General features: G+C 42.1%; 5 protein-coding genes and 3 long non-coding RNA genes across 31 annotated transcripts; 4 read left to right on the forward strand and 4 right to left on the reverse strand.

Moving 5' to 3' along the window:
• Positions 1-392: 392 nt before the first annotated feature.
• On the reverse strand, positions 393-44,004 carry LRRIQ3 (leucine rich repeats and IQ motif containing 3). 12 transcript variants are annotated; one of them, XR_014513086.1, is made up of 11 exons: positions 43,986-44,003; positions 34,396-34,696; positions 33,301-33,624; positions 30,641-30,774; positions 23,242-23,395; positions 17,751-17,886; positions 10,786-11,506; positions 4,789-4,991; positions 4,598-4,702; positions 1,578-1,625; positions 393-1,323 (listed from the first exon to the last, which is right to left on the reverse strand). XR_014513086.1 is itself a non-coding variant. In XM_083448414.1 (9 exons), exons 2-8 carry the CDS (start codon positions 34,657-34,659, stop codon positions 4,793-4,795), a joined length of 1,932 nt encoding a protein of 643 aa, XP_083304540.1. In that variant the 5' UTR covers positions 34,660-34,696; positions 43,986-44,003; the 3' UTR covers positions 393-1,323; positions 4,789-4,792. The 12 variants fall into 12 exon arrangements, 8 of the variants coding, with proteins under 8 accessions (XP_083304540.1, XP_083304542.1, XP_083304539.1 ...); XR_014513085.1 differs by lacking the exon at positions 1,578-1,625; XR_014513087.1 differs by lacking the exons at positions 1,578-1,625; positions 43,986-44,003 and adding an exon at positions 40,248-40,387.
• FPGT (fucose-1-phosphate guanylyltransferase) lies at positions 39,419-49,917 on the forward strand (the record flags this gene model as incomplete). Of its 3 annotated transcripts, none has more annotated exons than XM_083448425.1 (4): positions 39,419-39,473; positions 43,909-44,076; positions 45,833-45,925; positions 47,919-49,917. In XM_083448425.1, 4 exons carry the CDS (start codon positions 39,434-39,436, stop codon positions 49,367-49,369), a joined length of 1,752 nt encoding a protein of 583 aa, XP_083304551.1. In that variant the 3' UTR covers positions 49,370-49,917. The 3 variants fall into 3 exon arrangements, with proteins under 3 accessions (XP_083304551.1, XP_083304550.1, XP_083304552.1); XM_083448424.1 differs by lacking the exon at positions 39,419-39,473 and adding an exon at positions 40,539-40,740; XM_083448426.1 differs by lacking the exons at positions 39,419-39,473; positions 43,909-44,076 and adding an exon at positions 40,539-40,740.
• A 16,523-nt stretch (positions 49,918-66,440) lies between these two features.
• LOC310681045 (serine/threonine-protein kinase TNNI3K) lies at positions 66,441-208,298 on the forward strand. 2 transcript variants are annotated; one of them, XM_083448407.1, is made up of 26 exons: positions 66,441-66,583; positions 66,933-67,038; positions 67,562-67,670; positions 72,928-73,013; positions 74,097-74,194; positions 75,491-75,601; positions 93,615-93,713; positions 95,869-96,007; positions 107,044-107,188; positions 107,288-107,392; positions 109,535-109,629; positions 110,435-110,584; positions 111,886-111,972; positions 114,450-114,506; positions 116,421-116,513; positions 116,608-116,665; positions 116,769-116,963; positions 119,101-119,205; positions 159,956-160,008; positions 162,067-162,119; positions 163,470-163,602; positions 168,212-168,321; positions 191,719-191,778; positions 194,634-194,803; positions 204,387-204,466; positions 207,373-208,298. In XM_083448407.1, exons 2-26 carry the CDS (start codon positions 66,999-67,001, stop codon positions 207,447-207,449), a joined length of 2,508 nt encoding a protein of 835 aa, XP_083304533.1. In that variant the 5' UTR covers positions 66,441-66,583; positions 66,933-66,998; the 3' UTR covers positions 207,450-208,298. The 2 variants fall into 2 exon arrangements, with proteins under 2 accessions (XP_083304533.1, XP_083304532.1); XM_083448406.1 differs by lacking the exon at positions 66,441-66,583 and having other exon boundaries at positions 66,906-67,038.
• On the reverse strand, positions 139,111-142,727 carry LOC310680224. Its single transcript, XR_014512703.1, has 3 exons — positions 142,630-142,727; positions 142,252-142,372; positions 139,111-139,356 (listed from the first exon to the last, which is right to left on the reverse strand). It is a non-coding gene; the product is annotated as an uncharacterized lncRNA (long non-coding RNA).
• On the reverse strand, positions 172,276-191,558 carry LRRC53 (leucine rich repeat containing 53; the record flags this gene model as incomplete). The annotated part of the gene is made up of 6 exons (XM_083446628.1): positions 172,276-174,653; positions 177,534-178,120; positions 178,924-178,978; positions 183,609-184,415; positions 190,865-190,929; positions 191,545-191,558. 6 exons carry the CDS (start codon positions 191,556-191,558, stop codon positions 172,276-172,278), a joined length of 3,906 nt encoding a protein of 1,301 aa, XP_083302754.1.
• Positions 208,299-217,029: 8,731 nt separating the features above from the next.
• ERICH3 (glutamate rich 3) lies at positions 217,030-283,505 on the reverse strand (the record flags this gene model as incomplete). 10 transcript variants are annotated; one of them, XM_083448365.1, is made up of 17 exons in its annotated part: positions 217,030-217,526; positions 219,638-220,910; positions 221,133-222,010; positions 222,440-223,958; positions 225,846-225,995; positions 229,396-229,800; positions 242,422-242,661; positions 247,376-247,665; positions 250,700-250,886; positions 259,912-260,092; positions 262,796-262,981; positions 264,873-265,028; positions 266,710-266,832; positions 267,299-267,370; positions 270,647-270,772; positions 275,859-275,952; positions 283,108-283,505. In XM_083448365.1, 16 exons carry the CDS (start codon positions 283,125-283,127, stop codon positions 219,661-219,663), a joined length of 5,877 nt encoding a protein of 1,958 aa, XP_083304491.1. In that variant the 3' UTR covers positions 217,030-217,526; positions 219,638-219,660. The 10 variants fall into 10 exon arrangements, with proteins under 10 accessions (XP_083304491.1, XP_083304487.1, XP_083304490.1 ...); XM_083448361.1 differs by having other exon boundaries at positions 219,638-222,010; XM_083448364.1 differs by lacking the exon at positions 283,108-283,505 and adding an exon at positions 276,855-276,879 and having other exon boundaries at positions 219,638-222,010.
• Positions 268,972-270,375, forward strand: LOC310681066. Its single transcript, XR_014513094.1, has 2 exons — positions 268,972-269,059; positions 270,121-270,375. It is a non-coding gene; the product is annotated as an uncharacterized lncRNA (long non-coding RNA).
• On the forward strand, positions 274,883-282,239 carry LOC310681073. Its single transcript, XR_014513102.1, has 2 exons — positions 274,883-274,967; positions 281,940-282,239. It is a non-coding gene; the product is annotated as an uncharacterized lncRNA (long non-coding RNA).
• Positions 283,506-288,358: the final 4,853 nt, after the last annotated feature.

A 288,358-nucleotide genomic window follows, 5' to 3' on the forward strand; every position in this document is an offset into this window, starting at 1 on the left:
GTCTTTTTCTATGGGACATATAATCTGTTTTTTGAAAAAAGGAAGTGTCCACCCTGTGCTGCATTTCCCATGCAACATCTAGCTTTATTTAAGCCATTAGTAGCTTGACCAGTTACAGAAATCCACATTCTGTTGAGCAAAACACAATGAAGACACCAAATAAACCACATATTGGAACACAGAAAAACCTGTATCCATTAATACCACCAGTTCCAGCACAGGTACAGGACACTATTTGGGAAATGTTAACTTCCACAGTGGCTCTCAGTTTCCCTCAGATTGTTCTGTTATTTCTTAGCAAGGCAAAGATCCAACACAATCAAATTTCTTCTAGTCATTAATACTACTTCTTAGAGACACACACATTAGAAGCCATGGTATGGAGCCAGGGATTATGCAAACCACAATTTTATTGCTCATTATCCAATATTAACAAAGAATGCTTGGAATGCAAGTGGGGATGTACAACAACCTTACCCAAAAAACAAAGTGTTGGGTAGAAGACACGTTAAGGGTTAGCTTATCAATGAAATCTATCACGTTTAGAACATTGTCATATGAAAGATATACTTCTGATGGCCAAGGATGAATGGCTCAAAGAGCAGAGCACAACCTAAAGATCTAATGGGCACTAATAATATATGACAAAAATGTGAATATCTCCTTCTGAGAGGTCTGGCACTATGGTAGCAGTAGGAATAACAGATTTTGTTTGCAAAGTATGTCACAGACCATCTTCACCAAACTAAAGCAGGCCAGATTCACCATATCCATAACCACTACAAAGAAATCAACCAGGCCACGAAGGCATTCAAACAGCAGTCTGTTCCTTCTTCACTATGGGCACTCCTTATGTAGTTCATGACAACATATCTAATACCTTTTCTGTTCCACTATTTCATACATTTTCCTTTTTCCCAATTGTTACTTAAAATTACAGTGAATTGTGGAAATGGAACATTTGTACATTTAGATATAGCTGGTTATTGATTTTAAAAAATGAACAACATGTATCAAATTATTTATAAATATATATCTAAATTTTGTTATTTCTTCATGCTGTCTGGTCTTTGACAGGAATAAAGATTGATTGATTGATTGATTATTTCTTCATGACACAAATAGCAGCTGGTATTTTTTGCAGAATGCTGTATCTGGTCAGTCTCTTGCAGATGGATTTTTAAAAATCTCCAATAATTCACATAAACAGTTCTCTTTGGTGTTATTAGGTATGACTTTGATTTTCTACACATTTCAGACACTTTTTCACCATGGACAGATCCCATATTCACATATCCATTTTTCATGTCCAGGTAAGATTCTCTTGAAACAAAGAGAGAGGGAAATTATTCATGAATACTGTCTTTGTATTATTTTAAAAACATGTTTAATAACAAGCTGTGGAGTAGACTATAAATAAACTGGTAGATTGGAATAGAAAACATTGAAAGACAGGTGTCAAAATGTAACAATTCATTATGGCTCTCTGTAACAGCAAACAATAACTCACAACAGTTGCAACTAAGCATGGCACAAACAATGAAATCTAGCTTCAGAATACGTCAGTTTAGCTTCACCTTAGAGACAGAAAATGAGAAGGGCTGGGAAAATATTCTGTTGCTGCTCTACAGGAAAAAAGCAACAATAATTAGTTCACAGAAGAAGTATGCTGGCTTATGATTGAAAGAGTGGGATTTATGAAGCACAGTCTCCACAAAAACAGTGGGAATTGGTTTGACCACTGTCATTTTATTCAGATACTGGATACATTTGATAGAAGTACCAAAAAAAAAGAGAGAGAGAGAGAGAGAGAGAGAGAGAGAGAGAGAGAACTGGCCAGTCAGTAGGGGCTCCTTTAACAGAGATCTTGCATGATTGCTTTTGATGCCTCTTAATGAAACTGATTCATTTGCCCCCAAATAATTATTTAAACTCAAAATATTGTTGGCCTCAACAGCCTGTTCCCAGAATTATTGTGTGCTCTTCTCTTTTGCTCATACCCTGATAAAGACCTTTATAATATATGGGTCTGTCCCTTTCTTTAGATGCAGAGAAATGGATAAGAAGAAGTGGCAGTCACCAACCTCCAATAAGGTTGAACATGAAAAGTTCTTTATCAGGACTACAAGCCCAGGAATAAGAGAGGGGGAAATAATCTTCTGCGTAGATAAAATACTTGCAGAAATGGCACGGGTGCAAAATGTGTAGGAAATTCTGCAGAGATTGAGATACCCAGGAGACATATGCTTTTTAGAATTGTATTTCGTGACAATAATTAGAATTTGTGTAGCTGAGTGGCAGGGAGGTAAAGGACTAGTGTCTAAAAATCTGAAATGTAAGTAACAGTTTTATTCAATTAATAGCAAAAAAGAAAAGAAAGTGCTAATTATGAGCTGCCAACAAGACTAGTGGGGCAGCCATAGCAAAATAGCAATATGGATGTTATGGGGACAAATCTTTTTTAATACAAGTACAAGGTGTGTTTAAGAATAGAAATTAGGGATGAAGGCAATTTTGGTTCTCTTAAGTTTCTAATTTTTCCAATCCTAAATTCATTTCTCCACATTTCTGCAGCAATTTGCAATGAAATAAACCTCTCACAATAATTATCAGCATATTAGTGTGAATTTCTCATAATAAACACATTTTCATATGCAGTTTTGTGGAATGCAAACATTTTTTGCAAGAAATTTCCCCTAATATAATGCTTTATATATGTAATTTTCAACTTTTAAGGCACACTTTCCCCTACTTATGTGCATTTTTGCAAATGTTGGTTGGGGAACCAATTGCTAAATTTGGATAGGTGCAAATTCCAAAGGATAACAATGTTTCAGTTTGCAATGTTTTAGAAAGTGTGTATTTGATAGATTATTAGGCTCTAGATATGCACTGAATAAAATTTCTCCTCCATCCCTAGTAGAAAATAATGCAAAAAGCTACTAGCAATTGTATGTGAAAAATGTTGGAAAACAAATCAGAAGAAAGGTTAAAGGAAAGCATTCATTTAACAAAGATATTTGATTGTAAATTTTATAAGAGACTAGAACAGTAAAAAGGTCTGCGCTACACAACTTTCTCCAAAGGAGAGCAAGGGACTTATTGTGGGAGAGTGGATTTCTTTTTTTCCTTTTTTAAAGGAAGCAGTTTCCTTGATTTAAAAATACCCATAGCAATCAAAATATGTGTGTTGGGGAGAACCATTAGGAGCATCAGCACAGTCTTTCAAATGCTTGTTGGAATAAATGGGCCAACGATTTCTGAAGAAAAATGGGCATGGATTTGTCTGAGGAAAGAGATTGTTCCAACTCTGCTCTATCTTGTAATCTCCCTGTTAATAGGATAGGTGTCCCACAAGTTGAAGCAGATGGGCTATAAGAGAGCAAGTCCAGCCTGAGTCCATGTTGGTGGTGGGGACCCAGTGTAAATTAGCACAAGAGCTTTCAAATATAGGCAACTCCCCATTTATGCCCATTCAAGCACGTACGACCACGCTGGTGTGCATCCCCACGAACCCAGAAATGGCATGAAAAGGGGCAAAATGGCACAAAGACAGTGTCCAGAAATCTCACGAGCTTTTGCAAGTGTAATCCCACAAGCACTTGCACCGGCCTTTGAGGCCTGTGCAGTGTTGGGAGTCTGAGCAAGGACGACTTGGGAGAGTGAATGTGGTGTTTGCAGGCTTTTTCAATGGTATTCCCAATAAACACGGTTTCACTTAAACCCAAGGTGCCTCAGAATGTAACCCCCGCGTAATGGAGAGCTGCCTGTAAGAAGTTGCCATTTCCTTTGGAAATGTGAAACAACACATATAAAACTAACATTAAAGTCTACGTCTGTTTCTTCTGATGAGAGACAATGATAAGTAACAAGAAAGTGTCACTGTTTTTCTTACATTGTAAATGTGCAATGCAAGAAACTGTTAGTTGTGAATGTGAATGGTGTCACATGTAGTTTGGCCCCAGTTCTCTTAAAAGCTACTGTGTGTCTCCAGTGTCAGATGTAACAACTAAAGTAAAAGAAAACCTCATCCCAACTTCTGTAACTGAGCTGAGAGGAGCAAGTAAAGACTCCACACCTCTTCCAGCAACTGCCCAAGTCTGCTCTCCCTGGGCTCAATACACATGGAGAAATATATATACAAAGAATTAAAGTAGAATCAACTAGAAGCATAATTAATTACACATAGGAAAGCAGCTAATGAAACTAATCAAAGTACACAGCGTGTTAATGAAAGTTAGCAGCTGGGACCAAATTATTGCATTAAGGCATAGCCAGAGAGCAACTGAAAATACATTCTATCGAGAGCTAATGGCTTATGGCATTGTTGTATATACAGTTACGAAGGAATCACTGAGGCAAAGCTCCAGCAGTCCTGTCTGCAATAAGTGTAGTCAACATATTTAATTGCACTCATGCTACTTGGCTACATTAACAACCAGTGAATTCTTCCCCAATTATTTTTATATGGCATTGAATAATTTAATTTTAAAGCTAAATACAGAGGTAACTGTATGTACGCTTGAAATGTTTGCCACTTAAAAGTCAACATTTGCAAACAATTAGCACAACAGGCTACAGCTGTTTTCTTTCTCACGTGGATATACTGAAATACTTCAAATGTTGTAGTCGATCTGCTCATCAAATTGTCTTTTTCTGGCTTGTGTTTCAAAATCATTACCAACAGAAACAGATTCCAAACCTGTAAGACAACGAAGCTTCATCTAGATCATTCAAAGAACCAGTTGCAATTGGCCTTCTTTCCACTTGCCATATTATACACCTTACCATCTTAGCCATCGTACTCTATGACAGGCACTGCAGTGCCAGAACTGCCAATCACGGGCAAGGAGTACAGCGCCATCTGTCTGGGTTGCTTGATGGCTTCAACCTTTGCCTTGGCTTGCCTGTATCTCTCTCTCGCCATTTCATGGGCCACACAGTTCCTAAACTGTTTTTCATCTGTGTTTTGTCTTTGCATCATATCTTGCCTGGAGGAGGGAAAAAGAAGCCTCATCACCACTTCTAAACTGCTCTTGTCTGTCCTTGAGTCAAAAACCCAAATCTTGACTCTGTTCCCCCCCCCCCATCTACACATTCTATAGAATAATATGGCACTTGGCAACATACCTAAGTTCAATGTATATTTGTTTTTTCACTTCTTCACTTAAAGAAACAGGCCACATTGAAACTATCACACCATCTTTATAAGTGTTGGGCAATAAATGTGAGACAAGCAAGCACACAACAGAGCACACAACAGAGCACACCACGGTTTTTCGCTCCCAGTCTCAAAATTCTTTTCTAAACTCTGGTAGTTTAGTGGATGCAATATGGCTTGGGTGCACTGTTACAATTTTCCAACGATATTCCATTCCAACCAGTCTTTTCCTGTGCCTTTCAGTTGCCTTTTAAAGGCAATGGTCCCAAGGCACGATGCAGCCACCATGCTGAAGCAAAGCATATACAGTGGTACCTCGGGTTAAGTACTTAATTCATTCCGGAGGTCCGTTCTTAACCTCAAACTGTTCTTAATCTGAAGCACCACTTTGGCTAATGGGGCTTCCTGCTGCCGCCGCACTGCCAAAGCACGATTTCTGTTCTTATCCTGAAGCAAAGTTCTTAACCCGAGATACTATTTCTGAGTTAGCGGGGTCTGTAACCTGAAGCATATGTAACCCGAGGTACCACTGTATGAATCTAGTCAATACTTGGATGGGAGGCTCCCTATGTAGGCCACTTTGAGTTCCTCGAAGGAAGAAAGGAGGGATAAAAATGCACTACATAAATTTAGGGGGTGGGAACTGGAGAAATGCTACTGTGGATGAGCTATGTCTCTGCCATTCTGTGTCATGTATGGTGCCATAAAATGAGACTTTTTAAATTTAAAAAAATGTGAAACATCCATAGGCATAACAATCTTTTGTAGAAAGATACATAAAAGTGAAATATATTGAATGAGAAACTATATCAATCAAGAGTGAAACTGATGCCTCAATCCACCCTTTGCTTCACTATTAAATTGTAATCAGCTATGCAAAGATATAACAATAGCATTCAGTTAATTAAATTCACCTTTATGGTCCTACGCTTGATTTTTAATTTGATACACGACATCAGCGTTCTATTAACTTTCTTTCCCCAAAGTAACAATAAATGCAGGCGAGGCTAGGTACTAACTTAATGCGTTCTCTACAAAATAACCAGCAAATAAAGAAATCTAACTATTGTGCATGTTTCCTATCACTAAGGAACAAGAAGAGAAGAAAAGTGTGCCAATTCGTATTGCATTTTAGCAAAAGATCACCTACCGACTTCAGCCAGGCAAATGGGGAACCTGCTGAAAACAGCACGGTTGCCCAGGTGTCACAAATGTCACAATTTAAAGACATTAAAATTGTTCAGTTGTAAATAGGCCTAATCTGACATGCAAGTCTTTGTTGTTAGCAAGGATACAGAAGCTGAAGGGTAAACCAAGCAAGAAACTAACAGAAAAGTGCACCCACTTAAAACAAAAACAAAAAATATTCCTACAGAGGCTGTTTCCACATGATCTGTTCATTGAGCATTCATGATTATTTGTTTGCAGAGAGAGAAGACAATGTTGGCCATTTATTAAGCATTCATTCAGCTTGCAGGGAGCTTGGTGGACTTTGCATCAAGCCAACTGTTATCCCACAATTTCTGGTGCTTTCCCCCATGACTTTACATGGCACCAAAGTCCAATATTGGGGGGTGGGGGCGGATGTGTTGACGGATTATTATTATTGTTGTTGTTGTTGTTGCACAAGAACTCCAAAACAACTTTAATTGTGCAACCTGAATTTGCCAGTATGTGACTGAATCCTACTTGAAAACAGTGACAGTCTGGAAGCGCCCTGAGTCAGTTTGTCGGATAGAACTGCAAGTACTCTGACATTAGAAAGTGGCTGTGTCCAAACTGTGGCATTCGTGTGTAAGTGGGTTGCTGTTTCTGTGTGCGTGTTTCAGAACCTTCATCCACGCTTCAGCGTTTTCAATTGTGTGCTTCTGAAATCGACCTCATTGTTTCCTGTCCATAACAGTGGTGGTGCTTCATGGGATACAACTGTGCTGTGAATTGATTCCTTCCATTGATAAGAACTTCTCTACTCACCATAAGATCTGGAAACCAGAGATCTCATGTGAGCTTGTGCACAGGTGCATGCACTGCTTAACGTACTTTATTTTTGGAATACAAGTTTTCCAACATACCAGATTTGCACAAAAGTGTGTGTGTGTGTGTGTGCGCGCACACACACACACACAAGTGTATGTCTGTCTTGAGGGAATGACTGCAGGTATTTGTTTAGCTATGCAAGTACAGCTTAAAAAAAGGAATAAAAACACAAATAGGCCAGATTTGTACAAAAAAAAACAGTCAGAAAAATAAATAAATGTGCATTGCTCCAAGCCAGGCAAGGATTTAGAGTCACACACATGAAAGGCTGCTCCTTCCTTTCATTCCCATTTCCTGCCTCCTCTACCTGCAGAGACAAATCTAATTTTCATTTTACTATAGCTGCTCTATACAGGAGCAGTTCTGCAAAAGAGCTTATTGTAAAATAAAAATACCGCAAATGCACCTTCAGGAACAGCCAATGCAACAGAGCTGCATCTTTCCTTTGGGCTGATGAAAACAAAATGGAAGTAAGGGGTATGGCAATAAGACCGCACCCAGCAATCTGTCAGCACACATGTAAAAGAAGCAGACCCATGAAATGTGCTTCAGTGGCTTCAGAACTGACTAACATACATTTTTATATTGCATTTTCTTCCCTTATCCGATTATCTGTGGATCAGAAATATCCCCATTCAGCATAGGGAAAGTGTAGGCCCCCCTTTGATGAGGAGAATGTTGTGCAGGTGCCATGAAAAATAAAATATAGAGACACTGAACTCTGGTGTGGATTAACTCAGAGGAAGGGTGAGTGGCTCATGCTTCTGTTTCCTTTGGCTCTATTGTTGTAATACATGACATGGTATTCTGACAGCTCTACCAGGGGAATATCTGAGGTTTCCAAATTCCATGTTAAAACAGAAGTAGGGAAACAGAAAACACAAGTCACTCAAATTTCCTCTTTCCAAACTACTTTTGAAAAACACACACTTGCTTTAGGTTTGTATGCCTTTCAAAATAAAGAAAAACAATGTTATATCACAGCTGCTAGTAAATGCAATTAGGTGATGTCAAGAATTCTTGCAAACTACATATGGCTTTTTGATAAAATATATTATTTGCTACATCCAAGCCTTCATGTTCAAGGCTTCCTAAACCTTATCTAAGGGGTACAACCATGACTTGATAAGATAGTATTCCTAGCTAGATATTCATTTTGTACAAAAGGGGGGGGGGATCTAGGCCAAGAATATTATCAGTAGTACTATAAATTTCAGCAGAAACTTGGCATGTTGAAAAAAGTAAAGCAAGATTTAACTAAAATAAATAATTTCAAAATAAATTAATTTGGTATAGACCTGAACACATAGTGCATGTTGTAAAGATACCCACACTGCCTTGAACTGCTTTTGAAATGAATACTTTCGCCCTGTCAAAATCAATATTGAGGAACATTTCTTAGGATGATTTTTTTTTTACTAGAATGCTCATCCTATATCCATGACATAGAGAATGCCAAATAAGGACCCATCAGATTCCCATGAGAATGCCACTTTATGAAGCATATCAGTTGAGAACTCTGGGTTTCAACACTGTGACACTGTTTTCTAATAATAATTTAATTTGTCACCAAAAGATACAGCGATAGTCATTTAAGACAGCTTTAAAAATAATTACAGAACAATCCAACCTCTCTTACAGGAGGCTGTGGGGAGGGCTGGAATGGGTGGAGTCCCTCTGCCTTGTTTTCTTAGCTAAGCCTCTGAGTGCATGGTCATCAACAAGATGCCTGCTCATGTTGATAACCAATGGAAGATGCTGATAACCAATGGAAAGCCCTGAAGCGGGGCATTCTGAAGGAGTGGCTGGGCTGGCCCAGGTTCCATTGGATCCTAAGGAAGTTCCACTTCAACCATGGTTGGCGCAGAAATCTGCCTGCCTCTCCCACCTTCTGGCCTAGGAGCTGCATGTGTCAGGGATGCAGGGGAAGGTTTGAATTGCGACCTTAGACAAATCCACGCAGGATAAGGGTACCGATGGCTGGATATCACCTTTCAGGATCAGAAACAGCATGCTTCTGAATATGATTTGCTGGGGAACAACAGCAGGAGAAGGCTACTGCACTCATGTCCTGATTGCCAGCTTCCCATAGGCATCTTGCTGGACTAAATAGGTCTTTGGTCTCACCTAGAAGGTCTCTTCTTGAGCACTTGTCAGAATAAGAATGAAGAGCTTTCCATTATCTTTTATGGAGAAACTTAAAGTGAGGTGATAACGTTAAGGTGGGAGAAAATATTCTCCTCAGTCATGGAGGGCAGTATCATGTGACTTGAAAGCTAGGCTTTTCTTCCACCTCAACACCTTTGCTTTCCTACATAAAACTAAATAGCTTCCATTGATTTCTGTGAGAGAAAGTAAAGGTATTACAGCTAAGGGCTCAGTTTGGGAAGGGTAAATCCTATCAGCTTATCCAGATGCTGTTGAGTGCAGTATCATGGGAGGGGGCAAGATCTGTTTTTATCTCAACTTCTAGAGATAAACTTCTCCATCTCTCTAGGGGAAAAGAACAGTTTGGGGTATGCGTGCTGTGAAGGTGTTTATATATGTATGTATTGCACACATACTTCCTAAATGTGACAGTTTCCAGAAGGTCTAGCTCATAAAAACTTATCCTATAACAACATGTCTTAACATTTAAGGTGCCACATTTAAGGTGTTTTTCCTAAATTTGAATTAATAAAAACCGAGGTGGAAAATATTCTGTTTATGCTTATTTATCAGGCAGGTGCCCCAGGACATCTCCAAGTTTAAGGATCTCAGATAGGAGGTGATAGGAAATAGCTTTGCCTGAGATCCTGGAGAGTCACTGTCAGTGTGCACAGGCAATAGTGGCCTAAATGAGCACTTTCCTGGTATCAGTGAGCTTCCTAAGTTCTCTCTTTACACCCACACACATATCAGGAAACGTCTGAAGTCTGGTCATTAGTAGAAGTAAAAAAAGAGCTGGAATACACTGGGTTAAGCTTTTTAACTTGGAGAAGACTGGGTTGGTTGGGTGGGTGGGGGAATTGCTTTGGACCTATAAGAAAACAAAGAGCAGAATTAGAATGGATGTAGTGGATCAGGGGTGCCAGCGTACATGGCCCTGGCACCTAATTTGTGGGTGCCTGGCCCATTCATGAGGAATTTTGTGGGTGCTCGCCAGGGAGTTGGCACCTACGTAGTGGATGATTTACATAGAAGTTTGCCCTTCCACTCACATCAGTGAGAGGGGTCCTGGATCATGTCTCATTCATCATCAGATGAAGCTGTGGGAGTCCCTTATCCCTGGAGATTAATATGACCTCAATTGCATTTATTTGTTTTAAAAATAAAGACCAAGTGAAAATTCACTGGCTAGCTTGTGAATCACTACCCCCTTGGTTTTAAAAGTTTGACTATTGTCTGTGCTTCTCTCTTGTTAATATATATATTATATATATTAGCCACTTTAGGCATCTTGGACAATGACACAGAAAATCAGGATATAAATATTTATTTATTGGGGGTTCCAGTTTTCCACAAGAACTATCCTTGAAGACTATCTATAAATTTGTGAGAACTTCAAAGCTTTATGTGCAGTGAATAATTAAGAAAAGCAAACTTACCTCTCCTCACGGAAATTTTCGAACATCTCTCTTCGCTGCTTCTGTTCTTCTATAATTCCTCTAACTACAACTTTTCGTTCTTTCACAAATTCTTCATTATTCCTCCATCCATCCATTCTTAATAAGCCAGTTGTCAAAGAAAGATGTTGAGTGCTGAAGCGCTGAACAAATGTATTTTCAAATGTCTTTTTCTTCTTGATGTTTACAAAATTGGTATAGTTTTGCCTCAGTTTATTAATTGACTTTGATCTTTTGTTCTTCTGCTCTCCCAGAATATCTTTAGTCATGAGCTTTCCCTCTTCGTTTTCCATCTGAACTTTCTCAATTTTATTTTCCTGTAAACGATGGATGTAGTCTGTAACTTCACATTTAATAATCTGCATCCGCATGACATGCCGCTCCTTTTTAAGCCCAACATCCAACTTTTGACTTTCCAAGTATGCTTTATCAATAGCACACAAGGGGCGAAGTCTGACAGCTCCAAATGCTTTAGCAAAGGTCCTCTTATCTATGCTCGCTGGCTCATGAATAGGCTTAGTTGGAGTTATAGGCTGCATGAAGTAACGCAAGTCATGTACAGCGTCAAAATTTTCTTTGTCTCTCTCTCGACACGACTGCAGCTCATCATGCAATGAATAAAAATGCATTCTACGTATGGAAAGCCTGAATTTCATTGCCATCTCATCAGATTTCACTTCAGGTTCCTTCCAGCCCAAGTGCTCTGAACATAAAACAGTTCAACAATTACATTAGTATTTCCCCAAATATTTTCAATGTATTAAAGTTTTCATTAACAAAATTACAATATAGCATTTTAAAATAAAGAAGCAAATCCTATCCAAAGAACCAAATAATGGAAAGTCTACAAAATTCTTCCAACTGCTTCAGGGACATACTTATGAGGCTTGCAAAGATGGAACCCTGGATAAATGGCTATCCTTGCACTAGTTCCAGGTTTCTCAAACTTGGGTCTTCAGCTGGTTTTGGACTACGACTCCCATCATCCTTAGCAGCAGGACCATTGGTCAGAGATGATGGGAATTGTACTCTCAAAACAGCTGGCGAACCAAGTTTGGAAAACCCTGCACTAGTTCTTTGCTTGCCCAAGCCAGCTGTGCCCTTCAAGGCCTACCATATATCCCCACTAACCCTTGACAACAGCTTATCCTAGAATACGATGGTACTTTTTTCATCTTCTCCAACCTTGCCATAGAGTGAAATGTTTCTTCCACTCATCTTAGCCAGTAGCTGCCCCACATCCCTCAATTGTTCATTTGCTAGGTTCAAATATGCATGAGAATGTTGCATGCTCAAGAGAGGAAGGAAACAGTAACAGAAGAAGATATATTCTCCCCTCCCCCTATTAAATAAGACTTTCATTCAACATTAGGTACAATATACAGAGGTGACAGATTTACAGCCTAATAAAGACACAGGGGGGTGAAAATGAAAAAGGAAGGGGCTGTTTCGGAATGACAACAGCAAGAATGGATAAGGGAGGGATGACGGGGAGCAGATTGTGCTGAAAACACCCCTGCAAAGTTGCTAGTCTGGGAAACTGTTCCACTTGATGGTAAGCCAAATCTGATATTACATTGGTATACCACTGCCAAAGACCAAGCACGCAAATAAGGAAAATGAGCACGCTAAATTTCATTTCGCTTTTCTCAACTGTAACTTATTATTTCTGCTCATTCTGTTCTTTTTATATCTGCGGCAAGGGTACCTCCAGCCTGTGTGCTTTATTAGGCCCAGCAAGGTTCTTAAATTGGCTCACAAGGCGGTTTCCCCCGAGCCACATTCACCTGCCCCTCAAAATGTTGACATCAGGTGTGGGAAAGACAAAGACTTAGCCGAAAAGGAACAACTGAGAGCCTTAAAGTGTGCTCCCAGTTGTTACTTGGCAAGCAGGGTTTGTAATCAGCGGCCTTAAAATCTGGTGCAAGAGCTCCCAAATGGAGCCAATCCCTGCTGAAAGCAATCCTTGCAGGGTCTACCAATCAGCTGATTGGGCAGCTCTTGCAAACCCTGCTTCCTTTGCCTGTGGAGTTTGAAATCAAACCACATTTGGGGGGGGGGGACAAAAAAACACTTCCGGTCTCACCCACCTGCTTTTTAAAATAGAAAACAAGGTATTTGTTTTAACAAAACAAGGTCTGTTCTGGTAAAACTGTGAACAGCATGCCAGGAAGAGACAGAAAGACCGCTTTTATCCAAGATGTGTGGTACAGTATAACCCACTGGCATACATCTCTACACTTCTTCCTGCCAGATTTGTTATAATAACCCTTTAAGGATTGTGCAATCTATTACATGACCTCCTTGCTGGGGGGGAAACTGAGGATGGCTTCTTGAAATTATTTAAACAGACTGAAAAGCTAACACATACCTATTGGCCTCCCAGCATACTTATAGTGCTGGCAGAATTAATGATATTGATTGATTTGTGAACCGCTTTAGAAGAGCTCCAATTTAAGAATGTGCATAAGGCCAAGCCTCTTTGAGTTTAGGGAACTGGGTGGATAATTCTTTGGATCTTGGCCCTTATCAAAAGTAAGCAATTTATTATTTGGTTGGTCACATCTGGTTTCCTGTCGATTCACCTACCTATGACTTTGCACCCAATCATTCATAATCAAATTTAAAATGACTGGGGGAAACTGACATGCAAATGCTAACCAGCTTAAATATAATACATTAATAAACAAGTTTGTGAAGGGAGTTACAAATCTATTGTTTCCCCAGAAGTATCTTGTAATTAATGAAGGTACTTTTCTATAAGCATATGCTATACTGAAATGGATAACCCATTAGGAAACAATCTAAATCAAGCATAGTGCAATATCAAGGAAGCCCATAGCATTATGCCATTTAACTGAAGAAGTTTTAGATCCCATTTTCCCATGTTCCCAAGATAAAAGGCTTCTGCAGGTTAGGCTAGCCTAATGATGGGTAGGAAGGTATAAGAAAGTGCAGGTCAGTGAATAATGTCATCTCTGTTGGTGAATAACAATGCTGAAGCACATGACATTAAGTCTATTGCGCATAGCACACTAGATATGAATCTTTTTACTGGTGACCTCTGAGATGGTTCTAGCTTCTGTGACACACAACTAGAAGGCAGTGTCTTCACCGATTTCCAGGCTAGTGGATACCAGCCGACATGACAAATTTGAAATGCCAATGGCAAAGCATGCATTTTCTGGTGCGCAAAAAGCTGCTGCCGCTTCTTCCCAGCTCAGGAAGCTGCAAAGTCATTGTGAGGAGCAGGCAAGAACAACATCAGAGATAGAGAGGAAGCGGTTGGAATTTGGTGGTTCTGACCCAATCAAGCTTTCCCCACATCAGATCCCCTTTTCTGCTGAGCACCAAGTTGCTTGTGAATATATATATGCATTTGTGCGCGTGTGCAAAATTGTACACACAATATTTTTAACAAATCAGTTCCCATGCTATACTACCGTACTGGCCAGAATATAAGCCACACTTTCCCCCCAAATTCCAATTGTAGAAAGTCAAAGTGTGGCTAATATTCATGACCTTACACCGCCGGCAGAGCGGTGTGGCTCCCCCCACTCCACCAGGAAGCAGCCCAGGAGTGCGTGGCAACGGCGCATGTCTCACCCGCCGATTCCAATCCTCCCCCAAGCAGCCAAATTTTAAAGGTGTGGCTTATTTGCAGGTGCGGCTTATATTCAGGCCAATACGGTATATTTCCGCAGCATGATTTTATAAGTATTAATACATAAACATTTTATACAATTTCATGTATGTATCTGCCTATGTGTCTGTTAGTTTAAAAAAGTGGGACTGTATGTGCATGTAATATGCATATAATATTGTAAATGCAATACATATAAATATGTACATGCTATGTCTTAGAACTGTGAGGTTTTTAGCAGAATAATTTTAGCCAAATAATAATGATTTCTCATTGAAATCAAGGAATAAAATGGGAATTAGAATAAATCATTGTCAATAGGTCAGGGTTTTAAAAAATTAAATCCCAAGGTGAGAACAGCAACTACAGGCAAGAAAATTCACAAAACCTGGAAGCATCTATTATTGCTTCTATTATTGCGCATATCACTCCAGATATCAATTCTCTCACTAGTGACCTGTGAGATGGGTCTGACTTGTGTAGAACACCAGAAGAAGAACCATGTTCACTTATTTCCAAGTCACAACTATCTGGCATTGCTGGCTCCAAGTCATTTTCTGCCACTCACACAATATCTTGCTGGTAATGTTTTTAATTTACACAACCTTCATCTTGTCTCTGTATCGAACAGTACCAATGTTTCCCCAATTCCCTATTTTCACCTGAACTCATCTGCTATTGGCCTTTGTTAACGACCTGCTTCCATTTTATGTTTCTGTGCCATTTCTGTGCCACTCTCTGCAACTGGAACGATCTATACCTCTGTCAAACTACACTCAGAATGGCTTCAAATCCTTCTTCAAAACATTCTTCCTGAACCGTACCTTTCCAGAAGCAACACAACTTTCCTTTTTTCATACCACCTCCTGTCAGCTACACTAGCCTGACTTTAGACTGCAAGCTCACTGATGTTCCATACCATGTTCTCTTAGGTTTAAATAAATTTAAGTCGAAACAGCTCACCAAGGTAACCGAATCAAACTGGAATATTTCTCACAAGAAAAGGATATGAGATGTTAAATTTAAACAGGCCATTATCTAAAACTTGCCAGTAGAAATGCAGTGTGGCAGATAACGAAAACACTGTTAAAGATAAGCCACTCCATTGGGGATCATCAAAGTTATTGAGGGAAGTAGAAAGAATTCTTATGCGAGTAGGAAAGGTGTCATAAACCAATCTATAAGAAAATAAAAAGCCCCCCTGAAATGTCACCAAAAATAACACAATTAGAAATACCAATGCCCTTGCTAGACAGTGTTGGCAACAGTTATGTTTTTAGCTACTTTATTGAGTGATTGTTGGAGGATTGTCACAATACAGTGTTTTGACATGCCACAATGAACCACACAATATATGCTTTCAGAAGGTGACTTGAGAAGGTGTCGTTAAAAATAATGAAAATCAGTGTCAATGAATCTGAAAATGTAACTATAACTTCTCCCCATGACCCAGAAATCCTTCAACCACCACAGTCAGACACTGCTAAGCAGAGTACTTAAGCACATTTGTATGCATAGAATTTCCTCTTCATTAACACAACATAAAAGATTAATAATGAAACCCACATTGCACATCAGTAAAAATCTTTATGCACGGAAATGTTAATAAAAATAAATGAAAACAGCTATGTAGGAATGGTTCTATATAATACTAATGGCATTTTGTCTACTCAAATTTGCTGAATCCATTAAATCTGAGATGGCCAGCACACGGTGGTCTGAAGGCCTCAAGAGGACCCAGTATCCTGGCAAAAATGTTCTGAAATCTTGAGAATGACAACTTTCCATAGCTGGTTTTTAAAACAAAAACATAAACAAACATATTTCACTTTATCAAAACCCATGTTTTTCAATTTTCATATGTTGAGACAGCTTTAGCCTACAGATCAGGGTAGATGGACTTGCATTTTACTCATGGCAAGGACCCCAAAGCTATTTTATTCTTGGTCCGTCCCTGTTTTCAGTAAAAGCTAACTAACAGCTCCAGTGGCCTCAACAATGCCACTTTCATGCCTACAAAATCTGAGTTTCCAGTAATCCACTCACTTTACATGTGGCTGTTTTTTAAAACAAGACTAAGAAAGCATTGCCAAACAAGCAGAGATCTTGGTCTCTGTTCACTGTGCAAACACTCATGACAGCGAGCATAGGACTAAAGCTCTGTTCTTTGCTATGTATAATATATGTATAATAAAACTGCAATGTGTCAGTGACCACTTATTCTTTGCAATGGAGGATGATGGGGAAAGAAGTTGTGTGGTAGAGATCACACAACTTTTCTTCCATCAGAGAAGAAACTGTGACCCATTCTGAATCAAAGTAAGGCACATTTCCGTTTAGTTGGGTGCTATTTGTAACACTGCAATGCTTCTATGTCCACAGTATGCTTGCAAGGGAGGAGGATGGGGAGAAAAGCCATTTGAGGACCAGCATTACACTACCTGCCACAACACTGTCGATGGATGCTTTCAAAGAAACAAACAAATGCAGAAAAATGGCCACCAATGAGTGTACTTATAGCTGTGATCAAGAGGGTAATGATAAGAGCTTGGAATTGCTCTGAGATTACATAGCACATTCACACCAGATATGAATGGTCCTAGACAACAGTCTTATCATGATAGCTATGTGTGGAATACCATGTGCTCCCTAGTCAGTGCTGCAGATAATCACACGTTTCTGTGTACAGACTAGATGCCCAACACCTTGCAAACATTTCGTCAGAGGCCTGTAGTCTATAGAGTTCTGCAAAATATATTCCAAATGAGGAACTCTAGGACATCCGTGGTTAATAATCGGACACCACGTGAATGACACTGACGATGACGGATGAATAAACGTTTTCAGTCTCATACGTCAATGTCAAAGCCAACTTTCAAGAAATTAGCAGAGGTCCTTGTCATTTTATTAAGGAAATGCACCCATGTGTTAACAATCCCTCCCTGAATACTGCAGAGAGGGTTGACACAAACATTCAGATTCTGCAGATTTTTGTAAATCGAATGGCACATTTCTAGTCATTGCATTGCAAACTTGCCCACAGACTTCCTTCCTGACTACAAATTGGGGAAAAAACATACTGTGTAAATATCTGTCCATAACACTGAAAGATGAAACACTAATAGAATAAACAGATCAGAGCTAAAATCAAGTAAGTACATTTTGAGATGAAAGTAGATAAATACTAAATATAATAGTCAGAAATCAAAGTGTAAGGATATCCATAGGTCTGTATGCAGTACAGAAATGTCATAACCATCTCCTAAAATATCCTCCCTTCACATGCTATAAAAAAGTTACTAACCCTTCTTTGGTGAGCTTTTGGATTTCTTTTCTTTCATTTTTTTCTTTTCTTCCAGTCTGAGTAAGGTCGAGATAATGGGATATTTTAATCTTCTCAAATATAAATGAAGCTCCTTAAGATCTTTCACTTCTTTAATCTGTTAAAATCAACATTTCATCTGTCAGAGATATTGCTATAGCAATATTCCAAAAATCTTCCCATCAGCAACACTCATTTGGCTATATATTCTTTACTAACTTTATTGCTATCCATTTAATGATGCGGTAAAAAAAATGCTAATTCTTCTTTTCTACCCTTCCTTCAGAAATTATTTGTCTCTCTAGGCAACATCACTGTTTGCATGGATGAATGCATACTTGTTCCAACCTCACATCTCTATGCTCCTTGAATAAATTCCAGCTTTTAAACTAAACAACCCTTTCACTCATCATCTGTTACACCAAGATGCATTTCTCTGCAGCTTGTAGCTGGCAAGGGCACCTTAGCTTTATCTGTGCAAACAAACAAAGAAAATTCTCAGTTTGAGCAGAATCATATGCTATTCTTGGGGCATTTTAAAATGACTACAGCGGTGACTAAACTGAAGTCCTCTGCTTATGAGCACATAGGTGCAAGTGAACTCTAGTTAAACCCAGATCCGTGTTCAGAAAGTGGGGGGGGGGGTGAGTGTTCAGACCCCTAGGCTCTCACTTGTGGGGTGCCTCAGGGTTCTATCCTCTCCCCCATGCTTTTCAACATCTACATGAAGCTGCTGGGAGAGACCATCAGGGGGTTTGGACTGGGTGTTCATCAGTATGCAGATGACACCCAGCTCTACCTCTTTCAAATCAGAACCAGTGAAGGCAGTGAAGGTCCTGTGTGAGTGTCTGGAGGTGGTTGGAGGATGGATGGTGGCTAACAGACTGGGGTTGAATCCTGATGAGACATATGTACTGTTTTGGGGGGACAAGAGGCGGGCAGGTGTGGAGGACTCCCTGGTTCTGAATGGGGTAACTGTGCCCCTGAAGGACCAGGTGCGCAGCCTGGGAGTCATTTTGGACTCACAGCTGTCCATGGAGGTGCAGGTTAATTCAGTGTCCAGGGCAGCTGTCTATCAGCTTCATCTGGTACACAGGCTGAGACCCTACCTGCCCGCAGACTGTTGCGCCAGAGTGGTGCATGCTCTAGTTATCTCTTGCTTGTGGTGCATGCTCTAGTTATCTATCTACTGCAATGTGATCTACATGGGGCTACCTTTGAAAGTGACCCGGCAACTACAACTAATCCAGAATGCGGCAGCTAGACTGTTGACTGGGAGCGGTGCCGAGACCTCAGTCTTGAAAGGCCAACATTCGCTCCCGGTACGTTTCCAAGAACATTTCAAAGTGTTGGTGCAGACCTTTAAAGCCCTAAACGGCCTTGGTCCAGTATACCTGAAGGAGTGTCTCCACTCCCATCGTTCTGTCCGGACACTGAGGTCCAGCACTGAGGCCTTCTGCCGGTTCCCTCACTGTGAGAAGTGAAGTTACAGGGAACCAGGCAGAGGGCCTTCTCGGTAGTGGCACCGCCCTGTGGAACACCCTCCCACCAGATGTCAAAGGAAAAAAACAACTATCAGACTTTTAGGAGACATCTGTTTAGGGAAGCTTTTAATATCTGAAGGACTATTGTATTTAATATTTTGCTGGAAGCCGCCCAGAGTGGCTGGGGAAACCCAGCCAGATGGGCGAGGCATAAATAATAAATTGTTGTTGTTGTTATTGTTGTTGTTGCTGCAGTTTGTGAGTAGGAAATAGTTTCAGTTCCCTTGATTGTTAGATTAATGATCAATGGATTTCATTATCATTAAATTAATCTCTTATTTGAGCTAATGCAGACTCTTGCAGCTATTATGTACTGCATGGATATTTACTGGAATTCAGCTTGCATTCACCTACTATGAAATCTGTAAAAGGGCTGTTAAATGTCAGTATTTCTACATCACTTGTATGACCAAATACAATGTGCCGGTCCTAGACCATTGAGAGGATTTGCTTAGACCTATGAAAGTTAAATTCATAAGAAATGTTTTGTCTCAATCCAGTGAGACAAATCCATGAGCACAAGCAAGGTGGTTTTTAAAATCTACAAATACTCCACAGAATGGAAACTTCATGAAACATTAGAAAGGCAGACCCAGAATTTAACAAGGCATAGCTGCAAAAACAAAACAACTGTACCCTGGTGCCCACCATGTGTTGCAGACTACAAGTCCCGTCAGCCCTAGCCAGTATAGCCAATAGTCAAGGATGATGTGAGGTGTAGTCCAGTGCATCTGTGGTCAAGCTAACCTGGTCCAATAATGTTGGCATTTGTCTTACCAGCTGAAGCCTGTAAAAGCAACTTCTAGCCCCCAAGGCTAGCGACAAATCTGGATAAAGGACCACCCTAAAGGTCTGAACTAGCTCCTTCGGATGAAGTGAAAACCCATTCAGAACAGGCGACTGATCAATTTCTCTGACACAAGAATCACTCACCCAAAGATCCCAAGGATTCAAATCAGCTTATTTCTCCTCATCCAGCCCACCTCTGCATCCAGACCCAGTCCAGGCCTGCACAGTCTCTCCTAATCCAGATGTTATACAGAAATAGAGATGAGTGTGGTGACACCTCGCCCCAAAATTCCCTGATGAATGACTTTAAGTAGGCGTTAAACATTGGAAGATAGAATACCACCCTGCAGCACCCCATGACACAACTGTGCAAATTTGATTGTGAGATTTCTACTAGGGCAAGCTTTTAATAAGAGGAAACTGTCTTCCTCAGTAGCTTAGTGCTTAAGGAAAGACGGGGGGGGGGGGGAGCGTGGAGAGCGAATTCCTAACAGAGTTATGGAGAGGCATACATCTGAATTGTATGCTCACGCAATGATGCCTGCATATTGGAGCCACAGGCCACTATCACACAAAGTGGAAGCAGATGTTGCCCACCCTATCAGAAACCATTTCATGTCAATTTAAAATATATCATTGCAATTCCTAGCGATGGAACAAGCCATTTTCTTTTGTTACATCCACTCTAACACAGATTGCTGCCACATTGCTTTAATAATATTTGCTCTTATTTTTTGGATGTAATTTAGACATATCAATGTTGAAATTTGTTCTGCTAGTTTCTCCAAACAGACTGCTAGTATTTGTTTTGAAAAAGCAAATAAAAGGAAAGAATTAAGACTTAAGAAAATAATCTAAAACGCTTGTATATGCTTTTTTTTTTTTAATCGACTTTGTATGATTGCATCTGGTAGGTCAAAACTCTCATTTTGTCTGTTTAAAAAATAATAATAATTTAAATACAGTATATTTTTTCACTGAGTCCTAATGACTACTAAGCAAACTGCAGTCCACAGACCAGCAAATTCTGCAGAAAACCCTTTGCAGAGTATTTAGATTCATTATGCAACATATTTAATCATATCTGAAAAATATGAAATGATCAAGTATATAAGATTAGCTATAAATGTATATTTCCTTAGACCAAAGAATCTTGATGAAAAATGTGAGCAGTATCAGATATGCTTACCTGCAAGACCAACATTATACTACAAGCTCCACTCACACAACTTGCTTCCTTCAAACATACTAACATTATCTTTGGCTTTGGGTTTGATACACAGAGAGGGACTTGGGCTTTAATTGCTCACTACAAGTACTGACAAGAAAATATGGATTTTAATTGAAACTCTTTATTTTCAGATTGGTGAGCTGGCTTTAATGGTGACCTCAACAAGGTGATTCCAACTTCAAGGGATGCAAGACAGGGATATCTGCTAGCCTCCTTCACTTTTCCCCCTTCAATTTTCATATAAATAACATTGCCCCCAGATCTTCAAGGGCCTCAGCACTTTTCTCCTACAATTCTTAGCCGCAAGCTTTATGAGACATTTTCTCAGAGACCTTGAATTATTTTGTGAAAAGGAATTCCTTAGCTTGAGCTATGCTGAAACTAAGATGGTTTGTCTGCTAAAAGTTCGCACCTACATAAGTGGAAATACACTGTATAAATATAGAACAGATTAAGAATTGTAAGTGTCTGAGAATTCAGTTCAATGAGAACTATACCTGGTCAGGGCATTTGGATTCCACAAGGCTCTCAACCCTACAAGTAATCATAGCCATATTCACCTTTACTCGCTTCTGAGGTGGTAACTTGGTACCTCCTGCACTTAAGAGTTTGGGGGGAAAGGTAATCCCACAAGCGGTATATGGTGCAGAAGTGTAGGACTGAGAAGATGCTGTCAAACTGGTTACCCTTCAAAACTGCTTTCTGAGGTCATTCTTGGGATCCCATTGTCATGGTGAAATTTGTACAGTCATACCTCATGTTACATCCGCTTCATGTTACGTTCTTTCAGGTTACGTCCCGCGGCAACCCGGAAGTACCAGAAAGGGTTACTTCCGGGTTTCGCCGCTCGCACATGCGCAGACATGCAAAATGATGTCACACACATGCACAGAAGCGGCGAATCACAACCCATGTGTGCGCAGATGCGCCGCTGCAGGTTGCATTCTTTTCATGTTGAGAACGGGATTCCGGAACAGATCCCATTCACAACGAGAGGTACCACTGTACTTAATTTGAATCTTCCAGGGTTCCCACTGCCTTGCTTCTGTACTGGTAAAAATAACATCATATACCAGATACAATGTTGCCCAAAAAGTGTCATTCGGAGCACATGTCTAATAGATCTGTACAAGGTATACAGAATTTACAAGTGTAAATTCCTTATAATCAAATATAGACAAATTTCCCAGGGTTCTACTGATTTTCCTTGGATCCACAGAATGATTCTTGCTGCTAAATGTAAAATTCAGATTCTCTCCTGTAGTTTTTGACAGAGCTGTCTGCAACTTATGACCCTGATGGAGAAGGAAAAGGGTGTCTGTCAGGCCAACCCACACCAGGCCAAGCTGGGCACCATCTGCCCAACCTAGACCTGGTTCCAAATTAGTTCAGGGGGAGGGATAATGCTTAATTAATTGTTTAAAACCCCAATTAAACATACAGCAGGCAGCGAGCACGAGGGAAGGAGGCATTGCCTCTCCTTCTCCCTACTCAGAACTAAGGGGGTGCAAGTCTGTGGGTTGCTGCTTTGCAAGTGGCTTTCCTTCAGCAGCAAGATTGATGCCTCTGCAATAATCCTGCAGGATGGTGCTTCAGGCAAGGGGCATCAGGCAAGCGGGAAAGTGGGGCATCATTGGGCTCCTACCGTCTCCTGGGACGATGCAGTTTTTGGCCAGGTATGTCTCAGCCTTTCAATGGGGTTTTCCAACATGATGCCTGCCTCTCCTTTCTGCTTGATGCCTAACAGTTCTGGATCACTCTGGGCCACCCAACCCGACCTGCAGCGATCCATAACTATCTCAATCCAACTCAGGCGACACCTAAATCCTGCCGAATATGCCCAGTTTGCCTCGGGAAAATCTGATGCACAACCCTAGCTTCCAAATTAATATATAAATAGCACACTTACTGTGATTCCAGGTGCATGCGTTTTGACCTCCGCACGCTGTTCCATCTTAGTCAAAGCTGTCTGCTTCGCATCCCTATCAGATCCTAAAGGTGGTAGCTTTACTCCACCTCTCATGTAACGTTTATATCGCAGAACATCTTGCATAGAAACGAGGCTGTAAGAAACAAAGGTTTAGCAAATTTATTTTAAGGATGTGAAAATTCAAAGCAAGGTAGTGATGATAAACACAGCTCTTATTGTGCCTTAATTATTTTTAAGTATTTTCCAAAGCATTATTCATGTTGTTGACAAATAAACTGTGTACGTTGCATCAAAATGTGACTGACAAAACACTGAGATCAAATTCCTTAATTTTAATTTCATGATCTCATTCATCCTCTCAGTATTGGAAGTATGCCCCCATGATCATTAATGGGGATTTCTCCCAGGTAGGTGTGGATAGGATTGCAATCTCTGTCACTATATGTATATTACTGAATTTGCTGAAACTTGTCACAGATAAATGTGAACAAAATCTCTGATAAAGCCCTGTAGAGACGCTGAAAAAAAGAATAGGAAAAGTGTGGTTAGCTGTCTAAAATTAAAGAAAAGCTGAAAGGATCACTGTATTCAAGCTTAGCTTAAATTTAATGTGGGTTTTCTCCATCAGGAAACAGTCTATGAGAGTACACATGACTCACAAGAGCACAAAATACTGCTGTACCATGTTATGATATCTGAATGCTACTTGCTTGGGAAAGGAAAGGAGGTGGAGCCTGTCATCTTCTTCAAACATGCATTTAGTGGTATGAAGAAGGAGGAGACCACAATTATGATTATGCCTGAAGATCTATGGATTGGACTATGCAGTTTTAAAGAAGGAATGGGATGTATATTTTCAAACATATCTCAGCAAAGCACATTTTACTATGATCAGAGAGAATAAGAGTGCAGTCTTATGCATGTTTACTCTAAAGTCAGTCTCACTAAATTCAATGGGTCTTATTCTCAAGAAAGTGTGCACTGAATTGCAGACTGAATTTAAAAAATGCTGCTGTTCTTTCCTAAGCATATTATATGTGACAATGAAAACATCAGTTCTAACTGGGATTGGAGTACCCTGGGAAAATACCGTATTTTTCGCCCCATAGGACGCACCGCCCCATAGGACGCACCTAGGGTTTTTTTTTGGGGGGGGGGAATAAAGAAAAAAAAATGCTATCCGCAAGCTTCGCGCCGGGCTCCGGAGGGTTGCGCAGAGCTTCCTGAAGCCTGGGGAGCAAGAGGGGTCGGTGCGCACTGACCCCTCTCGCTCTCCAGGCTTCAGCAAAAGCCTGTATTTGCCCCATAGGACGCACACACATTTCCCCTTCATTTTTGGAGGGGAAAAAGTCCGTTCTATAGGGCAAAAAATACAGTAATTCGCTGTGATTAACGCTAGACATGTCAATCAAAATGAAAGGTCCCTACATATCTCTACACATATCGCCTCTCAAGCTCAAAACTGGACATTTTGCCAGTCAGATTAGTTTCACTTTTTCAGAGAGATAAAAGATAGCCATGAATTTTCCAGACAGAGAAGACTACAGAGTGACTCAGAAACTTATGAAGTCTTGGTGCCTGTGGGGTAGCTCAATCGGTGGAGCATGAGACTCTTAAACTCAAGTAGGGTTGCCTGGTGGGGGTAGGAGAAAAGTTCTTGAGCTTTTTTCAGTTCTGCTCAAAGCTGCTGAGCTTTCCCCCCGGACATTTCAGTGATTTCTGCCCGGACACTATTTCCGACGGCCGAATCTCCTCTATGTCTGGGAAATTCGGAACACATGGCGACCCTAACTCAAGTTCATGGGTTCAAGCCCCGTGTTGGGCAAAAGATTCCTGAATTGCATGGGGTTGGACTAGAAGACCCTTATGGTCCCTTCCAACTCCATGATTTTAAAACAAAAATGGGGTAAATCTTAGGCAAAACAATTTGAAAGTGATCTTCAAAGTTCATGGAGCTGGTCATGGTAATTACTTAACAACTAGAAAGAGTTAAGCATACAATTTTTATAATGTAACATACAGTCCCTTTTAAAAAAGATTGACAAAACATTATCCACAGAGGGCTTCATATTAACATAATAATGAAATTATTTTGAAGACATTGGAGAGGCACTGACATTTTTAGTATTATATACTAGAGGCTATTAATAAGCTGTAAAATGCATAAGCATGAAGGAGAAATATGTAAGGTGTATGCTCTGAACATCTATTAGCAGAATGCAACTATGCTATGATGTGTTTAGGCATTAAGAAGACTTAATCTCTTCCTGAAAAATTATTAAGTCTTTGTAGCCCCTTCTTAGCATTTTCTTTCTAGAATGCTAAGAAGCTTGTGCATAAAATTCTGAAAAAGCAAGTACACATGCAAGTTCTTTTGCAAATGACTTTTTAAAGTCCTGCATCCAATCCAAACTCTACATTTTTATGTTAGCCAGTTAAATCAATGTTCAAACCTTTGAGATTCACTTCTCCTCCAGCCTTCAATATGGGAACAATAATATATGGACAACAATTTACAGGGCTGCTGAAAAGTGTGTGAAGTGTTTTGAACACTCTAAATACTATGTATTGTTATTTATTATAGCTCTCAGCTTCATTCTTAGCTAGTTGATATAGAATTGAGTAACTTGAGATGATGCCTGAACTTATTCTGATGGATATCACAGTGTACTGAGAGTCAATTTTCAAATGTCCTTTCCCATCACTTATTTATTTAACCTTAGCCCAAGGGCTAGGGAGTAGTATCAGCAACTTTTACTTAGAGAAGACCCCTGACAGGGTCATAATAATCTAACAGCTATAGATCTTCTAAGGAGTCCTCTGCAGCCAAGTGCCAATGGACTCAAATGCAACTATTGCTATTCCTGAAAAGCTAGTTTTCACAAATTAGTAGAGTTTATATAAGTATTACACTATGATATGTACCAAAAATATCCAGCTTATAAGAAATTGTTACTTGGATCTTAAAACACTTGTTTTGGTGTATATGCCTGCAAAGCCATCGAAATCTTCCTAATATCCCACTGTTGAAAGACATTCAAGTTTGTATTTTTCTTAAACTTTTCAACAGCACACAGGTTTTCTGTGGATGCATACCATGGTGCCAATATGTAAAGGTATGCATTTTATGTTTCATATTCGATGCACTCTCTCTTCAAAATACATTTGGCTCAGAGAAGATGCATTTTGTAGACTTTTCATTAGTTGAAAAAAAAAGGAAAATTGTCACTTCCCCAAAGAAAACTTGACCTGTCTGCCAAAATGATGCAGAGTCTGTCACTCTTCATCAGAGTAACAGCTTGACAAGATTATCTTTAAAGTAGCTTTCACTTTTCATGCCAAATGGTTGTGTGTATCAAAACAAAGATGGCTGTCAATATTCAGTGTTGCTTTAAGCAACAAGATATGTAGATAGATAGCACAAATACATGGACCTCAGGTGTGCTCTGAGTCTCCAAAGAAGAAAAACAAACAAAACTTTAGAACTACAGAGATGCTACAGTGCTAAGCAGTGCTGTCCCACAATAGGACATATTTCACTTTGTCCCCATCACAGCATTTCTTTGCTCTACTGTTTTCTCTTCCAACCAATCAGTCCCCTTCCATAACTACCACTGCTTCTTCCCTTCCTCCTACAGGCCAGTTTAAAGGCCCTAAGGGATTATCATAGTCCTACCATTACTTTCCCCTCCTCCTCTGGGGAGGAGTTCCAGCATGCGTCAGTCCTTGCATGTGACTGAAAGTGGGAGGAAAGGAGATTCAAGAGACTGTTCCTACAGAATAGCCTTACAGTGGACTTCATCATTCACTTCCTCAGCCAGCCAAGAAACGGCTCCTGAACTGCTCAAATGAGCTACCTGCAGCTCCTGAGCTAGTTGGGCTTTTCAGTCCGTACAAATGACCAGTCAACCCAACGTGGTATGAGAATCATTGATCTAAACTGACAACCTTTCAATTGCTACTCAGCACAAGATGCTGGAATTGATGGAGAGTGTTTTGACAGATGTGGTTTGCTTGCTTGCTGAATGCTTCACAGAACACCATCTGTGTACAAATAATACAAAGGCACAAGTCAGTGCTTTTCATCTTAGAAATTATGATGCTAAGCATGAATTTAACATCATCTGGTGTGGGGTGTAGTGCACCCACGACATGAATGCAGAATACCCTGGAGAATATACTTTCTTTCAGATATCACACTGAAAAGACCAAAGAAAACTTTTAACATCTGAAATATCTCCGTTAGTCATTCACATCACTTAGGCACGTGCATTTACAGCAACAAAGTCCGTGAACTTTTACTATGCATATTGTTCCCCATCATGTATACTAATGCACTTCTGCTGCAGCCACTTTAGGTAGCATAATACTTTTAAAAGTTTCACTTCCTGCAGAAGTTTGGGGGGGGGGTGTTTGCACATACAATGGAGAACACCAAGCATATTAAGAACCTAAGTCTTGTCATGGCAAGCACACGTACAAAGGTGTCCTCAGCTCCAGTTATGCTAGTATTTTGCTGCTCTCTTCCCTGGACATGTGTGTGCAATTTGGCAACTATGCTCACAGAAGCTTAATATTGGATTTAATAAGGTAGCATCAATTCTTAAATTCCTTGATTGAAACATTATGTGAAAAGATTGCAAGTGCACAGTAGTGTGTGTATCATAAAGAGATTAAGGACAGTCATATTTGAGGGGAGAAATCCCTCAGCCACCTTAAACAGTTAAGTTGGTTACAGTCCACACCATTTCAGATTTTAAAGGATATTCTTTGTCTCCCTAGAAATCAAGAGAATTTGCCACCCTGTGAAAAGTGTTCATTTCAAAGAAAATGTAGCCCTGATTGGTCCAACACTAGAACTCTGCTAGTTCACAGCGTCGGCACAACATCTACAACAGCAACAGGGAAAACCAAACAGCAATTGTTTTCCAGCTGTTATTAAGGAGCAAAATTTGAGAATAAGAACAAATGCAACCTGTAACAAAAACTTGCAGTGTAGAGTGTTAACTTTTCCTATCCGTCACTATACACTAGCAGTACAGTGGTACCTTGGTTTAAGAACAGTCCTGTTTAAGAACAATTTGGTTTACAAACTCCGCAAAACCGGAAGTAGTGTCCCAGTTTGAGAACTTTACTGAACGGAATCTGAATGGTGGAAGGGCACCGGCAGCGGGAGGCCTCATTAGGGAAAGTGCGCCTCGGTTTAAGAACAACTTCGGTTTAAGAACGGACTTCTGGAACGGATTAAGTTCATAAGCCGAGGTACCACTGTATAAGCTTTTACAGTATGCATTGCTGCAGCTTACACATGTTCAAAATGTGAAATTTTAAAGTGAAATCTATTGCTGTTATTCCACTAGCTGTTGACCCAGTGGAGGCATCAGTTGATGTAAGAGAAGGAGACGCAAATTCTGCCCATTCTTCCTTCTACCTGTGACCCTAAAATCTTTTACAAAGTATTGGGGGACCCTGCAGAACAGCCTTTGTTGGGGGAGGGGAGCTGCAAAGCACTCCATAGTGCAATATTACAACATCTAATAGGTTCCTTAAAATTCTGTGTGTAGACTACATGAAAGGAAAAAAGTTAATGGCAGTGACACTTATTTCTGGAATATTATATAGTGCAGCTATTCAGCTCTGACAAATTTGTCTAAATGATCAATTGTTTCTGTGCATATGTTAATCTACGCTTTAGCTGTAGAATGCCACTGTTGATTAATTCTATATTTATTTGCCTTTGATGCCTTGCTATGTGTTTATAATCTGTTTTGCAATGTCCTATATATGTTTCCACACACCAAATATCACTTTCATGCACACATCTGAATGACAGCGTATTTTTTTAATAATTAGAGGTTATAAAACTGGGAACCACTACAAGCTTGTGATAATTAGATGAAATAAACCCTCCATGATGGGAGAAACATTTTTTTAAAAGCTTTTCATATTCCAAAATTGTCATACAATCCAAGTGTTTGCAATAATGTACGATATTCTTACAACGTTCAGTGACATCATTTAAGCTATTATGGAAGACTGTGAAGGCAATGGTGTGTTAAGTTATCAAATACTGTGCAAATATTTAAGGTTCAATAACATATATTTTTTCATTCAAGGGGAATAAAGAGTCAGGAGTTTCTGCTGCTTTTGCAACACCACAAAGATAAAAAACAGAAGGCACAAAATGTTTTAGATTACCTATAGCTTGCTTCTATCCACACAGTTCCAAATAATATAGTGGCCAAATAGAAACTAATGAACAGAAACTTATGTTTCTAGAATATCTACTTCTCACAGACCCATATAAGAACAGCGTAAATAGTTGGGCCTGATGAACATTTACTGTTCCCAACCCTAATCCTGCGGAAAGTCATCTAATTAGATTTTAATTTGATCCTGACTTGTTTTTAGGAGGTAATTTAATTATTGTTTGATTTTATACCAATGTTACATATTTGATGTTAGCCACTCCCTGAGCCCAGTAATTGAAAAATTACTAAAAATTATGTTGTGAATTTCCATAGATTCCAGCTCCAGAGTCGGTACTACTACCACAACAAGGAGCCAGAATTTATAAGAACTTACAAGATATAATTGGAACTTAGGCCTATGTAGAAAACAGAATACCTGCTATGCTCAAGGCTCAGCATCACATAGGAAGCTCTGTATAAATATAAATGCATTTTTTATCCCTACATACACTTACAGCCAAGAACTCTGTACAATATGTCTTTCCCGTCTGCAAAACAAAGATCAGTTTATACAATGAAAGGTCCAGTGTTCAGACCAGAAGCCAAATATCTTAGTACAAAAAGGGGTTAGAATGCTGTCATATACACCAAACGTTTTCCCAGCTCAATGTCACAAACTATAACGGTGCACCAGCAAGAAGACATTACTTCCGTGTTGTAGCAAGAAGCTGCTGCAAATGTTTAGAATCAGAGTGGCAGTGGGGTTTTTTAATGGCATAACCTCCAGATATACTGGATGCAATAGTCCAAAAACTATTAAAATTAGTGTATGCTTTGCCTTGGGTCTTTTAATGAGAAGTGGATTGCACACTCTTGCTCCCCAAATTACTGAAATAATGCATGACTGAAAAACCACTTGACAGATCAAGGAAGCAGTAACTCTGCCCCTTTAAGTTATGAGCCATCTGCTGAACAGTTTCCCTACGTACAACATTTTTAAAATTAAACTGTCCCAACATATAACTACGCCCAAACATCCATTTCGAGAAAGCTTGTAATGTCTGCTATGTTGCATTGCAGACATATTTATTTGTGTACAGTAAGATGGCTGAAAAGTCAGCTTAAATTAGCTACTCTGCCCTGCATGAAAACAGCTCCTGATTAAAACTAAGCAAAAATATCCTTACCACAATACTTTTCTAATTAAATATCCTCTTATCCATTTCTGAATAATCAGGACTGGCGAATGAAAAGATAGGATGTAATTGATTTTGGAAATTATCTTTTTTACCATTTCCATTTCTTCCTGAAATGTAGTTTCCTACAAACAACAAATAATGAGGATTTTCTGTAAACATACATTAAAACGTATCCCCCACCCAAACAAAATAAACAAATCATGCACTTTTATAATTTTATGTTATGGATCAGGCATACTGGCCAACACTTGCCCCCTTAGTTTTCACCAGTAAATATTACCGTATTTTTCGCCCTATAGGACGCACTTTTTCCCCTACAAAAATGAAGGGGAAATCTGGGTGCGTCCTATGGGGCGAATGCAGGCTTTTGCTGAAGCGTGGAGAGCGAGAGGGGTCAGTGCGCACCGACCCCTCTCGCTCTCCAGGCTTCAGGAAGACATCCGCAGCCTAGGCAGCCCTGCGGGAGGTCCCGCAGGGATGTCTAGGCTGCGGATAGCAGCCTGCTTCCCGGAGCGTCGGGCGCCCTGAAAGCAGAGCGCCCGGCGCTTCAGAAACACGTCCGCACCCTAGGCAGCCCTGCGGGAGGTCCCGCAGGGATGTCTAGGCTGCGGATAGCAGCCTCCTTCCCGGAGCATCGGGCGCCCTGAAAGCAGAGCGCCCGGCGCTTCGGGAACACGTCCGCACCCTAGGCAGCCCTGCGGGAGGTCCCCACAGGGCTCTCCACGCTGCGGATAGCAGCCTGCCGCCCGGCGGGTGGGGCGCCCTGAAGCAGAGCGCCCCTCGCGCCGGGCAGACACCCGCAGCGTGGGGAGCCCTCCAGGAGTTCCCCGCAGCGCTCCCCACGCTGCGGATAGCAGCCTGCTGCCTGGCGCGAGGGGCGCTCTGCTTCAGGGCGCTCCTCACGCCAGGCAGACACCCGCAGCGTGGGGAGCCCTCCAGGAGTTCCCTGCAGCGCTCCCCACGCTGCGGATAGCAGCCTGCTGCCTGGCGCGAGGGGCGCTCTGCTTCAGGGCGCCCCTCACGCCAGGCAGACATTGGCCAGCCCCACAAGCTTGGGGGACAGCAGGGAGGCGCAGCGCCGCCACCCCGCTGTTCCTCGACCTGGTTCGGTTTCCCGGACCTGCTTTTGGGGGGGAAATAAAGGAAAAAAATTTTTCCTTTATTTCCCCCCAAAAAAACTAGGTGCGTCCTATGGGACGGAGCGTCCTATGGGACGAAAAATACGGTATATCTCATACCTGATAAGGAACTGTCTTTATTTGAAGCTTGGTAATTGAGCTCACAAAAGATCGTAAATCCCTCTATGATTGGATCGGACAGAAACAACATTCATCCTTTCTGGAGAGTTCTTCACATCTCCACTCTACATTTAGTAGTTAGCCAGTGAGGACAAGCATCACATTGCTGCCCCCACCAGCAGGATAGCAGACCGGGGGCAGGTATAATCATGTGACAGGTGCTGGTAGCGCTAAAGCTTCTAAATGTTACAGTAGAATCATAGAATTGTGGAGTTGGAGTCATCTAGTCCAGGCATCCCCAAACTCGGCCCTCCAGATGTTTTTGGGGACTACAATTCCCATCATCCCTGACCATTGGTCCTGTTAGCTAGGGATGATGGGAGTTGTAGTTCCAAACCATCTGGAGGGCCAAGTCTGGGGATGCCTGATCTAGTCCAATCCCCAGTAGGGATGCTGTTCTGGGCCCCAGTTTAATACTCTCCATTTCTATCGGTTCTCTCTCTCAGGTTTCTTACTGTGCAATGTGAACCGGGTCTGATTTACGAGAACCAAAGGACTCAGAAAGGGATCCTAGAAGCAGATCTTACCATTGAAAGCACATCAGTCCAAGCATATTTCTTTTGTAAACTAAGTGGTTTCAGCCAGCATTGCATTGAACAATTTGCCTGGTATCCACAGGTGACTAGGAATTCCATACAGGTGAGTGAGCATCATTCCTCCTCCACCAGTTGGATTTGTTTCCATTCTGGCTACAGAGGAAGGGAATACAATTCTCTTGTCTCTGTCCCTTCCCCGCCAGCCTGTTTTGCAGAAGGCATTTCATTTTTGCTAGTCTGAAACGAAGCTAACTTCATGTATTTCCATGCCAGCTGTTAAAGAGGGGGCTCTTTTGAAGCCAGCACCGAGGCACATGCTACTAGCATCTTAGCAGGCTAGTAAAAAGAAAAATGCAGCCTAGTCACATTTTGTAGGCATATTTTCAATGTTGGCTTCAATGAAGGAAGGCAATGTTTTTACATTTGGAACATTTCACTGAGCCAAGGAAAGAATCAAAATTGTGTAACTAAACAAAGACATGAATTCTAGTCCTAGCACCTGTGAAACCATTGTTTCTCCCATCTCTAAATGTTTCTGTTAATTCAAAACAGATAAAAATTCAGATGCTTTAAATTTATGAAAACATTCATTATTTTTAGGATTATCTGATGAACAATAATTGTAACTACAAGCCATGATGATTTGCCACAATAATGAATACTTGCACACAAGGTTCCTGGCAGGCAAAGAACTTGGAATGCTCCATTGTGCTTGCTGGATTTCAGCTAATGGCTACAGATTATGATGACATACTTGAAGCTTACTATTCCTATTAATGCATGCCTTAAAACAAACAACAACTAGATAACTTACCTTTCCAGAAGTAGGGCAAAAATCAATATAAAAGCTAGGTGTAAAGGGTTTATATTTTTCAGGAAGCCTCCAGTCTTCTATTATTTCCTCATCAGAAATAACATAGTAGTCCAGTGCTTTGAGTGAAAAGATGCTGTTAACAACAATATGCCTATATGCGATTTTCAGGCACAGTGGCGTGTTGAACAAGGTGAGAGCGATCAGATTAGGGCAGAAAGATAACGAATGCACATCTTCCAGTGCTGAAATGCTATTATTATGAAGATACAGAAGTTGAAGTCCTGCCATGTTTACCCAAAACATTGCACCCGGAAGCTCTTCTATCTGAAACAGCATTGAAACACAATTTTGAAAGAAAGGAGAAAAAGGTAAATTACATTGTGGAAAATGTAGTGTAAGTAACCTGTCAAACCGAAATTGCTTCCTCAGCCAAGGAAGAGAATAAGCCCAGTCAATGATCATCTGCATATTTTTATTTATATATCAAAGACAACACTCCCGGTCCCGAGATGCATGTGTGCTATGATGTGTGACTGGGATTCCCCCATTCACTTCAATAGGAGGGAGCAACGCAGTATCCTTTGGAGCAAGTGAACATGAGAATCTCAACTGAGTGCTTCAAAAGTAAAAGGTAAAATTCCAGCCTTGGGGGGGGGGGGGGATGTTGTGGAAAATAAGCAAACACTCAAAGTGGAAACTGGAATAGTTTTCCCACCTGACTCCCACCATCATGAAAATGATGACATCATTTTGGGCCTTAATATCAATATTTCAGAATACAACTTATAGTTCTTCAGACAGCTAATTTCATACATTAGGTATCGTGAGAAATACAATTTTGGCAATGTTGAAAAGGCCACATTTCTATTGCAATAATGACCGGAAGAAACAGAGGACGATGGGTCTAGCTCTCTCTCCAGCCCCACCTCTCACAGACAAACAAACACTCTCTATTGTTAGAATCAAAAATAGTAAACGGTGGAAGCTCTTGCAGCATAAATTAAGCCTGCATCAAGAACCTACAGGAACAAATACAAAAACTGGCTAGTTTCCCCAAACCATACTTTGTATGTTAATTTTTAAAAATTTGCTCACCTGGTTGTTATGAAGATCCAGTTTAATTAAACTAGTGCAAGACTCAAGTGCATCAATATTCACAATGAAATTTCCAGACAAATCACATATTTTAAGTGAAACGCAGTACTGCATCTCTTTTAGATTGCATAAATACTGAGTGCGTATCCTGACCATAACGAGATTTCGCAACTTCTTTGCATCTTTTTGATCGGCAGTTTGCCCATATTGGAGTAGCAAATTTTCAGAAGCAGAGACAAGGTATTTTGCAAATTCCTCCTCCATGGTTGTTGATCTCTTTTACAGTTTATCCATGAGATATCTAAGGGGGGGAGAGATTACACAGTAGGTTACATTTATTCAACTTTCAAAAGAAAAACTTCAAGTACCCTAAGGAAATATCCAGCTGGTTGTGACAACACCCCCCGCTCCATTAAAGGACTAGCAGCAACAGGGAAGGCAGGAGGGAAGAAAGAAATCTAACAGACTATTTGAAAACATGTAAGCAAGTGCAAAATTCTGTTGTTTTTTCCATGTTATCACAATAACAGAAAACACTAAGGAACTGTGTCAATAAAAATGGATAATGTAATGAAAACAAAAACAGTGTACCTATAAGCTGGAAAGCATACAGGCAAACACAATGAATTGTACTCTAGGTCAAAGTGTTTTCTAGAAACAGTGCAAGACCTTTATATTCAGAAAAAAGCAATTAGGGACTAGTCATCAACAAGATCTTTTGTTTGTTCACTGAAAGTGTCATTTAAACATTTATTGTTATGATGTTTAACTGAATCTCCAAGTATAGGATGTGTGTGTGTGTGAGTGTAGAGAGATGTACACACACATAAACATATATGGAGAAAGAAAGGGTACAGTGGAATTGGAGGCTACATACGGGTGTGCACTACTAATGTGATTTGCTTATGATGTGGCTTATCAGTGAAAACTGCTTGATCAACATGACATGTCCCCTTGTCTCCAGAGCTGCTCCCCATCACCTGACTGTAAAAGTACGCCCTTCCTCCAACTCGGCTGCTACTCAGGGATATCAGCCATTTCCTGCAGCATAACTTTGGCCAATGCTAGAAAACCTGCAATATCTACACCGAACTAGTAACTTCTTAAAGCTCAAGAGGGCTATTCCGTTTCCTTCAGAGAAAACTCCCAATGTGCATTAAAAGGTAAATGAGTATGTAACAGAGCCACAAGTTCAGTAGAAAGGAGCCTGAATTTTCTACTGGGATTAGAGTTGATCAAATCCCTGATCTGGGTAAAACTGGGGAAAATAAGCCACGCTATAGATTGAAATTTAGCTGCTTTTAGTATGTATGTTGAAAATAGTAATAAAAAAATACTTTTAAAAAGCTATCTTGTACAATGAGCACCATGACTGAACTGGCTAAGGAATGAAAAACAGATACCTTTACCCTATAATCCAACCTATATTTGTGCCGGCAAAATTCCACTGAGGTCACTGGAGATCTGCCAGAAAACTAATTTATGATTTCTTCAGCCTTAACTGAGCAAGAGATAAATTAAATGAGGCTATATTTTAAATTAATTTTTGGAGACGCACCTCATATAAGTCTGCTTTGTCATGGTTTAAAGAGATGTCAAATTAATATTTACTGGATTAGTGAAGAAATTTCAGAAATATATTACTTTTATTTTTAAAGTAAGGAGACCATCAGCACCTTTAATTTCTGCCCTTATTTTAAGGGATGGATATAGTAGTCTTTTTGTTAGGACCAAAACCAGGGTTTCATGTACTTTTTGTGTGATTTCATACAGAGGCTTCTGTCTTATTTTTAAGACTTCTTTTATTGCAGGATTTGTGCCTGGTGAGACCATATCAGAGGGCACGACTGCTTCATTTCCTTTCATTTGCACTTTGTACTTTTATAATCCACCGAAGACTAGATTTGATCCAACTCTTAAAATTAAAAAGAAAGAATAGAGCAAAAGTATCTGATAGGAGCCACAACATTATAAAACGAGCAATGATATAGAAAGAGATCTCCACACACATTTATACATCAAGAAGATCTCGGCGAATATCAAGATTGCCAACGCATCCCTGCAAGGACATTTTACTTGCATCAAATAAAATGAACACATATGCTCGCATAGCACTTAGTACTGAAAATGTTTGTGGAGACATGAAAATATATAAGTCAGTTTAGCAGAACAAACAAGCCAGGTAGAACGTGGCTCGTGGCTCATTTTTCCTTTGGCCGTTTGTAAAAAAAGGAAGAAAGAATATAACGGAGCCGATTTGCTAGAATGGAGTCAAACCAACTGACCAATGGCAAATTTGTAAAGCAAGAAATGGTTTTAAAAGCATTTCCAAGAGCCAACCTAAAAAGATCCTGCTGGATCAGGCCTGTGGTCCATTTAGTATAGCATCGTGTCCTCTCAGTGGCGACCTAAATGCCTATGAGAAGCCTGTCCCCTCTTGTGGTTTCCAGCAAGGGTGTTCAGAAGCACACTGCTTTCAACACGGAAGGCAGAACATAGCCATCATGGCTAGTAGCTGCTGAAAGCCTTACCCTCCATGAATTTGTTTAGTCCTCTTTTAAAGCCACCTGTCACTATTCCTAGATGGACAGAGGAAGCAGTTGCCTCCAGGCAACTCAACATTGCTGCTGTTTACAGTGAGTGGCCTTCTTCACCATTGTGAACCCTGAAAAGACCTGGTCCCTGTTTTCTGCCTGACCCATTTCCACTCAGCCTGGGACGGCATAGCTTCTGAAGACATAGGCTGCTCCTGCTGCTGAAGGGGCCTAGAATGCATTTCAAAGTTCAGGGAAATCTTAATATGGATGTTTTTGTTAACTTGCAAATGTGGATGTGAAATACTGTGTTTATGGAATGTAGTTTATATATTTATGACTGTGTTTGTTTTGATTTGTTGACTGTTTTTGTGAGCTGCTTTGAAATTATTTGGAAAAGGAGCATGCAAATAAATGTGATGATTTATCAGTAGCAATAGAGATGACTCCTGCGGACCTTTAAATTCTAGATTTAAACCACTTCTTCCTTTACCGACTAGCCACTGAACCATTAGTTTTTCCAGCGCATTAGGGCTTCCTTCATCACCAAGAGCCATTTTCTGTGTGGCCTGTATGAGAAGTTCCATACCTCCCAGAGGGGGCTATTTCTCCTGCGTTCAGCATCATGTTTCCTCTTTGTTACCCCATCGCTAAGACAAGTATAATCTCGTTTGCCATTGTGTTGCATAATGATTGCTTAAAGCAAGAAGAGTATAAGTCTTTAAATAAGCAAACTACCGTATGTATTTCAGAGGTGCAAGAAAATAATAATAAAACCGTCACCCTTAGCTGCTACCCCTCACCTATGGAATCACTATTTCACTGTCACTGAACAGAACTTCACACACACACATGGTGGTAAGTTGCAATTCCTGGCTTTTGGGGAGGGAGGGGTGTTGTTGCTGTTAAAATTAGATTATTATTACTAGTAATAATATTCATTATTAGTCATTATTAGTTAGAATTAGTCATTATTACTAGTAATAATATTCATTATTAGTTAGAATTATTTTCTACCCTTCACCAGGGCTTGTTACAATAATTTTTAAAATACAATATTAAAATCAATTAAAACAAATTACAGAATAGGGTAGGTCCTAAAACATGTATCTCGAGTGTCAAAGCCCAGGGTAAAGAGGTGAATGTGCTGAAAACTGCATAAGAAAATTGCAAGAAGCAATTGCAAGAGTCTACAAATATCAGCTTGGCTTCCTAGCCAAGCCTCTGTCCCTCTTGGTACTAACTTCATCCCCACCTTTGATAAGCAGAGGGCTTGGGGGAGAGACATGAGCAAGAATGTGCATACGAAACTGTGGAAATGCTCACTGCTTTTCCCATTCAGGAAGCTTTTCATGGCATGTTTTTCTTCTTCCCTGTTTCTATTCCTGTAATGGCTGGGGGGGGGGGGGGGAGGGATCCCACATCTACCTTCTGTGATCTCAAAAGCACTAAGGGTTTGAGGAAGAAGCGCCAGGAGAATGCCACCTCTTTCTTTTCTTACTCAAGCTAGTGGATGAGTGAGAGCCTTTCTGAGTGTCCTGTGGGTCTCTCTTGCCAGAGGGCAATAGGCAGTTACCCACGGAAGGGAGGTAAGAGGCTGTGACATTGCATTAATATTATGATCATGTGCACAGTCGCACAGACTGTACAGTTCTTAGCATAAAGAACAATCTTCTGGAAATTTGGATAAAGAAAAGCATTGATCTGGATCATGTACAACATCAAGCCAGGCTTGGGCATAGCAAGCCTCATGATTACATGATCCCCTATTCTTCTCCCTCTCAGTTTTATTTATTTAGCACACAAATCCACACCTCACACTTTTTTCATTCAATTCCCAGGCCAGCTTACAAAATTTGAAAACACAACATTACAAACTAAAAACATACCCTAAACATAAAGTACACCAGCCAACAGATCAAATCAAATTAAGAGGCCTGATAAAGTAAAATAAAGAAGTATTTGCCTGGCACCAAAATGACATCAAAATATGTGCCGGGAGAATCTCCCCACTGAAAGCATTCCAGAATCTCTTTTCTCCATCTGGCCAATTAGCTACTTCAACTTCCATGCAAACCATAGTTCGTTGTTAAATTAGAACTAGCAGACTATGGGTTGCACTCGGCTACAGACCAGAACGGTAATGAATCTGAAATGTGATTTCCACACCTAGCCTGTAACGGCAGACTATGACACCAACTTGCATCAAACCACCGCACTGTATTACACCTGTAGCAAGCCCGTATGGGGTTCCAGATGTGCTGTCCTGCCCTGTTCCTCAGACCAAGCCTCTTGCATGGCTTCTTCTTCCGACCTGCCTGCTTCTCCCTTCAGCACCCAACTGTCACCTTCTCCCAGCATTCCAGGCCACCCTCTCTTCCCTTGAGATCACTGGGAAGGGCTGTTATCTCAGTGGCAGGGCATGTTCTTTGCCTGCAAAAGATATCCCCAATTCCTTCGTGGATTTGTTCTTCTTACCTGTCGCATGCATTAATATTAGGACTATGTGCATGCCAATCCCTGTTCCAGAGGGAGAAAAAGCAGGTGGGCAAGGGTGGGACCGACCCTCTATACTGCACAGCCCGGAAAGAGAGAGAGGTTGTGTTCTGTAGGTCAGGGATGGACAGATTGTGGTATTTATTTGAGGGGTATTTGGGGTTTATTTAAACTAGAACCACAAGGTCCAACCAAAGCTGGTAGTAAAATAATGACCAATTGGGTGAGAGCACCAATAATAATAATAATAATAATAATAATGTAGAGTGGTACTTGATCTAGAGAGTAGACTTCTGTTGATGCAGCCTAGAATAGCATTACTGTAGCTTCTTTTGCTGCAGCATCACATTGTTGACCCATATTGTGGTCTACTAAGACTCCTAGATCCTGTTAACATATACTGCTGGTGAACCAAGTGTCCCCCATCTTATATTGGTGCAGCTGGTTATTCCTGCCTAAGTGTAATACTTAATAATAAATAAGTATTATTTATACCCCACCCATCTGGCTGGGTTTTCCCAGGTTGACTCTGGTTGGCTTCCAGCACATATCAAAGCATTTAATTAATTAATGTTTGGATTTCTAATTCATTTCAATGTGTCTACTCTGAGTAGGACTAGCATCCGAGGCAACCGTGTGTGTGTGTCTTTCCCAAAGGTGTCTTTCCAAGATATAAAGCGAGGCAGGACACAGTTAAGCGGGGAGATGTGGAAAGGTGGGAGGGGGCACACAGAGAGAGAGAGAGAGGAGGAGGAGGAGGAAAGAGTCGCCTTGTTAGTTTGTTCACAACTTCAGAAACACAGCCCATTACTCAAGAAATACCTGGGTGTCGGTGTGTAAGAGATACAGAGTGCGTGGCAGCAAAGAGAGAAGGGGCTCTGCGCAGCTCCTAAGTGCTGGTGGGACGGCTCGGCTGGCTTTTCCCTCTCGCCCGCCTCTGCCCTCTTGCAGGCAGAATGAAAGGCGCACCCACCGATCCCACTTCCTGCCTCTCCCCTTTCGTTGTTTGCTCGCCTGGCTCCTTCCCGTCCTCTCCCCTGCCTGCCTGCCTCCTCCAGCTGGGAGCGCGGGGCAAGGGCACCGCGCGCATCCCGCTGGGCAGCCTTCGCGGGGATGTGCGCGCCTCCTGGTCGCCGGAGCAACGGGCTGCTTTGGCGAGGCCAGCCCAGTCGAGCAGGAGGCGGGTCTGCTGCCCAAGCCCGGAAGCAGCGAGACGGAGAGGAAGGCGCTGCCGCGATGCAGGCTGCAGGAGAGGCGGAAGTTTTGCTGCGAGCAGCCACTCGGGAGAGGCTGGAGAAGTTCGCGCAGCTGAGAGGTGGAAGGGCTGGGTTGGGGGACTTACTGCGCCCCAGGGGGCACTCAGGGCGCAGACCTTGGGGCCAGCTCCTCCCCTGGCGAGCAGCCTTCCCGCGAGTTACTGCGAAGGCCTCCCCTCCCGCAGTATCCCCAGCGTGCAAAGGAAGGACTGGCCCAGCCGGGAGGGCCAGGGCTGGGCCGCTCTCTGGTCTGCATGTGTAACGGTGCTGCAGGGCAGTTCCAAATGCGATGGAGCATGCTCAGCTGCAACCCCCTGCCTTTTCATTGCCCACCTTAGCAGAAAATGCGCTCCGCACCCAGGTCCCCATTCTGAGGCAAGAGGGTCCGGGACAACAGAGGGGGAGTGTGTTGTTGTTGTTTTTCCCACCCAGGCCAGACTGAAACTTGCGCAGGAATATAATGTCCCACAGCTCTTGCTTCAAAGCTGACACACCCTTAGAACCTACTCAGTCTCTCCCATTGCAGACCCTTCCAGCCTGGCAAAAAGAGACCCATTGATACCGAAAGTTAGGTGATCCCGTTACAGGGAGAAACTATAAAAGTGAGAACGTGGATGGTTTTGATATCTGCCATCTCACTTTAAAGGCAGCCAGCTTGCTACCCATCTCTTCCACCTGACGCTCATCTGATTGAGACTGCAGTTGTTTCATTCTCTGAAACAAGGCTTCAGTTCTTTAAATAAATTTTTTTAAAAAACCTTGCACACAAAATCCTCTTACCAAAATATGTATTTTGAAGACTGTACATGCAGTTCAAATGTTTTTAGCGGCACAATGGAATGCATGTTTATACAGAAGTTCTAGCTCGTTCCATGAGCTTAAAAAGGTAAAGGTAAAGGGACGCCTAACCATTAGGTCCAGTCGTGGCCGACTCTGGGGTTGTGCGTTCATCTCATTCTATAGGCCGAGGGAGCTGGCATTTGCCCGCAGACAGCTTCCGGGTCATGTGGCCAGCATGACTAAGCCGCTTCTGGCGAACCAGAACAGCGCACGGAAACACTGTTTACCTTCCCGCCAGAGCAGTACCTATTTATCTACTTGCACTTTGACGTGCTTTCAAACTGCTAGGTTGGCAGGAGCAGGGACTGAACAACGGGAGCTCACCCTATTGCGGGGATTTGAACCGCCGACCTTCTGATCGGCAAGCCCTAGGCTCTGTGGTTTAACCCACAGCGCTTACTCCTGGGTAAATGTGCATAGGATTGCTGCCTAGTTGTGTCACTCTAGTTGTGTGCCATGCTACAGAGGAATGTGGAATGGCAGAGGTAATGCCTTATTCCTTTCCCAGTGAGACAGAGCACAGACGATTAGTGAGAGGTACAGTGACTTGATAATTGAGGTCTCCAGGATTTTCTTTCTATTTAGCAGTGTGAGCAGGGATGACATTGGAGTATGTTCTCATCCATGTCTTAATGGGGACATATTTTGACAACAATTCTACAAACTGCTTTATCTGAGCCACACACCATGGCTCGCTCTATCTATTTTGATGCCTCATAAGTGAAAATGGTTTTTCTGAGTGTATTTTCCTATAACATTGTGTTGAGGAAGTGCATCAATCTGCAGAGACTATGCAGGAATGTGATGCTTTAATATTGGTAAAGCAAGCACGTCAACGTATGGTCAGTGGTTGGAGAGAGACTAGGGAACCCATGAAAATTGTTTTGAGCTTCCGAAAGAGTGTGCTATAGGTGCAATAATTGAACTAGCTTAGAAAGCTCAGATAGGGATTACTAAATAGCAGTAATCTGAAGGCAAGCACCAGATTTGATGGGGTGCTGTTTTCGGCAGGTTGGTCATCAAAGGAATAGAAATAGTTCCTTGCCAGAGAGAAGCAGTCCTGTATCTTAGCTGCCTCATGTGCTTATTCTTTAATAATTTAATCTTCTGGCATTTACAGCACAAGGGAGGAGTCAACACTCAAACCACAAATTCTCCTTGCTTGTCCCCCGATAAATACCAAGTTGTTTTTAAAACAAACAAACAAACAAACAAAAAATAGTCAGCTAAGAGAGGACAAACTAGCTCTCTCCCTCAGGCAAGGAGCTATACCTAGTCCTTTGAGTCACCAGGGCTCTTTCTTATTCTTGGGAAGACCAGGGAAGACAAAGGATGAAATGTGTCAGAATTTTAAGTGACTCTAGGTTTCCTTTCCTTTGGGAATAGTTGTGGAAGGGGGCCCTTTAGGTTGTTAAGCAAACATAAAATTGAGCCTGGTGTTTAGGTTTCCTTCTTTTCTCTTATATCAATAGATGTTGTTAGGTAGGCAAATGCCCCCATTCCCCTTCTTCAAATTTCTCTTCACAAATCCCTGATATGTTATTGTTTTCCAAAACTAATTTAGTAAATGGTTGATTTTAATCACTCACTCAGAATGAACTTCAGCAATGGTAGTTATCAGATCTGTGCAGACATTTAAAAATAAAAATAAAATATTTTTCCTCCCTGCCACACCCAATTTAATGCCCAAAGTAATAACTACTCCAACTAAACCACATACTGTACTTTCACAGAACATTGTAACAAAAGAGCCACTCTTGTCCTGGGCATTGTAATATCACCTGATTTTGTAGGCAGAGTCACTGACTTGCAGTACCAAAAAGCATAGATCATGGAATTGCAGAGTTGGAAGGGACCCTGAGGATCATCTAGTCCAGCCCCCCCCCCCCCCGCAATGCAGGAATATGTAGCCATCCCATATGGGGACTGAACCTGCAGTCTCAGCACCACACTCTAACCAACTGAGCTATCCAGATTACAGATGAAGCCATGTTGGTTCGTAAACCTTCAAAATCCACAGTCAGATAATGCCCCCCACTCCCACTTGTTCTGAGGCTATTCCAATTCCTCTGAGGCAATTTCTGTGGGTCCTGTTAGGAGAAGAGGCGGGAAAGCCCGTTGCACAAGAAGAAACCCTTAGGTAACTGCTTCCCAGTAGCTTTATTAGGACCTGGAGTGAGTCTCATGAGCCAGGTAAAGAAGCCTGGGGGGAGCACATTTGTGCGCACACCCCGGCAGGTGTGAGATTCTCCATCCCTGGTTTAGCTAGAAAGGTAAGGAATGGGAGCCAAGCCTCAGAGTCTATTAGGGAGAGGATCGTTTTAAAGGGCTTCAGCGCTATTGGCAATTGTTATTTCCTGTAATAAAATGTTCTTATCTTCAAACAGGTAAAACGGTCCAGTCTGGAACATTTTGGGATATTGTTGTAATAACAGCAGTTGACAAGAAACAAGAAATAGCTTACCAGCAACAATTATCCCAAAAGCTGAAAAGAAAGGAACTCCCTCATGGTGTTCAATACCATGTTTTTGTGGATCCTCCTGGACCAAAAATTGGTGGGTTCTGATCGCATTTCCTGGGAATGTGACAATATGACAGATAAGTTCTTTGTAGCAAAGTTAAAAGCATAACCCTAGCTAAAATAAGCACTATCATTTTCTTCCATTAAAACTCATAGGACATAACCTTGCTTAAGTTTAATAACAATAATTTCATCTTGTACCTCGCCCTAAGAGCCCAGCATGGCTCAACAATATATTTTGCTTAACTTTGGCAGGCTCATGCCTCAAGTTTGGAAGGCTAACTTTCCAGTCATCTGGTGAGCAGAAACCGAGCCAGTTTGTGGTTTAAACATTCAGCATAATTTGATTAATTTTCAGACAGATAAAAAGGTTCTCCTTCGGGTGCATATTATGACAGCTGTATCTCTTTCACTGAAAGATTTCCAGAATGCCATTAGAAACTGAATTATATTAATTAAACCTCCAAAAATATGTTCAAATACTATTATTAAGCTTCTTTTGATTCAAGTGTGCAACTCCCATCTGTATTAATGAGACGGATGTTCTTTTGGACGACATGACAGTTGAATAGATTCATTAAGGTCTATCCTAGTTTAGGTATTATCATCTGTGCGTTCTCATCATGTATTATGGTGTCTAAGACGCCAAGGATATTTCTACAGGTAGAAACTGGACAAAGGGTTGCAGTACTTAGCTAGCAACCCAGCTAGCAATCAGTGTTGCATTTAATTCCACCTTATGAAATAAGAACCCACATCTATCTTACTCTGGGCCAGAGGTAGTATGGTTCTCAATACCTGTTTCTAGGAACTGCAGGAAGAGACAGTGCTCTTGTGGTCAAGTTCTGCTTGCAGGCTTCTCATAGGCAGTTCTTTGGCCACTGCGAGAACAAGGTGCTGGACTAAATATTCTATTGACAGCAGGCTTTTCTCCTGTATTAGCAAAAGTGTCCTATATATACTTTATACTGTTCAGCCAAGCCTGATTTTAGAGTTAATAGAGAGAGGTCACAGTCCACTGAGTCACTTTGCAGGCAACCATGGTTTCACCATGGCTAACTCTAGAAGGGTAAAGAGCCCAGGCTTGAAGGGTAAAGAGTCCAGATTTCAGTCATAATATAAAAGCCGTGTCTGTTTGAGAAGTATGTTAATGATCATTTTAGTTTTGGATAAATATTACTGCATCAGGTGTACCTTCAGACTGATTCTGAAACCGATCTGTGAAGTTAAATATTCTATCCAGTCAGTCATCAACTTTTTTTCCCCTATTCATTGGGCTTGACAACTTTGAGGTAAATTTTCAATATAAAATTCTCATTACCCAAATCACTATGAAGTAAAAAAAAAAAAAATCAACATAAGTGTGTTGCATTTATGTCAGTGAGGTAGAAATAAAAATAGACTAATTGTGTATTAGCGAAAGCAGTCTTGAAGCAGAAACCTGTTGTTTGCTTCTTTATATGTAAATATATTCATTTTATACATTTATTGTATCCCACTCTTTCTTCAAATTGCTCAGGACAGTTCATGGGAACTCTTATTTTGTCTTTACTGTAACTCTGTGAGGTAAGTTAGACAGAGAGATGGTGAACTGGTCCAACATCACCCAGTGAGCTTTAAGGGGATTTGAACTGACATAAATTTCAAAAGAAAGATATTTCTCTCCATCCTATTATGTGAGCCCAGTTAAGTGATCTCATACTAGAAGTGAGCGAACTGAATACTCAAGGCATATTGATTGCCTCTTCTTGTTATTTCTAAATTGAAGTATGTGTTGAAATGTTTTGTAGGAAACGGTGGATCAACGCTTCATGTCCTTCAGTGCTTAGAAGAACGTTATGGTGATAAATGGGATTCTTTTACCGTCATATTAATTCATTCTGGTAATCTGTTCCTTTAAATTACACTTCTCTTGCATTATGTAGGGTGTTTTTCTTCCTTGAAGAAAAGATAGCAGTGAAGATGAATAGGGGTTTTCCCCACTACAAAATTAAACTCAAATTGGATTGGCTTATTTAGGTCAAATCATCTGAATCATCATCTGCTGCAAATACCTTACGGAGGAGAAGAGAAGGAATATATAACAGCCAGTGCCAGCATCCAATAAAATCTCACTCCCCTATCACTCCCCTAAAGTTGGAAAGGGCAGGGTGTAACTTCCTTATGGTACATAGCACTGGATTCAGAAATCCAGTGCAATCTTGTGTGTGGTGAGTTTTCAGTGCACCAGAAAGTAATAACCACATTAGTAGACTGTCCATTAACATGTTATGGGTTGTATGCTTAATAGTATACACTTGGTTATGGGATTATCTTCTATCGGGGCATACAGAGAAACATGCACGTTGACAATTATTTTCTCAATATACTGTTAGTTTGGATGTCATACTATAACTTGTTTTCAACCATGGGTTGATTGTGAATGTGCCTCCTGCCCTCCATGCAGCTTTGCCACCTTAATGGATGTAGCACACAGCACAAACACGCCGCTATATGGCTTGTGTTGTGTGAACCCAGATGGTGGTTTTCATTTTAGTTTATAGCCAACAAATCAGAATTAAGTCAATGTTTGTGGAAGTCCTTATTTTAAAAGTGGCAAGCTTTAAAGTTCTCCAGAACTCTTCATCAGGCAGAATGTTCTGCAAAAAGTGGTTTGGGGGCAGTGTACGAAAATTAGGCTGAATGTTGTAGCCATTAGGTCAGCTTGTAGACCCTGTCCCAAGATGGATGCAGGCTAAAGAAGGCCCTCCTGATTGCTATAGATACCAGGTTACACATATAAGAGTCTGCTATAAAGAAGCAATGGCTACTCCCCATTTTTGAGAAAAGAAAAGTCTACAGTCATACCTTATGTTACATTTGCTTCAGGTTGCATGCTTTCAGGTTGCATCCCGAGGTGACCTGGAAGTACCAGAAAGGGTTACTTCCGGGTTTCGCCACTCGCGCATGCGCAAACGCGCAAAATGACGTCACGCACATGTTCAGAAGCAGCGAATCGTGGCACGCACAGACGCTGGTTGCGTTCTTTTCAGGTTGTGAACGGGTCTCCAGAACGGATCCCGTTCGCAGCCAGAGGTACCACTGTAGTTCAGGCTTCTTCAACCTCGGTCCTTCAGATGTTTTGAGACTACAATTCCCATCATCCCTGACCACTGATCCTGCTAGCTAGGGATCATGGGAGTTGTAGGTCATAAACACCTGGAGGGCCGAGGTTAAGCCTGGTCTAGTTCATACATCACATCCAGGATTGGGGAGCCAGTTGCTTTCATACAGTATAAGGTGAATGTGTCAGTCATAATTTAAATAGCAATTTCAGCTTTCATTTGCCTGTTTAATAAAACATGTTTTGTAAATGTTGTAACCTGGTCTGAGCCCTTGGGGGAATATAAAATTATATATCTAAATAAATAAATTCCCCCTGCATTCGGCTTTCTGCTTCAGATTTAATTCTGTAATGGTTGTTCTTAACAAGCGATGTTGTTTTTGTTGTGGAGGTGGGTATGATTAACAAAATCAGTCCTCCTGGCAAACTGGGAATATCCCCTCACTCACACAGTTTAGTATATTCTGCAAGAAGAGGCTGTTGGTCCCACTTAACTGACATTCTTAACTGAACATAACAGAACACCCACTGAAGGGAGGGGCTGATTCCAGAGCAAAACATACAAGCCCTGCCCACCAGATACCCAGCACTCTACTATTCAAATTAGGCCCCAATGTTTTTCTTAAAAGTTTTCATAGGACTACATCATCAATCACACAAAAACGTTAGGTAGAATGTTATATAACTTAGGAAACCCTTTAAATTCTGTGTATCTGCATGAACACCTCTGTGCATATTGTAAAAGTTACTCTTTTATTTATTTACTTTTTAAGGTGGCTACAGTCAACGTTTACCAAATGCGAGTGCTCTGGGGAAAATCTTCACAGCTTTGCCTTTTGGGGACCCGGTTTATCAAATGCTGGATTTAAAATTGGCTATGTACATTGATTTCCCCCTCCACATGAATCCAGGCATCCTGATTACTTGTGCCGACGATATTGAACTTTATAGTACTGGAGCAACAGAATTCATAAGGTTTGATCAGCCCGGGTTTACTGCATTAGCCCATCCTTCCAGTTTGACCATTGGTATGACTCATGGTGTGTTTGTGTTGGAGCCAGCATCACTTTTGACAGAAAAGGGACAGCTCGAATACAGATCTTGCCACCGTTTCCTGCATAAGCCTAGCATTGCAAGGATGCGCCAGTCTGGAGCAGTGTGTGAAAGAGGTCATTGTTCAGCATCTTCTCCTGGAGGACAGGGAAACTCCAATGTCATTTCTGAGTGCGTGTACACAGATAGTTTATTTTACATTGATCACACCACTGCAAAACTACTTGTGGCCTTTTATAAACAGATGGGCATGTTGTGCTGTGAAATAGATGCCTATGGCGACTTTCTCCAGGCATTAGGGCCCGGAGCAACACCAAATTATGCAAAAAACATAGAAAACGTCACAAAAGAAGAGTCGGGCCTAGTGGAAATAAGGGAGAAAATATTTGAACTTCTAAAAGGATTGCCACTCAATGTTGTACTCTTAAATAACTCCAAATTCTATCACATTGGGACGACTTGCGAATATTTGTTTCATTTCACGTCTGATAGGAAGTTGAAATCAGAAATGGGGTTGATGCCAAATGTTTTTAGCATCTGTCCAGACAGCGTGGAGGACACTGGGAAATCGGCATGTATCATTCACAGTATACTCGGTCCAAGGTGTTCTGTTGCACCTGGCTCAGTAGTTGAATATTCTTGGCTGGGACCAGAGGTTTCAGTGGGAACAAACAGCATCATCAGCGGCTGTTATATTGACACAAAAGCAGACATACCTCCAAACACTTTCATAGCTACACTAAGCGTGAGGATTGATGGAGAAGTAATGTATGTGAGCATGGCGTTTGGTACAGAAGACAACTTGAAAAAGAAAGTGACAGATTTGGCAGATACTCACTTAATCAATTTTTTTGGAATCAGCCTTGGACAGTGCTTAGAGCTCTGGGGCCTGAGAATTTCGGACGAGCTCTTTTCTGGTGATGAGACCTGTCGAGGGTTATGGACAGCTCGGCTTTTCCCTATTTGCTCCACTTTAAGCGATTCACTGAAAGCGTCTTTAGGGATTCTAAACTCTGCGCAGAACATGTTGCCTTTTAAATTGAATGGTTTTAAGCTCTTGTCTGTTGAGGAAATGCTTCGCCATAAAGATGTAGAAGACATGTTGAGGTTCAGGCATCAGCTCTATGAAGAAATCAGTCTGCAGAAACTGAAAAGGGAATCTGATTTGTGAAAAGTGTATGGAAGTGTTAACATTTCCCCCCGTTCTTTAATTTGAAGAGGATTGATTGCTTTCAAGCTTGCGGAAACCCAGGAGCAAGCAGCACACACACTTTTCCTCCCGTCTGTCTTTCATTGAAGTAGAAATAATGAAACTGCATTAACAGTGTTATTGTAGCATAACATTAATAATGCAAAAAAAAATGCAGATAAACTATTCTTTTGATGAAAAAATTAATGAAATATTTCACATCTCTAAAAACACAAAGAGGCAAATAGCTGTCCATTATTATTATTATTATGTTTTTGGTTTTTATTAATTCAAGTGGAGAACAGAACTTATTAATTAGAAGTTTTAAGTGGTTTTCAATCAAACTTTTTCAAAGAAGGATATTACCTCTTGCAACACTTTACCTTTTCTCGGGCTGGGTTGTTTTAAGTGGAGAAAACAATTGTGCATTTGATCATGTCTGTATAATCTTCATCCCTTTTGCTTGCATTCATTTTTGATTCAGATTTGCCATGGCCAATGACTAGCGCAATAAAGTTATTTGGATTGGATTGGAGAATCTTCATTGATCAAACACTGAGAGATCAGAATGACAGCTGGTGTGCAAGTTCACAGTACCATTCCACATTTTGTGTGTGAACTCTTAACACTACCATCCCTATTTTTCAAATATATGTGGCTGTGGCTTCATTATTATCTTTTAGGCACAAGCTGTGCATTACAGTCCTAAGCAAGTTTACTTAGAAGTAAGCACCACTGAGTTCTGTAGGATTTACACATTTCCAGTGTTCAGGATTACAGACTGATCCACTAAAGTATTTGGCTTTAATTACGGTTGGCTTTTAATATATTACCGTATTTTTCGTCCCATAGGACGCTCCGTCCCATAGGACGCACCTAGTTTTTTGGGGGGGAAATAAAGGAAATTTTTTTCCCCTTATTTCCCCCCCCAAAAGCAGGTCGGGGAAACCGAACCAGGTCGAGGAACAGCGGGATGGCGGCGCTGCGCCTCCCTGCTGTCCCCCGAGCTTGTGGGGGTGGCCGATGTCTGCCTGGCGTGAGGGGCGCTTTGCTTCAGGGTGCTTTGCACGCCGGGCGGCAGGCTGCTATCCGCAGCGTGGGGAGCCCTGCGGGGAACTCCTGGAGGGCTCCCCATGCTGCAGATGTCTGTCCGGTGCGCAGGGCGCTCTGCTTCAGGGTGCCCCGCGCGCGGGCGGCAGGCTGCTATCCGCAGCATGGGGAGCCCTGCGGGGAACTCCCGCAGGGCTGCCTAGGCTGCGGATGTGTTCCCGAAGCGCCGGGCACTCTGCTTTCAGGGCGCCCGACGCTCCGGGAAACAGGCTGCTATCCACAGCCTAGACATCCCTGTGGGACCTCCCGCAGGGCTGCCTAGGCTGCGGATGTCTTCCTGAAGCCTGGAGAGCGAGAGGGGTCAGTGCGCACCGACCCCTCTCGCTCTCCAAGCTTCAGCGAAAACCTGCATTCGCCCCATAGGACGCACCCAGATTTCCCCTTCATTTTTGGAGGGGAAATAGTGTGTCCGATAGGGCGAAAAATACGCTATGTTTATATGCTGCCTTTTTATTTCTGTCTTTTATGTTCTTGGTTAGTTTTTGTTGTTGTTACGATTTTAATACATCTTTGTAAACTGCCTTGAACATCTATCTGATGTGAAAGAAGGATATGAATAAAATAAAAAATGAAATTGCTCCATAACCAAAGGAAAGTTTTGTGGGATTTGGTGTGGTTTTGTCTGTGCAGCTTTCTTTTATTGAACTTTCCTTCAAATGAATTCTGAAAGAAGTGCAGTCAGAAAGGCTAAGCAGCGACTTGTTACATTGTGACCTTAGCCAACTAGTAGATTATTTACATACTCAAAATACTACAAGTGAGTATTCTCGGGTCGCAGTCAAATATCTTTACATAGAAGTAAGTCCTGGATTTTATATCCAGGTGAGTGAGTTTAGGATGGGATGCTTTGTGTACAGATTTTGGGAACCACTGGCTTAGTTAATTGTCTGCAACCATTTTTAAGGAAACTGTTGCCAGTACTTCTGCCTTTTCACTCTCATTCAGCTGCCTGAATGTGGTCCCCTGTGAATAATCAGGGATGCTGCCAATCAGCTGTTGAGGGAAAGGCTAAATCCAGCCTCCTTCTGGAAAAGCCAGTTGGCACTATTTGCCAGTTTTCTGGCTGGAGTTTTGCGTAGCCAGTCCATACAACTGGATTAGGCTTAGAATCACACATGCAGCACCTGTCTGCATATGCAGTTCCTCATCAGGTACATATGCTTCCTAGCTGGATGGGGGTCATTTGCTTGCAAGACTTTCCTTTTGGCTACTTTTTCAGGTTAAAAGAGAAGCAATTTAGTTATAGATGCGCACATATGCTTTACCTTGGTAGATCTAACAATGAGACTCATAAACCAAATCCCTTTTCCATTATTATAAAATTTCTGTTTCTTGTAATCATCCAAAGCTTTTTTCATTCCAGCCGTCTTTCATGCAAATACTCATTCAACAGCTTTAACTACAAGATTGACACATGCTTTATAGAACCAGAATATTAAATACAGCATTTGGATTCAAGGAATTCAAACTATTTCATCCTTTTTGTATTACTGTATCAGGAAAATAAGTGTTTACTATGCATAACAAGTAAATGTCTGATAGAAATAGTAGACGTACGAAACGCATGCAATTCAAGTAAAAATTTTAATGTAACCTTTTCATATACAGTTTTTGCAAGTACTATACCCCGATCTCCGCCCTGCACCTTTCAGTTTTGGAATTAATTGCATCAGAAAGCAATTTTTGCATCCTTCCAGGTATTGTGTGGGGCAGGGGCAGTGGCAGAGGGAAAGAGATCATTTCTTTCTGCTGGACCTTCAAAGCTTTTCACCTGCATGACTCCGTTTGGTTTGTGAAAAGCTGCAAATATGTGAATGTTGGAATAGGAATGGGCTGGCTCAGGTACTGGAAAACTGTAGGTCATATGAACTTGTGTCCAGAATAATCTGGGGCCATTTTAGTGTAATTTGCAATATTTCATGCCCACTCTAGATTAACTCCATCCTGTCAGGAGCATCCCTTTCCTGCTGGCTAACTGATTGGTACCAACACAAAAAAACTTCATCCACCTCAAGTGCACTATGAAGCAAAATAGCAGTGTGAGTGGTATACAGTGGTACCTCGGGTTAAGAACTTAATTCGTTCTGGAGATCTGTTCTTAACCTGAAAGTGTTCTTAACCTGAAGCACCACTTTAGCTAATGGGGCCTCCTGCTGCCGCTGGGCCAACGCTGCACAATTTCTGTTCTCATCCTGAAGCAAAGTTCTTAACCCGAGGTAATATTTCTGGGTTAGCGGAGTCTGTAACCTGAAGCGTATGTAACCTGAAGCGTATGTAACCCGAGGTACCACTGTAATGGAGAAAGGCAATATGTCATCACCACATGGTGTAGTTCTGGCAGTTCAGAGTATGGGCATAGGCATTTACAGGCAATCTACAGTGCTGGGGTTACATTGAAAAAAAAGTTGCTAGTCATCAGCTGGAAATCCCCAGTACTCCATCAGAGAGTATCACGTCCCATGTCTCTGCTGCAAGATTTGTGGTCTCCCATCTGCCAGGAATGCCTGAACAATGAAGACCATTTCTATCCCACATAGCAAAACAAAAAGGAAAAATCCACCCTCCAATTTTCCTATGTATTATCAGCAAAGACAGGCTCACCTCCAACCAAAAAACCCCCCTATGGATCATATGGAACTCCCTTCTAACCTGCACGTTCATTCTTGTGATGAAAATCCTTTTTTGTGCTTGCTCACATGTGCGTGAAAGGAGAGAGCCAGCTTTTCCTTTCTGCTATCAAATCTTCTAGACGACAAGTCCTGGAGGCCTGTTTTGCTGTCTGTTTAGCCCCACTCTGTGCATAGTAAAGTCTTGACGCCGAGAAACAGGGCGAGGAAGCAAAGCAATCTGTTCTTTTCGACCACCTGTATAAATGCTCTCGGCATAGATGTGCAGAGCAAAAAAATGAGCAATAAAAATACATTTTGCATATCCTAGAAGCATTGGAAAGTTGAGATGGAGAAGATGAGATAACTAATCAAACAAGCAGGTCCAAAGGAGCCTATCAGCAGTTGCAGGCTAAGGCCTTTCCCAACATTTTCTTTGGGCCTGAAAATTCCTGCTACACTGTGGGAACCTTAGTGACTTCACAGAGGTTAAGAAAGACGCGCCCTTTCTTAATGCTTGTTAAAAGCACGGTGTGTTTTGTATTCAGCCCTTATTTGGGTCATTTTGAACAGTATTTGGAAAAGCTGAATGTAAATAGTGTAATATGTATAATAAAATATATTGGCAAACATGCAGAGAGATACTTGCCAGCTTCATTTTGTAAACCTTTTGGCAACTCCTGCAGAAAACCCCCATAATAACTGCAAATTTCCTTTTCCCTGAGAAAACAAAGGATGGTTATTTACTATATATTTACTATATATATATAGTTTCTGAGAGCAGAGCATATTTCCCTACAATAGAGAATCATTTTTTTGTTTTAGGAACATATGAAGCTGTCTTATACTGAGGCAGCTGTCTTATCTAGGGCCAGTATTGAGTACACTGGACCCTTTGGATTGAAACAGCTATTGGCCAGTTGCCAATACCTGCTTTTGGAAAAGGTGGTGAAAAGGGCTGTGGTGGGACAGCTGCGGGTATTCTTGGAGGACACAGGTTATTTAGATCCATTCCAGTCTGGGTTCAGGCCTGGTCATGGAACTGAGTTGGCCTTAGTTGCCCTTTGCCATCAACTGTGGCATCTTCCTGGGCTGGCTCCAGGAAATGGGAATTAGTGGCACTGCCATAATTCCAGCCCTACCTTTAGGAGCAAGTCTAGACAGTAGCATTGGGAGAGAGCTTTTGGGGACCCTGGCAGCTACATTTAGCCATTGGGAGCGGTCATTAGGAGTTTTGGGACAAGGTGCCATCAGTATGCTGAGAATACTAAGCTCTGTTTCTCCATAATCAGGAGAGGCTATGCAATCCCTGGGCCATTTTCTGGACACAGTGGTGAAATGGATAAGGAAAACAAACTGAGCTTGAATCCTGGCAAGACGGGGACACTTTGGGTAAGTGCTTCCTGTGTCCAAGAAATTGTTCCATTGCCTATCCTAGATGTGCTTGCACTCATCATGGAGGAGCAGATTCACAATTTGGGGGTGCTTCCATACCCAGCTCTGGAGGCTCAGGTTGCCTCAGTGTCTGGAAGTGTGTGTTTTTTACCAACAGCGGCTGGCTCAACAGCCATGTCCATTCTTAGATTAGGAAAGCCTTGCCATAGTAGTTCATACATTGATCAATTCAAGACTGGATTGCAGCAATGTGCCCCCCTGTCCCCCGTGCTTGATCCAGAAGCTGCAGTGAGCACTTCTTGTTCAGAGATGGTATATAAATATAATGAGTAAATCAATAATGCAGGCCCAAGTTTGCACTCCTGTTGTCACATTTAAAATACAGTGGTACCTCCGGTTACAGACACTTCAGGTTACAGACTCCGCTAACCCAGAAATAGTACCTCGGGTTAAGAACTTTGCTCCAGGATGAGAACAGAAATCGTGCAGCGGCGGCACAGTGGCAGCAGGAGACCCCATTAGCTAAAGTGATACCTCAGGTTAAGAACAGTTTCAGGTTAAGAACGGACCTCTAGAACGAATTAAGTTCTTAACCTGAGGTACCACTGTAACCGTCTCTGTAAGGCGGCCACAGGCAAATTGAAAATAGAACTTATAAATTGGCAAAGTGTTTCATAAGGTAAATATTGTGAAATATTACCCATTTAACGTCAACTTGCTACAATCCTTCTGGGATGATAACAGACAATAAACCAGCATGTTCGCTAATTTCAACAATACCTTGAAGTTAGTGATAAGGCATACTCAGAGTAGATTCATTGAAATAGATGGAGTTGCCCATAATTTCAGAGGGGCGACTCAGAATATGATTTTGTTGGATCATCATCAAATAGTTTAAATCTTACTGTTAACCACCCAGATGACTTTTGTTATTGGGTAGCATATATGGGAATCAAAACAAAATAAATTCCTCAGTGTGATTGTGCGTTCTATGACAGGTTGACAAAATATTGGCTGACATTTTCCAGGCGTTTTTCTGCCTTCAGTCGTCTAATTCTTTTAACTGGCCAAGAAAGCAGAATTCTTATTTGGGCCTGTAAAATTCTGGGCAATTGGTAACGTAGTTCAAACCAAGCTCCGTATGTGTAGTAAGCAATGCTGCCTCACTTCCTTTCTGCTTCTTGTACTGTGGGACTAATGCAGCTGCTCTATCTTACAGCTTTATCACAATTTACTTAAAATCTCAAAGCAGATCTGTTGGTTTCTTTGTTTGAGCTTCGTTCCTTCTCTTTGTCAGGTTTAGTTACTGCTCTTTGATGCTGGTGTCTTCTCAGCTCCATTCTAACCTCTTCTTCAAGATTACATCCTTATGTTTCTGAGCATTGCAGCAGCAAGTACCAATTCAGTAAATCGCCTACAGTTTTTTCTCTTAACACACAACTTGAAATCTTCCAATAGCTTCTGGCAACTCTCCCTGCCCCTTTCTGACCTCACACAACTTCCAGAAGCTTCTCTGTTAAGTTGATTGATATGCCTGCTCTTCCCCCTTCTCCTTATCTCTAAGCAGGCTGCCACACTTATAATCCACGTCACTTTTTCCATCATGTATTTTTTTTATACCTCTGTTGATTGTGACGGATTTCATTCCTCCCCTTTGCCTGTTTCCTCTGTAAACTCAGCGAATTAACAATTCAGATGGCAAGCCATAATTTTACTTTAAATACAATTCTTAATTAAATACTGGGGTGGGGTTTTTTGGTTTGTGTGTGTGTGTGTGTGTGTGTGTGTGTGTGTGTCTGTGTGTGTGTTTGCTACTTCTGGGTTAAAACCCTTTCCCTGGAATTATTTCCCCCATTTCGAGGGGAAACATTAGTTACTTGTAATGTGTTAATGTAAAGTTTTTTTGTGTGTCATAGTAGAAAATGAATGTTGCAAACAAAAACTTTTCCAGGAAGACTGTAAAGAAATGATTATTTTTTTGCTCATCTGTCAAAGTTTATTACTTACTAATTAATTGTATCACAGCTTTAGAGCCTGGCTCTTACCATTGCTTTTTAATTCACACCATTAAAATGCAGCGATGTATTGATTTATTTTTAATTCCTGTCTGTCTTTAGCTCTGTTGACCATATGACTGGTAATGATGGACTTCATGCACTTAGAAACTCACCACTCACTCACTCACAACACTCATAGAGGGAGCCAGTCCTCACTAGCATCCATCTAAATAGTAACACAAATGTGGCCATGGAAATGTGACATACAGCACAATATTTTCAGAAATAAGTCCCTTTGCGTTTCTTGGATAAGTAGGTAACTTGTAATTTCAGAGCCACAGAATCCCACATCATATTTTTATTTTTAATAATATATTGCTATAATATTCGGGGGGGGGGGGGGAATAAGGTCTTGATCTTTAACTTGGGAATCAGACAATGGTGGCCTGTCTCCACATGTCCCTGTTCGTACACAGAGAGAGGCCCTTTCCCCTGTTTTTCCTTGAGCGAGACATGATAGGGAAACAGGGAAACAGCCACCTTAGCTTTGGAATGGGCTTCCCAGTGAGGCGTGCCTGGCACCCATTTTAACCTGATTTTGGCCAGATTTCCTTCAAGCCTTTAAATCTAATTTAGCCTGGCTTATCTTTGTTGGTGTTTTCTTTTGCTACTTTTTATCATATTTTAATATATGCGAATTTAATTGAAGGGCAGGGGGAAGTCTCTATCCCCTCCTCGTGTGTGTGTGTGTGTGTGTGTGTGTGTGTAATGCAGAACATCATGGTTTTACAGAGATGGTTGTATCTGTCCCCACAATGAAGCTCGAGAAGTGGCGGTTTGGGTGAAATTGAACTAACCTACCTGTCTATCCTGCCCGTCAAGGGTAACAGGGCATGAAGTATTTGTGCAACTGTAGAAAACAGGCGGGCTGCCGGGGAATTTACATGGTGATTCATTGTAGTGTGAGCTGCCTTTTTGCATCCCTCGTGTTGCGAAGAGTCACAGTGGGGTAGGTTTTATGAATGGGTTCAGAAATGTTCACCCACATTTATGCATGTGCGCACACATACACACAAAAGGTAAATGAATCAGAAGGAAAGAGGTTTGTTAAGTGCATTTTTCAACACAGATGATCTTGCTGTAGGAAAACCAGTCTCACATCTGAGAGGTTGGCAACAGCTCAGCAGCACTGATGGGTTAAATTCACATGGAATCTGAGCCTTTGATCTATGGTTCAAGGAAACATGAACTGGCAACTTAGCTGAATTTTAAGTACTAATACTATGAACATTACGTTTGCAATCCTATACAAGTCTTCTCAGACGTAAGTCATATTTAGCTTAATGGCATTTGGATAAGCATGTACTATAGGATTTCTGCCTTAATCACAAAGATGACTTTAAGACCAGTAAGAGTTGCAATTCTTATCTACTAATGTAATAAATGTGGCAAGCCGCACTTAAAGTTGATGTGGTGAACAAACATTGGTTCCCTGATTAAATCTGTGGCCACCTCTTTGACATGCCTCGGAAAATAAATGTCTGAGGTCAGTATTTCTAAATTCCCTCCTGACATTCCTTGGTGCCAACTGCAACATGATGTAATGTCTCGCAAACATTATTTAATACCAAAGTTGACCTTCTCCTTCACCATGTATCATCACCAGTCTTGTACTTTGGGTCTTCCTTCCTTTCCCTACTCACCCTCCTGTCCTGAAAGATGTTTCTGTTCTGTAAAAATTCAAAGGAGGGGTGGTGGCTAGAAGAGTAGGGAAAGATGAGAAAAGCCCCAGGGACATAAGAAATAAGAAAAGTAGGATATTATTTTATAGAGGACTAAAAATGGTTTCAAAATCAAGCACATAGCACAACACACAGACTTAGAAAAAACTTGTAGCCATCGCTGTTGGTGGATAACCTCATTGTACCCACAAAGTTGGTTATTGGTGAAAACTCACATTAAAGAATAATATTGCATTTTGCTGTCACTCTTCTAGCTAGTAATACTTTCCAGGGGCATGTGGTGTGTATAGCGAGCTTTGGTTACTAACTCTTCATGTTTGGATAAGCGAATTTCCATATAACAAGCATTTAGATAGCAGGACCTGCATGTATTATCAAAAATCAAGTGACATAATCAAAATAGAGACAATATTAGGAAAGTAGATGCCTTGCCACAGTGGCACCTTGTTGTGCTGACAATGTATATGACACGATGATTTGATTCTTTTGGAATGCTCATGGCTTGTTAGGCAGATACTGCATTTATGTACAGTTCATACAAGACTACATGGGCTCCATTCATACTGAAGTGTTATTATGCAGCCATGTACAGCTTCAAATAAAGCCAAGACGAGTGTTTTATTCATGTCAGCTTCCTTTATTTAATTAGCTCTGTTCTGTCGTGAAATAACAGTGCTCATAATGAACATCATCCTAGTGATTTCCCTGAATGGCTTTGAGAACATGCTCCAATAAACACAGATTTAGACATGCTAGAGTTTAATACAATGACCCTGGAGAGGGGAGGATTTTATTTCAGTAACCTCTTAGGCAGGAAATTGGAATATGAAAAACCGGCCACTTATGCAGACAACATCAGGAATTGTAGATGAGAAAAACAGGTTAAAGCTGGATAGACAAGTGCTAGCAGGACAGAGAAAACTGAGGGGGCTGGTTGTCGGAAAGCTCTGGAAATAATTTGGATATCAAAGGAAAATCTGTTGACTTGGAGAGGGAATATATGTGTCACAGAAAAGCTTGCTAGTTCCCTTCTCTCCTTGTTTCTCAGCCTCCAACTAACAAACACAGCACTAGTTTTTCTGCCAGCTTAGTGGATGGCATGTGGAAGATTAATCCCTGTGCAAATGCCATTCTCATGGAGCAGTAACAAAAATAGCAGGAAGGCCATTTTGTACACTTATTTTAATCAGTCAGCACTGTGGAGATGTTGTAGGCACCTGTTTAGTTATATGAGGTATTGATTCTGTGTATTTTAGTTCCATCATAATGTGTTTCATTTTAAAGGTCTTTGATGCACCAGATTATAATTGGGACAGTATCAAAATGAAGCTGTAATCACATTTTATCCATGCAAATGATGGATAGAGTATCTGAGTAGAAAGGATTTACATTAGGATAAAGGTAATGTTACAAGACCCCATTCTCTGTTGACGTTGTGTGAAGCATTGTTTTAACCAAAGTGAAAGTACAAAGGAAGAAATTCAGCATCTGGCTTGTTTATAAAATTTGGTCTTCCAGCTATATATTTTCAAAAACAAATGAAGCTTTTAAAACATTGATCAAACAACTATATATGGGTTTATCGTCCTTAAACTCCTTTTTGAAGATATTTTCAAGAACAAATATTGCTAATAAATATTTATTAAAAAATGGCCTAGTTTTTAATTGAAATGTGCATTAACTGTTTCCTGAAAAGATCTCGAACAGTGGGGGAGCATGCTGCTTCGGGCCTGCCTGTGAGAATACCCAAGACAATTGTGATGACCTCATTTCCATTCTCCTTATCTTCTAATAATAATTGCCTTGATGACCAAAGTAGGCCAAAGACCTCTCTAGTTTAGCACTCATTATCCTACAATATCTAGGCAGATGTCACTAGAAAGAGGATGGCAGAGGAGGAAGAGTCTGCTGCTGACACCCCTTTCTTTAAAATTGCCTGCAGGATCAAAAAGAAGAAGAAGAAGAAGAGTTTGGATTTGATATCCCGCTTTATCACTACCTGAAGGAGTCTCAAAGCGGCTAACAATCTCCTTTCCCTTCCTCCCCCACAACAAACACTCTGTGAGGTGAGTGGGGCTGAGAGACTTCAAAGAAGTGTGACTAGCCCAAGGTCACCCAGCAGCTGCATGTGGAGGAGTGGAGACGCGAACCCGGTTCCCCAGATTACAAATCTACCGCTCTTAAGCACTACACCAAACTGTACTCTTTCTGAGTGTGGAGATTTATATTTTGGCTATTGGGGCTTATTCCTTTTTCTGAAAGTCGTCTGGTTAAGTTAGTGATCCTCCTAAGAACTTATGGCAATTAGCTTCAACTGATTGGCACTGAGAGAAAACCCCTTTGAAGTGGTCACCTGCTGCCACCATGATGTCAAGTTATTAGCAAGTGGGCAACACTGTGGGAGAGATGCAGCCCTTTGACCAGTTTCCCATTGCTCCTTTAGACTTTAATAAGTAGACCCAGAACATGGGGTTTAAGCTAAGAGGTAGCCAGTGCAATTCTTTTTACTGCCAGTGTGATGTACGCCTCTCAGCATTCTAACTGCTGTGTTCTGCGCCACCTGCAGCTTCTGAATGACCTACCAAACCATTTCAGTAACCCAAGATGCAAACGCAACAGTAGCTTCAGTTATCGTTGTTATCCATTTGTGATCTCCCTGGGGCGCAAGCCTGGGCAGTATGTAGGGAGGTCATGGGCTGCCCAGACAATCAGACTCCTCTCTTGGCCTCACCGATCCAAAGGAAAGCATAGCAACGCGTTTGGCACCAGCTTGGCTGCAGGAGTTGCTGGAAGGAGGTGTACAAGAGGCCATCCAACTGTTTTAGGGACCCCCCTCTGGATTGTGTAGGGTTTACTCCTTGGCCTTTTCTTCTCCCGAAGATATCCCACAAGGCAGCAGAGGTTTAGGATCAGGGTTTTCCTTCTGCTAGATGGGTACCTTCCCAGGTTGACGAGACTCACGTGACCCTTGCTTACCTCTACAGTTTGGTCTCATCCACTCAATCCTCCAGAGCCTGTCTTCGCATGCAGGGGAAGTCCCTAACTCACAGCCGGTTTGATACCCATTGGCTACCAACACTTGGTTTAGCTGGTCGGTCAAAACCGTTCCTGGGTTGTGGCCTCTGTCACATGCTGACAGCTTCTAAGAGCCACAGGTGAGAGCTGAGTGCAGGGTGGGGGCCAAAGGTGGACCAACCACCCCAGAAGGAGCACAGTACCCCTCACCAGAGGTACTATTCCTAACACCCCATGCACCCCAACAAGACGTAAATCCAGCTGGAAGCAAAAGGGGTGCCACTCCTCTGCCTAAAGCACATCATGTGACTTTCTCTGCTTCATGCCTTCAAAAAAATGTAAAGTTATACTCTGTCATATACAGTGGTACCTCGGGTTACCTATGCTTCAGGTTACATACGCTTCAGTTTACAGACTCTGCTAACCCATAAATATTACCTCGGGTTAAGAACTTTGCTTCAGGATGAGAACAGAAATCATGCAGCTGTGGCACAGTGGTAGCAGGAGGCCCCATTAGCTAAAGTGGTGCTTCAGGTTAAGAACACTTTCAGGTTAAGAACAGACCTCCAGAACGAATTAAGTTCTTAACCCGAGGTACCACTGTATATAATATATTGTTTGTTGTTTAGTTGTTTAGTCGTGTCCGACTCTTCGTGACCCCGTGGGCCAGAGCACGCCAGGCACTTCTGTCTTCCACTGTCTCCCGCAGTTTGGTCAGACTCATGTTTGTAGCTTCGAGAACACTGTCCAACCATCTCGTCCTCTGTCGCCCCCTTCTCCTTGTGCCCTCAATCTTTCCCAACATCAGGGTCTTTTCCAGGGAGTCTTCTCTTCTCATGAGGTGGCCAAAGTATTGGAGCCTCAGCTTCACGATTTGCCCTTCCAGTGAGCACTCAGGGCTAATTTCCTTAAGAATGGATGCGTTTGATCTTCTTGCCAGTCCATGGGACTCTCAAGAGTCTCCTCCAGCACCATAATTCAAAAGCATCAGTTCTTCGGCGATCAGCCTTCTTTATGGTCCAGCTCTCACTTCCATACATCACTACTGGGAAAACCATGGCTTTAACTATACGGACCTTTGTTGGCAAGAGGTTGGTAATATATACACAATCCTTATTGTACCTGGCTTTCCCAGGATAGTAGCAAGCATATTGGACAAGAGCCAGTGATATACCGCTGGCGGGAATTCTTGCAGTGGGGCAATTCTGCAAACTCTTGTACAAGAGCTACTGAAAGACTCTATGCAATACAGACAAACTCACATCTTGCAATGTTTCGCAGGACCTTCGGACATGACCTTGTGCATGTGTAAAGTCTGGAATTGCCCTTCTCTTTATGGCTTCCTCCAGCACCTCTGAACCCAACCCACTGTCAGCAGTATCAGACTGGAAATGAGAGCAGATACTCCAAGCATATATTAATACACAGCAAATAACTAAAAGCTCAAACGTTGTTCTGGGCTGCTCAGCAAATTGACTACCAGTGAGGTTAGACAGCTCTGTTGTGGACCTAGCTAGAGAGAACAAGGTCAAGAGCAATGTTGAGCTAAGCCGAAAAATGCTTGTCTTGAGGTGATGCAAATGCATGGTGTAGAAAGCTTTGGATCAAAGGCTGGCAGCCTCTGGATAACAGAATACAGACTGTGCATGTTAGACTTGTCAATAAATGAGCCAAGGTGAAAAGAACCTCCCGACTCCTGTGATCTTCTCTGGAGTCTGAGATGTGGAATGGAACAGTTGCCAGGGGCAACAGTCCTGGCCTTGGCAACAGTTGCATCAGTACAAATGCACTTTAATATGTTTATTAAGCTAATACAATCAGTGAAAATAGACAGGCATTATGGTGCTAAATTCATAACTCTTCAAGTTGCCTAGCAACAAGGTGTTGGGTATACGTTCCATATCCTCTCTCTTGCTCTCCCTTTCAAATGTTTCAAAAAGCAACTAAAAGGATTCCCCCCCTTTTTAAAAAAAATGTTACCCTTGGTTTATGAGCAATAAAGTACTAAAATACTGGTGCACTTGTTTTGTGAATCACATGCTGTTAAAGAAGCAAGGGCCTGTTTACCTTTAGAAGTGGTATAATATTGAAAGCACATATTTATCTTGGTTGGAAACTTTGAGGTGAAAGCTTTCCTTGCAAGCTACTCTCAAGGTCAATACCTTCTAACCTTGACCGTTGTCGTTTTAAATATTTAATTATGTATGCCAGCATAAAATAGTAAAGAGACAAACAAAAGATTCATGAATGAAAATATGTGAATGAATAAAATATTGTGAAAAGAAAACGGTTGAGAATGTCAGTCTCCGAACCTGCAAGAGAATGCTGGTAGAATTCCGAACCCAACAAACAAATGGGGGAAAATGCTTGCTTTTAATTCATTGCCCCACCCGCTTCATGAGAAAGCCAAGTTACTTTCCTCCTCTTATTAAAGTGGAACATGTAACATGCAGAATCTTCACTGCATATCTGCTAGCAAAACCAAATTAACAAGACATTGGCCTGATTCCAAACCATGCCTATGCAGGGCCACAGAGAATACACTCTGCATGTACAGGGTATATGGATTCACAGAATGTTTCTCCTGCTAGATTTGCGGTAGGCAGAAGGTATTTTGAGATCTCCTGGAAGACCTCCAGTAGCTGAGGTACATTTGTCGTTTGACATTTGTCAGAAATTTCTGAACACATTGGCAATGGGAACGCTGCTACTTCCAATAGGCTACTTGTGGGGTAAACTAGGAGAGGATTTAAAATATAAAAAAGAAAAAGAAAAGACTGAATTTTCATTTCTGGTACTGAAAACAAATTCTTGTATAGAGATGAGCAAATGTTCAGAGGCAACTTACGTCTAACTTATGTCTATTCCCCTAAGACGCAGTTGTGTACCTCATTCCACTTGGTGGACTTCAGAATCCAAGTAAAAAAAGCAAAAAGTAAACACCACAGTCCTGACAACTTCCTACCCGTATACTAGATGGCATCGAGAAACATCAAGAACTGGCAGGATGACAGGGAGGAGGAAGAGGATCCTGACAAGGGGTGTAGCTGGGGCTGGGACACAAGCAGGAGATGGGGAAGAAAGTACTCACAGGGTGACAGATGATGGTGAGGGGATGGGGAACCAGGAACCAGAGCAGCAGGACCCATCACCAGAGCCAGAGGAGCCCCTGGCTCTGAGGCTTAGTAAGCAGCAGGATGGGTGCTGTAGGAGGCTGAGGCAGGCAAGGGCCCGCAGCCCAGCTTCCTAACTGGCCAGGTGGGTCTCACTAGCTCTGGGAGAAGTGTGATTCATCAGCTGGAGTAGGCTTGGAATAGGTGAAGGTTGCATGCCTCATCCAGCCCAGATGCTGCAATCAGCATGCAAAGTACAAAAGGGAAGCAGAGCTGAGGTGCTGTGTCTCTTCAGCTGCCCGTGGTGGTGGACCTTAGTTGTGATGCTCCTGGACCTCTATGGGGCTGTGCTTCAGGTTTGATTCTGGATTGTATTCTGACTGCTGGACTTCAGCCTTGGCCTACTTGGACTATGTTTCCTGTCCTTTGGACCTTGGAATTTGGACTTTAGACTTTGGATTTTGCTTGCATGGATTGGCTCTTGGGCTTTGAACTTTGGACCTGACATGCTGACTTGCTGCCAGGTAAGCCAGGGGTTCAAGACACTTCTTCATCTTTACTGACCTCTGGCAAGGTACAGATGCAGGTGTTGAGTACATTCCAAATCCATTCTCTGTTTGCTTGTGTTGTTGCCACAAGTTTTGATCAATGCATCTCATGAACCGAGGGTCAAACTACACAAGAAGTGGAGGATCTCTGATAATATCTGCCAGAGTTTTCTTTAAAATAAAAAATCAACCACAATGGCCAAGTTTCAGTGTTATGCCGAGCAATGGTCTAGCATGGTGTCGAATGGAAGCGTTTCCTGGATTTTGCTTCCATTTCCCCACAAACTTGGCTTTGTAATTTCATTCAAAATGACAAAGTGTGTTTCATATCAATGATAGTTTGTTTGAAATAAGCCAACTTGAAAATAGAAGACAAAGAAGCATGTAAGCCTGAGGCTTGTTTAAGTCATGCTAAACTATAGTTTAGTGTGGACATGGCTTGCCTATGTGTATGCTTGTTATATGGACTGTGGTCTCTGTACAGTACTAAAGGAGAAGGATTAGCCACACATGCCAATTTCCAGATCCAATTTGCTTATGTCTCTGAAGCTGTCATGTGACCCACTGGAGAAAATACCCAATATGTCAAATAGCTACTTTGCTTAAAGGAATAAAAGTGGGTGCCAATCTGTGTAACTTCCATTGCAATAAGTGATTTGATCATTTGTGAACAGGATTCTGACTATGTCAGCTGGATGTCTACTGAGACAATTTTACTAGATACAAAGTAATTTGTACCTACAAAGTAATTACTATGGTTTACTAGCTTCCATTTAAAAACAATGCAGGAATCTTTGAGAACAACCAGAGCTCAAAGTGGGAGAGGATGCCATTCTATTGTTTTTTTTCAGGTGGCCACAACTAAGTCCTAATATCCCACTTGCTTTTTTAAAGTCATTTGAAACCATCCTACTTCAGGCACTTCAGGGTAGAGCATCACATGGGAGCTCAAGATCCTTTTGGCTAACGTGTTTTTAATAGAAGAGAAAGGGGGAAAGAAGAAAGGCTGGTCAAAGGGTGCTTTACATTAGTATGGTGCGCAAAGGGCAGTTCTTTGAAGGGAAGATGAAAGCTAGCAACTAGGTTATTCATTATGAAATAATCAACTGGGAATAATAGGCTTTGCCTGCTGATCAGTGGACTACCTAAATTACTCCAGGCATGCAAAGCTATAGAATCTATGGCATGGGTGTAATGATGGTGGTTACATTGGGCTGTTAATCTGGGGGCTGGGGAGGGAATCTACCTGTGCCTTAAAATTGTATGCTTTTTGCCACATTTCCATTTAAACCTATATTTTTAACTCAAAGCTCCCACTTACTACTTATCCTTTTGGGTGGATGTAGCTCTGATCCAAGTCTCTTGTGTGTGGATGTGGTGTGGTTGTAGCTCTCTTTAAAAAAAAAGAAAAAGAAAAATGAAATGTCAAGAAATCAAATCACACCTCTCCACATCTTGCCTAGTTTGGATCTATCACTGCTTGTGGTTCCTGCAACACACCACCACAACATGCAATAATTCTGCCAGACACATGCAGACATCCTCATCAGCAGGCAAAATAAAGTGGAAAGGAAAGGGCTCTCTTGGGAAGTTTGATACCCACTGGACTGGATGACCACTCCAATGGTTTGCAGCTCAGTGATTCTGTGAAGAAAGCCATACTCTCTGAGGTTACTGTCAATATAAGGTTGTTTACATGGGGTGCTGTGGGTTTGAACCCCTGAAGCAATGTGTTCTTATACTTGCATTTCCGAGCAGGAAGCCAGTTGCTAATGCATTTCTAAATATGCATTTAATAGAGGGGTAAAGCAAATATTTCTATAAAAATATTTGCAATCCCCGCCCCCCAGGGAGTGTATTTCAACAGTATGATTAGTTACCTTTTTTGTTCTACACTTGAGAGAGTGCACACTGTTTTGCTCTGTGCCATTGTTGCATGACATTCCATTTGGCACACAGTTTATTTTTAGGCACAAGACTATCAAAGTGTTCTTTTTTTTTCCTTTGTGGGTCTGTCAGTGCTCTTGAACAAGGAGTAATATTACCACAAGAACTTTGCTGAAACAAAGAAGTCATCTTGAACAAATGGGGAACTATAAATCTAGACCAACTCAAACTTGCACTGGTAATTAATCTTGCTTCTTTTTAAAGGAAATATATTGTAAATGATTCATGAAGAAATCTTCTCTAATTTACTGTGAAGTTCAAGTGAAAGGTGTTTTGTTGTCAGTAATCTAGCTGAAAAATATTATGACTGAAATCAGACTTGCTTTTAGATTGAAATCAAGGCTACAGAAAAATAAGCAAACTTCTTCAAATATTGTTGTGTTTTGTGTACATATATATTTGTGGGTTTCCTGAAAACAACCTATTCCTTCATTACACTCTCTCAAGACAAGATATCAAATAATATTAAGAACTACCGGTAAATACCAACAATTAACCTTGTCTACTTTTGTGCTTTTATATTAAAATGTTTTTCTTAATGTTCTAAACAATGTGTAAAAAGAAAATCCGTCCACCCAGCTCAGGTTATTATGTAATAGCACAGAATGATCTGGAGAAGGAAATAAAGTTGAAATTCTATTTTAAATGTATTTAAAGCCAAGATTCCTTCTAAACCTTGTTGTTGTTGCTTTTCCTTTTAGATGAATGGAAGAAAAAAGTGAGTGAATCGTATGCTATAATCATTGAAAGATTAGAAGATGATCTCTTAATCAAAGAAAAGGAGTTTGCAGAACTAAAGCATGTCTTCAGGTAAATTATCTACCAGCATTGTTTATCCATTTATTTAAGAACAACAACAAAGCAAATCTGTCTAGTGCTATGTTTGGTGATACATACTTGGCATCCTGATAACTGTTGTGTGTTTGAGACTGCCATATTAGTTTCACAAATCTGTATGGCCTGATTTGCATATTATGCAAATTATTGATGGTTTATGCACATATTCAAGTTTGTGTGGAAAATATACGTGTGTGTGTGTGTGTGTGTGTGTGAAATTGCATCTTCATGACAGTAAATAGAGCACAAGGGTCCAGTATGCAGTTGAACACTGGGTTTGGACTAGGGAGGGGCTTGCTGAAGCAATTTAGCTAGGTTGACCTTTTGCTATGCCCCGAGGTGTGGTTTTCTTTGGGTGCGTGGGGAGAATCCATGTCAGTCAATGACAGTAAGTGACTAGATGAGACAGGGAGTGGTGATAATTAATTTCTGTATCAGCGTTTTTATGCACTATTCAACAAGTCTGGAGCTTAAGACACACTCTTGTCTGTGGTTTAAAAGAGTGGGAAGGGGGAGGGGTGACTGTACTTGCAGAGGGACCAGGTGTCATGGTGCATCTGCAGCAGCACAACCAGATGCCTTCATTTGCCCCAGCTGCAAAAAAACAAGCCTCTCCCTTATCGGTGTCTATAGCCACAGCAGGTGCTGCAACCTTCTAACAGCTTGACTTCACCCCCCCCCCCAAAGGTACATCCTTTATTGTCTCCCGGATGCCAACAAGCACTTAGAGTCTTCAATGGAAAGGGTGCAGAACATTACAACCAGTGCTGGGGGGACGCAGGGTGAATCTAAGTTTGGCGTCATTGAGGGGCAGTATTTCAATAAGAGTAGGAAAATGAGAACCCCTAAACATTTTTTTTAAAGGAATAAAGCACTGATCACAACCCTGGAGTTTCTCTTGCTGCTCCCTTCCTAGTTTCAGGAGCTTTGGTCCAGAGCAGAAGCCAGCTATGTTCCCCGGTCTCTCAGTACAGCTTCTCCCAAAAAAGAAGACAAAGCTAAACAGTTTGGAGCAGTCACATTTCATAAAATCAGAACTGTATAGTTGCAAGGAACCCCCAAAGTCATCTAGTCCAACCCTCTGCAATGCAGGAATCTCAGCTAAAGCATCCATGAGAGATGGTCATCTAACCTCTGCTTAAAAGCCTCCAAGGAAAGAGAGTCCACCACCTCTCATGGGAGTCCATTCCACTGTCTAACAGCTCTTACTGTCAGAAAGTTCCTCCTGATGTTTCGTCGAAATCTTTCTTGTAACCTGTAACCACTGTACCCTCCAGAGCAGGAGAAAACAAGCTTGCTCCATCTTCCACATGACAACCCTTGAAATATTTGAAGATGGCTATCATATCTCCTCTCAGTCTCCTCTTTTCCAGGCTAAACATTTCCAGCTCCTTCAACCGTTCCTCATAAGGCTTGACTTCCAGACCCTTTATCATTTGTTGCTCTCTTCTGCACACGTTCCAGCTTGTCAATAGCCTTCCTAAATTGTGGTACCCAAAACTGAACATAGTGTGGTCTGACCAAGGCAGAATGGAGTGGTATTATTACTTCCCTTGATATGGATGCTATACTTTTGTTTGCTCTCTTCTCCACTGCATCCATGCTCAACGTAAAAGGTGGCAACTATACTTTCAGACCTTTTAAAAGTATTCCAGCATGCACAAAAAAGTTTTCTCCTTTGCCAAGATTAAAAATAAGATGTGCTGTAGCCCAAAAACTGATAGGTAGGTAATAAGAGCAGACAGAAGTAGTAGTAGTATTTTTAAGCTGAAAATTTTAAGACATTCCAGGATAAAAATATCACAAAATATGCAAACTTGCCCACAAGCTGTAGGTTGACATCAACCATATTCGCGCAACTGATTTTCTATGTTGGTTACATGAATGTAATTATGCAGATTGGCTGTTCCACCCAGCTTTCCTCCCTGCTTCATCTGGCCATTGATGCTGAACAATTGCCCTCACCCACTCTGACAGCAATAGCGGAAAAAAATTCCCGAGCCTCAGTGGGATGAAAATCACTCACTGCAAATCTTGTTACTATCTTTTCTTAATTACAGTGCAGCTTTTCAGATTACACTGCAGAATACTCAGAGGAATAGTAAGAGGCTCATTGAAGACAAAAGGAGACAGGTTTTTAGAAACATACCTGACCTATTGCCAAAGAGGTAATGTTCAAAAAACTATGTGCAAGTAAAAAAAGAAGGGGAAAAAAAGATTATTCTAAATTCTTTTTTTTAAAAAAAATTCTCCTTCATTCTAAAGTATTTCCGGCACACTGCAAGCAGCAGCAATTTTCTAAGTCGACTTTGCAATGCATTTTCAAGCCTGCTGATAAAAGCTTGCTAATTATTGCTCCTTTCCCATAACATTATAGCCCTACAACTTGAGAGAAAGAGGTCTGGGGAAAGCTTCTGGTCAAATTACCTGTAATATAATAATGTGCATTGTGTATTTATTTTTAGTTGTTGAGGAAGTTGGCAAAGCTCAGTTTACATATCTACTGCCAGTTTTTCTAACTATTTTTATTAATGAATTTTCTTTTGCTTCTCTGACATACAGTGGTAGAAAGCAGGTCAGCAAGCATAGTTAATGAATCATAAAACTGCAGATTCTGTAACTTTTATTTTTTAGTATACCCTGCATTTTCCCAAAAAGATGTTTGCATCAGGTGCAAATGCCACATATCATTTTTTTAATGAGGCAGTATGGCTATTTATCCTGTTTAAGAAATACATTGGCAACAATGGCTTCATTTTAATTATTCACTTCATCCACATATGTCCTTATGAAATCATCAGGTTGTACTAAAATCTACCATGGCATACCAAAAAGTGTAGGAGAAAATGAAAAATATACATTGTGTTTTGCAGTAAGTGGTATTCAGTGTCTGGAGAGTTTGACATGCTCACGTTTGCAATGCAATTAGTACAGAAAGTGTAAAAAAAAAAGTGGGAGAAAATTGCATTTCTCTCTAAGGATTGCTGTGGCTTAAAATGAAACTCTTTTTAATTGCATGTATGAAAAACGGAAATGCTGTACTTCAGGTTAATGGCAACTCATAATGGAAAGCCTGAAAATGATTCTAAATGTGGATTAACAAAATTCAAATCCTACCATTTCAGAAACAAAGCTCAGAAATAATGGTTTGAAATTCCATTCATTTTTTAAAAGCATTTTTATGTTTGTATTGCTCTGCAATAACTCAGGAGACCAGGCTACTTGAAAGACCGCCTGCCCCTCTATAGACCACCTATGTGATTTCTCTCTCTCAAGGAGAGCATTCAAAGATATGTTTCCCCTCACCAGTAGTTTGTGCACAGTGTGGCACTGTGTACTAGTGGTACAATCCAGGAGAATCATAATGTGTGCGTATATGTGTGCAGTATTGTAGGTGTTGAATCGTTTCTGTTGAACTATACTTGGCAGGGGTAGGTAATCCCAGGCCATACTGTGTGTGTGTGTGTGTGTGTGTGTGTGAGTGTGTGTGTGTGTGTGTGAGAGAGAGAGAGAGAGAGAGAGAGAGAGAGAGAGAGAGAATGTGGCCCTCTTGGCTTTTCCATCTGGTCATTTGGACTCAAGCCATTTAAATGGCCAGGGAGTGGACCCAAGGGAAGCCTTCCTGTACTGTCAGCTCCACCCAACCCGTGTCCAAGCCTGCATCCCAATTTGCAAATCCCAGGTGCAGGCTATGATACAGTTCCTGATAGGCAGCCCAGGTTTACGCCCACGTCTCCTATTCAAAGAGGAGGCCGGATCTGAGAGTCCCACTTTGGGGCCTTAGAAGGGCCTCCACCATCCTGAAACGCCACCACACCAGAAGGGTGAGCGGACTTCCTGTCCATGATGGAGGGCAAGAACTTGGACATGGTGCATGTGGTTATGGGAGCAGGGAGCCAGTGTGGTGTAGTGGTTAAGAGTGGTAGTCTTGTAATCTGGTGAACTGGGTTTGATTCCCCACTCCTCCACATGCAGCTGCTGGGTTACCTTGAGCCAGTCATACTTCTTTGAAGTCTCTCAGCCCCACTCACCTCACAGAGTGTTTGTTGTGGGGGAGGAAGGGAAAGGAGAATGTTAGCCGCTTTGAGACTCCTTCGGGTAGTGATAAAGCAGGATATCAAATCCAAACTCTTCTCTTCTTCTTCTTCTTCTTCTTCTTCTTCTTCTTCTTCTTCTTCTTCTCCTCTGCCCACTCACTCTCGAACATTTCCTATGTTTAGTGAAGGAGCTTGTATACATGTTTGCTTGGACATGAGTAGGACCCTCCACACAATCTGGGATGATCGCATGAAGCATTCCACTCGCATTCAAATGAACATGAGTAAATGCCCAAGGCATGTGTTTTCTGCTCAACACAAGGAAGGTCAGGGACTATATACCGATGGGATAGTTCAGTCAATTGACCATGACACCCAGGGTCACGGCTTCAACCCTCATGTTGGGCAAAAAGATTCCTGCATTGCAGGCAGTTGGACTGCACGGCCCTTGTGGTCCCTTTCAACTCTACAGTTCTACGACTGAGTCTATGAACAGTGGGATGCACCAGGACTTTGCAGGTGGAGGTTACAAGGGTGATCTTGCAACCCCACCCACCCGTGATGGCTTAGTCTTTGAATATTCAGATCTTTACAAGAAAGTGATGGGGGCAGGGATGGAAGAAGCTTTATCTGAAAGACCCATGAGTGGAAGTGCATGGGAAAGGAGCCAGAGAATGCACCATTTGAATGATCTATTGTTCAGAAAGGTGGTGAGGCGAAGGGATAGTTGGGAGAGATGGAACAGGGATGGCTTATTATACTTCATGGGGTGAAAGGAGAGGATCCCTCGAAAAACAGTAACAAACCAAATTATTTCACCTGGGCTGTTTTGACAGGAAGACCCTCATATAGATTATGAACCATTCAAGCACAGGCACCCCCTTCGCTTGCAAACAGTGTGCAATGAAACCCTATACATGTCTAGGGTTGTACTGAGCTCAATGAGGCCTACTGCCAGGTCAGTGGGCATAGGATTGCAGCCTAACCTGATATATAAAACTTGGTCTTGCCCTTTGCAACCGGATCTCTGATTTTGAAAGTGGTACAGATTAGGTTAGAATCCTGCCCCTTTATAATATCATAATTATCAAGTTTCTTCTTTTCCTTTAGAAATTTCTCCAATAAAAAGGGGGGGGGGAGAGAGATGCTAAAAGATGAAAACTCTGATAAACTCTAAAATCTTTCCCCCCCAGCTCCGAAGAAGCCTTCAGCAAAGTTAATTTAAATTACCGTACAGAAAATGGGCTGTCTCTTCTGCATTTGTGTTGTATTTGTGATGGTAAGTGTTTCAGCTAAGATGCTTTAGAACCCTCTTATTGGCGCATTTAATGATTTTACTTTTTAATAAACCACAGGAACGTTATTACTTTTTAATCTGTTTGCCGCCTTGGTACTTTTCTTGTTGAATCTCATGTAGGCATCAGGTGGAATGTTATAAACAATAACAACAAAGTGGTTTAAATTTTGATTGGATTTAATCTCAGGCTTAGGATATTGCATAATTGTCAGTATTTCACCCTAAAGTAGGGAGGGCACTTTTTTAATGTAAGGAAGAAATTCTTTTTATTTTTGTAAATTCCTCATTATTCAGTTCATCAGGAATTGATCATGCTTATAACTAAATGTGCTGGAAGTGAAAAATCAGTTGTTTGGAGCATTCTGCTGCTCAGATAATATAAAAAAATGGGTCCTTAGAAATTGTAATCAGCAAATAATGAGATGGTAGATATTATAAAATAAACATGCATGATGAGTATCATCCTGAAAAAGCCATTTGTTTATGGCACATTGCATTTTTTGTATGGTGTATGGTATGGCGCTGTGGGTAAAACCTCAGCGCCTAGGACTTGCCGATCATCAGGTCAGCAGTTCGAATCCCCGCAGTGGGGTGCGCTCCCATTGCTTGGTCCCAGCGCCTGCCAACCTAGCAGTTCGAAAGCACCCCCGGGTGCAAGTAGATAAATAGGGACAGCTTACTAGTGGGAAGGTAAACGGCGTTTCTGTGTGCTGCGCTGGCTCGCCAGATGCAGCTTGTCACGCTGGCCACGTGACCCGGAAGTGTCTGCGGACAGCGCTGGCTCCCGGCCTCTTAAGTGAGATGAGTGCACAACCCTAGAGTCTGTCAAGACTGGCCCGTACGGGCAGGGGTACCTTTACCTTTATGGTATGATAAATAGGAGTGTCCAACTGACTTCCGAGTGGGACTTCTGAGAAAAGATGCATAGAGTTGTGATGTAACTATCCCACAGCAGGCATTAATACCTGTTGAAGTGTTTTGTTTTGTTTCATTTTGTTTTTGCAAACCAATTCACCATCTATTTTTATTTTATAATTGCCTCCATTTCCAATATTTATTATGCAGGTAACAAATCACATATTAGGACTCTTATGCTGAAAGGCCTGCGCCCATCCAGGTTGACAAGAAATGGGTTTACTGCTCTGCATTTAGCAGCTTACAAGGTAAATTGAATTCTAAGTAAGTAATTGCATTAGCGGTCTTGCTCTTTTTCTCCCTTTCAGCTGCCCCCTCTCCAGCAGTTGGGCTTTGGCAGCAAGGCAGGTGCCAAGAGCACTAGAAATAAAGTTGTCTCAGTTCCTTGAGTGCTTGGCTTACTGCCATAGCAGCGCTGGGGAGTGGGCAGAAGGGGGTCTTCCTTCTCTTCCTCCCTCCTGATGTTTTTGAAACTGCAGTGGCTGAGTGGGATGGGGTTGAAGGGAAGGGAGGAGGAATTGATTTCTTCTATGTATTGGATTAAAATCTGAACTGAGAAAGAACTTTGGGATAGAGGGTAACACTTACTTCATATTGGAAGCCAGCATTATCAGCTGCCAGAAATTGTAACCCGAGTTTGGAACTTAAAAAAATGTTGTCACCTCTCTTCATAACTGACACAATTAAAACGCATGCATTTTGCATCTGAGTATCTCTATTTGAATCCAAAATGTATTGTAAAAAGTGGCCTTGAATGAGACTTGTCCTGTGGTTTAATTTTTCTTCATTGGAAATTGTCTGATATGTCTGATAACTGAGAGATATACAACATGAGTATCTGTTGGCAATCACTTTCAATAAGGCAGCTATTTTATTCATTTATTTGTATTTTGACCCCATGATATGAAAACTCATGGCAAGTTATATACCACAGATTAAGCAATAGGTTTCATTTACAGAACCCAGCATTCTTAAGGGAGATATTTGATACTGATTAGTTCTTTCTTGCCGTATTTCATTGAGACTCTTTTGCTCCTACACTCAGAAGGATTTTGTTCATAAAGTACAGCTGGGGGAAAAATGTGAACAGAACTGTATTCTGCAAAGCACTATCTGCCACCGAGCTGCAACCCCTTTTAATTAAAGGTAAAGGTAAAGGGACCCATGACCATTAGGTCTAGTCGTGGCCGACTCTGGGGTTGCGGCGCTCATCTCGCTTTACTGGCCGAGGGAGCTGGCGTACAGCTTCCGGGTCATATGGCCAGCATGACTAAGCCGCTTCTGGTGAACCAGAGCAGCGCACGGAAACGCTGTTTACCTTCCCGCTGGAGCGGTACCTATTTATCTACTTGCACTTTGACTTGCTTTCGAACTGCTAGGTTGGCAGAAGCAGGGACGAGCAATGGGAGCTCACCCCGTCGCAGGGATGCGAACCACCGATCGGCAACTCTTAGGCTCTGTGGTTTAACCCACAGCGCCACCCGTGTCCCTAACCCCTTTTAATTATGTTTCTCTAAATAATAACTTTACTTTCTACATTTCAGGACAATGCAGAACTTTTAACTGCCTTGTTGCACAGTGGAGCTGACATCCAGCAAGTTGGCTATGGAGCACTTACAGCTCTCCATATTGCTACAATTGCCGGTCACCATGAGGTATGTTTTCTCATTTACATGTGTAACTGCAAAAGGGGTTGCGAACTGAGTGCCTAAAGAGCCATTAAACGTAGGTTTGAAAGAAACATTCTGTTGTAGCCAGTAGAGTAGATTGTGGTGTTTTCTTGGTTGCCGTGTGTATGTGTGGTGACCACAACAGTTTCTCCAGGTCCCCAAAGTTTGGCAAGCCCTGTACTACAATAGTTAGGTAGTAGGTCAAAGGTAAAACAGGCATGAAAGTTATTTCTGGAGAGGCTGAAAGAAGAAGAACACCTGCCAGTAACTAAAGTTTATCTTTCAATTAGAGGTATTATGCGGCACTTCCAAAATGTTGTAGAGGTGTGTTTAAAAAGCAAAAAGCAAATCTGAACATTTGGAAATGACAGCTTAAAATCAGTACTACATTCTGATTTCATGCACTGTATAAAAATGTCTTAGAAGTGTTGGGACAAATACTATTATGTGCCTGCTTTTCAGGGCTTTGTATAAAGGTCTGCAGTAAGATGAATACAGTTACTGTATAAAAGGTACTGTATATTGAAACACATTCTGTGCAGGTTTTTACCATAAGAATCCAAATATTTAATAACATTACAATGTCCTTCAGAATCATGTACTGAAAATTAGGGTTCCAAAAATTCGCACCTGATCCAGCTGTCTGAAAACTTATTCAACCATTATTTTCCTCACTGCTCATAAAAAAGAAGTTAAATGTTATTAATTCCATAGTTTTCCAAACTCCTGTTAACCAATCATTCATCCTTTGTATTCTGAAACACCTCCTTCAACAGTCAGCTAACACTATTATTTCTGAAGCAACTGAAAGGATTTCAACATTTGCGATGGCAAATAATTTCAGATTGCAGTATACATTATGTTTGCACTGCAGGAAATCGTGATCGGGCTTTATGTGGATTTCCTTTACATCGTTTGACAGTGCATTTCCTTTTGACAATGAGCTCCTTCCCATGCCTCAATGTCTGAAAAAAGTCCTTTAAAAACAAACAAAATGTAACAGGCTTATCAGAGTCGCTGATTAGCCTCCTATGTGAATTCCTCCATTCTCCACTTTCCTTAAACTTTGATAAGAGGAGTACTATTGTGCACTTACATAACTGAGGAATTCCAGTATCCTGGATGAAGCAGATTATGTGGTAGAAACCCATCTTGACCTACCATAATGATCACCTTCCTTGGCATGGCCTGCAAGGTCCTGGCAGCATCCAGAGCCTGGCTGCCGTAGCCATTGAGTCCAATGTTGGAACAGGCATGGTCAGGCTCACTGCGGTCAGTGCCAGCCTTCTCCCTCTCCATCACTCCTTAGAAGAAGAAGAAGAATCTTTCAACAGCAGCAGAGTGCTGAAAAGAGAAGAGCTTTCCCCAGGTCACTATCCACATTATCTCCAGTGACTCTGGGCCCCTTGATGTACATGTCAAGGTCAAGGCCCAAAGGCATTGCTATAAGGAAGAGAATGGAGAGCTGCCTCAGCCAGTGCTCCTATTTACAGTGCTGTGCTGAGCTAGTATGGACATTAGGAGCTGCTCTGCTTCAGCTTCAGCTACCCTGTCTCCCACTGCCTGCAGCTCCAGACTGTCAATCCCCTGGTATGCTTCAAGGGAGGACCAACCTTACCCAGGGCTCCCATCAAACCAGTAGCCAGCCCTGCACACTGTGAGTTGTTCCTACTGCTGTCCTAGATTCCAAGACAGAAAACAAGGGGGAAGGATTCAATAAGGAGAGCTATGGGCCAAAACTGTGGGGGTGGGCAGATCAAATTGGGGTTTTGTCTGGATTGTGGATGTGTCTGGATCTAATCCTAGGAAGGATTCAATAAGGAGAACTATGGGCCAAAACTGTGGGGGTGGGCAGATCAAATTGGGGTTTTGTCTGGATTATGGATGTGTCTGGATCTAATCCTACTTTGGGGTTGGGGAACCAGAGCTCCTCTCAATTAGGCAATGAAATTTGTATACTGCCCTATACTCGCAGTTCTCAGGGCGGTTAGCACATTGTGCCTGCAGGTCAGCAGTTAAAATGCAAATAAGTACAAATATTATCTTATACTCAGGAATTGGGAAAGGACAGCCTGGGTGAGCAAGAAAGTGGCTAGACCTGTGTAAGAATCGGCTGAGTCCTGGAATTACTATGTGAATTCAAGGCACACTTCACCCTGCAGCCTTAGATATACGCATTACATTCTTCTGCAAACCTGAGCAGTGAAATTTAAGTCTTTAATCATAGACTCTGCTGTGGTAACGAAATGCCTAATTTGTTCCTAGGCCAGGCACAGTGCAGGTGCAGCAGAAAAGAGGCACGCTAAATAGAAATTGCACTGCCAGTGCCTGCAGGGCCCTGAATATCTTGAGTGAAATGTCCTCACAGCCCCACATTGTAGCACAGATGGTAACAAAACAATTGGGTTCATTTCAGAACACCCATCTCTTCACTCCTTTTCAACTAGATCTAAAAACCTGGTCATAGCGAGAGAGGATAATGGTTTCTAGCAAAAGAACATTTTGCCTCAGCTGCACACACCATATTCCTGGTGTACAGCTGTCTCTTCAAGCGCTGCTGTGAAATTGCCACACTCCCTTTCTTGTGGTTCCAAGAACCTCTGCCCTTCATGTGAGGATACTGAATCTAGATGGATTCTTCTGGAAGGGGAAATCGGAAGCAGCTGTAAAACTGCATGGCTGCATCATTATAAGATGGAGGCAGCAAATAACTATGCTGTAGGCAAAAGAAAAGAAAAGCCTCACAACACTGAATGCCTACTAGAATGTTCCGAAAGACCTTTGTGACCTGAGAGCTCCTTTAGGAATCCCAACCTTCTCTTAAGGTTTCCTAAGTGGATTTCCTGTAAAGCCCTCAGGCTCAACATCTTTTAACTAAAATTTGCTTTTAGTCATGAACCTTTTATCCCCACACATACCACTTAGACCTCGTTTCAGTCACTTCACACCCCAGCTCATTTCTTGTTGCCTTGGAAATGCTTTGTTTCAATCTATTTCATTAAAAAAAAATCCAAAAGTGTTTAATGCCATGAACAGAATTACTTTTATAATGAAGGGTTCACAGTTGTGCGTTTCTGATTATATTTACATCTACTTGTGTTCATAAATCTTTTGGCTAAATTGTTCAGAAAGAACTCAAAATTACTTGCATATACAAAAGTAATAAAACTTAAATAAATGGAACATGAAACCTGTTGAATGTGAATAAACCAAGTTTTTAAGATGATTAGCAGAATAAAAATGGCACATTGGAAATTTTAGTCAGTCGGCTAGGAAAGAAAAATCGACCAGGATTCTGGAGCTGGTGCAGATCTTGGGTCTAAAGTGGGTCTGCTGGTCCGCAGCAGTGCTAGGTATGTGAATATCCTCAAAGACCTACTGGCAGGAGGAAGGAAGTTTGGATTGCATCTTTAATATGTTAACCAGGCTGTTGGGGAGAGAAGAGGGAAATGAGAAAGTGGAGGAAAATAGTGGCTTCAGGACTCTGAAGAGAAGCAGTCCACTCTGAGACATGATATTGTAGGTTCATAGATGAAGTTGTTCATAGATGAAGTTGAATTAAAAACTGCAGTGTAAATACTTGAGCAAAAGTTTAACTTGACTGTGGGCAGGCAAAAAAAATATTATGCTGTATGTAATTTCACCTTTGGGTTATGGATCAGAAAATGCTAGAATTGAATGTGTCTGACCTTTGCACAGCTAATGAGTCAAATACGAATAAACCCTTCCAAAATGAAGGGAACTAGCAATCATTATTTTTAAGTCCATTGCTAAAGGCAAAAATAATGAAGACCTGAAATAGTAAAACTAAAAATTGTGAAGTGATGTCAATTTGAGAAAACAGAATAAAAGGTACGAGAGTTAGACATACACACCCAAAACTCAAATAAGTGGATGGTGTTTTTCTGTGGTCTTCCAGTAAGCAACTCCTAATCAAGGGACAAATAAATTTGTGGCACCTGAAGATCATTGCTCAGGTCTATGATTGGGAGAATATTTTAACAGGCTAGATAGCTTTCAAAGGTTCATTTTTTCATGGAAATTTATTGTCACATGAAGTTTTTCTTAGGGTGTTGGTTTTCATTTTTGAATGTTGCATTCCAAACCTCAGGAGGTACAATGGCCTTTGTTTTGCTTATTAAAAATATACATAATTTCCCATTTTAAATATTTTATTTCATATGTTCTGACTCTTAATATGTTTTAACAAATATAAATGGCAATGCAACCAACTACCTGTTACAATATAGAAGCAATGCTGCCGTGAGCTGCTTGTTTGAAAACAGCATCACATGATGTTGGGAGTGTCCGTGGGAAACAGAGGGCACCGGAATTAGCTCAGAGTGTAATATGAGCTGTACAGGAAGTGTTTTTGTTCAGTCGTCTGCTGGAGTTTGAAGAGAGCAGACATGTTTTTTGTAACACTGCAAAGACAGAAATAAAGCCATGTAAATACGTTTCTGTCTATCTCTTTCCCCTGCCGGGGGGGCAGGAAAGAGGGGTGTGTTCTTCTCACGCTGAGAAGGATTGCCTATCGTGACCTCTGCCTGGATCCTGCCGGGAAAGCAGACCGGGAGGTCAACAGGAGACCAAGCCAGGTGCCTGGGAGAGTTGCCAGTTTCTCCTGATAAAGGCTTGGAATCCAACACTACCCTGGTATATTTCTTAATGTGTACAATGCCATCGTTACACATGGTACCTTAGAGAGTTTTATGGACAATATATGTAGAGTAGATATTTTCTCAGCAGCACAATATGGTCTATTTGTGTTACTTAGTTTGCAAGGTCACATGGCCTCTCCAATTATAAACCCTAGACTTGCTTCAAAATTTTTAACAGTAACCCATCAACCTCTCTAGCCAGCCAACCAACAATATCAGGTATTTTATAAGCAGGACAATATTTGCTTTGGGTTTTGTTTTTAAATACAGTGTAAGAAAGAAAATCTGTGCATATATCTGAAGAACTGCCTTTGCCAGTCTCACACAAGCAAGTACCTTGTCCCTGGCTTTTAAGGTTCTGCTGTTACATATATATATCCTCTTGCTGTATCACAATCTACAATAAATGTGATCTCTGGGAATTGGGGAATGAAGAACTTTATAGTCGGCTGTAAATCATTTTTATTGATGATGTGCAATATGCTATCTGTGTAGTATCTAGATGGAACTGGGTGAGTGTTAGCTATGTCAGGACCTGGATCTAAATTGCTGTCCAAGGCCACTCCAGATTGATCTGTTCCCTGATAATGATTAGAGCTGTGTCTAAGGAAGGAGCTGGACCTTTAAAGGGAAAAGTTATCATCACGGCTTTTATCTTCTTGTTAGGCCTATTGTTGCTATATTCGCAAATTCACCAGTCAAATTCACCACTGTTCAACTTAGTCTTGTTTGAGTTAGTGTGACATTAGAGATGGCGTAGCCCATGTATTGTGTATTAATAAGGTTTGTTGCATATTGTCGTCCCCTCCCCCTATTTTGAAAAAATACAGAGTCATGATATTGGGGGTGGGGATATTCTGGACAGAGAAATTATAACATCCAAAGCCCTGTCATTGAGGATAAGGCTATATAAGTGACTACTAGCCACAATAATTATGTTCTACCTCCACGGTTAGGGATGCGGGTGGCGCTGTGGGTTAAACCACAGAGCCTAGGACTTGCCGATCAGAAGGTCTGCAATTCGAATCCCCGCGACGGGGTGAGCTCCCGTTGCTCGGTCCCTGCTCCTGCCAACCTAGCAGTTCGAAAGCATGTCAAAGTACAAGTAGATAAATTCCCGCTCTGGCGGGAAGGTAAACGGCGTTTCCATGCGCTGCTCTGGTTCACCAGAAGTGGCTTAGTCATGCTTGCCACATGACCCAGAAGCTGTACACCGGCTCCCTCGGCCAATAAAGCAAGATGAGCGCCACAACCCCAGAGTCGGCCACAACTGGACCTAATGGTCAGGGGTCCCTTTACCTTACCTCCACTGTTGGATGTAATTTGCCTTGGAATACCAATGGTTAGAAACTACAAGTGGGGAGAATACACAGGTTCTTCTTGCAGGGCTCATAGACATGTGGTTGGCCACTATGAGAACAGGATGCTGGACTAGAAGGGCCATTTGCTTTACCCATCGGGCCCTTCTTATGTCAGCAAGGTATGGCCTGACAGATGGCTTTTTCTTTTTCTTTATTTCATTCTCCCCCTTCCTTTCCCCCTATTTTTGCTGCTCATGGTGGAAGTTGGCCAGCTCCAGAGCCCTCATAGTTATAGGTTAGTGGTACATAGTTTGAGGGCACATTGGGGTAAATAAGAGGATTAGAATCCCACAGACCCACTGTCTCCCCAAACATGCCCCAGAATGCACCATTTTAGCTTCCATTACTGGCAGAACAGCAAATAGCTGCAGAGCTTTCCGTGGCCTCCCAGCAGGACCTCAGTCTAGTCCCTCAGTTGCATTCCTGACTAGTGCAGGATTTATCCGTGTCGTATTTTATTACAAGGAAGAAACAAATTCATGCCAGCATCACCAACAAACAAGGTTATACCATTACACGAATGTTCCTTATTGTTTTAGGTATTGTTCCATTGTTAACTTTTAAACCCTGATTGATGTTTACTTAGTGAAATTATCTTTCTGGAGGTAAAATGCCTTTGGAATCACAGTAGTCCCTTGAACTTCTGTTGGTAAAGTATTGTTGGGGTATCCCATTCATTTAAAATATTTGTTTTACCGTGACCCTCACACAATCCCAAATCCTGGCCTATTGTATTTTCATTTAACTCCAGTTAATTTCATAGGATTGCTTCATCCTCTTCATCGTCGTGTATTCAGTGATGTGGTACCAGGGGATAAAATCATTCACTGTGTAAGAACCTTATGCTATCATAAATTCAGCAACAGCTGCAGCAGTGACATGTTGGCAGGCTTGGATGAAATAATGAGATGAAACCCATCCAGTTGCATAATTAATATGCTTAGTATTTATTCTTATATTTTATACTAAAACCCTGGCCCTACCAAACAGAATAACAACCTAGAACTAATTATTCTTTCCACATGCACTTCTTATTACAATGAGAAATCATGTCTGCATATCATTAAATATGTGTGTGTTGGTTGGAGTTTACATAATTCTTATCTGAAATTTATGCAATGACTCAGGATTAGGGTGAAGACAGACACAACATTTTAAGTGTGAGGGAGGTTCTTTGTGCATATATTTGTTATCCTGCAAATAAGTGCTTCAAAATTCACAGCATTTGTTTTCAGGGCTACTAATGTATGTTCAAGGCTCATCCACCACTCCTATGTTATGGCTGTCTTTGGCCTTGGAACCTAGGAGGGGTGTGTCCTCATGATCACCACTATTAAGAGGTCTACGTAATATGATATTTTTGATGTCCCAGGTTTACCTTGGTTCTGTTTTCAGCAGAACAAACGTAGTTCAGCAGGGTCTTTTCAGCAGACCCTGAAAAGTCATTGCAAGACAGTACTTGACTATACCGCAAGGGATAAATCTTCATTGGGTTAGATGAATTATGTTGGGTTAGATCAGCATTTTCTCCCCTTACATACCATAGGAATGTTTTTTGTTTTGTGTTTTTTTTTTGTGTGTGTGTGTTGTATGATAACAGAAAACCTAATAGAGACATTATATAAAAAAGAAGAGACCATTAATAAATGACATCCCACATAAAACAACCCTTTTGGGGGGGGGGAACCCAGAATTACTATTTGGATAATGTGGCACAGTGGATTAACTTTGCATTGTCCCTTTTAAGGACAGTCCAGGATCTAGACTGCCTCTCCCCATTTCCCTTTGCAGTATAAGAATTACTGTTGAAGATTTGTGTTTGGAAGCACTGCATAATAAACCCATTATGTTACCAAAACTGTATGAAGCCTGAATCAGTAAGTCAGCAATGTTCAACACATGCCCAGTGCCAGTACTCAGGCAGGTTGGGCATTGGTTGAGGCACTCAGAAGGACCTCTCACTTGCTCAGCCTAGGTGAACTGCCACTTACCATCTCCCTGCGGGGCACCTAGGCAGCTGTTTTAGTGGTGGGCAGGTAGTGGTATCACTTTTGAATGGGTGTGGAGCTTGGCTCCCATACATGGCAGTCATCTGCCATCTCATTATACCCAAAATTCAGTGGCCTTAGAATAAATCTTTGGTGCCACCCCACCGTTCAACAGCTTGTATTTTCTCACTGTAAAATGTGCAGAATTTGAGAATGCAGACAAGAGTATATATGTGGAAATGGAGGAAGTAGTGCTGTAAAAACCAAATAAGGAAGCAAAACTGGAACATTTCCCAAGATTTAGTTTCCACTAGGAAAATGCTTGGTGGAATACAATGTGAAAATCTTTAGCCTTTTTAGGATCTCGTAAGCTGTACAAAGTAGAGGTGATTTGTAGTTAAAACTTTTACAATGTTCTGTAAAAATGCTGCCACATAATAATGCATCCTTTTTTTTTTTGCAGTGTTAAAATCATTACTGTTATAGGCATTTAGAGAGTACAGCAGTGAATATCATGAAGCGTATACAAATACATGAACGATACATGCAGCATATAAAAGATATTGTGACCTCCAGGGAAAAGTGCCTGGCTTTACTGACTTATTCAATCACTGTCATGACTGTATCACCTCTAGCTGGCTAAAAAACACCAAGGTCATCCAACTCACTTCAAGCAAAAGATCCTCTAGTTCTGTTGAGATTTCCCAGTAGTCATGATCCAGGCTGGTTAGATCTGGGTCAAAAGGCCTACAATGTGAAATCACCTCTACAGCTGCTGGATAGCTCAGCTGTTTTGAGCATGGTGCTGATAATGCCAAGGTTGCAGGTTTGATCCAGCTGCATATTCCTGCATTACAGCAGGTTGCACTAGCTTATCCTCAGGGTCCCTTCCAACTCTGATTCTGTGTACATCCAGCTTCAGCCTAAGGGCCAAGCAAGGCATTCTTCTAATATTTTTGGAACTGAAAGCCCACTGATGCTTTGCGCTCCCTACCATCAAATCCTGAAGCTGCCTTTGGACAAATGTCACCGTAGAAGAGTTAAGAATCTCTCCATCTCTCAGCGACTGCTTATAGAGTATAGCTTCTTCCAAATTTCTGCCAATGACACGCCACGATTGTAAATCAATAAGTGTGATGTGTTTATTCACTGACTTGTGGCTATGATGAGTACTTTGCCATTTGAGAAAGCTCACATTCATTTCTACATAAAACAAGACCAGTAATTGTTTTCCCCTCAACCTTAAGCATTTAACTACTCTTCAGAATATTCCAGCATAACAATTGCCTCTTAGTACAGACTGGATTTTGTTTGACAGTATGGGGATGCCTGCCCAAATATATCTAATTTCAAAAACAGAGTTAAGTGCAGCCTTTCATTGTCAACATCGTGGCAAATAATGAGTTGCCAACTGGAATTCAAGTAGGACAATAAGCATTATGGAACCTATGTGAAGAATCTACATCTGTCAGGCAGAAATATGAATTGCCTGAGCCAACTTTTTCCACCCCTTCCCCCTTCCAATTTGAGCCTTGGATGCATACAAAGCAATTTGACAAAGCGTTTGAAAAGATGCACCAAGGCAACTAAAAAGGAAGGCAATATAAAAGAATTATGAAGCTTCAGGGAGTGTATTGCTAACATTTGTGTATTTTAAAGCTTTTATATTTACATATTTGTGTATGCAGCTATGCAGAGGCGGAGCTAGCTGCTCTGGCACTCAGAGTGGCACACATGCTGTGCACCCGGGGCTAGCTGCCCACAGGGGCGCCACCCACAGCGAGCAGTGAGCGTCCCGGGGACACACACACACACACACATATTTATGGATCTTTATATTTATGGATCTTTAAGAATAAGCATGCTCTGCTGTGTTCTATACCACTGAGTAGAAATGCATCCACAAAAACATCCATGTATTTAACTACACTGGGCACTTGACAATAATGAAGGCATGGCAGCAGAACCGGCTGAATTTTGAAGGCCTCAAGTATATAAGTATTTCATATTCTTGTTTCTCCATGCCAGTGGATGTAATTGCAATTCTGAGGAAACTTACATGCAGGAAAAAACACCACTGAATTTGTGAACTGTCCATAAAACTGCAAGCTTTACTTCCAGGCTTCTCTCTTTTGACATTTACTGCCAATCCTATGTTTTGCAGTGAGATCCCTTCAGAATCTTTACAACTCATCACCATGAGTTCACCTTTGCTAAAGCATAATTAGTGAAGAAGTGTGGGTTCTGCTAATAAATTTTGATTTCTGGATAACTAGACAGATTAATTTGCAACTCCCAGGTTCTGAATAGATCTTTCGATGTACAAGTTTGAATTCTTTAATTTTTAATTGCAGATAGATTGCTTGAAGGGGGAAAAATTGACCCAATTATACATGATGTTTCATTAAAACTATAGCAAGATGAGCTCTAATTTACCTTTTCTGCTTTCAGGGCTTTTAATAAAAGCAATTAACTTGCATTATGTTCATTACATCCTACAGAGAGAAGACGTTATAGACTACAGACCTTATTTTGAAATTCTGGCCCTCTGGCCTTCCTACTGCCCTGCTTCAGTTTTGTTTTCCAAATCCCATTTAAGCTGTCCTCCCAAAGAACAGAATCTGAAGCCTACAACTTAGTCAAGTTCAAAGACTCCTTACTCATATATTTTTTAAAAAATCACCACCATTTATGATCAGTACCTCGCTGTTGTGTGGTGGCAAAGAGGCTGATCTGTGAATCTAGGAGTCCCTGGTTAGGATCCTGCCCGTGCCCTGCACTCAATAGCTGGCAAGTTGCTCTCTCTCAACCTCAGTCTCCACATCTGCAATATTAGAAAACACAAAAAGCATGGCCAGATTATTATGCTACAACTGGAGCAATTGCACCACTATCCATGCCTACAAGGGGCCCAAATCCTGAGCTTTCTTTCCTGAAAGAAATGTTTTAAAGAAAAATGTGTCATCAGATTTCTACGATATTTCTGTGAGATAAGCCAGTCTCGCTGCCCCTACCTTTCCCATACCCTCCAAGTGTCTCGATTTTCCAGAGACCGTCCCAAAATCACAGAAGCCATCCTGGTTTTTTATTTGATCCCTCAGTATCCCAGTTTTCCATTTTCCTGCCCTCCATTTCTTTGCTCTGTGTATGTGTGTGTAAAAAATGGAGTCCTGCTTATACTGAAAATGTGTGCACCAAATGAAAAAAAAATAGTGAGGCTGGTATATAGTTTTGAAGGAAAATGTAACCACTCCGCTTTAAATTCTGTAATCGCAAGGCTTCACTAGCAAGCCATTTTAAGTAAACATGTGGATTGTTTATTCCTTTATTGTAAATGGAGTCTTACACTGGAAGCCTTTACATGTCTACTCAGAAGTAAGTCTGTATTCCATGGAGCTTACTCCCAGGTAACATGGTAAAGAATGTTCAGTCTTACACTGCAATCCTAACAATTTTTTTCTCTCAGAACTAAGTCATACTGAGTTCAATAGGATTTATTCTCTGGTATGTTCCTGGTCATTCTCAGTTTCCATTATTATTATTATTATTATTATTATTATTATTATTATTATTTTATATCCCACCTTTTCCCCCAACAGAGACTCAATGCAGCTTACATTAGAGCTAAATTTTTATTTCATTCCATTTATCTGTTGAAGGTGTTGTACATGATCCCTTCCCTCACACATTTTTTTCTTTACAAAAGCCCTGTGAAAGAGGTGAGGCTGAGCGGATGTAATTGGCTCAAGGTGACCAATGTTGATGTGCATATGACATATATGGGCCCAGGAGATCAAACACGGGAGAAGCTTCCTATGCAGAATAGAATGTCCCTATTTTCATATAAGAACTGTTGGGAGGGTATGCTTTCATTGTTTTTAGCCAATGAGTGAAGTCAGCATGGACAAATGACTCCATGTCATGGATAAATGAGTTGTTTGGATGCCAAGCTATAGGAATCCCTGGGTTCATAAATAGCTAATGTTTCTCTCTCACCTTTAGTGTACTTTTGTTTCCTACTTCTGCCTAATTTTCTAGCCTATGGACTCTCTTTCTAGCCTATTGTGTCTGACATCAGGTACTCCATATAAGTTTTTTTGTTTTTGTTTTTTTGTAAATGCTATTGCTCTGTGTAAGGGTGGATGTTAGAGAAGCCATGGCAAATGTAAAATGTGCCACGGGGCATATCTCTTGCTGTGCAGAAGCTGCAGTCCAGTAACTTATTTCCAATTTGAAAAAGGACAAAGAGCCTGAAAAAGATTATGGGATATAATTCCCAGTGAGCATATGTAACTCTTTTCATCATTGCACTAAATGTGCTCCATTTGTGCAAGGATTATTTTAATTCCAGTTTGTAAAATACATGTTGTTATTCCTTTTGGTGATAGACAAATTACTACAAAGCCCATTTCTGATGGAAGGACTCATTTTGTCTGTCTCATTTGATTTAGTTGATAAGTTTGATTCAAAAACTTACACATTCAAAATGTGAGCTTTGCCATTACTTCCCCCTCCCCCTTATAAATTTGAAACTGCTGGTCTTTCGAGAATTATTCTGACTACGTTAAACAGCTTATTTTGCAGAAGATCACATTAATATATATGGGACTGCTAACATTTTCCCTCCCATGAGAAGGATCTAAATGGTTTTGGTAATGCCTGCCTTAATTGAAATAAAGAGATATTAAATAAGAAGTTCCTATGCTAGTTTGTTAGAAATGTGGTTGAGTTCTCCAGCAGTGCAGTCTTTGTGGTTGTTTGTGATGGGAGCACTTTACATGGAATGTGTATTACTTGTACATGTAGTTCGAAATGTGAGCCATGCCTGCTGCTTTTGAGAAGTGTGATGAGCCCTTGCACAATCTGCTAAGTGTGGTCCTGAACTTCCACCCTCATATCTGACCCTGACCACCACTGGATACCTCCATGTCAGGTATACAGATCTCTAGGTATTCTAGCTGCAGAACCAGGTGTGTTCATTTCTTCTCCATCAAAACAGAACTTCTGCCCTGTTGCTTGCTAAGCTTCAGCACTATACATTGTTATGTACTACTGCAGTAGCCGTCTCAAAAGGGGTCAGATGACTGAAGGGCCCAGTAGGATTTCTAGTATTATAAAGCTTTTGGCTGTTCGTTTCTCAGCCTGATCAAATCATTCTCCTGACTACTTCCCAGCGTAATGACCTAGCTGGTTGGTATCCATATTGTTAACCCTGGCAATTGCTTTAGAAAGCATCAACCAGGCAAAAAACAACAACAATGAATCAATGTAATTTCTGAATAGGCAAACCAGCTTTGCACTATCCATTCCCCCTTGCACTCCAAGTCTAGGAGGTGGTCTTGGCACAGTTCTTTAAATCACTTTAGCAATCAGTGCTATGAAGTTGATGCTCTTCAATCTCTCTGGCATTCTGATTCAGTTGCACTAGTCTTGGGCATAAATATTTCATCTTCCCTGCAATTTGACGTTAGATGTGCTTACATTAGAGAATGTGGTTTGTTGGTTCATCTGTTAATGCACAGACCCAAGCCTGGATTTCACCAGAAGAAAAGTGCAAATTTGCAGAATGTAAGTGGGAATAGGAAACAGGCGACAGGCACAACTCTACCAGCTGTCTTCTTAAAAATACATGTTCACAAGACATCTGTGCCTGAATATTATTTTTCAGCCCATAGATGGCAATACATGGGAAGCTGGCACTGCAGTTTTTATCTTTAGGTTTAGTATAATGGGCTTGTAGAGGCAGCGGCATAGCTAGCCGCTCGGGTGCCTGGTGCGGGGGCGTGTCCTGCAGCCAGGGGGCTGGGTGATCTGTGTCCATGGGGGCAGGGCGAGCTGCCATGGGGGTGGGGTGAATAGGGCAGCTGAGGGAGAGGCAGTAGGCAGACGCAAGTCCCACACTGCCATTTCAGGCAGTGCAGAAACTGCAGGTGCCTAAGCCACCACGTCACTCCCAAAAAGTTTCATGAGACCATTTTTAAAATAAAAAACCCCTCATTTTGTCACACCCCCCAGTGATGACACCTGGGGCACACTGCACACACACACACCGCACCCCTTCCTCCACTACTGTGTAGAGGCTATTGAATGGTTTAGTGCATGGGTAGGCAAACTAAGGCCAGGGGGCCAGATCTGGTCCAATCGCCTTCTAAATCCACCCCCTGGACGGTCTGGTAATCAGTGTGTTTTTACATGAGTAGAATGTGTCCTTTTACTTAAAATGCATCTCTGGGTTATTTGTGGGGCATAGGAATTTGTTCATTCCTTCCCCCAAAATATAGTCCAGCCCCCCACAAAGTCTGAGGGACAGTGAGAATGAGAATGATGTGAAATGTTTATAATAATGTTGAAATCAAGGTATCTGAAAGATATGCAGTTCAACTATGTGCTGATATTTGCTAAAAAAAATAATCTTGTGGTTGGCGCAAAGACAAATTCCATAACAAAATTGCTTCAGATGCCAATGATAATGGACCGGAGGAGCATTCTTCAATATATTTTTCAGTATTTAGCACACCCTCCAACATTACTCTGATGAAAATAGAGTCCCATTCCACCACCATCACCATTTTATTATTTATACCCATCGATATGACTGGGTTGCCCCAGCCAATCTGGGTGGCTTCCAATTTATATAAAAACATAAAGCATTAAACATTAAGAAACTTCCCTGTACAGGGCTGCCTTCATATGTCTTCTAAAAGTTGTATAGTTACTTATCTCCTTTGCTCAGGGGTCACATAACTCCATAGCCTCCAACATTTCTGATGAAAAGGACATCCTAAGGAAAAGCAGGACATTCTGGGATCAAATCAGAAACAGGAAGGGTTCTGTAAATCTGGGACTGTATAGTGGTACCTCAAGTTACAAACGCCTCAGGTTACAAACGCTTCAGGTTACAAACTCTGCTAACCTGGAAGAGTTACATCGAGTTGAGAACTTTGCCCCAGGATGGGAACGGAAATCGTGTGCTGGCGGCGCAGCGGTAGCAAGAGGCCCCATTAGCGAAAGCACGCCTCTAGTTAAGAACAGTTTTGGGTTAAGAACAGACCTCCAGAACAAATTAAGTTTGTAACTAGAGGTACCACTGTACCTGGAAAATAGGGACACTTCAAGGGTCTGGATCTTTCGATAGTGAAATTATCCTTAGCAGAATTGTATTTATTTAAAACACTTCCCTTGAGATCTGCTAATCACATATACACAGACCATTTCTTAATTGCATGTCTATGCCTTCCTCTACCCAAGAAGACAGATTACATGTAACATTTCATCAGACTTTGTTCTGTGGAAAATAATTCCATTCACTATATCTCTTATTTGTGAGGTAGCCAGTTTCACAACAGTTTAATCGTCCCTTTGTCTTATTTGATGGCTATCTCGATATGAAATTCTTCTAGAGCTTCAAAGAGTTAACAAATCTTGCCAGTTTTTGAGCAAATCATATCTAGAGGACATGACTGATTGTATCAGTATCTAGTAAATTGGAAAGAATTAGGCCAGTGCTCAGACTTCATTGTGTTTGGGGTTGAATGACTTAATTAAAAAAAAAAAGTTCAGAAAAGCATCTAAGAGATTCCTGAGATGTGTTAACCCAGCAATATAGAGTGGCTTTTGCTCATATGTATGGCTTAATTGTCGAAGCTGTCTTTCTCATTTTAATTTCACCTGCTAGAAAGTCAATAATAATTGATTAAATTTTGTTAGACGAATTCTTATCTGTTACCCTTGCCCGTGAGAGAAAATCCTTAGTTTATCTTAGGCGGCATTTGTTGACACACACTGTAACCCTTAAATAAGCCTTAACTGATGATCTCTTGTGGAAGTGGACATAATTTGCTTCAAAGGCTTTTGATCTCGCCCTCCACAAAGAAGTATTAACAAAACCACCAATAAGGAAGGAGCAAAGGCCATATTTATAATACGAGAAATTTGTTAGGTGAAAGGAAACTGGATTGTTTTGAAAGCCTGGTTTCCGGGGACCCAATTAACATGGTAACTGCATTCTGGGCTCTTTTTGAGAACGGCTGTTTGTGTATGTTAAACTGGATAGCAGGGAAACTGGCTTGCAGCACCTGTCTGGTAAAATAGAAACAAGTAATTGGAATGGAAACATGAGGGAACCAGGTATTATGGTGGGGATGCCATAGCCGAAGGTTAGCATTTTAAAGTCTCATTGGTTTCAGCGGGATGAATAAAAGTGCCTGTAAAATGCTTAACTTTGGCTGCATCAGGGTGGTCCAACCACTTTGACACAGAACCCAGGAGCCACACACTGAATTAAATGTCCATATCATAAATTAAAACTTTTGCAATGTAGTTAATATTATACACACACACACACACACACACACACACACAATATATTTATTTATCAAACAGATCAGAGCCATTCTTTCTTTTATATATAAAAAAAAAGTGAGCAAAAAGATCCAAAAACAAGGAAGCTGCCGAGTGTGAGGGGAATTGCTGGGTGCAGGCAGGACTCTGGGCAGGAAAGAAAGGGAATTATGAATGGCTCTTGTTGGGGTGGGAGAGAGGGAAGAGACAGGAAAAGGGTGTGCAAACAAACAGCCTGCTGCAGCTGTTGGACAGATTAGAAAAGTCTCACTGCTTTTTTTACCCCCCTCCCCTTTTCTCTCCTCCTTTGGCGCTTCCAGCACTGCAATTGCCACCAATAGATGCAACACACACACACACACACACACACACACACACACACCTGTGCATGCACACTCACTCTCCCTAGGCTGTTAGGAATCCTCTCCTAATGCTGACTTGGCTGGAGAAACCGCCTATTGCTTCTCTTATTTTTTTCCTCCCCCATCCATCTTTCTCTCTCCTCATCCCACTCTGAGGAGGATTCTCAGCCACAGTTGGGATGGGCAGCCTTCAGTGGTTGCAAGCAAACCAGGGCAAGGTGTTAGTTTCATGGTGTTAGTTCCCTGCAGCTTTGGTACTCAGCAAGGGCCGCCCAGAAAAAGGCTTTGAGGGCTGCATACAGCCCACAATCTGCGCCTTGGACCACCCTGAGCTAGGTCATGCCATCTATCACTATTCTTTAGAGTTATTTAAATTTATTTTAAGATTGGAAGAGCAGTCTAAGGTAGGAGTTGATAACCTCTGAAGATGATGAATTAGAGAAATATAGTTTTTTGAAAAAAAATCTTTGCTAATCGGGGGTAAAGCACCTTGAGATGATCAAATATAATGAATTACAATAGTGCCATTGGATCAGCCACCTGCTTTGGCTGTAGAATTTCATAAGTTTCTGCAGCCCAAGCTTTCAATGTTCTATATACAATCCACTGAACACTCCCAGTTGATTTGACAATTGTATAGGAGTACTGCTTTTGGCATTAGCACTTGGTGGATATAAAAAGCTCTTCGGCTTTCAAAGAAAGTAGTACATTCATTTTTTTAATAAATATTTCAGAGCAGTCTCATTGACACTTCAATTTTGATCATTGTTTAGCAAGCAAATGATGCATAGTTTAGAGCTGTTTTGATTGAACAATCGACCTTCTCACTGAATATGAGTGTTATGTTGGAAAGAAACGTCCTTGTATGATTTATTTAAATGGAAGGCTCCTCATCTTCCAAAACATAGAGAAGCTTTTGTGTTTGGAAGGAATTGTGTTTTGCAAATTAGCTGTGTGCACTTTTAATTAAAATATATATTATGTACTTTTTATAAGAATGTGTTTGCTCCTGTTTGTGCTTGAACTTTGGAGTGGGGGGGGGTGGAGGTCTGTACCTATCCTTTGTCAATCAATTCAGAGATCCTGCTTTCACAATTTAGTTCTTTAGTCAGGAAATATACTTCCAGATGCATTTCTGGGGCAGCGCAGTTGACATGCAACATTCACTCAAAGTCCCATTGCAATGTCTTTGAAATGTAGCTGTAACATGGGAGAGCAAGTTTGTACAAAGTGACTTTGTTGCCACACTTCTAATAGGGATATTTCATTTCCCCCCTCCCTTCTAGGCTGTTGATATTCTTCTGCAACATGGGGCATACGTCAATGTGCAAGATGCAGTTTTTTTCTCCCCTTTACATATTGCAGCACACTATGGTCATGAACAGGTATGGAAAAGCTGGCAATGTGTGGTCTCAGATGGAGAACTTTATGTGCAATGTATAAGATGCCCTGCTACATGGTGAGGAGAGACAGAAGCAATCTCAGGCGTTGTCCACACATGCATAAAAGCTATAGAAATAGTGACGTGGTTCACACATTCACACACTCTGATGGCCTATGTGAATGAAGCAATGCAAAGGAATGATCAAATACAGAGCCTTTTCATCGCCCAATGTCAGCTTTTTAAAAAAGCTCTTTTCAATGGAGACTGTTCACTGATTCAGCTGCAAGTCATCAGGTTTTGAGTGATCAAACAATGGGAGAGAGAGAGAGAGGACAAGTGATATATATGAATGTGTGAACCAGTGGCGTAGCGTGGGTTGTCAGCACCCGGGGCAAGGCAAGTAATTTGCACCCCCTAACCTGTGGATTTGCGCCCCCTAACCCTAACCCCCAGATGTTGCACCCAGTGCGGCCAGCCCCCCCTGCACCCCCCACGCTACACCACTGGTGTGAACAGGCTGCATATCAGTTGCCAGTAGTCTCAAGCCAGGTTGGATTATCCATGAGTATACAGAATTTGAAGACACACTATTCAACTCACAACTGAATACTTGAAAGCTGCCACGGGAAACATTGTGTTTGGGATGCTATAAAATGAAACAAGCAGACTGTCCATAGAATTTAATCTGTAATGGCTGCTTCATCCATCATCATTTCATGTTATGTTCATCAAATGGTGAACATGTATGAACTCACCCTCACTTTGCTATTCTCGCATCTTCCAGAGAGAGAAACCCCCCCAGCTCATTATCAGCATACCAGTGATCTGAACAACATATGGTAAAGTGATAAAACTCATTTTCCACACAGCTGCAACACTGGTTTGCATCAAATACATATCACTCGTGCAAAGGAGAGTCATATGAGTCCATTTATGTTTTGAAAAAGACATGCTAAACCATTGCAGAATGTTACCAGGTTTAAAAATACCTTGGTTGACATCAAACTAAGTTGTACTCAGAGAAAACCCGTTGTAATTGATCAACCTAAGTCAATCATATCTATTGATTTCAGTGAGTCTTCTGAGTAGAATTAATACTGGAGGCAACACATTATATCAGTGTTGGTTACCTATGCATGTACTGAAGACTTCCCCAGAGTTGCTTTTTTGCAGTGTTACTAGGGGATCCTGGGACCCAACTCTTGGATGTTGGCCTAAGTGCTCCAGACAAGCAAGGGTTCATGACCCCCAAATCATTTGAGGCAAAGCAATGAATTTTGAGGTGCTCCCCTGAAGTTCCATTCTGTTCCTTTTGTGGTTCTTAAAATACTGTTGCCTCAGTGGACTTTTTAGATTATCTCATCCAAAGACAGCACGTGGCCCTTGGCTTAATTTCATGGGATGGCTGTTTGACTGCCTGTGCTCCCCTATATACCAAAATAAGGGTTAGGTGGAGACAGATTCCTGTTGAGGTGTGAGTTTTGGTCTAAGCCGGAAGATGCTGACCCCAGGTGGGATATATTTTCCATTTCATTACACTACTTAGATGAAGGTGGAGAATGGTTTCCAAAAATGATTTGGAGAGTGTGTCCAATGAAACAGATAGGTGAAAATATTGTAATAATGCATTCAGTAATGGTATGTACAAGTGTGTGTGTGTGTGTGTGTGTGTTCATCCTTTTATCCCTCCGTGTGAAAGGCTGAAAAGCTAGTTTATTTTGGTATGTTGCTTTTCAACAAATAGTCACAGTTTTGTAAAAATTATGCTAAAATGCATATGGTGCTTTTGTGATAAGGGTTTCAGCTTTTTTGGGGGGGCGGCCTATAGCCTGGACGTATCTATTTCATGGGCATTTTACTTTATTTTGTTACTCGGGTCAGTTAAATTAATAGGCTTGTAGCTGTTTCCATCCTCTTACCATCTGCAGCATTTTTGAAACAGAATTGAAACTGATGCTGCAAAGCAAGTATTCGATCAACATACAATTTAATTATAAATACAGGCCTTATTCTCATGATGGTGGATAGATATAACATGTTCTGGATGTTACACAAATCACAATTTTCAAAAGTTAAGGTATACAGCCTATATATATTGTCCTGTGATTTCATGAAAAACACTAACATTGCTTACAATTTTAATTCCATGTTGATAGGTAACCCGACTCCTGCTGAAATTTGGTGCTGATGTGAACGTCAGTGGAGAAGTTGGAGACAGGCCCCTTCATTTGGCTTCAGCAAAAGGATTTCTCAACATTGCAAAACTTCTGTTAGAGGAGAGCACCAAGGCTGATGGTAGGTTGTCAGAAACATAACATTGAGGTTCTGTTTTAGAGTCCTGCAACCAGCAGGAGCCAGTGAGTGGGGGTATCATGGCACACCTGGTCTTTTGGCAAAGCATCATTGCTGCTTACTGGACAGGAAAGGAAGAGAGCTGGGGAGTCAGCACTTCACAGGTGCATTGGTAGAACCAATCTGGTCCTTCTGCTGGTTCACCCCTGTAGACTTCTCTGCTACCTCACCCATCTCTCTGTTGGTCAGTGGCACGACCCTTTCCTCTCCCACTTTACCTGCAGCCCATAATTTAAATTGTTATTTCAAACCAGTTTGTGAACTTCAGGGTTTCTGACCTCTCAAACCTCTTGGTTTATATTCGTATTCTCTCTTCCTTTCTCCCCCATTTCCTGAAGGGTATCAACAGTCAGTAGAATGTCCAATGACATATTTTCCATACCAAATGGTCTTGATCTTATTAACAATTCAGTCTCATCGTATCTCCCATCTCCACCTTTAGACATTCATAGCATTAGCTCTTCTCAAAACACATTCCGTTCCCATGGAGGAAGTATGACGTGTCAAAATTACTTTTGATTTGAAGGCAACACTTTCACCGAGAAAACAGATAATTAAAAATAAAGAAAAGGAAAATTCTTAGCACTCTGAACTCTCTTGATCATTTAAAACTTCCTTGGCTCAAACAACTAGAGCATGCTTATTGTTCTGCCTTCAGCCTTTTAACGATCGACTCTTCTTAAAGCCAGAAAGTAGCTCGCACACCAGATGTGAATTTCTACCAGCAGACAGAGAAACCTCTCAGTCACAAATTATAACTGTCTCGGAGAATTAAGAGACAGAGGTTTTTGCAGACTTCATGCCCGCCAAAGCTCTTACTTGGCTTTTTGGCAAGATTTAATTCCTCCACTTATAATTCAGTTACCCCCCCCCCACCTGAGTTCCCAGGAGCTGAAAACTTCTCAGTCTCCTGGTGCTTTTTCAGAGCACCGGAGGTTAATCCCCTGTTCACTCTTATTGCCGGAGTGAATTCAGTAAGCAAGATTTATGCTCAGCTACCATCAATCACCACACAATTATCTCCATCAGCAACCTGCCAACAAAAAAAAATGTTCAGTCCGCCATGTTCCTCCCTTGGAAGTCCCACTTTTGATGAAAGATTTGAAGCAAGAAACACAGATGCCACTCAACAGGTGGTCTGGGAGGTAATTCCAGGCAACACAAAATAACTAGTAGAATGATTTAAGGGAACAGAATACTTTGGGGCAGATTCCTATGTCTACGGTTCTCCTATCAGATAGGGTGTTGTGCCATTAACAGCCATATGCCTGGTCAACATTCATCTGATGCAACGGTCCCTAGAAAGGGGGTGTAGTGATGGTAAACATTGACTTATTGATTACCTGCCTGTCACTGAAGCAGTTTGAAGGCATAGGGATTGTGCTGGGGGGGGGGAGGCAACTCTGCTGTCAACCACCTTGCCCACTAAGGATTTTGGCCACTCCTGAGATGACCACCTGCAGCTCCATCCCTCCTCTTGCTTAGTAAATTCTGGACCAATACAAAATGCATTGGTCCATATGACACTTACTTTTTTGGGAGGGGGCGGACATTTTATCTGTTTTTTCATACATAGCCTAGAAGCATTGGCCTCATTCCTCACATTGGTTGTTTCCACAGGTAATCACCCTCCTAGTGTCAGAGTGCAATGGAAATTGGTCTACACAAACACACAACACACTCTACTCAACAGTGCCTGCCAGTGTAAATTTAACATATTCTCTGTGAGTCATGATAGTGTTACATACCTCCTACTCCCTCATAAAAAAAAAGTGTAGAAGCAGCATGACTCAGATTTGTAAGTAATTCTCTCTCTTTTTCCCCACCGAGAGCCCTTGATATTTACAGCTTGATGTGTGTGCACCGAACCAATCTAATTATAATACTGGGGGCTGGGGAAAAGAAGTGGTATGTGCACCTACCATACAAAGCAGAAAAGGACTTGTTATCAGCAAGTTAATTTATTCTTAAAGAAGAGGAAATCAGGACACCGCTACAGATGATTTATTTTAAAATCTGTATCTTCTTGGGAAAGGGAGAGAGCAGCAGAGAACCTGGAAGCCGAAAATGTCTTAGCCTCAAAGTGGCACATTTTGAAACTTCAAATCTCCATGGCAACTGAGGGTAGAGTTGCAAGCATTAAAGAAGGAAAAAATAATTCATTATTTACAATTAGCTCAAGCTGTTTTGAAAGCGTCCTCTGAAACGCAACCACATGTTGCCTCTCTGTACCTTTGACCTATCCGGTATAGCATGTTTTGACTGGTCAGCCATTTAGAGCCAGACATCAGGTCACAGAAGCCGAGGGAGAGGACTGGTGGCTGTTGAGGCAGAACAAAAAGGTCAAAATGCTGTCAAATGTGGCTAAACATTTGCACAATGAAAGGTAGTGTCAAGGTTTTCCCTTCTTTCTTCCACTTGAAATGGAGTCAAGAAGGAGACTGTCACAAGCTTCTTTGTCACTGCAAGGTCTTGCGAGTTCTGAAGAGGGGGGAAAACCTGCTTCTCTCAACAGTGGCTCAAAGGTTTATTTCTGCCATAGGTGGTTTCTGTCCCCCAATGTGGAGGGTGCTCTTTGGGGGAACATTGCTCTGTGATAAGGGCAGGTCTTCAACCTCTACTCTATGGCTGTGTATACATACCATACATTCAAAACACATGACTTTCTGGGAAATGTATTTTACTCCCCACAGAGTGACAATACCCACAAACAAAAGTTCTTGTGTGCTAGAAATGTAGGCCTAGTCAACTGTCTCTGCACACTGGATCATTTATAGCATCCATTCCTTTGCATGTCAACGTCACTGCAAAGCATCTGGGTGTGTGAAGTCACTATTCAACTGCATTTTCCAAACCCATCTGCAGCAGTTAGACCAAGTACAGTTGTGTTTATTAGTAAACCACAGACATACAGACGTCAGGTGGTTCTTCACTTGCAGAGGCTCCGTGGTAAGATTTGGATGCTCAGATATGGATATTAAATTGCCAGAATAATTCTCCAGATGGGGAATGACTGAACCCCGCTCCCTGGGGCTAAAAAAGTCTCTTTTCAAAAATAATACCGCGTATGGGCAGAGATCAGTTTATTTCCAGCATGTGTCATTTGCACAATATGTTCACTTATAAATCCATTCAATCTCATTAATTTATGGGTGGAGGGTTATAAAAGAAATCAGAACAAAAATCCAGAAGTCTTAATTATTTTGAAAATATGGGCAGCAAATGTCTCATATCTGACGTGGTGGTGCAAATTTAGTTTTCCTGTGATGGTCAGAAGGAACAGTCACCTTATTCATTTCCATCTATGACACATTTGACTGCTCTTACTTGCCCAAACCAGCTGTCTCTTGTAACCCCACATGTTGTAAGTGGAGTGCACTATAATGTCACTGTTTAGCTCAATATTGGATTTTGTAAAATCCATTATACAACAGCAGGCTGTCTTATTCATACACAATAGGAACTCTCTCAAGTTAAGGTCAGATGCTGCCAGCACTGTTTCATGTTTAAAATCTTTACTGTGTGGGGAGTCCAATAGTAAATTGGAATATTTCTTGAAAGATTCTTATCCTCTTTATTCTTTCTTTCTTTCTGTGTTTCCTTGAGCATGTCACAGACTTCAATTCGGACATTGCTTGCCCGAAGTAGTTCCATGCTCAGGGTCATATTAGGTCTCATATCAGTGTCGGAGACAAAGAGCAAGTGAGTCAAACAGTTTTTACCTGCTACATTCTCCCTCTCACCCTGGGGCTATCCACAAGAACTGGTGTGAGTTACAGAGTTGGAGAAGAGGATCTTTGGAAATGCTTCCAATGTTATTATAAGCCGTCTCACATTCTACTGGGAAAATGTGTGTTTCAGAATGAGCCTTGAGCTCATTTGAGGCCCTCCTCCCAACCCACCTTCTCTGTAAACCCTGTATGGCATATATCAGGTATGTCCCCCACTCCTGCAATCCACTATCCACCCATTTTTAGGGCTGGCAGATTGTGCATACGGATCACTTGTGATATGCAGGTAATGGGTAGGGGAATATCAATGTATGGCCCCAAGGTTTGTTCCTGTACATCATTAGGTGTAGTGTGCATCTGTTTCAAATACAGTGACAGTATGGTGGTTAGGCATTGGATAAGCCTTTGTATGGAGGAGAGGTTGTAGTCTTCACCTGCCCCTCCTCAGAAAGGGTATCCTGTGAAAGGGATCCAAGGTGTGAATTCTGTCTGAAGCCTGGACATTGGCTAGGACCATGTCACAGCCCCTATGGAGACCCCCTCAGGGTGCCCCTATTTGATGTAAGTCATAGGGCACCCCCTATTGGTGGTTTACCCAAGAAGATGCCTGCTTCTTGGGAGAAAAGCTATGATAAATCTAGAAGCATTTCAAAAAGCAGAGACATTACCTTGTCGACAAAGATCTGTATAGTTGAAGCTATGGTTTTCCCAGTAGTGATATATGGAAGTGAGAGCTGGACCACAAAGAAGGCTGATCACTGGAGAATTGATGCTTTTGAATTATGGTGCTGGAGGAGACTCTTGAGAGTCCCATGGACTGCAAGAAGATCAAACCTATCCATCCTGAAGGAAATCAGCCCTGAGTGCTCACTGGAAGGACAGATCCTGAAGCTGAGGCTCCAATACTTTGGCCACCTCATGAGAAGAGAAGACTCTCTGGAAAAAACTCTGATGTTGGGTAAGATTGAAGGCACAAGGAGAAGGGGACGACAGAGGACAAGATGGTTGGACAGTGTTATAGAAGTGACCAATATTAATTTGACCAAACTGCTGGAGGCAGTGGAAGACAGGAGTGCCTGGCATGCTCTGGTCCATGGGGTCACGAAGAGTCGGACATGACTAATTGACTAAACAACAACAACAATGAGCAACATCCATTACCACTTCCTATTGCCTCCCAGTATTAGATCGTATTATACCCATCAGAGCTATTCTCACCAAGTCTTTTTTAACCTGATTGCCATCCAGGCTATATGCATTCATTTATTATGCCATTCACATCCAGCCCATCATTTGCTTTTCCTCACCCATACAAACGGCTCTCAGCTAAGATTTTCCTTATGCAAACAGGTAGGCACAGCAGCAAGAAATATTATGCACCCTGTCCCATGTCCCTTGCCTGATTTCCTCCTGATGACTTTTACACTAGGAATATTATGCAGAATATGCTGCTAAAATGGAAATCCGTTATGAATTGCATATTTTTTTTGCTCACCTGCTTCATCTTTCATATAAGCAAATATGTCAAAGACCGGAGGTTTTCAAAAGTGCACCTGGGACATTGGCTGCCAACTGAAATAATGCGTGAATCCAGCAAAGAACTGTGGGCAGCACTCCAAATCCTTTGATGCACACTTATTGCCAGTTTATTGGCATAGATGGATTTTTTTTCATTTTTTAAAAAATACTTGGAAGTAACACTTCTTTGAGGCCTTGTTATTTGAACCAAACCTTTGGTAGGATTAGCTGTTTTTAAGAAGCATTTTAACTATATTCATTCCCTCGCCCCTCACTCTTTCTGTTCCTTTTGCCTTCTACACTTTTTACTCCTGGTAACTAAGGCAACTGGTTTTACGGGTATCAAGATGCAAGAGCTATGCCAATGCACTGCTTTAAAATTCTCTCTAAAACATTTTTGAAGTATCTCCTTCTATAAATGATGGAGTACATGCAGGATATATGCTGTGATGAGCTCACACTGATGCTAATAAGTAATGCATCCATATTATTACTGGTTAGACCGTTCCATCACATGGCAATATGCCTTTCATGAAGAATAGTACACAAGAGAGAAAGATAGACAGTTCTGGGATTGTATTCTACTGAGAGCTAGACACCTTTTTGCCTTCAATCAAAAAGGGATTCATGGGCAGTTTTCATTGGACTGAAGTAAAGAGTTGTGACTACATTGGTACCTCGGGTTACATATGCTTCAGGTTACAGACTCTGCTAACCCAGAAATAGTGCTTCAGGTTAAGAACTTTGCTTCAGGATGAGAACAGAAATTGTGCTCCAGTGGCGCAGCAGCTGCAGGAGGCCCCATTAGCTAAAGTGGTGTTTCAGGTTAAGAACAGTTTCAGGTTAAGTACGGACCTCTGGAACGAATTAAGTACTTAACCCAAGATACCACTGTATTTTAAATTCCCAGTTTCATAATGTTTTGAATGTGACATTTGAATTTGTACTTTGACCACAAAATTAGACTTATCACTTGTTTTGATTTGGGGGAGTTGCCTTGTGAGCTGTCAACTGTTGAACACTAGGGTAAAGTGGGGGAGCCTCGGGACCAAGGGGCTGAATGTGGTCCTATGAGCCCCTCTAGCCAGCCCTTGGGACTCTGCTCAGGCCACATCCCTCACAATCTCTGCTCCACACCCTCCTTGAGTTCTTTTGCCTGGCTGGAAGGTGTCATTTGAACTGGGATAATGTCTCTGGCTTGCCTGGATGCAAGTGTGTGTGTGTGTGTGTGTGTAGAACTCTCTAACTTTTGTGAGGTTGAAATTTCGCCTATTGTAGAAAGGTAAGTATCACGCGGGTGGCACTGTGGGTTAAACCACAGAGCCTAGGACTTGCTGATCAGAAGGTTGGCTGTTTGAATCCCCGCAATGGGGTGAGCTCCCGTTGTTCAGTCCCTGCTCCTGCCAACCTAGCAGTTTGAAAGCACGTCAAAGTGCAAGTAGATAAATAGGTACCGCTCCGGCGGGAGGGTAAACGGCGATTCTGTGCGCTGCGCTGGTTCTCCAGAAGCAGCTTAGGCATGCTGGCCACATGACCCGGAAGCTGTACGCCGGCTCCCTCGGCCAATAACGCGAGATGAGCGCTGCAAACCCAGAGTCGATCACGACTGGACCTAATGGTCAGGGGTCTCTTTACCTTTAAGTATCACGTCTATTGATCTTCCCACCTTTTTTCTCTGCCCCCTCCCCGCCCACTATTGGAATGTGGACTGCATACGTTTGTCCATGAGAGAATGTAGCCCCTGGGCTGAATACAGTGACCTCATTGTGGGAGTTTACTATAGATCCCCAAGCCAAACGGAGGACATAGATGATGCCTTCCTGGAACAGATGGCCAAGCATGCAAAAGGAAGGGAGATAGTAGTAATGGGGGACTTCAATTACCCAGATATTTGTTGGATGTCAAACTCAGCCAAGAGCATAAGGTCAAACAGATTCCTCACTGGCCTTGCAGACAACTTCATTGTCCAGAAAGTGGGAGAAGCAACAAGAGGAACAGCCATTTTAGATCTGGTCCTAACCAATGTTGATGAACTGGTTAATGGGGTAGAAGTGGAAGGATCATTAGGCGCAAGTGATCATGCTCTTCTGAAGTTTACTATACAGCGGAAAGAAGCAGCCAAGCATACTGGGACTCAATTTCTTGACTTTAAGAAAGCCGACTTCATAAAACTTAGGGAAGTGCTAGGTGAGATCCCATGGACAGTAATACTAAAAGGAAAGGGAGTTCATGATGGCTGGGAGTTTGTTAAGAGGGAGATAGTAAAAGCACAACTTCAGGCAATACCAATGAGACTGAAACATGGAAGGTGCCTAAAGAAGCCAGGGTGGCTATCTAAAGAACTTTTAACTGAGTTAAGATTAAAAAAGGATGTGTACAAAAAATGGAAAAGGGGGGAAACCACCAAAGAGGAATTCAAACAAATAGCCAGCACGTGTAGACACAAAGTCAGAAAAGCTAAAGCACAGAATGAACTCAGGCTTGCTAGAGAGGTTAAAAGCAACAAAAAATGCTTTTATGGGTATGTTCGTAGCAAAAGGAAGAACAAAGAAACAGTGGGGTTACTCAGAGGAGAAGATGGTGAAATGCAAACAGGGGACACAGAAAGGGCTGAACTCCTCAATGCCTTCTTTGCCTCAGTCTTCTCTGATAAAGAAAACAATGCCCGACCTGAAGAATTTGGAGCAAATGATTCAGCAGAGAAAACACAGCCCAGAATAACTAAGGAGATAGTACAAGAATACTTGGCTAGTTTAGATGTATTCAAGTCTCCAGGGCCAGATGAACTGCATCCAAGAGTATTAAAAGAACTGGCAGATGTGATCTCAGAACCACTGGCAATCATCTTTGAGAATTCCTGGAGAACAGGCGAAGTCCCGGCAGACTGGAGGAGGGCAAATGTTGTCCCTATTTTCAAAAAGGGGAAAAGAGAGGACCCAAATAATTACCGCCCAGTCAGTCTGACATCAATACCAGGGAAGATTCTGGAGCAGATCATTAAGCAAACAATCTGTGAGCACCTAGAAAGGAATGCTGTGATCACCAATAGTCAGCATGGATTTCTGAAAAATAAGTCATGTCAGACTAACCTGATCTCGTTTTTTGACAGAATTACAAGCCTGGTAGATGAAGGGAACGCAGTGGATGTAGTCTACCTTGATTTCAGCAAGGCATTTGACAAGGTGCCCCATGATATTCTTGTAAAGAAGCTGGTAAAATGCGGTCTTGACTATGCTACCACTCAGTGGATTTGTAACTGGCTGACTGACCGGACCCAAAGGGTGCTCATCAATGGTTCCTCTTCATCCTGGAGAAGAGTGAGTAGTGGGGTGCCACAGGGTTCTGTCTTGGGCCCGGTCTTATTCAACATCTTTATCAACGACTTGGATGATGGACTCAAGGGCATCCTGATCAAATGTGCAGATGACACCAAACTGGGAGGGGTGGCTAACACCCCAGAGGACAGGATCACACTTCAAAACGACCTTGACAGATTAGAGAACTGGGCCAAAACAAACAAGATGAATTTTAACAGGGAGAAATGTAAAGTATTGCACTTGGGCAAAAAAAATGAGAGGCACAAATACAAGATGGGTGACACCTGGCTTGAGAGCAGTACATGTGAAAAGGATCTAGGAGTCTTGGTTGACCACAAACTTGACATGAGCCAACAGTGTGACGCGGCAGCTAAAAAAGCAAATGCAATTCTGGGCTGCATCAATAGGAGTATAGCATCTAGATCAAGGGAAGTTATAGTGCCACTGTATTCTGCTCTGGTCAGACCTCACCTGGAGTACTGTGTCCAGTTCTGGGCACCACAGTTCAAGAAGGACACTGACAAACTAGAACGTGTCCAGAGGAGGGCAACCAAAATGGTCAAAGGCCTGGAAACGATGCCTTATGAGGAACGGCTAAGGGAGCTGGGCATGTTTAGCCTGAAGAAGAGGAGGTTAAGGGGTGATATGATAGCCATGTTCAAATATATAAAAGGATGTCACATAGAGGAGGGAGAAAGGTTGTTTTCTGCTGCTCCAGAGAAGCGGACACGGAGCAATGGATCCAAACTACAAGAAAGAAGATTCCACCTAAACATTAGGAAGAACTTCCTGACAGTAAGAGCTGTTCGACAGTGGAATTTGCTGCCAAGGAGTGTGGTGGAGTCTCCTTCTTTGGAGGTCTTTAAGCAGAGGCTTGACAACCATATGTCAGGAGTGCTCTGATGGTGTTTCCTGCTTGGCAGGGGGTTGGACTCGATGACCCTTGTGGTCTCTTCCAACTCTATGATTCTATGATTCTATGACAGTAGCCAGTGAGGTTAATTTGTGCAGCAATTACAGCTTCTGACTGAGATCTCGAGTACCAAGAGCAGAAGGCCTTGCATAACTCTGCTCACACAAGATGCCTGTGTCTGATTTTGTCAATTCACCCCTCATCCAACAGTCACCTGGGTCCCACACAGGGGGTCACTCTCCAAAAAGGCTTTCAGGAGTTGTGGGATAGAAGGCAATGGAGGAGAATGTTTCCCAAGGAAGATTCCCCACCAACATCTACAGAGATGGTGAATCTCTTTCACTTCTTGTTTTCATACGCTTCCTTCTGTACTCATGTTCATCCCTCCCCCACACCACGCCCCATGATTCAAATAAGTATTTGAAATTGCTCCTGGTACTTTTGTTTTACTGTTGATCTGCAGTAACAGCATTAATGTATTTCAAAGTAGGTCTGGATTTTCCATGCCACAGAACATTGCTCCTTAATATCAAATAGCTTTGCTTTCTCATTCATTTTGTAATAACCCAGGTGCTTGTTTCCTTTTAATTCCTGCCTTTTGGATCATCATTTTTGCTCCGCACTGTTAATATGCAGGCAGCAAGGTTTCTTTGAAAAGGTCGTTAATTCAACAATGCTTTCTTATTTTCCTTGACTGAAAAACCTCACCATGATATTCAATAAATATTGCTGCAGCAATAACTGATTACAATCTAAGCAATTACAAGAAAATGGCATCAAGGAGCAGCTTCAGAGTACAAATCCTTTATCAGTCAGTCAAAATATTTGAGGGTCAAGGTGCTGCAGTGTTTGCCTTGGCCAAACTAGATGTTGTGGCAGGTTTCTTGATTATTATTTTAAAGAACAAATGTAGCCATCGATAACTGCCTCAATTTGGATAAGGAGCAAAGCATTGAGTAACTGCCTGTTCCAGTTTCCCAACTTCATTTCCCCCTGCCACAACTGTGATATGTCCATGTGTACAACATGGAGGCCTCTGAGTCAACCAATAATGTTTTCATTTTACTGAGGAAATAGAGTGTGTGTGTAACTCTTTCCTCTGCTCCAGTTTCATGATCCAAATGCCTCCAAAGAGGATTGTGTTGCTTAAACTTCTCAGAGTATGCTCTTTTTTGGGTTTGAAGGAAATATCTCTCCACATTAGATTCACAAGCTGATCCTAATCTTGATTTGAGTATGATTACGTTGTGGGCATTTTGCCTTCCTCTGCAGAGTTCACTTTTGGTTCACTTTTCCGGGCCGGCTTAGAACTCTTTGCTATGGAGGCACCTTCTGCTGCTGAAATTATGTGGTGTGGATTGAGCAGGTTCATTCTCACGGGTGGTCCAATTGGTAGTTCATGAGCTATCTGCCACACCTGTGCTCTGTGAGGAAAGCTTTCTTTGAAGATGACCTGCTAATTTCTTTCTCTCTCTCTCTCTCCTTCTGATTCAATGGCAGTGAATGCTCAAGACAATGAAGACCACGCTCCCCTACACTTCTGCTCTCGATTTGGGCACCATGATATCGTCAAGTTCTTGCTCCAAAGTAATTTTGAAGTCCAGCCCCATGTGGTTAATATTTATGGAGACACACCTTTGCATCTGTGAGTAATGAGCACTGCAGGGCTGTTCTACTCGGCCTCCGTTGTGGTTCATCTTCTCATACTATTTAAAAACACTAAGCTGACACTTTTTCTCCTTAGTGCTTGCTACAATGGAAAGTTCGAAGTTGTAAAGGAATTAATTCAACTCTCAGGGACAGAAAGTCTCACCAAGGAGAATATATTCAGTGAAACCGCCTTTCACAGGTAGGCCATTTTATATGCCTGTGCCCGCTTTGCCCCCTCACTTGAACAGGTTACAGCACAGGAAGTCTGCCTCAGAAAGTGTTGGGCCCTCTGCTGGATCACCCAATGACCCAACTAGTCAACAAGCCGCCTCTCACAGTGGCTAACCCAGGCATCCCCGAACTTGCCCCCCCCCAGCTGTTTTGTGACTACAATTCCCATGTGTTAGCTAGGGGTGATGGGAGTTGTAGTCACAAAACATCTGGAGGGCCAAGTTTGGGGATGCCTGGGCTAACCAGATGCCTGTAGGAAGAAGAAATACTTGAGTCCCCAAAGCTGCTCTATAACTTTCTTTTCAGAGGTAAAAAAAAGCAGTATAGAGAGGCAAATTTTGATCTGGAAAAGGAGCCATTCCCTTTCCAGTCTTTTCGCACAGATACAGTCTACTTACGGTAGGCTGCTTTGAGTTACAGAAAACCACAGAGGAAAGAATCTCCACATGACATACAGTGGGAGCCTCAAAGTCATTTCCTCAGCTGTAAAGGGTGTGAGGATGTGAACAATGCAACCTGTAAAGCATTTTGAATACTAACTGTGCTGTGGAAATAGTAATTAATATGGTAACATGTATTTTGATCTTTCAAACATCTGGGAAGTATTTCTTATTGAAGTGTGCTGGCAATAAAATCTGTAATTGAGTTTTCTGGCTTCCTCCTTAAAATGATCAAGCTTCCACAAGAATTCTTTGCATTTTCACACACACACAAAATGTTACCACCATCTGCTACGTAGGCATAATACAAGAAGGATATCAGCGCGTCATGAAATCAAATATTTATTATAATTGTCTGTTTCTCGCGTAGGAGCTTAAAGTTGGAAACTTACAAAAGTCCCTGCAAAATAGTAAGGTGGCAAGACGTAGTATATATGGAATTCCTCTATGTCTCCGTTTAAGAAATATTGATATTCAGCCCTTCCATAGTATTTGCAGAGCTCATGTTCAAAAACACAATAATAGAATCCAACATGGATTAATCAAACAATGAACACCCAAAATAAATAGCAAGAAAAGTGCAGCGTATAAGACTTTTCTGCAAAACAAAGAGCTTCAGAGACAAACCCCCCCAATTTGGCAGATCAAATGCTCTGTGGACAGGTAATAAAACAGAATGAAAAAGGGTGATCAAACAGTCCTCCCAAGGGAGTTTTTTCACTCAGGTCATGGCCAACGCAGAAGGCTTTCTCCTATGTCTCAGCCAGTTTCTTGTCCTCCTAATCTAAGACAGCTAGTAATGTTGCCATAAGTCCAGGATTTCCCTGGGCTTTTCTGTCCTGATTTTCACTGTTTGAAATAATGACAACCCCTAGAACAAAACTGTAACATAAACAGTTTAAAAAAACGTGTGTACACTCAAGGCTCAGGTGAACAGCTCCAAGATCGTTTGTATATTACTACAGTGGTACCTCGGGTTACAGACGCTTCAGGTTACAGACTTCGCTAACCCAGAAATAGTACCTCAGGTTAAGAACTTTGCTTCAAGATGAGAACAGAAATTGCACAGCGGCAGCAGGAGGCCCCATTAGCTAAAGTGGTGCTTCAGGTTAAGAACAGTTTCAGGTTAAGAACGGACCTCCAGAACGAATTAAGTACTTAACCTGAGGTACCACTGGATCTGTTTCCAAGTGGGCACATGCATAAATCTTTGCTGTGTTATGCTGACTTCCAGATAGGTCTTGGAGGAGTGTTTGCCTCCAAAGTTTTGATCTTCTGTGCTGGAGGAGGTTGAGTGGGGTGAATGGAGACCCAGAACTGTAGAGCTCTCTGTTCTGCCCATCAAAAGCACATTGGTGACCTAAGGAAAGCCCCCAAATGGGTTGCTCAATGATAGGCATTAAGCTGGCCCATGATCTACTAGATTGCTCCAGGCTAGTGTAGCTGTGAGGAAGCATTTGACTGCACCCCACCCTGAGAACCCCACCCTGAGAACCCCATGACTTGGAATCATGGGACAAACAAAAGAGTAGATGGGGCCTGAGACACACAAAGTTTTCTGTGGTGCTTTTATACGGTTTACAATGTTTATAATTTATTGACTATCTATATTCAGTTTTATTAGCTGGGATTTTTTGATTTAAACAGGGTGTTTTCCCCCCCTATTGTAGTGCATGTACCTATGGCAAGAACATAGAACTAGTCAAGTTTCTCCTTGATCAAAATGTGTTGAGTCTCAACCACCAAGGAAGAGATGGACATACAGGTAAGACTGTGAAGGTCTGTGTGTGAGAGGTAGAGTTGGCATTTGGAGAAGTCATGCACAATGGAGCTTCTTTGCTCAGCTCTGCAAGCCGTTGTAGAAACCAAGCAAAACAATTTTGATTGTCACTTGTTGCCATTGGGCCACTAGATGGCTAATCCAATCCACTTCCATTGTGGGAACTTATGGGTGATTTCTCATGTTAGTTCCAGACCCAAAAAGGACATCGGTTAGCTTCTCTAGCACCTTTCCCCCATGGTTCTGATGGAACTGCTAAAGCAGAAGATGCTCATTTCCCCCTAAATAGAACTGTACCATCCAGGGTGCATCTGGAATTTATGCAACTCCTGTTGGTACCAGATGCCAAGAGCCTATCATATCAGGACCAGAGAAAGCATGCTTTGTAAGCAGCCCTGTTTGAGGGAGTTTTTGAAGACAAAAAGACCGGCAAAAATTAGTTACTACAAAAACCATAAGGATGGGTTACCCCTCAGATAGTTACAGTAATTAATTTCATAGCAATTTCTTTTTCCATAGCTCAGTGCTAGAGCAACTGCTTGGCATTCACAAGGTCCCAGGTTTCATCCCTGGCATTCTCAGGTAGCACTGAGAATAGAATCCTGCCTGGAATTTTGGAGAGCTTCTGCCAGTCAGTGTAGACAATATTGAGCTAGTCTGACTCAGTATAAGCCGGCTTCCTATATTCCTAATCCATAGATGAGTTTTGTTGGTCTTCTACAAGTGCTTTTACAGTGTTGTGGAAATTTGGATGACAGACAATCTCTCTTTCCCACCTTTAATTTTCTAGGGTTGCATTCTGCTTGCTATCATGGCCATATCCGTCTCGTCCAATTTTTACTAGACAATGGAGCTGACATGAATCTGGTTGCCTGCGATCCCAGCAGGTCCAGTGGTGAGAAAGATGAGCAGACCTGCTTGATGTGGGCCTATGAGAAAGGTACAGCAATTGTGGGGCAAGGGGGGCACTTTTACCTCACAAACATAGCATTGCAGTTTGGAAAGCACACAAGAGCGTAAGTCAGCTCAGTCCAGGCACATGGACATAGCCTGTCTTTATGTGTCAGCATCTTTACCTGAGAGAATGAGGCATTCCAAATATAGGATTTATGCTTTCAGAAATACTAACCAAAGCCTTAATTCCAGGCAAATTAAATTCAAACCATCCTCTGTTCCAATAAAATAAGAAATCCATCATTGTATATCCTAGTTCAGAAAAGGCATCTTCTGCCTTCAAGTATAGACAAGGATTTAGGGTTAAATTCCCCCCAAGCCCTTATCACCGAACAAGGTATCGCAGACATCATTAGAATGCAGTTATCCATGAAGTCCATTAGGAAGTCAGGGACTACTATTGATTTTATGTGGAAGCAAACTCTGGTTCTACTGTGATGGGCAGCAAGTGGCATAAACCTCCTTTAAAGATAGATAGCTCTCCTTGATTTCCTGCAGAAATTCTTCAAAGAAACTGCATATCTCTGTGGTTTCTGCTTTGCTGTACTGTGCGTTACACATTTCACAGATCTGCCCTGGCAACAGCTCAGATTCATGTTCTGCTTCTCTTTGTCCTCCAAACTCAACTAGAAAACTGTCGATTCTCAGAAGCTCTTTCCTTTGTGCTCATCTGTTGCTGAGCCAGGGTATGTTTCTACATTAAAATGTGCATGAACCCGCATAAACCTCGGTCCATTCTGGAGTCATAAACAACCCTACTTCAGAGAGCAATTTCTATAGTACATCTATAGAAATATGATACATATAAATATAAAATATTTTATATTTTATATAAATATAAAATCCATATAATAATATGATGCCATTTGCTAGAAGAGAGGCTTTTATGTGTGGATGTAGATTCAGCATCCTTTAACCTACCCTGAGACTTTAGGGTGAAGTGGGGGAATAAAATAGTAATTATAATTTTAACTATTATCATGATTCATTTATTAGACATCGTGTTTTCATGTTTGAATTGTTAGCTGGCATTGTCAGGTTTTTTTTTCAAGAGGATAGCATTTCAAGATTGCTGTGATTCATATTTTATTCTTTTATTTGTTTACATTAAAGTAAATTGAATACCGACAAAAGCTGAGGATAGATTTTATTGTGTTGGTGGGTGGGTGTTTTTTAGAGTTTAAATTGCTATAACTAAGTTATTATTGTCATGGTGCACACACTCATCCAGTTATGTTCATTGGTTTTTGTTTTTGTCTGCTTATTATTTCAAATGGTGTCTTCTAGGACATGATGCTATTGTCACACTGCTGAAACACTACAAAAGACCTCAGGATGAATCCCCTTGTAACGAATACTCCCAACCTGGGGGAGGTATAGTATTCACAATTTTTTTCCATTTTGCGTTGCTAAGAATGCAATCTAATCGATTTCTTTTCAATGAAGTAGATAGGCAAGAGACTAGTTTGCATGAAGAACCCCATAAGAGTACAAAGAATTAACAGCCTGGAGCTGGACCAGAGATAGCAGAGGCAGTTGCCCACTGTAGAACCTGATCAGCCTCTTAGGGACCAAACTGGGAAGCACTGAGAGAGATGGGTGAAGTCGATCCTTAGGCAGGTTAGGCCAGTAGAGAGGAGAGGAGAGAGGAGAGAGGAGAAGGCTAGAAGAAACCCCCAGGTTAGAAGACAAGAGAGAGAGAGAGAAGGAGGGGATGCAAACTTTACAGAAGTCTATGGGCTGGAGGTTGAAGGAATTAGATATGGTCTACTTCCTGCCATGCCCAGGAATAATGGTTCTTTCTGACACCGAAAGAGCAGAAATTAGAAGGAAAGAGATTTCCAGAAACAAGCATCACCCCCTATACCTAAGATGCCCCCAATGCTAGACTATTAATTACAGAGGCACTCCCCTCTTTGTACATTTGCAAAATATTTGGTTAAACCAGCAGGTATCTGCATGTGCTTCTGTTTGGGTCAAGGATGTAGAAAGTCAGTTTGATGCTGAGCTCCTCCATCCACTCACAATTTCATAATGGCAATGGCTTGTAGGTTATAGTTTAGGCAGAATAGCACATTTGATTGCATTGACCCATGGCTTTATTTTTTGATATGCTTTCCATTTTTATATCTTTTTAGAATTCCTCTTTATCTTAAAAAAAGCTGTCATTCCATGTTGCATGCAATAAAGCGAGAAAGAAAGATCCCTTCCTACATGTTTGATTTGTTGTTCAAGCATTCTCTTTGTGTTGTTTGCTTTCCTTTGATGTCACTTTGATTACTTGTGCATTATGACTCCCGCCCTAAAACTTTTATTTGAAGTTGTATTGAAATCAATATTTATACCTCAAATAAAAATAAATGCATATATTCATCCGGAAACTTCACTTCTTCCCACCCCTGGGTCAAATGCCTTTAGTTCATAATTCCAAGAATTAATAATTATTTTCTGACCAGCTATTCAGCTTGTACTCAGGAAACACCCTAGTATAATAAAAAAGAAACCCCAGTGTTTTACTGAAGGCAGAAAATGGATTTTGCAAAGTTAACATATAATAGTCACAGAATTGGATGACAGCCTAGTTCTGGAGAAATCAGTGGACATTTTATTTTTATTTTTACTGATTTCCAAGATAGCCAAGTAATTTGAGGAGAGTGGATAGACCTCCCTTCCGCCTGTGCTTCCAATCACATGTGATTTCCCCCTCAGGCTTTATCTCTGGTTATTCTGATTTAAAAAATAGCCACCACAAACATTCTTAAAATTCCCCTTTCCCTTGTTTAATATTGTGTATATCTAAAGGCAGAGCTATGAATCTTGCTCCCCTGCATCTCCCAAATCTCTTTGAATACTACATCCCTTCTCTCCTAGAATGGAAATGGTACATCCATATCCAAGATTTTTCATTCCATTGATGGCTGAATCACCGCATGTTTGTTTGTTTGTTTGTTATTTTAATTCATAATCTGCCGTTCATTACAGTGTCCCAGGGCAGGGTACATGCAATCCCACAATACAGTTCTAAAATATTATTGAGAACTTCTGTTAAAAGCAGAGCTGAAACAATAACCAGCACTACCACAAAACAGGAGGGGATGCAACAAAATCTTTTTGTCTCTCAGGTCCATGCTATTGCACCATGGACCACAGTTCCAAGATTTTCAAAGTACAGAATGAAATATACAGTAAGCCCTTACTTTTTTAACTTCTCCACCCCCATTGTTCTACCCGGACACTGAGGTCCAGCACCGGGGGCCTTCTGGAGGTTCCCTCACTGTGAGAAGCAAAGTTACAGGGAACCAGGCAGAGGGCCTTCTCAGTAGTGGCACCCACCCTGTGGAACACCCTCCCACCAGATGTCAAAGAGAAGAACAATTACCAGACTTTTAGAAAACATCTGAAGGCAGCCCTGTTTAGAGAAGCTTTTAATATTTGATGCATTACTGTATTTTAATATTTTGTTGGAAGCCGCCCAGAGTGGCTGGGGAAGCCCAGCCAGATGGGCAGGGTATGTATGTATGAATGAATGAATGAGTAAATAAATAAATAAATAAATAATTCCAGTGTATACATTTAAAACAGCTTAGAAAATATTCATGCAGTCTAAAGCTTAGGTATTAATGAGTCTGTGACATTTCCTTAGCCTTGATGGAACAACATGGAATTTCCATGCCCATGTTAATAAAGCTAGATCAAAACTATATCACCTACAACACCAGCCCTGCTTTTCAAAAGACAGGTTTATAATAACCTAGAATGAGACTTCTTAGGTGCTTCACACACAGAGAGAGTATATTAAGTGATACATTATTTTTGAAAATCTGTAAGCCTACATTTTCTTTTTATTTCAGATGGATCCTATGTGTCAGTTCCGTCTCCTCTAGGGAAGATTAAAAGCATGACGAAAGGTATTTTTAATGTCAAATTGAATCTTTTATAGCAAAGGTGTTTTCCTAGATTTGTCTATTCTGGGCATCCATGAGAACAGTTCCGCTGGTGGCACAACTGCTGGGCATGCCTATCTTACCTGTGTCTGTGTCTCCACTCAGTTTGCCTCCCATACTTTTGATAGCTGGCCTGACATGGAAAAAAAAAATGATAGGCAATGCTGTTTCTATCACTTCATCTCCATACCTGGAAAAGTTACACCTGCCAGATTTCTGCCTGCCAGGAAACTGTTACATCACAGGTGTAAAAGCTGGCAACTCCAAACAATACACACATGGCAATGTTCAGAATTGGCTGCACTTTCCCTCCTTCATTTAGGCCAGTGGTGGCCAAAGTTGGCCCTCCAGCTGTTTTTGGACTACAACTCCCATCATCCCTAGCTAACAGGACCAGTGGCCAGGGATGATGGGAATTGCAGTCCCCAAACAGCTGGCGGGCCAAGTTTGGCCACCACTGATTTAGGCAGTGGCGCACCTTGGCTTCTCAGTGGTGCCCTGTGTGATGCCAAAATCTGATGCCCCTCCCCGCCTCTCACATTCCATTAGATGTCGTAGTTGTGGTGCCCACTGCAGGGGCCCCAGAAGTTCCACACCCAGTTGTGATCCCTAGATCCTTCTTTGGTTTAGGTCCTGACCTAGTCTCAACAATAGACAGGGAAGTACAAACAAGGCACATCAGCATTTGGAACAGGGCAAGTGGGCATGTACATTGGTCAAAGCCAGTAGCAATTCTTACCATCATGTTAAAAGACCTTGCTTGGCATCTTTTGTCCAAAAGGGGGGTATATTAAACTTTGACTTTACTAGGGTTGTTTGTTTAGAAATTTCAGTATGTTTGAGTTGGGAACTGTCACTTAAGACAGCTGCTGGATAATTGTCGAGGCGGTACAGTCTTATGGAAGCCTACTCAGATGTAAGTCCCACTGTGTTTAATGGGCTTGCTTCAAAGATAAGTGTGCATAGGATTGCAGCCTTAGTTTAATTTGGTAAGTGTCATAATTGTGGAACTGGCTCTTTTTACACCAGTCAGAAATATATTTCTGTAATTAAAATTATTGTAGTATTTCATATGTCCTACACAAATTGAATTGTGATGTTCTAAGAAATGGCATCTAAGGTACTACAAGGATAGCTTGTTTTGTTTTTTCTTACTAAACATTAAAAGTGATGATAAGAATATAAATGTGAGCGCGATCAGATTTCACTACCTGCATTTGAAATAAAATCTTTTACAAAAAAATTAATCATATGTTTGAGGCATAACTCAGTTGCTTCTTGATGGTTCTTTTGACACACTGCCTTTAGAATTTCCTTCCCGCATTATCAGCTTTGGGTGCATCAAAAAGTTTATATCCTACTCATGTAATCAAAAGGCATATTCAAATGTTCCGTTGAGAAATGTTTTGATAAACCTGTTACAGTGAAGCACGTGGATCAACAAGTTAGCCTGAAAATTCAGTTGTGTATCAAATCCAATTCGCAGAGTCATTGAACAGTATATTGGAATGGCAGTAAAAACACAGCCTCACTAGCTACTGTTAGAGAGACAGGAGAAGGAACTAATTCCTTGTATAAAGGATTTTCTGCAACCATTACATGATCCAGATAGAATATGCATATGGAACAGTGTTCTTTAGTGATAAGCTTCTAAAGCCAAAAAAAAGCTCTAAGGCAGTCAGAATGTTGCAAATCTGTATTTATTATTGGGGGCTTATTGTAGGATATTGAAACAAAAAGGAACCGAAATACCAGTCAAGCCATTCATAGTGGGAAACTATGCTATCAATGTGTTGCTTATTTTTATTTTTTGTTAAATTCAGTACTTAAAATATATATTCACTGCATTTTTACAAATGGACTGTTTTCCTTTGGCAGAAAAAGCAGATGTTCTTCTTCTCCGCGCTGGTTTGCCATCCCATTTTCACCTCCAGCTCTCAGAAATCGAGTTCCATGAAATTATTGGTTCAGGTAAAAGGAAGTAGAAAATAAGGTTCCATTTTAGAGAATGAATTCCGCCCCCCTCCCATGTTGCTGTGTTTTTATTTAATCTCATTCCTTGTAGGATCGTTTGGAAAAGTATATAAGGGAAGATGCAGAAATAAAATAGTGGCAATCAAACGGTAAGCTTTAGTGGAGTTTAGTTGGTTACTTTACTTAGTTAAGAATGTTTTTTAAATGGCATTCTTTTAATCTATATATATATTTTCTGATGCTGCTAACCAGATACCGAGCCAACACCTACTGCTCCAAATCAGACGTTGACATGTTTTGCCGAGAAGTTTCCATCCTGTGCCGACTCAATCACCCCTGTGTCATCCAGTTTGTTGGTGCTTGCCTGGATGATCCAAGCCAGTTTGCAATCGTTACACAATACATATCTGGAGGATCCCTCTTCTCCCTGCTGCACGAACAAAAAAGGTAAAACTGGCTTACATCGGTCAGTTTCCGTTTCTTTCAGTTCCTCATCTTTCACAACTTCTAGTCAGTTCTCCAGATTTCAACAGCAATGTACCATTTCTTCTTTTTTTTAATTCTGCAGCAAAATTCACCAGCATTTTAGTATGTGTGGTTTTTTTTAATCAAAAAAAAAGTTGTATGCAATTTTGACTAACAGTGCACATTTTTTGCAAGCAATTTTCCATAACTTCATGCATTTTTTGGCATGTTTTCACAAATATATGCATTTTTATTCACCTTTTCCCACAGCGCATGCATTTTTGTACTCATGGTTTGTGATTTAGGCAGTTTTTCCATGAAACGTGGGCAAGCTAATTAGGGCTCTTGAGTTTGTAGTGGAAGATGAAGAAGAGTTTTCAGAAAGGGGGCACATGTAAATAATCAGCTCCTCTCATGGTTTGATTGTTTCTCCGTTCCCACAATTTGAATAATGGTTGAGCAAAATCTGGGTTTTTTGATCCTTGCCAGAAAGAGCAACAGGACTAATATTATTTGGGATTCCTCAGTTGTAGCAGTTGTAGTGCTACAATAAACTAGATGATGATTAATCTGCCCTTCTCTCTAAGGCCCCAGAGTGAATTAGAACACAAAGTTAAAAACAATTTTAGGCTTACAATCACAGAAATGCAGTGGGCCCTAACAATATATAGGCAGTGACCATTTTGTGCGCGTCCAACTGACGTGCAACTGCCATAGCTGTCAACGTTTTCCCTTTTTAAAGGGAAATTCCCTTATTCCGAATAGGATTCTTCACAAGAAAAGGGAAAAGTTGACAGCTATGGCAAATGCTGGCACATACGGTGCTTTTGGCCCTGGAAGGGGGCATGGGCGGAATGAGCTTTCGCATGACCACTGACACACACAGTGACCCAGAATGCAACCTTCCATGTAAACAGGGAGTTGCCTGTACAACTCAGCTGTCAAATGCCAGGTTCAAGGGGCGCCTTAAGAGAATGTTCAGTGAGAGAACCTAAGCTGATGCATTTTGCCCTCTCAAAACCAAACAAAAACAACAACAACAACCTTTTCATGTAGAATATGGCATGCACGAGTCTATTGATTATGCAGACCCCTTTGATTTTTTTCCTCTTCCTTTATACTTATGGTTTGGATTATAAGGGTGAATTTACAGGAGGCTGGTGCACAGGAAGAGGATTTGGCAATTTAGGGGGAAATTCAACATAGCACTAAGAAGCACTAACATAGCACTAAGAAGAGCACAAGCATTTCTGCTCTCTCCTTCCGCTGTGTGCTGATCTGGGAGTTCTTCTGACACCCTCTCCCCCCATGCCAGTTTGGGGTGTGTGTGGAGGAAGAGATGGGATGAAAGCCCCATTGTACTACTGGAAGGCTTCTGCTGGCAGAGCTCATTAAATCTTGCCTCTGGTGCATAGGGAATGGGCATGCTTCACAGTATTGCCCCTCTCAGTTTTATTAGCAGCAAATCTGCCAATTTATGCTTCCACAAAGATTAGTAAGGCATATGTTCCTCCAATGCCTGTTTTCCCTGGCTTTAGTGTCTCGGCAAGATCTTTAGCCAAAGTGGCTGCTTGGTTTTCCTCAGTCATATGGTTGTGTGCTTAGTTTCTTTTTGCTGCTGTACTGGGTTTTCGATAGGTTGGTCTTAATTGTAGTTGTCTCCTTGGTGGTTTTTAAATTTTGTTTTTCAGTGTTATATTGTGCAAACTGCTCTGGAATTTATTTTTATTGTTTATGAACTACAGTACAGTACATACCTTAAATAAACAAACAGAGACATAATCCTATCAATGAGGGCATAGGGAGTTACCCCAGTGCATACTGTATATAAGGGTGTAGGCCAAGGTCAGCTCCACTCCCTCTTTCTCTAAGTGAAAGATCTTCTCTTCAGAAGTAGAGGAAGTGGGAAACAGCAGGCCAATTAATGACTAATCAAGTTTTAATTCAGCAATTTCCAAATTACATCTTGAGATAAGTTCTTAATTTAAACTACTTTGAGAGAACTTGATTTCAACAATCAGGATTATGTAAATAATCAGGAAGTTTGGAAAATTCTTCTCACCTCTCTCTATTTTGACTAATGCTACGATATTATTATTTTTTTACCCTTGCCTCGCAGGAATCTTGACTTGCAGTCAAAATTAATCATCGCAGTAGATGTTGCCAAAGGTATGGAGTACCTTCACAATCTCACCCAACCAATTATACATCGTGACTTGAACAGGTACAGTTCTTACTTTCTTTTGCCTCTCGATATATTGCTCTTCATATTGTTCCAAAATAAATGCAGGAAGGCACCTGCTCTACAATTGCGAATGGCTGAAATGAGATCGCTGAACTGAAGATTGAAGTATTTTCAGAACTGAACCCATATTGCCTCTTCAGAGCATCTGTCTAGTCCATTTTCAAACAACTGGGTAGTGGATTAATCAGATTTGAAGCTGAAATGAAACTGCACATTCTGTAAATGTCCAGAAAAATAACAGTCACAATTTGCCATCCACAATGCAAAGCTTCACCTTAAGGGAAAATGAGGACCATGACACTGGCTTCAAGCAATGAGCATATTTCACTTCTGAGGATGCCTTCTTGAAGCAATAGTTCCAAAATGAGAGACTCTGCATCTGGCTGTTAGGAGTGTCAATTCTCACAGCCAGGACCTCTGAATAAGAAAGTTCATGGGGAAGTCCTGAGGCAGGAGAAGCACCTTCCTTCAGTGAAATTACCAGTGGGGCAGAAAGTAATTTAATAGTACATTACCCAATCTCTCAATGCATGTGACTGAAAAAGAAGAGAGAGAAAAGATGTACATGGGAATAGAAGCAGGCCAGAACAAGCTCAGCCTTGAATGGCAGTGTCAATGCTAACCTGTTAGAAGGTGAGAAGCAGAGAGGCTGGAAGTTTGGTTTCAAACCATGCAGGCAAAAATGGGTCAGCTGATGTCATTGTGATTGACAGGCAGGTTACCATGTGCCATCTGTGATTGACAGGAGGGCAGCCTGTCAAAATTGGCACATGGGGTGATGGGGAAGATAAGAACTTGACATGCCAGCCAGACCCGTTCTCTACCCTCACTGTAGAGCAAAGGAAAGTCCCAACTTTCTATAAATCATATATAGTGGTACCTCAGGTTACATATGCTTCAGGTTACATACGCGTCAGGTTACAGACTCCGCTAACCCAGAAATAGTACCTTGGGTTAAGAACTTTGCTTCAGGATGAGAACAGAAATCATGCTCCGGCGGCGTGGCAGCAACAGGAGGCCCCATTAGCTAAAGTGGTGCTTCAGGTTAAGAACAGTTTCAGCTTAAGAACGGACCTCCGGAATGAATTAAGTACTTAACCTGAGGTACCACTGTAATCATCTATAATCATCAGCTGTCCTTTAAAGCTTCCTAAAGCCTGCCCAAACTCCTTATTGTTTTGGGGAGAGGTGTGGAGGGGGAGGCAGTCTGTTTGCTGCTAAGCACCTTTACAGATTCCTGTAAGTGTCCACCATCCTAAGCTCTTGGAAGAGTCTGAGCTGGCTCTGACCATTGTAATGGGGAGATATGGTAGCCCACTGACTGTAAGTACATTACCTAGTCTTCACAGATCTTAAAGCCACTTGCGGGTGTTTATTTTTTATTTTTTCCATGAGTTTCATTGTAATAATTAATACCTAATTTGAAAGACATCAACTGTCTGTCATGCTTGAGATAATTTTGGAAGTAATTAATTCATCCTGATTTATTAACTCAGTGGGAGTGCAGGTGATCATCATTAGAACAGCCCTCAACCTGCTTGGGTTATTTGATTTCATTATAGACATTTACTGAAATAAAACCAAAAGGTATTGTTTTCAAGGAAACTTTGGTTTTGTTTCTTGTATTCCGAGGATATGATTTCTACAGGCTTCCTTAAAAACAAATCCAAACTTCTTTTTTGCTTTAAGAAATACCACTGCTCTGAAATACTGTTCTTGCAGTAATTTCTTTAGAATCAGCTGAACAAATGGAATAAAAAGGGTAGCACGCTTTGCACAGTTAGTACGCATAAGAAAATATGCTTTTCTTGAAATGTAAGCCATTGAACATAGCAAGAATTACTCGTAGCGAGAACACATAGCGAGAATACATGCATGTGCTGCACAAGTGCTAATGATGCTGATGATAATGATATCAGTAATCCTTTGCTGACAAAATTATAGTCAGGGTGGTATAGTGGTTAAAGTGCCAGACTAGGACCTGGGAGACCTGGGCAGTACAAATCCACACTTGACCATGAATTTCACAGGGTGACCTTGGGCCAGGCACTGCCTCTCAGCCTAATCTCACAGGATTATTGTGAGAATTAAATGAAGGAAGGGAGAGAAGAACCATGTACTTCACCTGGGGCTCCTTAGAGGAAAAGGTGAGGCAACAAACAAACAAACAAACGTTTTAAGGGACAGTGATTTTACAATTCAGCCGAATATTGTTTTTAGGCAGGTTCAGAATTTCTAGTTCCCAAACATGGTTCCTGCATTGGTTCCTACATTTGCAAGGGTTCTCCGATCTAAGCGTATGAATGTCAAGATTTGCACACATAGATGCATAACATAAGCACATGGTGCTTACAGGGATGCTAACGTAAGCCTTCTGAAAACGTGAGCTTCAGCTTCAAACTTGACTAATGGCTGGTACAGCTGGAGCAGGATCAGTGTCAGGAGACCCAAATCTGCTTTCCCAACTACTGCCTTTTGTACTAATTACAGTTCATTAATCAAATGAGGTGGAAAGCCTGTCATTAAGCTTTTGAATAACCATTTCTGAACAATTCAGGACTAGGATTCCTGCACCTGACCAGCAGTGGAAGTAGGAATTGCGTTAAGTGTGTGTTGCTTGTGTAAAATCCTGGGAGATGCTGTCCACATAAGACTGAACATAGCCGCATTTATATTTGATTGCTATATTTGTACATTTTGTTAAGTGTAAAAACTGGAAGCCTTCAACTCTTGTGCAGAAAAACGGCAAACTGCAAAATGCACCACTAGCCTGATGTTCCCAACTCCATTTCTCTTGTCTAGAAGGAAATTGTGAGTAAACATGTTGCAAATCAAACTTCTACGGGTCCTGCTAATCAGTTCTCACCTCACACACTAATTTTAAAAGGTGGCATTGGAAAGAAGGAACATGTGTTACAAAAACAAGAATATCTGATGCCTATCTTTCTACATACTTCTCTCCCCAAGAAGCACCCTCTCTGGTTTCCCAGAAGTCTTGGAGGCCTGATGGTGTTCAACATTTCTGGCAATGCAATCCACCTGTAAGGTGCTGGATCTGACTTCCAGCAAGTTCTGGCTGGAAAAAAGCCCTGCCTAAAACTGTTTAAAATGTTTTTTCTCCAACTAGATGCAAAATACATTCTAATTTCTCACTGCACTCATTTCCTGTCTTTAGGTATTTATATCCTGATTAGCGGGCTAATTCATACTTTACCTTTTGAGTCCAGATGCAAAAAAGTAGATTCATTATGAACTGGTGCCAACAGTTTTGAATGGCACATGAACATTTAAAATGACAGGCATCATGCAGTAAACATGGCACCAGAAACACAGTCCTTTTGCAGCCCCCCCCCCCCATTTTGTGTTTAAACCTACTTCTTTAAGCATCCAAGTTACATTCACAACCCACCAGTGGCGTAGCGTGGGTTGTCAGCACCTGGGGCAAGGCAAGTAATTTGACCCCCTAACCTGTGGATTTGCGCCCCCTAACCCGTGGATTTGCGCCCCCTAACCCTAACCCCCAGATGTTGCGCCCGGTGCGGCCGGCCCCCCCTGCACCCCCCACGCTACGCCACTGCAACCCACAGCACCATCCATGTATTCTTATATTTAGTACCCATGCTCAAAAATCAGTGGGTGCATGTCTTTCTTTCAGTCTTTGGGGTGTGGGAATCAGGGATCTTTTACATCATTTACTATCAGCCAAAAAATTTTCACTTCTGCATATTTTGCCTATAGAAGCAGTTTGCCTGACCTATGTCTCCTTTCTCCAGCACCTGTTCTTCACTCTCCAATTGTGTAGCCTCTCTGACTTTCACCTCCTGGCTTTTAAAGGCTCCCCCAGACCATTCTTCTAAGTCAGTTTATAGCCTCTCCCTTTCCAAGTGCCCACTCATCAGTATTCAGCCCCCCCCCTCAGTGTCCAGCCAGTCCCTGACAGTGCTCTATATACTTACACCCAAGGTAAGAACCAATTCCAATTTGTCATTCTGCTGTTAAAACATGAAAGCTAATGAATACTGCTCATCACTACAGTGGTACCTCGGGTTACATACGCTTCAGGTTACAGACTCCGCTAACCCAGAAATAGTACCTCTGGTTAAGAACTTTGCTTCAGCATGAGAATAGAAATCGTGCTCCCGCAGCACAGCGGCAGCGGGAGGCCCCATTAGCTAAAGTGGTGTTTCAGGTTAAGAACAGTTTCAGGTTAAGAACGGACCTCCGGAACGAATTAAGTTCTTAACCCGAGGTACCACTGTATCAACTACCGAGAAAACTGTATGCTAGTCAAAAGAATTTGGGATAATTAAAACACCTTAACTAAAAGACAGACATTGCAGCATATCACTCTTATTTTAACTCATAAACACTGAGAGTGTCAGGACCTAGCCTTCTAAGCGACTAAGCCTCATTTATAGGTCTAACAATCAGTGAAGGTTTGTAAGGGCTGGCTTGGTGATATAGATAAAAGAGTCAATGGAAGCTCTGTGATAATGGGGATGGATGTCCGCAACTTGTCTTTGTTATATATATATATATATATATATATATATATATATATATATATATATATAATCCCCTCATGAAACCTTAAAATAGCAGTTGCCTTTCATTAAATCTATAGCATAGTAAGGTTAGAAGAATCTTTCCCTGACCCCATTTCTTTGGAGAAGAAAAACACATTTAATAGGCATTGCCTGTCTGTTGCCCTGAAAGGCAGAGTATATGGCAGGCCTGAAGAACTACTGGATTTTCTAAAGGACAAGATTGATTACATGCGTCTCCTAATTCTTTTTTCTTTTTCTATTTCCCCCCCTTCTTTCTACTGTTTTCATAGAAATAATGGAAAAGGGTATTCTTGGCCACAGTCTTGAGATGGAGATGGCCTTAAGAGCAGGCAATTTAGTACTGAATCTGATGAACTCTTTATTAACCTTGTCTGGATTCTGCTGATTTTTCCCCCCTCTTGTATTTCCTGAATGTGAGGCTTAAAGGGCTACATTTCTCCCACACTTACCCACCCAAGCTTTAAGTGTCATTGAAACAACAATGGTCCAGGAGAGTTTTCTTATTTGTTCTGCTTCTATTGGCTATGGTAGATTCTTTTGTCCCTTGATATCTGTGTACGTAAATATAGACAGATAGATGGACAGATCGATAGACAGACAGACAGATATAGACAAATCATGCAGTGCAGGTGAAATATCTTGGATTGACAGGAATATCTTTAAAGAGCAAACTCTTCTGTTTCTTTGGGGAAATTGACAAGGCAGGTTTCCAAACGTTCTCTCGTCAAAGTAGGTTCAGGAAGGCTGACCATGTTTAGGAGTTGAGAAGGAAGTTCTGTTTCTGGGCCTGATGGAGCCTTGGCCTCTGCAAAATCCAGCAAAGTATTGCTTGGGGCATCCAATTATAATACCTTTGCTCACTGTGTATCTGACCAGAAAGAGTGCTTTGAGATACACCATGCCATATGATTCTAGAACCAAAGAAGGAAACAATCATTGAGTTTACCCTGCTGTTATTCCCAAAGGAGAAATCTATATCAAGCAAAGGCTATGTAAGACATGCTTTTAAAAAACCCTCTCACAATGAATAAGCTGTCTTCCTCTCCTCTACCCCTTTATTTCTGGAGCAGGAACCTGCCAGAAAGTTACCACATGGGGACACCAGCTAAAAGCTCTAATGATCTGAAGATATGGCTTCACAGACCTTACGTTGCTGACCCTGGATTATTTTTAGTTTTTAATATTCTGGAGGACCTATGGGTACCTCTATTTGATTAACATTTCCACTTGACAACTGAGTGCAGGTATCTCAAAATAATTCTGCTTGTCATACTCAAACCATTTAAACATTTTGATGAAAAATAGATGGGAGAGCTGAAATCAGATTCACTGGGAATGGAAAGAATCATGGCAACATCTCATGTGCCCATTAAACTTTTACGATTTAATTTATCATTCTCTGGGTTTGCTTTTATGTGAAGTTGAAAATCTTGAAGGCACTGATTTGTGGAAGTCCTGGTTCGGAGAGTTTAAATTTTATCTGTCTGCAAAAATAAAATATATAAAGAAATGGTGTTCCCCACTTGACTGTTCTTTCTTGTAGCCTCAGTTGTAATATGTGTAATGTTATGCTGTTTTGTAGAGACCATCAATATTCCTTTCACTTTCCCTTTATCATGTATCCTGTTGCCAACTCGTTCATTTCTTTCTTTTCAAATACTTTTTTCTCCCCTCTAAATCTACTTGGCTCAGACAACATTCTTGATAAATTCCATATGAGAATTGATGTGTCTACATTCATACTCTTTTATGTTATAATTTGCTGCGCCTTTCACACTCCATATGCTTGGAACACACTATATAGTAAGGTGATGAATAAACCTCTTCAAGTACCTTGATCTCCACAGTGTCATGATGTGGCTGAAAAGTGTAGCATCACTTTCACAGTCTCTCGCTGCAATTCTGCTTTGCTTCCCAGAATCCTCTTAGCTTTAAGAAAATATTTCTGAAATATTTGGCTTTTAAAAATGTTTTAAACATATTTGGAACACAGAATATCAACAAGTGAAGCTTTTCCCTTAATTATATTTCCCTACCAGAAAAAAACTTAAACTGTTTAATTTGTGCCAGCCCCACAAGGTGTCATTTGCTTTGCTGCAAGCTGCTCCTGTTGAGAGAGCAAATTACTTCAGCAAGGAAGATGCAGGAAATACCTTGCTTTCCTTCTTTCTGATTGTTTATAAGCCATGAATAAGTGACTAATCATTCATAGCAACAGCAGCACTTCTGTATCTGCCCAATAAGCCTTAGAATATTGTGTCTGTGTTTTGTTTTCTAACTTTCTTCATAGATGTCTGATTGACTTACTTTTTAAAGAAAAAGAGAGAGAGAGAACTACAGTAAGAGTCTGGGCTTCCTGTTGTGGGGTGGAAAGAGGGAATGAATATGAAGACGAGCTAGAAATCATTCAAAGTTTTATCTCTGTATGAAGTTCATTCATGCAGCAATCATGGAATCTGATTTCAGGTGTAGTTCACAGATTTTTGCACTACTTAATGAACTTTGTTCAATTGAACTAGTTCATCCTAAGCCCTGGAGCACTATATATATTTTTTAACCTGGATCTGTTATCACCACTGCAGGAACTGATTTCAAAAGTACTTTCCAGGATTACTTATCATGGGTGAATTTATTTCTAAACATTTGTGCACTTCATTTAAATGAAAGTTGTTAAAACAGTAGCAAAAGATTGGATTTATACCGCTTTTTTATATAGGTCATTTTAAAACCAGAGAAGCAAGTCTACCTATTAACTGCAAGAATACTTCCGAATACATCTCTGGGTATATTATTCTAGGTCTGTAAAGCCAGGTCTATATCTTATGAGCCAATACAGGGTTATCATTGAAAAAAAACAGCCCTGTGGCTCCTTCTTTAGTAATACAAAACACGTGATAGGATGTCCTCAGACTGTTTTCCTGCTGCTCATAAACAGAACCTAGTGCAAGGGACAGGGAAACCTGCAGCCTAACATCATATCACTCATTTTGCATTTCCAAATTTTATTGGATGATAGAGAAATAAGTGACTCAGGGCTACTGATTTTGATAATGGCCACATGGCAGCTACAATATACTGTTCTGGCTGCCTGCTTTCTCTTTCTGAGTTCCTTCATTGAGCCAGTTGGTAGATGAACCATAACAAAGCTTAGAGAAAGGAAATGGAAGTACATAGCATTGTCTGGCTGTAAGAAATTCCCCAGTCCCCCACAGGAACTACAAAGCCAAAACCCAGAGCAAGGAAAAGAATAACATGTTTTTGCAAAGTTGTGGTATTGCAGAGTCTAGACCTTCACTTTTATTCCCTGAAATCTGCAGTCATTAAAAAAAAAAAAAAAAAGATTCTTGCAGTGACAATAACAGATTTAGAGAAACAATTATACTTATTCTAACTTGCTTAAACCACAGGAGTGTGATTGCATGACTACCTACCTTGAAACAACAGTTGGCGAACCAAGCTTTATAGAGTGCTGGGAGGAGATTTGTGATGAAATCTGAGAAATACTTCAGTGAGGGATGGTGCTCCTTATGCATCGAGTAATATACAATAAAGGGGTGACACATGAGGATTGGTGGGGGAAACAGGAGCACAAAATCCCCAGTCAACAAAGCTGACAGGTTCCTTACAACAGTAAGCAGTGGGGCTTACTGCAGCAGTGATGCTGTCATTGAGGTCAAGAAGTTCATTCCAAATCCCACTTCCAGTCACTCATTCCTTTCTCCAGAAGTACTCAGTGTTTATGCTGAAATTTGTCCAACCTCTTCTTTCCCTTCAAAGTCTTTATTTTTGAAGAAAGTTGTATATTGCTCCACTCAACCACGGTTCCATTTGTGTTATCCGAACGTTAAGGAAAGCATTATTCACAGTGTGGGCATTTCTCAAATCCCCCCCCCCTTATTTTCTCTGTCTTATAGTAGTTTAAAATGGGCCTGCCTCTAACTCTTAATAGATGACAAATAATGGTTCACAAGAACACTCGCAGTGCAATTGCATTTCACAGACGCTCACATTGACACACTACCCTGGGCAAGTTAAAATACGTTGCTGTTTGACTTTCATTCCATCCCTCCAAACTCAGCTTTAAATCACTGCCAATAAGAAAGATCTTTCAGGGCAAACTGGACCTTGGGATTATATTTTCATAGGCAGTAAATAGCATTTAGACTCCTATCTTTCATAAATAGCCAATGAAACAAGGTGCCCAAGATTCAGCTAAAAATGCATTTATTTCCCAGACATGGGTGACGCTGTGGGTTAAACCGCAGAACCTAGGACTTGCCGATCAGAAGGTTGGCGGTTTGAATCCCCATGACGGGGTGAGCTCCCGTTGCTTGGTCCCTGCTCCTGCCAACCCAGCAGTTCGAAAGCACGTCAAAGTGCAAGTAGATAAATAGGTACCGCTCTGGCAGGAAGGTAAACGATGTTTCCGTGCGCTGCCCTAGTTTGCCAAGTTAGCGGCTTAGTCATGCTGGCCATGTGACCAGGAAGCTGTATGCCAGCTCCCTCAGCTAATAAAGCAAGATGAGTGTCACAACCCCAGAGTCGGCCACAACCGGATCTAATGGTCAGGGGTCCCTTTACCTTTACCTTAAGTGCTAATACAGACCCTCCAACTGTCTCTATTTTCCAGGGACAGTCACAGATTTACAGAAGCAATCCCAGTTTCTGATTTGAACCCAGAATGTCCCATTTTTCCTTAGAACATCTCTATTTTCATTGGAGAAATGTTGGGGGGTGGTAATGAATTATCTGACCCCTGAGCCATCTGAAGGCAATCCTGTATAGGAAAGGGATTTTTTTTAAAATGTTTTATTATGTTTTTATACATTTTGGAAGCTGCCCAGAGTGGCTGGGTCAATCCATTAAGATGTGTGGGGTATAAATGGTAAAATTATCATTATGGAATGGGACGTCTGTATTTTCATTGGAGGGTATGTGTCAGGGAAAAGGCGGATGGATTACAGAGAGCCCCCAGAGATTGTGGGAAGCAGCACTTCCTCAGTGGAGGAAGGAAGCCACGCCTCTAGTGGGGAGAAGATGCAGGGCTCGGAGGATGCAAGGCAGTGCCAAGACACCTTGCAATGGTGGGGAGGAGGGAGGTCCCCCTTTACCCAAGCCCTCTTTGCGCAGTAGGCTTTCGCGCAGAGAGGGGAGGCGCAGACTGGGGGGTCAAGAAACTACTCTGCTGGGGAAGATTTAAGGACCACCCACTCTCAGATTCTGCCAGCGAATGAGCAAGACATGGAATAGAGGCGCTCTGCATTGTAAAGGTTTTTTTTAGCACCAATAAGAAAGCTTTAGAACAGACGAGTGAGGCATCTTGCCTGATTGCTCTCAAGCAACCACCCGATACCCTTAACAGTATGCTAATGAAGCACATGCAAATAAATTAATTAGGAAGGGAGGCTGAATAAGAGGGACCCAGTGCTATACCAGAGTGGCAACCATGTTGGTCAGTAAGCCTAATCTGCATGTTAATTGAATGATGTAATGGTTGTGCTGAACCTGTGCCTGGTATTGGCGACAGTATGAGGGTCAATAAGCTGAAACTCAGTTCAGATAAGTGGAAGTTAATAAGTGCTGTCTGGAGAGGTGGAGCTTAACCAGGTCTGAATGTGGTGCTTTTGGATCCAGCTTTCTCCCTGGAGGCCTAGATGGCATGGGAGGCTTGAAGAGCCTTCTTCCAGCTGTGGCTGATACATCAACTGCAGCCCTTTCTGGATAGAGAGCACCTGATCACAGTTATTCATGCACTGGTAACCTTTCGACTTGACTACTGCAATGTGTTACATGTGTGGCTTCCCTTGAAGATTGTTTTGAAGCTCCAGCTAGTGTATAGTGGTACCTCTGGATACAAACCGCCCCCTTTGTGAATGGTACGCACATGGCAAACCCAGAAGTAAAGGAAAGGTTTCCGCTGCCCGCGCCTGCGCAGAACATTGCACCTCTGGGTACGAATGTTTCGGGGTAAAAACGGACCCCAAGAACGAATTCAGTTCATATCCAGAGGTACCACTGTACAAACAACTGGCTGCAAGACTTTTGACTGCTTATGTCCCTGAGGTAGAACACCTGTTACTTACTCTGCCAGGTGAAGTCTTTCCATGGGGCAATATTCAATGAAATATTTGCATTAGCGTAAGGATTTGCTCCAGTGGAATGAGATTCCACCCGCACCCCGCATGTGTTCCCTCCACTGTCCCCAAATCTCTGCTGGAGGGTTGGAACCCAGAAATGATTTAGGGGCACACGGAGGGAGAAGAGGGGGATAATATTCTATTTGGCACAGAGAAATTCCGGTGCTGAAACAACTTAGCATCAAGCTGAATGTAACTCATTAGCCATTAACAACATGTTGGCCTTATTGCTGCCAGTTTTCTTCACTGAACTCTTAAATTGTTATTGTTTTTACTCTTCAGCACATGTGCAGCAATGTGATGGGTTGCTTGGGAGAATGAGGTCTGTGCATGCCTCTATCACTCAAGGGCTTCCAAACTGTACCTTGTAAGCTAATTGTATTCCAAGCTTTATATTGTAATATTCTATATTGATTTTCCACTTGAGCAATAGAAAGTCCCTGGAGAGCTTTTTAAGTTTAGTTTCCTTTAGATGGGATAGTAAGCACCCCTGACTGTAGAAAGTTCTCCCCCAGAGACTCATCTGATACCTGTTTCGTCAACCCCAGATAACTCCCTTTTTTATTTTCCCAGGTCCAAATTTGTTTTGATGCTGCTTTGAGATGTGTTATCATTGAACTGTTATACTGATAGATACATATTTTGAACACAGGAGAAGCAAGTACAAATATAGACAGATGCTGCCAGTTCCTTGCGGCTGATGTAGCAAAATAATTCATAAATTTACAGAACTTTGCTGAATTATCATATGTGTGTAGCTGTGTTTAAACTGTGTGTGAGAAATTCATGCACTGAATTTTAAAATAATTGTGTGGGGTGAGGGGTGGGGAACGATAGCAACACAGACAAGCTCGTTCAAACGAAAGTTGCATTTTGTATATGACTTGGATAAGATGCCCTCTCCTCAAGTAAGCAGAAATAGTTGGTGTTTTGAATTTGAAAGCATCTGTGAGGTGCATGCTGATCACACATAGGAGTGTTCTTGTGTCCAAGTTCTGACCGCTGCATCGAAAAGATGCTGCTGTGGAACACTGAAAATATGATTGTTGTCAACAGCTTGGTGCTAAAAACTGCTGCGCCCTGATGTTGACTTCCCTGAAAGCTACAAGCAAATTCACCACTTCCTAAGCTGACATTCTTAATGGGAAAGGAAAGGCGGGCTCTTGAGATGTCTAACATATCCCGTGAGACTGCAAATCTTGCTTGTGGCTGGTGCAGTTCAGCCTTTCCTTGCAATTATAATCCTCTTTGACTTATTAAGCACCAGCAGAGAGCTCATAGCTCATCCTCTGTCAGATGCACATGGGAAGTCTAGGATGGTAATTCAGCAGAAAGCTCAAAAGGGTTTCCAAGGTAGTTACAGAGGCTGGGATCCAAACAGCAGAAAGTGCTTCTACTTGCAGAAGGGAAGAGCTTGCCGATTTTGATTTTTAACTGCAACTCTCTGAGGCACGTGGAATTCCCATTTTGCAAGGGGGTCCCCTTGTTCAGAAGTGAATGGAGTTAGGAAGCACAAGAGCTTTCAGAGAGAACAGGAAACGCCTTGGTGCATGCACAGAACATGATGTGTAACCCTTTGGATCCTGCATAGGGGCCAGCAACATGAGAAAGATGATTTCCCTAATCTGGGTGCAGATAAGTGGTGGTCTGTAATGTTTATGGTTCTGCTGTCCAGTGCCAGAAATTCACTATGTGGATTCACTATGTGGATTTGTCCATCTTGTAAAGTTTGGTTTTGTTACAAACAGGAATAGCTGAATCCATCCATTTCAGTTACTTGGTCCCCCCCCCCCCGCACTGTTCATTTCTTCACATTTCTACATCAATTTGTGTTGGGGGGGGATTTAAATTTATCCATGAATATTCGGCAGCATTTCAGTGTGACTTTCTCCTATTATAAACATTTTTTGCAACGAATTTTTCCCTAATGCATTTTTGTATCTTATTTTTAGCAATATATGCATTTTTGTGCATACTTATTCTAGTACAGTGGTGCCTCGCAAGACGAAAAGAATCCGTTCCGCGAGTCTCTTCGTCTAGCGGTTTTTTCGTCTTGCGAAGCAACCCCATTAGCGGATTAGCGGATTAGCGCTATTAGCGATTTAGCGGCTATTAAAGGTTTAAGGGATTAGCGGATTAGCTGCTAAAAGGCTATTAGCAGCTGAGTGCCTTAGAAAAAGGGGGTGGGGAGTGAAAAAAAATCGCAGGAACTCGCAAGACATTTTCGTCTTGCGAAGCAAGCCCATAGGAATTTCGTTCTGCGAAGCACCTCCAAAATGGAAAACGCTTTCGTCTAGCGGGTTTTCCGTCTTGCGAGGCATTCGTCTTGCGGGGCACCACTGTATATACATTCCTTTACACAATACTTGGCTGATAAACTACATCTAAAATTAGGAGAACATATATAACTTTCCATTACAATATTTCAGATTTCATTAAATATAACCTTACACTCAGTCCTTGACTTCCCTTCCCCCCCTTCCATGGTTCCATTTATTTATCCATTAAGACTGCATATTCTACTTTCCCCATATATTCATATTTATCCTTCCCCCCTAGATCTTCAATGCTTTAAACTGCTGAATTTACATGAACCCTGCGAACGTTTTAGCCTGTTTAACATACCGTAGATATTCTGCAAATATATTCCACTATGAATCCAGACCTTCCAAGTGCCCCTATTTTCCAGGGATGTCCCTGATTTAGAGAAGCCATCCTGGTTTCTGATTTGATCCCAGAATGTCCCACTTTTTCTTAGGATGTCCCTATTTTCAGTGGACAAACGTTAGAGGCTGTGGAGTTATCTGACCACAAGCCGTCAAGGCAATCCTGTATAGGGAAGTTTTTTAAATGTTTAATTATGTTTTCACATATGTTGGAAGCCACCCAGAGTGGCTAGGGCAACCCAGCAAGATGTGTGGGGTATTCATAGTAAGATTATCATGATGGAATGGGATGCCCCTATTTTCATCAGATAAATGTTGGAGGGTATGTGAATGTTGTTGGTCAGAAAGTGAGGATTTAGTAGGTTTACCTTTAAATGTGAGCTGAATCAAATTTATCCCCTAACCCTCATTACAAATCAGGTGCTATCTACTCTTTAGGTAAAGGTAAAGGGACCCCGACCATTAGGTCCAGTCGTGGCCAACTCTGGGGTTGTGGCGCTCATCTCTCTTTATTGGCCGAGATGTACAGCTTCCGGGTTATGTGGCCAGCATGACTAAGCCGCTTCTGGCAAACCAGAGCAGCGCATGGAAACGCCGTTTACCTTCCCACTGGAGTGGTACCTATTTATCTACTTGCACTTTGACGTGCTTGCACTTTGACGTTTGCAGGAGCAGGGACCGAGCAACGGGAGCTCACCCCGTCGCGGGGATTCGAACTGCCGACCTTCTAATCAGCAAGTCCTAGGCTTTGTGGTTTAATTTGATCAGCAATTCCTAGGCTCTGTGGTTTAACCCACAGCACCACCCGTGTCCCTATATCTACTCTTTAAGAACATATTAAAATAACAGGAGAAGGCATCCAAATAAACTTATTCTAAACTGCTTCCCTATCCAAGGCAATAATTAGCTATAAAGTTGTTTCCGGGCCTAGGCTTCTGGAGTTCTGGTGCACTGCAACCGAGTGGTGGAGCTTCATGCAACCAGGTGGCGGAGACCAGGCAGGGGTGGGGGTGATACGCGTCCCAGGGGTGGGGCAAGTCCTAGGCTTTGTGGTTTAATTTGATCAGCAATTCCTAGGCTCTGTGGTTTAACCCACAGCACCACCCGTGTCCCTATATCTACTCTTTAAGAACATATTAAAATAACAGGAGAAGGCATCCAAATAAACTTATTCTAAACTGCTTCCCTATCCAAGGCAATAATTAGCTATAAAGTTGTTTCCGGGCCTAGGCTTCTGGAGTTCTGGTGCACTGCAACCCAGTGGTGGAGCTTCATGCAACCAGGTGGCGGAGACCAGGCGGGGGTGGGGGGTGATACGCGTCCCAGGGGTGGGGCTCACCGCCCGAAGTGGCACGGCATTTGTCCTGGGGACGGGGCACCCAGCATGGGTGGGGGGCAGCCACGATAGCACCCCACTTGGATCACGCTGCTGGGGCGGTGTGCTCCCCCCACACTCCTCTTCCTCCGCCAGTGCTGCAACCCTTTCCATACAGGTTTTTTTCCTTGTGATTTCAGCTCATCCTACTTTTTCCAATTCCCCTCTAACTCACTAGCCAATTCTATTTACCCACTTTACTTTACTCCTTTAGGTAATGATAAAACGGGATATCAAATCCAAACTCCTCCTCTTCTTCTAATCATTCTCTACTTCTCGGCAATTGAGATGGGCAGCAGAGCTCAGTTTAAGTTTCTCTTTTCCATAATTTCTTTAGTACACACACACACACACACACACACACACACACACAAACCCTCTTAGTCTTTAGGTCTCATTTCCTCCTAAGGTGTCACATTCCAGGGCTAAATTTCAAGCCTTCTTTGAAGTACAAAAAACAAACAAACACAAAACCCAACTATTTCACAAGAAGAAACATACCATAAATTGAATGGGACAATTTTGTGTCTTCATGCCCGGCAAGCAAAACACAGCTTTCCATTCATATATTGCAGCTCACCAGGGGCTTAGTAAATCTCAAATTTCTCCTTCCTGTTTGGGTCTTTAAAAAACGAGGATGTCAAGCACCTTGCAGGCAAACAATACAGGGCTGGTTCGTGGTATTCATTTTGATGGATCTCAAGCTATGAAGGCCTATTGCAGTGCCGAACAAGAAATGGCAGACAACTCAGAAGCTGGTGGCTGGTTTCAGTGGGTCTTCTTTAATTTCATGGTGCAGGTTTTGAAATGTTATCTTCCAGTTAAATTTTCAACCCTCCTATGGAGTACAGCCTCTTAACAAAAAAAGTTTAGTATGGCTGCCCCTGTACTGTGGAATAGCGTTTCTGTCAAGATATGACAGGCCCCCACTATCTGCACTTTCTAGAAACAATTGAAGACACTCTTGTTGTGACAGGCTTTCCCAGCTGGATAAATGTGTCTCTTCTACTATGAATGTCTCCTTTCTTGGGGTTTTAGACTTCTTTTAAATGTCTCTTCTGCTATTGTGTTTTTTACTGTCGTTAATAATCTTATGTGTAATAATCTTCTCTTGAGGAAACCAGGAATGGAGAAAGGTTGCATGTAGGTAGTTGAATGACCTTGCAAAATCCAGAAGTGGACATAATACTGGAAATAAGAAAATAATAATAATGGGGGGGATAGAGAGAGAAGTAAGAATATGTACATGCCCCTCAGTAGATAGAAACTGGGGAGGGAGGTGGGATCTTCGTGGTAACCTTGATGAATGAAGAAAAAGGGGTGTCAATGAAGTGCAACTATATTTCAGAATTCCTTTTCACATGCTTTGAAATTCCTGCCACCTTTCTCTCCCTGTTAAAACTCAGGCATTCTATCAAGGGGGGTGGGGGGATGTGTCATTTAATGTATTTTTAATCTTTGTGGGAAGCCACCCAGAGTGGCTGAGGAAACCCAGCCAGATGGGCGGGGTACAAACAATAAATTATTATTATTATTATTATTATTATTATTACTATTATTATTATTGCATGTGGCTGTGCTGTCCACATGGCGACCAAATTAACAATAATATAGGAAGTTCTATATTTTTTCTATACACACTCATCACTTTAAGTGGCTAAAATAGCCATACTAAGGCTTGCTTTAGGCAGATGGCAGAAATAATTGGCTACCCTATGCATACAGACATTTCACTCACCTGCTTGAATACCGCCATCGGAAAAGCAGTGCTTAGAAACGTTCAAGGGATCAAAGACAGCTACACAGAAATGGTTTTAAACAGTTTTGAAAGCTGGATTCTTTAAACACAAAAGACTATTCTGCCCACACTTTGTGTAGCTATGTGGGAAAGTCAATATTACATGGAAAGTAATTCAAACATTGATGAAGTCAATAGGCACTTTGCTCACATAAGGCATTTGTATAGTGTAACAAGCTATTAAATCCAAGCTATTTGAGGAATGTAACTATTTGTCATCTTGCCCATCAGCCACGACGATCTGCTGCATTATTAAGTGTAAGGTATATTCTAAAGGCAGCCAAGCTGTAAATACAATGGGGGGGTGTTTGTTTTTCTTTATTTAAAGGGAGCCGCTCATTAACCCTTCACAAATGAACAGTTGCTTGTCCTCTGTGGAATCAAACAAGGAGAGATGCCATTCATGCTGTGAATATTTCCATTAAAAAATGGCATCTCGTCCAGATTAAGCCCCCAGTGTTAGAACTGGGGCAAAATGAGGCACATGACTGTCCAGGGCCCTTGGGTGCATGCCTTGCTGTGCTCGACTTCCTCTTGCTTTATTGTTAATGTTTCAAGGGAGCATGTGCAGTAGCAGCGCTCCTCCCACTCTGCACCCCCTTCTCCCTGTCTTGTTCTCCAGGAGGGATGCGGGGTCCTTCTACAGAGCTGGCACTCCGGGACATAGCTGTCAACTTTTCCCTTTTCTTGTGAGGAATCCTATTCGGAATACGGGAATTTCCCTTTAAAAAAGGGAAACGTTGACAGCTATGCTCAGGGATAGCTTTTCCAGGACAGCTAGACAATCTCTTTTGACATTATTTAAACACTTACAGAGATGGGGAAACAGTTCTTTTCCCCCGCCCCAGGATTTCTGAAAGGAATAATGAAAAAGCTATGTTTTTTCCAATCCATGGTTAGAATGTTTGCTTTATCCGGAAATTAGTTAAAGCTTTTCTTTCTTTCTTTTCTTCTTTTTTCAGAAATAAAATTCTTATGTTTTTTCCACAATTAACAACAAAAAACAAATCCCCCGTGTCTTCATTCACAAAAACATTTCAAAACCTTATCTTTGAGGTTCTTTAGACCTCATGACTTCCCTCCATTTCCTCTTCTGGTTCCTAGTATTAATAACATTCTTCTGCATTTCTGTACACATACTTCATCAATTCTTCTCCAAATTTTATTCAAATTTTGCTGGTTGCAAGTGTGTAGTCTGAGCCTGCTAATGTATCAATGTATCTCTTTCTTGAATTCTTAGCTTGATCATTTTTGGCAGTGCCACATCTTTTAAGACCTCCTCATTAAATTCTGGGATCTTTTCCTCTTCCATGATTACACAGTAGCAATATTGTCTTGAAGTAAGACATTTGCCATGATTTTCTATTGCTCCTTAAGAATAGAATCCCTCGGGTAAACACTAGGACAGTTTCCTGGTAAATTAAGAAGGCGATTCTAACCCTGCTTACCTGGGAGTGATCCTCTCTGAATTCAACAGGACTAGCTTCTGAGTAGACAAGGTTAGGCTTGTGCTGCAATTCCTTTTAAGCTAAAAACATGCTTTCATTTTACATCCTTTGCAACAATGAAAGTTTGGTCTTTTGTGGATTTTATAGCAGTCCCATTCAAGGGATAAGATGGATACTGATGAAAGTGTATTCTAAAGGAGGCCTCTCCGCCTGGTGAGAAGGAAGCTCTCTGATGTCCAAGTGGTAGATCACAGACAAGTACATATCTAAATCCCCCTCCCATTCCCCCCCCCCATATAAACCTCCTTGCTATATTTATCGGGTGTCTGTAATAAGAGTAGATAAAGTTTCAAGATAAGACCTTTCTCTTTCCTATCCAAAAGGAGCACACAATCATTTGTAACGGGCTTTGCTGCCAACTAGAGATCTGCTATCAGTTGTGATGAAGTGAAACAAGAAGCTAGTTATGGCAAAGAGGGGAATGGCTGTAACGTAGCCTTTCTGCACATGCACGTTCAAAGGAGATAAAGAAGATGTGAGATAGGATGCATCTTATGAATAAAAATGGAACAAGCATATGATAACCTTCCTGCCCATGATGCAAGTATGTTTGGCAAATGTAATGCTAAGAAAGAGGGAGAAAGAATGGATAAGTTACAGTGGATGCCTGAAAACTGGCAGGTGTTGGCATTCATATGTGAATAATTTTGCCAATATCGAAAACATCAGAGATAAATCAATATATTCTGACAGTCATTAAATTTGGATACGATGGCCAGTATTCATTTACATAGCTGGAGAAGTGTGGAAATATCTAATTTGGGGCACTCACAATGTTAATCTGGAATGGTTCTAATTTATTAAGGAGGAATTTGAGGTAGCACTAAACAGATTCCTCCATCAGCACAAGCATTTCTGCTTCCTAATGGAACAATCTGACTTGTCTTGCCCCTGTGCACTCTTCTGTGGGTTCTTGTGACCCCTGCAAGCCAACTTGAAGGGGGTAGGTGAGAGAAGAGAAAAAATCTAAGAGGAAATAATAGAATCATAGTTGGAAGGTACAGTGAGGATCATCTAGTCCAACCCCCTGCAATGCAGGAATATTGAGCTATCCCTTATGGGGATCAAACCTGCAACCTTGGCATTATCAGCACCACACTCTAACAAACTGAGCTACCCCCGTACCACTAGTGGAAATCTGTGCCCAGGCATCCACTGAAGAGAATCCTCAATTGAATCCAGGCCCAGATTATTACTATGGATGAGTACGATAATAATAATTATTATTGACTTAGATATCACTTCTTGCCAAAATAGACTTCTAAGCCATTTCCCACATATAAAAGCAAGTTTCGTGAGCATTGATATATAAACATCCATAAGTAAAATACACAATAAAACAACCTCACTAAGAACAACCCAGGAGGCTGAGGGAGGCAGATCAAATGAATGCTATGTGAACAGGTGAACCTTCAAAAGCCAATGGGATGCCATGCAGATGGGGCTTCTCATAATTCAGCTGGGAGAGACTTGCACAACACCAGTGCTATCAGTGAAAAAGTGTGCCTCTGCATTACCACAAGCCATGGCAAAACTAACCAGGTTTATTGCCCCTCATCTGGTTCACCACTGAGTCCAGGCACTGGTCTTGGTCCTTCATAGCTTCTGCTCGTTGAGACGCAATGGAGAAACAGAGCTGGGCAACAACAGCCTATTGAAGGCACCTTGCCCCCAAATTCCTAAGGACCCATGGACTCCCCCCCCCCCCCTTGTGGGTCCTTATGTTAATTTTTTTTCTTCCTGCATCTTCTCTATTAATCCAATTCTATTAAAATCCCATTACAAACACAGTCTAATGTTAAACTACAAGTGTCATTCCAGTCCTACTAATGATTTTAATTGTTTGAAATGATTTTTAAGGTAAATTATATGATTTCCCCATTCCTTATTGAGATTTTGATCTTACTGGTTTCTGATTTTTCCAGTCATTTTTGCCATCTCAGCATGATCCATCAGTTTTTTCTGCCATTCTTCTCTGGTAGGTACTATGTCTTCTTTCTATCTCTGGGCTACTAACATCTGGGCAGCAGTGGTCGCATATATAAATAGTCTCTTCTGGTCCATTGGTATTTCGGCAACTAGAATTCATAGAAGGAAAGCTTCGGGTTTTTAAAGAAAAGGTTATTTTAAACTTTTTTTTCAGTTCATTATATATCATCTCCCAGAATTCTTTCACAACTTTACAAGTCCACCACATATGATAAAAGGTGTCTTCTTTTCCTTACAGTTCCAGCATGTATTTGACCTTGTTTTTCACATTTTTGCTAATTTACTAGGTGTTAAGTACCACCGACACATCATTATCATGCAGTTTTCTTTCTAAGTATAACATGCTGTAAATGTTGAATCTCAGTTCCATAGCCTCTCCCACGCTTCAAGTTGCATATTATATCCAAAGTCCCTCGCCCAGTATATCATAACTGATTTGACTTGTTCATGCTATTCTAATATTAATTTATACATTTTAGAAAGCAATTTAGTCTTATTTTCTAACAGATGTGTCTAGATTCAGCCTAGATCTTTTTTGTGATAAGGCTCATAAGAAGAGCTGGTTGGATCCGATCTGTGGCTCATCAAGTTTGGCATCCTATTCTTATAGTGGCCACCAGTGCCGGATTTACGTATAAGCTAAACAAGCTGTAGCTTAGGGCCCCACTCTCTTGAGGGCCCCAATAAAATTTAAAGGGGAAAAAACCCTGAATGTACATTTTCAAAATATAACATAAAAAAAATAAAAAAATAAAACCTACATACAGCAACAGTGTTTTGTGTTGTGTAGGTGCCTATGATATAAGTAATGGGCCCCATCTGCTAGCCTGCTCCCTAAAATATCACTGGTTTGCTCATTTCTGTATACAGTGGTATCTTGGTTCTCAAACTTAATCCATTCCAGAAGTCTGTTCCAAAACCAAAGTGTTCCAAAACAAGGTGCGCTTTCCCATAGAAAGTAATGCAAAACGGATTAATCCGTTCCAGACTTTTAAAAACAACCCCTAAAACAGCAATTGAACATGAATTTTACTATCTAACGAGACCATTGATCCATAAAATGAAAGCCATAATCATATAAAAAATCATTTTAAGTTAGAGCTTAATAATTATTTCACTGTTAATATACTTCTTCTTAATTGTATTTCACTATTAATACAGTGGTACCTCGAGTTACAAATGCATCAGATTACAAACGCTTCAGGTTACAAACTCCGCTAACCTGGAAGAGTTATCTCAAGTTGAGAACTTTGCCCCAGGATGAGAACGGAAATCGTGTGCTGGCGGCACAGCAGCAGCAAGAGGCCCCATTAGCGAAAGCACGCCTCTAGTTAAGAACAATTTCTGGTTAAGAACGGACCTCTGGAACGAATTCAGTTCGTAACTAGAGGTACCACTGTATACTTCTTCTTAATTGTATTTCAGTTCAACAATGACTTTGATAAAATACATATTTTGTTATGTGCAAATGGCTTTAGGCACCTATTAAGTCCATAAATTACCATGTAGCATATATTCAACACAAAAAAACAGTGACAAAGGACAGCTGGACGTATAAAGGCCCCTATTACCTTCAGGAGCTTAGGGCCTCATCAAGCCTAAATCTGGCCCTGGTGGCCACACAGATGCCCATGAGAAACCCCCTCATAGGACCTGAGCATAAGAGCACTCTCCCCTCCTGTGTTTTTCAGCAACTAAAATTCGGAAGCATTCCAGGAAACGCCCTGGAAAGTATGGGATAACACTTGCTTTGAGGCAATATCATCCAACCTCCCTGCAAACAAATCAGAACAAATGCCCAAGAGCAGGTCAACTGCAAACACCCACAACCTTCAGCATAGCTGTCAATTTACAGATTTGAAAATAAGGGACCAGCAGCCTTGAAAATAAGGGACCTGCAGCCTCACCTGTCCCAGGCACTCCAGTCTTTCTGTCCTCCTGCAGTCTGGTCAAACTCATGCTCGTAGCTTCGAGAACACTGTCCAACCAACTTTGTAACCAGAGGTTCAGCTGAATAGAATCTGAATCACATGCACCACAAGGCCTATGCAGCCTCAACTTAAGATGGCTCCACGGCCTGGCTTTGCACTGCAATGTTTGCAGCAGCACGTGCAACAAAATGGCGTCCAGCATTCAAAAACCCCCTCAGCTTGCATTAACTAGCCACACACAAGGCATGCAAGCTCCACCCCCCAGTCGTTCTTAGACTTCTTATTGAGTGAGCAACACAGCCAAGCAACACAATTGGAGCCTCCCTCCTCCCTGGCCGGCAGGGAGGGAGGGAAAGGAGCTGCTTCCTTTGAAATTTAAGGGACATCATTTAAGGGACATTTAAGGGACATCTATCAATAAGGGACAGCAGCGGGACATGGCGCTGGAATAAGGGACTGTCCCTTCAAATAAGGGACACTTGACAGTTATGCTTCAGTAAGCTGAGAACCCGAAGCTTCATTGTATAATAAGTGTGGGATGTTGCTGCAGAATAGATTCCTCTTAGCCCTTGGGTCCTCCTCTACAAAAACTCCTAAATTTCGGGGCCATTTATCCTTACTCCTGGAGAGAATTAACCTCCCCCCCTCCCACTTTAAGGTTTGTGATATGCTGAGTAGCAGAGTAATTTAAGTAGCTATATAAAAATGAAATGACTACTCTATGTCAGCTTCTAACCTTTATTCCCGACAAGGTGTCAGCTCATTTGACAGAAAATTGAATCTACTGCTGTGTCTTCTGTTATTAATCTGCAAGATCTAGGAACCGCAGAATGAGTTCAAGACAGAGTAAGAACACCCTTGTGCTGTGGCCATTTTCTCTTCTCTATTTTCTGCCCTGCAGTGAAAAAGCATTATATTAAAGACAACCAACAGCACAAGTGTTAGGTTTCCCAGTACATTTAAAAGACAAGAGCACGGTTACTGATGTATGGGGCAAAGCCAGATCTTCTAAAGAGATTAATTTTTTCCCCCAGGTTCTCTAACCCCACTTACAGTATTGCTGTGCTCTTGAAATCTGCGGTGTCTTGTAAGTGATCACAGATTGTGTCTTTCTTTTGAGGGATGTAGCCAAGAGTGTCAAATAGACCGATTTCATTCAGGGCTCACTGGTATCCTGTAGGGATTAAGAGACTGTCAAACAGAAAGAGTCTTCGCTGTTTTTTTCTCTCCCCCTTTTGAAAATTAAATAATAGGGTTTTATTTTATTTTTATTTTAAAAGAAACTGCAACGGCATTCCCGAGCACCTATTGTTAGAGGTAAGCTTTCGCTTCATGAATGTGCTGACGCGCGAGAAGCGTGCGTCAGAAAATAACAAAGCTGCGGTGCTCGTGATAAAATAAAATGGTTAAAAGCATAGTATCATTATCTACCTTGGCAGTTCTCAGACCTGCTACTGTTTGCTCTGCTTCTTTACCCAGCACTTCTTAGTATTGGTAAAGTAAATATAATTTGAATTATCTCTCCAGGATGAACATGTTCAATTAAGCTCATAAAATGTAACTGAAGGATATAGCTAATCTATAGCCTTAAAAGCACAACAGAGTGCAGATGAAAAAGAAAGACAGAGATAATGTTTCAGGAGTCCAAAATGTGTCTCGCATCCCCCTCTAGTGGTCGGTCCACATCAGCAACGAGCCATCGTGCAGGGATTTCCTTTTCCTCTTTTCTCTTTTCGTTTTCCCAACTTGTTTTGCAAAGTTAATGGCCTTTATCTGGACAGGCAGCAGAAACCTCCTTGAGAAATTTCACTTGCCTTCTAGAAAACACTTTGACCTTGCCTCAGAATTCATTTCAGTGCAGGAAGGTGTGGCATTTCCCTGAAAATTCCATTTTAAATAAGTCTGGAGGCAGAAGCTGAGCACAACAGCCTTCTTCCCACCTACAGTTTCAGAGACATGTTGTTGTTGAGTCATTTAGTCGTGTCCGACTCTTCGTGACCCCATGGACCAGAGCACGCCAGGCACTTCTATCTTCCACTGCCTCCCGCAGTTTGGTCAAACTCATGCTTGTAGCTTCGAGAACACTTTCCAACCATCTCATCCTCTGTCGTCCCCTTCTCCTTGTGCCCTCCATCTTTCCCAACATCAGGGTCTTTTCTAGGGAGTCTTCTCTTCTCATGAGGTGGCCAAAGTACTGGAGTCTCAGCTTCAGGATCTGTCCTTCTAGTGAGCACTCAGGGCTGATTTCCTTAAGAATGGAGAGGTTTGATCTTCTTGCAGTCCATGGGACTCTCAAGAGTCTCCTCCAGCACCAGAATTCAAAAGCATTGATTCTTTGGCGATCAGCCTTCTTTATGGTCCAGCTCTCACTTCCATACATCACTACTGGGAACTCACTCCAAAAGTACAAGTAGTGCTTGAAGTCTCTGTCTGTCTGTCTGTCTGTCTGTCTGTCTGTCTGTCTGTCTGTCTTGCCACAACACACACACGCACACAAGCCTGGCCCAGCGTTGCCTGGGCCAACATGATGCCCTTCACATTTCTCCAGATGTTTGACTCCAGATGTGTTGGGCTCCAACTCCCATCAGCCCCAGCCAGCGTAGCCAGCAGTGAGGGATGATGGGAATAGCAGTCCAATGATACTTGGAGGCCACCCAATTGCCTACCCTCCTATAGGAGCTTGATGATGCAGTCAAAATTCACGGGTTGTTATCTTTGGGCTGTTGTCCTGGGGAAAACAATCCCTGTCAACAATTCCAAGGTAGTTTCATCCATACAGCCTTCTGCCCATCGTTTACTCGGCCTTAGAAAGAAGTCGCTAGAGCCCAACCATATTATGTTTCTCATTTTGTAGCCAATTTCCAAATGAGTCAATGGATGAATTAACACGGGTACATGTCAGGGAGTAAAGCTCTCGTCGCCGCTTTGCTACCAAGGTGTTTCCGTGCTCATGCGAGTGTCGTCAAAGTCAACGGGGGTCGCCTGAGCACGGCAGCATCCCTCAAATAAATCCAAATGAGGGTACAATACGAGGCCAAGCTGACCCTGAAACGTGCCCCTGAACATGAGTGATGTGAGGGCTGTTTTTAAGACACTGCTTTGAAGCTGTCTTTAAAAGAATCGCTAGATGAAGCAGATGGGCAAGACACCTGTCCTACCAGTCTATGATCTTTCACTGAATAGACTGCAGCTCTGCACCGTCAAGACAATATGATGAAAGGTGCCTTATAATTATAACCAGTTTTAGTTACTGGTGCGATTATGCTCCTTTCCAAGCTGCGCATGCTAATTCTTCTGGAGCTCTTACAGCCGAGCGCACCTTTTCCAAATAGGTGTTTATGTATGTGAAAGTCCGTAAGTGCTCTAAAAGGGCTTTTAGTCTTTCTGATCAAAGTCTGTTGCAGGAATTTTTATTTCATGGATCGTTGAGTCAATAGACAGTAACAGATCGGTTATGGAGCTGTTATGGTTTATTAGCTCAGCGCATGTGCTGGGCCTGTGTGATTGGAATGCATTCAAAGACATGGAAGGGGGAGGGAGAGAGATTACTCACTTAATGCAGGTGGGGGAGATTCCTCTCCATGGAGCATCAGTGGGGGGGTCATATCTCTCCCCCCCCCCTCCATTTTAGAGCCTGCAAGAGAGAAAGGAGAATATTCTGAGCAGGGGCTGTCCTTCCAAGTTTCATGTTATACCCAGTACTGGAAGTCCCTTAGGGTGCTGCTGTTAGCCTGCTTCTGATAGATAATTCAAATGATCTTTAGGTGTGTGGTCAAATGTATGTTATTTATCCAGGCTAAGGCACTTGGAGGAGAAGTCGTTGTCTGATTGATCCATTCAGGCTGCCTTCAGATAGGCATTGGTGGGAGCCCAGGTGGGTGGGGAAGCAAGGTTGAGTTCAATAGCCTTGATCCAGCAGATTTGGCAAATGTAATGGAGCAAGCTCCTCACTATGTGTGTGTGGTTGAGGCTATTCATAACTTTTCCCAGTTCCTAACATCATTTATCTTTTATGTAAAACTGACTAGGCCAGAACACAAGCACTTTCCGGTTTAGTAATGTCACTCTAAAGGAAGAAGTATTCATTTCCTCCACTCCCTTAGCATGCACCTGTGCTTTCACACACTGGGAGGAGTGAGCCTTAAGGCACAGGTCAAATAGTGTTGCTGCTTGCTGTGGTGATCGCATGATAATCACAGCAAAATGTGTGCATATGCATCATATCGGTGCATTTGTTTTCAACGTACACCATGAAGCAGTTAAAAATTTACAAACAGCAATTCAAACTAGACACACACGGGGAATACAGTTCTCAAATATATTCATCAATGTTCCTGCCCATGATGTATTAATCATGTATTAATCCTACAATAAGGAAATTGAGGTAGCACCAGCAATTTCCTTTCCCAAAGCTCTGCCAAGGAGAAAGAAAGCATCCCATTATAGCCAGTGAGTTCTGGTTCTCAGCACCATTAACACAAAACCACCATACTGACCATTTTAGAACTGCTTCGCTTCTCTTCTGCCCTAGCTTTCACATTTACTTGCTTTTGCTCATTGTACATTCTTCTTGTTGTTCTTGTTGGAAACCTGCACCGCAAAATTTGGAGAGGCAAATGTTGAAAGGTTTTGGCCTGTATGTTGTCTCAGGAAGAGAACATTAGGTAGGTTTGCATCAAAATGCAAATCAAATCAAATCCTACCCCACCCCCAGCGTGTATTCCCAGCCACTTCCATAATTTCTGGAGTACACGTGACTGCTGCATTGCTTTTCTTTACTTGTACCTTAGAGATTATTAGCATTCGGAGTTGTGTCTGGTAGCACAGGGCTGTAGGAAGCTGTCCTATTGAGTCAAACTATTGGAACATCTAACTTAATATTGTCTACACAAGCTGGCAGAAGCTCTCCAGAGTTTTAGACCAGGACATTCCCTGTCGTACCTGGAGCTTTCTGAATGCAAAGCAGATGTTCCCCAACTGAGCTATGATCCTTCCTAAACCAGCCACTTTACAATGACTTCTCTTTTTGAGATATTATTTTTCAGCAGTCTTCGCTTCACTCGTGTGTATGTGGGCTAAGTCTTCCAACCTCAAGCACTGCTGCCTCGTAGGAACAGAAGCATCTGGGCTTATAAGAAAAAGATTGGCCTTGATGGAAAATAAACTCTTAAGATCAAGTTTGACTGTTCTCTGCCTTATACTGACACCTCCCACACTCTGTGAAGACGACACTCCTGGTTTGGAGGTATCAGTGAGGGCATGACTGCTGTGAACAAAGTGCAGACAGACCTCACAGGAATCCATACTATTGGGAAAATGTGGTAGTTGATGGCCCCAAGAGGGTTAGCCAAGGGCTCAAAAGTTCTCCTACCCCTGGATTAGTGTGTATGAACACTTAAAACAATACATTTGTGCAAGGATTCTCCAAGAGAGCTGCCAGAGCTGGTCTTCTGAAGTCAGAATAAAGTTTTATGTAAATTTGTGTCTGTAAGTACAAACAAACACTAATTCTGGGCTATAGCTCCATGGAATAACGCTCTGCCTTTGGTACGCTAATGAACGGTGCTGTTTTTCTAGAAAAAAGAGGCGCCGGAACTCACCAGGAATGCCTCCCTTCTTTTCTTATAATGGCAATGGTGCCCACCTGAGAGGTGCCGGAACTGAGTTCTGGCTTTATAAAAAGAGCCTTCCCTGTCACCTATCAGAAGTTTGGGCATCACCAGGCAAAGCAATCAGATACATTTACAGCTCCTTTCACTATTGGGGAAATTTCTTTTGCTCTTGTTTTCTTGTTAACGCTTGCAAAATAATTTATTTCCTGCAATGCAGTCAAGCTCAATTGACACTCACCCACGTTGAACTAGAAGTTAAACAAAGCAAAACAAAAGGTTAGACTGCAACAGCCCAAAAAGAAAGAAAAAAGAAAAGAGGGAAGTAAAGCTGAATATCTTATTTAGCGTCTAGATATTTCATGTGCTATAAACCACAGAAATGTAGGGGCATAAGCAATAAAGGGAATATTAGCCAAACTCTTGAAAAACAAATATCTCTGATCCACTCAAATAAAGTTATATGCTATTTATTAAAAGCTGCTGTTTGCTAGAAACGTAAACTCTGGTGAACATGCCCCTCTAGACTCATTTGCAAAAGCTTGCGAGCTCAGCCGACTGCTGTGTATCTATTAGGTCTGAGCTCAGAAACAAGCAGAAACGCTGCCAAGATTTACCCTGACCTACTCCTGACCTTCCGAATTCAAATTGCTCCCTGAACTAATACCCTTGCTACCAAAACAAGATGAGGGTATACTTGACATGCGGCTCCAGTATTGTAATCACATTCCCAAGCAGGCATCTTCCGGAGTTGAGATAAAGAACAGAGTGTGAACATGCGGCCATTGAACTCTTGCCAAGTTCATATCCTGGTCTAAAGGATACAACTGCCATGTTTTCGATTCATTTAATGGCATTTTAAAAATCAATCCTGCCTTTGTGTTCACCTTCCATGAATGTTTGAGGCTGCAAGATTTTCAAACATTCTTTGCTGCATATAAATTGCATCACCTTTACATATGCATGGAAGGATCAGCCAATTTCTGGTCTGCCAGTTTCACACACGTTAATTCGTAAGTCTATTCCGCTTTCACATTTAACTGGACTTAAAAAAAAAAAAATCTGAATGGAAATTTGTATTTAAAAACACATATTTTAACACAAAATGCATATTTACAAATGTATTTTTATAGCAGCATACATATTTCTACATGTGTTTTCCCCTAATATATGCATTTGAGCAAATGTTTCATTGCATTTTTGAGCCGAAAAGCGTATTACAAAATTTGGAAAAATGCAAAATCTGAAGGTTAAGTTGCATTCCAATCCACACATTGGTCTGGGAGTTATGGAGCAGAGCAGGTCCATTTTCATCAAAACCTGAATTCCTTTCAGCATCCCTTGTAGATTAGAAAAAGTAAATCTGGTAATAACACCATGAGTAGCACTTAGTAACATATAGTTTTCCACTAAGATTCACTCCTCCCAGAGAACTATTTTCCTTTTTAGAGCATAACTGGAGCATAAAGGACCCATTTAAATAGAACTGGGAATAATCCAATCTGGTATGTGAAGCAATTTATCCGTCTCCTGGCATCCCTTGCCCAGTGCGACTCAAGTGTGATAAAAAGTTTGCATGGTTTCACTCACAAGGAGAAGGACATTCTTTTTGTTAAGTTGTGGGTGAACATATCAGACGACACAGCGATTCTTCAAACAGCTCTTGTTTATTCACAGGCCAGAACAGAACTGAACTGAAGGGTTCAGCCAGCCTGCTTATATAGAGCTCCACTAGAACACAACAGTAACCATTTTCTGTAACTATCCGATCACTGAACGTCACTTTCAATCCCTTATTTGCATATGTGGACCTGAGTGAAAACTATCTACAGTATCCCCCTGCTGGCCCAGGGTGAGAACTTCAGTACATAACACTTTTCAAAGACTGAAGCACAGACATCTGCTTTAAATATGACAACATAGATTTTAAAATAAAGATTTAAAAGAGCCTAGACACTATATGTGAAGAATCAGAATGAGCAAAATTTTCAAACTCCCAAACCATTATCTGGAGAGCAAGGTATACCTTTTCAATTGGTCTCTGTGATTGGAAGTAGCACTCACCAGGAGAAAATATCTGATATTTGGTTTCGGAGAGAAAAGTGCAGACAAAAAAAGGACTGAGCTCTTACCTGTCCATTCTGTGCTTTTGAATCTTCCTTCATTCTGTGGGGGTTTGGTGCAACCAAAGTTGGATTGCGCCACATTATTACTGGTTTCAGAATTCATGAAAGCATATTACCTAGCATATGGTGAGAATAGATGAATGTGTGAACTGACTCTATTGAAAATTATGAGGTTCAGCTGTTGTTGTATTTGATTCAGTCTCTCAGTTGTATTTGATTTGTGATGAGTCAGTCATGCAAGCAAGAAATATACCATTTGATGTTGTAGTCACTGAGTGATGAAAATGCATGTGTGAATCATCTCTATTATTATGGTAGGAGATGTATAGAATGGTGCTGGGTTCGAGGCATTATGGATGGTGCAAACTGGCATTCAGAGTGACTGCCACTGCTAATAGTGAGTCCCACTTCCAAGAAACTAATTGAGATTTTTTTCACCCCATTGGAGAAATTGAGTGAAATCAGCCCCAAATTTCTCTGTCCACAATTTCAATAGCCACACAACTGTGTTTTCTTCCACTTTCTGAGCATGATCTTCCCAGAGTTTAAATTGCCACATTATTATTATTATTATTATTATTATTATTATTATTATTATTATTATTATTTTATTTACCACAAATCAAAATAGAGCCAGTGATGAACAATGAACTCCAAAGATTCTCAACAAAATTCAGGAATACTAGCTATGATCTGAAAACAAAGCCCTTACTTTTTTGGCTCTAAGTAACTTCAGTTCTGGTAACTTAACATGCATTGCAGGAGGTAGGTGGTGTGTTTGTGTGTGTGTTGCTCACTTCGTCTTCTATGGTAATGAGATAGGAAAAAAACAGGTAAAATATAATTGTGGGCTTTCTGTTTTCTCATTATAAAATAATATCAACTTACACTCCAGAATGTGCATTTTGGTATAGTTCACTTGGTTATTTTGGGCTGTCATTTGCTTCTGAATGTGATAATACTCATGAGATTTTCTATTGTGAAGTTCAAAGTCAAACTCATTAAAATCCATATTTAGTTTATTTAAATCAGCATATTCATAACCAGCTATATTTGCATAAAAAGGTAAAAGGACCCCTGACCATTAGGTCCAGTCGAGGCTGACTCTGGGGTTGCGGCGCTCATCTCACTTTATTGGCCGAGGGAGCCGACGCACAGCTTCTGGGTCATGTGGCCAGCATGACTAAGCCGTTTCTGGCGAACCAGAGCAGTGCACGGAAACGCCGTATACCTTCCTGCCAGAGTGGTACCTATTTATCTACTTGCACTTTGATGTGCTTTCGAACGGCTAGGTTGGCAGGAGCAGGGACCGAGTAATGGGAGCTCACCCCGTAGCAGGGATACAAACCGCCGACCTTCTGATCGGCAAGTCCTAGGCTCTGTGGTTTAACCCACAGCACCACCTGTGTCTGCATAGCTTCATATATTTTGGGAACTGTGATGCTCACCATCTTGATGTTTATAGAAAACTCTGAGATACAACTAAAGAAAAAAGTTTCATATTGGAACCATGTTTGTTTAAGTATAGTATTCTGGGAGGAAAAAATACCAAGTGTCACTTTTACATTTATAGATAAATTCCCCACCACCACCACATCTGTAAACCTTTATAGCACAGATAGGAACTCCCATCAGCTTCTGCCAGCACAGAAAATGGTCAAGGTTGATGGGCGCTGTAGTCCAATAGCATCTTGCAGGGCTCCAGTTTCCTCATCTTGGCTTTATAACTCATCTAGATGTTTCAAAGACATCCCAGAAGCCTTTGCTGACCACAGCTAAGAGTTTAAACTGCTGCACTATGTATCTGAGTTTACTTAGCTATGAATGGGCTATCTTACTTTTGGTTTATTAATGAATCTTCTGTGCAGTGAAGAATGAAAAATGTCTGAGGCATATTAGCAGCAGCATAGGTTGATCCCATCATTCAGCACACTTGTCTCCAAAGAAGTGAGTTAAAGGGTCTGCTGCTGCTCTGTGTCATCATAGCAGGTAGGGTATTAATGGTGCCCAAGACTACACTGACCAAATGCTGTTCTAGGGACCACCCAATTTCTCTCTCTGTGTTAAGAGAGGACACATCCAAGTTGAGGATAGGGCAACATATTATTTCATGTTCCAAACTTCACCAAGTGGTGAATTCCACTGTGTGGTGCTGTCTAGTTTTGGTGAATTTTACTGTGTGGTGCTTTCCCGTTTTGGCTTCCTTTGAAGGAGAGAACACTTAAGACATTCCTTTTTTAATTCTCTAGAGTTAAGCAGATGTTGTTGGGCTACATCACTCACCATCCCAGGCCATTGGTGTCTGATGGGAGTTAAGAGTCTAACATTTGGATGGCCACAGGTTAGCCACCCTGCTCTCCAAAAAGTATGTTTAGGATTGTATTCTAACATTACAATATTTCCAGTGATGATAAAAAACTGTAATTATTGTTTCTTCATTTAAGTAAATCCAAGATAGCATTAATGTATGGAACACAGGGAAGAGAAATGCCATCAAAATGAATATATTCCCTAAATTGATTTTACAAAGCAGGCACATTCATATTTCTAATGACTTGCACTGGAGTGCCAACTATTTTTAAACAAATTTATTTGAATGGAGAAGAAATCTACATAAGGAAATTATATATGATTAGAAAAAAATGAGGCTTAAGCACATTGAATGTTAGCTGGTATTACTATCCTAACTGATTAGTGTGGGTCATGCAGTGGCTGAAAGATGTAAATTGTTTTTGCCTGTCTTCATGTCAGCACCATAGGGACACTATTTTGCATGTCTGGGGTAAATATAGGAAAACTTCAGCACCTGCCAATTGCTCAATTGCCACCATCATTTAAAAAAAAAAATCTGGAGGAACATTTGGTAATTTTAAGCTTTGGCAGAAGTGTGGACAAATACCAAAAACATGTTTGAAAACACTGTGATATGCTCCTATCTAGTCATGAAAGAAATAAAAACACCCCTTTTTCTTTACTGACAAATGTCTTTTTTCCTATTAACTCAAACCTGGCTATATGATATATATCATACTAAAATGGGCTTATTTTAGAAGAAGATTCTTTTTAAATTTATTCTGTCCTTAGGAATATTTCTTAACCACCAACTCATTTTTTTAAAAATGCTATGGCAATGTACAATATAAGCATTAAGCATCATAAAATTATGAAGTCATAACATATAAAACAGACAACCAGGACTGAATCAAATTAATTCTCTAAAAATGTTTGGTGAAACAGAACTGTTTTCAGCAGAGCTAATGCAAATTAGTTCTGGGTCTACTTAGAATTAATTTTCATGAAAAGAAATTGCAAATGGACATACGGGATACGGATAAAGGAGGAATGTATACAGATAAAGGGTCATCTTTATCCAGATGCCTTTAAAGACCCTACAATATGGGGAGCATGCAGCTATGTTATGAAACAAAAGTCCATGTGTGCAACAGGACTTCTGGTTTCTCTTTCTTCCTTTGATGACTGCCTCCCCACAACTGTTCCAGACCTTCTGGAGCAGATTTGGGGGGCATGCAAGAAGAAGAAGCCCCATTGCAAGAGCAGATGCCCACTCACCCTAAATTGCACCACGCCCTTTTTGTTTGTTTGTTTATACATTATAAACATGCTTATACCAAATATACGTATGAATATATGTAATACATTTCTCAGTGTCTTTACAATTTTAAAATGAATCTTGATGAAGTCCTAAAGTTCTAGGGTGAGATGCTAAATAGGTCCAGGTCCAGGGAAGAAACAGGAAGAATATGGAGAGAGTGGTGTGAACAGTGGTTAAGGGGCTGTTGTTCTATTGAGCAAAGGTGCATAACACCCTCCTTTTAGTTGCACCGCTTTTCAGTCAGATAAAAATGGAACCCTGAGGCATAGCCTCAGATTCTTCAATCGCATGAAAATGTACAAAAGAAGCCAGCACAAAGGTGTGTGGGTAGCAACACAGCTCCAGGAGTTTATTTTCCTGCAGTTCTTTATGCATATTTGAAGTGGTTACACATTTTCATTCCATATGCATGTGAGAGACAAATATGCCCTCGCCATTGTGCTTTTTATTTCCCCCTGACCCTTTCATTCATATATATATATATATATATATATATATATATATATATATGAGTCACTTTTTGCACATCCTCAGATGCAAGCAGGTTTAAACTATTGGAAGCTCATCAGGAGAAATGGGAAACTGTGGTTCTGGATAAATAACAGCTTCTCAACTGCTGTTCAGGAGGAGCAGTCTTCCATTTGATGCTGAAGCTTACCCTCTCCCTTGCTTCTTCCCAACAACAAAAAACGTCCCTGTGTCTGAATGCCCTGATATCTATACATTTAACCTCCCTAGACCTTTCGCCTCTGCTTTGCTTACTCTCATTTCCCCCTCTCTGCCCAAACTCACTGTGCCTCTTCAGTAACTTCACATATGAGTGATTGTTACTGCATTCAGAATGCTGACCTTGGAAGTTTAAGTGGTGTAAGAGAACACACAAAAAGATGAGCTGGATAAATAACAGACTGGAAATATACAGTTAAGGGATTTTTTTTTGGGGGGGGGGTGTTTTTCTTCAATTTTGAAGGCAATGCTTGTGTCCTTAAAACTGAGGAACTGACTGGTACTAACCAGATACCGTGACAAGTAAAAATCGGCTTGGAGTTGATACTCATTACAGGTTCAATCCTGAGCTGTTGTGGTGCAGTGTTAGTCATCAAATAAAATCCTGAGGTCTCTCAGGGCATCCATTATGCTACATCAAATTTATGTCGTTTGTTCAGAACCTCACACATACCTGGAAGCGAATCGCAAGAATAGCAAACAGTGAGGTGACTGCAATCAAAACAAAAAAGGCAGTTTATTTCAAAATGAATGGTATTCGTTTACTGACCCTTAAGGGCCAAGCTAGTCACTTAGAGCAGAACATGGGCCACTGCTGAACAGATCTAAGTGGTAGCAGTGTGTGTCAAGAGCAGGATTTGTGGGCAGGGGGCATACTGAATATCTCAGGAATAGGGATATTGTAAGATAAGAAGAGGGACGCGGGTGGCGCTGTGGGTTAAAGCCTCAGTGCCTAGGGCTTGCCAATTGAAAGGTCGGCGGTTCGAATCCCCGCGGCGGGGTGCGCTCCCGTTCTTCGGTCCCAGCGCCTGCCAACCTAGCAGTTCGAAAGCACTCTCGGGTGCAAGTAGATAAATAGGGACCGCTTACTAGCGGGAAGGTAAACGGCGTTTCCGTGTGCGGCTCTGGCTCGCCCGAGCAGCGATGTCACGCTGGCCACGTGACCCGGAAGTGTCTTCGGACAGCGCTGGCCCCCGGCCTCTTTGAGTGAGATGGGCGCACAACCCTAGAGTCTGTCAAGACTGGCCCGTACGGGCAGGGGTACCTTTACCTTTACCTTAAGATAAGAAGAGGCTGTCATGCTTAGACTGTTTCAGAACTTGGTGGAAAAGTAGCTCTGGCACTGAGTAATGGCTACATATAGCGACTAGCAATAAAGGTGGATTTGAAGATGATTGCTTTTAAGGCATCACATTTCATCCAGGTATCCCTTCACCTTTATAAGCCAAAACACAAACTGAAATGTGCATTTTGGTTCTTCTCTAATTACAACGCCGCCTCTGTAATATTTCAGTAAAGAGCCCTTGTGGTCTGCTTGACCTAAACTGGATTAACAGCCATTCCTTCTCCTCAGGGGACACAGGAAACTGTAGTTCTATGAAGGAAATGTGCTGTATATCTTTAACAGGATTCTTGGCAGTCTCACCAAACTATGATTCCCAGGGTTCTTGGAAGGAAGCTATAAAAGTTGAAATGGTACAAAACAGGTGCCCTTGTGTATTGCTGATATATTCTTCTCCAGTTCCCTCACCTCTCTGTGCCAGGAAGAGACAAATCCATTATGAAAAGGCACATACATTTTTAGACATTCAATCGGTATGGAGACTTGTGAGCCTCTTGGGAGGAATACTATTATCAGTGGCAGAGTTAAATTTATTCCCTAGTATTATTAACCCCCCTACATACACACATATCTCTTGTTACATTCCCTAGTGTTGTGCAAACTGAACGTAAAGAGGATAGCGTTTTGTTCACATTACCCTCAATAAATGGGTTTAACCACAATACAAATCTCATAATTCACCTCTTCGGTCCCAGTGGTTACAGGACAAATCCACTAGATTTAGCAGTAAGCCTTAAATACACCTCGACTGACAGATGTAGGAAAAGTTATGGTTCTGCAATCCTTTACCTTTATTGGAGTTTTCTGTTGCTATGGTTTCAAAGATTTAATTGAAATCATTTTTTTATTTTTTTTATTTTTTTTTACTTCCTCTGTAATACTAATGAGTTTTATAAATGGTTCCTCTCAGACTATTTATGACTGGTCTGCAGTCCTGAATTGAGATTCTGACAGGAAAAAAGCAAATAGAAGAAAGGACAGAAAATCATGTATGTTGATGTACATACTTAAAAACAAACAAACAGGGGTAGTGGTATTCCCCCTACTCTAGTTACAACATGGATGGCTTGATATTCTCCAGTACACACACCTTATAACACAGATTCAGGTAGGTAGCCATGTTGGCCTGACACAGTCGAAATAAATTAAAAAATTGTCCAGTAGCACCTTAAAGGGACCCCTGACCATTAGGTCCAGTCACGACCGACTTTGGGGTTGCGGCGCTCATCTCGCTTTATTGGCAGAGGGAGCCAGCATACAGCTTCCAGGTCATGTGGCCAGCATGACTAAGCCGCTTCTGACGAACCAGAGCAGCGCACAGAAATGCCATTTACCTTCCCGCCGGAACAGTACCTATTTATCTACTTGCACTGGTGTGCTTTTGAACTGCTAGGTTGGCAGGAGCAGGGACCGAGCAACGGGAGCTCACCCCGTTGCAGGGATTCAAACTGCCAACCTTCTGATTGGCAAGTCCAAGGCTCTGTGGTTTAACCCACAGCACCACTAGCGTCCCTTAGAGACCAACTAATTTTATTCTGGGTATATGCTACTACCCTTCTGAGAAAAAACCCACTCCACCCTCCCACTATATATAAGGGTCTGGTGACTTCTGTTTCAGTGTATCTGAAGAAGTGTGCATGCACACGAAAGCTAAGAACAAACTTAGTAGATCTCTAAGGTGCTACTGGACAATCTTAGAATACAGTCTACAATTCTGATCAAATTCCCATTTTGGAAGGATCATAGTTCTGCTTTGCATGCAGAAGGTCCCAAGTTCAATTCCCAGCATCTCCATGTTGGGCTGCGAGAGAGACTGCTGCCTATAACCCCAGAGAGTAGCTGCCAGTCAGTGTAAACAATACTAAGCTAGATGGGCCAATGGTCTGACTTAGTATAAGGGAGCTCCTTATGTTCCTACTTAGCCATAAATTTCACTGAGTGACCTTGGGCAATCATCCACAAATCCTCACTCTTAACCTCTTAACCAACTTGGAAAGTTGTTGTGAAGATAGGATAGAGTAGAATAGGAAAGAGATTCACAGTCTTGAGGAAATATTAATAATAAAAGTAGTAGTAATAGTCATAGTAGTAGTAATTTATTACTTGTACCTCTCCCATCTGACTGGGTTGCCCTGACAAGAAATAATGCAGTAAACAAACAAACAAACAAACAAACAAACATAAGAAATTGGGACTTTGTAGAGAAAGGATGGGATGTTAGAGATCTATTTTTGTAAAAATTAACAGTGAAAATATAGTAGAAAAAGTGAGATGGTCCTCTCTCTTTCTCTCTCTTGTAAGCATCGTGAATAAAATTAATTATTTTTCACGAAATATATTTATAACTTACATAATTTTTGACACAAAACATGGTGAGACAGCTACTAGCTGGTTTAGTTGCTACTACCCCTTGAGAGTGTCACCAAAAAGTCTTTTCCATAGTGCAGCTCCATAATGCTATGAAAGCAGAAACTTAGGAATATCGGTACTTTTGCTTGGATGAACGGGTTCCCCATGATGGAGTGGTATTCAAAGCAGCAAAGGAGCGTTTAAATATTACTTCTTTCATGTGGAACAACGTCGGATATCTAAAGTGGTACTCATATAAGAGTGGTGCATTTATAATAGCAGTGTTTCTAGTTAGGAAAGAACATGGTGCCAAGCTATTGAAATGCCTTCTGCACTTTCCCTGGTTTTCAGTTACTTTTGAGTGATTACACGTTGGGGAGATGTGTTTGTAAACTAATGGCTTTAATAATGTGATGAGATTGAAAATGAAGCCTAATTACCACAGCACAGCTGACCCTTGGAATGCTTCCAGATGTGCCAAGGGCTAGGCCTCTCCAATCATGCAGGTTAATAAATTTCAGCAGTGCATCAAGAAGTGATCCCACTTCACCGGACACCTAATTTTCTCAGTATGGCAGGCAGGTACTGTGTGCCTTTTGGGGACAGCCCTTTTACAAAGATGAAGTACACAGCAAGATATTGTAGCTAAGAGTGGCTGTAGGCATGGTCAATAGCAAAACTTTACAATTTTTTAGAAATATCTCCATTTGAGAAGGCGTTCTTAGAGAAAAATGTTCAATGGAGAACACATGGATAACATGGCCAGTACAGGCAAGCACCCTGCCCAGCTCCCTGTCTCAACTGCTCTCGGAAATCTTCCTTCTCAAATACAGAAACCTGACTCTCAGCTCAGCTTAAGAGTCTGTGCTATATCGAGCTGGCCATCCAATTAACAGAAAAGGAAGTAAACAGAATGTGTGATCAAGGACGAGGTGAGATCTAAGGTCAGAAAGTATTGAGGAACCACATTTTCTCGTGTGTGTGCATGCAGCTGTAGAGAGAGAGAAGAGGAAAAAATAAGTCAAAAAGTTTAGAGTATTGAGTAAGACAAGGATGGTCAACCTCTGACCCTCCAGATGTTGGGCTGTAGCCTAGAAGCATCTCAAGGGAGGTGGACAAGTTCTCCATCCCTGAAGTAAGAGATACACCTTCAACAACAGTAACAAGCTGGATAAATATCAGAAACATCAAACAGATTCCAGGTGGCCAAGGTAGCATCTCAGATTTTCAGTAGTGGGCAAGGTTCACAGGGTTGTATCCAATTATATCTCTTTAGGCATGGTTGAGAGAAGGTTCTTTAATTCAGTGGATATTTTCTTTAGAAGGGAGGCAATTTTCACAGATTCCCCCCATGTGGCCCTTCTCCCAAATCCCAAATTTATGGGAACCCTCTAGAACAGCATGGGAGGTTCACGCTGGACTCCAGGCGAAAGGGGGGATTTGTGAAAATCACCTCTCCTCCCTTCAGCCTATGGAAGCCTCCCCTAGATTAAAGAGCCCCCTGTTAGTGGAAGGAAACAGCCCATGGCAAAGTGTCAAAAGGTCTGCTTTTTTATATATTCGAGATTAAATTGCAGCACAAAACTTTTAAGAGAATTTGATGCAGCAGCTTTGTTTTTGACTTCAACATATAAAGAAAAATAATCATGTGAGCTGAAATAAGATGTCCCCTTATGTTCACTAAACAGCGCCTTGTATTGTTTTCATGCTCTTATGTGTGGTTTTAAGTATTTCAGAAACCACTTCATACTTTATACAGCAGTTGGGTTATATCAGTTATGGACCGCTGTATTGTGTAAGAAGGAAAAGCGAAGGAGAAGTGGAAGCATTTATTGATAGGGGCAAAAAGGCTATGAACAGCTTAGTTGCATGTAATATGCCCAAATGCATCTCTCATATAAAATCAAAATCCTGTTAACGCTTGTTTTGGGGTCTGTTTGCTCTTGTTTTAAAAAAATGTCTACGCCAATGATTTGCACTATTGTTCACCTAAAATAACTGTTCAATAAACTAACAGAAAAGTATCATCATGAATAAATGCAGAGTGAGTGGAAGGACTGGAAAATCTAGTTGCATTAACACTAAGCTAGTCTGGTTGTGTTAACATTAGGGTTGGATTTTCAGAACCTATCTGACCTGTGAATCACCTGTGCTTAGACCTGGGTGAGGCAAATGGGAAAGTGAAAAATATCTTCTGGCCTCCTTGCCCTTTCCTCCGACATCCGGATGTCATGGTAGCCCACAAGGCCTGACATTCCCCAGGCGATATCGTGACTTTTGTCATGGGCTTTTTCTCCTCTCATGGTGGTTTCAACATTGACAGAAGCCCAACGGAAGGTGCATAATGTTTGTTAGGTCCTGTTGCCACCATCTACCAAGCCATTCTGAATTTGTGACTCTTTCCTTGAATAGGTTGGTGGAGATTTCCACCATTACATGCCAAATATGCTCCCAAGGCCCTGCTCGATGGGGGTCTAATGAGGAGATGATTGTGAAGATTACCTCATCATAAAGAGATAAGATTCATGTAAATCCTTTACGAGGCTACAAGCTTTCTTATGCAAAGTAGAAAGGGAAATGAACAAAATCAAAGGACAATGATTGTCTGTCAAATTAAATAGGGAGGAAAAAATGGAAATTAGCCTTTTGAGATCGGTCCAAAATATCCTCCTTATGAGCATCTTACAGTTGCTGGCAGTAGCCTGCTCACAGCTGGATTCCATGGGCTTTTTCCTGGGCTCATTTATGCCATTGTAAATTAGGAGTAGTCCACTTTATCTGAGTGGAGCTGAACTGAGAGGATAATCAGGCCTTCTGATTTTATTGAAAGGTTATCACTGGGTTCAGTCCAAAATGTCATCATCTTCATTCCTTCTAGGTAATGCTGTCACATAATTAATAAACCTGTTACAGATGATCTTCCACTAATTAGGAGATGTACTTGTTCTACTACTAATTAGAGAATGACTCTGACATTTGGACTTACTAAACTGTCAGGATTTTTTTCACCCTCCATTTTTTTTATATTGGACAATTTTTGAATCATGTTAATAACTGTAGGATGTAGCTAAAAACTAAACCTAAGACTCTGTTTCGGTATAATATAAGAGAGAGCAGAAAACAGTCTAAAATTCCTGATCATGTTGCACACATCCATTTTGAAGACAATACCATTCAGGTACCCAATCTAACAACATATTCTTCTCCACAGTCACAATATCCTCCTGTACGAAGATGGTCATGCTGTTGTTGCTGATTTTGGAGGTAAGAGATTGGAAACTAAAAGAAAATCCCAGTATGTTTTGTAACCTCTCTAGCAAGGATGAGCAGACTTTGGACTGCAAGATCTGCTCTATCTATTGGAAATTATGACATCTACCAGTAGACCTCTTGCCCATCCTTGCTCTAGGGCAGAATTGGTAGCCATTATGTGAAAGATGGTTGGATATCATAAGCCACAGACTGATGAGGAAGCCACAATGATGTTTAATGTATTGTATCTCTTGCATTATTAGAGTTCAGCTGTTTTTATGTGGTAGGCTAACAAGTGAAGCCTTTGATGTAGTTTGCTTTCTTTTCTTTGTTAAGTTTAAATTATTTACTTACACTCAGTTTAATAAACAGAAGGGGGAAAAACAAAACAGATAAATCTGTAAAAAGGGTTGGGGAATCAGATATCCAGATCTAAAAACAAAGAACAAATTTCCATACCAGAATCAAGTAGAACAAATGGAAGTCATAAATTTCCAAGTAATATAAATGGGTTTATGTTATCGTGAACCTTGTTGCCACAATAAATTACAAAGACACTCTATTTTTCCACCAAAAAATGTTATCTGGCTGGCTTCCTTTTCCACTTCTCCCCATATTTGTGAACTTAACCATACAGACAATATCCCAAACCTTAATTAACTATTAAAAGTTAGTTTCTTCATTATCTTCCAGTTATAACAGTTGATCATTTTGGCACCCATCAATGAACTGTCAAAAACTTTCTCAGCACCCAGAAATAATATTTCACAAGGTTGTTTTGTTTACTTGATAATATGATTGATATGTAACACTTCACGAATGTTTGAAGATAATTTGCATTCTTTAATAAATCTGGTCTGATCATCTCCAGTGTATTTATTTGTTGTATTTAATCTATTTGCAAGGATGGTGCTCCACAATTTAAAATCCTGATTCAATAATGCTATAGGACAATATGGCTGGAATTAGCTGGCTGTTTTTATGTATAACCACCATTCTTGCCAATTCCCATGTTCTGAGGAGTATATAACTTGAAATAATTTCATTCAGTATCTCCCATAAGAGATGTTCAAGTTTATTCAGGAATATCTATAATCCTCAACTGTAAAGGCACCTGGATCTGGGGCATTATTATTTTGTAACTCACTGATTTCCCCAGTTCAGGGATAGTTAAAGAGGCTTTTCAATATCGGGTCAAGTTTGGCATGGTACAAAGGCCTAAATAACATATTTCTCAGGACGGTGAGATATATAAAGTTTCTGAAAAGAAAGAGAGAGATTCCTTTAAAATGTCATTAGATCTTGTTACACTTTCATTCCTGTTGTTCTTGAGTCACAATACCAGGTTATTATATGGCTTCTGCAGTTGCCCTGCTCATCTTATTCCCAATCCTGCTATCTGCTACCTTCCCACATATGTTTTAGATGTACTATATATGGGGTCAAAGCCAGAAAAAACTAGCTTGTAGGCAAATAGAGTAAGGACTCATGCTATATAAGATCTTGATATACTGTGATTATAAGCTGGGTAATTACTGTTGGTCACATATCCTGTGGGGAACAAATGGAATTTGGGGGTGGGGGTGGGGCAAAAGCTAATGATTACTGATCTCCTATTCCGATCATAATTTTAAACAGGCAATGCAAATCTATGTTTTGTAATCCAATGATCTTCCTTATCTGCACTGATGCAGAAAAATCCATTGGTTTAAAAATAAAACCAGCCTCTTAAAAGCCTATATATAGGCTGGCTTGAGTTTTTGAGAGATGCTAGTATGACATCACGCTTCTGGCTTCTGGCAGGGCATCCATGTTTTTGGTGGTGGATGTAAATCTGATTTTGAATAACTGAAGTATTCAAATACAAATATTAATTATTTAATGCAAGCCTTTTAATGAATGCTGTCCTTGACAAACAATGCCATGATGTCATTGTATTTCCACTTGAACTTTATACAACTTACAAATATATATGCATTTTTGTTCTTTTTTAAATACTTTGGTTATCCTGTACTCAGTGATACTTATTTAACTGCTCTCCCTCCCTTTTGTTTTGCTTTTACATCCCAGAATCCAGATTTCTGCAGTCTCTGGATGAAGATAATATGACAAAACAACCTGGGGTTTGCCTATTCTTTCTCTCTCGTTACAAATAAGTACTATCAAATGTATATGAAAATCTAGCCAAGGAGCAAGAAATAAGATTAGGATTTTCTTCTTCCAACATACATGCTATTGTATAATGACAGTGTATGCCATTTGTTTGCCATGTCAATTGAGATCAATGATGATTAGTGGGTACAAAATGTTCTCTCTGCTTTGCACTCAGAAATGAATTTCTAGTCTGCAACAGTAATTGGCATTAGAATTTGCTACTTATATTAGTAGTTCTTATATTAGTAGTTCAGAATCATCTTCAGACTGTTGATGGGTAAGTTCCCCCGGCCCCTAGCACTGTAATTGTTTTTCTGAGCTTTCATGAAGAACTCTAAGAGGGAGGGGTTGTTGTTTTGTACTGAGAATTCTTTGAAAAGGTTTGGGGTGTTGGCTTACCAGAGAATGGAGCCTCCATTCTGAACATAGCCTCCGACATAGTATCACCTCAGGACATTTCAGGAAATGTAAATGGAAGCTCCTGACCAATGCAGAGCATCACTGTTGCCCACCACTTGTTGTGCCGCCACTGAAACTTTACTTCCTTCTCTCAGACTAGGAGCTGCCAAGAGCAGACCTGCCAAGTGTCCTTATTTTCCAGGGACAGTCCTGGATTTACAGAAGCCATCTCGATTTCTGATTTGATCCCGGAATATCCTATTTTTCTTAGGACATCTCTATTTTCATTGGAGAAATGTTGGAGCTATGCAACCCCCAAGCAAAGGACATAGCTATACAGCAGGCTTCCTCAACCTCAGCCCTCCAGATGTTCTGAGACTATAATTCCCATCCTCCCTGACCACTGGTCCTGCTAGCTAGGGATCATGGGAGTTGTAGGCCAAAAACATCGGGAGGGCCAAGGTTGAGGAAGCCTGCTATACAGCCTTTAGAAGACATCTGAAGGCAGCCTTGTATAGGAAGGCTTTTTTTAGTGTTTTATTATGTTTTTATATGTTGGGAGCTGTCCAGAGTGGCTGGGGCAACCCTGTCAGATGGGTAGGGTATTATTATTATTATTATTATTATTATTATTATTAAATAGGACACCCCTGTTTTTATTGGAGAAATATTGTAGGGTATGGAAGAGCATCCTGGTTTTATGTATGAAGTGAAGCCCACAGTGCAGTTTGAAACTCAATAAAAGACTTGGGAATCTGTTCCGCAGGAACAATCTGATCACCATTCTCCCTTCCTATTAAGAGAATTGTTTTGTGAACATATTGCCAGAAAGCAAAGAGAAATGAAGCTGGAGAATCGGTGCCCCCGTGAAGAAACAAAACATACCATTAATGCATTATTGATGTTGTCTTGATGTACAGAACCTGCGCTGGATGGCCCCTGAAGTATTCACACAGTGTACTCGCTACACTATAAAGGCCGATGTTTTCAGCTATGCCTTGTGTCTCTGGGAACTGTTAACAGGGGAAATTCCATTTGCTCACCTCAAACCAGGTAAGATGCACAGCAAGGTAGCATCAAGATTGCTTCTTTCTGGTGCACAACAAAGAAGCTGCTTTGTATAACACTAACTCAGCTTTTAGTCAAATGTGTATTTGTTTTAATTTTGCATCGTGGGCTTTCAGTTTCCACATAGAACTGTAAAGCCAGTGTTTTGCAGTCAGCCACAGTACGCTGAAATCAATGTTTTGTCAAGGAAAAAGAATTATGCAGGCAACTTAAGAGTCTGTACTAGCTTTTACCCTAAGGTGCTTTCTCCAAACTAAGCTTATCAGATGCCTGAGGTGTTTCAAGCTTACTAGAATGTTAATATATATTTTTATGCATGCATCGATGAAAATGTACTGCAAAACAAGGAGATCAACGCTTTGCCATCAAAGCAACATAGCCATTGTGAGCAAAGGTGCCCTGATCCCCCAGTGTGACATCATAGCCAGATCGTCTTGACCCAGTGTGACATCACAGCCATTCACTCTACACTGGGAAACCTTTAGAGCCAAAACTGTGCATTGAATGAGCTACCAAATGCAGCAGAAAACTGCTCCAGTTTCTAATGAATGCCGGTTCAGAATGTACTTGAACTTCATTTTTTAAATGGCCCTTAAATCTACATATAAATGGGGCTGTTTGCTGGGGGTTGAGAGTTCTTTTGCTGTTTCGGTTATAGCTGGATGCTGTCAGGTTCAGGTGTTTGACTTGGCCAACTGCACTTCATCACAGAGACTAGATGCTCCACACACCCACTGAACCTGGGGGAAAAACATGGGGAAAGTGGTCTTATATGAAAATGCTGCAAGTAGGCTCCCTGGAGCTGACTTGCAGAGGGACATAGCAGAAAAGGCATGGGAAGGAGAGTTCCAGAGGAATCCAAAAGTGTCTCCTTCCCTCTGCCCAGCAGCCTCCTCCTATTGAAAGTTTTATCAGGTTCGTGCTTGTTGTTATTTACAGTCAAGTACTTTAACAGGGCCAGGCACTTTCTAAACACCGAGAAGCTTGCAGTCTGGAGAATTCCCCTGAACTTTCCTGTTCTAAGCATGACTCCATTGATTCTCACTAATTAGCTTCACTTGTCTTGTGCAACAGCCATTCATTCCATTTTCCCATTTGAGACAGCCAGGGTGCTTAGCTTTTCAAAGTCATTATTCCTCTGATGCATTTAAAGTTATATATTTATTGACCCTATTTGCTCGTTCTTGGTTGGTGGAAAGCCGGAGAAAATTCTCCTCTTCCCAAATACTCCGGAGATCTTATTAAAACAAGATTCACATCTCTTCTGCCACTTATGGAATTATGATCATTTTACTAGTTCAATGCTTTTTGCTTTCTCTCCCTACACCTTTTAAAAAAACCACACACTATTTTCTTTTATTGGTGTCTTTACTGGGTAATGTATCATTAATACATTTTTGTTTGCAGGAATTTCTGCATCCTTAAGCTTTTTCTTTTTCTTATTCTAGTTTCTATCATTTCTTTTACTGATTTGTTGAAGATAAAATGTTGTCACAATCTGATTTCAGAATTTGATTTCCCACGTTTTTATAAGCATTTGCCCTTCATGAAATAAATGTCAAGCTTTTAGATTACCGTACTTTTCTGTGTATAAGACTTTTTTTCCCTTTAAAAATCATGCTAAAAAGTGGGGGTCTTCTTATACAGGGGTAGTGCATAGGGTGGATGTTTGATTGGTTGCTGCCATGGCTGTCAGCAGCTATTGTGCGTGTTATTGTTTGGTGCGTCAATGGCTGCTGCTCCAGTAGTTGGGCGGGTGATTGGCAGCTTCTGGCAGCGATGGGACAGATGAGAGGCGGATTTTGTGACTTGTGCGGGTGACCAATTTTTGGCAATCCCCCTTCCCAGCTGAACAACTCTGGGCAATCCTCCAAAAAGAAGCTCAACAACTCTGTTCCATCTCCCCCCATTTTCTTAAATTTGAGTCCCACAAAATAGGTGGGGACGTCTTATAGACAAAAAAGTACGGTAGTCTTCATGGTTTTTTTATTTTGTTTCTACAGTTTACAATAACATTTGCCACCCCACCCCTAAAAATTCAAGTATCTGCTCTAGAGTGATACATTTGCCAGAACATTTTTCTTGTAGTTCCATAGCTCGGCTTTCCACAAGCTAAGCACAGACATTTTCTCTGAAAGTGTTCTGACCTAGCCTTCCCATCTGGGGCAAAATGTGCTGATCCTAAAAATCCAGTGGAGAAGGCTTTATATTTGACTTTTCTCTCTTCCCACCTCTACATGCTTCTCAAAATATTTTTATCCTATGATTTCTTCCTTTCATACTCAGGTTGAACTTTATCTCTGCCTTCCTGCCAGTTTCTTCCATCCCTCCCCGCTAATCTTTTTACATTCGTTTCTTCCTCCTTGTCCTCTTCTTTTCTATTCCCAGTTTGTGTAATCATTGCAATGTAATAACATTTTATCTCACTTTCTAATTTACTTGAATACCTCTTCAGGCCTTTTAGAGGAGGGAGACATTCCTTCCCTCTTCCCCAGCTGAACATCTGTCTCCCGGCCTCATTTAGTCAACTTCGAAAGAGTTGCGGGTGCTGGCATTAGCAGGGCTAGTGGGCATGGCGAGCAAGCAAGGAGGCACTGGACAGACTGTAACACTAAGGCCCACCTGAAAGTGCCTCAAGGCCCTTCAGTGGGGCCCATGTAATTGTTTGTGAATCACAGGAATAGGCATTCAGCTTAAGAGACAATCCCAGGCACCTTTGCATGATACCAGGATGTTCTAAGGCTCCCTTTATGTGAAGCTCTGCAAGATCTGAGTGTACCCTGCCCCAGACTCAAGCTAGGTTCTGTGTCCAGGTGAGAACCAAGAGTGGCCCCCTCAGAGGGTAGGTCATTACCTGGTCTGGACCCTGTCTCATATCCTTCCCTGTGAATTTCTCTTGTTTGCCAGCTGTCAAATCCAGAACAGATACATACCCCTCACCCTTCCCAAGTTGACCAGGATATCCCATAATTTCAGAAGCTATCCTGGCTTCTGACTGGATCATTGGATGTCCCAATTTTTGGTCCAGTGTTCTGGCATGAATCAACTGATTTGTGCCAGAGCACTGGACCAAAAGACACTCGTATTTTGGTCTCATGCTCTTGCAAGAGTCAGCTGGATCCTACAAGAACTTGGGATCGAAAAATGAGCATCCCAGTTCTGATCAGTAGAATGTTGGAGGGTATATAGATGCAGGATTCCAATTATTAAACATTTCATGACTCTTCTGAAAGCTTCCAGAAGCAAAGGGAAACTGTACTTTCACTTCTTACAGATATAAATGCATAAGATTTGCAGAAAGCTAAGATTAACCACAAAGCACCTTTTGACCCCAGATGTTAACATAACAATCTTTTAAAAAGAAATGCAGCTTGGCTGGAGTGCTGAACTGTGATGAATTTTTCAACTTTTAAAAATAATACAGGGAGCCAGATGGGAAGGTGGAAAACAAGCACATTAGAAAGAAAAGAAGAGTGAATAGGCCATGTAGCTGAGAAACTGTTTAGGTTTTATAATGCAGGCATAATTGAAATAAAAAGGTAACAACCCATTACTTAAGCACTAAGTGCCAACCAATTAGACTACAGCAATAGTGTTTATCAATCAGAGGCAGCCCACGTTGGGTAGTTAAAGATCTGCCGTGAAGATGAATTACACATAATGACTAGTCTAAATCTGAGAGATTAAACCATTTGGGAACATCGGAGTAGCTTCCTTTTAAAATGGGCATTACTATGTGGCTGTAAAAAGGTCATTTGGTTCTTGGAGAGACCACAGGGGCATAGACTATGGCCATGCAAGTGTCCAGAACCCTCTTTAGATTTCTTACATTATCTGTAATAGTTGCATGGCAAAACCCACTTGAGTAGTTGTATGATGAATAGAAATACTGAAACTAACAGAAAAGTTTAGATTCCAGTTAAACCAGGCACCTCAAACGTGGATGCATGATTTGCAGCTCAGGACTTGTGCATAAGTTAATGTTTAGGTCCTTTGCTACTGTACCAGACGGTAAGTATATATTTATCGCTGGATAGCTGCAGCCTTACCTATTAAGACCAATAGATATAATTCACTATGATTAATTGGTCATCTACCAGGGACTAACTGCAGCCTCCCCATCTCATAACATGGTAACAGATGGCAAGAATACCAAGTTAAACGTAGCGTACATACAAAATTTAAATGTGTACCAGCCTGAGTTTGATGCTATCATTCCGAAATCTCATGCCGATTGGAGAAATTACTGCAGCATAGTTTCATCAATGAGTGAATAACTGAGAGAAGCGGAGGAAAGGGGAGTCTCTACAAACATCACTCATTTGAAGGAATATTCACTAAATCAGATAATATATACCTGGATTAAACTCCTCATCCATTTGTTCCTCTTGTTAAGAGATGTTGACTTCCTACCAGGTTCATAAGTGATCCTACAGAGTGCAAATAAAAGGCCACTGCAGGAGAAACTCCCATAAAAATTGGTTGAAAACAGTGCTACTGACTGAGGACTGACTTTAATTGTTGGCTTCTTTTCCTTCACCTGCATTTTTGGAGGGACAATAATTCCTCCTCCTTGTCATTTTCTTATTTACAGCGGCTGCAGCAGCAGACATGGCCTACCATCACATCAGGCCTCCAATAGGCTACTCAATTCCCAAGCCCATCTCATCATTGTTAATGAGGGGCTGGAATGCATGTCCTGAGGTAAGTGGCCCCATTTCTTAATTTTCCAAGCAATATATGCCACTGTTCCTTGATGAAGAATAGAAAGCAGAATTGCGTGCTCATTTAAACATCGAACACCTGAGGCCTAGATCCATCGCTTTGATTTTCAGTTTCTTTCATGAAAGGATATAGAAACTGTAGTGTTAATCTGTTTTATGCTGATATTTCCTTGCAGGCGTACATACAAAAAGAAAACACGGGGGTGGGATCACAGATGGTTTTGTTAATGTTGTGCCCGAATGAAGATTTGACTGTTGGACCTACTAAATATGATTCCTAGTCGCTGGCTTTGTCCAGAGAGAGTAGTGCTTTTATGGATGACCAGCAAATTATTGACATGCTAGTTACCCAAAGCTGGACACCCGCCATGCTGTGATGATCACTACTCATGACAATTGTCACAACTGGGTTTGGGCACTGGGGCAATCTTAGTCTTTGATGGAAGGGAAGTTGTTGTCTCTGTCTCTCCTCACAATGCTGAGGTATCCTATTAAAGGAATCTGGTGTTTCCTATGCCCTTATGCCCAGTCAGGGGCCAGGGCAAATGGAACACCCTCAGATGGCAATTCCTGCAGGGGTCACCCTATTTGATGTAAGTCTTAGGAAGCCCTGCTCTGGGATTGGCCTGTGGCATCACTTCCGGCAGGTGGGCCAGAAGTAATTAATTGCCCCATGTACAAGCCAAACCTCTTTCATCTATATTCAATAAAGTTGTGGCCTGTTTCGATCCAAAATCAGTCTACATTGTCCTTCGATTGTCTTGGGGGTTGGGGACAGAGGAGCCCAGTGCCTTGGCCTGCAGTGCTTCCTGTCTATAATCTGATACTATAGTACAGAGCTGTCATTTGCACTGGCTTGTAGACTTCAGTTTCAACCAGCAGGGCTGGTTTGGTTTAGGCATTCTTCAATAGGATGGCACCAAGCTAGTGCTACGGTTGTCACTTTTTTTTCTGGCCCTCCTCCTGTGTCTTTTAACAGCTGTTCCATACCCAGAATTTTAGCAGGTGAAGCTTTTTCTGCAACTGATCTCCATGCCAGGAAAACTCATCTGCTAAATTTCTGTCCATCAGGCTATGAAGTCAAAGGAGGAAGTCCAGCAAAGAAAAAGAAAAAGGTTAGTAACCTAGATATGGAGTGACCTGCCATACAACACACTGATTTAGCCAGAAGTGATAAAGTAGCCCAGATTAGCCTAGCTGTCAGTCGGATTCTCTTCTTTCTGTACAGTCTGTGAAATACCACTGCCATTTCCCTTCTGGCTTTTCTTTGACTTCATCTCTGTGCAGCCTACACCTCCTTCCCTTGGAAAACAGAAATGCTAAACCCAGATGATAATATATCAGCTTCTGCAAGAGATCAGTCGTAGATGGTTGATATGGTAATAAGATATTTATTTTCCAAAACCTTAATAATAATCAAGAGCCTTTCAGATCTCTTTAAAGCCTTTTGTTACTGCTGGATATCTGGGTACTCTTTAGCTGATTATTTTCATATTTATTTTATTTCTTGGTGGGGCAACTAGAAGAGATAGCTCCACCTATTGTTTAAAAACCATTAAAACTATCTCTGCATAAAAGAGCAAATCTGGCATGCCACGTCAAGAGACATACGTTGTTTTTCTACTTTCTCTGGTTTTTCACTTTCGATTATTTTTAAAACTCCATATTTTAATTAACAGATATTAGAAATTAAAGCAACCTTCATGATGGCAGGGTGCCATGGTTAGAACAGTTGTGCCGTCTTGGCAACAGGCAATCTAGATGACAAGGGAGATAATAAGGGAGGAGACTATCTTCCTTCCCAGACTGGCCCAGCCTAGCTGACAAATAGGTAGGTAAAAGGGAGGGGACCGGAGCTTGCCGAAAGAAAATAAAAAAACACAAGCAAACTTTTAAAATAAATATTTAAAATAAGTAGATTAGATGCATGTTCCATACCCTTTCCTTAATCCCAGCAGGCTTGCAGAAGAGAGAGAAAAACTACTCATAGCTCAGTAAGGCTCACTCCCCACGTTCAGATCAAGTGCCAAAGAACCAGTTTCCCCCATAGTTAGAGTGGTGTGATGGTTGTAGTGTTGGGTTAGAATCTGGGAGACTGTGGTTCACATCCCTGCTTAGCCACAAAGCCTACTGGGTGGGTGACCTTGGGCCTGTCACCAGCTCTCAGCCTAACTTATGTCACAGAGATTAATGTGGAGAGGGGGAGAACCATGTATGCCGCCTTGAGCTCCTTGAAGGAAAATTGGGATACAAATGTAATACAGATATAAAGAGTTCATGCTGGTAAACAAGCCAGTCAGTTGTTCCCAATATTTCTCCCCCATCACCGCCACCATTTTGTGACTGGATATGGCATGTTGCTGGTGCACAAGCCATAAGCACCAAAAATGCTTCTTCTGTGGTGGAAACTAGCCAGTCCCAGTTCAAAGTGTGAGACAGGCCTCCTTTCCTGCTCCTGTTCTGGCCACAGAAGGAGCAGACTAAGGAGCCAGCTGTTTGCTCAGCTTCCACATCATCATATACTCTCTCTCTCTCTCTCTCTCACACACACACACACACACACACACACACACACATACACAGAGCCAGGAACAGAAGCTCATCTTTGAAGATGCTGTAAGCAATTCCCCAGAAGGGTTCTTACAGGATATTGTTGCTTTCTGCCTTCTTAAAAGGCTCAGTGGTGCTTCACTTGACCACACTGGGTCCTGCAACTGTGTCTTTTTTATTTTAAAAAAATCAGCTCTAAAAAATACGGAAGGATAATATAAAAAAACACTGGTCTGCAGTGGCACAGTAATGTTATCTGGATGTTATCTAGGTTCTTCATAAAAAGTGAGTGAACAGAAGGCAGCCATTCCAGAGAACCTAGGGGCATGTGTGGAAGCAACCTTAGTAATATACTATCAAAATATTTCACTATTTCTTATAGTCACACATATTATAAAGACCAACAATCCTGCTTGGTTGGTAGAGGAGAATTTTAATGGAGAAATATCCCTAAGCTGAGGATGCACAGATGTCTTATTGCAGATTCATATTCATCTAGGCAGTGGGGTGAAGAATTAACATATTGAGCAACAGTCTCTCCAAATTTGGGTTTGCCCCTCAAGTTTTGATCTATAACAGCATTTAGCAGGGGAATAGGCTTTTGAAAACCCTTTGTCCGTTTCTACATATAGCAAAACGATACCTCTATCAAATTCTACCCTCCTAAAAGGTATATATAGTGACTCTATATCTAATCCATTTTATTAAAAATGCATACATAAAAAGTAACACTGTCATTGTGCAGCCCCCATTGGAGGATCTGTCGTGCTGCATCACAATCTTGATTTGCATGAAGTCAGAGCTCGCACCCTCCATTGGATAATTTGTACTGTCTTATCGCAAGCCTGGATTTGCTGGAAGTCAGGGCAGGAGAGGGAAGCAAATGGGAAGGCAGTCTTTAAAAGGGCATTTTCAAACAACAACAGATGTTTGAATAAAGCAGGGATGGAGGGACACAGAAGCTGTGAGAATGTTGTGGGGGCATGTTGAGGGAGCTGTGACGACATGGAGGACTTGAAGAAGCTCTGAGAATATGGACACTTGAAGGAGCTGTTATGGGATTTGGGGATTGGGGTGAGGGGGAAAGGGATGGGTCAGGTTGGCAAGGGGGCTGAGGGTTTGGTGGAGGGGGTTGATGAGTAATGTGAGCGGGGTTCCTAGTTGTTGTTTTATTTAAAAAAGCAGTTATTCTATTGTAAGAAAACTTTATACAAAATATGCAATGCCTTCTTAACTGTAATTTATAAGCACAATTCTGTTCAGTAATTGCATGCTCTTTTTTATTCTGCATTCTGCTTTGGCTTTCACAGCTCAAGAGCTCCTTGTTTTTCCCCATCCTATATTGGTCTGAAAGTTTCAGTCCTGGGTTAGAAAGTCTAGCTTTTCATATTGAAAAGGGTTTTTTGTCTTTGAAGAGAACTAAGGAAGGATAAATGTTTTTTGAAATATTTGCTTTGCTTTGTTCTGCCTGTGAAGGCAATTCTTTATCACAATCAGCAGATGTGGGAGACAATGTAGGTTTGGAGACAGAGATTTCGGCTTTATGTGTCTTGTTAGGAAGTGAAGGCATCTCAGTTTGTTCCTCATAACTGACGTCTTTAAGCTTTGATAACAAAGGATGCTCTTGACGTGTTGCTGGTGGCATTTTACCTTCTTTATGATCACTGCTACCTTCATCAAGTTGATTGTTTGGAGCTTCTTGCAAATCACTCTCATTATCCATATGCACCTTATTGTTCAATTCAAGATTGATGTTGCTCTCCAGATGTGTGTTTCCAGTTTCAGGGGAAGGGGGGACGTTTGATGTGTTAGAGATAATGGTCACTTTGACAACATTTTTATGAAACGTTTTGCATTTGTTATTCTCCCACTCATTCCCAGTTTGCACTCCTTCCTCTTTTAGGCCCGCTGAGACCATGAGTGTATCTGGGATAAACATTTTCGTTGACTCACTGTTGCTTTCTGCTTTGAAATCTGCTCTCTGGTGCTGTGATTTTGTTCCATATACTTCCATGACATTAGTTCTAGCTGGCATTTGAAGTTGTTTGGTGGTTATACACCCAGCGGCCTGAGATTTAGAAAGTGTGCTGCTGAACTGAACTGGAGATTTGAATCTATTTATGTCCTTTTCTGTCAGAATTTGGTGTCTACTTGATGGTGGAATTTCACCAAAGCTATGGGACTCCACAGCAACTAGATTTCTTTGTGCAGATTCAGTCTCTATAGCCCTTTTGTGCCCTTCCAGTCCATCTTCCACTGTTAAGCTTTTATCTTGTTGTTTTTGGAACTGCTTCGGATTCCTGCCTTGCATTATATTCTCAGCAATTTGCTGAAACTGCATATTATCGTCTTTGGTGGCATTTTGCAAATTGAGCCCTTCTCTTTCAATAAAGAGAGCTTGAGAAAGACTGTGGTCTTTTTCCTGTGCTGCCATCATCAAAGAACTCTGGTGAAAGGCCAGGACTGCAGTTTCTGTAATATCTTCACTAAGCTCTTTAGAATTCACTGGTGCTGGAATGTTATTTGCTTCATTCTGCAAAACACTCAGTGAATGGTTGGGTGAAACAGCAATAGCTGAAACAGTCATCCTTGAAGTTCCATTTGGTGAGAATAGAGATGAGCTCCTGGTGCAACTTTGAGCTTGTAAAAGCTTGGCGGGTGAAGTACCCTCAGCAATTGTCATGTGAGAAACACTCTTAGAAGGACAAGAGATGCCTGTAACAGCATCTGTACCATTTTCTTCAGGCGGTTTCCCAACAGATTCTCTAGAATAAATAATATCTTTGCTGCACTCTGAGATATTTTGGGCAGCCACAGAATATTCTGATTCTGATTTTGTTTTTGTTCTCCTTCTTCTGTCTTCCCTCGTGGAAGCATGTGGCAATTTTGCCTGTCGACAACTTGGACACTGTTCTTTGTTTTCTTTGGGGAGAAGCTCTTCAGGCTGGATTCTTGCTTTTCTAAAAGGATGTAAATTTAACTTCACTGTTAGAGAATCCCGGCTTTTAGTTTTCATTTTGTGCTTCTGGATGAATCCAATCAGTTTTTCCCCAGGTCCTGCAGAGGTGGGAGATGGTTTCCTTTCTTCATTTTTTGCTCTTGAATCACAGTGCAATCTCCTTCCCAGAGCAGGGGTGAGGTTTCCTTGAATACTCTTGCCTTGTCCTTTGTTCTCTGGGGATCTCACCCCACTTAAGCCACTTGTCACATCCACCCTCTTTATTGTTGTCAGGTCAGGTACATAAAAGCTAACACTCTTGGGCTGATACATTCTCTTGATTGCTGGTGATAACGACATCTCTTCATCAGTCATACAGGAACTGCCTGCTCTTTTGCTCTTAACTTCACTCTGTCCTTCATCCAACTTCACATTTTTGCCATGGTTCTGTTTCTTTTCTGTCGGGTAGTTGCAATATTTATCACAGCCTATGTATTTACAGATAAGGAAGTTGTCTAGCTGCGGAGAAATATTTTTGCTCCTTTCTAACGATCCACATGGATCATCCTGTCGCCATCCATGGCTTCCTAATGTCGCTTCTTTCACGCAGTGGTCCTTGGATTCCTCTGGTGTGTCAGGTGCTGATGACGAGGCTGTAATAAAATGCCTTTGCCTCAGCCTGTAAGGCTTTAAGCAGTCCTCATCCTCCTCGGTTTTGGATACAGACAGACATGACTCGTTTGCTAAATGTTTTCCAAGCCCTTCTTTTGCCAAAACACACGCAGCTCTTGAATGTCTTCCACAGAATGTGTCACTTCTGATTCCTGTGAAACAGCAAACGTTGAAACTTAGCACATGCAGAGGAGTTCTCTTACACTGGCTAAACAGATGTTTGGAACACCTACATCAGGGGTGCCAAAAAAGAAGAGGGCTTCCCTGCTTATGGGAAAATGCAAAACAACTAGCTAATGTCTCAGGCTCAGCAAAACATTTTTACGTTGCAAAGCAATGGCTAATGTATTCTTTTGGAGTGGCCATTTTTTTAAAAATGAACTGAATAATGACGGATATGAAGACAACTTTGTTCTTGTTCTCTGTATAGAACTATACAGTCAATCAGTCATGTATGCTTCTGCAAGATAATTCTGTCAACACCATAATTTCTAAATATCCGAACTGAAGCTCTTGTGTTGACTGTGCAATTATTTATTTAGCACTGTAATACTAACATTGAAACCACATTCTCTGATCTTCTCTGCTTCCCTTCCCCTCACTTCCCAGCCTTCCTCCTGCACAACTCTTTCTTTTGTTGCATTTCACTTGATGAAAGCCACTCTGCTATCCTTATATGCCCCCTCTTGCTCCCCTCGCTTCCCCGTTTCTGGTTACTATCTACCCTGCCCTTATCCCGCCTCTAGATTTTTTTCCCTCCCCCCTCCTTTCTGGTTCTTTTGCTGGTACAGTCAAACAAAATGCTTTCTCTCAAATTATTAGCCAATTTCCTTTCTGCACTCTTGGCTCATGCTGCTGACCCTCACCGTTTCCACTTTTCCCCTATTCCTTTTGAACATTCCCACACCCACCACTTCCAGGCAGGCTTCAACCCTCTTCATTCCACTGAGCATGCCATCTTCACAATCACCATATTCTTGCTTCTCCCAAATGATCTCAGCTCAGTCTTCTTCCTCTTTGACTTTACTGCTGCTTTTGATACAGCTGATCATTCTGCTTGGCTTGGCTTCCTTTTTTTGCCATAGGTAAAGGTAAAGGGACCCCTGACCATTACCGGTAGGTCCAGTTGTGACCGACTCTGGGGTTGCAGCGCTCATCTCGCTTTATTGGCCGAGGGAGCCGACGTACAGCTTCCGGGTCATGTGGCCAGCATGACTAAGCCGCTTCTGGCGAACCAGAGCAGCGCACGGAAACGACGTTTACCGTATTTTTCGTCCTATAGGGCGCACCGGCCCATAGGACGCACCTTGTTTTTTGGGGGGGGAAATGAATAAAAAAAATTATTTCCCCCCCAGCCGCGGCTGCCACTGCAAGCCTTCCGCACACCTGCCCGAAGCACAGGGCGCCCTCCGGAGGGCTCCCCGTGCTTCCGGCTGCAGGCTGCTGCCCGCAAGCCTTGTGAGCCCGCGGGAACTCCCATCAGGCTTGCAAGGCTTGCGGATAGCTTCCTGAAGCCTGGAGAGCAAGAGGGGTCGGTGCGCACCGATGCCTCTCGCTCTCCAGGCTTCAGCGAAAGCCTGCATTCGCCCCATAGGACGCACACACATTTCCCCTTCAATTTTGGAGGGGGAAAAGTGCGTCCTATGGGGCGAAAAATACGGTACCTTCCTGCCGGAGCGGTTCCTATTTATCTACTTGCACTTTGACGTCCTTTCGAACTGCTAGGTTGGCAGGAGCAGGGACTGAGCAACGGGAGCTCACCCCGTCACGGGGATTCGAACCGCCGATCTTCTGATCAGTAAGTCCTAGGCTCTGTGGTTTAACCCACAGTGCCACTCGCATCCCTTTTTGCCATAGTTCTATGCAATTCTGACCTCAGTTGATTCTCTTCTAATCTCTCTTTCAGTGTTTCCCTCCCTAGCTGGGGTATCTTAGGGCTCTAACCTTAACCCTCTGCTAACACCTTTCTACATGCTCTTCCTGAGTGACTTCATCCTATCTCATACTTCAATGGCACCCTTCTCTACCCATCTGGGAATGACTGTAGTTTATTGAAAGAGCATTTGCCAGCAGCTTTGATCCCTGGCATCTCCAGGTACGGCTGAGAAGGATTCCTTGCCTGAAACCTTGGAGAGTCACTGCCAGTCAGTGTAGACAGTACCGAACTAGATAGACCAATGGTCTACAGGCCCTTCAAGTGTCCCTATTTTCCAGGGACAGACCTGGATTTACAGAAGCCATCCCGGTTTCTGATTTGATCCTGGAATGTCCCACTTTTCCTTAGGACATCCCTATTTTCATCAGAGAAATGTTGGAAGGTATGGTAGGACATCCCTATTTTCATCGGAGAAATGTTGGAGTTATGCAACCCCCAAGCCAAGGAGATGAGTAACTATACAACTTTTAGAAGACACCTGAGAGCAGCCCTGTATAGGGAGGTTTCTTAATGTTTAATGCTTTGTTATGTTTTTATATGTGTTGGAAGCCACCCAGAGTGGCTGGGGCAACCCAATCAGATGGAATAGGGTGTCCCTATTTTCATCAGAGAAATGGAGGATATGGACTCCCTTTAAGGCAGTTTCCTATTTTCCTACTCATATACTCCAGAATTTTCCACCTCCTTCTGATACTTCATCTCCAAGTGCCTTCCTAAGGTGTACATTGGATGCCAACAGAAAGGCAGGATCGAGGAAGATCCTTGCGCTGCCCCATGAGTTTGTTCTTCTTTCTCAGCAGGTATAATATCATTGACACAGCCCCATAGCTCTCCCCCTCACTGCTATAGTAACCTTAGAACAGGAAGGCTATACTGTATCAGGAGCTAACAGTGGGCTTAGTTCTCATTCCCCAAACCTCAGACAGGGCACATTGGCATGGGAAATCATCACACCTGTGGCCTTTCTTGTTCTAATATTATGGAAGCAGCGAGGCGTGCTTCTATTGATCTGTGATAACTCTTCATGAGAGGGAGAGACTGGGGAATCACCAGTCAAAACAGAAGCGATGTCCAGTTCCCAGGAAAAAGAGCTCACCTTGATTCAGTTTGTGGTGGTCCTCAGATCTTGTCGCCTGTGTGTCTTCCTCCCACTGCCCAAAGTTGTCTGGGCTTCTAACTCTCCTTTGGAATTGTTTTTGGCACAGTCCATCTGCTTCATTAGGCACAGCTGCATTCCCAGAAGACTCTGGAGGATAAGACTGTAGCAGTCTACAGTTAAGGCACAAGAAATGGTCATTTTTCATCTGTTCATTCTCCTTTTGAATGCTTCTGAGTGGCATTTTTAGGCCTGTGCACTTAGACTCTGCCTTTACTGTTGCTTGATGGCTATTTTCCTTTAAAAGTGGCGTTTCCCTGCCAGACCCCAACATGGACATGACCTTTATTTCATTTTCCCGAGTTAAGTGGCAGTTACAGTATCCCTTAGTGAGGTAATTTCTTGGCTCATGACCACACTGGGATTCATCTAGGGTTCTGCAACAGCAGTTTCCTGATGAGTGTTCATTTGCTTTGCCGTGTTGAAACTTCCTGTTAAAGAGGGCTAAAACTAGGCAGGTGAGACCAACACCTCCTGTGACAAATACAAGGTTTATCAAAGATGAAATCAGGTAAATTAAGGTAGAGCTCATTAGACATTAAACATACACATCAGAACATAATAAAACAAAACCACTAAAGGGATAATCCTGCTATATGAGATTATTAAAATGTAGCAGAGGAGGGGGTAGAACAGGAATCCAATTAAATCCCCACACATTTTTATCTATATAATTCTATCATTCTGTGTCATCCGCAGCAATTATTCAAGGAGCAAATGCATTTGTAATGATTGGAGATACATCTGAGATCTCCTTAAAAGAGAAAAAGTACCTCTTGAAGACCTTTTTATGCCAACAGGCATTTGCAGATGTTTAAAATTGATTAGCCAGATGCTTTAATGATTATTTGTCTTTTTTTTTAATGGTATTATATTGTTGTACATTGCCTGACATTTTATGATATGGTGATATAGAAATACTTTCATTGAATGAAAGTAAATAGTTGTAGATGGAAGCTTTATCTTTGAAATGACAGTAACTGCATTGCAGAAAAGTCTGATAGGACTTGGGTCATTTTTAGTTCATGAACTATTGTCTGCCACCATCCAATGAAAGGAGGTTAAGTCTCCAGAAGGGAAGTTAAAGGAAGTTTGTTCATTTAAGAACTATACCTATATGTTTTGCTTCATGAAACTAATAGTAGTTGCGTGGAAGGCAATTTAGATCAGAAAACGTGTTCAGGTGGACAGCACAGAACACAGTGGCCCTAATCTGATTACGATCTCCCCTTCATATTTTTGTCTTATCGCTCTGTGTGCATAAGAGCGATCCAGTCACATTTCACTTGCCTTCTCAAGTAGTTGCAAATTATAGCAGAAAAAAATTTACTCCCCAATATTCTCAGAATTCTTCCTTTCAGATATTGACATTGAATGCTCGTTAGCTAGCAGAATAATTAGCAAAAAAATTATTGATTATATGATAATGGCGTTTTGGATGTCAGTTTTTGACATTTGGGTTTGAAATTTGACTTCAGTATCTGATATTTGACTTAGCAGTTGACAGCTTATGACATTTCATATTTGACATCTGCAAAACAAAAACAAAAACATTGAGAGATGCTGATTAGTTTGAAGAATATGGCTTTTGAAGTAAATGTCCACATTTTAAAAAATTGTAATATTTTGTAATTTTTGTGAAATTTTGTTTCTATGGGAATGCTAATTAACATGCTTGGCTGCAGTCTAATGGAGGGCATATTTAGATCGCAAAGGAAAATGGCTTTTTTAAAATGTCAGGGAAAATCTGGATGTGAGTCATGTCAGCAGACTAAAGAAAGCTCAACAACTTTTTTGTCCAGATTTGTCCAATTATGACTTTGTTTACAGCGGTCCTGGGAAGTCTAAATTCCTCCTCAATGTCATCCCAACCCAGCAGTTCTGCAGACCGCAAAATAAACCCTAGACTTGGGCTTTGTCTATGAGGCTCTGCACAAATACAAAATAAAATTCATTTAGAATAAAGACTATTATTGAATGAGGATAAATTGTTGGTTTGTGTTTTTAAAAAACACACAAACAGACTGAATTTTGGAGAGTATTCTTCAGATCCTGAGAATTAAAAATCATAAACTGAGGTGGGATTGGAATCGAGATTCCTGGGGGCCAGACATAACGTTCTGTCCTCTGTACCACAATGCCATGGCAGTTGCCACCCACATGGGAAAATCAGGCATTCCTATACAATAGGGCTCATTGACAGCACTAGTCAGCTGATTGGCACTGTCATTAAGCCTCACTTGCAGAGGAATAACGAAAGCTTAAAAGTTAGCTCCCAGTTGTTTATTTGTAGCCACATTTTTGTAGTCACATCACGTGGGGCAGGTTGACATGGTTTGAGGAACATGGTCTTGTGGGCCAAGTTGGGGCCTGTGCAGGACCTTAGGCCTGTGGGGCAGAGTATCCTCACACCTGCTATATACATTAAGCCATGTCACGAGGTTATGTGAACCTTTTGAAACCCATTAGACACAGTATATGTTTTTCAGTAATGTAGGCTGTGAAGGAAGCAGCCCAAGCAGCGAGAAGGAAAATTTGAGGGCATTTTAACTGTCTAGGGAAATTCAGGCTGGTTGTATCTCGAACTGCTTTGGCATTCCAAATAAGAAGCTAGTAGAGTAACTGGTTCTCTTTGGCACCAGAGGAGAAATATCACTTATCAATTCATCCAGCAGCCTCCCTGTCTTGTTTTCATCTTGGCAGTCTCCCTTCCACTTACAACCTGTGCCTAACATTTCTTCGCTTGTGAAATGAAATGAGATCACAGCCTGAGGTGGTATAGCTTCAGGCAGTGGTATAGCTCCGGGCGAGACTTTCAACTCCAAGATATATTTTTATATGTTTCTGTCAGAAGGACAATGTATTGTTGGTTGAAGAGAACTCAGGGTCATCGCAAAAGTGCAATAGAGCCACCATTCCAAGATAAATAAATAATTTCTGGGACTAACAGTAAGCAGAATAGGTGTAAGGCGTATTCTGGAAGGAAGAAGAGTAGTTTGCATGTTGCTGCAGGCAAGGAAGAAACTAATTGCCCTCTGAGTCCAGGTTCTCATTTCTAAGAGTCCCAGGCCTTGGCAGTGGCGCAGCATGGGTTGTCAGCACCCGGGGCAAGGCAAGTAATTTGCGCCCCCTAACCCGTGGATTTGCGCCCCCTAACCCTAACCCCCAGATGTTGCGCCCGGTGCGGCCGGGCCCCCCTGCACCCCCCACACTACACCACTGGGCCTTGAAACACAAGACGAAGCACTCCTTTTTAAAAAGACAATAGGAGGCACACGACTGAGCAATATGAACGGTGCCATCCTTGAAGCTGTGTCTTGAGGCTCAGGAGGCCTTAATGGTGTGCAGTGCCTTCCATCAGCTTCAGCTGGTGGCCCAGCTGTGCCCCTATCTGGACAAGAATAGCCTAACTTCTGTCGTCTATTCTCTAGTAACCTCTAGTTCAGATTACTGCAATGCATTTTACATAGGAGCTGCATCTGAAGACAGTTTGGAAACTTCAGCTGGTGAGGAATTTGGCAGCCAAGTTGCTCACTGGAGCAAGACGGTTTGAGCATATTACACCAGTCCTGGCCTGACCGGCTGCCAATTAGCTTGTGAGCCCAATTCAAAGTGCTGGTTTTGACCAGTGGTGTAGCGTGGGTTGCCAGCATGCAGGGCAAGGAAAGTATTGTGCCCCTTAACTGGTGCCTCCATGCAATGCTACTGCTGCTGCCAGAAAGAGCAGTGGAGCAGTGGTGGGACATGGGTGTGTGCCTTCACCACTGCCACCGCTGTGAGTCTCACCATCTGCCCATCTCTGCCGGCAGGGGATGCTGTATGGCCAAGGGATGCAAGAGCCTGTCCTCTCCCAGCTCCTGTTCAGCATGCTGCTCACATGAGACAGAATGGGGAGCACCTCCAGTTGCGGCACCAGCTGCAGAGGCTTTTCTCTAAAAATGTGCCTCGGGCAATTGCTCTGGTAGCCCCCCGCCCATATTACACTTTGATTTCGACCTATAAAGCCTTAAATGGCTCAGGACCACAATACTTCAAGGACCACCAGCTAGGTCTCCAGCTGTTTTGGGACTACAACTCCTATCATCCCTAGCTAGCAGGACCAGTGGTCAAAGAAGATGGGAATTGTAGTTCAAAAACAGCTAGAGACCCAAGTTTGGGAAACCCTGGACTCTAGATGATAGCTAATACACAGGAGATCTTATACAGATTATAGACAAAACTGATTGTTTCAAGAAGTGGCAAAAAGACATATCTAGATTTGTCTGGCAGGGCAAAAAGCCAAGGATAAAATTTAAAATATTAACAGATGCAAAGGAAAGAGGAGGCTTTGCCCTGCCAGATTTGAAACTTTATTATGAAGCAGCAGCGTTCTGCTGGTTAAAAGAATGGCTACTTCTTGAGAACACAGACATTTTGGATTTAGAAGGATTTAATAATGTTTTTGGTTGGCATGCATATCTATGGTATGATAAGGTTAAAGTGCATAGAATGTTTAAAATTCACATTGTCAGGAATGCATTGTTGAAAGTGTGGATGAGGTATAAAGATCTGCTTGAAAATAAGACTCCAAGGTGGTTGTCTCCAATGGAAGCAAAAGCACTAAAAAAACTCAATATGGAGGCCAATTGGCCAAAATATTGGGAGATTCTAGAACAAGATGGAGAAAAATGGAAATTACAGAGTTTTGACAAATTAAAAAATAGAGTTCGTGATTGGCTTCATTATCATCAGATAATGGAGGCTTATAAAATGGACAGAAAAATTGGCTTCCAGGTGGAAAAATCAAAATTGGAAACAGAATTGTTAGAGCCAAAAACTAAAATTTTATCAAGAGTGTATAACTTGCTGTTGAAATGGAATACACAGGATGAGGAAGTGAAATCAGCGATGGTTAAGTGGGCCCAAGACCTGGGTCATAACATAATGTTTGCTGACTGGAAACGGTTATGGACCACTGGTATGAAATTTACGGCATCTAATGCCTTAAGAGAGAATATTATGAAAATGATATACAGGTGGTACATGACACCAGTCAAGCTAGCAAAAATTTATCATCTGCCCAATAATAAATGTTGGAAATGTAAAGAGGTAGAAGGTACATTCTTTCACCTTTGGTGGACGTGCCCAAAGATCAAGGCATTCTGGGAGACGATTTATAATGAGCTGAAAAAAGTGTTTAAGTACACATTCCCGAAGAAACCAGAAGCCTTTCTCCTGGGTATGGTTAGCCAACAGGTGTATAAGAAGGATAGGACCTTTTTTATGTATGCTACAGCAGCAGCAAGAATACTCATCGCACAGTATTGGAAGACACAACAGCTACCCACGCTGGAAGAATGGCAGATGAAGGTTACTGACTACATGGAACTGGCAGAAATGACCGGCAGAATCAGAGACCAGGGAGAAGAGACGGTGAAGGAAGACTGGAAGAAATTTAAAGATTATTTACAGAAATATTATAAGATAAGGAATGTTTGATGACATCAGATTGACTATAAATGGTTATTAGTAAAAAAGTAAAAAGAAAAAGATCCAACATTTTTATACATAAGGAAAAGTAACTATATATCATACATTAAGATGATTATAAGATTAAATTATGACAGAGGGAAAGAATTTGCGGACACAATATATGATTGGGAATACAGAGAAGGGAGGTCTGGGGAAGTCGGGGAAATAAGCTAATGAAAAGAGTATAAGGAGACAGAAAATGTTTTTAACATTTTTTTTTTTTGCATTGTTTTGCGTTTGTGTGTTGTAGTGTTTTTTCTTTGTTGGTGTTTCTTGTTGTGAAGTTTCTTGTTTGTTGTTGTTTTGTGATAATTGTAATTGTAAAACTCAATAAAAAAAATACACAGGAGATCTTACTTAGGACAAGGTGTGGGATTGGCTGGTTATCAGGTTCTTCATGACTATGATTTCATGATTATTTTTTCATAAAATGGTTTAAAAGAAGGAGGATCTCGGAATAGATCAGGTGACAAATATGCTGGCAAGGGGTGGGGGTGCCATTACCTAGAAAGGAAAAAACAGCAACCAGTGCAACATCTCGTCCGTAGTTCCTCCTCCTGTTTTCTAAAATACCAGGAGGGTGTTTAAGTGCAGACTTACAGTTGACCTCTGTGAGCTCAAGCAGATTGGTCACTGATGGGTTTTCAGAAGCTCTGCAACTCACATTATCAGCGTTTCTGAGCATCCTTGATGAAGAATTGACGTATTTCCTTAGAAAGGAGGCTAGGTCATGAAGTTTGCATGTGCAGTTCCACGAGTTCTGGTCTAAGCTTAGAAGACTTAATTGAGCGAGAGAGGAAAAGGTGTCAGGAATAATGGCTAGCCTGTTCCTTGAAAGGTCAATTTCCATCAGTTGGGCGAGGCCATGGAAGGCTCTCTTTTCAATGGAGCTAATGAAATTGTTTGACAAATCCAGGATCCTGAGTTTGCCAAGCTTTGCCATCTCAAAGCTTTCCCCTGTGATGCTCATTAGTTGATTCCCATTTAAGTGGAGTCTAATAAGATCCTTTGTGCTCATAAACCAAATTCCACGAATGCGGCTCAAAATGTTGTTGCTTAACACTAGCACTTGCAGCTTTTGAAGTTCATGAAATGTGCTGTACGTGATGGAAGAGCTTGATATTTGGTTCTGGTCCAGAAGTAAAGTCTTCAGGGTTCTAAGTCCAAGAAAAGCATCATCTCTAATGGTTGTAATCCCATTAGCGCTGAGTCTTAGTAAAGTTGCATTGAACAGGAAGGACAGGTTAAACCCTTCTACTGAAGTGATACTTCCATCAGTAACAATCAAAGCTTTTGTGGATGCAGGAACAGCTATACGAAAGGAATAGAAATATAGTTAAGTTTCTATAGAGGTGCAGGTTTGCTCCTCGTAATCTTTGCTTGGATTTTAAGCAACTCATATTAATGGGGTTATGAATCAAAAGTTATTTTTCATTTGTTAAAAGAGAAAACTTCCCATTCTAATTTACAAAATACCTACTAGCGTTCTTGATATACAATTTATTGATACAAAGTATTGCTTTGATAAATTTTATTTATTTGTTTTGACAGTTTATGTGCTGCTTAATTACAATCATTATCTAGGGGCGTGCAATGAAAATAAAAAACCAGTTAAAAATATAAATTCAGAATTGAGTTAAAATTCTTGCTGGAATAAACGTGTCTTTAGTAGGCACTGGAAATTCAAGTTGCCTGACCTCAACTGGAAGGGAATTCCATGAAATGGGGCCCACAATATTGAATGCATCCATACATCTGAGTCATGGGGGACCACTAGGAGTAACTCCCCTGAAGACCTCAGTGGTTGGACAGGGATATCAAGAATCTTGCATTCCTCGAGCTATCTTAGACCCAAGTTGTTAAGGACTTTGCAAATGAATACAAGTGCCTTGAACCTGGCCTTGTAACATATGGGCAACCAGTGCAAGCTTTTGAACACTGGAGTCATGTAGAGGGAATAGTTTGTCCCCATCAACAGTCTGGTTGCTGATATATCTATATCATCTATATCTATGGAAATAGGGTGTGTGTGTGTGTGTGTGTGTATGAGTCAGAGAGAGCATTAGAAGACAACTTAGGTCAGTGATGAAATACAGTGTGATAGGTCATTTGAGCAACCTGCTTTTACAATCAAATATCACTTTTTAAAGCAATATTTTATCATTTCAAAAGGGGGGAAAGGAAAAGGAGCATGTAGTTAATTACCTCTATCCTGTTGAAAGAGAAACTTACCGTATTTTTTGCTCTATAGGACGCACCAGACGATAAGACACACCTAGTTTTGGGGGGAGGTAAACAAGAAAAAAAAATATTCTGAATCCCAGAAGCCAGAACAGCAAGAGGGATCTGGCTTCTGGGATAGCCTCTTGCTGTTCTGGCTTCCGGGATAGCTGCTGAAGCCTCTCCTGGGCAGCGGGATGAAGGCTCCCCCTGCCCGGAAGAGGCTGCCCTCTGTCCCTTCCCCCATCTCCTGCAAGATCCGCGCGCTCTTAAAAGGGAGTGCGGCTCTTGGGGGCTTTTCTGGGAAATGTGGGAAGGGACAGAGCCACGCGCGAAGCCTCTGCAGGGCAGCAGGGAGCCTTCGTCCCGCTGCCCTGCGGAGGCTTTGGGGGCCTATCCAAAAGCCAGAATAGCTAGAGGGAGTGCTGCGCAGCACTCCCTCTAGCTGGTCTAGCTTCGCGCGAAGCCTCTGCAGGGCACGGGGAGCCTTCATCCCCGTGTCCTGCGGGGTGCCTTCATCCCGCTGCCCTGCGGAGGCTTTGCACAGCTAAGCCAGAAGCTAGAACAGCAAGAGGGAGCGCTGCAAACCACTCCCTCTCCCTATTCTAGCTTCTGGCTTAGCCGCGCAGCCTGCATTTGCTCCATAAGAAGCACAGACATTTCCCCTTACTTTTTAGAAGGGAAAAAGTGTGTCTTATAGAGAGAAAAATACGGTACTTGGGGGCAGTTCATAAAGGCTATCCAAGGCTATTCATCCCTAAGGCAAAAGTGCACTAACCCCTGGAACAGATCCCAAGTGGATCTGCACCACAGGGCCCCAAATTCAACATTAAGTAGGAAGATGTTTTTATGCGTTGTCCTTATTTCATGCTTCAGAATGGAAAGGCAGGGCTCCACTCCTTTTCTGTTTCATTATTTTGCTGCATTGTATCTAGTGAATGCAATAAGCATGCTATACATGTAATATCTGGCATTCCATGTGATCTTTCACTCCGGCTGTGGAGGGTAGAGCTTTAATGGCTTCATAAACTGACAGCACAATTCTGCACCAAGTGGCTGGAAGGTATACATCGCTGCAGAGGTGCATTGCCATCAAAACCCCATCTGGAGCATGCTGCTTGCATCCTGGATGCAGCCTATGACTGGAAAGCACCAATGAAAAAACTCATAGCAAAACAGCCCAGAATCTAATAATAATATATCCAGGTCAGACAAAGATGATGGAAAGAGTGGACTGCTTCCCTTAACTGGAGCAGCATGGATATGTGTTATGCCAGCACTCCAAGCTGCCTCTCTCAGCTGACTGCCGTCATCAATCTCCCTGTCCTGCCTGGATTAAGTCACTGCCAGCTTGCCCTCTCCCAGCACCATGCTCACTCAGACAGTAGCGTAAATTCATCAAAAGCTTCATACAACACTCTTGTCGTTACCAGTATATTAATATTTTTTGGGGGGTGGGGGGTTTACTGTGCTCCTGTGTGACAGATTTGTTCAAGAAACAGAAAACCATCTGTTCCACTAGATGTCAAAGTTAATGCATTGCTTATCACAATGATTTTTATGCTGTAATATGCAAAAAGATTTTCCCCGCCTCTCCACCTTTCTAATGGAAGTGAGAAACCAACAGCACTTTAACATAAGCACGCCGAGCAGGCAAGCTTCCCACATGCTGCTCAGCCACCGTGCCTCCATCCTGACCTGATGCACTCCTGCTATTACCAGCAAGGGCGTCCCCTGAGTAGCGACTGTCATTTGAGCTACCTCACCAATTTACGGATGCTAATGTTTATCTGTGCTGGGAAGTCATTTGTTGTTTTCCCTTTACAATATGGATTATTTTGCCTCGGGCGGTTGTAATAAACTTGACAGGGGGTCTGTTTTCTTATTGATGCCTTGGAGGATTTCCCATAGGGCTCTCATTAAGGCATCTGAATGCAGTCCCCCTGCTGTGGTATGTATTGCTTTTAATCAGGTCCCTCTATATGATAGAGATTAGCCCAGTCTTAGCTTACGTATCGTACAGTTGCTAAAATGACTGACGGAAGACTACAGAGCCGCCATTAAACAAGTAGCACTTTTCGCAAGATAAAAGTTGATGTTATTATGGGTTATCCTGACAACGCTGGCTACTGCGCCGCCACTTCAGCATATTAGCATGCGCGTACTAATTGAATGAGGCAGAATGGTTGCGAAAGTGTGCTTACGTTGCATCTGCCAATGTTAAAACAGATATGGTGATACATTTGTCACCGAGCAAAGTAACGCAGGCTTTAAAATAGCAAAGGCACAAGGGTAGTTAAGTACTGCTGGATTACTTGCAAATGAAATAGTTTAACTGCCGGATTCTATAACTTGCAATAACAGCACAGGTATGCTTGTGACAGCTGTTAACAATGTTACCTGATCTTAACATTCAATCCAGCACAAAGGTTTAAAGTGACGATTCGAGGCAATTGGCTAGAGGGCTAATCAGTATTCCCCCCCACCCCCCATGCAGCAGTACACTACAAGTTGTTGCCTGCAGGCCATCAATTACTTAAAAACACCAAAAGCTCTAATTTATTGTTTTTAACACTTTGTGAGATTTGCAATTTTAATTTCTCGCTGAAATGAAAAACCAAATAACAGAAAGCTTCTCAGTTTTTGCACGTATTGAGCAGAGTCCATAAGTTTGGCAGCACCCAGCTGTGCTAAAACTCTTCAAGCACCAGCCTTTCAGCTGCCTTCTAGGACTTTTAACAGGAAGCAGCTAGCAATAGGTTCATTAGCCTTTTGCTATGGACTCTTCCTTGGGCTACATATGGTTAGATTCCTCTTCATGCTTTGGTTCTATTCCCTTCCCTCCAGAAATTTCATCTCATCTCACTAGTCCCCATCCAAGTCTTCCATAATTTAATCCTAGGCTAGTGCAGTGGTGTAGCTAGCTGCTTGAGCACCCGGGGCAGCACGCACACCCTGTGCCCAGGGCTGGGGCTAGCCACCCTTGGGAGCAGGGCAAGCCAACCATTGGGCGGGGTGAGCCAGGGTAGGCCACTCTGCATGGAGCCTTGCCGCAGCCTCCCCATCAGCTGCAGGGCGGCAGAGCCTGCAGATGCCTAAACCACTGTGTCACTCCCAGGAGAGACACATGGCTCGGGTGCTCTACAGGCCCTGTGGTAAGTGCCTCCCCCTTCCGTGTGGTGCCCAGTGCCTCCCATCCCCTAAGTACGCCTCTGCGTAGTGTGAGTCGTTTTTTGCGTATTCACCTCATTTGAGTTACTCCTTTCCTTGATGTACCTGCCTGTCATCCCGACCTTGCCTGACCCTTCCTCTGACCCATGGACTGAACTGTAAACTTGATTTTGAAATAGTTGTACTCAGCAAATCCCACTATTGTAGATCTATCCTTTCTTATTTCAGCTTAGTTCCTACAAGGCTCTGTCCAATCTTTCTTCTGCAAAGGCCGAATGCGCTTGCTCTTGAAAGCCTAATATCAATGGCCTCATATCAAAATTGGTTATGAAATGTAGCCCAGAAGTTTAACATTACCCTTTTAAATGACTTCTGTGACTATTCAGAGATTCTTCCTAAAATAACTATGGCCTATGTGACGCAGTCTTGATCCTCATTAATTGAAACAATTATATATGACTTTATATGTATCATAGCATTCCCACTTGAAATGGAATGGAATTCTTTTGACATTGCTTTTGACTACCTCCAAAGCACAACTTTGAATGAGAACACATGGGCATTGAGCAGCAAGCAAAGAAACACTCCCATTATTCCCTGGAAACCACCGACTTTCACACAGCTTTCAATTACAATGTGGTTTAATTAAATTGGCATCAATTCTTCCACGTAGAACAGCCTTCAAAGTCAGGGAATTCATCTTGCAAAGTGGGAGCTTAATTTGTATTGATTTTGATTAGAGTTTAAAATCATTGGGCCTCTACCATCCTCACAGCCAAATTAGCCTCTCATTAAAAGCCAAAGTAGACTCGATGGCGACTGTGGGCAAAGCACTTGCCTGTGTAAGTGTCCCATGAATCACCATCAGGTATAAATGCATTTAACACTTGAGTCGGTTTGTGTTTAGAGGAGTTAGCGTGCCACTGCTAGCTACCTTGTCCAGGCCATCAGCTCTGCACACAGATAAGCTGACTCATGCGTTAAGTACATTTACACATGGTAAGGCATTTGAGGAATGTTTAACATAGGCATGCACCATCCTCCCTGTTTTCGGCCCAATATGACTTTGAAAACAGTTGTTCTGACCATGTCCTGCCTTGGCTTCATAGCCTTCCATGCTCCCCTAAGACATGGCTGAGGGAGACATACAGCGGGGGGAGGGGGGCTGTAACCTTCCAAATGAATTTTGGTTGCAGTTCTTGCCACCCCTGATCTTGGGCCATGCTAGCTGGGACTGAAGGTAGTTTGAGTCCAACAACATCTGGAGGTCCCCATCCCTGACAGAGAGGTTGCTTGACTCAGGGACGAACCTTCAGCATCTCCTCACATGCCTTCCCAGCTTGAGGACAAGGCCTAAATACCACCTGTACCTTGAATCTCCCATTAAACACCTACTGAGTATTTAGCTACGAGCTTAATGTAGAGCCAATGCTTCAAAGCTTTTCTAGGAAGAGAGACTTTCACTGGCATATTTGTTATGGGAGTAGGATGGCAGCAAAGGAGATCATCACAAAACCCAGGAAGTTACTGCATTTATTTACATTTGGCGTCCCATTTGGGTCCCTTATTTTTTTCTTCCTCATATGCCAAATGGGAACAGTATAGCCAGGGAAAAGGATTATTGATTTTGTGGGTCATTTTATATTATTTTAATAACTATTAGGTTAGGAATTTTTTTTTCTGCTGATGGCAATAAGCAAATTTTCCTTTCCTAAGAATCAGCAGCACTTTGCTTTAAATTTGTTAATCAGGTGTCTTATTAAATTGTTGACTTAAACAAGCAATACATAATGAACACAGGCATTGTATCTTGTTAGCATTTCCACAGCTCATTTAACACCAAGAGAAGAAAAAGCATACTTTCTTTCAGAATTATAATGCACTTTATGATGCTAATCTGTATCATTGGTACATCACTTAATCTTGCTAATGCTGAAGGGTTCCTTGGCAGGGTTAGAAGGCAATTGATAGCTCATTCAGCCAGTGGACAGCTTGAACTTTGCACAAAATGTGGATAAAACTTATTAAAATGATCTATTTTGTTTTTCTTAAAGCGTTTGGCTGAGTGAAATGACTCTGTTCTCAGTAACAAAGGTTTTCAATTACCTCTGAAGGGCTTGGAATAGTTTGGATAAGGCCTCTAGGCAAAGAGAAATGAAACAATGCTATCACTCTCCAGTCAAAATGTGAAAGGCTAGCTCTCTGAAAGTTTACCTCGCAGCAGCAGGCACAAGAAGCAGTCAATACAATTACAGCTGTGCTGTGTGAGCTTACAGTATAGAATAAATATCAGTTCTCTGTAAGTGTCTTACTTAGTTACCTAGTATATATGTTAATCCTTGACACAGAGTAATATCTTCAGAGCATACCACGCATGAAGGAGGGCATGATGCGGTTAACTGAATCATCATAGCAAGCAGACTGAGCAATGCACCTAAAAGGGACGAAAAAAGGGTACATGTACATATATCTGTATACACACACACGCACACATATCTTGGCCCTGACTTTTTAATATTGTTATTCATGACTTAATTGTAATTAAGCAGTGAACCCATCACTTTTCAAAGAATTACACTTGTTTAAAAGTCAGGTGTTGATGCAGTCTACAGGGTTGGAAAACAATTGTGATTCTTCCATTTTTGTTTTCATTTATAAGAAACACATTTAGCACCCTGTCTGATTTGGCCCTTAAATTAGTCTGTGTTTGGGACTCTTTATAAGCATCATACATGCTGCTTAAGTTGTTACAAGTGATAGCTTCACTTTAGGGGGGTGGGTTGAGGTGCCGGATCCCTAAACCTTGAAGCTGTAATTTCATCCATCCTCAGATGGAGAAGGTCCTCTTTTCAAAGAGTTGTGGAAGGCAAGGAAAAGACACAGAATGGTAAGAAATGGAATGGTAAGAAAGCATTCAGTATGGCTCATCTGTTACCTACAGTTCAGCTTAGATACCAAGTTAAGGAAGTTCATGGAGGCAAAGCTTTTTATCACAGCCCTCAGCACCTTTGTACTATGACCCTACCCCATATTCCTTAGAGACACTCACCAACCCTCCTGCATGGCTGTAGGGTTCCTTAAGTTAATTTGCCTTAGGATCCAAGCCAGTACCTTTTACAAATTGGAAGTGTATGGCTGGAAGTGCTTTTTTTTTCTATCTTCACCAAAACAGACTCAATTTTCTTTGTACTTATATTGTTGTTCTGTCCTTATATATTTGCAGGGAAGGCCTGAATTTTCTGAAGTGGTCTCCAAATTAGAAGAGTGCCTGTGCAATATTGAGGTAATGGCAGAACATGTCACAGTTGGTAAGCAACATGAATGCATGGTTATGAGCGAGTGTGATGATGGCTGGGCTGGTTGCTCACAGAAGGAACTCCAGAAATATTGCAAGATATGGTGCCTGGCATTCTCAAGCTGATGTGCTCCGCTGCGATCTTAGCTATGAGATAGGAAGGAGATGCAGGAAACGAATGCCATTTAAATATTGAAGGAACAGAGACATCACACCATAAAAAAACAGAGCCTAAAGTTAGAAGTCCTCATTCGTCTCCATTCGTAGAAACAAGCAATGAGAGTTAAAGGTGGAATGGGGGAAACATCATTGGTCCCAGGGTATGAACTGAAGGCACACAAGATGCCCACCTTACATGTGAAGGTCTGGACAGTGCCTGGATGAAGAGCAGCTGGGGAACCACATGAACTCAGGCTGGGGTTCCATGATGGAAGAAAAGTGGGCTATATATGTATAAATAAATACAATTCCCATACTGTGCACAATCATATATATCTTTGTTCCCACGTCTGCTATTTAACTTCCCCTCCCCCAGCCCCTCCCCTGCCACCCACCCACCACTGAAATTTCATGTAATGTCTAATTCAGCCCTTGGCATTAGGCAGCTTTGTATGTGAAATTTTGAGTGTGCACTTCATAAGCTACAATGTCTACCTTTGGCTCCCTGGAGAAAACGGTTGCTTGTCTGTTTCCCATTTTGCCATAAAGAGAAACAATGCAGAAAACAGGTATCTGGAACCATGTTTCACTTGTCCTGCAGCATCTCTAAACCAGAGCACCCAGCTCCTATCCATGATGTCACAAAATAGGTCACACTACCACCCTTACACTACTTGCTTTAGTTTTGCATTTTCTTCTTCTAAACTTTACAAACTGAAATGGTGCAAAGGGTAAATGTCTGCATTGATGTTATAGGGTTATTGGCAATTAGGACATGCAAGAAAAGTTTTGTAAGAGCTGAGCCTCCAGATCATACCAAAGGTCCTTGCTAAATGAGCTTACTCAACATAATGTGATTAGCAGAAGTTAATTACCACAAGCAAGATCAACTTTTCCTGCTTACAAGGACTTACAGTCTAGCATTTGGGTTTAGCATACAACATCCTAATGCCTTTTGCTTTCAGCATATTTTTTTCAGATCAGAATGTGAATGAATCCGAATATTACTGAACTAGTTTTATTAGCTTTCATGAGGAGCCTCAGACCATGTGGTTGATGGCTGTACAATGGCCACAGGTCATCCTATGTGATCTAGGGCTTCTCACTTCACCTTAGTGGCCAGGGATGATACTGCAGCAACTTCCATGACACTCACCATTAAGAAACAAGCTCTGAAGCATCCTTGAAATCCTGTCCTGGTGCTGTCTAATGCCAAATGCAAGGAATTACATTCTGAACTTGAGAGGGTCCCCTTCCCATAAGAACATTAATGTGGCATTGTGTATTATTTCAAAATGTGGTAAGCCCCAAGTGCACCACTGGTTTGGGCAAGGACTGTGGTTAAAGAAAAATCATGCCCAAAGGTTCACTGCTCTCCAATGCTCTAAGTTTTCACATGTCCAAGGGCTGTACCCTGCAGTTTAAAAACAAATTCTGGGGCTTCTTCCTGCCAATCCTTTCCTTGCTTTGAGTCCTGTGGCTTCATCCCTCAGAAAAGGTAAATTTCACAGTGTTGAAGGGAGAAAATACCAGATCAAGTATTTTCTAAAGCAATCAGCTGAGTCAGTGGAACTTAACTTCAGTCTATGGCTAAAAAAAAATCCCAGTCCTTTTGGCTTTCAACCGAGAGGATAGCTGATGAAATAGACGACATGCTTGATCTTGGCAACCAGGGCTGCACATGTGGGGAAAGTTCCCCATTTCCTTTCCCCTCCTATCAAAGTATATCACCACTCTTGAGCCAAAGGGTCAGAGCAGTGACTCCCATCATCTATTTCATTTTTCAAGCTCCAGCTGCAGCATGATACATTGTGTGTAGGTGGAAGTGCCTCTAAGAAAGTGTGTGTGTACATGTGTGTTTTGTTTTGTTGACAGCCTGAAGCAGTATATCACAAGTAACTGTGCTGTCTCAGAGGAGACCTAGCTAGCTCCTGTGATACATAGTCAGCAGTTTATATGAGATTAAATCTGGGGTGTGAGCCCATGTAAGCTTCAGAAAGAAAAGCAATACTTAGCTGGCTAAAACACATCGCGTCCATCATCAGAGCAACAGAGTGGTGAAGTTTGAAGGAGCAAGTGCTGTCATAAAGGGAGGCTAACATTTTAGGATCTTTGTTGGCCACATGAAATAAGATGTGAAGATACTCTCTGGGCTTGTTCAAACCAGAACAAATTGTTGATTTGCACCTGCCTGTTTCCTCATTAATGTAAGAAAACCTCCTAGAAGTTGTTGAACTAAAACACCCACCATCCCTGAACACTGCCTATGCTAGCTGGGGCTGATGGGAGCTGGAATAACTCCTTAGGGTCCAAGGAGCAACGTTTGCCACATGGCACAGCTGTGGTGGGTCTGGGGAGGCTGCCATCTTCCAGTGGGGTTGGAGGATAGTTGAAGGGTCTCTCTTTGGCCAACCCTTGGAACAGCATATACATGCGAGAGTACATGTTCAGTCCCCTGAACAGAAAACATAACAGAATGCTTTGTACAGGCGACAATGATTAGCATCCTCTTGGCAACAATTTCTGAAACCTAACATGTTGAGAGCAGTAGAAATAGCTGGGGACTGGAGCAAAGTTACTTGTGAGATACTGCATATGGTGAGTTCTGCTGCTGTCAGCTTTTCTGGCAAGATTTCACAGTTCTCATAAGTGGGTATTGACAGTGTTCTCTCTGTTAATTCCAGCTGATGTCACCAGCCTCTAGCAACAGCAGTGGTTCTCTTTCTCCTTCCTCTTCCTCGGATTGCCTGGTTGCTCGAGGATGCCCTGGGCGCAGCCATGTTGCTGCTTTACGAAGCCGTTTTGAGCTGGAATATGCCTTGAATGCAAGAACTTATGCTGTCTGGTCACAAAGGTAAGAATGCAAATGGACGGAAGGAAGGAAGGAAGGATCCTTCCTTGGCCCATGGGGTTCTAAGAGTTGCCAGGTACTTAAATAATCGGCTGTTTGGACAACTACTAGCACCTAGTAGAAATGTCACCTGAAAGCAACACAGAAAGAAAACCAGTCTCTTTATTTCTTGGAGGAGACAAAATACAATCTGTGTGCTTCAGCATCTTAAGTGTCACTCTGGCAACACAATCTACAACAGCACTAGAAAAATGTGTAGTTGATTATTTCCCGAACTTAGTTCTAAAAGTCCTGGTAAAATGGTTTGTAAGGTTTTCAGAAGTATAACGGATCTTTGGGGTTGGGGAGCCCCAAAGGGTTGGACCCGAAAAACAGCTTAGTGAAGAATGAGCATGTTCAGTAGGCACCAAATGCTGGCTAAGTATGAGAGGGAAGGAAAGGAAACCAGGGGAAATGGAATGGAGTGGCAGGAAACCCAAATAGCAGTACTCCATACAAATAGCAATACTCCACACTCCTTTGGTTAAATGTTCCACTTGCACCCTTCCAATGCTCACCAGTTAAAAGAAAGATCAACAAGAGTGAGCTGGAAACAAGCAGGTTATGGAAATGTTAGAAGGATCTTATACCACATTCCTCTTTTGTGCTGCAGCATATAATAGATTTGCATGAAAAGAATGAGCGAGTGACACATTTAGGTTACACTATAGATACCCAAGAGGGCGAGAAAAGTAGTTATCACAGCAGCCTCCCTGCTACTGTAATTTAATGTTCATCTCAGTGCGCCACCCAAGCTCATTAGCTTGCTGAAATGGGTTCCTGTATAACCCAAAGGGTTACAGAACAGTTTCCCCCCTCAAATTCTGTGCAATACAAATTAACTAACTCCAGTCCTATAAATAGAACATTAAAAGAGTCGCCCAGAGGCAAAATGTAAAGTAAAATGAAGATGGTTTCTGCAGATTCAGTGTTTTTTTCAATTATACAACACACTGGGATGATTAATGACCTAGCTTTCTAATGACAATAGTTTCTTGAGGCTTTAATTTTTTAAAACATACAAATTGAGAGAGGGATTCTGCACTATGTGCTAACATCCATTGCAGTGCATTTTTTCCACACCCTCCACCCCCGTTTTAGCTACCCAAAGTAGCAAGGTACACACACATCTACTTTTGCCTTCTCACCCACACACAAAGTTAAGGAGGCATGAAATTACCTGCTCAATGCTCGCCTTGTAAATGCAGTCCTTTCTGTTCATAACGCTACAGTGTTCCAAAGAATGCTGTGGGAACTTAAGCTGGGGGTGAAAGCTTAGGTCAGAATCTAGAGAGAGAGCAGCTTTTGGTGTGTGCAAGACCCTTCGGCATGCACATAATGGCGGCTAGTGACCATTGGGAAGCCAGAGAGGCCAAGAGCCAATGACAGGTAGAGCCAATGCATTTCAGGATTTGCACACCCAGGTTTCTCAACCTCCAACAATTCTTCATGCAGTCATAGGCTGCTTTTTGTCTAAATGTCCCCTCTTCACACTAGTCTCCTTTGTAAGGAAACTCAGAAGGACTGGGCCTAACAAGTTGTAGCATTCCCTCCCCACAGAGACGTGCCTGGCATCTTCATTATGCAGTTTCTGCTGTAGGCAGAAGAAACACCTCTGACACATGAGATATACAGGCAATTCCCCATTTGCACAGGCTGTGTGTGTTCTGAGTCATTGTGCACATCAGCAGTCAAACGGCAACCCATTCCACCCCCTTCCAGGACCAAAAACTATGTGTGCGTCGGCAGTCTTGTGTCAATCAGGCAGGTTCAGAATGGTCCCACTCTGTTCTTGCAACTGTCAATTGTTTTAAACTGTATTTTAATACTGTATTTAAAATGTTTGTAATCTATCCTAGGACCTTATGCTGAAAGGTGGGTAATAATTTAAACAGCAACAACAATAATTAGGAGGAGCAGTTGCTCATTGAGCAACAGAATAATTCACTGAGCTGATTCGGTTTTGCTCAAGCAGGAAATTTCAGAACCAGGCTTTGATATCCTTTTGCTGATGACTAAAGTGGGAAGGAATTGGGGGGCATGTTTGGAGACCTAAACAGGGGTTAAACAAGGCTTCATTTCACCTGGGTCAGAAACCCAGTTTGGCACCTCCTCCACATGCATTTGCGTGCGCACACACACACAGGCTGTCACCCCTCTGGAGGCTTCACCCTGGCTAGCTGCCCCAAAGCTATTGCTCTGCCTAAAACATTTTGTCTTTTTTAACACATCTAGAAGAATGAAATTTGCATCATAAGAACACAGGATCAGCCCTGCTGGATCAGGCCCATCTAGTCCAGCACCCAGTTCTCATTGTGGCTCACCAGATGCCCCTGGGGACAAGCAGAACCTGAGCATCACAGAAGCAACTAGTATCCTAGGCCTACTGCCTCTGGCAGTGGAGGGAGAACACAGCCATTCTGGCTAGTAGCTACTGATAGCCTTGTCCTCCATGAATTTGCCTAATCCTCTCTTAAAGCCATCCAAACTGGGGGCCATTATGCCTACCTCTTGTGAGAGCGAATTCCATAGTTTAGCTTCACACTGTGTGAATAAGTGCTTTCCTTTGTCCTGAATCTTGTAGCTTTTTCCTGCTTCATTACATGGCATGGCCCTAATATTATGAGAGAGGGAGGGCAAACTTTTCTCTCTCTACTTTCTCCACACCATCCGTGGTTGTATACACCTCTTATTCACCTTTTCTCTAAGCTAAAAAGTTGTAATCTCTTAGGGGATCTGCACTCTGCATCCAAAGGTGGAAAGACCGGCTTTCCACAGGCCGCCTGCCCTTTGCTGACAGTGGCCAGTCATAGTATGCAGTCATGCTAAATGTTCAACTTCCTGTCACTTGGATAACTGATTGAGTTGCCCTTTTGGTTTCATGGTTTTATGTGCGAGCAGGGATAGATTAATGAGCTCCACCACAGAAAAATATTTGAGAAGTAAGTGAAGCTGATGACACGTTACTTTACAGTTTAGCGGAATTCAACAAATCTGATTCTATTATCCTGTCAAGTTCCGCAAAAGAGACCTTGAAAGCATAAAAAAGAAGGAGAGAGAGAGAATCTTTAATCGAACCCAGAAGCTATGAATGCAGCTACGGAGTTCAGCTGTGTTAGCTGGTGACAGACCTTTGTTTTCTTCCCCATCTTGTGAAGTAAATAATATCCCCAAAGACTAATTAAGTTTCTGCAAAGTCCTGTCTTAGTAACACAGCTCCTTTCTGCTCTTTGAGAAAAGAGTGTCAGTGTCCTGGAATCATGGCTAATGATTTTTTAAATAAAAAAATACATATATATTTTCAAAAGACTCTTCAAGGTTTATGCAAGCAAATTCACTGAAGGCAGACCAAGTGGAGGGAGGGGGGATCTGTTTTCAAAAGCACAGAACTCAACTCAGGTTATTATTTTTTCCCTAGGACATTTAAAAACCAACAGCCACTTTTTAACCCAACTGAGTATCAGCTTTGTTCTGATAGATGTAGCCTTGCATGGATGCCTTGAAGTGTTTGGGCACAGTCACGGATCTCGTGTGTATCTGAACACTGAACTCAACCAACTCTTTCTGTAATTGGGAAGGGAAAAGTAACTTGAGATAGTGTCACTTAATATCACACACACACACACACACACACACACACACACACACACACACAATTCAAAGGTTTCATTCCCCCATCCTCCATGGCTGCCACCACTGACCCAGCTCTGGAATGGTAAGTGAGAGAGCTCCAAATTCAACTACTGTCTGTGGTGGCATGAGCTTAACCTTATTGTTACTCCATGAACCTGTGGTCCGCTGGATGTTGCTGGACCACACAAATCCCATCATCCTTGAACACTGGTCATGCTTAGTGGGGCTGCTGGAAGCAACATCTAGAGAACCACAGGTTCCTTATCCCTGCCATGAATGAATGAGTGAGCCTCCTTACCTTAAGGCACACCCTTTCCATATAACCCCCTAACCAGTTAGATCAGTACTAGGGGACCCTGCTCTTTGTTTCTTCCACCACCACCTGAGGCATGGCAGGTGAGCACTTGAGATGCCTAGAGGCAGGTGAGCAGTCGAGCTTCCTGGATTGTGGAATGCTTTCCTGAGGGAAGGCTTGCATCACCTCCATTAGCGGTCCACCATTCCATATCCCACACTATCCCTCAAGGTCCCATGGGTTTTGAGGAGCAGATGTTCAGTGGGTGCAGGGAGCTGCGGAGGGAAGGGTGAGGCTGGAGAAACTCCATTCTGCAAGCATGCATGGTAGTGTTTGACCCCTCTGGCTTGCCATACCAGGATTTGTCTGTGTCAGCTCTTGGGCACGGTGAGTTGCTTAGTCTGCTGTGAGCAGCGTGGGCTTGCAGTGTGGCTTTTCCCTCCATAACCTTTCGTATTTAAGTTGTGTTTGCTACATGTATCCTCCATGTGGCCTTCTGTTCCACTCACCGAGTTAAAATTAGGATCCAAGTAATGGATTGTATAGTAATTGCTTTCAGAGGAGCTTGGAAGCAAGGATTATGACCTAAGTCACTGCTGAAACTTGGCATAGTGGTTAATCAAAGGCACCCAATTGCTAGAAAGGTCTGAAAAGGGCCTGTTCTACATCTTTCCCTCAAAAATAAGTGCATGAAACCTTTTCCCAGGGCCATGGTTCCATGACTTGCTTTCTCTACAGTTTTTATAGCCTTGCTGTGTTCCTTCTTACACAACTTTTTAACCTGGCTAAAGAATCTCGAGCTCATAATTCTTTGATTAGCTCTCAGCTATCATGCTGCACATGCGCAGGAACATCAGCCTCTTTCACAGAGTATCCCTATTGCACAGCCCGTCTGATAAAACCTTTGCAGTCTGCTGTTATGCTCCTAAGTGCTCAGCAATACTTTTTTTTTTCCTGGGTAGCCCAGTTTCCTCTTAATTTTAATTATTGCAAAAGTACCAAGCATTGTTGGTCTAAAAAAAGAACAACCCTGCCATCTTTCAGACCTTAAGCAAATGTGAGGGGGACGGGGAGGGGGATCGAGAAGGCCACAGCAGAGAAGTTGTCCCAGATTTGCACTGATGCTCTCTTTGAAATCGCACGGCACATACACCTCTCCGCCGGCAGCCTCATGCAATAATACAGCAGGCTCGCTAATCATCTTGCTGCTGTTTTTTTTTTTTTTTTCCAAGCCTTGGAGCCATGGCCAGTGGCTCAGTGCTAATGAGAGGAATCTGGGTATGATCTTTGCATCCTCCACAGGTGTGTCTCTGAGACAGAGCGCAACAGGCACACAGGTGAAGGGAGCTGCACTCCTCCCCCCCCCCAGCCCAACACACAGATTATCCTATGGCTTTACAAGGACAGGAGACGGGAGGGATGTTTCTGAGCACAAGATTGAGAGCGAGAGAGAGTTAAAAATGCTGCATGAAGGTCTTTAATGAACCATGAGAAGCCAATAACCACTGAAAGGCAGTGGGGCTTGAGAGCACCAAGAAGCTTGTCTAGCAGCGGGGAGACTAGTCTGCAGCCGCTCAGCTTTAGGGGCTGCCGCCTGCACTTTCAACAAGCCAGACTCCAAATGAGGCAGCTGTTCCAAGCAGGTATAAATAAAAGATGTGGTGTTCCTATGGGAACCTTTGGCATATTGGATTACCTATTCCCCAGCTAGAGTTTCCTTTCAGTTAAGTTTCTGTGCGAAAATCCTACACTTCAGGGTGTGCTTTTAAGAGGCGGATTGTGGAGTTGTTTATTTCTAACTGTATATCCGTGGCCCTGATAATCTTTCTGCCCTTGGAAGTACCCATTGGTTATGGGGCCCAGAGCTGCAAAGCTGACCATTCCCCAGGCCTCCTAAGCAAGCTGTGTAAAGTCAGGAAGGCAATATTTATCCCACACCGAAAGATGAAAATAAAAGCAAATTGCTGCCACAGGGAATCTGGAGTGGCTGCCACCTGGTTCTCACCTTTAATAAGGAGGGAAACGTCAAAAGTCAGCCATCTACATGGTTATACCTCTTTGTCCATCTATCTCAGTACTGCCTACTCGGACTTGCAGCAGCTCTCCAGAATCTCTGGCAAATGCATTCCACATCACAGGTACCTAATCTGCCCAAAAGTGGGCTTCCTACATGTGGTTTCTTGGTCACACTACAGGAAGACAAAGTGATGGCATACAGGAAGCAGTACACCTATAAACACACATGTTCATATTCCTTAAATCTTTGTGATAACTGCCAGAATGTCTTCATGGCAAGAAACTCATTTCAGGATTCCCATTGCATGTTTACTGGGTTGGATCCAGACATTGATTTCCAGGGCTAGAATGGATGCATCCACAGGAGGCTTCTGATCCAGTGGTGGGTGGAGATCTCTCCAACAGCGGAGGAAGTGATTTTTGCAGATTCCCCCTCAGCTCTCTGGAACAGTGTGAGAGGGGGCGGGGGAAGCATTAAAAGTTGCTTCTACACTTCTGCTAGCAGGAAAGTCCTGAGTGGAGCTCTTAATACAGGATGTTCCCACCAGTGGTAGCCAAGCCTGAGCCCAACCATTTTTAAGGCAATTTGGGCTGTGGAAATGTGTCAGCTGCAGCCCATGAAGCAGCCATTAGGGCAGGCTTATATTTTACACACACACACACACACACACACACGTAAGTGAGGTAGAAGCACCAAGCAGCCGCTGATGTTTCTGCTTTCCCCCATATCTCACTGGCTCTTGGACAACACTGTGAATAAGTCAGCAGAATCCCAAACCAATCAGGTCAGTCTGGAGTTCTCAAACATCCATATTAAGATTACAAGAGAAGCCAGCATGGCTTGATGCTCTGAGTTCTGAGCACATACCAGTTTCCCACCTTCTGATGTAGCAGAATTTGTTGAACAAATTATTTGCATGCATTTCCTTGGATGGCTCCTGTAGGAGAAAATCCAGTGTATTTGCCCTAACAAAAATGAAGATCTTTTCTTTTTTTAAATAAAAAAATGTTGGTATCACAGACATGTTTGTCTTCTACGCATTATGATTGAATGTGTGAACGCTTCTTTCTGTCCTTTTACCAGGCATTTGCCCGCCTTTGACTGCCTTGATATAATAGATGCATCCAGAAGCTGTACACCTTAGTCATTTTCTCCATTCTTCCCAGTTTATCAGCAATCTAAGCTGGCAGTTCAAACAGTGTTGCTAAATGGTGCCCCTGCAAAGCAATAGCCTGACCCAGAAATCATGAAGTGTTTGTGTGTATAGAGTTTGAGGCAATGTCTTATGTCTGACAGCCACGTTGACTAATATTAATGCTGGGTTGATGGTGAGCTCTGCGTTTGACCTTGGCCCCCATTAGATTTTGTTGCTTGAGCACAGTTTAGGAACCATACATTAGTTTTCATTTAGGTAAATTTGGAGCTGGATTAGTGACAGAGACACTCCACATAGCATGAATGAATAAATGGATTGAATTAGGCTAATAAATGAAGAAGCCATTTCAATTCAGCAGGGACCCTGCAGCTCTAACAATGTGGATTTCCTCTTCCACTAGCCCCAGAGTAGAGTTGCAGGTTATACATTACATGGACAGGGAGCAACTTGTGTCTCACATTGCATTGCATTGTATGGGCATTTGGTTTCAGGGTTATATATAGGACTGGGATTAAAGCAGAATGCCTTCTCTGAACAATCATAGTATTAAGAATCATGGGGTGGAATTCAACATTGCAGTGTGATGAGTGTTCCATCTGTGCAAACATATCAGCTTGCCAGATGAAAGAATCCCCCTCTCCCTGCATGCTGCTCTGGGGCTCTCCCAACCCTCCCCCCATAACCAAATGAGGGGGGGCATGTGGCAAGGAGAGGAGAAAGTTCCATTGCGTAAGTGGAAACCCTTGCACAGGGCTTTCCCTGACAGGGTTCAGTAGGTGAATCCCACCCATACTGTATAGGAAGCCCACAATTTATCCACATTTAACATGTGCACATTCAGCTATACCACTAGGGGGAGGGGTTAGAAAGAGGTGGTTGAAAGGAGCTAATGTCCAGGAAAAAAGACTTTGGCAATCCCACCCACCATTGCACCCAATGTGTTTTGGTTTTAGGCATGATCCCAGGAACGTAACCCCCATGTAAGTTGAGGGCTTACTATACTTCGGAACACTCTGCTTTGAAATACCAGTCCATTTGTTGGTGAATGTTGCTAGCTAGTTAAATGGCTTTTGTGGCCAGAATTTAAAGAAGAGTGTCTTTGAGTTTCTCCTGCTCAAAACCACAGTCTGCCACGCAGTGTGGCAAGTAGATTTTTGCTGTTTTAAACAGGTTTCAATCCATCTATCTATCTATCTATCTATCCTATTGAGTGCACACAAAACATCAGACTTGCCGGAACTGGCTCCTTGGATCCAATTAATAACCCTTACTTTAATTCTCAGCATTGTCACCACTCTCCAGATAGCTAGATGGACAGACAGACAGACAGTATTGCAAACTGTAATTCGAGTATAATATTCTAACCAAGGTAAGTATAGGGATGGGTGAAAGTGTTGAGACATTTATGAAGGCAACATGGTCAGTTTTCCATAGCAACTGCTTTGATGAGACTTCGAGAGGAGTATTATGAAGGAGGAAATGTCATTGTATTTGGGCAATGATATCACGTAAAGGGGGGGAAAGGCACATTTTAGCAAGACTATATAGGTGCTATTAGAGTCTGCTAAAATGAGAGGGAAAGGGGAAAATATCAACACTGCAAATCCATACAGGCTCCACAGTTACAGGTATATTTACTGGCAGCAAGTCCTATGTGTACTTCCAAGAAGGTACATTTAGGAACAAAGCTTCAGTTTTTTCACCGGGGAAAGGGGAAAAAATCTGCCAAACCAATATATAAATTTCTTACCTGCCATCAGTTAGAAATTGCCCTTATCAAAATCACCAAGGAAGGTACATTGCTGGGAATAATCCTTTCAGCTTGTCCTTTCAGCCACAACTTGACAACAAATTCTTTGAAGCGCTTGTTTTTTGAAAGAACCTCAGATAACTGCATACCTTACCATGAACAAGTAGAGACATATTGTTATGAATCCTCTGGATATTAATGTGCAGTTTGAGGTGCTATTTCACACTCTCTGGGCGTACTCAGTATCTGCTAGCCCATCATTTGAGAACAGCTGGTACAGGCAGTCTTTACCTGATTGCTTCCAAGGATAAAGGAACATATTTTCAGTGAGCAACATTTGGATTTGCGTCTGAAGGGTGATGTTCTCTTTCACAAAGGAATTAGCATGCACGAACCTGATAGTACTGGGGTAGATACATTATTTATGGTATATTGGAATTGTCACCTAGAATTGTTCTTCAGGTCGAAAGCATTGTAGAACAAAACTCAAAACTCTGAGAAGAAGTTGTTCTGGAAATGTATTCCTTCTCCATCCATGTTGTTTTTCTTCCTGTGCAATTGCTTTTTCTAAAAAGCACAGTTGTGTTTTCCGCTGGTGGTTTTTTTTAAAGGATGTTGTTTCTGTAGAAAAGCTCTAATATTACAAAGATAACATATTCAGTCATCTATAATGAAGACATCCTGTCGATTTTACAGCACTGGACAGCACCCTTCTCAAGGTCTTTCTCTGGAAGAAATGAGGAGAAATTTCCAGTACCCGCCTATTGACCGAAATGGTAAGAGGTCCCTCAGATGTAACAAAGATAACTTCTATTTATGGGCTAATCCATTTTCTTTGGGATGAAACTGGCACACACACAAAAATTGGAAGTACACTGAAAATCGCAAACCATCAGCTTTGGTAATAAGATCTGGAAATGTTTCTATTACTGATTGTAGAAACGAGGCATGTGACAAGTTTCCCCAAGACTCGGGAAAAACTTTAACCACACCTTAGACCCTCCAGGGAGGTTGTTGTGATTCCTGCCACCACTGGAGAGCCATTTTGCACTGAAAAAAGTTTTAACTGTGCCTCTAAACTGTGAAATGTGAACACAATGAGCATGTCTACAAACATAGGTGTCATTTAGGTACACTTCTGGGAAGCTCTGATTGGTTTCAATTATTTGTCAAGTGTTCACTGTAAGACTGGTTTGAGAGAGCCTTTGGCAAAGTGTCCTTGGCAGGCCCCCTTCTCATTTGGGTGTCCCCTTCATGGTTCAGAGGCAAGCTTGCCTTGTAGCCCACAGAGTATCAGGTTTTTCTTAACTAAGGAGTAGAAGCCTCCCACGATCTGTCATTTATTTTTCCTATGATACCTGGGCATAGCAGAGCATTGTGGGGCAAGCAGAATAATGGCCAGAACAAAAGTGTGATTCTTTTTTTAAAAAAAAAAAAATCCATTTATCATGAGTATTATCAAAATAATAATATATAGGACCACCAAATTTTTGTGATGCCCACCAGATTATTTTTGTATAGCACCCTTGATTGATGCCAAAACAAAGTGGTGTCAGCAAGCCAGTTTGTGGGTGCTGGAGCTCAGTGGTTGGCAGGGGAAGGGGGGTTCAAGGACAGGCAGGGGTCAGTGAGGTGGACCCTGCTGGGGTGTGGGGATATCAATCGCAGATACCAAACCTGGAGCATTTTAAGAAGTCCAGATTTCATCTGCATAATATTTGAAAGGGCCCTAATAGTATAAGAAACAGTAATGATAAGACTTCCAGTAAGTGTCTTATATAGGGGACGTGGGTGGCGTTGTGGTCTAAACCACTGAGCCTAGAGCTTGCTGATCAGAAGGTCGGCAGTTCAAATCCCTGTGACAGGGTGAGCTCCTGTTGTTCGGTCCGAGCTCCTGCCAACCTAGCAGTTCGAATGCACATCAAAGTACAAGTAGATAAACAGGTACCGCTCCGGCAGGAAGGTAAACAGCATTTCCGTGTGCTACTCTGGTTTCGCCAAAAGCGGCCTAGTCATGCTGGCCACATGACCCGGAAAAACTGTCTGCAGACAAACGTCGGCTCCCTTGGCCAGTAAAGCGAGATGAGCGCCACAACCCCAAAGTCGTTCGCGACTAGACTTAACTGTCAGGGGTCCTTTACCTTTTTTATGTGTCTTATTCCAATGAAAGGCTCCTATAATACAAAACTTTTGAGCTTGCTGTAGATCTTTGCTCAGAGATGTGTTGCAAGCTTCACATTACTATGTCACATATTGATTTTCACACACTACTAAGCCTTGTAGGAATGCATGATTCTCACTGAGAGGGCAAGAGCTTCTGGGTTGTGTGTGTGTGAGAAAGAGACAGTTCCACATGCATCCATGAGCTTGGAATTTAGAGACAAGTTTGAGAGGTTTTTAAGGCTGGAGTTACATAAGCTGAGCATCACTTAAAGACCCCTGGAAATGTCCTTGTTTTGAGCCACAACTCCTCAATGCTAGTTTTATTTTATTTTATTTTCATTCTTTCTTTGAAAAGTTTTGTTGATATTTTTTCATGATACAATAAAAAGAACGAACTCATCTAGAAAGAATAACCTGGAAAGAAAGATTAAAAAGAAAGAGAAAACTACAAGATTCTCTCTCACTTTTATCCCATACACCAACAGGTGAACCCTTGCAGCTGTCACCTGGGATCATCCCTCTCTTCCCACACCATCTCACCCTGTGAGATCTCCCCTTCCCTGCCTCTCACACAGGGTCTTCAACACTAGTTTTCATTCCTTTGTGCTGTTGTGCTCTTTTGTTATACCCCAGTGCTGAATGTTGCAGCCTTTTAGGGCAGGTGCCAAATTATAGTACTATAGGGACTGTCTTGATGTTAGATTGGGTCCCGCTTCCCTCCACAAACTTCTAAAAGTATACTTTTTCTCTCCTGACCTTTTGGCCTTTGTACATAATATCTCCATATAATATTACCCTGATGTTTAGAAAGACAGGCTGGAACCCTGTACACTCTTTCCAGGGGGTGGGGTGGATAGTCCCATTAAACTCAAATGGGTTTACTTCTAAGCAGGCATGCATAGGATTGCACTGTTAATGACTAGGCAAGGATGACAAATATTATAGCAGAAGAATAATAGTAGCAATCACATTTGACCAGTGGCCCAGATGGTAAAGGAATAATAATAGTCCTTAATAGACAACCTGGTACTTGCAATAGCAGCTATTGTCATGATAATTGCCCAGGATTAAGGGCATAATTATTTCTGGCAGGCTGCTTATTGTTGACTGTTGGATCTCCCATTCAAGGTCAAAATAGGTATATTTAAAAATCAAATAGAAATGTGACAGTGTATTTAAATACCTTGGTTCCCATTTTGTGTCGGCCACCAGTTTAAATGGCTATTGTGACTACACTGCATTTGAATGGCCTGCGTATCTGTATTTCATATTTCGCCTCCTAGCATTTTCCTTCAGAGAATAGCATTAAACTTGGGCATTTCAGGTAGCAAAGAGATTTGCCCGAAACACATTTTCCTGGGAGCAAATCTGTGCATTGCTTATTTAGTTAGCGAAAACATCCTTTTATACCTTCATAAATACAGAGGCCTGTTGGAAGCGGAGAGGGGAGGGAGAAGGGTTTGCTGGGCTGTATGGAGTTTGTGACTCGCTCACCTGAGCTACTCTTCACCTTCCACAGGTTACGTGTCGGATCCCATGAGTACGATGCGATTTCATTCCTGCAGCAACAGCGGCAGCTTTGAAGACAGTGCCTGACAGCAGGAACCATCTACTTGCCCAGAGTTTCTCCACGAAGCAGCAGCAACAATTCTTCCTGGTGTCAACACGGCTCCCAGTCATCATATGTTACATCAAAGAGCCCCACGTTGGCTTGCTTATTTACTGATAGCTAATGCTTCCATCATAAATTGTTCTTCAACCATTCTCTTTCTGTGCCAGCAATTTATAGGCGGTGTGTGGGGGGAAATAAATCTGTCAAAGTTTGGGGTTGTACCAAGTTTACCCTTGGGATATACTGCATCCATGCCAGGGAACATAATCAGAGTCTGGAATATTTTTTATTCATTACCCATGAGTTGGGAAAGAAAGGTAATTGTTACACTGTGGGAGGTCCCAATTTGGGGGCTTCCCACGGTGTGACAATTACCTTGCCTTTCTCACCTCAAGCTTAATGGAGAAAATGGATTGCTCAGCTTCATGTCCCGTGGGATAACCTCCTCTCCTTCTCTTTCAGCTACAAGTCCCTGGATCTCATCTCTTGTTGAAGCCTAGGCTAGTGGTTCCAGCATGCTGTATGGTCCTACTCTATCTAATGCTGTCTATATCTTCCAGGGCTTCTTGGCTTGATGCATCTCAAAGCACCCAACTAACTTAGTGAGATGTTCAGGTACAGATATGTTGTGGATGTCTTGGAGTCATACTGGAATGCAGTGTAGTTTAAAGTTGTATTATTCAGTTTAATCAGCTGATTGGTGCCAAGAGGTCGGGCTTGTCTTTCTGTGGCCGTTCTGTTTAAAGTTGCCAGTTTAACACATTATGTTAATCCTCTCTTGAATGTTCATTTGAGTTTTGCATAGCTCAACAATAAAACAATTGTGTAAATGAGGACAGAGTTCTTTATTCCCTTGCCCACCTCAGGGGACTAGAGAGAGCCAAAGTTGCGATTGTATAGATTTAATCAGACAGATGATTAATTCTCTTTGGATTGAGCCTCTTCATAAAGTTCAAAATGTACAGAGCCTACCTTGCGTGTGCAGCCTTCAGAAGAAGTGAGGAAGCAGTCAGACCAAAGCAAGTAAAGAGCTTCCCATCTTTTAGTGTAATTTTATTTACTTCCTGTTTCCAAGCTCCCATGAACTGCTTCCTCTGACACTATGCTGTTCATGTGAGTAGGCCACTCAGGTAAATGTGCAAAAAAGCTGCAAAGAAGGTAGCATACAAATGGGATCCATTCATTTTTAGAAAGCAATAGAAGACCCTTTTTATTATTTAGTTAGACACTTTGCTGCATCCCAGTGGTGGGCATCACTAGACACTTGCTGACAGTGTCTGTGCCCTGGCAAGGAGCCCATTGTTGAACAGAGCACTAAAGACTAACTGCTGGTATTAGGGTTGTAACCTGCAGAATGACGAGGTGGTTTTAGGGTAGCATGACCAGGGCAGTCACACTGGGTGCCCTGCAGCAGGGGATGCCACAACAAGGCTGTAGAACAGAGCATGAGAGGGGAGCAGGGGTGCTGAATTGTAGCGTCACATGGGGTGCTGCTGAAGTTTAGGAGCCCAAAGTCTGGCACCTACTAGATGGACTAATGGACTGACTCAGAATAAACCATCCTGTTGTGTTCCACAGCCATCAGCCTGTGCAGGAGCATTTGGTGGTGTGTGTGTGTGTGTGTGTCACAGCAGGCAAGAAAAGCAAGCAGGAAGTCTCAATGGTATATTGCTCCCATTGGCCCTAGATAAGGGATTTGGGCTAGGAAGCTCTGTTGTGTAGCAGGAAGGAGATTGCAGTGCTCCTCTTTTTCCAGGGACCAAAACCCCTCCTCAAACCTTGGATCCAGCCTTTCTTTCTTTCTTTCTTTCTTTCTTTCTTTCTTTCTTTCTTTCTTTCTTTCTGATAATTCAGTATTTTTCTCAGCAATTCACAGCCACCATCAAACCTGCATAGAAGAATGCTGCTCTGTAGCTCATTTGTGTTCGTGATACAAACACTTTTGCAAGACAGAGGGACAAGGAACGAAAGAGGGCAGCTAGCTATGCATGTCGCTATCACCGTTGTGTCCTGCATAAATCTTTGAAATGCTGGAAGAGAACCACAGCTCTTCATCTCGCATGAATGCTGCTCCACAGTGTCACCTAGTGCCCTTAAAACAAAAATGCCGCATGAAATGTAGCCTGAGGAATCCTTCCTCTCAGCGGTGTTTTTGTGTTTCTGGGGGACATGTTTTGACACAAACACCTTGTGCACACATAGAGAAAGGCAGTGTTACTGATGTCTGTCAGGTCTGCCCCAAAAACCCAAATCCTGGGCTCAAATAAACTTAATGGAGAAGCTATTCGACTCATACAAGGTTAATACGTTATTAGGGGGTGGTTGTTGGCATCTGTCTCAAGAGACAAAGGAGTGCACCTCTGTGGATGAAGTCCACCCTCAAAGTCCTTTCCTTTGGGCTCCCACGCCACAGCCACTCCTGTTATGCAATCTGACTTCTGTTTTATTCCCCTACCCAACCCTGACTTCATGCAAATCTGGGCTTGCGATGTGGCACTGCAGCTCCTCCAAAGGGGGCTAGGTGATGACAGCCTTACGCTTTTTCATACATAGGGAGATACTTAATGCATAATACAGCTGCATCCTTTTGAAGTGTGAATTATTCAACGAAGGGGTAGAGGGAGGGGAAGCATTTTTAAACATTAAGTGGTTCTTGAAAAGTTTGCCAGCCTTTCCCCTTCTCATAGCCTCTCTTTCTGCAGGTTTCTCTTTGCCTGGCTGAGCATCACTGAGCACAAGAGGCACAATTAAGACACAGCCCACACATGTGATACAAAAAGCCGAATGTGAACTTTGATCTGTTCTTTCTACAGTAATGAGCAATTTCTGCTCTATGTGTGTGTGTGTGTGTGTGTGTGTGTGTGTGTAGAGGGTCGGGGAATGAAGCCAAGAGCGTGTGTGCATTTGAAAGCAACGATTGTGGGAAGAACACCTGAGATGCCAAGATGACTGCGAGGGATGATACATCAGTGGGAAATGGAGAGAATGGGTGGGGGTTGGTCATAGAAATTCTCCGGAGAGCTGGAGAGAAACCTCCTCTGAAATTTCACAGCAAAAAGAACGGGAGCGTTTGCTGAAGCAGGAGGCCTTACACATTCGTTTCAGGCAGATTCATCTGGGTAAAACAATAAACAGAGGTTTGTGGCCATAGGAAGCTGCTTCACACTGAGTCAGGCCACTGGTCCATCTAGTTTGGGATTATCTACACTGAACAGCAGCAGATCTCCAGCACTTCCTATTGCGGGGGGGTGGGTTATTTCCCAGCCCTACCAGGAAATTCCAGGGGTTGAACCTAGAACCTTCTCCAAAGTCGAAGAATGCACAGATAATAGATGGACCTTTTCCATGCGTGTCTGTACAGTGGTACCTCGGGTTACATACGCTTCAGGTTACATACGCTTCAGGTTACAGACTCTGCTAACCCAGAAATAGTGCTTCAGGTTAAGAACTTTGCTTCAGGTTGAGAACAGAAATCGTGCTCCGGCGGCGCAGCGGCAGCGGGAGGCCCCATTAGCTAACGTGGTGCTTCAGGTTAAGAACAGTTTCAGGTTAAGTACGGACCTCCGGAACAAATTAAGTACTTAACCCGAGGTACCACTGTATACCTGAAAAGCACACCATTTCCTCAGTTCCATTAGCGCCTTTTGAAATGAACAGTCCAGGTGGGAGCATGGGGCTAATCAGAGTTACAATTCCCCATGGCAGAATTTGCCTGGGTAAGTTCAGACTTCTCTGAGGCCATTCTATATGCTTAAGGAGTAGGTAACATGTTGATTTGCTGAGTTAGAGTAAGCCAATGTTTTGTGGTAGGAAAGGACTCCCATGCATTTTAAGAGCTGCACTGGGAATGCAACTGGGGCAGCATTTCAGGGTAGGGCGATGTTGTATCGGGAACCATTCCTCCTGTCAAACGCCTGACACTCAGCTGGTAAAGGCCCAGGAGCCCTGCCAGTGAAAAGTGCCAACTCTTTCTGTACAATGAATCTCCATTAGCAGCTCCATCCAAGTGTAAGAAATTAATGAGGACTAGAAATAGAACAAGGGGATCAGCCGGGGGAAGAGCTATGCCTCCTTTAATTGCCCAGTCCCATTGCTAGCACCTGACCTTCCACATTCATGGGGAATTTGCATTTCGTTTGCTGATTCCTAGATAGTGGTTGCCCGTAGACTTGAGCAGTTTGAAATGCAAAGCGTTTGACAAAGCCATACTGGTTGGATTCTAGCAAAGCAAACACGTTGTTTTACTGGTAATTAATATAATTGGCTATTAGAAGAAAGCACTGCCTCAATTAATTGGTCTCTGTAGAAGGAATATCAAGTCTTTGGGGGAAAGCATGCTTCTCAGAAGGAAAGAATTATTAATTCAAATGATCTTTTTCTTTCTTGGGTACCAAAATTCCAGCCCAATACAGAGTCTTCAAGTTATTTACTAAGGCCAAATTAATCTTGTCCCTTTCCCGGAAATGAAGTCCCTTTGAAATACATATAAAAGAAAATATCCCACTGAGATGTTTTCGGGACCATCCAGTTACCAGCTGTTGCTGCTGCAGCATCGCTAATTGTTGGGAACCTGATTGAAACTCAGATTGCTAATTTATTATCTACATGGTTTTTAAAAAACAAAAATGTGGCAAAGAAGCCAAGAACTCAGCATGTCCACCCAAGAGTGCACTGTGGACACGTCATAGATCTGCACAAAAGGCTTTGAACTTTGGCAGCTGGTTGGACTACCTCGGGGATGACTAACTGGCAGCCAGTAGACCATATGTAAGCCCCTTGAGCAATTTAACCTGATCTCTTGTAAACCTTCCAAAACTATTGCCGGGTTGAAAGAAACGGAGGCTGCATACCTTAATGCTACACCGCTTGGATTTTGCATGCAGTATGCAAATGCCAATATTGCCTGTGCATATGAGCTCCATAATTGCGAAACCCATTGCTGTTAGATAGTTCCAGCTTTAAAAGGGAGTGGATCAGAGTCTGGAAAACAGAGTGGGCTGGGGAAATCCAGGAGATGGGTACCACTGATGCTGTACGCTTCTGTGTGATTCACTGGGTGAAAGCTGCAGCAACGATGCAATTCATGATGGCTTGGGTTGCTTGCACACCAGACATTTAAGGCATATTTCCCCACCTCAATAATCCCAGGAACCATGGTTTGCTGAGGATGCTGGGAATTTTAGCTCTGTGAGGGGCAAGCTACAGTTTCCAGCAGGGGTACCAACTTGAATAAAATATGGGGGGCCAGATAAGCCCCCAGCCCGCATAATCTATCACAAGATGTTGCGTATGCACACCATTTGAATGGCAATGCCCATTAGCTTGGGGGGGCAGCCCCCTGAAAAAATTTTTTGGAGGGGCCGAAGGGACCTCAGCCCCAAGGAGTTTCCAGGATTCATTGGGGGGGGGTGGAATGTGTTCTAAATATATGTTGTGTATGCAGAAGTGACACTATTCATGATGTTAAGAATGTGAGGCAGCCCTCCAGAAGTATGGTAATGAAAAATCACACAAAAAGCATGTTGATATGTTCATGCTGCTATACTTCCATATACACATCATAGAAAAAAATCTGAATCCATGGCAATTAATAAACAAATTTATTCACCCATAAAATTCATAAATATCATAGATTGCTTTGGATGGGGAGGAGGGTGGAGAACACTGACCAGATATTATTCCACAGTAGAATTTGACATACCTCAGAGACATTCTGGAAGTTTCAATGGCCACAAAGAGTTCACACCTTGAAAGCAGAAGTATTGCACATCATTCACATATGAACAAGAAAAGGAGTGCCTGGAAAAGAGTCAGCCCAAGACATCTTGCCGCTTGAGGCAAATAACAAGATATCATCCATGAATCTTACCTCATCGCAGGCAACATTATCTGCTGTGCCTGGAGGCAGCAGGCTAGCTTAGGAGGTGTGGGGCAGACCAAGTGACAAACTCAGCCTGTCTGCCAACACCTCGCCACCACTTCCTGCCTGTCAGCATTTGATGCCTGGGGTAGCTGGCTCCCTCTGCCAAATGGTAGCACCGGCCCCAATCAGAAGTACAACAATTTAAATCTCTCAATAGAAAAATAATTTTCAATTTTCATTTTAACCACACTGAAAAACTATTTATATACACAGGTTTAAGCAAGAGAGGCTGAGATGCTTTATGTGACTACTTTATGTACCTTTTACAATGCATTAGCAATCCCAGAATAGAAATGGAAATACAGGTGGGAATGAATGCAGACACAGAAAGTGTATTTCAGACATGGGGCAGCTTGTCATGCTCTGGTGCTGAAGAGGAAAATGGCCTCTACTGAAATTCTCTGATCTGCACAACTATTAAGGATACGGGGGTTTCATTTTCTATGGCATCTCTGGTCACCACTGCAGGAAATCTGGGACTAGATTCCATAAGGACAGATAACTGCAAAGTGAAAATGGCTCTTGCACAGCCCGTTAGAATTCCCTGAAGTCCAAGAGCCTTGATCAAACACTGCTTTTATATCTCTAAGTCTAAGCAAACATCCAGAGTTGTGAAGGCTAAATATATTGAAGGGGCGGGGGAGTCCGCCATTTGGGACTCACAGGGATGTGCTAACTATTGCATCTGACACCCAGGCTCAAAGAGTGGAGGCATTCGGCCAACCTTAAGAAAAACCATCCAAGTGGTTGGTGGCCAACTGGCCAAATATGGGTGTGACTCCTCCTGTACTTTTAACTGCTGCTTTATTTGCAGAAATCAGGAGATGAACCTCTTTGCAGCGTGGAAATAAATGCTATCACCTGCTAGCATCTGCAGACCAAATTGCTGTTTAAGCATGGATGCCATGGTTGTGTTACGGCAAAACTTGCGCTTTAGAACTTCCTATTATTAGGAAGGTTCCTCCACCATATTGTTTTAAACATCTGCAGAAACTTAAAAAAAAATCATGAAGCCTACCCTGTTCTCTATATTTGATTTTTAAAAATTCTGGTGTGCCCCCCCCCCCCCGATGTTTAATTATAGTTGTTTTATGTATGCTTCTTTCTTAAGGGCTTTGTGAATTCTAGCCGTGCTTCATCTACAGCTGTACAATGTACACTGCTCTGAGAGCTCTTTGGTTACACAGCTTAAAACTCTTTCTGGATAAAATTAATGAGACTACCAAACGTTTATTTTAATTGCAAGCCAATGGACAGTGTTATTGTTCTGTATTGACTGCATGCTGCAAGTAATTTAGGCCCTTAATAAATAAGAGGCAATAAATGAGAGAATAATGTCTCCTGTATCAACACACACTTCCATGTATATGGCCACTACTACCCACAGTCATGCACACAGACATATGCATGCACACTGCACCATGTGGTAAGATGCAAGGAAGCGCAACAGGAGTCCATTTGCCCTCCCCCAATCCAATAGATGCCCACACACATATTGTGTTCTTATGTCCTTTTAGTGGAGAGGATGGAGCAGAGGAAACGCTTGCCTTTGCCTCCTCTCCCACCCTGACACAAGCAGAAACACAGAGAAATCATTCCACCTACTTGTTTCCTCCTACTCCCTCTCTCTCCTTCCTTCTGCAACTTCCAAGCAGCTGGGATTGAGCTGGGACCTGTTGAGCATGCTAAGTGTGCATCTGGACAAGTGATGCTAAGACATTCATTGAGGGGGGGGTTGACCCCACACTATTTCCCCAACTCTCTTCCTGCCCACCCTATGTCTATTCCCGGTTGCCCTTACGCAGCCCGATCATGTTCAAAAACGGAACCTAATTGTTTCTTGTTTTTATTCTCATCAATGTCATGTAATTTAAAACGTGATCATTTTCCATTTGAGGGGAAAGCATTAAATTGCACGGGGGAGAAGCTCTCTTCTTTCATATGCCAATCCACTATTGCTGAAATTAGGGGCCCAGTCCATATTTACACATGTAGGGGATTCTAATGTGTCTGTTAAATTGGTGATGGAAATGAGGAAAAGCAACACCTTCCCAGTCCTCCTTTAGGCAGGAATCCCACCCACAGAATTCAATGGGGCTTAGTAAAGGTAAAGGGACCCCTGACCATTAGGTCCAGTCGTGGCAGCTTCTGGGGTTGCGGTGTTCACCTCGCTTTATTGGCCGAGGGAGCCGGTGTACATCTTTCGGGTCATGTGGCCAGCATGACTAAGCTGCTTCTGGCAAACCAGAGCAGCACACGGAAACGCCGTTTACCTTCCCGCCAGAGTGGTACCTATTTATGTACTTGCACTTTGAGGTGCTTTCGAACTGCTAGGTTGGCAGGAGCAGGGACCGAGCAATGGGAGCTCACCCCGTTGGGGGATTCGAACCACGAACCTTCTGATCAGCAAGTCCTAGGCTCTGTGGTTTAACCCACAGTGCCACCCGTGTCCCACGCGTCAATGGGGCTTACTTCTGGGTAAACATGGATAGGATTGTGCTGCTAGTCTTCGCTATTCTGTTCATTTTCAGCATGGGTGGCTCACATCCAGTAGATGACACGCCTATCACTCCTGTCTATTGACCATGCTGAGCGGGGCAAGAGTTGGAGAGCAATGTCCCATCTTTGACAGCACTGCACCCCTGCAGGCCACACAGCACTGATGCATGGCCCATGATGGCTGAATTACTGAGAAACTGCAAGGTCAACATGTGAAGAAAACCAACACTATGTGGCATCTACCTTTTGTAGGCACTTCAGATGAAGATGGTGGCATGGGGATGTTTTGTACTCTGGTGTTACACCCCCACACACAAACACAAAAATGCAGTCTTCACCCAGGAATCTCAGCATTTTTAGATAAAGTAATCTTCTAACTGACCTAACACTGCAGATGTTTTAGACTACAATTCTCATAAGCCCCAGTCAGCACAGCCAATGGTGAGAAATGATGGGATTTGTAGTTCAAAGCTTCGGGGCAGGGGGCTTCATATTGGCTACCCCTGCCATTCATGTTAAGGCATATGCGTATGCTCTGATACTGGTGAGGTGTATTTCTGTACATCAGCGCAAAGCCCTGTGTACATGTTAAGACATTCAAATGGAGCTGCATCGTGCCTAAGTGCTATTTTTGAGGCAGCTAGCCACACCACTGAAATAATGCACATAGCATGCATGCCTGAGGAATTGTGATGACGTCTTCAAATGGCTTAGCTCCCTGTGGAAAGTTCCACTTGTACAGGGGAGACTGCCAGCACCCCTCCCTTGAAAGAGCAGAAGTGCAAGTAGCCAAGTCCATGAAAAAGGCAATGGAATCGATGCTGCAGCATGTCCTTACATACAGCAACAACAAATAATACTTTGCCCTTAGACATGTTGTAGCTCCTCTCAACAGGAGCTCAGTTAACATGAAAAGCAAAGTGGGCCTGGGTGCAGAACTAATCCCAGTGTAAATGAACATTTGATATTTATATTTTGAAAGGATGTAGAAAAGACCCGGTCAGAACATACGCACCTTTCTATTGGAACACATGTGTCTAGCCTTGCTTACACAAAAAACCCCAAAACCCACACAAATGACACACCAAAGGCAGCAGGGCGGGGGGGGGGGATGGATATAATCACAATATGTACAGTTCTCATCTGTTTTTTCAGGTGTTTTATTATTCTACATAAAGCCCTCATTGTGGCTCTCACTATCACCACAGTTAACTGGCTGATTTTTGTGAAGTTCCCAGCAACATAATAATTTTCTGCTTTTTTAAAAGAAATGTGTGGCAGCTGTTGGACAGGCCTCATGATTATTACTTTCATAATTATAAAGGAGTGCTATTTCTGAAATGGGCTAGATAGGCTTATTTCTCTAGTCTGGAGCTGTTCTGGTTAAAAAGCAGCAGATGTTTATGCTACTCATGGAGGAAAAGAAAGAAAAAGGAGGGAAGACATCCCAGCCAGCACCAGCCTAGAGTGATTTGTGGAAAAGTTGCTAAATAATCATAATCGTAATATGACTAATGGAAAAGGGGAAATGGAAGCTGTGGGATAATTGGAGAGAATGCTTGGTTGGGTGAGTCATTGTTTCCACCTTGTCTTGGGACTGTAGTGATGACACAGTGGGACTGTCAAACCCCAGAGTACTCTAAGGAAGCAAAAAAGGAAAAGAAAGTTAGCTGTATAGGGTGCAGATTACAAGTTTGACGTAACAAGGACTAGCAATTCTAATCTGCTACTTTGGAAAGTTGTTTGTTTGCTGTGCATTAGGACATCTCTTAAGATATTGTAAAGAAATTTAGGTTCCTGGGGTCAAAGAGAAGGATTCCCACTGTTTGTGTGCCATTTCCCTCTGTTTGCAAACCATTTTGAATCAAAATGTCAGAATGAACCTTTCAAAACTGGCCTGGCCTTTTGGCTGCAGTTGATCCTCGGAGCTATTAAAGCAGTGCTTTCCTCTACCAAGGACCTTTCAAAGATGTTTGCATATTCTTTCTCAACTTCCTTATCCCCCAAACACTAGCCCACTAGCTGGGGACGACTCCGGAAGGTGAGAGCCATTTTGGAATAAGTGCAACCCCACCCACACAGCTAAGAATGATGAAATGGTGCGAGCAAGATCTATGTGTGAGATAGAAAAAACCAAAGCTGTCAGTTGGAAAAACAGGCAGAGAGAGCTGAGCTGAGTTCTGAGCTCTGCAAGGCAAAAGCATCTGGGATGCAGGAATGCCTTGCTCTGATGGGACTGCAGTGGGCATTCTCTGTTAAAATGTTTACGTTATCTTCCTCCACTAGTATATCTGTAACACAACAAAACAAAATGCCAAAGAAAGGCCTCTCCAGCAATCTCATCTGCTAAAGAAAACCAAACTTGGCTATCTACTATTGCCACCACCAGCCTCTGCTTAGAAGAGTGGTATACAGTGGTACCTCTGGTTGTAGGCGGAATCTGTTCCAGATCCCGAGGTTTTTGCTACTGGAGGTGTCTGTTCTATGCATGCACGCAGTGCGGTAAAGCGCTTCTGCGCATAAGCGCACAGCGAAACCCAGAAAAATACTTCCGGATTTGCCGCATGTGTATCCTATGTTAGAATTCTGCTCCATGATTGCAGTCATGGGATTGTTGTCTACCACATGATGGTGTATGTTTTGACTCCACAGAGTGGGAAGTGAAGGAGACAGAATGTTTGTGTTACTGTGTTTCATGAAGTGGGACTATTGTCCTTTGTTCTTTCTCTTTGCTGTCTGATGCTAGAGAGAGGGGGAGCCATGTTGCAGTGCTCTGTGTGTGTTTATATGTAAATAAAGTAGATTAGCCAAAATGCTGAGTTGCTGAGGTCTGTTACACAAGCTGCGAAGACTCTGCAGACCCGAGTGTGCCAATGTCTGTTGGCATTGGTCGCTGTGATGTTCGGGCTGAAGAAAGCTTTTGAAGCTCCTGAACAAACAACCAGGAGGGAGAGAACATGCCAGTCGGACATGTGTCTCTGCCAGGGTCCTACTTGAGTGTAGGACGAGCTCCTGACATCCCAAAGGATACGTAACCAGAGGTGTGCATAAGCAGAGGTACCACTGTACAAGCAACATCTCCTGTCAGGTCTACCATTCAGTATTTTCATGATCTAAAGGTACTGGGTTGAATCTTTTAGAAAACTGTGTAAAAAAATTAAATCTCCCAAGTTGCCATTTTAGCTTGCTACACATAGGCCCATAAAATGGTCTGAAGGAAAACTGAACAGTTCTACCGCAGCCATTAAGCAGTCTGGCCCCATAAGCTGTCCTGAAGGGAGCCCCCAGCCCAAAAAATATGCAAACAGCTCCAAATTCCTCCAAGGAGATGGAGGTCTGTGTGATATTTTATTATTATTTTTAAAAAACAGCCATGTAAAGTCAAATCAAGCACCTTTAAACTCCTATTGATTTGTAACAAGTAAATGAGTAAGTGCATGTTCAACTCTCCCCAGTGAAATTAGTGTCAAGAAAGGTGGAAATTTAGCCGGCTCATGCACTCTGCTCCAGAGCTATAGCTATGGAGGCAATGAAGTAAGGTGAGTTTCAAAGACAGGTTATTATTATTATTATTATTATTATTATTATTATTATTTCCTGTGGATGGGTCTTTGCCATTCAAAGGAAAAAAGTCACACAAACACACACATGTATGGCTAACTGGCTAATGCAAACACTTAGGCAGGCCTAAAGCAACTCTTTGGATTGGGGCCATCTCTCTCTCTCTCTCTCTCTCTCTCTCTCTCTTACCTTCATTCCTAGTCCCCTTCTTCTTAGTCAGATGTTCGAGAAGATTCTAGGCTGATCATTTGCAAAGTGAAGTTTACTGGCGGCTGTCCTTCAGGCTGTTGTGCATTGCTGGGAACCATTTCTTTCACCGGCAGATTTTCTTCTGGTGACTCTTCCTCTCCTGTTCTCCTCTGTTCATTTCTATATTTTTCCTCCACAGGCTCTTCAGTACCTGCTTCCATGGCTTTGTCACTCTGAGCACCCCATGTTTTTCTTTTTACTACAGCTGCAAAAACTTCTTTCCTCCCAGCCTCCTCCTTGTGAGACAGCATTTGAGCCTCTTCTACTGAAACTTCCCCCTCAAGTTCTTTAGGCTCTTCTTCCTCTTCCTCCTCCACTTCTTCGTTCATAAACGATACTTGTTCTATCAACTTCTGCATCCCTGCCAGCAGAGCTTCCTCCACATCTCGCAGCGTTATCATTGGTTCTCCTGTGTAATATGCCTCCTCCTCCTTTTCTACTTCATCGCTTGCATCTTCTACCTGCACCTCCAGGTCAGGTGACATTTTCCTGGCCACAGTCTCTTTTGGTGTTTTTTCCACTTCATCTTGGAAGCTGACTTCACTGCCCATTCCTCCTTCTGCTAATGCTGCTTTTTGTGTGAATGGCTCGGGTAGGTGTGATGCCTCTGTCACGCCAGCTACCCTTGGGCTTCCTGTGATGGTCATCCCATGGGCTATTTCCTTCTCATGTGCCATGGACAGAGACCCCCTTTCTCTCTCTTTCCCTGAAACTTCAGCCTCTGTCCTCCTTCTAATTGCCACCTTTCTCCCTGCCTTTGTCTCTTCAAAATCCACTTCTCCTCCTCCTTCTGCCTCTGTCTTCCTTCTTCCTACTCTTTGTTTCTGTTTAGGTGCTGCCACTCCAGATCCCAGAATCACTTCTGTCCCTCCCTCTTCAACTTCCTCACCCTCCTCTTCAATTAGATCCTCTTCCTCCACTGCATCTTCTGCACTGGCCACCACGCCTTCAAGTGTTGCTCTTCTTCCAGCCCTTCTTTCTGAACTTGTCTTGACACCTGACCTCTCTGCCTTTCGTATTACTCTTGCTTCCTGGGCTGTCGTATGTTCATCTTCTGCTGCTGAAATGACCCCCTCAGCCTCACTCTCTGACAAGGGTTTACCCACCTCAGATTCCAGTTTCTGTCCAGCTGAACCTTCATCTCTAGATATTCTTTTCTTCTCTTGTTGATACACTTTCCTTCCAGCCCTTCTTTCTGAACTTGGGTTGACCGCTGACCTATCTGCCTTTCGTGTTGTTCTTGCTTCCTGGGGTGTTGTATCTTCATCTTCTGCTGCTGAAACAACCGCCTCAGCCTCAGTGTCCGACAAGGGTTCACATTCCCAAGGTTCTAGTTCCTCTTGAGCTGAACCTGCATCTCTAGATATTCTTTTCTTCTTTCCCACTTCTACACGTGTTTTTCTTCCAGCCCTTCTTTCTGAAATTGGCTTGACACCTGACCTCTCTGTCTTTCGTATTACTCTTGCTTCCTGGGCTGTCGTGTCTTCATCTTCTGCTCCTGAAATGGCCTCCTCAGCCTCACTCTCTGATAAGGGTTCACCTTCCCAAGGTTCTAGTTCCTCTTGAGCTGAACCTTCATCTCTAGATATTATTTTCTTCTCTCTCACTTCTAAGTGTGGTTTTCTTCCAGCCCTCCTTTCTGAACTCGGCTTGACTGTTGACCTCTCTGCCTTTCGTATTACTCTTGCTTCTTGGGCTGTTGTGTCTTCATCTTCTGCTCCAGAATTGACCTCCTCATCCTCAATGTCCGACAAGGGTTCATCCACCTCAGATTCCAGTTTCTGTCCAGCTGCACCTTTGTCTCTAGTTATTCTTTTCTTCTCTTGTTGATACGTTTTCCTTCCAGCCCTTCTTTCTGAACTTGGCTTGACCGCTGACCTATCTGCCTTTCGTATTGTTCTTGCTTCCTGGGCTGTCGTATCCTCATCTTCTGCTGCTGAAACAACCCCCTCAGCCTCACTCTCCGACAAGGGTTCACCTTCCAAAGGTTCTGGTTCCTCTTGAGCTGAACCTTCATCTCTAGATATTCTTTTCTTCTTTCTCACTTCTACGTGTGTTTTCCTTCCAGCCCTTCTTTCTGAACTTGGCTTGACTCCTGACCTCTCTGTCTTTCGTATTATTCTTGCTTCCTGGGCATCTTCTTCTGCTCCAGAAATGGCCTCCTCAGCCTCACTCTCCGACAAGGGTTCACCTTCCCAAGGTTCTAGCTCCTCTTGAGCTGAACCTTCATCTCTAGATATTCTTTTCTTCTTTCTCACTTCTACGTGTGTTTTCCTTTCAGCCCTTCTTTCTGAACTTGGCTTGACCCCTGACCTCTCTGTCTTTCGTATTATTCTTGCTTCCTGGGCATCTTCTTCTGCTCCAGAAATGGCCTCCTCAGCCTCACTCTCCGACAAGGGTTCACCTTCCCAAGGTTCTAGCTCCTCTTGAGCTGAACCTTCATCTCTAGATATTCTTTTCTTCTTTCTCACTTCTACCTGTGTTTTCCTTCCAGCCCTTCTTTCTGAACGCGGCTTGACTGCTGACCTCTCTGCCTTTCGTATTACTCTTGCTTCTTGGGCTGTTGTGTCTTCATCTTCTGCTCCAGAAATAGCCTCCTCAGCCTCAATGTCCGACAAGGGTTCATCCACCTCAGATTCCAGTTTCTGTCCAGCTGCACCTTTGTCTCTAGTTATTCTTTTCTTCTCTTGTTGATACATTTCCCTTCCAGCCCTTCTTTCTGAACTTGGCTTGACCGCTGACCTATCTGCCTTTCGTATTGTTCTTGCTTCCTGGGCTGTCGTATCCTCATCTTCTGCTGCTGAAACAACCCCCTCAATCTCAGTGTCCGACAAGGGTTCACCTTCCAAAGGTTCTGGTTCCTCTTGAGCTGAACCTTCATCTCTAGGTATTCTTTTCTTCTTTCTCACTTCTACGTGTGTTTTCCTTCCAGCCCTTCTTTCTGAAATTGGCTTGACACCTGACCTATCTGCCTTTCGTATTGTTCTTGCTTCCTGGGCTGTCGTATCCTCATCTTCTGCTGCTGAAACAACCCCCTCAATCTCAGTGTCCGACAAGGGTTCACCTTCCCAAGGTTCTGGTTCCTCTTGAGCTGAACCTTCATCTCTAGATATTCTTTTATTCTTTCCCACTTCTACACGTGTTTTCCTTCCAGCCCTTCTTTCTGAACTTGGCTTGACTCCTGACCTCTCTGCCTTTCGTATTACTCTTGCTTCCTGGGATGTCGTATCCTCATCTTCTGCTCCTGAAATGACTCCCTCAGCCTCGCTCTCTGATAAGGATTCACCTTCCCAAGGTTCTAGTTCCTCTTGAGCTGAACCTTCATCTCTAGATATTCTTTTCTTCTCTCTCACTTCTAAGTGTGGTTTTCTTCCAGCCCTTCTTTCTGAACTTGGCTTGCCTGCTGACCTCCCTGCCTGTCGTATTACTCTTGCTCCCTGGTCTCTCATTTCTTCATCTTCTGCTGCTGAAACGACCCCCTCAGCCTCACTTTCCGAAGAGCGTTCACCCGCCCAAGGTGCTACTTTCTGTTGAGCTGAACCTTCGTCTCTAGACATTTTTTTCTTCTGTTTCACTTCTGGAGATGTTTTTTTGGTCTCACCCCCCCACAGGCCTGAAATGTCTTGGACTATTTCCTCCATTTCAGATGAAACTCCTTGTCTGACATATTTGCCGCCATATACTAGGGTTCCAGAAACAGCTGCTTTTTCCCCATCTGTGGAGACAACCCCTTCAAGGTTTGACCCCGGAGCCATGTCTTCTGCTTCTGCAAAAGAACCATCCTCCAGTTGGATTTTCGGGTATATTTTGTCCTTCACACCACGCTTCAAAAATTTGCCTTCCTTACTTTCCATATCATCTCCCAAAGCTGCTTCTTCATCTTGTGTTTTCTCTCCCTTCCCCAGAGAACTCTTTGTTTTTTTGAGCTTTTTCTCTGCTTTTGCCTTTCCCCCAGCTGCCTTTCCTTCCTGATGCATGACGTCTTTTTCAGCATTGTCCAAATCTGATTCTGCTACTGCTTCTTCCTCCAGTTCTGCTGCAAGCTCCTTATTTCCTGCTCGTTTTGCTTTACGAGCTGTTACATCTTTGCCTCGCAATTCTTCTCCCAAAGCTGTTTCTTCGGGGCCTTCCTCATCGGCAAGCTCCTCTTCGTCAAGTGCTCTTTCCTTGCCCACCATCTGTCTTGCATGTTCCACTTGCCCCGCAACCTTCTGTGATTCAAGCGCTCTCGATTCTTTTGCCAAGGAAGCTCCATCTGGCACTATTAAAATAAGCACAGCATGAGTTGTAATTGTGATAACTCTATCAGTGTTGGGTTGGGCTTTTTCTTTAAAAAAAAATACATTGCAATGAAAGGTGTCATATTTTTCAACCTTCCTTGCAGAGAATGGCTTGGCTCAGCCATTGTGAATCATCTGATGAGATCCTGCACTGACAACTTGTGGGCTAGATTGTGTGGATTAACCCATGAGGGACTGATGTGTGAAGGAAGCTCCTCGTGGGAATACACTGGACATGTTAATTTTCTGGACCCACATGGTTCTATAGAGGTCAAGGCACAATAATGCAGGAGGGAGCCTTCTCCTGCTTTGACCCATTTCATCCTGCTTAAGAAACTGCCACGTGTTTCTGCCCCCTCCCACATTTTTTAGAAGCAGCAATTTCTATATAAGCAGAAAGTTGTCAGTCAACCCTTCTTTTCCCAATAGCCTTGCCCATGAACAGATATTGAAAGAAATTAGCCATGTCACTGAAACTGGAATATAAATACTCAGACAGCAAGTTCATCTTGCAGAATAGCTCCATACCAAGTGAAGAGTTGCTGAATGATAGCACTGCAGAGATGAAAGGCATCTGGCAGCCATTAAATCAAGCATATAAATATTGATACGTACACACACACACACACACACACAAGTGGGAGAATGGAGTGCTCAAAAAACAACTGGGACCCCAGTATCAAAGAAAGGGGAGCACTACTCCACACCCTGATCAAAAAAAGACTCGTTATGCAAAGTGCATTTGATACTAATGAAATTTATGCAGGTTGCGATTAACTGTTCTCATTGATTTCAGTAGTGGAACTGGCTTTCCAATCCTATGCATGTCCAATTTTCCACCCAGCAAAGGGTATATAGGCTGTAGCCTAACTTTATTTTTCCTATTGGAGCTGTTGTCATTAAGTTAGGAGATACTTCACAAGCCTACATGTTATTAATTATACTTGATAAACTACGTTTGATAAATTATGTTCTAAAATGTTAAAGGATATAAAGGAGCGGAAAGAATCATATTGACATCTATACAGAGAAATGGTTTCTTCCTGACTTGTATGCTTGTATAATCTAAACACTTTGCAGGAAAAATTGTAGGAGCTGAAGTGATGGCATCCATCTATGCCCTTATGTGTGATGTTCAATGAACAATGCAATCATACCAGACAAATCCTGGAATCAAAAGGCTGCATCTGAGGGGAATAGAGCTGGAAAGAGTGGTTATAATTCAGCCAGAAGGTCAAGGGAGGTAGTGAGGGGAGTGAAGCAGTATTATTAGGAAAAACCACCATTTCCCTAGTGACAAAATTGTTTATGGAAATTGTAAAATTTGTACAGTATAGTGTGAAGTAGGAGGAAACATCAAAAGCTTTCTTCTTTATCCTCCTCGATTAGTCTAATCAAGCACATGCTTATCTATCACGTAGGCCAAGACTTTCAAGTAGAATTTGGGTAATTAAGGCTCGAACCGACATTGCAGGACATGCGTTGTTGATTCTGCTCCACATCTCCCCATACCATCTAGCAGAAGGCAGCATTTGTGGTGCTTGCTTGCTCTTCCTTAATGGGAATACTAGTTAAAAGGTGGGTTCATTCTAACCTAGTGGTTCAAGTCTGATCAGTGCAGCTTTAAGAATTTGAGAAATCTGCTGTATCAGACATGGCAAAGCACACAAAAACACTCAAACACACAAGCCAGCCTCCAAACAGCCTAAACAAGCAACCTTCTTGTTGCTAGTTATTCAAACACAATCAAAACTACAAAATGAAGGAAATTAAAAGAAGGATGAGATGAGAGTATAAAATAAAAAGAATAAAGATCAACTAGTATTGGAATGGGTTGTGGCACTTAAGGCTTTATCATTTGATTTTACCTTTATGTTTATCTCCTTTATGTTTATCTTTCTTAGCTATGCTCTCCTCCTCTTCATCCTCCGTACTGGAGTCACTTGGCTCAGGTTCAGAACTCAAAAGTCGATCATGTTCCATGGCCTCAGCTATTTTCTCTTTGACGGATTTGCCATCTTCAAAAAATAGCACAACAATCACAAAACAGGGAGCAAAAGAGAGAAATTGGGGAAATGCTGATCACACATTGGCTTACAGGTTACTCTACTAGCAATTAAGGATGCCAATTAAAATCCACGTCACCCACATGGACGCATTAAACATATACATAAAGCAAATAGCATCCCATCTATCAGATATTAAAATTGCATGCAGTTGAATTTCCACAACACAAAACAACAACTGCCACTACTACTACTACTACTACTACTACTACTACACACAAGTTACAAAAAATACCACCAGATCATAAGGTGATCTTTTTGTTCAGAAATATTTTTAATTTGCACACAAACCAAGATAACAAGACAATAGAAAACCTGCAGGTAAACTCAGGACATTTTTGAATACTAAGTTTCCAGATGCAATTCCAATGATTCCATCAATTCTCTAAACAGGTTAAATAGCTTGCGAGCTTCATCTCATTTTGATGCATGGGCAGATCCGAATGCAAATCCCCATGCTTCAACAAACATTTGATATTCCTAAACGCATGAGAAGCAACATGTCCTATTCTGCTACATTTCCACCACATTCTTATTAGGCCATGACACAGTTTAAAGTTGTGCTAATATTTTCATTGTAACCTCAGTGCTTATGCAATAAAGTTTATTTACATTTCACTTGTTCTTAACAGAGTATGTATTATTAATATTGCATTCCTATTAGCTTAGCAACCACTATTCCCGAAACAGAAACAGAAGATTTTTTCTTCTTCTCGTCTCCAAAACGACATGTATATAAAAAGAAATCACTGCTGAAAGCTGCAAAGCTCTCTGGCATTAGTGTAGATTTCTTTAAAATAGGAAGCCTGATGGGTTCTGCCTAGGTGTACACACCTCATTAGCCCCATTGGGATCTGAACCCTCCCCAGTATTGCTTTGTGAACAAGTCTTGTACACAAGGAGTTTAAACCACTTGGTGTGTAAGGATGATTTTCTTCCAAGTTCTGCAGTGTGGGTGAAACAGGTAGGTCATTGCAGTGAGAGGCTTGATATGGCAATAAATTATGCACACACTGGCACCTATCCCATTCTAGTCATGCTGCCTACAACCAGTGGCGGAAGGGTCTGGATGTGTCTAAGAGACAAATAATTATACAACTTTTAGAAGACATCAGAAGGCAGCCCTGTACCGGGAGGTTTTTGATATCTGATGTCTTATGTTTTTATATGTGCTGGAAGCCACCCAGAGTAGCTGGGGCAACCCAGATAGATGGGTGGAGTATAAATAATAAAATTATTAATATTATTGTTATTACCGAGATGTACTTATTTTATTTTATTTCAGTCCTGCCTTTCTACCAGTATAGGACCCAAGGCAGCTCACAATATGTAGATGTAGATCCAAATGCTCATCCAGAATGGTCCCCTGCACCCTCAACATACACGGAAGCCTGCTTCTGTAGGGGGTGTTTCTCTTTCTTGCTATAAAATAAAGTCCACTGAACAGGTTTTGTTTTTGTTTTTCCTTTTCTTTCATCTCCCCCTATATCTGCCATGATCAACCCTATTCAAGCAGACATTCAGCAGACTGCAAAAAAAAAAAAAAAAAAATGCCAAAAAAGAAGAAGGGAGAAACAGAAGATAATTTCAGTAGCCAGGCAAAAATCTCAACACCTCCAGCTACCACAGCAGTAGAGTCTGGAGACATCCTCTGCTAAATGCTATGTTAATTCAGATCCAAGACTATCAAACAACTGTTTAATTACCATGTTCAGAAATCTGAGCTAAACAGAAATGATGATACCCTTCTGCACTAAAATCTGTGGCAGGCCATTAACTCAACCCACATGATTACTCCATGCTTCCATTTTGTATTAGAGCACTTAATCCTATGTGTGTACTTGTTAAGTGGTTAATAACTTCATTCTTCAACAGTACTTAAATATTCATCTCATCTAATAGTCTAATTTGGAAGTTGCTCACATTGAGAATCTAGCATATGGATGAAGGGAAAGATTTCAAACAACTAAAACACCCATAAATAATTCAGCATAATCATCCAGAACTGTACTTTTCGCTCTCTCTTTTTTCAGTTTTCCTCCGTGTTAGATACATAACAAATTGCAAGGCAATGAAAAGCAACCCAGCCCAAAGATGTTTGCAAACCATTCCAATTTTCATAACATTCTGCACATGCCAAACTATTCCATTGAACAGCACAAAGCAATAAGAAATAAACCATCAATGTCTATTAATAGGAAGCAAGATCACCACCAGATGATTGCAGATAAAAATACAAATCAGAAGAATTAGCATGACTTATGGCTTTCTTTCATGTCTGCGTCACTATGGGTTGATATTAAGTGACTAGAATGATTTCACTATGATCTACAGTTAAAAATAATAATACTACACAAACTTAATTGTTTCTTTCCCTCCAAGGGGTTTAGACCCAGAAAAAATAGGAATCGATTGTGCAAACAGTATGCATTTTATGATCCAAAATAATAATAATTATATATATGGTTTTAGAGGAGGGGTCATACCATAGCTTGTTGATAGAGTACGTGATTTGTGTGCAGAAGGCCCCAAATTCAATTCTTGGCATCTCCAGTTTGAAAGGTCAGATAGCAGGTGATATGAATGACCTCTGCTTAAGGCTTTGGAGAGTCTCTGCCAGCCAGAGTAGGCAATACTGGATAGGATGAATAGTCTGACTGGATATAAGGCAGACTCCTATACTCCTATCTTTAATTTGCTAAGTTTAAAGCTATGAAACTTGTCCATAATCTCACAATAAAAAAATGCGGAACAGAAACTTTTATCTCGTGTCTCACATATTCATCACTCCAAACAATAAAAGCACACAAAGATGTGGTTTAGATGTCATTATGTCTCTGAACCTACAAGAAGTATACACTGATTTAACTTCGTTTGATGCAATTGTTTTTCCCTATGTTGATAAATAGCCTCTCCAGCTGTGCTTTCAGACAGGATGGCAATCAAGTTTGGGCACTGCTTGATCTCAGATCCATTTCACCTGCTTGTCTCCCTTTTCCATCGAGGAAAGTAATAAATTCAGCTGTCACAAAATGCCATGCAAACGATAGTGATGGAGACAAGAGGAAAGCTCGCCAAAGCCTTACATGTTAAATCACACAGACCACAACTATAGCACCCGAAACAACAGCATGGCACAGACATTTCAGAGCATGACACTGCCAGCAATTTGGCACACACAGTAAACTGAGGGTGGGAGAGGGGAATCACATCTTTCTAACATACAATGTTGTGTTTCACATGCCATTATCAAAGCTTAGAATGCAAAATGATGCAGTCAGTCAAGAACAAGCAAAGCCACACAGTCGTATGCAATGGACCCATCAGAGTTCTGACTGCAGACCATACTTACCACCTTCATCCTCATCTTCAGAAGGTCCTCTGCTTCTGGTGTCTCCTCGACGACTGTGTTCAGAATGCCCTAACACATCCTTCTCCCTGTCGTCCCTCACACTCCTGTGCACCGAACCTACAAACTTGCCTTCCTCACTGCCTGGACTTGAGTCTTGACTTCTTGCCTCCCTGACTTTGTGAGAGGTGCGTGGCACGTCTCTGGCTGCGTCCCCCATGTCCGGCTCTTCCTCCACATCGGTTCCTCGGCCTTCCTCTCTTTGGGTCCTTGCGGTTTCACTTTCATACCCTGAATGTCTGTCGGTCCTCTCTCGCTTGCGGCCTCGCTTTCCCATCTCGCGGTCGGAGTCGTTTTCGCTGCTGTATGGCATGCTGCTGGAGGAGAGGGAGCGTGCAACCTTCCTGTCTACAAAGAGTAAAACACAATTTCATTTCAATGGCACCTTACCTCTTCTCAGCGCTTAAAATCATTGCTTGGAGGGTCTTGCGGAGAAACCTAGGGCTGTGTGTGAAACAGGCCTCCCTTCACAGCAGCACAAAGTGTTGCTAGGGGGATGTGAGAGCCCTTCAGGTTAGTGCTAAAGCACCAGGTTTTATAAGAATGAGTTCAATCTAGGCATCTACTCTTTAAAATATTTCTTGGGGATTGAGTAGTTAAGAACTTCCTGCTTCTGAGTCTGCTCTTATGGGTACATTAAAGATCAGCATAAAGCTGTCTTCAATATTCCCTAGTTACTTTTATGCCAGGCAAGAGAGGCTTGTTTTCACTGCTGTGATCTATCTGCTTCCTTTTCTTGTTGTATTTAAGGTGTGTGGGGGGGGGAGGTTGTGTAACTCCTTTTAAAAGGAGTTGTCTGTCTGTTTTGGGGGGTGTTTGCCTGGGTCTTTCACTTGAGGATCTTCAACATCAGCGCCTGTGCCTAAGATGAAAATGCAAAGTTTTGCTGAAATCCTTATTCACTTTGCTTTTGCTCAATGATTCCTGTGCTCTAAAACACAGTATCAGAAAAAAATCAGTAACCGTATTTATTTTTTCTGAAATATATCTGTAACACCTTTCATGCACAAGGTGGTGTAAAAAGGGGAGGGGCAATAAAATTACAATTCAGAATAAAATTGCAGCTGCTAGGTCAGTGGCAAAATGCTTAAGGAGACCTTGAGATGATGAATGAAATCAAGGTAGCATCTAAAAGTGGAACATTGTAGTAACAGGTGACTTCAACTACCCTCACATAGACTGGCTACATATGTGTTCTAGTCATGGGAAAGAGATAAAAATTCTAGGTATTCTAAATGACAGTGCTCCAGAACAGTTGGTGTTGGAACTGACCAAAAGGGCAGTGACCCTAAATCTTGAGTGGCAAAGAGGACTTGGTGCAAGATTTAAGCATTGTTGAGCCAATGGGGAACAGTGACCATTAAGCTGTAAAATTAAATATACATGTAAATGGCTAGGTCTCCAAGGAAATCCAACCAGGTCACATTTGATTTCAAAAGAGGAAATGTCCCCAAAATGAGGAGGTTGGTAAAAAGGAAATTGAAAAGCCAAATCACTCCAAATGCTTGGGAGTTAAGACCACAATGTTAGAAACTCAACTTGAGTGTATACTGCAAATCAGGAAAAGTATCACGAGGACCAAGATGATCCTGTGAGATCTCAGAAAGTACCGGTATTTCATTTACTGCAAGGCACTGAGGAAAGGAGGTCTTGAACCAGGCAGACGAAGGGCTTCTCCACACTTATCTTTCCTCCACTTTTTCCAGGAAATCAGCAAAAAACCTGAATTGACATTTGCTCCAATGGAGCACTAAAGAGCAGTTTTTTGTGGGGAAAGCTCTGGGGCATTTTTAAAAAATGCTTGGACACGGTACTTTTAAGCATGAGGCTATGCCTGGAAAGAGTGGGGCAAAAGGTAAGTGAGGCTAAGCCCTAACTGTAGGGCATGAGCCCCAACTAGACTGAAGTAGCTATCAGCTGCATTGACAGGTCAATCAATGCCTGCACACCTGGGCCTATAATGGTCTGGCCTGAGAGCTGCCCCATCAGTCCAAACAACTTTTTTTGTGATGAGTGCCTTGTCCTAGCCCTAGTTTATCCATGTCCCTTGCACTGATTATGCCCCTACCTTTGGCCCCTCAGACCTGACTTGCTCTAGCCTTATCCTTGTCTGATTGCTCTACAACCTTGTCGCTGTATCCAAGAACTGAGAGCAGACACCTTGCTCAGACTGGACACTTATGTAGTCTTTTCTGATAATGCCACCCAGAAAGCTCAAGCATGGATTGAGACTAAGGACTACTCAGTATCACTTTATAAAATGCTGCAGCTTCTAATTTCATTTCCAATAAATCCTCGACAAACAAAGTTCATTCATTTGCAGATACCTAACATTTCAACTGAATAATAGAATCCATTGGAAATCCGTTATAGACAAAACTAAAATCAATACTGTAACGTATTATATTCTTGTGTTTTCTATCAAATGCAGTTCTGAGTTCTGAGCTCCTTTCATGTCCTGCCTGCTTCCGATAATTACTTGTAAATTTTGCTAATATTTTAAATTATTCTTTCCATCTGTGCTGCTCTGAATATTCTGCAGGGCTTGTGATTCTTTTGTAAAGGGGAGTGGGGAGGAAAACATGTTTACTTGAGCAAAAATGCAGGGTTTTCTTTATTCTTTCATTGCACTTCTGTAATGTAAAGCATTTTCCAGTGAATATTATAAGAATGAATGAAACACTACTGTGAGGTGGTCATTAAAATCTCTCTTTTCCATATGGGAAGCAAGGTTGTAGAACATATAGCTAATCAATGTACATAGTCAACCAGTAAACCAATTGGAGCCAGAACTCAATAAAACTGGTCCAGATTCAGCACTCTAACAAATGGACAGCGTCACTTAATGCATTTGATAAATATTAACATAACCCTCAGCATAAGATACTGAATGGATGTTTTATTTTGGGGGGATGAATGTTACTGGTGGATACTGGATCAACACTCCTGATGACTTAAGGAGATATGTTTAGCAACAAAGCAGATAGAGACCCAGAAGTAATGTGAGCATCTAGCTCCTCCAACTAGCCTGTCTTCATCAACCAGGACTTTCAAGGTGAGTCTTCACATTAATCCACATGGTAATGTAATAACGCAAGAGAAGAAATGTGTTAGGGCTGGTGCAAACAAGCACACAACATGAAGGTTATTTAAAGATTGTTTCCAGCCCAATGGCACACACACAAAAATTTGCTGCATACTTCAGGGTGGGGTAGCATGTTTTTTTTTAATGTCACCATAGCCTTCAAAAGAAAAGGGAAAAGCTTCAACATGCTACACAGAGACAGCTGCTTTAAAAGGCACCCATGCCTGTCTTATTTTGTGTGGACCAGTTGTAGGTTAACACAAATCGCTCCCTCAGAAAATTGCAGCAAATTAAAAACCAGACTGGAAAGTGATAAGATTTAATTATCTATGGCAGCTTGTCATTGGTCAAAACACAGACATAGGGAACCTTATCACATCTTGTGCTTTAAGCTTGTCATTGGTGCCAGCTAATAGTATCAAATGTATGAAAGGAGACCTTGAGTGCCATCTATTGGATTGGAAAGATAAGCAGAAACACTTTTAATAATTTAATAATAAATATACCTTCAGCTTCAGTGTCTCTTTGAATGTTCTTTAGAAATGGTGAAAGGAGAAGAAAGACTGACTCATACTTCCACTCCCTTCTCCCAAGGGAGGTTCTCATCTGAAGGGACAATGTATACAACGCACACACAGAGAAGATGCATAATTCTACCTATCCATCTGGAAAATGCATACCATACCTGGAAGGATCTATCTCTTTTCCTCCCTGAACACAAGAATATGGATGTGGTTAAACAGAGCGCTTGAGTGATTCACGCTTCTTCTGCTGCCATTTGCCTCTGAGACATGTGCAAAAGCCACCTTAAAGCAGCATTAGATTTCAGCCTCGAAGTGTGTAAAAGGCCATGAGACATTTCAGCAACCCAGGTCATTAAAAATATTATCAGGTTTTTTGAAAACATAGCCTGATACAGAAATAGCTGTTTGCCTCAGCAAAAACAGCCTGCACTGCTTTCCAGCTAATGAGTCATCCTGATTTATTCACAGGATTATGGCCTACGAGGATTTGAAAACCATACGTTCAGTCTTCTCTGACCCGTTCTCTGCCTGCGCTCAACAAAAATATTGCATGGAAAAATAAGGATTACCGTTTCTCATTTATCTAGAGACACTATTAAAATCTTCCACATTTGGAGAAATTTCGCCTTCATTTGGACCTGCACCAGCTGCTGAAATTCAAAGCTGTCAAGAAAGTGCACAGATTGGAGCGGACCATCATTTTATTATTATTTATGAAGGACAGGCTCCTATCGTCATTTCAATTTTATTTTTATTTTTTAGTAAAAACAGAGTCAAGGAAATATGTGCATTGCAGTCCCTCAAAATCCCCTGTAACTATGTGCTGAAAACCCTAAGGGTGGAATTCAACTGATGAGTTCTGTAAGTGGAAGCCCACCTAAGGACTTCCACTTGTGCAACAGGGCATTTCCACCTCCTCTCCTTGCATGCCCTGCCCCCTTCCCCTACCATTAGTTCAAGGGGCAGGGGCAGGAGAAACCCCAGAACAGCATGCAGAGGAGATTGTTCCATTTGGCAAGCTACAATGCTGGTCTGGACAGAACAACATAGTGAGACACTGAATTCTTCCCTATGAGTGGTATCCAGTGTACCACTACGTGAATCTTCAGTCAGTGCAAGGATTTCTGCTTGAGCAATGGAATCTTCTCTCCTTCTCCCCACAACACTTCCCCCAAATCTGTTCCCCCAACCCAATGCAGCAGGTTTGGGGGCTGGGGTATTAGGGGAGGAGAGGGAGGCAAGCCCCACTGTGCAAGCAGAAATCCATGCACTGACAGGATGTGCTAGTTTAATACCACTCTAGATGGACCTAGCAAATGTTAATTTCAAAGAATGGCTCCAAGGTAGCATCATTGTAAGGGAAACTGAGAAAAGAAAAGGAAGATAGACCCAGCTGTCTAGTGCTGCTTTGAGTATCCTGCCAGAATCTGTCTGAAGATGAGGGGACTAGGAGAGGCATCATTGATGGGCCTTGCTGGGCATCAAACGCCCAAGGATGCTGGGTTCTGATGCCAGCCCAGAAGGTGTCCCCATTTCCCTCCTTTCATTAGTTTATGGTATTTAAGGGAAACGTAGGGGAAAGCAACATTCTAACAAATGCACATAATCTTTTATTCTGGTCACCATCATGTCATGACTAAGGCCAAGGCCTCTTTCAGCCATCTTGAGGTTTCGGGGAAAATAGCTACATCTCAATGTTCAAAGCTTTCACTCTGCTTTTTGATTGCATGCCATGTATAACCTTCATAATGAAAAGAGAATATTGGAGCTCACTCATACTTCCTTCAAAAAGAGAGCACACAGGAGAAAGCTATTGTTCCTGACCTAGCCAAGTCTTCTTCTAGGGCGAGTCTTGGAGTAACTTTGTTACATCCTAGCACAGAAGGAATCTCACAGTAGCTCTGGAACAGTTTTGTACAGTTAACTTCAGTTGTTTACAGAATCAACTAAGTTCGTTTTCAAAACTGTGATTCTCCACAATTGCAAAGCGTGCCAATGGCAAGGACAGTGAGAGGTGAAATAACTTTCAGCCATCTTGAGGTGTCAATAAAACAGCTACTTTCATGTATTTCAGGGCCCTGCTATACTGTATCTGAGCTTCCTTTGATTGGCTGGAACTTACAAACAATAAAGTCTGGATATTGGGCCACAGTGGAAAGAAGGGAGAAATGGGCTTCTAGTAAATGTTTTCAGAAGGTGTCTTCAATTTCCATTTTTCCTGGCGACTGAAGCAAGGATGGAAATCTGTTTAGGAATGAATGTCCGAAGCACAGCCTCCAGCACGGAACAACACACTAGAGACAGAAACTTATTTTGTTTCTTGCTGAAAACTGCTCCAGGAAGTAAGAGAATCCAATTCTCACCAACAGCAGTTGGGCGACATTACACAAATCAAGCCAACAGATATATTAAAACTTCTAAAGTAATGGCTTTAGACTGTGTCAATAAAAATGACCCGAATGGGTGCTTTATTGTCATTCTGTAAGGAGCACTGTTACACCAACAGAAAGAATTACTTGACCTATTTTCTCATTTTTTCATGTGCAGAGTACTATGTTTACAATTGGGATACAGGGTTGTTAAATGAGATTAATCTATTAGCACATCAGAACCGAGAGCAGGGCTTCATAGAGGTAGTCTTCAGTTGTATGAACTAGAACACTGATGGGACATTTACTCTTTTTGCTACTCATGAACATCTGCAGAGGCCTGCCATATCATTGTCACAATCTCAGTGATTCCTGCTAAACTGGCCACAAACCACCGGTTTCTGGTAGTTCAAAGGATTGCAAGAAGGATAACAAATATGCAACATGTGACTCAGAGACAAAATACATGATCAGCACCCTAACATGAAGTAAGCATTCCTAGACCATACCACTTCAGAATGCACATGGGGGGGGGGGAGGAATGTTTACTGGCCCCCAAACAGGAGGAGGGGGATCACTATACTTGCAAAATGAATGTTGGGGAGAAAGCAAAGTCTAAAGGCCAACCCAGACAAATGCGAATGGATTGATGACAATGAATGTGTCTAGTTTTAAATGTTAAATTACATCCTCAGGGGGCATCCCTCCAGATCAAGACCACGCAAATGGGAAAGGGAGATTTGACTTCCTGCCCATACCACAGTTCTGATTAAAACCCCTGTATTCACACTGCTATTTATCCTCCAGAGTCAATCTTGCAATGGCACTGCTTATGATTTCTTCTCACCTCATCGTCACCAGTCATTGAGGCTTTGTGATTGTGGGTTTACCCACAGAAGGGAATTCCAGCAAGTGGAGGAAGGAAGAAAATGCCCTAATACTGTATGGATTTGGCTTGCATACGTACTTGAGGGTGACACAAGTGCAGCTCCCAATCTCCAGCTCCCATCTCAGAACCTACAGCGACTTCCCCACCAGATAATATTTCAAGAATCAGCTCCTTCAGTCCCCAGGGGCATTTCTAATTAATTATTTGCTGTTAATTGTTCACATAACACCAACACTGTAAAGTGGACTGCTATTGTTTGCATTTGGCAAGCGACAAACTGACAACCAAAAAACCACACTAAGCTTTCGTCCACGGCACAACATTGGGTCTGCCGTATCCAATTTTACTCTGACAGTCTCTTTTGAATGATAAGCAGTCTCCTCTGAAACTGCAGACAATCCTATATGGCTTCGCTGTAGTTACTGAACTACTTCTGGATGGGAAAACAAAGAAAGCTATGGCTGGTGCCCATGATGATGAAAACTGTAATCACTGAAGTGATAGCGAGTGCTAACCCAATATGGTTGGTCATCTCATTTCTACAGCCTCTAGCTACAAAACATACACATTTCCTAACCAGTCTTGCATGCTATTAATAAAACACTTCAATAAACACTGTCACGCCTATCCAATTAGCATGATCATTCCACTTAAGTTATATCTCGTTGGGATTTCTGCTCTGAATGGATCAATTACTATCACACAAAATGGGTCAGGATTTTTTGTTAAATGCTACTTATCTGAAATTTGTTCATCTGTAAAACTCAGAGTGCATTATTTAACTCCCTGCTGGGAGTGAGTATAGGGGCCAAGATCTACTCTGCTTCCAGTTAAATCCACAATTAAAACAAAACTATTTTTAAAAACTGCTTAATGAATGGCATGCTGAATTAATGTTAAATAGCAGCAGCAGCAGAGCACGCATGAGCAGCCAAGCATATTTTTGTACAAAGCATACGGTTGAGGAAACAATAGTCAAAAGAAATTTACTACTGGCTTCATCAGTTACTTATCCAGAAGTGCAGCTTGTTATGTGTCTTAATATAATTAATTGAGTGCATGTAGCGGATTAATAATGAAAACCCCAAGTCAGCCCCATGAACACTTGTGCTACAGGCACTGTAGCAGTGACAGGTGTCACAAACAAAGCCTTCCTTCATGCACACCACTTCGGACCACTATAACTATAGGCCGATTTAATCCTATGTTCATTTCCTTATACGTATATCAATGTTCAAACCTATTCTTTCTTTCTATACCTTGTAGACCCTTCATAATTAAAAGAGAATATTGGAGCTCACTCACATTTCCTTCAAAAAAAAAGTGAACGCAGGAGAAAAATATCATTCCTGACTTAGCTAAGTCTTCTCCTAGAGGGAGTATGGGAGTAGCTACGTTCCATCCTATAGCACAGAAGGAATTGCAAAGTAGCTTTGGATCAGGTTTGCACAGTAAATGTGAGTTGCTTACAGAATCAAGCAAATCAGTATTCGAAACCATAGCCTTCCAACAACTAGAAAGTGTGCCACAGCAAATGCACTGATGGTGAGGGCAAAATCACTCAGAATACAAATGCAAATGAAATGCATCAAAAACACACGAAGATGTTATGGTTTAAAAGAAACCATTCACATGAGCCAAGGATGAGATAACAACATAAATATGGTTTCCATAGTTTGCTTTACTCATAACCATGAGTACAAATCCTGTATCCAGCTAGAAATTTAGTACACCACCTTCCTTGTCCTCAACTCTAAAAAGTAGTCCATGCATTTTACTGAGTTTCACATCAATGGAGATTCAAGGGGGTGACATTTGGCCTTCCAGGAAGGATGTGGCTGGCTGATATAAGAAACAGAAGGCTGGACTAAACCGACCTTTGGTGTGACCATACATATCTGAAGTTGTGCCACATATCTGATGTTGTTCCAAGGGAACTTCAACCTCTACTGTAAGAAGCAGTTCAAACTAACTGTGATGTCAAACAACCAAGGCAAATCTAGAATCAGTTTCTACTTACGGTTATTTACCTCCAGAGTGAAATGAAAAAGAAAATCAATAAATACATACCTTTCTTTATTTTATTATTATAGCCTCAGCACTGTTTTCCAGCTGCAAGCACATTTACAGGAGTGGCTCTTCTTCTAATCCCAATACTTCAAACTGAAAGTTATCAGTCAACATTATTTAACTTTAGGTAAACTGTGAGGAGCCTACATCAGTCCTGGCTACCTGGGTCTCCTCCATACAGAAGCAAGTGGAAAAACATGTAGCAGCTTCATGCATTGGGGGAACTTGCATGCAGCATAATCCAGAGTTTACCTGCTCAAAAGAACTCAATGGGACTTCCTTCCAAATATGTGTTGTAAGATTAAAGTCTTACTTTTTAACATATGCCTGCTTCTAATGGCCAAAGCACCCTGGTCCTAAACAAGAAAGAAACAATAATATCCCTTTTTATGTTAAACCTCTCCATTTTGAAGTTGAATTCCAACGATTCACACTCCGATGCAAGGAAACGTTTCCAAATAGTTGTGTTTACTGTGCAGCTACATTATTAATGTAAGGCTATATAAAGGAGATTCTTCTTCATCTCCTAATGACTTGGGTGGACCATTTGTGCAAATGAGGAAGCATTTTTGCAATATTCATTGGGTGGAACAAAAATACATAAATGAATTCCAAACAAGAGTATTTAATCAGAAGCAAGTGAATTATGCATCCGAAAATGAAAGAGCAGGAAGAAAGCTGTTTGGATAGGACCCTGCCACAAAGCAAGACTTTCTACCCAGCACCAAACACAATCTACACCAGGGATGGGGGAACCTGTAGTCTTCAGATATTATCAGCAACCCTGACCATTGGCCGTGCTAGCTGGGGCTCATGGAAGTTGTAGTGCAACAACTCTGAAAGGCCACAGATTCCCAATCTCTGATGTACATCACCCACGATGAGATGTGCCCTAAGCAGAGGGCAGATGCCCTGATAGATGCCTGCATAAAAGAAAGCTATCCATGACCCAAGCATGACCCAAGCCATTTTCAAGAGGAAGAGCACCCTCAGAGTTATTAGCAATTTCAGCAAAAGGAAAATTCATTCCCCAAATAAGATGATTCGTAAAGACTTAAATCATACCAGTTATCAGATCAGTCCAGCTATTAACAAAGGCTGCCACAATATATATTTTTAGGCAATGCAACTACACCCCACCCAGTACCATGTGACCACAAGCCTGAGAAGCAACACCAGCTCTTAAAAAAAGAAAGAGCATGTAATTATTTCTTAAATGATTAGCAAAGCTGCAAGCTGATTATCCTTCATGGTCACTGGCTGCTTAGAGAAATCAAAGTCTCTTTGATCAGAACAAAGATTCGTCCATGCAGACCAACTGCAAACCTGGTTTGACACCCCGAGTTTGCCGTCGACTTTTGTGCTTCCTATAGAAACACTGGATCTTTCTCGCAGCAGTGTCCATTTCCCAGTCAGCTGCTTTACCTTTTCCTATTTCACACAGAAAATACAAATACAAAAGCTACATTAACGTTTGGCTTGGGAAAAGAGCTCTCCGATAAAGCCTGTCAAAATGGAAGGCATTTCAATGGAGAGATTTCAGGGGAGCAGTAAACACAGAATGCCTGGTCCACTTTGACAAGCAACTGTTGTGTAAGTTATGGCAGTATCAAAAAGAAACAGCAGGATAAGAAACAAACAGGAAGAAATCAGGTCTGCACCGACGGAAAGCCAAAACGCTTGCAATTTCCATTGTTTTGCAAGCATGCCTAGCTTTTGGACCCGTTTCGCTGTTTGTATTAATGAATGGGAAATGAGATACATGCTTCCCATTAGATTATTTATGAAGGTGTGCGGCTCAGAATACATAAAGGAAATAATTATCTCCATCAGTTATGCTGACTGGGGAGGCAGAGGTTACCAAAAATGTTATTTATGCTACTGAAAACTAATTCCGCAGCATTTTAATTTCCTTGTGGTAACAATTATCTAGGGTTCATCATTCTGAGTGTTTGTCCCCTGCACAGAACTCAGAAGGCACAGGACTGCATATTTATCAGTTGTGGGCATGTCATTCTTGGATCAAAATGGAGTCACGCTGCAACCGCTGACCAGAATTTGGCTTGTGGAAAGCCCTGCTTACTATGGAGTCCAGAGGGATGGCAGGAGAGAGCCCTTAGAATTGTTGCTATGGGTTCTCACTTTCATATACAGTGGTACATTTTTTGGTGCCTGGTACTTTACAATGCAAAAGTGACATCTACAGGCTGCCATGCAAGATGTTTCTTTTCATATGATGAAAACTATACACAGTTTCATACATTATGCCAGTTCATACATTACAGATTAATTGGCTCTTTCTCTTTTAGCTCTTTTTTTTTTAATGGAAAAAGTGAGCCAGGAACTCACAGAATACCATGAATGTGCTCATGTCAAAAATACACAAGTGATTCATTGCAACATGTGAATTGGAACACAGGAACACAGAAGGAGCATTGACAAACATTGACAAAGTATCCCCAAGTAGCCTCGTCTACAGGTGTCTGGGTATTTACAATGTTTGAAAAGGATCTTGCAGGGGGAAGTTTGTGCAGGGTTCTACACTGCAGGACAGGGTGATATGATATCACATCAGTGGTGGGAGAACACTACATGCGAGGCCTGCTCCTGATACGAATCTGCCTTATACCATACCCTCCATTTCTCTGATGAAAAAAGGGACGACCCATTCCACAATGATAATCTTCCTATTTATACCCAACACATCTACCTGGGTTGCCCCAGCCACTCTGGGTGGCTTCCAACATATATAAAAACATAATAAAACATTAAACATTGAAAATAACTTCCCTATATTGTCTTCAGATGGCTTGGAGGTCGGATAACTCCATACCCTCCAACATTTCTCCAATGAAAATAGGGATGCCCTAGGGAAAAGCAGGACATTCCAGGATCAAATCAGGAACTGGAACAGCTTCTCTAAATCAGGGATGTCCCTGGAAAATAGGGACACTTGGAAAGGTCTGTTATACTGAGCCAGACCATAGGTCCATCTAGTGCAATACTGCCTACACAGTGGCTCTCCAGGGTTTCATACAGGGGACATTCCCATTATCAAGTTGAATCTGGGAGCTTTTGCATTGAAGGAGATGTTCCACCACTCAACAACAGCCCCTTCCCTAAGGTCCTGGTCTCGCAGTAGTGCACAGAAGTGTCTGAGCAGGCCCATAATCTATGGATCACAATAATCAAACATTGTCTGAAATTAGCAGTACATGAGATGTATTTCCTGTGTAAGTGGGAGGTCTTAAGGATGAGAGGGGAAGGCAAGGTAAAAAAAGGAAACATGTACTCCCAGGGGCAGCCTACCCACGAGGCAAGGTGAAGAGACCGCTTCAGGAGGCAGGGTCCAGGGTCAACCCAGGGCAACAGAACCCAATGTTGATCTTACTCCACTGCATTGTCCCTGGCCTCCTTCACCCCTGGCAGGGAGGGGGAGGAGTCGTCCTGGGGTCCAGCTCAGGTGCCAACATGTCTTGGGCCAGCCCTGTGTGCTCCTCCCCTCTCCCCCCACCCCCACCAGCTATATTTGGGAGCTTGAGAAGGCCAGAGGTCTATTCCACTCTACACCACGTTGGACATCCACAATTCAAGGTGAGCATGGGCACACTTTAAATAAAAATTATAACGCCGCGCTTCTCAACGGGCATCATAAATTCCTGTCCAAGTTAATGGGTTCTGGAGTGAGACTGAAACCTTTCCAGAGGAACAAAGGAAGTGGTCTGAAAGAGAGAGCTTAATTTCTGTCTTCACACACACTGGAGAAGAAAGACCCAAATTTCCTCTTCTAGCTGCCGCCTATCTGGCCATTCTCATATAGTACCTGAGAGATAAAAGAGGTTTAAAGAAGCAGCTTGGGAGACTTTGCTTATTTTGTGCTGACTGGCACATTCTATATCAATTTAGCAATCGTAATTCAAATGGGTACTTAAATGTGAACCACAAAATAGATAACCCATTACAGGGCATATGTAACAAGTTAAACATGCATCAGGCCATTCATTCTATGCCACTCTAAGGAAAACAACTAACCTTGTTTTCTCTCCTCCTCCAAGTCACTCCCGGTGTATCCATCACTTTCATCTCGTTCACTGTCAGAGGCCCGCGAAGCTTTCAGTGATGACTTTTTATTCTCCTTTTCATGGTCTAAATTATCTTTTTCATCATCTGAGGGTGACTTTGACATTCTTTTCATTTGATCACCAGCCTGTCCTTCTTCATTAACTTTCCCATCTGATTTCTCTTCATCTGCTTCAAAATCTTCATCGTATGCTGAAATATAAGGACAAGCATACCGTGAGATAGAAAATGGACCACAAACTACTTGAATATCTCATTAACCCCAAATAGGTTAAGCCCATTAGTCTTTGTTCTCCTTTGCATTTGACCCTTTTCTGCCTATATATATATATATATACACACACACACACACAAACAATAAAGTTAACATGCTGAGCCATGGATTTAAACTGTACAATGATACAGTAATGTTAAAAACTTTTTCTTGCTACTCCATACGCAAGAGAGGCAGGGCAAATTGTGGCATAATCTCCACACTAAGTACATTGGAATTATTTCAGTGGAGGAGAGGATGATTAGGACTTGTAGTTGTTATACATTCTAAATCCTCACAGACTTTGCAAGGTGTGTGGGAACCAACAGGAATCTTATTTTCTGTTCACTATGCACCACCTCTCACATTGTGGTTTTTAAGTATACAAGCAAAAAATATGAAACACACAAACGCATATACTTGGAGACACATACTTCATAAATATATGCCTTTAAGAAAGCCAGGACTGCCCACAGTAAACCTGCCTAACTATATATTTTGTGGAAAACTTGTTTGCTACCTTGCAGTGTGTCAAATGGCCTGAAATCAGCCCCACAAAATCAAATGCATTCTATTATTTCTCTTTGTGGGTCTCATTCAGACATAATCACTTTGAAGCAAATAATTACACTGGCAAACAGTCCTGAAATATGTTTTTGGGAAATGTGTGTTTGCGAAGAATACATGTAATTCCATCCCAAAATATCTGATAGGTGCTCAGATGTAAACAGAGGCACCATGGGAGCAGTAGAACCCTCTCTTGCTTATTGCAAAAGACTCCATCCCTGATCTGAACAAACCATGTAACACCCACCCATCTCTTCACTGATGTAGGTATCACTCTAGGATAATTGCAAGGAGTGGTGATGTTAAACAAATGAAGTAGCTATCAGTGGTCTTAGCTGAGTTGGAAGTCTGGGCTGGCAAGAAGAATTCTTAACATAATTGGGGGTGCTTTTTTTTACAAGGAAAAAGGTGCATACTGTTAAGTGTGACTACATGGCATCACGGAAGGAAAGGATTGCATCCAAAGGCAAAAATGGCAGCTGAAAAGCTAACTCTGGTTCTCAATGCATTTTGGAGAAAATCTCCATCAATTAATATTGTGTAACAGTTACTGTTGCTGCGGCACACCTAAGACAACATTTTGTGTCTTTTGTATCTTTTTTTTTTTATCTCTGTAATTGATTCCCCACCCCCTTTTTGGTGTTGGATCCAAAGGTGTCCTTTTGTGAATGGAAAGATTCTTCCTATGAGTGGAAGAGCAGCTTCAGATCCAGTCCTTTTCCCTGCACCCAACCCAAGATACCTCAACCCAGTCTGGCATTCATGCTGTAATAAATGCAAACCATTGTTCCAGTTTGACAAACAATGCACAGGTTATGCAATTTACCTGTAGTGCTCTAGTTCCTACCCATAGCTGAGGGTACTACACTATGCCAAGGAAGAGGTCCACCTCAGCATTGGAGATCATCATCAGTGAATGGATTAATTGTATGCTGATACACTGAGATGCATGTGGACCTTTCACAAATAAAGTATTTTGGCAGCATCCCTTTGTTTCACTACCACCGTGCAGAGAAGCAACAAACTGTTATCACGTAAAAGAAGCTGTCATGTTAACCAGATATATTCCCTGGGGACCACATTTTTTCACCTCTTTCCTTTCCCTATCAACTTTCCTCCATGTTCAAATGACAGAATGCCAGGAAGAACAAGAAATATAGGGGGGAGCATCTCATGCGGAACCAATTAGGCAAATAAACAATAACCTGTAGAGTGGGGCTTAAGGAGTAAGTAAATTTAATTGCATCGATTGAGGGTACCAGCTGCATCTGGGACAGCCAGAGTCTCCTCCACAGGTAATTGTCTGAAAGGTAACTACCTCCTGAAGGGGGAAGAGGGGAGATGAAACAAAACTGCACAGCTGGTAACTAATGAGAAACTTGCAATAAACTCACAAAGGAAGTTTCAAGAGTTGGGAGTGAGAATATATTTATGGCGGGAAAATAGATAGAGCATGCAAAGGACTCACATGTGGAAACAAACAAAAGTCAGGGGTGGGGCTTCAATTCCTGTACAGAGGGGCAACTTTGCTAACAGTTTGCTAGGACCTGCCAGGACAGCCCAGCTCTGCTCTGCTCAAATGCATGATTTTAGTCCTATTAGCAGAAGTAGAGGACTCTGCCCGACTCCTGCTAATAGGACTAAATGCATGCATTTGAGGTGAATCCATTAGCTGAACTCTAAATCTGAAAATAATGAATTAATTCCAAATTTTTCATTTAGAGATGATAAATGTGTGTGATTGTGTGCAGAACTGAAGTCATCCCTTACTACTTGCTGCATTCTCCTTGGAGCAGAAACCGTCAGCCATTTTTGCTCCCAAAGAGGTCAAAACACAATGTACCTAGTTACATCTGCTTCATGGCAAGGGGAGAAAACCTGTGGCCATCCAAATGTTGTCGCACTATAGCTCCCATCACCCTCAACCACTAGCCATGCTAGCTGGGGCTCATGGGAGTTGCAATTCAACAGCTTCTGGAGAACCAACATTTCTCACCCACGCTTCACAGACTACAAGTTTTGCCATATCATGTGTACAGTGGTACCTCGGTTTTCGAACGTAATCCATTCTGGAAGACTGTTTGAATTCTGAAACATTCGAAAACTGAGGCGCAAAGGGCAGTCTGCCAATTTAATTGAGTAAATTGAGAAACACTCAGTGGAAGCCATTCAGCTTCCAAGGCGCGTTCAAAAATGGAAGCATTTAGTTCCAGGTTTTTGGCGTTCAAAAACCAAAACGTTCGACTTCTGAGACATTTGAAAACCGAGATACCACTGTACCAGGAAATGTCATCATGCCTCTTTAGCAGTTTTTTAGGCATCGTTTCAAAGTGTATTTGTTGATTTACTTACTTTGACTTTGTTGTTTTTTGTGCTATATAAAGAATGAAGGATAAATTGGTGATATGCTTAATTATTTTTAAGCAGCATTGTAAGCCACTATATTTGAAAAAGTTAGAACAGGCTTCCTCAACCCTGGCCCTCCAGATGTTTTAGGACTACAATTCTCGTCCCCCCTGACCACTGGTCCTGCTAGCTAGGGATCATGGGAGTTGTAGGCCAAAAACATCTGGAAGGCTGAGGCTGAGGAAGCCTGACTTTAGAACTATCTTAAATAAACAAACAGCTCTGCAAAATGGTTATAGCTAAACAAAAAGGGGTTAAATGGTCACTAATGGCATTGTATCAATAATAGTAACTCCTGTGTCTGGTCATGCGTCCTATCATGTGTCAACGTCTTTGTGGGTGTGATTATGAGTGTTTGTGCAATTATGTTTATGAACACAGGATAACTAGGGGGCAATTTTCATAGGAACTTAAGGAGCTATTTTATATGGGGTTAGACCATTGGTCCTTCTAGCCCTGTAGTCCTCAACTTTTCCAGACCCAGGGCACACCTTCAACACAATTATTAACTGGGAGGGGCACTTCTTAATCCCCCCTCCCATATATTTCTATTGTGGTAGCACTGCTGTTGTGATCCACAATAGACCATGGGGTTCAGGTGGTGCTGTGGTCTAAACCAGTGAGCCTTTTGGGCTTGCCGATTGTAAGGTCGGCAGTTCAAATTCGTGCGATGGGGTGAGTGCATAGGATTGCACTTTTAACCATTAACTGCCATTAACTGCCAACCTAGCAGTTCGAAAGCATAGCAGCATGAGTAGATAAATAGGTACCACTGCAGAAGGTAAACAGCGTTTCCATGCGCCAGAAGTGGTTTAGTCATGCTGGCCACATGACCTGGAAAAGCTGTCTATGGATAAACACCAGCTCCCTTGGTCTGAAAAGCAGAAATGAGTGCCACACCCCATAGCCAAATTTGACTGGAATTAACCATCCAGAGGGTCCTTTACATTTTAGAATGTTGTATTATTTTATTGTTGTTAGCAGCCCTGAGCCCGGCTTCGGCAGGGGAGGGTGGGATATAAATAAAAATTTATTATTATTATTATTATTATTATTATTACCTTTTAAGGTAAAGGTAAAGGTACCCCTGCCCGTATGGGCCAGTCTTGCCAGACTCTAGGGTTGTGCGCTCATCTCACTCTAAAGGCCAAGAGCCAGCGCTGTCCGAAGACACTTCCGGGTCACGTGGCCAGCGTGACAAGCTGCATCTGGCGAGCCAGCGCAGCACACGGAACGCCGTTTACCTTCCCGCCAGTAAGCGGTCCCTATTTATCTACTTGCACCCGAGGGTGCTTTCGAACTGCTAGGTTGGCAGGCACTGGGACCGAATGACGGGAGCGCACCCCGCCGCGGGGATTCGAACCGCCGACCATGCGATCAGCAAGTCCTAGGCACTGAGGTTTTACCCACAGCGCCACCCGCGTCCCATTATTACCTTTTCCCTTACCATAAATCAGTGACCCAGTATTGAGTCCTGACACACCAGTTGAAAACCAATGATCTAGCCCATGTTTGCTTAATTATAATTGGCAGATGCTCTCCAGGGTCTCAAGCAGAGAGCAGTCTCCTCTGTCATCTACCACCTGAGATTCCTTAACTGAAGATGCCAGAGACTGGCGCTAGAACTTCCTGCCCACAGGGCATATACTGTGCAACAATTTCTCCCTGTTCATACTGTACCATCAATTGCTGCAATTCTTGGGCTCTTTTCATGATCACCAAGGGCTCTTTCTATCGCTCTTTTTCTTGCCTCCACTTGCATTTCTTGAGCATCTCCCACAAATTCTTTCTGTTGTTTGGGAGCTGGAGTAAACCTTAAATATTTGCCTTCCTCTCCACTGCTGCTACTTCCTGGTAGCTTATTGCTATATTCTTCCTTCGCAGAATCTTCTTTCTTTTCTTCATCGGCAACAGGGATCTTTTTCTTGGGAGGCAAAGGCTTTTTGTCCAGACCCATTGCGATAATACACCTGGCAAAGGCAGAGTGGGAGATTGTGAAAGTAGACCATGGATAATGGAAAGGACACAAACCATGGGCTCCCCTGTGGCTTAAGAGCCTTGAAGAAACAACATCAGATTTACAGCTGCATCTTAGGTTCCTGTGCTTATATTAAAAAATGAGAAGAAGTGGGTTATATCCAATATTAATCAAGCTCAAAGGAGACACATCTACTGAAATTAATAGGCGTGCCCGACTTAGGCCCATTAATTTCAGTGGGTCTACTCTGAGTAGGACTATCTGTGGATTCATAAGGAATGGTTGCAAAATGGCAATGCCATCAAACCTAGCTTGTTATGGATGGGGAAAAATAGCATGGTTAACAGGTTGCCTAGAAGCACATTTTTTCCGGCAATGACCACTGCAAATTGTATTAGAGAAATACGAGGCAGGCATATTGATCTGGGAAAAGAAGAAGAGCCTCTCTTAAGAGGAGTAGCCACAATTCTGTTGGCAGAGAATGAGAAAGGATGCAAACACATGTTTTTCATCCCACAGCGAATCATACTTTGTAAAGATTTCTATAAAAAGGAGAATTATTTGTCTGGTTTATTCCACGGTGCACCACTTACCATATATACTCGACTATAAGCCAACTTTTTCAGCACATTTTTTATGCTGAAAAAGCCCCCTCGGCTTATACTCCTTTCAAGCTGCTCCTTCCTCCTCCTCCGCTTTTGCCGCTGGCGGCGGCAGCGGAGGAGGAACGAGCAGTCTGAAAGCAGCCCTTTTGGACTGTTTGTTCTTCCTTCACCACTGCCACCACCAGCCTCTGGTGTGGTGAATCGGCTTATACTCGAGTCAATAGGTTTTCCCAGTTTTTTGTGGTAAAATTCGGTGCCTCAGCTTATATTCAGGTCGGCTTATACTCGAGTATATACGGTTCAAAATTATGTTTTCAAAGACTTGTAGAGAGTCAGTATTCCTACAAACTATGATTGTTTGGGTGTGATTTGTTCTCCTGCGCTATCCTCTCCATATATTTTTTTCTTTTGCTCTATCAGGAGCCCCTGCGGGGACTTAGCAATCACAAGACAGGAAGACAAACCCTATTATGGCTTATGACTTAGGAACACATCATCAAAAGAATTGGGGGGGGGGAGGAAATGGACATTCATCACAATGCAATTGGGGGAGGGAAGGACTAGTGCTGTCTACTCTCTTCATAAATGATCTGGAATCTGAGGTAAGCAGTGAAGTCATCAAGGTTGTAGAAGATATTGTAGACGATAAAAACCTAAGCAGACTGCTAAAAGCTCTAAAACGGTATTTTCAAACTGGGTGCATGGGCTACAAAATGTCAAATGAGGTTCATAGCCATAATCATTAAAATGGTTAAAAGTGCAATCCTATGCATATCTACTAAGAAGAAAGCCCCGTTGAATTCAATGGGGCTTATTCCCAGGTATGGGTCTATACTAGGATTGCATACTTAAGACTTACATGTTGGTATGTCAGAAGTAAACATTCTTCCCTTATAAAATATATTGTTTGAAGCATTTTGCTATTTTCCCAAGTTTTTTGGAGCAAATTGGCACAGAAACACACGCATGTAGCTAGTTTGGACCTTTACTGAAAAATACAACCACCTCTAATTTGCATGCTTTCCACTCCTCCGAACAGCCTTATCACACCAGTGATAGCATAACATTTACATACATTATGCAAATCTTACTCTGAAGAAGGGGAAAGTGTTTCTGGATAGTGGAATATGCTTATCTGAAAAGTAATTTGGCTCTATGGGAGTTCCCATTTCTTTCTTTTTCTTCTGCTTTTCGTTGTTATTTATAAAATATCCTATAACAGGGAAAGATGAGACTAGAAAATTTGCATGCATTCTCTTGCCTGGTACTACTTTGCAAATCAAAAGAAATGTTGTAGAAAGGAATGCTTCCAAGGAGAAATTGCTGCGTTGCCACTGATTTCAGCGAAAGACAAAAATGAGGGTCCTGGTGTGCCCATATTAATTTAATTGCAACATCAGAATAAACCAGGAAGTACATTGGAGACGCCATCCTTTAAAAGATGGCTGTGATCTATAATGTAATTTTTGAGCATTAGTTTTATCTTAAACGTTATTTCCTAAACAGACCTTGAATATTTAGGGAAAGATACAGCAATACCTGCAAGCACTTAGTGACTACATTACTGGGACGCAGAGTTGAACAGGATTAGAAGACTATCTTGTTCGGTCTACTGCTACAAAGCAGGACTGTTACCTTGAAAGCGCCCCTCAAATCAACCCCTACCAAGCAAAGCCACAAAATGAGAGGAAAGCCATGCTAAAATGGTGTCAGGTGGTGAAACAGTTTCAAACAAATCAAGCAATCAAATGAAGCCATGCAGTGCCTTCATACTCGCGTCAATGGTTTATTGGTGTCTCGTTCTTAAGGTTTTTCATTTTGTTTTTTGAATTTCCAGAATCTGAAAGTGCACCCTTGTTTAAAAGGTTTATTCTCTACTCTCCTTCAACTCATACGTGCATATGCACCTCCTGTGCCTTCTCAGTCTCTGTTATGCATTTGATGCCGCACGCTGCCACATACTCGAGTTCAATAAACAATAGAATAGTTGGTCTGTTTTTTATGGCTATAGATGACTATCCAGGGCTGCCTGTTTCAGCAAAACCAACCGAGAGTGGCATTACCCATAAATACTAACTAGTATATTGTGGCAGAAGCTTCCTTGGGTCAGCACTAACTTTGTCAGACACACCATGCCATTGGATGATGTGCGCTCAGGATCATGAAAGCTTCTGCCACAATTTAACTGAAAGTATTAAAATGGTGCTAATGGAGGGGTTTTTTGGCTACATGAGGCTTCTCTTTTGGAGCTTGGAATCAGCAGGATCCAAGATGGCAGCCAGTTCCTGAACCTATACCTGAACAGGTACAGGGCCCTATAAGAAGAGCCTGGCAGCAATTTCAAGAGCCGAGTTTCCTTCATGCCCATTTTATCCGCTACAGTCTCCAGGTCCCAACAGACAACCAACCCATTGTCCATACCTGTAGCAAGGAGCTGATCGTTCCACGTTGACAAGACCAAAGTATCCATGTTTGCCTCCCAGCCGAGTCCCCTTCCGGTGTTTATATTCACAGCAGGTACTTAAGCGGTCCACTTGCATTCCATTGAGGTAAAAAGTGAGACTGAAGGGGAAGCCATAATGCCGCTTGGAGACAAACTGAAAAGTTTCTGCAATTGAAAACAGCAGCAACAACACAAGACTGTTTTGAGCCTTTTCCACAGCATTTAAGGTGAGTTAAGAGCTGATTCAAGTGTACAGGGAAAGCATGGGGTACCTTATCGCTGGGAGGAGGTGGCACATATGAAAGATTTCCTGCATCAAGGGGAGTGTGTGTGTGTGTGTGTGTGTGTGTGTGTGTGTGTGTGTGTAAAGGTGTGCCTGAGAGAAAGGTGGGCTTCTCAGGTGAGCTTTTTGGCATTGGAGCGTTTTTTCTACATTCAACCCTAACCCTGCAGATAGAAATGGCACTGTCCAAGAATGCCTCATCTGGCTTTTTCTGCTTGTTTCAGCTGGATTTAAAACGTGACAAGTAAGAAGCCCAATCATCTACTGTATTGACCAAGACGTTCTGCCACAAAAGGCCTGCAGAGCAAATAGAAGTTCAGAGAAGTGAAACCTGTGACCCTCCAGGGGCTGCTGGACTCCCTGGCAACCTATTGTCAGCCACTGGTTCACCATTACTATGAGACAGCCTTTCTCAACCTTGGGTCCCCAGAAGTTGTTGGACTACCATCATCCCTAGCTAGCAAGACTAGCGGTCAGGAATCATGGGAATAGTAGTCCAAAAACAGCTAGTTACCCAGGCTTGAGAAATACTGCTGTAAGAATTATTATAAAACATTTGTGAGAGTAAGCCTATAGAGCCTGGGGCTTAGGTACCTGTTGAGGCTGTGTTTGCTGTATATTGAATTATCACTCTGATCCGAAACTCTCCCTTGGGTGCGACCACCTGCTGATGTAAAATGGGTGGTGACTGGTGAGAGATTCTTAATTTATGCCACAGTGTTTTGGAAACCTCTCCTTGAGGAGATTCACCTGGGCTTATGTTGTTATCATTTCGATGCCAAGGAAATACTTTTGTTTTCTTCCCCCACTATGTAAAATATGTTTATTTTCTTTCCTGATTCTCATTATAATGTTTCATCTCTTGTTCATTTTGTTATTTTAGTGATGGATTGTGATGTGTATGTGCATGAATTTTATTATACATCATCCTGGGAGCACTGCGTACTAAAAGTGGCAGGAGAGAAATTTAACAAAAGAAATAACTAAGTTTAGGAAGAGGAAGCCAAAGCTCTAATCAAACTATAAATGTAAGGCATCTAATGTTGCCCAGTGGAGAGAATCTTGGATTCACCAAAGGCAACTATCTTCTTGTCAGATAATACTAAACAAGTAACTTGCCTCATTTGTGTGAGAATGAAAGAAGTTGCAACTCCAAAAAACTAGAAAGAACTTGCCTGCAACACTGCCATGGGTTGGAGCTGCAACAAAATGTTGCAGTGCAACATTCTGCTGTTCAGGATGCCAGCCTCTCCATCCCATTCCTGTTACCCATTTTCCATCCTCCCGATCACCCACTCCCAGAAGCACTCTATAGCTATGTTCACATGCTCAGTCTTCATGAAACTGTTTTTGAGGGGACTTCCGGGGGCGGCGCGAAACCGTGATGGCGGACCTCTTCGAGTTCTGAAGAGGGGCACCGCAGAAAAGGGTTGCTCGCGACGGCGCAGCGACAACCCATCAAGAGAAACCACGGGCAGAGTGAGTCCGTGGCCGTGGGACCCGGCGGGCACCTGGAGCGACCCCGAAATCACGAAAGGAACCCCGTAAGGGGCTCCGGAGTGAAGGAGGGGGAGCGGTGCTGTGGGTTCATCGCTCTTTCTGCGGAGGCGAAGCCGCGCGGCTGTCACGGATGAGCGCTGATCCTTCTTCCAAGAAACATCGGGCTGAAACATCAAACCCGTGAGTAAGGACCTAAGATCCTACAAATTAATTCGGAAAATTTGGCTGAAAACGGGAGACGAGAAAGAGGAAGTCCGTCTTCCGGCACTGCTTGCAAGATCAAAGCAGATGATCTAAAGAGCGGAAAGCGCTGTGAGTAGAGAAGCTTTCAAGCTTTAAATTGGGACTTTCGTGCACATTGGAAACTTTCCTTTTAAGAATAAATACAGCATAAATTGGACCTGAAGTGGTCCCCCAAGGGGTAAGGGAAGACTCTAACTCCATATTCCCGGGTGGCCGGGCAAAGTTGTATAAACTGCGGAACTGTTGCAAACCTCCAGATACTTTTGTAACTGGAAAGTGTAATTTTGAGCTTATTTAGCTGAAGTGGATACATTTGCAGGCACCTTGCTGGAACTTTGTTACATGTTTAAAAGTGCTCTGCAGGACTCTTTTCTTAGTGCGTTGGAACTAATTCGCCTTTAAAGGTGCTTTCAAAGTTGGAACAAAGGGACTTTAAATGGCGGAAAGCTACCTTCTTCTCACTAAAATTTTGGTGGCACTCCCCCTAGAGGATATTGGCAATATAGAGGCCAGGGAAAAGTTTTCTGTTTATCCTCTCTCAATGGACTGTTTTTAAATTTGAGCTTGTCTTTCCCATGGGATTATAACATTTGACCTTGAACATTGACTGATGAGTGGCGCAGGAAAGACAAGAGCAGCCAAAGCTAAAGAAGCTAAGGAGAAAGAGAAAGCAAAAAAGCAGGCACAGCTTGTCCAAACAACTTTAACTCAGGGACGCAGATTATCAGTTCCAGCTGTGCTTGCGACACAAAAAGTAGAAACCGAAAAGCCTGAAAAATCAGAGGAGGGAGATATGGCAACAGGAGGAGCTGAGGGTGTACTGAAACAAGTTCTGGAACAATTGGCAGTGATAAATCAAAAAATTGATAATCAATCAATAAAAATTGATCAATCAACATCCTCAATCCAGAAGTTGACAGAGCAAGTTTCCCTACATAACCTAGCAATTGAAAAATTGCAAGGAGCATCAGAAGAGAATCGTAAACTGGCAGGGGAAGCCGCTCAAATTGCAATATCGGCTAAAAAAGAGGTTGAGGAAGTTAAAGCGGAAGTCAAACCTCTACACAAACAGATAGGTGACCAACAAACCTATCTCTCATTGGTGGAATTGAAAAATCGGGAGACTAACCTCAGGCTGAGGGCAGTCCCAGAAATTGAGCAAGAAGATTTGATTGGACTCTTGACAACAGAGTTTACAAAGTTCTGGGATCTAAAAGAAGAAAGTGACTTTAAAATTGTATCGGCTTTTCGGTTGGGAAGATTGGTAAGAAAAGATAGATCCAGAGACTGCTTAATAGCTTTGAGATCAAGGGAAGAGAGAGACAAAATACTAGGCCTACACTTTAAAAACTCAATTGTGATACAAGAGAAAAGGGTGGAAATTTACCGAGACATTCCCAAACAGTTATTGGATTTGAGAGCCACCTATTCAGAATTGGCTAAATTGTTGAGACTTAACATAATTCCTTACAGGTGGGAGTTCCCACAAGGACTATCATTTACTTACAAACAGAAGAAGGCTAAAATAAGATCACCAGAGGACCTGCAAAAGTTCCTGCACGACCACGGAGAAGATCTCCAAAAACAAGCAGCAGCTAATTGGCCTTTACCCAACCCAGGTGGACCAACGCCTGCACCTTCGGAACCAGAGGAGAAAGAAGACACACCGCTCTAGGTGTGACAGAATAGTTCAGGATGTCTCTGCGGCTACTTAGTTGGAATATTAATGGCGGAAATTCCCCGGAGAAAAGAAGGAGGTTATTTCATATATTGAAGAAAGAACAATTGGACATTATTTGCCTACAAGAAACTCATGTGACCAGGCTCCATAGAAAGGTTTTAGTTAATAAAAGACTAGGCCAAGAATTTATATCGTCGGACAAAGTAAAGAAGAGAGGAGTGGTGATTTATGCTAAAGAGAGCCTGACACCTAAATTTTTATTCAAGGATGAACAAGGTAGAATTTTGGCAATTGAAATTCAAGCTCAAGGAGAAAGAATATTGATATTAGGAATTTATGCTCCAAACGACGGGAAATCAGAATTTTTCAAGAAGCTGCATGAGACGCTGCTGGACTATCTGGATTATGCTAACATCATATTGATGGGAGACATGAATGGAGTGGTGTCTACACACATGGATAAGTCTTATAATCAGAATTTAACATCAGATGGCAGACTGCCTAAAACTTTTTTTGAACTGACTGACAATCTGGATTTGATTGACATATGGAGGACAAAGAACCCCCTAGGTAAAGAAGGAACTTTCTTCTCTGAGGCCCATCTGTCCTGGTCAAGGATCGACCAAATTTGGACCTCCAGGGGGCTGGCACCAAAGACTAAAAAGGTGGAAATCTGCCCAAAAACATGCTCCGACCACAACGCCTTGAAAATAGAATTTAGACTAACTCAATCCGGTTCCTTCAGATGGAGAATGAATGACACATTATTAAGAGATCAAGAGATTGTGAAAAAGGCCCAAAAAACACTAAAGGACTACTTTGAGATAAATTTGAATACTACAGTAGAAAAAAGAACGATCTGGGATGCAAGCAAAGCCGTTATGAGAGGGTTTCTGATACAGCAGAATACAATCAAGAAAAAATTCTGGAATGGAAAGAAAGATAAAATATTGGAGAAAATACACCAAGGAGAGAAAAAATTGAGAACTAAACCAAAGTCAAAGGAGGTGCTGAGAGAAATTAAATTCCATCAAGCAGAATATTCAAAATTGATTAATCAGGAGATTGAATGGAAAATAAAACAGATGAAGCAAAGATCCTTTGAATCAGCGAATAAATGTGGAAAGCTGCTAGCATGGCAGCTGAAAAAAAGACAAAAGTTAAACACGGTTACAAATCTAGAGATTGAAGGAAGGATGATTCAGAAACCAGAAGAAATCAGGAAGTGCTTCCACAGATATTTTAAAGAACTGTATGCACAGGGGCCTCAGAAAGAATCAGAGATAGATCAATTTTTAAAGACAAATGGATTATCAAAGATAACTCAAGATAAAAAATTAATCTTGAACTCTACAATAACTCCACAGGAAATTGAAGGTGCCATCCAGAATATGCAACTAGGCAAATCTCCAGGCCCGGATGGGCTTACCTCCAAATATTACAAGACTTTGAAGGACTATTTGATACAACCCTTGTTGGAGGTATGCAATCAGATCATGGAGGGGAAGAGGGCACCAGAAACGTGGAAAGAAGCCTTCATCACATTGATACCCAAGTCAGAATCTGAAAAGACTCAGCTCAAGAACTACCGTCCCATCTCACTCCTAAATGTGGATTACAAAATATTTGCAGACATTTTGGCAAGTAGACTTAAAAAAGTATTAAATGAAGTAATTCATAAGGACCAAGCAGGCTTTCTCCCTGGTAGACACTTATATGAAAATACCAGAAACATCATTGACATTTTGGAACTTTTGCAGACTAATAGGAACACAAGGGCGGTGTTAATCTTTATTGATGCGGAGAAAGCATTTGACAACATATCTTGGATGTTTATGAAGAAGAACTTGGAAGGGATGGGAGTGGGACGGGGGATTGAGAATGGATTACAAGCAATCTATTCAGAACAAAAGGCTAAATTAATAGTGAACAATGTGGTGACGGAGGAATTTAGAATCGAGAAAGGGACACGACAAGGGTGCCCCCTATCCCCTCTGTTATTTATTTCAGTCCTGGAGGTGCTATTGAACATGATCAGAGAGGACCGGTTGGTACAAGGGATAGAGGTCGGAGTGAAACAATATAAACTGAAAGCATTTGCAGATGACCTAGTTTTGACATTGCAGGAGCCAGAACCCAGTACAAAAAGAGTTCTTGAACTTATATCTGAATTTGGTCGGGTGGCGGGATTTAAGTTAAATAAACAAAAAACTAAGGTGTTGACCAAGAATTTGACAATTACAGAAACAGAGGGGTTTCAGAGAGAAACAGAATTGAATGTGGTAAAAAAAGTGAAATACCTAGGGATCTATTTGTCCTCCAAAAATTTGAATTTATTTAAGGACAATTATGAGAAATGTTGGTTGGAAGTTAAAAGGGATTTAGAAATTTGGTCAAGATTGAAACTTTCCTTGTTGGGAAGAATCGCAGCTATAAAAATGAATGTGTTGCCGAAAATGTTATTTTTGTTTCAAACCTTGCAGATCGTGGACAGAGTGGACTGTTTTGGAAAATGGCAGAAGGACATATCTAGATTTATCTGGCAGGGCAAAAAGCCCCGAATAAAGTTTAAAATACTAACAGATTCAAAAGAAAGAGGGGGGTTTGCCCTGCCGGACTTGAGGTTGTATTATGAGGCTGCAGCCTTCTGCTGGCTGAAAGATTGGTTTTTGTTGGAAAACACCGATGTCCTAGATCTGGAAGGATTTGATAATGCTTTTGGTTGGCACGCATACCTATGGTACGACAAGGTTAAAGTACATAAATTGTTTAAAAGCCACATTGTCAGAAAAGCAATTTTTGCAGTCTGGATGAAATATAAAGACCTACTAGAGAGTAAAACTCCGAGGTGGTTATCACCAATGGAGGCCAAGGCCCGAAAAAGACCCAATATGGAGGCCTACTGGCCGAAATATTGGGAACTAATTGAAAAAATTGGAGACAATTGGAAGCTGCAGAGCCAGGAGAAATTAAAAAACAAGGTGCGAGATTGGTTACATTATGCTCAAATTCAAGAGGTTTTCAAAATGGATAAAAAAGTTGGATTCCAGGTGGAAAAGTCGAAACTAGAGACAGAATTGTTAGAACCAAAGACAAAGCTGTTATCTAGAATGTATAACTTGCTGCTTATGTGGAATACACAGGATGAGATAGTTAAATCTGCTATGATTAAATGGGCACAGGATGTTGGACACAACATTATGTTTGAAGACTGGGAAAGGTTATGGAACACCGGAATGAAATTCACGGCAAGTACTGCCTTGAAGGAAAACATTATGAAAATGATATACCGGTGGTACATGACCCCAGTCAAGTTAGCTAAGATACATCACCTGTCGGACAATAAATGTTGGAAGTGTAAAGAAGCAGAGGGGACTTTCTTTCACCTCTGGTGGACTTGCCCAAGGGTTAAGGCCTTTTGGGAAATGATTTATAATGAGTTGAAAAAGGTATTTAGGTATACCTTTCCCAAGAAACCAGAGGCCTTCCTGTTGGGCATGGTGGACCAGAGAGTGTTAAAGAAGGACAGAATTTTGTTTATGTATGCTAGTACAGCAGCAAGAATACTCATCGCTAAGAACTGGAAGACACAAGATCTACCCACGCTGGAGGAATGGCAGACGCAGTTGATGGATTACATGGAGATAGCTGAATTGACCGGCAGAATCCGAGATGTGGATGTAGAAACAATTGAGGTGGACTGGAAAAAATTTAAAGATTATTTGCAAAAGTATTATAAGCTGTATGAATCTTAAGATTGTGCATGATTTGGAAAGGATATGCTTTAGCAACTATGATTAAGTAAACAGTAAATTAAGTGAGCAAAGAGAAAAGGAGACAATATGAATTGAACATGTTACGTTTATTTTCAAAGGTATAAAAATGGTGACATAATATATTGAATTTGGATACATAACATGTGAAAGTTACAATAAGGTATGACATAAGGTAACAAATTGCTGACATTGTTAATACAAAGAATGCAGAATCGGAAGGGGTGGGGAAGTCCAAGTTAGGACTCTTTTTTGTTTTGATTTATATTGTTTTGTTATATTAAAAAAAAAAAAAAAATGGTTTCTTGTAAATTTGTAGGTATGTTGTTTGCAATGTACAAAATTCGGAAAGAAACGCAATAAAAAATATTATAAAAAAAAAAAAGAAACTGTTTTTGAGGGATTCCCCCTTACCCTTTAGGGTTTTTTGTTTTCCTTTAAAAAAAATGCCTTTGGTCATGCGTGCTCTCCTTAGGTCACAGGCCTCACTGGTCCTGCTTCACACCTGTGGTTTTGCCCCCCCTGGCTCTTTTTTGTCTTGATGGAAGATACAGAATGTGTGCAGATACTAGCCTACTGTACTAGTATTTAAGCAGAGGTGGAATGGCCATTTGCCATTGATGCTTTAGCTGAGATCCCTGCTTTGCAAGGGATGACCCCCGGGACCCTTCCAACTCTACAATTCTATGGTTCTATGTACAAAGGTAGCATTCACACTCATTGCCCCACGTGACTTTATCTCTGGCCCCACCCACCACTTATATTTGACCTTCCAAAGGTTGCCCAGAAGGGAATTCATTCATTCATTCCTTTTATTTGTATCTCGCCCACCCTCAGAGCTCAAGGTGGCCTATGTAGTTCTCCTCTTCCCTATTTCATCTTCACAACAACCCTGCAAGGTAAGAGAGAGGCGAGAGAGGCAGTGAGTGACCCAAGGTCACCCAGCAAGCTTCATGACCGAGTGGGGATTCGAACCTTGGTCTCCCAGGTCCTAGTCTGACACTCTAACCACTACACCACGCTGGCTCGCATGCCGAAAAGGGTTCCCCATCCGTGGTGTGTCCCGTCCAAGACCTCTGGGAATGGGCTATATTTACTTCTACATTCTATTCATTGCTTAGCACTACTGCAAATTAAATGATGTAAATTATATTTACTTAATTTATTATTTAATTCAAATAAGTAAGTAAAATAGAGACTACATCCTTCCACAGCAATCGCCCTCTATCGTGCCATGAGATTAATTCTACCCAGCGTGCAAGCCTTCCCTCAGATCAACATCGTCACCATTGATTCACGTTCAGAATCAAAGCTCAAGCATGTATTCATTTCCCTCCCGGAGTCATAAACAGCTCACCCTGATATATTATAGCTTCTTGTAAGCAGATAATTTGGTATTCATTTTACCCCTGCAAGCATTTTATTAACCATACATCTCCATCCAAAAATTAATCTAACCCGCTGTATTTTGCTAAATCACCGCTGTACATCCCCTTCTTCCATAATTTGCAAAAGTAATTGCAGCCTCGTTTTCAATCATGAAACAGTAAATCTAGACTTAGTTTGAGGCAGCTGGTATATACGTCCCTGGACACGCATAACGACACACGGCTTCGTGGAAATAATTTCGCTTCCACTTCCACAGTTTATCCACATAAAATAAAGAGTTTTCCAGAACTGAAATGAACTCTTGGGCTTTCTCATGCTTACCTCCCTCCAGTACTTTGGCTCTGAACACACACAGGTTTTCACCTCCACAGTGCTGTTGATATATTTTGATTTCCTCTCGGTTGTCTAAAAGGTCATAGGACAGGTGCACTGTTTTCCCCAAATAGATCATGGTGACATACGCATTGCTCTGTATTTGAGGCCTGTAGAACTTCACTGTCTCCTACATCAAAGAGCACAAAAGTCCACTGAGATACCTGCAGTTTTCCATGGCTGATATTTGCCCTGCCAAGATCCATTTTCTGCTGTCAGTGTTCAGCAATCGCACTCGGAGCATGTGGCAAGGCGATGAGCAACTGGCAACTTGGCATGCACAATCCCTCTGCTAGAATCCAAAGCAATCACTTACGGCCTTCCCACTACCTTGACACATATTCCATATGCACCACATGGAAAGAGTCTAATGGACTAACCTAAGCTGATGTGGGTGGCGCTGTGGTCTAAACCACAGAGCCTAGGGCTTGCCGATCAGAAGGTCAGCAGTTCTAATCCCCACGACAGGGTGAGCTCCCGTTGTTCGGTCCCAGCTCCTGCCCACCTAACAGTTCGAAAGCACATCAAGTGTAAGCTGCTAAATAGGTACCGCTCCGGCAGTAGGGTAAACGGTGTTTCCGTGTGCTGCTCTGGTTCACCAGAAGCGGCTTAGTCATGCTGGCCACATAACCCGGAAGCTGTCTGCAGACAAACGCTGGCTCCCTCGGCCTACAGAACGAGATGCACATGCAACCCCAGAGTTGTCTGCGACTGGACCTAACGGTCAGGGGTACCTTTAGCTTTAAGCTGTTTGGGGCTGCACAGAGCATCACATGATGGAGAGATGTGGTACTTCAAAGGTAGAAACATCTTATACGGCAGTAATAGAAAAGGTGAATTCTATGCTGGAATTCTGTGTCCAGGACAGCTGTCTATCAGCTCCATCTGGTACGCTGGCTGAGACCCTACCTGCCCGTGCACTGTCTTGCCAGAGTGGTACATGCTCTGGTTATCTCCTGTCTGGACTACTGCAATGCACTCTGTGTGGGGCTACCTTTGAAGGTGACATGGAAACTACAACTAATCCAGAATGCAGCAGCTAGATTGGTTACCAGGAGCGGCTGCCAAGGACCATACAACACTGGTCCTAAAGGATCTGCACTGGCTCCCAGTACGTTTCCGAGTGTTGGTGTTGACCTTTAAAGCTCTAAAACAGCCTCAGCCCCGTATACCTGAAGGAGCGTCTCCACCCCCATCGTTCAGCCTGGACACTGAAGTCCAGCTCCAAGGCCTTCTGGCGGTTCCCTTGCTGCAAAAAGTGAAGCTACAGGGAACCAGGCAGAGGGCTTTTTGTCAGCAGTGGTGCCCTCCCAGTGCCCTCCCATCAGATGTCAAGGAGATAAAGAACTATGCAACTTTTAAAAGACATCTGAAGGAAGCCTGTATCGGGAAGCTTTTAATGTTTGATGTTGGAAGCCACCCAGTGTGGCTAGGGCAACCTGGCCAGCTGGGTGGGGTAATAATAATAATAATATCCCACTTCCAGCATAAAATAATAGGATCATTATGAAAGAGCTCAGAAATAAAACTGGCAATATCACAATGGCATTGGAGAAATCTATGGTGAAACCCCACTTGGAATACAGTGTACTGCTCTGGTCACCACACAGCAAGAAGAATACTGAAGCACTGGAAAGAAACTGCAGCAGAAGTGCAGTAAAGAACAACTGGAATTCTGAGGAGCCTGAAGCAACCCACCTACAAAAAAGATTAGTGTGTGAGGCTTTTTACTTTAGGGGAAACGCAGGCAAGGGGTAATAGGTAAAGGTACCCCTGCCCGTACGGGCCAGTCTTCCCAGACTCTAGGGTTGTGCGCTCATCTCACTCTATAGGCCGGGAGCCAGCGCTGTCTGCAGACACTTCCGGGTCACGTGGCCAGCGTGACAAGCTGCATCTGGCGAGCCAGCGCAGCACACGGAACGCCGTTTACCTTCCCACTGGTAAGCGGTCCCTATTTATCTACTTGCACCCGGGGGTGCTTTCGAACTGCTAGGTTGGCAGGCGCTGGGACCGAATGACGGGAGCGCACCCCGCCGCGGGGATTCGAACCGCCGACCATGCGATCGGCAATCCTAGGCGCTGAGGTTTTACCCACAGCACCACCCGTGTCCCCGTAATATGATAGACGTATGCAAAAAGTGGATACAGAGAAGTGTTCCTTCCTCTTTCATAATAATCCACGGAAGGTAAATGATGTGACCAATGGAATTCACTACCACATAATGTGGTGGTGGCCAACACTTTAGATGGCTTCATTAGACAAATTCATAGAGGATAAGTCTATCAGGGGCTACTAGTCACAAAGGCCATATAGGACTTCTAGGATCAGAGGCAGCATGTTTGCAGAACTACAGGAGAGTGCTATTGCCTTCATGCCCTCCTTGTGGGCATCCCATAGGTATTGGACAGGAAAGAGAACCCTGAACCAGATGGGACTTTGGCCTGATCTAAGAGGTCACTTTAAAAAACAATCAATTTTATTGAAGGTTTTCAACATATAATACTATAAAAACCAGACAAAGATAATACCTAAAAAGTGCAAAATAATAAAAAGGGAAAGAAAACAGAGGAAAAACAAACATAAACAATTTATATATATATATATATATTCTATCAACCTTCTATCTTAATCTTCCATTCACAAACAGAGATCCATTTTTATCTTAGTGCAATCCAAAGGTGAAGAGCCACTACAGAAAACAGATCGGTTACATTCTGCAAACAGATAGAGTTTCAAATTGCAGGCGTATCAGTCTACATCCTCAAAGGTTTTAGGAGGAAATGTGATATCGAGGAAACATGAAAGCCAAAAATTATGGCAAAATCATATTACCTTCATCATTTGCTCCAAGCCATTGGGTGCGGTTGTTGGGCGAAAACGGCGGCCCCTCGGTGCCCCACTTTTCTTCTCACTTCTGGGAGGTGGTGGAATAGGTACCATAAAATTGTTAACGATAGGAAGTCGGTATGGGGATATTCCAGCTGAATAATCCAGAGATTTTAGCACCCCTTTCTCTCCCTGAAATATTTAACAGCAGTTAGCACCCACCCATGCCTAACTTAAAATTATGCATTAAGTATTTGATAAACTTTTTTGCTTAGAATTTCTCAGTACTTTAGGTTCAATGGATTTTAAAAATCAAGAATAAATTTATTTTTTTAAGGGGGGGAATACAGACCCACTTGTTCATTTCTGGTCTGCGATACAAATTCTCAATACATCCCACCCCTTTTACTGCTCCCCTAGGGTTTGGATTTCCCTTTGTCCTCTGCTTTTATGAGATAATATTTATGGGAGGTTTTCATGTGCACGTACTGTACCTCAGGGTTTGCCACAGTGAACTCTGTGTGAAAGGAAAGAACTGTGAGAAGGGCAAACCTGTGCTTGTAAACATGGAGTGGGCACATGCCAAGGTACACCACATCTCTCCCATTCACAGTTGGTAGGGTTTCCTCCAGGGAACATGGGGCACACGCACCAAGAAGATTGGCTGCCTCGTGTGTGAGGTTTGCACTTGCCAGAACATCCCCAGTGACTGTGGGTGTGCTGGAGAGCATCCCGTTGACTATGTATCTGCATTCCAGTCATGAATCTGAATAATCACATGCCAGATCATGGCAGCTTACTAACTGAGGCAATTACAAAGAAAGTACACAATCAATGAAAGTGATTGGCAGTAGATTCAGAAAGTACTTCTCCGCACAACGTGTAAGTGATGAATAGAGTTCACTGCCAAAAGATGTGGCGAGGGCTACTGGCTTAGATGTTTTTAAAAAAGAGGATCAGACACACTTGTGGATCAATAGCTGTTAGCCATGACAGCTACATTAAACCTCCATGTTCAGAGGTAGTGACAGTACCAACGGCTGTGTTTCCAGGAAGAATCTGGCTGTTCACTGTTGGTGATAGAATGATGCTGACCTATATGGACCTTTGGTCTAACCCAGGGTTTCCTAAACTTTGGTCTCCAGCTGTTTTTGGACTACAACTCCCATCATCCCTAGCTAGCAGGGAACCAGTGGTCAGGGATTTTGGTGCAAAAACAGCTGCAGACCCAACTATCTCAAAGGTCCAAGCCCCTCCCAATGAACAGCAAATGCAGAATGAATGATGCAAAATAACACAAAAAATGGAATGATAGATATCAGAAAAGAACAATATAATTTTGCTTAAGTTGGTACTAAGAGAAGTTACAAAACCAACTGGTTTTTTTGGGGGGGGGGCAGAATTTGAGTTACCCACTTCCTGGCACATGGAACTGGATAACTGAAATCCTAGCACGGGCTTCCTCAAACTTGTCCCTTCAGATATTTTTGGCCTACAACTCCCATGATCCCTAGCTAGCAGGACCAGTGGTCAGGGATGGTGGGAATTGTAGTCTCAAAACATCTGGAGGGCCGAGTTTGAGGAAGCCTGTCCTAGCAGATGAGGTTTTTTTGTGTTAGGGAAGAGAAGAACAGGGTAGCAGCTAGAGAGAGTTTGGGGTACGAGTAGAATCAAAGCAGCACACCTGCTCAGCCTTGATTCTGCTTGCAACTTGTGCTTCAAATTCTCACACCACATCCCTAATTATTCGCCTCTATCAGCCCAATTGAAAAGGAGAGAAAGGGAGCACAGTCTAATAATTTCATTTCGATTTCCAAAGAGTAAAAGAAACATAAATTTCTCCTAGAACACTAGCCAACATAAGAGTTAACATCTTAACCCTCAAAGAACTTGCTGTTGGACTACAGCTCCCATCATCCTTAGCTATGATATCTGGGGCAGGTGGGAGCTGGAATCCAATAATCTCTGGAGGGCACTGTGTTAGCTAACCTTGTGCTGGGCCATCAGTTAAGTATGAATACAATGAGTGAGCTTATAATCATGCTTTCTACAACAGCACTTGTATAAAAGAGCAAAGTCTAACCCCGCTGGCATATTGATGTTCTTTCTCATAGACGAGGTGCTTTGGTCTAGAAGCAGCCTTTGGTGCAGATTCATCTGTGGCACAGCTGAGAAGTGGCTGCAGTCGGACTGGTTGCTGTATGCTCCCTGGCGCGGTGCTTGGTCGAGGATAGGTAGCCTGGGCAAATTAAATAAATGGGAAAGTAGGAGACGCTTAGGAGCAGCTCACTCTATGTGACCTGGTGCTTTTGTTTCAAAGTACATAGGCTGAGGTCCAACACAGCTACAGTGGTGCCTCGCAAGACGAAAAGAATCCATTCCGGGAGTTTTTTCGTCTTGCGGTTTTTTCGTCTTGCGAAGCAAGCCTATTGATGGATTAGCGCTATTAGCGCTACAGCACTTTAAGGGCTAAAAACGGCTTTTTAAGGCTTGGGGGATTAGCGGTTTTGCTGCTAAAATGCTTTTAGCAGCTTAGCGATTCAGAATAAGGGGTTTTGGAGCAAAAAAAAACCTCAAAATTTTTCGTCTTGCGAAGCGCCTCTGCAGACGGAAAACCCTTTCGTCTTGCGGGTTTTCCGTCTTGCGAGGCATTCGTCTTGCGGGGCACCACTGTACTACTATCATATCCCATACTGCATAAATGGTCATAGGATCAGACCAGATGCTTTGCTCACTGTTCTGTCAGTAATAATTATGGTATTCAGACATATATTCTATTGGGAAGTCATGTAGACAAAATAAAGAACGATGTTTTTATAAGAGATTGAAGAGTAATCCACTCTGGCGTTTAATGAGTATCTGAAGATGCTTGACTCCCTATTGTTTTATATTTGCAGCATCCGCACAACATCCTCCTCATCCAAGTTGGTTGGCTGCACTTTCCGTGTGTTAAATTTTGATTTCCCCAATCCACAGATAATCCAGCAAGGAAAGAAAATCCAAAATAAAAATGCATGTTAACAGACTGTGGAGACAATGAAGTGTGTTGTGTGGGTGGGCTTCTTCTTCTTTTTTTTTCCATGTGTGGTGACATTTTCTGGGTGCAGTTTATACACCCCACCCCCTACTTCCATGCGGTTTCCATGAGCCCAAAGGAAAGGATGCAGCCTGCCCTTTTCCAGTGGTTCTTGCTCAAGGCAGGTGTGCAGTATTTTTAAAGTAGCTATTTTGTGCAGAACCGCTCTTGAACAAAACAACTCTATTTGATATGAAAAAGAACATTTGCCCTTGCAGACATAGGAGGCAAGAAAGGAAAAAGGGAAGAAAGGCAGTGGAAACCTTTCTTGCAATTGACTCCGTATTCTTGCTGGTCTCTGAGGGACACACTTTTTAAAACTGTTGCTTTGTGTAAATCTTGCATTTTAAACAAATAAAATGAAGGTGTGGATGTAGGTTCACAAACGGGGAGTAGTGCGGAGTTCGTAAACTGAGTCGTTCTTAAACAGGGCTGTTCTTAAACTGAGGTACCACTGTAACAGTATTTAAGGACACATTTGAACCAGCCAAAAATACTCGGGGAGGCAACAAAGCGGGCCAGTGAGGGGCATGGTCTGTGAAGAGAGGGTGTTTGTTGATGGTGCGGCAATGTGGTATGGGAAGAGTCCCAACGGTCAGATAAAGAGAATTGGGGGGTTGAAGTAGGTCATCAGGCCTAGAGTTAAGTGTTGTTTTTTAGACAAAAGCAAAGAAAAAAATGTTACTGGTAAAAATAGATAAATCCCAATGTCGCAAATTCAAGAGTCTTAATACTTTGATTCCAGTTGGTTCAAGGCTGTGGCCTGTGATGGCATAGCTGAAAGTTAAATGTAGGACAGGGTTGTAACAAACAAAACGTGGCCTATGGGCCCTCTTCAACTCACCAGTTGACCTAACTGCCCCCTGTTGCCAAATCTGCGGCGCCCCAAGCGATTTCTTGGCCCAGTGGGTGGGTGTGGGGAAAGCAGGCGAGGTCCATCTTCCGCTGCCCTTCTGGATCGTTCCACCTAGAAAATTTAGATGCCTGAGAAAGTGGTATAGTTAAGAAATGGAAGATGCTCCCTGTTTGCCCTGCTGTTTGGAGAAATCTGTGAAAAGCAGTTTCTCAATTACTAAACCAGTATTTTGAGACCTCATAAGAGAGCCAAGACTAGCAAATGAGTCTTGAGGTATTAGTAAATGGGTTTTTATTTTCGTACAAATGTGATTGTTGCTAGTCAAAAGCAAATCATGTCTAATAAGCTGTGAGAGAACACAGCCAGTTATGCATTAAGAACAGAGAGAGAGAAATAAATATCGATGCCATGGCTATATACATAGAAGTAACTGCTTACAGATTCTGACAAAGTTTCTTCACAGAATTCTTATCTCTCACACCAGTGATCCCATTCCTAGCACAGACAAAGAGATGTACAAGCATTCACAAAACAAGTTTTTGAGGTTTCCTGTAAGATGGAAGTGAAAAATATTTACCTTAAGTCTCTGAATACGGTCTTTTCTGGCAGAAGTTTCGAATTTTCTTTTTATCTCACCCTGGTGATGACGCTAGTTAGGTGTTTTTAAAAAAAGAAAAGAAAAGGGAAATATCTTATTCGCATGCACTGGAAGAAATAAAGCTTGAGGCTAATCTTCACCACTGCTGTGTGACGTATTTTCTACCCATATTCACAAAACATGGGGGGAATGTATGTTTGTGAAGGAATGGGGTTCCTGTGTGTGACTTGCATAAAGCACATTACCAGGTGCATATTGCAAGCTCCACAGAGCAACTCAAAGCCAGTACGTCATTTCAGCATTCTGGTTTGATCATATGCATTCAGCCTCACTGTGACATAATCAGCGCTCTGCTTGACATCTACAATAAATAAGTACTTTTCCAATTTTAATGTAGTTTTAAACCACATTTCAAGTGACACTTCAGATGTTGCTGGGCTAAAACTACCATCTTTCCTATTAGCTGCACTGCTTGGAGCCACCTTGATATAAATGTTTTCAGAGGTGGCAATGGTTGGCATAGAAGAAGAGGAGTGACCATTTTATTTTGCCCTAAACATACTGCCATGCATGGAATTACAAGTGTGAGACCCTGATTTCCACCGAGACCCAGTTGGGAGGGGTAGGGAACTTTAAGTGTCTGCATCACTTCAGTCTTCACATGGATCAGGGGCTCTGCACCTGCCCTGTGCATTGGAATTAGAACTCTTATTTGAGCCAATAGAATCTCCCAACCCCCAATTCTAAACACAGGCATAGGAGGACCAACCAAACGGGGATCAAATGATTAACACACACACACCCTACAACTCTGTAGATGTTCTGATCTGAATCAAAGACCCTGTGCTCTTTAGAAGCCATTTTTGACATGATTTTAAGTAACAACCATTGAGCATGACCATTCAGAAGTTAAGCCCCATTGTGGCCAACAGGGCTACACCTAGGTAAATCTTACAAAAACATCAAGGCACATCATGCCTCTGCTACTGTCACTTCTCTCTTTGCTGAGCTTCACTTCCCACTCCCCAGACAAGGCCCATGGCACTTTTCCGTCCTTTGGGGTGTTGTTACACACAATGGGGCAGCTAATGTAGTCCCCACCCCCGGTGTTGTTAAACTACAACTTCTCATCAGACCTCTGTTCCACCCTTTGCGTTTCACACCCCTTGTTTAGAGACCACAGATATTTCCCTTCCAGTCCTAGGCATTGCCCATAACTATCCCTGGCCACACAGAGCCTTTTCCTACACTTGGCCTCTCACAGAAAAGGGAACAGGGATAAGGGAACAGCGAAATTTCTAATGTACTCCAAACCAAGTAAAACGATTCCTTTCTTAGCCCGCTTCCACTGATGGGGATTCCAGTCTTGACAAGCAGGGGAGTTGGAGAGAAGGTAATGCAAGTCCACAGCAAAACTCTCTTTGTGAATTCCACCGGCAAACTGTTCAAAACCATTGTGTTAGATGATCCATAAGGTCCCTTCAAAGGTCCTTGGGTGAGCAAGGTGTTTCTGCTGGTGTTATTTGGCTGGCCGGGGTGGGGGAGAGAAGGCGGTAGGCGACTGCTAAATTATCTCCATGTTTGTATGTGATGGTGGGGCCTCCCTTAGAATTCCATGATTCCAAGGCAGTTGGTCTCAACTGCTGCTTTACGCTCTACACAAGAGAAAGCAGCTGTGCCAAAAGGAAGCATAGCATGAAAGCTGGCGTCTTAGGAGGACTCAAAAGACCTGAAGTCCACGTAGAATAACCTGCATTATGGGTTGGGCTCCTGCATCATAGATATATAGATACATAGTGATTCGTGCACCTTAACATTGCACAGGCTCAACCATGGAAGGGCATCAGCATCACAAAGGGAAAACAGAAGGCAGGAACAATCCATGAGTGGAACCAAGGCAGAATGGGGCCTACCTGCAGCCACATTTCCACCTTCTGTGTGAATGAGATAGCGTCTGCTCCTCCCTGCCCTGGCTCGCTCCTTACATCCATGCCCCTCTTTGTTATTGCTGGCTGTCCTTGACCTTGGGTGTTCGTATTGGTAGATGTGAGCATGTATCTGATGGGCTGTAATAGGTTCTTGAGTACACAGGTGGAACATGACCTCCTGCTGCCTTGCTCTCAGGAGATGACTGCGTGGAACCCAGTGGCTGTAGGGAACTCTTGCATTCTGAGATGCTCAAGCCACTTTATTGGTTCTGACCAATTGCAGCCTATTCGTGTATCTTTCCTTCCTCCCTTAACTCCCTCTTCCCTGCCAATATGAAATTATCGGAGAACATGTTTTTGCTATGATTTAATATTTCTCAGGCCACTTGCAAATTAGTGGAGGAAACATTTACCTGCTCATGCAGGCATTTTATTGGAATTTACTCCAGATACATAGATCTAGTCCTCTGAGTCTATCCTCACAGCCGCTAACACACTGCTTAGCTTGCTTGCATGTGCATTTAATTCAGAAAAAAATGTATAAACCAATTAAACAAAAGCAAACAAGCAAATCTACGGGGCACACATAAAAACAATTTGCCAGTAAATACCCAAGTAAAAGCTTGACTCTGCACTGGGATGTGGGTATCATTGGTATTATACTTGTGTTTTGTATAAAAATAAAACAATATGAATTATAATACCTAGATGATATCAGCAACATTTAAAGACAAAGGTAAATTATGTACCTAGGTCAGCTTGTTGAAAGCAAGTTTTCAGCAGGAATCTAAAACAACATAGCAAGGATGCCTGCCTAATGTCAGTAGGCAGGGAGTTCAAAGGTTGTGACTCTAAATGGTTTACTCCAAACAGATGCAGTATAAGCGTTATGTGGCACGCGCAACAGTGTATGTTCCACAAACTGAGGCAGTCAAATAGGCACATGTAGGATGAAATGATCCTTCAATCAAACTGGTCCCAATCAGTTAAGGACTTTATATACTGATAGCAAATCTTGAAGGAATGGTTTAGAGAGTCAGAAAAAATCAGATTGCTTCTTAACAGAATTTCACAGACTCTTCACAGCTTGTTCAGAATCAGAATGAGTAAAGGGGTGGATATACCTTGTGTTATTGCATACATTTCATCATTACTCAACCATAATAACTCTCAAATGTTCCTTAATCGCTCTACTGTCATGAGAAATGGGTGTTCAGAATTTGCTGGTCGCTAAGTCCTAAAGTGTTGCAGACTCCTCAAGCTACCATGTTCGCTACCAAAGGTTAAATTTGCAAGCTATTGCCACACCAGGAAGTTTTCTCAGTAATCCTCCTGTAATAACACTATGAATATTTCTTTTTAACAGCCTTTAGGAGAAGTAGCCATAATGTAAACCTACTTCCATGTCAAGCACCTTGTGGAATATGGCCTGGGCCAAACATTCCCGTATATACTTCTGGTGATCCCTCCTCATAGCATTTAGCTGATATTCCTTCTCTGATATTATTCTTCCACTTCTTGAGATCTGCCAAGAAAAAGTGAAATATAAGTACAGAGGGTGGTAGAAGATGCAAGATTCAGGCAACTTCGCCAAATATGTGTGTATTAGCCACAATCTTCTATGTCTTGAGGTCCAATGTACCCAAGGAGATCAATATGAACCAAGCCTTCCTCATTTCCTTTCATTGTCAGTGAAAGCTCTGTTAAAAACCTAGCAGAATGATATGCTCACCCCTGGAGATGGCTTATTACTATTATATGATGATGGTGGTGGTGATGATTTAATTTATTTTCCATCCTTCGCCAGCAGGTGGTCCCAAGCAGGTTACATTATAAAATTCAGAATTAAAAACAGTGAAAACATATCACAGTCACACGGGAATAGGGTAAGAACTCTGCCTGCTAAAAATTTGGCAGAGGAAACTAGAGGAGTTTTTAAAAAAAATAAAATCACAACACAGTAAAGGAAGAGCCACTGGTTGTCTACCCTGTCTCTTGTTGTTCTTTACTTATTATCAATCTCTTTAGTGGCTAATGTCCTGTTCTCCTACTCCTTCTTAACTCCTGGAGAAAATCTTCCATTAAGAAGAGAGGAAGTCAGATAAACAAGGGGTGGAGAAGGGGTAGCCAATGTGGTGTTCTCCAGATGTTGTTGGACTACAGTTCCCATCAGCCCTAGTCAATATGGGCAATGGTGAGGGATTATAGGAGTTGTAGGCCAACAGCATTCTCAGGGCATCATGTTGACCATCCCTGGAGCAGAGGATAAGCCAGCAGCTCTCGTGTCAACTCTGTGTTCGTGCAATTCCTATTCCTCCCACCTTTCTCTGCCTGTTGATCAGGAAGCCTTCAAAATGGTCAGCAGAGGACGTTCCCACACTGTGTGGTTGCTCTTATGTTGTGAGTGTAATGTGTAGCCAGGCTCTAAGGCCAGAACACAACAATGTGCCTTCACTCCATACATGCTATGCCAATTTGTGCTATATGGTTGAATGAGGTAGGAGACCTTGTAAAGTGTCCAATGTAGCACGGAGACATTTAGGACCCCAGCCTGAAAGTCCATTTCAGCATCCTCTTTAGAAGACTCTTCTTTCATTTTTAAGCTTTTAAGAGCAGTCTTCCAATTCACTGGAAGCAAGCACTAATGTACTGGGTTCATTGAACGACTTAAGAACAAATAATGCCTGAAAAGCTATGTAACAGAAGCACGGGAAGAAACGGCTTAAAAGCAGGCTTACTCTTCCGTGCCATTTGTGGGTAGGAATGACTAGATGCAACTACGCTCAGAAGCCCAAGCCCTATGCCAAGATAGCAAGTATATGCAGACCTAATCCATCTATGTCACCAAAAGGTCTCCAGTAGAATTAAAATGGGTTGCTGCTGTATTACTGATAGTAAGTCATGTTTATTAAGATGGAACAAAGCTCCAGTTTCCATTAATACTTCTTCATCAGTCATTCCCAGTGTTAGACGTCTTGAGCACGGAACGGTCTTATTTTGCTTCAAATGTCACTTGAAAATGCTAAGTGCCTCATTAGGTGGCATGATTCTCCTCTAAATAGCTTTTATTCAAATGCCTTGTGACCAAGGAGTCCACTTTTCCACATTACCAAGATTACCCAATGGGTTCTCATTTATCTGTATTCCATGAATGGACAAAGTCTACAGCTCAAAAGCAATTCATTGGAACGCTGCCTTTCCCACCTGGAAGCTGTAGACTGCCCCCTGATGGCCAGGAGGATGAACTATGACACACCATTAATTTAAAGCACATGACTTCCCGCAAAGAATTCTAGGAGCAGTAGTTTACCCTCACAGAGCTACAATTCCAGCATCCTTAAAAAATACTGTTCCCAGGATTCTTTGGGGGAAATCCCATGTTTTAAATATGCTTTAAACATATGGTATATACACATCCACTTTCCTTTCTGCAATCTCTATGCCAAATAATAATAAATAATAATAATTTTCTTATTTGTATGCTGCCCATCTGACTGGGTTGCCCTAGCCACTCTGGACGGCTCCCAACAGAGTAGTAAAATCACGATAAAACATCAAACTAAAAATACAATAAAACATCAGATAGTTTAGTCTGAATGGTTACACTGGAAAATACCCTATTAAGGCTGTGGTCCTATACCTGGTTACCTCAGAGCAAGTCCCACTGACCTTAATACAGTGGTACCTCTGGTTGTGGACACGATCCGTTCTGGGGTGCCATTCGCACCCCGGAAAGTCTGTAACCATAGTGGTGCTTCTGCGCATGTGTGAAGTGTAATAAAGCGCTTCTGCGCATGCATGAACTGTGCAGAACGTTTCTGCGCGTGTGCACGCAGTGAAACCTGGAAGTAAACACTTCTGGGTTTGCCGTGTTCTTAACCCGAAAAAACGCAACATGAAGCATTGGCAAGAAGAGGTATGACTGGAGGGCTTACTTCTGAGTAGACATGCTTAGGCTGCAATCCCATGCACACTATTGAAGGGCAAATGCTGTTCAGATCAGCGGAACTTAGTTCGAGTTAACATGCATATAAATGTATGCTTAGATGGAGTTATGTTCCCCATTGCGTTGTTAGGCTTTCTTAGAGAAAAGAGGAAGGGAGGAAGTAAATAAAATTAGAGGGATTATTTTTACAGGATATGTTAATACTGGAAAATGTTCGCAAAGAATGAGTGCAGGGGAGGTCTGCAGTATTTAGTGGGCAGGTGCAAAAATGTTTACGGAAACTTTAACTTTTGTGAATGTTGCATTGCCGGAAGGCATGATCACATTAAATATCTGTAACTACAATTCTGATCTCATTTAACCTTAAGTTTCAGATTTTTGTTAATAGGGATTCGTATTGTCACCTATATTTAGAACCAGAAGGAAGAGGTATGAATATTTTGAACAAAACTACATTAAAGGGGGGGGGGGCACAGAACAGTTCCATTAATTGCCGTGTTAAGTCACAAGAGCAAGACAGTTTAAAAGCACCAGTATGCCAGATTTACCTATTACTGCCTTACTCACATATAACATTAGATATTTAAAGAGAGTGGGGGCTTCTAGCAAATGGGGCAAGACTTTCATTAACTGGTGACCAAGTTTCAGTTCTTCTATTAATCAAGAAAACCATAGCCTAAAAGTACACCGTTTCAATTTCAGTTCATCCACCCTCCCAGGATGCACCACATTTTATATCAGCAATTCTACTTTATTTTCATGATGCCTGATTTTGTAGCAGTCATTATTCTTTTTAGCCCTTCATGGTTGATGTTACATAACTAGCTGCTGTAAGCAGCAGTTCCTCAATTTTGCATCTCTTTGTTTTTCAGGTTTAATTCACACAAATGCACCCCATCCCTCAGCTCCTCACAAAAGAGAGCATTTGTCACTGAGTTTCTCTGTGTTTTAAAAATATTAGGTGCAAATCAGCCAATTGCCTACAGTCAGACCTCATCTGCACTATATATTTAAACAGTAATATGCCACATTAAACAGACATGGCTCTCCCTAAAGAAACTGGGAACTATGGTTTGTAAAGGAAGCTAATAGTTATTGGGATACCCCTATTCTCCTCAGAAATCTACATTTCCCTGAGTCTTTTAACAATGAACCCCACTTGCTAGGAAACTCTAAACCCTGTAGCTCTATGAGTGGAATAGGGGTTTCCTCAGCACCCTTAACAAACTACAGTTCCCTGAATCCTTTGGGGGAAGCCGCAACCATTTAAATTGGTATGATGTGGCTTTCAATGTATAGTATAGATGAGATTTCCAGGCAATGTGGGTTGTTCAGTGAGGAAAAGGAAGTTAAGGAACCAACAAATGGAACATTCCATCATGGGAACCATTATTTCGTGTCCCTCTCACCTACTGCTCTATCAATAGGTGAAGTCCGGCACAAGCAACCCTTCAGATCAGAATTAAAATATCCCACTGATGTAAACAAAATGAAACGTCTTCTGTTTTCCAGCACTTCAGCAAAGTCAGAAGCAACTTGTTTTTGATCCATAAAAATTAACCTTGCACAAAATTATTCCAAATGGTGGTTGCCCACCTGGTCCACTCTCACCTGGGCTGCTTGAGTTCCACTTCTGTACAGTGGACTCAAGTCACTGTAAATGTGAGTGACAGGTCAATTGGCCAATAATGACAACCCTGGAATAGAAGACACCCATTCCACATCACCTGTGAGAGGGTCCATTCAGCTCAATCCTACAAACGTTTACTCAGAAGTAAGTCCCACAAAATTCAATTGGATGCTCCCAAGGAAGTGTGCAGCCTTTGTGCAAAATGCATGCCACGTAATGCTGCCACATTAATTGGTCAACTCTGGATGCTGTCACAATGATTTGTGACAGGTGTGGTCAAAGAAATAACAGGTGCGCTGCCATACATTATTAGGAAAGCCACGGCACCCAGGCTAGGTAGTAAATGAAATACAGTGGTACCTTCATTAACTAACAGCTTAGTTTATGAACAACTTGGATTAGGAGCGCTGCAAACTCGGAAGTAGGTGTTTTGATTTGGGAACTTTGCCTTGGAATAAGAATTTTTTGCTTCCTGTTGAGAGTGTGTTCCATTTGTAAATTGAGTCCCCCGCTGCTATGGGAAAGCACGCCTTGGTTTAAGAATGCTTTGGTTTAAGAATTGACTTCCGGAACAGATTAAGTTCATAAACCAAGGTACCACTGTATGCCCCAAATGCTTTTTCTTGGGTGGCAGCAAGGGCAAGAGGCTAGGGTATGAAACAGAATGCTAAAAGTGTCACCACTTAGCCACTGTATGTGGATCAAATTCCCACTCAGCTGGCTCCCTGGGTGATCGTGGGCCACTCACTTTCTCTCAGCCAAACCAATTTCTCAGGGTTGTCACCAAGATAAAGGGTAATGGAGAATCATGCATCCCATCCTCAGATCCTAAAAGGAAGGGTTGGATAACATGCATTTCAATAAACAGATGTGCTTAATTTGGGAATGAGAAACTTCAACTCCCATCAGTCCCAGTGGCGTCGCCAATGGTCATGGATGATGGGAGTTGTAGTTCAACAATAAGTGAAGGGCCTTGGGTTCCTACACTCCAGGGCTCAATGCAGGGAAACTGACAAGAAATATTTGCATACTTACCAGCCCTGATCTCCGCAGGTGACGTCTAATCCGGGTGTTGCTGAAGTAGCCTGCCAGGTGCTTGTCTGTTAGACTGTTGTAATTTGCAAGTAATCTGAAACCAAAAGAGTCACTTGTAAACAGTCGTAAAAAAACAACAACCCAGAGAACTGTTTACCTTAAAATGCAAGGAACACACACACATATACACAACACTCTGGCAAAACAACCCACATAGTTACCTAGGTAACTTTTGTCAGGGCTAAGAGAGGTTCTATGCCAACTTCCCCAACCTGCTGCCCTCCAGAAGTTTTGGAGTACAACTCCCATCAGCTCCAGCCAGTACAGGTTGGGGAAGGCTGGACGTTGTTTCTGCGCAGTTACACCAGCATTTCCCACAGCTGGTGTGTTTAATTAAGGTGCTCACAGAGCTATGTGTGTCCTTAAAGACCTGCCCTGGCCCAAGAAGGGTGATGTCTACACATGAGCATTTAAGGAGGTGCATCTGGCTTAGATTCTTTGAGCACCTCCTGAGATAAAGGCATGGTGGGAATAAGCCTAAGTAACCCCTGTTTTGTGGGACGCGGGTGGCGCTGTGGGTTAAACCACAGAGCCTAGGACTTGCCGATCAGAAGGTTGGCGGTTCGAATCCCCGCAACGGGGTGAGCTCCCGTTGCTCGGTCCCTGCTCCTGCCAACCTAGCAGTTCGAAAGCAAGTCAAAGTGCAAGTAGCTAAATAGGTACCGCTTCAGCGAGAAGATAAATGGCGTTTCCATGCGCTGCTCTGGTTCGCCAGAAGTGGCTTAGTCATGCTGGCCACATGACCCAGAAGCTGTACGCTGGCTCCCTCGGCCAATAAAGCGAGATGAGCGCCGCAACCCCAGAGTCGGCCACGACTGGACCTAATGGTCAGGGGTCCCTTTACCTTTAACCCCTCTTTTAAATGCCAAGCAAGCCAAGGAAACTTATGCCACCTCAGCTTAAATGAAATGGTGAATACAATTATTATTAGCTCACCTTTATTTTCCCTCAGTTCTCTTGTTGTGTGTTAACCCTGTGGCTTTTAGCTGGTGGATATGCTATCAGGATGTTGTGAGATGGTAAACAAAAGGTCTCTTGGTGAGATGAAAGGGTGGCATAAAAATATTCTCTTCAGAAAAGAACACTGACAAAAGCCAAAGACTTACAGGAAGTTTATTTTTGGTTTCACAATGATCCCACAGCCTACACCAGATAAATTGAACTTTAAGCAGACAATTTAGTTTGACGTGTTATGCCTGGTGATTAAACACTGGCGCTATAGCAACTGTTTTATGTTACTTTCCTTATCGCAGTAGTTGCATTTGCATCTGAAACTGCCAGATTACAGCAATTATGCCACGCATTGATTTATAATGTCTCCTGGCACTAGTGTGCTGCATGAATAGAGGTGTAGGGGGGAATAAACCTACCCCAATATTCTTTCATTTACTTCCTTCTCAGTATTTCACGGGCCAGATACCAGTTAAAACACAGATATCTCAAATATCACAGATATCACAGGGATGGAGCAACGCTAGCTGCTGAACTACTGTGTTACATTTCAGTTGTGGATAGTCTCATTTCAGCAAAACGTCCAAATTCATTATAGGCTCAAAGAGCACTTTGTTCAAAAGCCAGGTTTAAGGTTGCAGTGCTCAATAGAATAAATGTCAAGCTCTTTTTCTCTGACGAGCAATTATTATTACTAATCCCAAGAGAGATGTTAGCTAGCTATGGGAGTCCTCACTTCTGACCTTTTGCCACGCACCTGCTCATGAATACCCGTAGATCAAGGGTGGATAATCTTTGGCCTTCCAGATATTGCAGAACTGCAACTCTCATCAGCCCCATCAAGCATCGCCAATGACCAACATTCCCCACACTTGCCATAGATCATGACCTGGACAGTTTGGGTTCAACCTGGAGTTCTCCATGAAGATCCCTGGGCTACGGTCTGGGTCAGATAACTCAACGCTGGCCAGTCTGTCAGCTACAGTATAAGTGAATGCTTAGCATTCACAGCGTATGATTGTAAGGAGGCAGCATTACTCCCCACGGGCAAGAATGGGGCAGATTCAGAGTTCCGGAAAAAGCATCATGTGCTAGGAGAAGCCCATTACTGGTCCCCATTCTTTCTCATCCCCATGCATCATCTCGTGCCTCCCCTTTCCCCTCACTGGTAAATATGCACAGGGATATACATCAGGGATTAACCATACAAAGAGACACTTCTATATCCAACTGAGCCAGACCAGTCCCCCAAACCCTGTTTCCACAGGTGTTTTGGATCACAGAGAATGGCTTCCAGCTTTGATGATCTAGCTTCTAGGCAGACTCGGACCCCAGCCTCTTTTGCTTTTGAAGAGTCTGTAGTCCGTGAAAAAGAAATGGGCTCCTTTCCCACCTAGCAGGTTCAATACGATAAAATTTAGTATGACATCACTGGTTACGTGTGGGCATGGTTTCCACCCTGTTAAAGAAATGTATACCTTTCATTCAAACAAACAATGCATGTGTGCACACACACTATGTACTGAAAGCCTAGACCAGGTTTCTGTTTCCAAGTGTTAACAGCAAACCATAGTACACATATTATGTTTTCAACACTGGAAAGACCACAAGCGAACAACATTCTTCTAATGTTACCTGTTCCTGGCAATGCATGAAGCACTGTTTGTTTACCACAAGCTTACTAACCATACCTGAGACAAAAGAGAATAAAGCATCTTCATTGGGGTGGTGATAGAAGAGGGTGGAAACATGCAGGAGTGAAGTGTAGAACCACAGGCAGCAATGAGAAGAGCTTCCTCCTAGCACTGGAATAATTCCCCCAATCACTCGTTAGTTCCTGAAGGGCTTGCTCCCCAAACACAGTCGTAGGTCCTGCAAGCCCTGAGCCTTACTTATCCCAACCATTCCTCTGCTTAAACTCACTGCCTCCTGTTAGGGTGTGCAATGCACAGCTCCAACCAGCACACAACTCCAGTCAGAAAGGGGCACAATGAAGCCACCAGCCATCAAGGCCTAATCATGCAGAAACGTAGAACCCATAACCCTTACGGCTTTATCAAACCAAAGACCTGCCCCCTTGGCAGGTTATGATGCAAGATCCAAATACATTATCTGCCCTTTACTACTGTCACGGTACTTTATGTCCTGTAAACAGTGTGGCCTTTCAGAGCAAATTTTTGTGACTCTTTTTATTGATTTGAAAGTAGATTTGAACATAAGACTCCGTAAGTCTCTAACATTATTTCTTAGAAAACAAATCTTCACGGTTAATTGTTCATGGTGCAATTAAGTTAGCAATGGTACACCAAAGAAACAATCTGGAAAGATCCTAGTTATTGATCGGTAGAGCCAGTTACAGGGAGTTACAATCTCTGCCTTATAGTTTACAATTGCACTTTATTGCCAATTCTACACTTAAGCTGAAATGAGACCCAACCGCAACCAAGATATTTTCCCAGGTTTAATAGCTTTAATACAGTGACCAATGTGGCTTTATTTCCAGTTGTGATAAAGAAAACTGACACCTTTGCAAATAGAATAGCAGCATTACCCTACATACATCTGTTCAGAAATAAACTTCATTAAGGTAAATGGGTCTTACTCCCGGGTATATAATAGTGTACACACATTCCTGTTATTCTGCATCCAGCACACTCCCACTGGAAAGTGGTGTACACTCAACATCAATCACAATCAATATCTATCCTGCATATATCCTGTTATTTCTTATGAAATACTCAGTTTTCCAAAAACCTGCTTTGATCTGAATTGAGAAAAGAGCAATGTAGCTGCATTTAAGCTGGTGTTGTGTACAGAGCCTTCATTTAACAGGAAACAATGTTTCGTGTAATATGGAAGTCCCAGCAGATTATATACAACCCATTAAGATACATGAAGTCTCATGGCAAAGCTAGTTGACCAATTGCTCTTGAGATCTTAGTTAATTTTTGAATGTTTGCTTTTGTTCCTTTAAGAGCCATCTCTGAATCTGAAAATGGTCACAGGACACATGCTGCCAGGAGAAATTATGGAAGAATTTACCCAGGCTTTAACTGGTCAAATGGCAGGTGAATGTTAGGACTCAGCTAAATAAAGGGAATGTAAGGACTCAGCTAATAAAGGGAAAGCATATTATATGCGTTATAACACTGTGACACCAGGTGGTGCTGTTGAGTTCTGTCTTTCGCCAACGTTATTTCCCTCCTTGAGGTTTACAACGTGTTTCCCTTAAACGCTTTTTTAAAAAATGTGTCTAGATCCAGCCTCACAGTAAGGCATGGAGCATGATGTAGGATGCAAAGGCATAGGAAGTGGAACAAAGATTTGGTTGACTTTGCAAAGTTATATATATTTCACAAGTTCCAATAATCACTATTAAATTATTATGTTTGGTTTTACATTGAGTTCTATTTAAAGGAAATGTTGTTTTAGTGTATTTTAAAGTTTTTCCTCACGCTAAGGTTGTGTGAACAATGAAAAGGCAAAGGGACCCCGACCATTAGGTCCAGTCGTGTCCGACTCTGGGGTTGGGGCGCTCATCTCGCTTTATTGGCCAAGGGAGCCAGCGTACAGCTTCTAGGTCATGTGGCCAGCATAACTAAGCTGCTTCTGGTGAACCAGAGCAGCGCACGGAAACACTGTTTACCTTCCCGCTGAAGCGCTACCTATTTATCTACTTGCACTTTGATGTGCTTTCGAACTGCTAGGTTGGCAGGAGCAGGGACCGAGCAACGGGAGCTTACCCCATTGCGGGGATTCGAACCGCCGATCTTCTGATCGGCAAGTCCTAGGCTCTGTGGTTTAACCCACAGCGCCACCCGCGTCCTGTGAACAATGAAAAGTGAGTTGTAAATAATTTAAATAGACGTTGTATTGTGTTGATGGCTGTAAAGCCTCTGGCACTGTTTGGCTGAGGAAAGACTAATAGTATGGAATGTTTCTAAACATTTAACTTCCAGAAGCAAAACTCTGAGGAAGTTTGCAATGTGCCTTCTGTGATAAAAAGGAGCTGCCAGTCTGGCTGGGATTAAAACTCAACTCAACATGGGACCTGGAGCCAGAATCAGAACTATTTTTCAAAGGCAGAATGAGTACTGGAAAAAAGTTCTAGAAGATAGGGAACCCAGAATAGATGGAGGAGGTGGCGGCTTGAGGAAAGGGTAAGGAAGGCCATGGTCTCTCAGGCAAGAAGGGGTTAATAAGAGAGGGGTGCTGAATAAATGTTAATGCTGAGGTCTGGAGAGCCTTGTAGGAAGAGAAAGAGGCTTAGGTGATTGCGTAGCAAGTGGGCTAATAAAACAATGCATGGGAATGGTCAAGAAATAGAGTTGAAGGATTGAAGAACCAAGGTGAAGATGGGTCTCTGACACAAACACCTTTATATGGCCAAGGATCACAGGAGGCAGCAGTATTGATAGGCAGCAACGGAGAATAGTAGGGCTGGAGCTTAAGGCCAGTGATCCAGCATGGGCCACAGGTGGGGAACCTGCTGCCCTCCCAATGTTTGAATCTTCGAACTGCAGAGTTGGGAGGGACCCAAAGAGTCATCTCATGCAGCGCCCTCTGCAATATTGAGCCTCAGTACCCAAGAGCCACAGATACGATGGCATGGCCAACAGTCAGGGATGATGGGAGTTCCAGCAACATCTGCAAAGACCATATGTTCCTCACTCCCAGTATATACCCTGATAGGTCTATAGCAGATTTAAGAGTTACACAGAAGGACAATTTTGTCCACTGTGGCTTCTAGTTGTCACTACTACCTTGTCAAAAAGGTATGCCTGAACTATGTGGAGAGGCTTTGTAGAAGATCGTAGAAGATTAGCCTAGTTTCCTGTTCCTCTCCCTGCACATTCTATGTAAAGCTGCACTGCATATTTTTGCTATGTCCTGGATATCACCCACTGAGTTCAATGGGACTTAGCAGGTAAGTGGGTATAGGATTGTAGCCTCAGTTAAGTTTAACTCACATTGAAATCAACGGAGTAAGTTAATCATTATGTAAATGCCATTGGTTTTAATAAGAACCAAGCTCAACTAACTTAATCTGGATCCCTTAATTCATAATAGGTCCATCATTAATTGAACATCAGAGCACTCAATGGATCAGATTTGTGTAATAGTCCTCCCAGAACGACGCCAGATACAGCATTTCAGTTGGCATGGCTTAGCATGGATAATTTTTTGCCAAAAACAAGATATATGGATTTGTCTTCATTAAGTTAATCTATACACACAGCTTCAGGGGTTATCTTCACTAAAGCTCATGTGTTTAAAACACTCAAAGTTCACTTAAAAATAATCATCTGTCCAAGTTCAAAACAAGTGTGAATATTGCCCAATAAAAAGCTAGCTGTTTTAGCAAATTAAGCAATTCTCAAAAAATTAATTAGAAAACAAAAAAACAACAGCCAGTGTTGACAATGGGAATTGAAAGTCAAAGTTATTGTTGCATATCTAATGCAAGAAACTTGTAATGATTTAAATTTGGATCCCCTCCATTTTCTTCTTCTTCTTTGAAAAGGTGATAGATACAAGGGAAAGGGAAAAGAAAACCTTAAATTAAATGCAAGACAAGCTCAGAGATACTTTGCCTCCCAGCCTTTATTTCTGATGGCTCATTACAAGAAAGCAACTCATCACAGTTGCTTTAAAATATCAGTTTTACTACATTTAAGTAGCATAAAAGACTTCTCTGGTTGAATAGCAAGAACTGCCAAATCTGTATTTAGGCAGGTAACTCAAAAGGAGGAAGATAATAGTAACTTTAGTTTGGATACGGGTTTTTAATATTAAATTACCCCTCCATGCTCCTTGCCACCGCATCGCTCTTGGAGAATATGAATGAGTTCAGCTGTGGCACTTCCCTGTTCGTATTCTTCTGCTGTCTAACAAACTTCGCACTAAACATATCTTTCTGCTCCATTAATTGAGGTTTAGCACCTGACACTTGCAACTCTGGCGGCGAGAGTGACGCATGTCAACATTATACATAAAAGCCTCTCTTTCATTTTGAAAATAAAATGACATTTTGGTAATGGGGGAGAAAAGGCACATATATGTAATTTTCAAACAGGAGATGAACCCTGAAACAATACCAAAAAGCCCCCCCCCCCAAGCTGGTGAATAGGTAGGTTTTTAAGACACACAAAATATATACAGCTGCTGTCTGCCCCATCCCATTTTATCCCATCCCCCCCTGACCCTCCCCCTGAAGATCTGGAACCTTCTCACTTACCCAGGGTGAGGATGGTTCATTTTTGCAGAATGGCTTTTTAAACAAAAACAAAAAAACAAAAAACCTGATGCTTAAAGACAGCAGCCGCTTCAGAAACTGACTGCTGATCCTCCTCGTCTCTTCCAGATGCCCGCGACCCTGTGGATTCCCCTCAGGAATCCTAACCTGGCCCCCAGCTGACTGTGCCAAAACATCTCTTCCCGTTGCTAAGGGAGGGCCACGTGGTGATGCTTTCGAGGAGGCGGGCGCACAGACCGAAATAAAGGCGGGGGGGGGAGAAAAACCTCCTTTAGCCCAATGTATTGGGAGAACTGGGGAGGCTCTCTCAGCTGATAGGAGGAACGGCCCTGCCACTTGCGCTGTGTTGCAAGCAGGTTCCCCAGGCGCCTGTAACCCGACACACACAAATACACACACAACACACCGTCGGTGGAGCTTCTAGTCTGATCTGCAGACAGGGACCTCGGAAGAGCTGGAGAGAGACGATGAATGGTTTGATATACATATACATATACATATACATATACATATACATATACATATCTCCCCATCTCATACACAGAACTGTTACAGAGTTTGCAAAGTGGTTAGACCAGTGATTCATTCAGACATGGAGGCTAATTTATGATCCAGTCCCTTTTTAAGAACATAGAATGATAGAGTTGGAAGGGACCACGAGGGTCATCTAGTCCAACCCCTGCAATGCCGAAATCTTTTGCCCGATCATGTGGGGCTCGAACCCACGATCCTGAGATTAAGAGTCTCACACGCATTTTAAAGGTTCGGAAGCTGGTATTCCCTGGCCAGACCACCCACAATGCTTGTTCACCTACGTCCTAGGGGAACTGCTTGGTTTGATTCCACTGCGCTCCCGCGCAGCTGCCCCTGTTAGGCGAGGATCTGAAGCATTTGCAGCAGTTGTTGGGCTCTTCCTGAAATCGCCACCTAGTCAATGCTGTGTAGAGGGGAGGAGGCGTATACAGGAATAGGAGGAAAGGCATAAAGCAAGTGATCCGTCACGGCAGGATGCCATACCCTCCAACATTTCTCCGATGAAAATAGGGACCTCCCATTCCATAATGATAATTTTATTATTTATACCCCACACATCTTAATTGGGTTGCCCCAGCACTCTGGGCAGCTTCCAACATATATAAAAACATAATTAAACATTAAAAAACCACTTCCCTATACAGGATTGCCTACAGGTGGCTTGAAGGTTGGATAACTCCATACCCTCCAACATTTCTCAGATGAAAATAGGGACATCCTAAGGAAAACCAGACATCCCAGTCAGAAACCAGGATGGCATATTTAAATCAGGGGTGTCCCTGGAAAACAGGGACGCTTGGAGGGTCTGGGATGGCATCTGAATGGATGTAAACCTAACAAGAGTTACCTGGGCAGAACCCTGACTCCAAGGTGCTTACAATCTGCAATAAAGGTAAAGGTACCCCTGCCCATACGGGCCAGTCGTGACCGACTCTGGGGTTGTGCGCCCATCTCGCTTAAGAGGCCGGGGGCCAGCACTGTCCGGAGACACTTCCGGGTCACGTGGCCAGCATGACGAAGCTGCTCTGGTGAGCCTGCACCAGCGCAGCACATGGAAAAGCCGTTTACCTTCCTGCTATAAAGCGGTACCTATTTATCTACTTGCACTTAAGAGTGCTTTCAAACTGCTAAGTGGGCAGGAGCTGGGACCGAACGACGGGAGCTCACCCCGCTGCGGGGATTCAAACCGCTGACCATACGATCGGCAAGTCCTAGGCGCTGAGGTTTTACCCACAGCGCCACCCGCATCCCTCACAATAGGCAATAGGCAATCTGCAATAGGCAGTGGTAAAAAGGGGGAGATCCCCTCCCCAAAAAAGTCATTTAAAGTACATTCAGTCACTTCACCCAAAGAACTTTGGGAGCTGTAGTTTGTTAAGGGTACTGGAAACTGTAGCTCTGAGCAAGTGAAACTACAGTTCCCAGGATTCTCTGAGGGAAGTCGCGTGCATTGAATGTGCTTTGGAAGGAGGGTAAGGATAAGGAAGTGACATAGTGGTAGACAACTGTGCACACTTAAAGCAACATTACAGCTGGGGACCCATATTAAAGGGACAGGCAATGGCATCCAGTGTGCCACTAAGAAGTATGCATGTTTTACTCTGAATTGAGGGGCGAATCAAGAATAATATATATTTCAGTGTATGATTCTAGTTGCCTCTTGTCAAAAATACTTGTCACAGAGCTGCAAAAGGTGCAGAAAGTGTCTCCCAAATCTCTTGGGCTTGAACATGTTTCAAGAAATTATTCAGATAATGCACAACTTATTAAGGTATTACTGCCATAAGATGTAGTGATGGCCACAGGCTTTGAAGGCTTAAAAAAATGTATTGAGAAAGACACCGCCTTGATGGCCCTATTAATAGTCACTACAATGTCTGTTCTGGCTTAAAAACAGTGGGAAGGAAACTTTTAAAAAGCAACGGGTAGTATCCAACTAAATCATATACCAGTTAGACCCATTGAAATTCATTGACTTAAGTTAGCCATGTCTAAAGTCCATTTATGGTCTGCTCTGAGCATGACAATTAAAAACCACCCAGTACGTTTTGCTGGCATCTCCTACACCTAACGAAAATGTCCTCTTCTCGTCTGTTCCTTTGAATGGCTTTTTCTGTATTCCTTTTTCGATCCATATGAACCTCTGGACCTTCATTTCAAGGAAGACGAGGCAGTAGATGTCATAGTGCTCCACTCCTATCTTCATATCTGTCCACAACAGTCCCAAAGCTTACCTGTTATAGAAACCTCCATCTTTGTGGAATCAAGAACATGCCACCCAGAACTGAGTGCTAAGCAAAACTAAGCTGGAATCTAAGAATTTGATTCCGGCAACCTGTCTTAATTTCACTGCAAAAGGCCATGTAGTCAGCAAAATAAATATTCAGCACTTTATAGATAGTAGTGGGATGGGTTATGCTTAGTTGTGTGTATGGCAGAGAAGTCCCTTCAGATGTTTTGGAACTACAATTTACCAAGTGAACACACATGGACCCTTCATTCGTGATCCCAGGCTCCTCTGCAGGTCCTCTGTCTGAGAAAAGTTTGAAGAATTACGCCAAGGGAGGGGGCCTTTTTGGTTGTGGCCTCACTCTATGGAATTCTCTTCCCAGCAAGGCTTGCCTGGTGCTGACATTCTCCCCCTTTTGGCACCATGCAAAAATGTACTTCTTTCTCAAGGCTTTTGAGGCCTTATGATAATCTTGCTTATTGATGTTTATCTCTGTGTCGAGATGTTGTGAAGGGGGTATTGTTTGTCTTAGGCAAATCAAAGTAATAAGTAACTTCCCATCAGCCCTAACTAGCACAGCCAGCGGTCAGGAATGATGGGACTCCACTGTGGGGTCCCTGCCCCATGCCTGAGGTACACTTTCCTAACACATTTAAAACATTGGCATAAGCTTATTGCCTTCACATAGTTCCGAGGAGACCACCAGCATTTCAAAGGTTAGTTCTCCCATTCTTTGCAAAGCAGGGATTTTGTATTATTATTATTACTGCAGCCCTGGTAAAGGAAACATGTTGAAACAGAAGTGCTAATAACTTATTGAAGAGAAGGAAAGGTCTCCCATTTCCACCTTTCTTGAGGTAATATCCCATGCGTCTCCCAGGTAGAATGTGTGAAATTGTGTTTTGGCAAATGCCTTGAGGAATATCTCCCCATTCTTTCACTGGTATAAAGTGTAACACATCTCATCACTGCAGATAAGAAATGTGTTAGGAACAGGAGCAGCACGACCCCTTCTGGTGGGAAGTCAAGCAGCTCTCTTCATGGTCACTTTCAACACCACTGAAAACATCATCAACAGGAAATAGTGGAACATCACTGCTAGGCCTGTGCTGTATTTATGCATGCAACTGTTTATTTTGAATATAGGATATAATTCAACATTGTGCTCTTCCAAGCATTCCAGCTTGTCAGAGGGAATGGTCCTGCGTTCCCCACCCACCCACCCTCAGCCAATTTTGTGGAGCAGAGGGAGGGGTAATCCCATTGGGCAAGTGGAATTCCTCGTGCAGGGTTTCTGCCAGTTAAGTGAATCCTGCCCAAAATTTCTTGGCAACTTTTATTTCTTAAAAGCCTAACCGCACCTCCTCCTTCTACTTGCATTCTCTATTGCATTCTGAATGGCACTGAAGTTCTGTGAAAAGGCTACATGACACAGTCCTGTTTGCATTCACTAAACTACCTTACACATGTCTATATTCAGAAGCAAGTCCTACTGAGTTCAGTGGGGCTTAAACCCAGGTAAACGGGCGCAGGATTGCTGGCAATGAATTAGTTATCCTTGAGCGCTTCACCTCATTTGATGTAGATCAGCAACAGCCAGCTTGGTATCCTCCACATACTGCCGATGACAACAACTCCCATCATCCTTAACTATTTGCTGGGCTGGCTGGGGGTGATGGGAACTCTAGTCCATAACAACTAGCGGACACCTTGTTAGCTCTTTCACTAATACTGCACTGCTTCTTGTACACTGCCTTGGGAGGATCTGTATCCTGAAAGGCAGGATATAAAGAACTGGGATAGACAGATACAGGCGGGCACAAGGAACACTGTTGCAAAGAGCGTAGCATTAAGCTTCTCATTTCTGTATGCATCTGACCTCTCATTTCCACTATTAGTTACTGCAATCACAAGCCCAAACAGCTGCTACCAGGCCTTCATAAGTAATATTTCATATTCCCTGGTGCTTTGTCCTGACAGCCATAATCTCTATACTTCCATCTTTCAAAAAAAGGCAGCAGTGCTAGTTTTCAGGTATTTCATGTGCTCAGGTGAACCAAACAATCCAGCAGCATTAGGTCACATTTAGCAGAAGGTTCAGATCAATGAACGAGCACCTTTAATATACTTTTAGAGCTTTAATATACTTTTGGGGAATGGTGGTCTGCAGATGCAGCAGACATTTATCCAGATTGGAAACCTTTGCTAATTAGCCATGCAACAGCTTGAATCAGAGTGGTACCAAAGCCATTTTCAAACGCTCCTTTTGAGCTGTAAATGAAATAAAGTGACCTATATGTTTTGTAATAACTCCACTGCAACTGTTCCTGCTCTCTATTGTTGTAAATAAAAATATGCCCTTTTCCCTTATGGGGTATCCAAGAGCCCATATAGAGTCCTTACATAGGTTCCCTATTGGTAGGAGAAAATAACAGAGGCCAACCAGAGAATATTGAGAAGCAAAGCAGC

Source organism: Podarcis tiliguerta (assembly GCF_965153285.1).
Source record: "Podarcis tiliguerta genome assembly, chromosome: 6".
NCBI classification, from domain to species: Eukaryota; Metazoa; Chordata; class Lepidosauria; order Squamata; family Lacertidae; genus Podarcis; species Podarcis tiliguerta.

Coding starts and splice junctions, on each gene's coding strand:
- LOC310681045 (XM_083448407.1), top strand. CDS start 66,999: ATGGGGAACTATAAATCTAGACCAACTCAAACTTGCACTG. Junction 74,195..75,490: donor TGCATTTAGCAGCTTACAAG/GTAAATTGAATT, acceptor TCTACATTTCAG/GACAATGCAGAACTTTTAAC. Junction 111,973..114,449: donor ATACTCCCAACCTGGGGGAG/GTATAGTATTCA, acceptor TTTTTATTTCAG/ATGGATCCTATGTGTCAGTT.
- LRRIQ3 (XM_083448414.1), bottom strand. CDS start 34,659: ATGGAGGAGGAATTTGCAAAATACCTTGTCTCTGCTTCTGAAAATTTG. Junction 33,625..34,395: donor TGGATCTTCATAACAACCAG/GTGAGCAAATTT, acceptor ATGCTGTTTCAG/ATAGAAGAGCTTCCGGGTGC. Junction 17,887..23,241: donor CGCATGCACCTGGAATCACA/GTAAGTGTGCTA, acceptor TGATTTTAACAG/ATTAAAGAAGTGAAAGATCT.